At 49.2% G+C, this 258,033-nt stretch overlaps 9 protein-coding genes, 1 long non-coding RNA gene and 1 pseudogene across 16 annotated transcripts in view; 5 read left to right on the forward strand and 6 right to left on the reverse strand.

The window, feature by feature from the left end:
* Nucleotides 1–5,911, reverse strand: part of entpd1 (ectonucleoside triphosphate diphosphohydrolase 1) — a 17,548-nt gene extending 11,637 nt beyond the window's left edge. The window contains exon 1 of one of the 4 annotated variants that reach the window (XM_056577498.1): nt 5,715–5,911. In XM_056577498.1, coding sequence (XP_056433473.1) covers nt 5,715–5,730 — 16 coding nt within the window. In that variant the 5' untranslated portion in view covers nt 5,731–5,911. Of the gene's footprint in view, nt 1–471; nt 491–926; nt 987–5,053; nt 5,634–5,714 lie in introns of those variants that run through there. The other 3 variants (XM_056577500.1, XM_056577499.1, XM_056577501.1) reach the window with 3 other exon arrangements.
* A 9,953-nt stretch (nt 5,912–15,864) lies between these two features.
* On the reverse strand, nt 15,865–71,163 carry LOC130371102 (receptor-type tyrosine-protein phosphatase epsilon-like). Of its 4 annotated transcripts, XM_056576744.1 has the most exons (22): nt 70,989–71,129; nt 49,790–50,142; nt 35,630–35,707; nt 34,540–34,654; nt 33,558–33,631; nt 31,225–31,269; nt 28,896–29,032; nt 26,655–26,745; nt 25,422–25,498; nt 25,246–25,282; nt 24,789–24,886; nt 24,023–24,142; nt 22,699–22,862; nt 21,858–21,993; nt 21,223–21,372; nt 20,754–20,847; nt 20,459–20,535; nt 19,760–19,894; nt 19,120–19,245; nt 18,331–18,482; nt 17,762–17,897; nt 15,865–16,911 (listed from the first exon to the last, which is right to left on the reverse strand). In XM_056576744.1, exons 3-22 carry the CDS (start codon nt 35,700–35,702, stop codon nt 16,837–16,839), a joined length of 2,112 nt encoding a protein of 703 aa, XP_056432719.1. In that variant the 5' UTR covers nt 35,703–35,707; nt 49,790–50,142; nt 70,989–71,129; the 3' UTR covers nt 15,865–16,836. The 4 variants fall into 4 exon arrangements, with proteins under 4 accessions (XP_056432719.1, XP_056432720.1, XP_056432721.1 ...); XM_056576745.1 differs by lacking the exon at nt 31,225–31,269 and having other exon boundaries at nt 70,989–71,163; XM_056576746.1 differs by lacking the exons at nt 34,540–34,654; nt 35,630–35,707; nt 49,790–50,142; nt 70,989–71,129 and adding an exon at nt 33,741–33,907.
* A 1,146-nt stretch (nt 71,164–72,309) lies between these two features.
* LOC130371635 (clarin-3) lies at nt 72,310–75,902 on the forward strand. The gene is made up of 3 exons (XM_056577474.1): nt 72,310–72,962; nt 73,532–73,717; nt 75,177–75,902. The coding sequence occupies exons 1-3, from the start codon at nt 72,722–72,724 to the stop codon at nt 75,449–75,451; spliced, it is 702 nt and encodes a 233-aa protein (XP_056433449.1). The 5' UTR covers nt 72,310–72,721; the 3' UTR covers nt 75,452–75,902.
* Nucleotides 75,903–98,878: 22,976 nt separating this feature from the next.
* Nucleotides 98,879–100,312, reverse strand: foxi1 (forkhead box i1). Its single transcript, XM_056577771.1, has 2 exons — nt 99,652–100,312; nt 98,879–99,456 (listed from the first exon to the last, which is right to left on the reverse strand). The coding sequence occupies exons 1-2, from the start codon at nt 100,310–100,312 to the stop codon at nt 98,879–98,881; spliced, it is 1,239 nt and encodes a 412-aa protein (XP_056433746.1).
* Nucleotides 100,313–102,957: 2,645 nt separating this feature from the next.
* LOC130371626 (E3 ubiquitin-protein ligase TRIM39-like) lies at nt 102,958–104,935 on the forward strand. Its single transcript, XM_056577462.1, has 2 exons — nt 102,958–103,040; nt 103,147–104,935. The coding sequence occupies exon 2, from the start codon at nt 103,149–103,151 to the stop codon at nt 104,766–104,768; it is 1,620 nt and encodes a 539-aa protein (XP_056433437.1). The 5' UTR covers nt 102,958–103,040; nt 103,147–103,148; the 3' UTR covers nt 104,769–104,935.
* Nucleotides 104,936–109,439: 4,504 nt separating this feature from the next.
* Nucleotides 109,440–110,819, reverse strand: LOC130371627 (forkhead box protein I1c-like). The gene is made up of 2 exons (XM_056577463.1): nt 110,159–110,819; nt 109,440–109,963 (listed from the first exon to the last, which is right to left on the reverse strand). Exons 1-2 carry the CDS (start codon nt 110,817–110,819, stop codon nt 109,440–109,442), a joined length of 1,185 nt encoding a protein of 394 aa, XP_056433438.1.
* Nucleotides 110,820–113,226: 2,407 nt separating this feature from the next.
* On the forward strand, nt 113,227–116,217 carry LOC130371628 (E3 ubiquitin-protein ligase TRIM39-like). Its single transcript, XM_056577464.1, has 2 exons — nt 113,227–113,331; nt 113,438–116,217. The coding sequence occupies exon 2, from the start codon at nt 113,440–113,442 to the stop codon at nt 115,054–115,056; it is 1,617 nt and encodes a 538-aa protein (XP_056433439.1). The 5' UTR covers nt 113,227–113,331; nt 113,438–113,439; the 3' UTR covers nt 115,057–116,217.
* Nucleotides 116,218–122,111: 5,894 nt separating this feature from the next.
* On the reverse strand, nt 122,112–123,432 carry LOC130370853 (uncharacterized). Its single transcript, XR_008893115.1, has 4 exons — nt 123,397–123,432; nt 123,164–123,316; nt 122,457–122,547; nt 122,112–122,149 (listed from the first exon to the last, which is right to left on the reverse strand). It is a non-coding gene; the product is annotated as an uncharacterized LOC130370853 (long non-coding RNA).
* Nucleotides 123,433–128,503: 5,071 nt separating this feature from the next.
* Nucleotides 128,504–130,588, forward strand: LOC130371467 (E3 ubiquitin-protein ligase TRIM38-like). The gene is made up of 2 exons (XM_056577252.1): nt 128,504–128,648; nt 128,748–130,588. Exon 2 carries the CDS (start codon nt 128,750–128,752, stop codon nt 130,367–130,369), a length of 1,620 nt encoding a protein of 539 aa, XP_056433227.1. The 5' UTR covers nt 128,504–128,648; nt 128,748–128,749; the 3' UTR covers nt 130,370–130,588.
* Nucleotides 130,589–137,318: 6,730 nt separating this feature from the next.
* On the reverse strand, nt 137,319–242,605 carry LOC130371751 (dedicator of cytokinesis protein 1-like; annotated as a pseudogene).
* Nucleotides 219,502–233,579, forward strand: LOC130371486 (inhibitory synaptic factor 2A-like). The gene is made up of 3 exons (XM_056577278.1): nt 219,502–220,796; nt 226,187–226,258; nt 233,396–233,579. The coding sequence occupies exons 1-3, from the start codon at nt 219,502–219,504 to the stop codon at nt 233,577–233,579; spliced, it is 1,551 nt and encodes a 516-aa protein (XP_056433253.1).
* Nucleotides 242,606–258,033: the final 15,428 nt, after the last annotated feature.

A 258,033-nucleotide genomic window follows, 5' to 3' on the forward strand; every position in this document is an offset into this window, starting at 1 on the left:
GTTTCCGTTCCATTAGCTATGTGTACTTATTCATCCACGTTTACAATTTGGGTTTTTAAAAAGCCAGCAAGCACTTGAACACACACTGTCCTGAACACACACATACATACCCCTCCCAAACACACGCACGCACGCAAATGCACACAAATACACACACACAAATACTTACCCCCCCGCACACAAAAATACACAGACAAAAAAGTACAAGTACATACAAATACACAGACACACACAGACACAGACACACACGCACACGCGGAACGAACAGACTCTAGAGTAAAGTCACTTTGGATGAGAGCCGGCATTTCTTCTGCTGTACAAAAAGGACTAAAAAAGGATGTAGTGCAGCAAGACAGTGCACGCACACACACACACACACACACACACACACACACACACACACACACACACACACACACACACACACACACACACACACACACACACACACACACACACACACACACTTACATTTGACCGTCTCTCAGTTTAAATGTGGGAGTGACTTCACTAGAAACGGGGCTGCTTCATCAATCATTGCCAACAGAGAGGAGTAAACAGAGATATATATTCTGGTTTCAGTGTATACACACACACACACACACACACACACACACACACACACACACACACACAGTGAGTGAGTGAACAGAATTCTGGAGTCAGACCAAAGCAGAGACAACAGACTCTGCTGCCTGCTCTGCTATTCTTCTCCTAAAAAAACAACCCCCCCCCCCCATACACACACACACCACACACACACACACACACACACCCACACACACACACACACACACACACACACACACACACACACACACACACACACACACACACACACACACACACGTGAGGGGAGACCTAGAAAAGACGAGTGTAGAAAAAGCAGCAAATAGAAAGTGGATCCAACCAAAGGGAACACTTACCTCTGTTGTCTGAAGTCCACAACTGAGAGAGAGAGAGAGAGTTAGGGAGAGCTAGGGAGAGAGAGAGAGCGGCAGAGAAATAGTTAGAGGGAGAGTTAGAGGGAGAGAACAAAATAGAGAAAGAGAGAGGGAGCGGGAGCGAGCTACAGGGAGAGAGACAGAGATTAAGAGAGAGAGAGAGAGAGAGAGAGAGAGAGAGCTAGCAGAGTGCAGCGGAAGCACGCGCGACACGGCGAAGCAGAAAAGAGAGCGAGCGAGTGCAGGGGGCGCACGAGAAGGGAGAGGTTAGGAAGGGGTGAGAGTCGCCGGCCGGGGATCCAAAACACAGAGGAAAGGGCGAACGAGAGGAGAGGAAAAGAGAACGGAAAATACTGGGGGGGGGTAAAGAGAAGCAGATTCTGCTGTGTCGAGACGGCACCGATAGGGGAGTAGGACACGGTGTGTGTGTGTGTGTGTGTGTGTGTGTGTGTGTGTGTGTGTGTGTGTGTGTGTGTGTGTGTGTGGCACTGAGTTGTGCGTTTCCTCCTGTTCTGGTGCAGCACACAGATTGGTCGCTATGGAGACACAGTTCAAGTGTTCAAGTGTGTGCGTGCGTGTGTGTGCGTATTTGTGTGTGTGTGTGTGTGCGCGCGGGCCATTTAGGAGTTTGTTGGCTGTTTCGGAAAACTAATGTTACAGTCCTTTCCCACCCAAGCCCACTTCCTCTCTGTCCCTCACTCTCTTTCTTTGTCTCTCTCTCCCTCCCTCCCTCCCTCTCCTTCTCCCTCTCGTTTCGTCTCCCTCCCCTCGTCTTTGTCCCTCCCTCTCTGTGTGTGGGATGTGCAGCTGGGAGAGGAAGCAGGGACTCCCTGTCTTGTGATGTCATCCCTGTGACAGTTTGGAATCCCCAGTTTCCCCCAGGACTGGGTCTGTGTGTGTGTGCGTGCGTGTGTGCGTACACAAAGTACGCGTGTGTATGTGTACGTGTGTGTGACCTACCTGTAAATATGCTTCTACTATTCACAGTTTTGTCTTGCATTGCCCACCCCCCCGCTGCCACACGCACACACACGCGCACACACAGCGTTTAGAACAATTCAAACAGTGATGGGACGCATAGTAGCATTAGCATGGATTCTGTCTACAGTCGGCCACCTTTGTGTCTACCGTCGGCTACTTATCAGCTTCCAAACACCGCCTCAAAGTCTGCCTCCGCGTGGAACGCGCCTGAGTCATCTCACCCGCTACGTTACGAGCAGTCCTGGATAAATATCCTGTCATTGTTCGAGCATGCTTTCACGCTGGTTGTTTCTCAGCGCCAACCCTGAGCTTCCTGTCTCTGTGGAACCTGTGTCACTCAAACCATGACCACACGCATCCTGCGAACATGCACTCTGTCAGGTCCGCAGCGGCTTTACGGTCATGAGACGGCCTCGATGACGCGGTGTTCACTCCCTGGAAAGATGTCACGTTACCTTTTCGTGCCGTGGTGACATTTACGTCATTTGAAAGCCACTTCGGTCGGCTGGTTTTGTGGCACCATTCTCTGAAATCCCCTTCTGAGCGTACTGTGAACCAGGCGGGGGTTGGCCGCCGTCAGCTCCGCGGTTCAGCCCCGGCGTCGTCAACGTGTGATCGCACATCACACAGCTCGCCCGCCCCACCGACAAGACGGGACGCGTCCCGCCCGCAACCCGTCCACGCGCACCCGCCGGCAGGCAGGTCCCAGCCCAACCTCCGTACGCGCCAAACCATTCAACACCTCTTGAGTCAGGTCTTTCCCCAAAAACTCACATCTGGAGGTAAACATCTGTCATGGAACAATCCTGTTGTTTACCTTTTTTCGCGGTTAGAAGTCTCCGCAGTCCGAGGCGCGAGTAATCGCCTCGACACATCTCGATCTGATTGCGGCGGCGGCGCTGAGCTCGAGGCGCCGCCGCCGCTCCTTTTAATTACAGGGACGCGTTAAGTCAGCAGAGATGAGTCGCGGCTCGCGCCACACAGGGAGCGGACCCCGGGGGCCCGCACTGCAGGGACATGTAGGGCCGCAGTCAACACACACACCGTTACTATGTGTCCTATGACGTCAGTTATGCGTTCCTGCATTCCTCCAAGGGTTGCTCTGGGCAAACGCATGCAAACACAGGCACACACAGACACACACACGCTCGCCCAAACATAGGCATATACACACACACACACACACACACACACACACAAACGAGCATGCACACATAAAATGCACAGGCCTGCAAGTGCAGCTACACAAATGTACACACGTGCACACACACACACACACCCACACGGGCACGCTGCTGCACACACACACACAGCGTGTTGCCATTGACATTCAGCCGAAGGGTGATGTCGCCCGGGGGGGTAGAGGCGTGGGAGAGGCATTAACTTAGAGAACAGAGAGCGGAGTTCCTAGTGACAACAAAGGCCTTATTGGGAAGGTAGGGGCTGATTGGGTTCGCCTCTCACACCGTGTGTGTGTGTGTGTGTGTGTGTGTGTGTGTGTGTGTGTGTGTGTGTGTGTGTGTGTGTGTGTGTGTGTGGCTGGCTGTGGTGGGAGGGTTGATTCAGGAGTCGCTGGCCCAAAGTGCCAGTGGCTCTGATACGTGCCACGCTTTTAATTAAACCAAAGCGACGCCAGTCACAAAAAATGAACGGTTAATGAACGTGTCTCTGGCCCGGTTAGTCCCCACCCCCACACCAACTCTAGCCCGAAGCCTCCCCCACCTTTACCCCTACCGATGCCCTGACCTTTCTCCCCACCTCAAGGCACACCGCGTCTGTCTCGGTTTGACTCAGTGGAAGATCATCAGTGGATCACCCCGTCTACCGCGGCCCCCTGAAAGGCTGGGCTCAGACCGCATTGTCTCTGCTTCCTGTGTACCATAGAGGCCCTGGTGCTCTGTACCCTGGAGGTGCTTCCAGCCCTGCTGTTTGCTCTGCCCTGCTCCCAACACAGACAGACAGCTTCTCATGGTCACCAGAGAGAGACAGACAGACAGGCTTCTCATGGTCACCAGAGAGAGACAGACAGACAGCTTCTCATGGTCACCAGAGAGAGACAGACAGACAGCTTCTCATGGTCACCAGAGAGAGAGACAGACAGGCTTCTCATGGTCACCAGAGAGAGACAGACAGACAGCTTCTCATGGTCACCAGAGAGAGACAGACAGACAGCTTCTCATGGTCACCAGAGAGAGAGACAGACAGACGGCTTCTCATGGTCACCAGAGAGAGTGACAGACAGACAGGCTTCTCATGTCACCAGAGAGAGAGACAGACAGACAGGCTTCTCATGGTCACCAGAGAGAGAGACAGACAGACAGCTTCTCATGGTCACCAGAGAGAGAGACAGACAGACAGGCTTCTCATGGTCACGAGAGAGAGAGACAGACAGACAGGCTTCTCATGGTCACCAGAGAGAGAGACAGACAGACAGGCTTCTCATGGTCACCAGACAGACAGACAGACAGACAGGCTTATTATGGTCATCACCAAACAGAGAGACAGACAGACAGGCTTCTGCTTCACCCAGTCCCCAAGAAGTGGAAGAGGAAACTGAAAGTTCCTCGTTTGGTTTTCAGAACCTCTTTTGCCCCCTGGCCGTCACGACTGTTTATAAGACAAATGTGGTTCTCTGTTGGACGTTTGTCTACATACAGAGAGAGACAGATAGAGAGAGACATAAAGAGAGAGGAGAGAGAGAGAGGGAGACATAGAGTTAAAGAGACAGAGCGAGACAGACAGAGAGACCAAGAGAGACAGAGAGACGAAGACAAAGACAAAGAGGGAGAGAGACAGAGACAGAGAAAGACAGAGGGAGAGAGAGACAGAGGAAGAGAGAGAGAGACAGAGAAAGACAGAGGGAGAGAGAGAGAGACAGAGAGAGAACACACATGATGGAGAGAGATGCTGCCAAGGCGTGAACGTTCAGCAGAACGAATGACAAAAGCCAAAAGCCCGACCTTAATGCGTTCTGACAACTTTCCAATATCTGTTTGTTTTCCTGCTCTCCAAACCCCCCCCCTCCTAGCTGGTGAGGCTGTGAGCCGTCACCTGAGAAGCAGGATGCTGAGTTACCCGAGGACTAAGCTCCAGGTGAAGAGAGGTGTGCAGTCAACAGGATTACTCACAGGATACTCAGACTCCTTACTCACGATGGCCATGCGCCAACCAGACTAACATTTCCGAAGTGAGTCATTATCTAATAGCTCAAGCATTTAAAATTTCAAAACAAACGCCTGGTGACTCGCGCACTTGATGTCGTTATGTTCTTAGCAATCACCTCCCCCTTCTTGAGAGCTGTACTTTCGTTATCTCACAGCACTGCGTGGAAATGACCACTTCAATTCATTACTCTGCACTATTTCAACGGTTCCTCTCTCTGGGAAACGGACTGTGTGAAACACTGTAGAAGGGCGAGTGGTAAAACAAGGACGCACACCTGCTTAGGCCAGCCCAGACCCCCGCTGGAGGACCCTCACAGAGCGGGCCAAAGGTGAGGGTACGCACACACACACACACACAAGAACACCAAGTCTAACACACACCAACACACACACACACACAAACCCTCTCTCACACACCCGCATTTACAACAAGTCAATTACACCAACCCACACACACACACACCGACACACATAAAATGCAGATACACAATCTTTATGAGTATGTTGCATGAAATTGGTTTCCTGTAAGCCATCTGTTGCAACTATGTGTGTACATGTGTGTGTTGTGTGTGTAGTGCGCGTGCATGTACGTGCGTGTGCGTGCCAGTCATTGCAGTACACCTACCTCTTTGTTCAGACATGGGTAACTCTCTCAGCCAGGACACAATGCTCTTCCTATTCTCTCACTCTCTCTCTGTCTCTCTCTGTCTCTCTCTATCTCTCTCGCTCTCTCTCTCTCTCTCTGTCTCTGTCTCTGTCTCTCTCTCTATGGCTCCCTCACACTGTCCCCTGGTTCTCCTATAGCTGTCTACTCTGGTCTAATGTTCTCACCACCTCCTTTCTCATGTGCTCCCCTCTCCTTTATTAGGAGAAGCACGCCTTCCCTCCTCCCACTATACTCCCCCCTCCCCCCCTCCCACTACTCTCCCCCTCCCCTCCCTTCCTCTCACTTCACTCCCCCTCCCCTCTTCTCTTCTCCTTTCCAGGCGCCTCAAGCCTGCCATTCTGTTTACGTCCATACTCTCTCTCTCTCTCTCTCTTCAATCTCTCACCCCCCACAACCCCCCCCATCACCCTCTTTTGCTCTAATTTTCTATTTTTTTCCTCTCTCTGCCATCCCTCTCTCCTCCCTTCTCATCTCTCTCTCTCTCTCACTCTTATTCTCTCTCCCCCAGTCCCCTTCTCTGTCTCTCTGTCCCTCAATCTCTCCCTCTTATTCTCACTCCCCAAACCCATCTCCTTCTCTCCCTCTCCCCCTCTCTCTCTCGCTGTCCCTCAGTCTCTCTCTTAATCTCTCTCCCCCTCTCTCTCTGTCCCTCCGTCTCTCCCCGTTTTTCTCTCTGCCATCCCTCTCTCTCTGTCTGTCCCTCCATCTCTCCCTGTTATTCTCTCGGCCATCCTTCTCTCCCTCCCATCTCTCTCTCTCTCTCTCTCTCTCTCTCTCTCTCTCTCTCTCTCTCTGTCTCTCCCTGTTATTCTCTCTGCCTGTCGCCATCTCTCTGTGTCTTCTGAAAGTGGGTCACACATGAAAGATCCTCCCAGATCTGGAGAGGCTGAACGAGGAACAGACGAGGCAACACATGCATGCCACTGAATCCCCAGAGCTCCCTTAATGCCAGCCAGCATCCTCCCTCAACAAGTCCCCCTTACTCCCTCCTGAGATTGTACTTTTCTTTCCTTCAAAGAAGAGCCTAAAATCAGGTGCACTGTGCGGTGAACAGGTTTCAAAGTAAAAGCGCAGGTTTTCAATATTTTTGTTTTTATCAGGCTGACGTTGGACCACAACCAATTTGAGCTGGGGGGCGTGTATGTGTGTGTGTGTGTGTGTGTGTGTGTGTGTGTATGCCCGAGTGCATGTGTGCACATGACTTTTACACACTTTCATCGAGGCTGAAATACAAAGGGTTTCCTGTTTTTAGTTTTTCATGCGAGTTGCAAGCCCTGCGAGGGTCAGATGTCCATGTTAGACATTAACATGTGCTTAACGCTACACCATGGACTGGCGTTACAAACCCGCTCAACCATCAACAGAAAGCGTACGTAACAGCACGCCTGAGGCTGTCCCCCCTATGGTGCATTGTGGGGGATTTCCTTGGTCATTTGGGACAGGGGTCCCCCTAAAAGCTCTGACCCACCTGAGTGGAGGCGGTTCCTTCCCAGAACCACAAAGCACCACATTAATTTAGCATGTCCAAAACAATGTTGAACTTGAAACGTACTAATGAAAGACAAATGGAACCTCTTACATACAACGTCTGCAAACATGTTCCTGTGTTCCACTTTTAGCTGTGCGGTCGCCCCCAAGGGCTTAAGAACTGTTGTTTCATGAGATGCCTTCATCCCAACACACTTGGAGTGTATCTAGAATAAGCATGATCAGGAATCTTGCTCAAGCGCGCCTGCCTGAGGTTTTCGGAAAACACTCTCCTTCCACTTTTGTTTGACTTCGCGCCGAGCAACAGCTCGGAGGCTAACAATAGGAAGTCCGAGAAAATGTGAAACAATTGGGTTATGAGCAAATCAACTTTCTCACACAGTCATACAGAACTATGAAAGGGCTACTTAATGGGCTTATGGCCCGCGGCCAGTCGATCCATTCAGACTACTGAAATAGGACATCTGATCTGTACTGGGAACATTGGGTGGAAGCGAGCTTCACGCCAGCATCTTTCATTTCCACTTAAGAGGAAGTTTCGCCCAGACGTAGCTAAAAGAGCGCATCTGCTTTGGTTTGTAACAGGCAGTAGCCGGATGCTAGTATTTCCCCTATGGGGGTCATCCCTATGTTCCCCGGGTCCTATGTTCCCCGCTCGGGGTACATAGGACCCTTTTTTTTTAAAAAAGGTCCTATGTTCCCCATTTTTCCCAAAAAGTGTCCTATGTTCCCCTGTAGCAATACATACCGGGGAGCATAGGACCCTTTCCTGGGAAAAGGGTCCTATGTTCCCCGCAATCTATCAATCATTAAAAATATTTAAACTTTGACACGACAATCGCGTGATGACAGCCAAACAGCGTTCAACAGCGTGGCCACTGAGTGACATGTGTAACGTAACAGCCAATCAGCGTTCAACCGGCCAACTCAGTGCAGTGCAGTCCGGGGTGAACTGGAGCATGGAGGAGAAAGTGATTGTTGCCGTTTGCGACTCCCGGAGCTCTATATAGTATATAATATATTATAATTGTACAGATAATATCACGGCCAAAAGCTCTGTGCGCCACCGGATGGCCGTAGCGCGGGGAGCTCTCGTAGGGATTCGGCTTCTCTGGGTTTGTTTACCGGCGTTGCTATGGTTTCCGGTCTTGTGCGTTCCAACGGTTTATTAGGTAGCCTATCTAATAAATCTCTGTCTAATCAATACTTCTTTCACTGCCTCTTCCGTGGTCAGTACAATATGATGAATAGACTGCGTCGGGTTCTCCGACATCTCTCCCTCTTCCACAAAAGGTAAAGACATGCAATGGTAGTTATCTCGGCCGGAATTTGGCAGTAATGGTGGAAAAAGTAACAGACTGGGGAACATGCTCCCTGGTCACATACATATCGGGGAACATAAGACCCTATTTGGGAAAAGCGGGGAACATAGGACCCTTTTTTAAAAAGGGTCCTATGTCCCCCAGTCTCATACAAAGAGGGGCACATAGGACCCGGGGAACATAGACACGCTCCCCCACCATGCTACTATGCTAGCGCTTCCAGGGTTTACAGTCTGTTGGAATCAGAGATATCATGCTAAGCCTGAATCACCAAGTGGACAATTTTGTTTAGTTGGGTGGGTAAACCTTTGAGAATCTTTGAGAGCCATTACAATTCTTAGCCATTATAATTATTAGAGCTCTTCCCTTCATTTGCCCGTCCAGGTAGCATTCAGAGGGCGCTTCGGCTGAGTCGTCATGGTTTCCCCAAATAGTCCAGAAGGTTCCCCGACCCGACTAACAAAGCGCTACGCTAGGTGAATGAGGTCAGCGCAGCTCTGAGCTAACTGACAGGTGCTTTATGTCGCCCAGCGTGGCCGTCTTTCGCAATGAACCGCGGTTCCTTCTTTTGCTCTACAGCGAGTTCAACAGGTCTTTCAGTTCCTCCACAAACCCAAGAGGCCGGTGGAGATGGCACAGGGCCTGGGACGCGATCCAAGAACGGCAAATGGGGGTTGAGTTACATCTCGTTTCCTGTTTGGGGCCAGTTTCATTATTAGAGATTTTTCATCAGAGAGAAACTCATTCAGGTTGTTTAAACCGGTGTGTTTCTACTGGTCAGTTCACAAGGTATGGATTTGAAACCTTTTACAGACACTTATACTAAGAACGCGTGTTTGCGATTAGCCAACTACATGAAAAACCCTGCTCCTATCACATGGTCTGTCAAAACAGAGATGGACTTCATTTATTTTTTCCAACCAGTAGCCACTCAAAGCACTTTACAATATTGCCACTCACTCATTCATGCACACATTCACACCCCGACGGGGGTGTCAGCCACTCAAAGCAAAGGCCAGCTCGTAGGGAGCAATCAGGGTGAGGTGGCTTGGGGACACCTTGAAACTCAGCTAGGAGGAGCCGGGGATTGAACTAGCAACCTTTCGGTTACCAGCCAACCCGCTCTACCTCCTGAGCCACATGCCGCAAGATGAGAAAAATGAAAATGGAATGTTCCTACAGATTCTAGTTAGTCGGCTATCAGCCTCTAAATGAATAACCTGAGGTTTGATTTGTGAGACAGAACTACTAACAGTAAATCAGACAAGGCTTTTAATCCTGATTTATTGAAAAACAGGGACATTCAGAGCGCATGTAGGGAGTCCATGTATTTCGGTCGGCATATCATAAGACGGTTGATGTGGAGCTGAGTCGATAATTTGTAAAAGCTCTCTCTATAATAAGGAGTGGTGTCAATATCAACAGCCAGTACTTATGATAACCCCCCCACACTTTTTTCATTAGGACTGATTAGCGTTGTTTAGTATGTGTGACCGATTTACATGTTCAGCTAAGTCGAGCAGTACAATATGTACGTTTATAGTAAGAAAATATGTTCATATCATGAAACTATGAGAGGTGATTCCGGTTATCATACTATTAGTATGAAGCTGAACGAAATCCTGTTTTTTATCCTGACAAAAATTGGAGTTAGTGACTCCCTTGTATGTGACATTTAAAGAAAGTATTATTTTGTTAACAAAAAGGTTTTTTTCAAACACACTTCCATAGTTAGTTTGCGAAAACATAATCATAATAAATAATTCACCGCAGATTTTTGTGGTGAAAAAATATCATAAATAAAAAAACGTCAGATAATCAACCTCAATGTTTCACCTTTGTTTCTCTATCAACATCATCAAATTAGCAAAAATTCCATAATGTAATCCACACCCAACATTTTTGTGCGTAAACACATTGTTTACAATGTTTCACATTCGTTTTTTCCATCAACATCATCAAATTAGCAAAAATCCCATTATGTAATCTAAACCCAACATTTTTTTGGTGTAAACACATTTGTATGAGAACGTGCTGACATTTAAAGGAATATGGAATGTCCTTTTCTTACCCATCTCCTCCAGTTCGAAGGCCTCGTACCGAGGCCTAAACAGCAAGGGGGTGGTTGGGAGGGCCAGGACTCTGAGCAGTAGTATCTTTATCCTGACACCCAGCTGCTAAGAGCTCTCTGATTGAATCACGGCGAGGCTCAAAGCGCTGTTAAGGAGGCGGTTAGGCCCGGTAGCGCTACTCAGACGGTATTAAATGTGAAACAGAGAGCGTTGGAGGATGAAGGCCGGGGAGGGGATGCAGCAGGGGTATATTTAAACACCAGGCACATTATCAAGTCAGTGTGAAGTGACGAAGACAACGCCCACGAATGGATCTCCTCCCTCTGTTCTCGGAGTGCTAAGTGAACACAAAGACCCAATGTCAATCTCGGTTCCTAGTTGGCTTCCGTATCGCCGCCCCGTGACTGATCTCCTGAGGCGATATCCCCTTCCGCTGAACTCACACATGAACTCACACAAGAGAAGCTTTGGTGATGCATGTCGACAACGACGACGGGTCTTCACACAGGGACTTGAGCCACGATGCAGGATGCAGATAAAAAACATCAGAGGCCCACGAGCAGCCTACCACTTGTGTGATGATGAAGCAGGAGGTTCTCCGCGTCGTAAGACGGAGGATGATCCGTCTGTCCCTTCATGATCCGTCTGATCTATACTGCTGGTTGTTGGATGTGTGTATAAAGAGAACGACGTGTTGATAACCGGTCTGTCACTTTATTTGCATTCCTGCATTACGGGTGTGGTGAGCTGCAAAGTACAGTCACAAAGGCGAGACAAGGCAAGTATTTACATTACTTATGTTGCTATAAAAGGCCATTGATGGGGATTTGCCAAGGAGGACATAGCTGAGGGTCAAGTCAGACTGGGATTCAGCACACCTCAGCGAGTGAGACTCAAGGCCCTGACCTTCCCCTTAACCCCACCCCATGACACCTCTTGCACATTTATTGTATGTTGACCGTCCTGGCACTTAATATACGCAATTATTGTATGTTGTTCGTCCGGGCACTTAATGTACGCACTTATTGTATGTTGTATGTGTACCTAATGTACACACTTATTGTTCATGTTCGTCCTGGCACTTAATGTACGCACTTATTGTATGTTGTATGTCCTGGCACTTAATGTACGCACTTATTGTATGTTGTAGGTTGACCCTATTCAGTTGAGAACCATTTGTTTTGGGTTTCACAAATTGTTGCTTAACATTGCTGAACCGATTTTGACAAAGAATTACAATGTTGTGAAAACGGGGAAATTATTTGGATAAAGCAAAGCGATACATTTTGCTACCAATATTGTTTTGGATGAGAGGAATGTTCACCAGTGTGTCATTCTGTGTTCCTGGATTCACGTTGTGACTACTCACGTTGCGGCCTGATGTTGTTACGCGTCGCCCTGGGAGGGAACGCCGATTCAAGATGTCTTGGCCAACGCGCTTCAGAGGAAGTGAAAGAAGAAAGCGAAGGGGAAACCCTAAGGAGTACATCTCGGGCTCAGAGGAGCTGCAGGGGGTGACCCACTGTCTGGGTCAGAGGGTTCCTTACCAGGACCCTGAGGAACCGTCGTCAAGACTGGGATGGGAGATCCACTCCGGGGTGGGAGATCCACTCCTGAGAGGGGATCTCCTGCAGCTTAACAGGAGACACTCTGGTTGACCTCAAACACACACACACACACACACACACACACACACACACACACACACACACACACACACACACACACACACACACACACACACACACACACACACACACACACACACACACACACACACACACTTTCGTGCACACACACACACACATACACATACACAAGTGCACACACACATATACATGCACGCACACACACACATACACACACACATAGATGCTTACACACACACACACACACACACACACACACACACACAAATGCTTACACACACACACACATATACAGGGGTGCACACATAACTGGTACGCAAGTACGCATGCGCGGCCATAACCGGGGATGCGTAAGGTCACTTGTGTCACCACAGCGCTTTTGCGTAACTTACGGGAGATCGAAAAAAAAACGAAACAACAAAATACATTGAGCAGCTACTTGTGCCTTCGCCACCTGCAAAGAAAAGGCAAATGGAGCCAGAGAAGAAGAAAATGTTTTTCTTCGAAATAGTGGCACCAAGATGTGCCGTGGCTCGAAACGAATGACAAGCGCAATGAAATGTGCGCTCATGTGCGCTGTCTGTGCTGTGCACCGCGCACACACTGGAGAACTGCACAAAATCAGTTGATCTCGCAACGTTCCTTTTGTCAGATAATCAAACGCTCCGTGGTCAAGCTGCTGCAGTTTGATAAGAAAGAAAGGTGACGCAAAAAACCTCTGTGAAACTTGGTCAATTTCATAAGATCCGATGTTACGTGTCTGCGGTGCGTACCAAACACCATCTCCTGGTACTCAACTGAGTAACTCTATAAAGAAGTTATGTGCACCCCATGCACACACACACACGCACGCGCACGCACGCACGCACACGCACACACACACACACACACACACAGGAATGAGCGGGGATACCACCAAAATAAGCCTGTGGTTTGGGGCTTATACATAATTCATGTGAGACATGAACTCTGGAGGTGACCTCGGACGCCGCCACGGCCGGTCCTGTTTGAGCACCGTTACCATGGCGGCGTGTCTGGGGAGGAAGTGGAAACTGTAAACAAAGACACTTTTTGTCGCTTCTTTCCAGCGAGAATTGTGATTTGTTTGGGGAAGACAAAGCGTGCCTGAATTAGACCCTCGGTTAATCACAATCACACTCAATATTCTCTCTGTGTGTTGACATTTAGTTTAACAAGATTTCGCTCGTTAAAACATTTAGTGGTCAAAAGTTGTAAGGGCTTTTTGTGTTGTTTCCTGGTACAGAACCTGTGTAGACTGATCATAACTGACGTTAGTTCTAACCCCTTCCCAGTACAGAACCTGTACAGACTGATCATAACTGACGTTATAGTTCTAACCCCTTCCTAGTTCAGAACCAGTGTAGACTCTGATCATTACTGACGTTAGTTCTAACCCCTTCCCAGTACAGAACCAGTGTAGACTATGATCATTACTGATGTTAGTTCTAACCCCTTCCTGGTACAGACTGATCATTACTGAGGTTAGTTCTAACCCCTTCCTAGTTCAGAACCAGTCTAGACTGTGATCAGACATTACTGATGTTAGTTCCAAGCCCTTTCTGGTAGAGAGCTTGTATAGACTGATCATTACTGATGTTAGTTCCAACCCCTTTCTGGTAGAGAGCTTGTATAGACTGATCATTACTGATGTTAGTTCTACCTCCTTCCCTCCTTTTTTCACTTGTATGTGAAACTTCATTTAGTTCCTCATCCGTAGTATTGAACTCAGGAAGCTGACTCTGTATTACAGTGTATTCAAAAGGCTGTGACACATTTTCCACCTTGTGTGGACAAATAAGTTGTCTCGTCAGGTTTAAGGAAAAATAATAATTATACAGAATGATGTCAAACAGTCATTATGAAACAAAAAACAAGAACCATGTGACTCTGAAGAATACATTTCTGTCCTGTTATCGAGCTGAAAAATGCTTAATTCCAAACAACTGATACTGCTGGTACCATGGCCCACTGTAGGCTGGTGCTGGTCTACTGTAGGCTGGTACCATGGTCTACTGTAGGCTGGTACCATGGTCTACTGTAGGCTGGTACCATGGCCTACCATAGGCTGGTTCTGGTCTACTATAGGCTGGTGCTGTCCTACTGTAGGCTGATACCATGGCCTACTGTAGGCCTACTGTGGATAGGTGCTGGCCTGCTTCTTGCCTACTGTACGCTAATACCATGATCTCTCTCTCTCTCTCTATCAGATACATCAAATATATATATATATATATATATATATATATATAAACAAACTTAAACACAACACAACAATCAACTGAACATCTCGGTGCCGGTGTCGGAAATGCGAACTACACAAACACACCGCCACCGAGACATACCCCAACCCTTGCACCCCACACAACGTCTCTGCCGCAAAGGACCCAGGAGGGCGCTGAAAGGTCAAACTAATAGAAGTCAGACCCTTCCCAGGATCCTTTGCGGCACTCGGGACCCCATGCCCGTGGTCGCCACAATATACTGATGAGCATGCAAGGTCTGTCCGACCTCGTTTAGAGACTCACCCTTTGAAGGAAGAAGGCACGACAACCTCCGCAAGAGTGGATGGAAAAAGGAAGTATTGGACCGACGAAGGCTCCTCTGAAACGAGGAAACACCGCCCTCTGCTGGCGGCAGCAGTTCAGTTCACGCAGGTCTCTGGACTCGCTTATAAAATGGCCCATTGGCCGTTGAAGCAGTCTACACAACACAACACATGTCGAAAGATACGTTTTTGTTTGAAACCGCGTCTAGTTATAGAAAAGGCATTGCAAGAATCTCCCCTGCATTTAATACTTTGACCCGTTAGCCTGGCGTAGAGTCTGCAACATCAGCACTTTGGCGCACAAAATCGAATGCGGGTGTGACTAACGAATAATAATAAAGTCTTTCAATACTATATTAAGCCTGCTGTCTCGACTGTATACTTTACCCCAATCCGATTACCTGAGATATTGCTTCAGCCTATTATAGGCTACGCGACCACAATCCATCCAGCCTCTTTGAATTTTATATTTCTACCTGCACCTCAAACTCACTGAGAGGACAGTCAGTCCACCTGTACACGCACCTAATGGATCCGCCTTCCATACCGCTGAGGACATTGAGGAAACAGCGCTGCACAAGGCGGTTATCCTTGGCTTCAAACCAATTCCTATAATAGGCCTTGAAACACACATACACACACACCATATGTCAGATCAAATTACGTAATTGAGCTTGGAGTCTTATGTAGGTGTAATTGTAATCACACCCACTATGGGGCGGCACGTGTCCGCATACGGGAGCAGACAATGAGGCGTCGAATGAATTACGCTAATTGGTATATTGCTAATGAGCATTATGCTGATTAGCAATATACCAATGAACATTATGCTAATTACCTAGTATGGTAGTTCCAGTCCGTTTCTCTCTCACCAGGAATTATTAAACTAAATTAACACGCTGACGAGTTGTTTTTTGTTTAACGTTTACAAAAAAAACGCTATGGTTTGCTTCATGTATATGGTAATTAACCTAGGCTATAATTGCACACACACTTACACACACACACACACACAAAATCTGGAATACAAATGAAGCGACCAATAAACATCTTTATTTTTCTAAGTTGTTGGCAAAAGGCTGGGTACATGTGCTTTTTAAATGTGCAGTCATCTTAGCAAAATACTTTCCATGGTCTCCGGAGACACTGAAGCACGCAGCAGCATTCCAATGAGCTTCATGAGCGTGAGGCATGGTCCGATTGCTGAGGTACAAAATCTCTCTTTTTCTCTTATAATCATAATACTCTATATTAAGACTTGAGTGGTCGCATACCTGAATCTGTTTGTGGAGTTTCACCGTGTCAGTAAAAGTCGATTCTGGATGTCGCGGTGGCGCAACACACACGTCATATCACGAACATTTCAACCGCGTGGAGCGTCACATTTAACATGGGCATCGAACTGGATTAAAAACAAATAAATAAAAAGAGACAAACCCAAAAAACAAAACCACGTCGGTCGACGTCACTCCAACTTTAGAAGTAGCTCATCGATAAGTAAGAATATACATTTATATAAATAAAAGTGTCAATAAAAAACAACAAAAGTACTCCAAAATGCGAAATGATGAAAGGTACACTGATAACACGATATAATATAAATACATTTACAATAGCTACAGGTCTGTTCCGATGGCAGTGCGCCACCGAACATGGCACTGAAGAAGTTAATCATACAACATATTGTATAATACAACAGTTATCATACAACACGGTTTGAAATGGAGATGCCGCAGGCACACCACTTTCCTGGTAAAACAATAATTAATATATAAGTTGTGAAATGTACAATAATAACAATATTAATGGCTTTAGCATGTACAACGTTCATCCAGGCGGTATGTTACACATAGGACGGAGCGCTTAGTTCATGGCACAGGGGAACAAGTGCATAGCAAAATAGATCATCTGACAGTTAGGGAACGGTTAGCCATTAGAAATCCACATTAAAAGGACGAAACAAACGCATGTTTAAGGCAAGTCTTATTTAAAATTGGCATAGTCTGAGAAGATGTCAACAAAGTCTTGTACCACCCGGTAGCAGAAGTCGTACTGTTCCTGTGGAGACAGAGAGAGGAGACTTCAGACAGGAGGTCTGCAGCTCTGAATCATGCTTTGAACCTGCACTAACCATCGCTCAGGTACAAAAGCGTGTTTCCATGTCATTTTTCTCCATTGTTGCAATTTCAAATGGAGTGAAGGGAAAAATCGGACAAAATGATTTGGCTTCATTTGTAACGTGACAAAAACAGCTAGAATCATCACAAAATAATCATTATTTTGAAACGGGCCGCATAGCGGCTCGGTCGTGATCCGAACAGGACTCGGGTCTACTTCTGACATTTGCACATTCATTTGAGCCTGCCCTGTCAGAGCCTTGGGCTCTGGGCTTGAGATGGGGCATGTTGAGTTTAGACATGTCAGGGGTCCATCAGACGTGTTAGGGGTCGATCACACATGTTAGGGGGTAGATCTTTTTTATTATATATTATTTGCATTTTTAAGCCTTACTCGTGAAGAGTTGGACAGGAAGGTATGGCAGAGAGAAAGGGCGGACATGCAAGCAAAAGACCCCAGGCAGGAATCAAACCCGGATCGCCGAGGTAAGGACTGAGCCTTAACGGTACGCGCTCTACCTGGTCAACCAGGGCAGGGCGCCCCGACCTCCACTTTTATGGGCTTTTCCCGCCTCCCCACCCGGTAGCTCGGCAAAGGCCAGAGCTCCACGTCTGCTGGGATTGATTTTCACTTCCCCGTTAATCCCGTCTGATCTCCCGGTTGAGCTCACAGCCACACCGCTCCCAAAGCCTGACGCGCTTTGGCCAGGGCGTCTTGTGTTTCTGGTGGGTTTCTAGCCCCGCCCCGCCCTTCCCCTCCGGGATCGTGGTGGACCAATGGGAGCACTTACCACCGTCTGGACCATGTGAGGCCTCTGCATGCGCAAACTCTTCACCGTCTGGAAGACGTCCAGCAGGCCCTCCGCCTTCACCCGCTCCAGGATGTTGCTGAGCGCAATGAACGTACCTGTCCTCCCAGCACCGGCACTGAGGCACACAAACAGACACACACACACACACACACAGGCAGAAACACACACACACACACAGGCACAAACACACACACACACACACACAGGCACACACACACAAACACACAGGCAGGCACACACAGGCACACACACAGGCACACACACAGAGGCAGAAACACACACACAGACACAAACACACACACAAACACAATCACACACGCAAAAACAAAAACACAAATTGGGGTTGCAGATTACACAGAATATTGTTCCCTGTTCCCATTCACACATGACCCAAAGCAGGAATGTTCCGGAACATCTCTTGGGTAGGCTGCATGTTCCCTGTTCCCATTCACGTGACCGGCCCCGATGCAGGGAATGTTCCGGATCATCTCTGGTGTAGCCCGCCCCTGAGGCCGGGTTGCCCCCGGGGGGGGGGGGGGGGGGGTTACCTGCAGTGCACCACGATGGGGTTATTCCCGGACTGCTGCTGCTGCCGCTGCACGGCGGCGATGATGTCGATCATTCCCTTGCCGTCGGCCGGGATGCCGATTTCGGGCCAGCCGTGGAAGTGGAAGTGTCTGATGGTCCGCGTCTGCTTCTCCTGGGCGCGAGGAGGAGGAGGAGGAGGGGGGGGGGGGGGGGAGGAGGAGGAGGAGGAGGAAGAGGAGGGGGAGGAGGAGGAGGAGGAGGAGGGGGGGAGGAGGAGGAGGAGGAGGAGGAGGAGGAGGAGGGGGGGGGGGAGGAGGAGGAGGGGGGGGGAGGAGGAGGAGGAGGAAGAGGAGGAGGAGGGGGGGGGAGGAGGAGGGATGGGGGGGGGGAGGAGGATGGGGGGGAGGAGGAGGAGGAAGAGGATGATGAGAGCAGTAGAAGAGGTATTTCGTTTTTATGCTTTTTTTTGCTGAGCATTTTGATTAGCATAAAAAAATAAAGTGAAACTGCAAAGCAATGTCAGTTCTATGTGCTGAAAAATGCATTTGTGTTTGAATAATAAAATATATATTTTTTTTATATGTACCGTATATATATATATATATATATATATATATATATACAAGTAAAAATTAATATATATATATATACATTCTCACACACATACACAAACACAGACGAGAATGTACGTTTTCTCTATCTTCAGGGATGGTTGTAGTGTTACACTGCACAGTACAGTACAGTGTGTAACATACAACCTGTATACCACACTCACGCACACCCACAACCACACCCACACACGTTCTTACCGGGCCGTAGGTGAGTACCAGGTCCTTGAGGCTGAAGGCGTCGCACAGCGTGTCGGCCTTGATCTCCACCGTGTAGTCGCCGTAGGTCACCGACTCCTCCGAGGGCCAGTACTTCAGACACTTGTCCTGCACACACACACACACACACACACACACGTTCATCAACACACCTTTAACAAATGACACATCTACAAATTCCATTTAAATTGGACAAACCTTGCTAGTAAACATTCAATGGAGATTCTTATCTAAATCCTATATTTTCAGTGTCTAACGTGTCAGTGAGGCGGTTCTACGTCCAGTTACGCCCCGGGCGAGACTTCCTCACATGTCTCATGACCCTACGGACTTCGGTGGCGGTTTAAGTCCGTCTGTGTGCGGCACCTTCTCAACAAGCAGGCGTGCCTGCAACCAGAGGGGGCGCCAATATGCCAATTCCCCACACAATGTTATGATCCATCATAGAAAAACCACAGCGCAGATGATATATATTTTTTAAACTGCTCGTGGCGCCCCCCCACGCGTCATGAAAGAATGGCGCCCCGGTTCGCCCGTGCCCAGAACCGCCCCTGGGATCAGTGTCTTAAGTCCTGCGAGGCGGTGTGACCAGCCTCTCTGTAGCGGTGGAAGTTTGACTCACCTGCTCCCTCTCCTGGAGCTCGGTGAGCATGACGATGGAGTGACACTTCCACTCCCAGGCCATCCTCCAGAAGTCCTGCACTGTGTGGGCCAGCGGGCCCTGGGTGGCGATGAAGTAGTCCTTCTGCCGGTAGCCCTGAGACACACACATACGCACACATTAACACAACCATACACACACAGACAGAGGAACACAGGCATAAACACAGACAAACGCGCACACACACACACACGTATATAGACACACACACGCGCACGCACATGGGCATGTACAACCATACACAGACAGACACACACACACACACACACACCGTGAAACAGAAAGACACACACACAGATGTACAAACACACACACAGACGTACGTGCGCAAACACACCAACACATAAATAAAATGAACTGTGCTGCTTTTTCAACATTTTAATTTTGGTGGATTTATGAACACATGAATCAGGGGATTTTAACCAACACTTTCCCCTGTGGTTCACTTTGGAACTTCTTTCCTGCAGCTACAGCCTTTGAATAAAATAGATGTTTTTATTATTAATTTTTTAGTATCGATAAGGTGAAGGTAAATAAAACCTATCTGCCTAAAAAGATACATTTTGTTATCCCTCTAAATCCTCTTGTTATACAGAACAACATCAAAATGCGCACAACAGTCCGAACTGCATTTAAAACGTGACGGATAAAGAGACATACGTCGATGAAGGAGGCGTTGATGTAGTCGGTGAACTCCTGGCCCCGGCGCATCGACAGAATCACGCGGTTGAAGTCGTCTGGAAGAGAGGTCAGAGGTCAGACAGGAAAGTTCAACACTGCTCATCATTACTTTGGCAGGATCCGATAAAATAGATATTAACAAGTGTCCCATCAAGACATTGAAAATCATAGAATGAGGAGGCAGAGAGAGGGAAGGAGAGGAGAGGAGCTGGACTTTAAAAGCGAGCCTGAAGAGATAGGAGGATAGGATGCAGAGAACCAGTTCTGGTCTTACAGGGAATGATCTGCAGAACCCGGTTCTTCTTCATGTTGGCTGGAAGGTTCCCTGTTCTCATGTTCTCCTTCATGATCCGCATGTTGGTCAGTTTCTGGTTGGAGAGAACAAAGAGGCACCGTCATCGTCATGGATACGGTCATCGTCATGGACACACACCTGTCCGTCAGGTTGGTACTCATTATTTTACTTGTGTTTTCAGAGAGGTTCAAAAAAGGGAATTGAACCTGAATGCTCTGAAACCGCAGGACGGAATCAGAGAGAACAGTAACATGACCAGGCTCTCATTTTCACTGAAATATACAGAACTGAAACCCTATTGTATTATTATATGGACAGTAATGTGTTCTTTCCCCTGGTTCCCAGGCCCTCGAAGGTCTATTAAGTTCTAAATATTAATACTGAGATATAATAGATGGATAAATATTTGATTCAGCCCCCCCCCCTGATCCCGAGAGAGGCGGGGTACCCTGAACTCCTCCTCCAGGCCCACGCGGTCCAGGGGGGCGTGGGTGTTGTGCAGCCTCAGCAGGTGGCCCTCCAGGGATGACACGTCCAGCTCCGTGTCTCCGTACAGGAAGTACTCCAGCAGGGCCTGGTAGATGAACGAGTACTGCATCTGAGGCAGCCAGGCACACACACACACACACACACACACACACACGCACACACGCACACACACACACACAAACGCAGGCACACATGCACACACACACACACACACACACACACAAACGCAGGCACACATGCACACACACACACACACACACACACACACACACAAACATGCAGATGCACACACACACACATGCATGCACACACACGCACACAAACACAGGCACGCCCACACACACACACACACACACAGATGCATGCATGCACACACACATGTATACACACAGAAAATGTGGACTTGTTAGTTATCAAAGTACCGGTAAGTAGTAAAATCTGGTTGTTATTGTTACATATCTTTCTGATATAAGCATACTATTAAATCCTGGTGAGATGCAAACTAGAAAAAACAGGAAAATGAATCAGATTCACAATGGAGTCCAATTCTGTTTGTCAGCCACTGCACGTGTCGATAAAGTTGAACCTGCTTACGTCGGTCTGGACCAGCTGGGAGCGCTGCTCCCGGATCTTGGTGACGAAGCCGAAGACGTCGACCTTCTGTTCGGCGTGCGTCATGTCGATCATGGCGTCGATCACGATGAAGGTCCCCGTCCGGCCCACTCCGGCACTGGGGGGGGGGGCAGAGGACAGTGTGGGACACTGGGAAGGCTTACTGGGATCAGAGGCTGTCCCATTAGGGGAGAGGACAGTGTGGGACACTGGGAAGGCTTACTGGGATCAGAGCCTGTCCCATTAGGGGGGAGAGGACAGAGTGGGACACTGGGAAGGCTTACTGGGATCAGAGGCTGTCCCATTAGGGGGGAGAGGACAGAGTGGGACACTGGGAAGGCTGAACTGGGATCAAAGGCTTCCCCATCAGGGAGCACACACATCTTCACATTTACATTTACATTGAGGGCATTTAGCAGATGCTTTTATCCAAAGCGACTTACAATAAGTACATTTGTCAGAAGAAAGAGAAACAATATATTGCTGTTGGTATAAGTGCCAAGCAATAACAATCACTAGGTTAACCCATTCCCCGTATACAACAAAGATAGCTAGGATAAGATGCTACACAATGCAAAGCACTATTTTTAATTGCTACGACGTACAACACACAGTAAGTGTGCACATTAAGTGCCAGGACGTACCACATACGATAAGGGCGTACATTAAGTGCATTCTTAAACCCGTGCCTACTGTACCTCCAAGAACACGGGCCTACTGTACCTCCCAGAACACGGGCCTACTGTACCTCCCGGAACACGGGCCTACTGTACCCCCCGGAACACGGGCCTACTGTACCCCCCAGAACACGGGCCTACTGTACCTGCAGTGGACGGCGATGGGGCCGGCGAAGGAGGGGTTCACCGTCTTCACCTTCTTCAGGAACTTGAGCATGCCGATGGGGGAGAAGGGGACCCCGAAGTCGGGCCAGCTGGTGAAGTGCAGCTGGGTGAGCAGCCGGGGGGTCTTGGAGCTGTCATTACCCTGCTGCACACGGGGGGCAACGGACAACAGAGTGGTGTTACAACGGACATGGTGTAACAAACAGACTGGTTACAACAGGGATACCCTGCTACACACAGGAGCAATGGAGTGGTGCTACAACAGACTGTCATATTAATGTGTAGCACCATGAATAAAATACATGAATATATACTAGTGCTGTCAAGCGATTCAAATATTTAATCGCACTACTGTCATAGTTAACTCACGATTAATCGCAAAAAAAAATATTATGCTAAATATCCCTTGATTTCTTTGTCCCATTAATTTTTCTAATTTTAATGCTCTTATCAACATGGAGAAGTGCATCGGCTTGCCTTGTGCAAATGTTTTTTTATTGATAACAACATTGGCATATACTGAAAAACAGGACGATACAAAAAACAAGCCTATAGTACTATTAAACGATGAACATGCAAACATACTGCCTTGAACATAGCACTCAGGTTACTGCTTCTTTGTTTTGAGCCCAAAAAAAATTAATTAATTAACGCCGTTAAAATTGGTTTGCGTTAACGCCGTTAATAACGCGTTTAACTGACAGTACTAATGTATACATATCATGTTGTCCGTATTTTGTTTTGCTTACTCCACAGAATACTGCTTCCTTCTTTTTTGTTGCGAGATTAGATTGCACATCACTTATTATACTTCCGCTAAATTCGATACTTTTGTCCTCCAATGAAGCTGAAACTATGTCGTTCCTAACAAACTATAACGACTGAAACATGGGCCTTTGTTACATTAGTGAAAATAAATAAAGTAAAATGCATGACAGTTATAGAGGTTAGACTTACATATGGACCACAGAACTAGATAGACTTACATATGGACCACAGAACTAGTTAGACTTACATATGGACCACAGAACTAGTTAGACTAACATATTGACCACAGAACTAGTTACATTTACATATGGACCCCAGAACTAGTTAGACTAACATATTGACCACAGAACTAGTTAGACTAACATATTGACCACAGAACTAGTTACACTTACATATGGACCACAGAACTAGTTAGATTTACATAATTGTACACAGAACTAGTTAGACTTACATATGGACCACAGAACTAGTTAAACTTACTATTGTACACAGAACTAGTTAGACTTACATATGGACCAAGGAACTAGTTAGACTTACATATTGCACACAGAACTTGCGGATGGTATAGTCCACCAGGACGGTGAAGTCCTCCACGGCCACACGGACGTTCCCGTAGGTCCAGCAGCCCTGGTCAGGCCAGTACTGGTAGCACTTGTCCTGGAAAGAGCGGGAAAACCGGGGGACGACAGTTGGACAAAGCGGGAAAACCAGGGACGACAGTTGGAATGTCGGTTAGCCTCCACACTGGGATGTCAATGGAGAGGAGAGCGAGACACTAGCTTTCATGGTCGTTAACTAAAGGTTCATTAACGCTGACTTTAAATATTTTTGACGCCTCTTTTTAAAAGAGAAAAAGGACGAGAATAGTCTGCCTCACAGAGGGGGTATAGAGGGGGTATAGAGGGACACGTTGATGCATTCTGCTGTGAGTCAGACGTGTTCAGTGTAGTAGCTCTCATCATTAGAGGGAGTGTTTCCAAACGGCTCGACGCTACACGACGCAATGCATGCCCAGTCCAGCAGGGGGCTTAGGGAGGTTTAAAGGTCTCCTCTGTGTTTATAGCTCTGACCTAGTTCCTCTGCTTGTCCTTTATGATCACATATTCATCGTTTTCACAATATGTTTAGGGTCAGGCAGTAAATCACCTCTGTATAAAAACACTCGCATCTGTTTGGAAATAAGCTCCCATGAATTGAGTCATTTGATTGATTATTTAAATACGTTGACGCAATACCAGAAAAACATTAGAATTCTAGGGGAGATAAAATATAAAGAAGAGCCTTAATCCAGGGGAGCTCTTACCTCCTTCCTCTCCTTCAGGTTGGTCAGCATGACCACGGTGGCCACCTTCTGCTCCCAGATCATCCTCCAGAAGTCCACCACAGTGTCCTCCTTGGGTCCTGAGGAACACCAACACAGAGCCTCAAGGATTCACCTCATACAACAAGTGTAGATTTATTTATAATAATTATTTATTTATAATTTATTTATAATAAGTATATTATTTATTATAATATATGTATTTATTTATAATAATTATATTATGTATTATGTATCCATTTAAAAAAATGATAGTACTTATTATAATATATGTATTTATTTATAATAAATACATATATAATAAATAAATAAACATTATTTATTTATTATTATTAATCAATTATAAAGAAATAAAAGTATATAATTTATTATAATATATGTATTTATAAGATTTATATTATTAATTATAATAAATATTTATATCAATATTTTTTCGTACCTTGTGCAGCAATGAATTTGTTCTCCTCTGTGTAGCCCTAATAACATCCACAGAAAACACAAAAAATATTAACACATGACTCACCCCTGTATATTCATCACTTAAAAGGGGGATTTCTCTTACTATAAAAATACAACACAAATCGCTTAGTAAGTGAAATCTGAGGCAGAACTCACATTAATGTACGAGGCGTTGACATAGTCCGAACAGGGATCTACTTCCTGCTGGGTCAGCAACACTCTGGAGTGGTCGACTAAAGAACAAATAAGAAAGTAAGATCCTTTCTCCCTTAAACAAACCACCTCTTGATGACAAACTGGCCAACAAGATTTCACAATATCCTGTTGTTGTTTTTTTCAACAAACTTTCAGACGTTTGGCATAGAACCTAAAGCGGTCCTATTTCGTTTATCAGTATTTTGAGTTTTGCCATCTGGATTTCCTTATCAACGCTGGGCCAAATCCATCAGGCTCATGGGCGGGGCCAGAATAAATCAAGTCTGGAAGGCTGACTCCTGTGTTTACCTGGAAGTGTTGAACTCTGAGGTCTAAAGGTCCCAGCAGACCAGCAGAGGCTTGTATGCACTCAGACCAGCAGAGGCTCATAAACACTTACACCAGATAGTAAGCTAGTGCACTTACAGAAGATACTAGTAGGTCCACACTTCCATTAGCAGAGTATGATAGTATTCCTCCATTTACATAAGAGAATAGGCTATAGTAATCCACTTATATAAGAGAACAGGAAACATAATTCATTAACATAAGAGAGTAGGCTATAGTAATCCACTTACATAAGAGAATAGGCTATAGTAATCCACTTGCATTAAATAACAGGTATAGCAATCCACTTATATAAGAGAACAGGCTATAGTAGTCCCCTTATATAAAATAACAGGTATCGTAGTCCCCTTATATAAGAGAATAGGCTATAGAAATCCACTCACATAAGAGAATAGGCTATAGTAATCCACTTACATAAGAGAACAGGCTATAGTAATCCACTCACATAAGAGAACAGGCTATAGTAATCCATTTACATAAGAGAACAGGCTGCAGTAATCCACACACATAAGAGAACAGGCTATAGTAATCCACTCACATAAGAGAACAGGCTATAGTAATCCACTCACATAAGAGAACAGGCTATAGTAATCCACTCACATAAGAGAACAGGCTATAGTAATCCATTTACATAAGAGAACAGGCTGCAGTAATCCACACACATAAGAGAACAGGCTATAGTAATCCACTCACATAAGAGAATAGGCTATAGTAATCCACTTACATAAGAGACCAGGCTGCAGTAATCCACACACATAAGAGAACAGGTATAGTAGTCCATTATATAAGCGGACAGGCTTCAGTTGTCCACCTATACAGGACAGCTCTAGGACAGCAGTGACTCACAGGGAAGGATGTTGGGGTATCGGTTCTTCTCCTTGTTGGTCTCCTTGTTGGCCTCCTCACAGGTTCCCTGGGTGGAGATCCCCGGCAACGACTGCAGCACAGAAAGCCCAGCGGTTAGAACTAAGACGGCCCAGTGACATAGAACACAGGTCACCGTGTTCGGACCATGGCGCACACACAGCTGCATGTGGAAAAGATGGCTGTGATTTGCAACCCTATCTCCATCTCTGTATTTTTCGCCACCCACTACCTCTGTTCGCACAATCGATATATAACTATCTGTTAAATCGGTTACATATAACAGAAGTACTTCCATGTGTAGCCCTGTCACTTATTTTCTCTGTGAACTAATGTAATAGGCATGGGAGTGCAATGATGAAGGCTACGACCCTTAAATAAAACCTTGACTCAAACCGAGATTCCAGAGGCCTCAGCGAGCTGTGATGTAGCTACACTGAACGTACCATTAAGCTCAAGTGAGTTAGTAATCTAGCTTCAGTCACCACACACAGTTTTCCCCTGAAAGGTGATCATGTTGCATGTTTTAGCCCCGTTGAGGAAGCTAAAGTGAGCATTGCCAGGCTAGCTAGGCCGTTCTCACGAAGGGATGGTCGGCATTTGAATTGTATCAAAGCACACTCCTAAAGCAAACTTTCTAGCTAGCTTTGACTATGAAAATATTAATGTGTAAGATCCGACCACAAACCAGTCTAATTTGCTGACTAATATAAACACCTCTGTGTGTTAAGGCATTCGTCTGATTGACAAATCAGTAACAGACAACAAAGCATTGGAGTATTGTAAAGTTAAATAAGGTATCAGCATATAAAATAGCTTTTATTTCAATGTCAATCGGTAGGTATCGACAGTTGCCTACACACCAGTGTTTCCCCCAGCACTGATTGGTTAAGGCGGCTGCCTTAACAACATTCGGGCCCCGCCTTGATTACCAATGTATAAAAATAAATATCTTTAATTTCTTATAATACATATATATTTTAATTATCATGCATTAACAAAGTAGAAAACTCTCTTAGGGAAAGAAAACATAAAGATAAATAATGCATTATGGTCGTGCCATAAAGCTTTTTGAATGGAATTGAAACGGAGCCCCCCAACTTCTAGGGGAAACACTGCACACACAAAGGCACCATTTGCAGGCCACAAAACAGAGTCACTGAACTTCCCCTTCTCTGTCGTTCAGCCCACCGACCCACCGATGCAAACCTTAGCTTTCTGAGGTCTGTGTTCCAGCAGTTTAGTAATTTACTCATTCGCTGTGGGTTCTTGAGTTATTGAATCACAGTCGTAAAAATAGACAGGAGTTGTCACATACGTGTGTGTCATAAAACAAAAAGCCCCAAAGTTTTCTTGACAACTCTTCTATTTTAAGCCCAAAAGCCCAAAAGCCCTTACCCCACCAGGCTTCAGAGAGAGAGAGGAAACAGTAACAAGAGGATGGACAGAAAGTAGAAGAGAAGGATGCAAAGAATGGTAAAACAAAAAGGGAAATAATGTGGGGGAGAGATATCAGGAAAAATAATGTAAGAATGAAATAAGGGAAAGAAAGAACAAGAGGGAAAGAATGAACATAAGGGATAGGGAAAGACAGAAAGAAATAGAGTAAGAAGGGAGAGAGAATGAAAGAAAGAAAGTAAGTAACGCGAGAAAGAAAAAGATTGACAGAAAGAAAAGAAGGTAAGAAGGGAGAGATAGATAGAACAAAATAGTTAAAGTCTAAGAAAGACAAAGAAAGAAGGTAAGAAAGGCGAGAAAGATAGAAAGAAAGCACAAGAGAAAGAAAGGCGTTTAGAAGGAAGGTGAGAAACAAGAGAAAAACAGAAAGAAAGAAGGTAAGAAGGGAGTGAAAGATAGAACAAAACAGAAAGAAAGAAAGAAAGAAAGAAAGAAAGAAAGAAAGAAAGAAAGAAAGAAAGAAAGAAAGAAAGAAAGAAAGAAAGAAACGAGAGGAAGAAAGAAAGAAAGAAAGAAAGAAAGAAAGAAAGAAACGAGAGGAAGACAGAATGAATGACAGAACCAAAGAATCAAGGAAGGGAGAGAAAGAAAGACTGAAACAAAGAAACGAACAAATGAACGAATTCAATAAAAGAACGAATGAACAAATTAAACAATAGATCAAATTAAGGAAAGAACGGAAGAGGGTAAGAAAGGGGACCCCAGCGGGCGAGCGGAGGTGGCGGGTGGCAGGGTGGGTGGGTTGCGGGTTCGAGTCCCACTCACGTTGTACTCCTCGCGGAACAGCTTGCCGTCGTCGGCCGAGCGCAGCCGGTACTCGTCCTCCAGCCGCTCAACGGGGATGGGGAGGTACACGGCGGCCGGGGGGGGCGGGCTGGCTAGCAGCACCACCGTCTGTCCTTCTGCAGAGGGACCGCAGGGGGGCGGGGGTCAGTAGGGGGTCCGACACACACACACGCGCGCACGCACGCACGCACGCACGCGCGCTTATGGTGTGCTCCTGAATCCTCAGACGCCAGCCTTCCGAGTTGCACGTTTGACGTCACTTCCGGTCTCGGGAGCAATCATAGCGTTCCTGTTCCTCTTTGTGATTGTGGCATGAAATTGGCTAGCCGTTGTTTATTGTTAGCGTCATTAGCCTCTTTAGCAAACCAGCCCGAAAACAAACAACACAACTCTACATTGTATTGCACGCACAGCAAGACCATGCAATGTATAAATGGGTGACAGGAATACATCAGCAATGTAATCAAGTGTGTGAGAGCATTTAAAATGTCCTACGTGGTGCAAATACAAAAAAAGAAAAATCTCTTCACGGGCGCAGCCATTTTGTTGAGAGCGTCATCACTGCTCTCGGTCTACTGTCAGATTTTCGAAAGATGAATACAAAAAAGGGGGGCGTGCCTCAGAGAAATGCCTCAAGAAAGCTCGGTGATCTTCGATTTTAGACTCCGAAGTCCGGCGTTCGAGGATTCAGGAACACACCATTACACAATCTCCACGCTCAGCGCAACCACAGGCAGGCGGTGAGTCAGTAGGGCTCGACACACACACACACACACACGCACACACTCACTCACAATCCCCACCATACACAATCCACACGTTCAGCAGGACCATGGGTCAATAGGGTCCGACACTCACACCCGCACACACTCACTCCTCAAGCAATTCCCAAGCACATGCACAATCCCCCCCACACACTCTTCCCGCCCGCACACAAACTCCCAACGCACATGCAACGGCAGCCATGCGTTTCCCTTGGCGACGGTTATTAAATGCACTAAGTGTGACCATGTGCCACTTTTGATTTATTGAATAACTGAACCACATCCAAAAGACGGCTTCTGATTGGTCTAAACAACACAAGGCCGGTCCTAAAATGGTTGAATCTCCTTAATATATAGCGCAGGCTGTATACAAACAGCCTGCGCGTTGTTTGTATTGAGCGCGCAGGCTGTATGCGCGCAGGCTTGATGCGTTCCACTTTTTCTGTGAAGAACCAGCGCCTTGAATATTTACTACAGTGTTTCTACAGCACGATGTGGTTTTGCATGACTCGTCTTTATGGAGATAATCCTGAACCGCATAAAACGAAACCGGATAGTTTTCGACCGTTTCGGCTCCGTGTGGACGGGGCCTTAGTCTTAAAGAGCCAGTGAACCCAAAAGTTGTTTATTAGTTGCTGTAAACGTGCTAATATGTTTTATATGATCGTCAACCAAGAAATCTATGCCGTTTTATCATTGTTACTGAAATAAGTCTTGCTGAAATAATAATTTAGAGGAAACAGGAGTAAAATCTCCCCAAAACACTACGTGAATATTCCACACTGCTTCGAACGCAGTCATTTTCCGACGCAGAAGTGCCTGTTAGAAGTCTCTTCGATGTCTCGACCAAGGGACTCCGTCGTGTGAGCGTGTTGTTGATTTTGATGACCAAGTCCACGAGAGGCTTAGGCTTCCAGGATACCTATCGTTTAACCGAACAGTGTGGATGTGTGGAACTCGTCTGAGCAGCGGCCTGGCGTATTTCATGCACATTTTAACTCTCGTATCACAAAGTTGCCCGAAACAAATTATTTAAATGTTAAGTGTATGAATTCCAGTTGAAACCGAGGGGTTCAGTCACTCGTAAAAAGGTGATGAGTTGAGGGTTAAATTTTACCGATGAAGAAGAAAGAACAGCAGAACTGGCAGCAGAACTATTCATGCATGAAACGATTGGGTTCTAGCTCAAATGAAGAACGCTAAAAGATTAGGATGGAATATACGGTTATGGTGTTGGTCTGCTTCTAGGGAAACAGAGGCCTGATCAAAGTAGCACCATGTCAAACTCCACAGGTCAGCACATGTTGGAATACAGATGTCTAAAGAAGAACGGATAAAAGACCAGAGGATGGAAACACTGCCAAAGCCTGAAGAGCCCTGGTTTGTGGGTTGGTAGGGGTTGAGTTACAGAGAGTATGATACAGAGCACCACCAGCCTGTTTGTTAGACCGCAGAACCATCAGATAAAAAGGAGAAAGGAGGCCAGATCTCTCAGGCGCGGGTTAGTAGCACCCCTCTCCACACCTCCACCGTGAATATCTGACCTGATGGGAGAATGGTGTATACCGTATCACTGCTGTATCCAAATTCTAAAAACACACACACACACACGCAAACACACACACACACACACACACACAAACACGCATGCATTCAGAAGCACATATACCCACACACCCAAACACACACAAACAGGATGTGATGCCTTAAGATGCAAAAATGCATTTTAACACATTTTTGCAGTAGAGAGCACGTGCCACCGGGACAATATATAAACTAACTAAGTAACTAACAGGATGGAAAGTCCCGCCTCAGGGCTCAGACTTTAACAGTCAAAGCATCATACGGTTGGATGAATACATAAGAGAGGAGAGCCCCCTTCAGTCTCAGGGTTAAGATGGTTACCAGTGGTGTACTGGCCATCGACATACTGGGACTAAATCCCGGTGGGCAGTCAAAAATACCATCATTATTTTTTGCCTGCCCTGTCTGTGTCTCCTGTCGGCCCTCTCAGAGTCAGAGTCACTCAGACAGCGACAGAGCCAACCAGTCAGCTCACTGGCCAATCAACACTAATTTGGTAAATGCACGTTAACATTCTAGACTGATGCAGAGGCACGGAGACGACCAACGACGACAGCCATGGACATTTACATTCAGCGCGCTAAGCAGACGCTTTTATCCATCGCGACGGTTCATACACACATTCAGGCATGGACGGCGGAGTCAACCACGCAGGGCGACAGCCGGCTCGTCGGGAGCAGTCAGGGTGCGGTGTCCTGCTCAGGGACATCGCAACCGTCAGCTGGGAGGAGCCGGGGATCGAACTAGCAACCTTCAGGTTACCAGCCAACCCGCTCTACCTCAAGAGCGACTGCCGCCCCATGGACCAGAACATGTCTAAAGGTAAAGGAGGGCCCAGAATAGGTAGGGATTAGAGGTACTGACCCCCACCTCCCCCTGAGTCCAACCTTAACCGACTGTCCTATATACTCTCCCCCCACACCCTTAACACTGGGGAGTAAGGGATTAAAACAGAATCCTTATCAACATCCAAGATGAAGGGATGAGTCCTTATTTAACATTGATGAGTAAAGGGACAAAGATGAAGACCATAGAACCCTTATTTAACGTTGCAGTTAATAGGGATAAGAAAACATTAAATCCTCCTTAACATCGAAGAGGAAGGGATAAAAACAATAGGATCCCATCTTCCATCCAAAGTTAGAAGGGAGCTCTCCAGACCCCTGGAGAGACCAGTCACACGTCCTGGTCTCTCCAGACCCCTGGAGAGACCAGTCACACATCCTGGTCTTTCTAGACCCCTGGAGAGACCAGTCACACATCCTGGTCTTTCTAGACCCCTGGAGAGACCAGTCACACGTCCTGGTCTTTCTAGACCCCTGGAGAGACCAGTCACACGTCCTGGCCCCTCCAGACCCCTGGAGAGACCAGTCACACATCCTGGTCTTTCTAGACCCCTGGAGAGACCAGTCACACGTCCTGGTCCCTCCAGACCCCTGGAGAGACCAGTCACACGTCCTGGCCCCTCCAGACCCCTAGAGAGACCAGTCACACGTCCTGGTCCTTCTAGACCCCTGGAGAGACCAGTCACACGTCCTGGTACGTCTCCCGCCTCCCTAACATCCTGCCCTTCAGGCCTTCCGACCACGGGTGGCGATACTGTCAGCACGGCAGTGAGCTGATTGGGTGGGGTGGGGGGTGGGGGCATCTGTTATGTGCATCCATTGTTTTGGTGTGCTGATAAAATGCTTCCTAGAGAGCTGCCGGTGTCGGGGGCTCGTAGGCGCTTCCTGTCCCGGGCGATACGCTGCTGGTGCACACAGGAAGGAACGCAGACCTGAAACCTGGAAGCTCACAGGCGGCCTCTCTGCACTCACTGCGTGCTACGGCAGAGGGATGGCTGGCTGCTCATTTGAACACGATTCTCTCTCTACCAATACGCGACGACATATGGTGATTAGTTGCAGCGCTTTACCGACAGGAAGCTAATATAAAAAACCACAAGCCAGCCGAGCTGACATTGAGGCGCGGTATGGGTAGGTTTCACACAATGCTATCTGTCACCAGAATCAGACTTCTGTTTCCATGCTCTGTCTGTGTCAGCCAATTAGGCGATGATTCTCTCTCTCTCTCTCTCTCTCTCTCTCTCTCTCTCTCTCTCTCTCTCTCTCTCTCTCTCTCTCTCTCTCTCTCTCTCTCTCTCTCTCTCTCTCTCTCTCTCTCCCTCTCTCACTGTCTCCCTCTCTCTCTCTCCTCTCTCTCTCTCTCTCTCTCTCTCTCTCTCTCTCTCTCTCTCTCATATATATATACATATATATATATATATATATGGACAATAGGAGCACAGTGTCACCTTGTTCTTCCAGAAATCCATTGGGTACCTTCTTGACGACCGTGGTGACTGCTGCTTTTCGCTGGTTTCTTCCCCTGTTGGAGGAGAAGCGCAACACAACTGTTCAAACTCAAGACACAAAGCTGAGTAGTAGTTTGGGCTGATATCCACTGCATGCTTCTCCAGCAACCTTTCTCCTCTCACCATCTGAAGCTTGCAAAGCCGCTCTTTCTCATTAGCGGGATTAGCAGGACGCAACAACACTTCTTAGGTCCTGGGATCGGCAGTAAAACTGTTGGCTCCTGGCTCCCAGTGTTGGCGGACTAACGGACTGACTTACTGCCTGACTGACTGACTGACTGGCTTTCAGTTTGAACCGTACGAGGTAGAGAGAGAGCACTTCCTGAATGGGGACTCCGCCTCAATGACTAAGTAGCAAGCATGTTCCCACACCAGAAAACACACACAGACACACACATACACATACACAGCAGAACACACACACAGCATAACACACACCCACAAAGCAGAACACACACCCACCAACATCCACGCCAGAACACACACCCACACCAGAACACATACACAAACACAACAGAACACATGCAGACATACACACAAGAAAACACGCACACACACACATACCAGATCTCACACACAACAGAACACGCACATCGGAACACACACACACTCACCCACCCACATTCAAGAGAAGCCACATTCCAGAACACACATGCCCACCAGAACACACCCACGCACACACAAGAACATAGATACGCACATACTAGAACCCACTCACCAGAACTCACACACGCTCACCAAACTATGCACAGACACATACCCACCCACACACACACACCCACTGGCTCTGTGGCGCACCTTCTCGGTAGCCCCCCCCCCCCACCGCCCCCCCGGATCTTTCATCGATGTGGGCGGGGTACTGGTACTGGTGCTGAAGCTGGTGGAGGTACTGGTGGTGGAGGTGGTGGTGATGGGGGTTTACCTGAGGAAGTACCATGCCAACAGGGCACCGATCAGCAGCAGCAGCAGGCAGAGCACCACCACTATGGTGATCGTCGGGGTGGTGGGGGTTTTGGGGGTCGGACTCAGGGTCGGTGCTGGAAGAGGGAGGGAGGGAGGGAGGGAGGGAGGGAGGGAGGGAGGGAGGAGAGAGAGGCTTGGTTAGCGGAACATAGTCCATAACTGTAGCTCTGTGTGTGTGTGTGTGTGTGTGTGTGTGTGTGTGTGTGTGTGTGTGTGTGTGTGTGTGTGTGTGTGTGTGTGTGTGTGTGTGTGTGTGTGTGTGTGTGTGTGTGTGTGTGTGTGTGTGTATCTCAGGTCTACAACAGCACTGAGTTAATGAGAGGCTTCTGCACTGTTTAGTCTGAGGAGATGGATCTGAATGGGGGAGGATGTGGGGGAGGGAGAGGGGGGGGGGCCCCGAGAGTGTTGACTGGCTCCGACCGCTGCACAGCAGGGCTCCCCCCCTCCCCGCCCCCCCCCCCTCCGTGTGTTGACAGGATGGCGCAATAAGCCGAAGATGACAATGTCTACCGCATGGCTGATGTTTATTGTGATCCGATAATAATGACAAGGTTTGCTCTCTGTGTGTGTACCAAGAATTCTTCTAACTTAGAAATGTTTTTGACACCCCTTCGTTGTCTCTCTCTCTCTCCCTCCCCTGACTGTCTGTCTGTCTGTCTGTCTGTCTGTCACTCCCGCTCCTGCGCTCTCTCCCTCCCACCCCAGCGCGCTCTCCCTCCCTCTCTCCCTCCCTCCCTCCCTCTCCCTCCCTCCCTCCCTCCCACCCCTGCGCGCTCTCTCCCTCTCTCCCTCCCTCTCTCTCTCTCTCCCCCCCTCTCTCTCTCTCCCTCCCTCTCCCTCTCTCTCCCTCTCTCTCCTTCGCCAGAACAGGACTGGGCTGTTGTCTGACACACCAAAAACACATGCATGACAGACACGCCATCGCTGAACAGACACAATAAACACATCTTTAAATGGCCGAGGTCAGCGAGAGGCATTGCGGCCGCGGCTATCGCATTAGCATTAGTTGTGTCACCAGCGCATGGGGAGGAGATGTGGCCTTCGCTTACCTGATGTATTGTTTCCAGTGGTTGAGTTATTGGACATTACCGTGGTTGCCATCAAAAATAAAACTGGGATCATTGTGTCTGCAAACAAAAGACAAAGAAAGGAGGGATATAAACATGAGCATATAATTGGAGAATAGAGATTGGAGACGGATATTGACTTAACAGGGCAGACACGGTGGACACAGATTCACCAGGACTGGGGAATATAGACAGACGGTCGAGTTATGGACAGACGCCGTTGATAGATCTGAGGCATGTTTCACATTGGGGAGAAATGACTTCAGGATTGTGCTCAGCAGGGCAGAGTTCACAATAAAACTCATGCTTCACTTCCTCTTTACCACCACCGCAATGAATATCAGTTCCAAATAAATCCTCCAGAGGGCGCCACCGTCAAGCATTAGGATTTTAAAAAGGTTGACTCATGTTTACTCATCTAATATAAATTGAAAACAAACTAGAATAGAATATTTATATTAATATATAAAGTATATATGAATTGAGGAAGATATTAAATATTCTACATACAGTCATTTATTCCCAACTAGCCATACCAAATTGGATGAGTTACATGACATAAATCAACATTATGACTTAAATTAACAGACACACACAAACACACACACACACACACACACACGGATATCGCAGGCGTCCACTCTGGGTCTCCGAGTGTCAGAATGCAGTGGAGGGGGAGAGAGGCAGAGAGTATTGATCTGAGGCCCGCTCTTTGGATGAATAAGACACCGATCGATATAAACAATTGCGTTTTAGGCTCAAATTAAGTGTTAAACGTACTGCAGAGGCCAAGGACTGGTGGTGCATACTTTGAGCTACACCCGAAAGAATGGTGGTGCATACTGTGCGCAACACCCAAAGGACTGGTGGTGCATACTGTGTGCTACACCCAAAACATGTAGGTGACTGTTATGCATGTATATGTGCTGTGTTGCGCTCTCTCTCTGTCTGTGTGTGTGTGTGTGTGTGTGTGTGTGTGTGTGTGTGTGTGTGTGTGTGTGTGTGTGTGTGTGTGTGTGTGTGTGTGTGTGTGTGTGTGTGTGTGTGTGTGTGTGTGTGTGTGTGTGTGTGTGTGTGTGTGTCTGCTGCCGCCGCTGTGGGTCTTACTGGGTTTGTGTGTGCGCATGCTGCTGTGTGTTTGTGTGACAACGTGTGTGTGCGCATGCTGCTGCTGCTGTGTGTGTGTGTTTTCCTGTGCAGCTTTGCAGCTGCAGCGACAACAAAGCGCAGACCAGAGCGTAGTCAATAGAGATACTGTGTGCTGAGAGCGCCCCCGTGTGTGTGTGTGTGTGTGTGTGTGTGTGTGTGTGTGTGTGTGTGTGTGTGTGTGTGTGTGTGTGTGTGTGTGTGTGTGTGTGTGTGTGTGTGTGTGTGTGTGTGTGTGTGTGTGTGTGTGTGTGTGTGTGTGTGTGTGTGTGTGTGTGTGTGTGTGTGTGTGTGTCGTCCTGTAACGTATCCAGGGCTCCAGAGGAATGTGAACGCAGACTAGAGGCGGAGAGAGAGAGAGGCGGAGAGAGAGGGAGCGAGAGAGCAGAAGGTTCAGTTCAATAATATTTCCTGAAGCGATTAATAAACCCCGACATCGTGTCCTTCCACACAGAATCGAGATGAGGATTCTAATTGTGCCCCCTCCTCTCCCTCTCACTTCTCTCCTCCATTCCCCCCTTCTTCTTCCTTCTCCTCTCTCCACCCCTCTCTCTTCTCCCTCCTTCTCTCCTCCCCTCCCCTCTCTTCATCTCCTCCTCCCCTCCCCTCCCCTCTCTTCATCTCCTCCTCCCCTCTCCCTTCCTCTCCTCTCTCCTCTCCTCTCCCCCTCTCCACCCTTACCTCTCTCCTCTCTCCCTTTCCAATCCTCCCCCCTCTCTTTCCTCCTCTCCTCCCCCTCTCCCCTCTTCCTTCCTCTCTCCTCCCCCCCTCTCCTCTCCTTGCCCTTCCTCTCCCCTACTCCATCTCCTCTCCTCTACTCTCCCCTCTTCCCTCCTCTCTCCTCCCCTCTCCTCCCTCCTCTCGTCTCTCTCCCCTCTCCTCTCCTCCCGTCTCTCTCCTCTCCCCTCTCCCTCCTCTCCTCCCCTCCCCTCCCTCCTCTCGTCTCTCTCCTCTCCCTCCTCTCCTCTCTCCTCCCCTCTCCTCTCGTCTCTCTCCTCTCTCCTCCCCTCTCCTCCCTCCTCCCCTCTCCTCCCTCCTCTCGTCTCTCTCCTCTCCCTCCTCTCTTCTTCACAGGGATGGCTCTCTGCATGTGTCTTTGTGTACATGTCACAGCTTGCTACCACAAACCATTCTGTAGAGGTATTGAATTATGGAAAATAGTTTGCAGAAATATTGAATTATGTTCAAGATCTCCCAGAAACATTAAGTTACGTTGAGCATTAAGCGAAGATATTAACTTAAGGCTGATGCAGAGATATTTAATTATGTTGAGGGATGCTGAGAGAGCCAAGTTACAATTACTTCTTAAAGGTTATCGGCCATTTGAAGAGTTTCTGCATTGATATATTTTAAATACAAAGTAAACAAACATGTTAAAGATTCTGATACTCGGAACATATGATGATGTGTACTGCACTTAATAGATTTTTTTTTGCACCACATCAACCGATTATAAAACTTAAGATACCATTATTTAATTTGTTACTAACTTTTTACTAACAGTATTCTCAGATAGCCGAGTGCTCACTGGGGAGATCCACTCTCTCACAGCAAGGAGATATCTCTCATCACTAAAGATATGATTCTTCCGCTTCTCTCTCTCTCACTGATAGCTTAATATATGATTCTTCCTCTTCTCGCTCTCTCACACTCATCGCTAAAAATATGATTCTTCCTCTTCTCTTCCTCTCATCGCTAAGAATATGATTCTTCCTCTTCTCTTCCTCTCATCGCTAAGAATATGATTCTTCCTCTCATCGCTAAGAATATGATTCTTCCTCTTCTCTTCCTCTCATCGCTAAGAATATGATTCTTCCTCTTCTCTTTCTCTCCGTCTCATAGCTTAATATATGATCCTTCCTCCTCACTCAGGGGTCTTGGTGGCTGTCATCGGTTGATTCACTGTCTGACATTCATGTCTGCTCACTCCCTCTCCCCTCATCTCCTTTCCTCTGGTCTCCTCTCCTTCCAGCACAAGCCAATCATCATGCAAGCCATATATTGCATATCTGCATTTCCGGTAGTTACTCATCGTGTAACATAGGTCACAGTGTTGCCCACAGGCATAAGTGTTGTGTGTGTGACTGTGTGTGTGACTGTGTGTGTGACTGTGTGTGTGTGTGTGTGTGTGTGTGTGTGTGTGTGTCTAGCAACAGCCTTAATTAAAACAGGGTGTCATGGGAGATGTGTGACTCAGTTCTTGGGAAGCCCCGAGATTTTTTGTTTTTCCAAATTCTTTTCTTTTTACGTCGCCTCGGAGAAAAGGGTGTTGCCTAAATGAACCGGCTGCTCGGACAGTACCTCCGCCCTCCACTAGACGGATCCAGTTCCCCTCCAGTCTCTCAGGGCTGATGACCCTCACCTGTGTAGTGTTTATTTAAAAGTAACCTCAGTTCAGACCTGAATAGCCCTTATTCAGGTCTGAACTGAGGCAGCGATCTTGGTGAGCTGGCTGGGTAAACTCACTGATGCTTTATTGCTCGCTCGCTCTCCCATTCTCCCATCCAGGTAGAATGCATTATTGAGTTGCCATGGTTTCACAAAAGATTCTAGAAGGTTTACTCAACCAACCGACCCAACGGCCCAGCTAATTGAAGGGATTTGTCTTTGCAGGGTTTTGTATCAAACTCAAGTATTTACTTTGGTGTTTGATTTTGTCTTTATGTTTTCTGAAAGTTGGTATACCTAAGGTAAAAACACGATTATTCATCCTTACACGGTGTCTTGCATCATTCTCTACAGCTAGCCAGGCCTCGATGGAGCCCTGTCTGTCCGTCTGTCTGTCTGTTTGTCTGTCTGGCAGGAGAACCACAGTACGACAGGTAACCGAAGCACTGTGAGCCTGCGGCCGCCATGCTGGTACTTGTTGACTCCGCTCTGCTCCTCGTCACCACAGCCTCGGCACGCTCTGCCTCCTCACACCTGGAGAGCGCGTGTGGAGGTTGCGACATCGTGGACAATAAAGTTTTGGAGGGTCGGTTGCCCTGGAGACGCCCCAGGCCCCGTGGTTTGGACTAGGCGTGGACAGACGGGGGATTTACGACACACTGAGGCCACACCCCAACGTGGTCGAGCCGACAGCCAATCACGGAATCCGCGGCCACCACAGATCCACGATAAGGTTGCCTTGGCGAGCGAAGACAGCCGATGTAAACAGTTTGCGCAATCTGTTTATTGATAACGCGGTGAGATCTGAAAACCAACAGGGTGCAGTTCCAGAAGATTCCTCCAGGGGTCTCAAGGAGCAGCGACCTGGTAGTAGCCTGACAGTCCTAAACAGCAGCTTTCCACTCTCAAAGCACACACGCACTGAACATACACACATGCACAAACGTGCATGGAACATGCACACAGACTGAACAGACTCACAGCATAGCAACACACGCACTGAACACACTCTCGCAGCATAGCAACACACATACACACACTGAACCCACGCGCACTGAACGAGCACACACACACAAACACAGATTTAAAAGACAATCACACGAACCTAAAGAATTCAGACTCAAAAGGAGGAGGCCAAAAAAGGGGGAATGCGCAATTTAACGCACCATTTAAGGTGCTTAATAGCGCGTTAAACACTGCGTTAAATAGCGTAAGAAACACACTATTTTCGAGAAAGACCTGCGTCAAAGACTAAATTTTTAACCACCAAATTTTAAACCACCAGAATGCTTTGACATCTACAATCAGGCTGAGTTGTGATCCTTTTGGCCTTACACACACACACACACACACACACACACACACACACAGGTGTGTCAGGTTAGGCACATGAAGGCCATGAGATGAGACAGGCCACCTCAAAGTCCTGCCCCCCCCCTCAGCCTGCTCCTCCATCGCCACCCCGACAGATCTCACAGGACAAGCGGTTCCACCTGAACTTTAGTCTCCTGAAGCGGCAGAGAAGAGGAGGAGGACCACGTCTCCGTTACCCGCCGAGCGCTGACGTCTCTCCCTCCCCCTTTGAGATCCACCGACGCAGTGATATAATGACACCCCTGCTGCAGCCATTTCGCCTCCCCCCCCCCCCTCAACTCTGTCTGTATCGTCTTAAAATTGGCCTCAACAGACAGCCTCTGAGGCCGGTGGAGCGTGTCCTCATTGGGAGGAAAGAAAAAAAAAAAGAGAGAGAGAGAGAAGCGGAAGAATCATATCTTTAGTGATGAGAGATATCTCCTTGCTGTGAGAGAGTTGATCTCCCCAGTGAGCACTCGGCTATCTGAGAGAGAGAGAGAGAGAGAGAGAGAGAGAGAGAGAGAGAGAGAGAGAGAGAGAGAGAGAGAGAGAGAGAGAGAGAGAGAGAGAGAGAGAGAGAGAGAGAGAGAGAGAGAGAGAGAGAGAGAGAGAGAGAGAGAGAGAGAGAGAGAGAGAGAGAGAGATCTCGTCCTGCTAATGTTGTCTGTCTCACATGTCTTCAGGAGCTGAAGACCACCTGGCTGGGCCTGCAGTCCCTCGCTCCACCCAAACCCCTGCATTCGACCCCCATTTCTACCCCTTACCCCTTCCCCTTCCCGCTTGTTTTGAAGGGGTAAGGGGAAGGGGAAAGGGGTAGAAATGGGATTGGCTCTTAGGCCCAATCCCATGTCTACCCCTTACGCCTTCCCCTTACCCCTTCCCCTTGCCCCTTCAAAACAAGGGGGAGGGGGAAGAGGAAGGGGTAAGGGGTAGAAATGGGATTGGTCCTTAGTCTTCATCTGCTGGTGCAATGCAGAGAGGAACTGCCTGCTATGTGATGTACTGGTATGAGACACACAACGGCACACAAACGCATGCACACAGGCAACGACACACAAACGTATGCACACGCGCACACATACATAACGACACACAAACGTATGCACATGCGCACACACACGACACACATACGCATGCACACGCACACACACACAAACCATCTGTATTGATATGACGTCAACATAATTTGGACCCCCAGAGACGACGATGTGACATTCACAGATTTTGTTCCTTTTTCCCCAAACTGAAAACGAAATCATCTCTCACCTCTAAGGAGAGGCCTCTCCCCCTGGTGACCCCATGTGTGCGAGTGTTCCTTGGAAAGACAACGATTGCTTAGACGGTTCACAAACCCGACATAGCTCGGCCCACTTCCCGTCAGCCGACGACAGCCTAGCGTGTGGGTTCTTCACTTATTATCTAATCTCATTTCCTCTTCATGTGCATGGCGATTTTGAGTCAAACTTTGACATTAGACTGACAGACCGTCACAAGTTTGATCGCAATCTCATGTTGCATTTTGATAATGGAACCATGCATTTGTCAGTTCCTGGATGCGATCAGGCCGACAAGGTGATGTAGATATCAGTCCCCACAGTGGCTGTATTGTTTTTTTGACAAGGAAAGGAAAGACCCACAGTGCTTCGTAGGAGATAAGGTTGGATACAAAACAAATAATGTAAATAATGACATTAAAACATAATATATATAGCTGCACTGGCATTACATCTTGCATCTTGTCTATCTTGTGCGGATGTGCCCTCCCAAAAATGGGACATTATAGTGCCACCTATAGACTTTATTGTATATGACAGGATATCCCCTCTGGTTGATTATAGGGCCCCCTATAGACTTTAATGTATATGACAGGATATCCCCTCTGGTTGTTTGTAGCGCCCCCTATAGCCTTTAATGTATATGACAGGATGTCTACCCTGGTTGTTTGTAGCGCCCCCTATAGACTAATGTATATCACAGGGTGTCCCCACTGGTTGATTCTAGCACCTCCTTCAGACTGAAAAACATCAATTGAGTGTAAGGCAGGGGAAGCTACTGCTGCTCTTTATGATGTGTTCCCATGGCAACCTGGTGAAACCTGCAGACTGGCACACACACACACACACACACACATACCGTACACACACACACGCAGAAAAATTATCAGAGCAAGCAGGCAAACATTTTGTGAGCACAAGGACAGATTGGAGCACAGTGTAACGTGGTGTAGCCTGGCTATTGCCAGACCAAGCTCCGTCCTAGATTGCACGTTGGTCTGGGGAAGCTGCTGTGATTTTCTTCAGCACAAGAGGCGTGATCGACGGGCCTAGTTCAACTGACTGTACGCAATTGGCTGCTTACCGTCGCTTTCCTGTCGTCATTGTGTTAAACCAGCCAATAGCGACCCAGGGGGAAAAGCCAGCTTGGTGATTGGCTCCCGCAAGAACTTATCGAAACTAGAAAGAAATGTATTGCTCTTCTCCAGACTCTTCTGCAGGGCAAACTCAAATCAACGGCAGAACGGGCGGGGCTACCCAGTCTAGCATGGTGTAGCATGGCAGAGAACCCTGTAAAACAGTGTAGCACGGTGTAGCACAGTGTCACACGGTGTAGCACGGTGTAACAAAGTGTAGCACGGTGGAAAAAAGTGTTACAAGGTGTAGCACGGTGTAGAATGGTGTTGCGCCAAATAAGTGCAAAAAATGTTTTGCTCGCAGTGACACGTGAGTCTGTCTGTCTGTCTTTCTGTCTGCCTGCTTGCCTGTCTGTCTGCCTGCCTGCCTGCTTGTCAGTCTGTCTTCCGTCATGTGCAGTTCCTCCCAGGTTGTGGTAAACACTTACGACACAAATCACAAACGTCCGAACCCGGGATAGAGTCGGTCGATAATCAGGAGTCGACACTCATGAATCAGACCTTCATTTCCGTTCTACGTCCAGGCCACAGTCTCCCACCACAACCATCATCACCACCAACATCCCGACCTTCACCACCAACACCACCACCATCACTCCCATACCTCCTCCTCCTGCGCTACCCTCCCTATGTATGACCCACACACAGCTCTCCCTCCTGTTCCACTGTGGTTCAGCCTCTCTCCACCGTAACCCAGGCTCTCTCGCCCCCCTGGCCTCCCTCTCTCGCTCGCTCCCTCTCTCTCTCTCTCTCCCTCCCTCTCCCTCTCTCCCTGTTCCCAGCGCGGTCATAAATCAACCCCTGCCTCCATCACCTGGGTACCCGACGCCGTGGCAACGGAAACGACCTTGGAGGCTCCGCCGGGGCTGTACACCTGCAGTGTCAGCTTTCAGCCCGGCCTGGATACCGGCGACCCGCTGAAATAGCCCGTGTCCCTGGGGGAGGTGGGGGGGGGGGGGGGGGGACTCACATCGCGAGCAGAGTCCTGCATGCGGGGACGGGCGCGGTCGTCGACGTGCAGTAGAAGTTACACCTACTTTTTTGATTTGTTTTATTGTTTACTTAAGTGTTTGTTTGAACCACCGCACGCGGTGACCGTGGTAACTGCAACATCACAACATCCTTTCTGGCAGGAAGTGGCCCCCGCTCCCTGCCTGTGCATCACTGAACCCAGAATAGGGTTCTTTTACGGTAGTTGAACATGAAATGGGGGCGATAAGCAGCAGCCGGCTCCAGACTCACTTGTTCATAGCTCACCCGGACAACTGCATAGCCTCCCCCCTTTCTCATCTGACAAATGTACTGATTCAATTGTAAGTCGCATTGGATAAAAGCGTCTGCTAATTGCCCTAACTATAAATGTAAAGGTAACACCTTTGAAGCAGCATGTAAACAAGGTAGGCAGCATATAGCATCGATGCACAGGACTAGCGGTGTGCGCTAACCGCTCTCAGCCTAGCAGACATAATTAGAAGATAAATATTGTGCATCGGTCTGTGGTCGGATCTCCTTAGAGGCACACATGTTTAGGATCCAGACGAGGTGTGAACACACCTCCAGCCAGACGAGGGCGCGTGAGCGCGCGCACACACACCTACAACCGCCTAGACACACGCCTACACGCACACCTCTTCCACGAGCGAGAGAGAAGAAAAAGAAAGAAAGAAAAAAAAAAAGAAAGAAAAAAAGAAAAAAAGAACGAAAGAACGAAAGAAAGAAAAAGAAAGAAAGAAAGAGAAACACCTCTGGGGTGTTTCAGCTCAACAAGACACATGCAGAGAAGTAATCCATAGAATCTTCCTGTGGTTGAGCGATACTCTCTCTTCCTGGTAGTTTTGCTGTGCCTCTACACACCACCCGAGTCTTCAACTTGTAGGCGGACTGCATTCATCATACTGCGGTTTAAAGCACTTCACAACTATCGCCGCACCTTCACACACACGTTCACACATTCATACACACGTTCACCTATACAAACACACGTTTACACCCCCGGCGACGTCGACCGGGCAAGGCGCCCGCCGGTCCGCGGGGAGCAGTTAGGGATGGATGCCCTGCCCAAGGACTAATCGGCGCTCAGCTGGGACGAGCTGGGGGTCGAACCGGCAGCCCTCCAGGTTCCCGCTCCGCCCCCTGAGTCACTGCGGCCCGAGATAGAATCGGCATGGTAACGACTGCAGTCGGGTGGAGGACACCGACTCGGCGACACGGAGCCGAGCGAGCGCGGTCAGGCGTCGGGGGCGGGCCACTGCTCTGGCTGGGGCGTCCCGGTGGGAACGCTCAGGTCAAGACGCGAGGGTGTAGGGTGTGCAGCCGGGGTCAACGCCCACGTTTGGAAGAAGTCACTTGTTTGTTCCTTGAACGACAGTGAGGAGGAGGGAGGAAGAGAGGGAGGAGGAGGGAGGAGGAGGGGGGAAGAGAGGGAGGAGGAGGAGGGAGGAAGAGAGGGAGGAGGAGGGAGGAAGAGAGGGAGGGAGGAAGTGAGGGAGGAGGAAGAGAGGGAGGAGGGAGGAAGAGAGGGAGGAGGAGGGAGGAAGTGAGGGAGGAGGAGGGAGTAAGAGAGGGAGGAGGAGGGAGGAAGAGAGGGAGGGAGGAAGTGAGGGAGGAGGAAGAGAGGGAGGAGGAGGGAGGAAGAGAGGGAGGAGGAGGGAGGAAGTGAGGGAGGAGGAGGGAGTAAGAGAGGGAGGAGGAGGGAGGAAGTGAGGGAGGAGGAGGGAGGAAGTGAGGGAGGAGGAGGGAGGAAGTGAGGGAGGCAGAGAGGGAGGAGGAGAGACGGAGCGCAGAGCAGAGGAGCTGGAGGAGGCAGGGGGGGTGTGTCGGAGCAAACAGACACTTGACACGAGGAGGAGGAGGAGGAGACGGTGAGCGAGGAAGGATCAAAAAAGACAGACGAAAAAATAAACGACAGGAGGCAGAGAACAGCCTGCGCTGCTCTTGGAGACAGTCTGGTGACGGCGGATGTAGACGGGGGGGGGGACACCAGGTTTTAGTCTTTATTCTGCTTTCCGGTCGCCTGATGCAGAGCTGCTCCGGCTGGCCTGCCAGGCACGCGGCGATCCGATTGGCTGAACTGCCTCTGTTGCCATAGCAAACCCAAAGAGCCAAGCGATCCATCAGCAGCCGGAGCCACGAGAGCTCTCCACCAAAGCAACCCTAAAAACACATCGCAGCGTGTTTTCCCAGCCTGGGTTTGACCTCAGGGGACACGGCGTGCCACCCTGTTCTCACCGATAATATCAGCCCACACACCTACCCCCCCCCCCCCCCCCCCCCCCCCTCTACTCTGTGTGTTGGCATCACGTGACCCATGGGGTAACACATCACCCATCGACATTTAGGGTATATAGTAGAAGCTATAATCCAAAGAGACTTACAATAAGTACATTTGTCAGAAGAAATAGGAACAACAATATCTCTGTCGGTGCAGTAAGGATGTTCATAGAACCTAGTGCCAAGCACTAACTATCGCTAGGTTCACCCGTTCCCCGTACACAACAAAGACAGCTAGGATAAGATGCTACACAATGCTAAGTACTATTATTAGGTGCCAGGACGTACAACGAACAACAAGTGCGTAAAAGGGGGGTCAGGGGGGAGAACCACACCCATGTGGGTTCTCCACTGGTGGGTGGCGGGGGGGGGGCTGGCTGCCTCTTGCAGCGCCCGCGACGGGGATTGTGTAACGCTGTTGTTGTGGGAGTGATTTGGGGCCCGTCCTGAATTCTCCAGGAATATGGGTCACTCAGCGCGTCGGCCCCCCGCTCACCACAGAGGCCCTTATTGTCTTCAGAGTTAAGCAGGCTAGTCCCACAAACCAGCAGAGAGGACTTACGTTCTCACACACACACACACACACACTCACGCATACAGGGGGATGTACAGGCACACACGCACACACTCATATTGGAGCATGCACACACACACACATATTGGAGCATGCACACACACACACACACACACACATATACAGGCACACACAGAAGTAAGTAGTGTGCTTGACCGACGATTGGGCAAACCTGTTACCCTTTGAAGAACAAGAAACACTTCCCACCCAAAAGACACACACACACACGCACACGCACACACACACACACACACACACACACACACACACACACACACACACACACACACACACACACACACACACAGTTAACTGCTCTTGACAACAGAAGCCACAAAGGCATGACAGGGTTTCTCTCTCGCACCGACACAGGTTTACGAGTGGGGAGAATAAAAGAAGTGGTCTCGGTCAGTCCTCCAGGAAAGCCAACCGGATTCAACCGGTTGCAAGGTTCATGTCAAGGTCTCTTAGTTTAAACCTACATTATGTAACTATTTAACCGGTTTTAATGTGCAATGCATAACTAATCAACCCGTTTTAAAAAAGTACACCATGTAACCTTGTCCTCCCACAGCCATTACTTAAGAGTATCCTGTTGGTGAACCAAACCAAAGACCTGCTATGTGTGTTTTGAGGTATCAAGCATAGGGATTTTTACTCTTGTACAATAGGATTGTAATAAAAGTAATTCTGAGTATGTGTTCTGAGAAGAAGGCCAGGGAATGGGATTCGTACCCAAGCGAGGGCTTGGGTGGAAGCGTTTCCTAGAGCAGGCGTACACCTCAGGTGTGCTGATGGCGCACCACCTGTGGAAACGTGCAGTAAACAACAACATGGCGATCGTTTGTTTACGCACAATGGATTCATCTGCCAGGTCAAAGGTCAGAGTACCGCTCAACGTTACGTTGCTGTTGACGACAGAGAACACCCAGAATAATGACAACAAAGGGGAAAACAAAGGAGAAAATGTCTCGGGTGTTGTGGAAACATTTCTGAAGTTCACTTCAAAAGTCAAATTGAACGCTTGCACACACACGGCCATCTTGTCTCTGAACACTGTCTTCTTTTGTAGAACGCTGACATTTAAGGAGGTGCTATGGGTGACATTCCTGAGCAGGCTACTGTCTGTTTCTCTGGAAAAGTGTGTGTGTGTGCACGTGTGTGTGTGTGTGTGTTCTTGCGTGCATGCATGTGTGTGTGTGCGTGTGGTTGTGTGTGTGCGGTTGTATGTGTGTCCCTGTTTGTGTGTTTCTGCAGAGCCAAAACATGCTGTCCACCATCTGCTGTTTAATATGAACTGAAGGCCCTTCCTGTGCAGCCCAGTTACACACATACACCCACACACACACACAAACACACCCACACACACACACCACATGCACCCACACACATCCACCACATGCACCCACACACACACAAACACTGCATGCACCATCAGACACATAGCATACAGCCAGGCCAGGGTGTAAACACACACACACACACACACACACACACACACACACACACACACACACACACACACACACACACACACACACACACACACACACACACACACACACACACACACACACACACACACTGATGCATCCACACACATTGCATGCACCCACACACCCACCACATGCACCCACACACAAATGCACCCACACACAAATGCACCCACACACAAATGCACCCACACACACCCATTAAAACAATGTTATCTATGGAAAATCCCATCCCTCCTCTCCCTCATGTCCCTCTCTGCTCCCCGTCACAATCCGCCGCTCTGCCCCGCAGTCGACTGGAGGATCAATAGCGGCTGCGTCGGAGGCCTTTCAGCTGCTAATGTGCTCTCTAATCAGCAGATCCATTCTCTAAGATTTCCATTAACTTCTGAGCCCTGACCATAATCAACAGGAGGATTCATTTGTGAACAAATCTATTGACCGTGAGGTGTGCGTGCATGTGTGTGCTTGTTTGAGACAGTCTGTGCGTGTGTGTGTGTATGTGCCTGCTTGTTTGAGACAGTCTGTGTGTGTATGTGCGTGCTTGTTCGGGACAGTCCGTGTGTGTGTGTATGTGCGTGCGTGTTCAGGACCGTGTGTGTGTGTGTGCGTGCATGTTCGGGACAGTGTGTGTGTGTGTGTGCGCCGGCATGCTCATTTTTATGAACCTCCACCGCGTGTATCTCTGCCTGCAGCCGGTTTAATGGCAGCCGCCCGGATAACTGGTTCAGCTCCACTGACCTCAATCGCTGTCTTGGATTCAGAGAACGAGAGCGCTAACACAAATTAGGAGATGAAACTTCCCGGTGCACGTCCACTTAGCTCAGAGTGTGTGTGTGTGTGTGTGTGTGTGTGTGTGTGTGTGTGTGTGTGTGTGTGTGTGTGTGTGTGTGTGTGTGTGTGTGTGTGTGTGTGTGTGTGTGTGTGTGTGTGTGTGTGTGTGTGTGTGTGTGTGTGTGTGTGTGTGTGTGTGTGTTGAGGATCTCTCTCTCTCTCTCTGCCAGTCGCTACACATTAAATTTCAGGGTATGGTATTCAAAACATAACAGTATGATGGTTAGCACCCCGAGCTAACCAGGCTAATGTGTCTCTGTGGTGCGTCAGGTTGCATCGCACCACTGGCGGGCATTCCCCCGACCTCAGTACACATGGGCATTTCACATCCCTTTCCCACATCCTGTTTTACAGACAGACACACAACCACACACAGACACCTCACCACATGAGCATGTGGAATGAGGAAATGACAACAACACAGATCTGCGTTTAGAGCTCTCAAGTGTTCACAACACAACATGAAGAAGTCTGCTCCCCTGACTTCAAAGGTGGAGCAGAAACTCGCCAGGTTGAAGAGAGGGTCGAAATCCTCGCCAGGTTGAAAACTCGCCACATTCTACTCCGACGCATTCCTCGCTGCGTCGTTCTTCATGCAGAGAAAACGTCATAATCTGAAGACGAACCCAGACGCAGATTCCTGAGCAGAGTACCTGCGGTCAGGGGAGGGTTACCTGAGGAGTGGAGGAGATCACAGGACTCTCCCGTCCATACCAGCCAGCTGCAGGGAGCCAGGCGTCACATGGCTCCAGGCAGGGAGGACGGAGGATGGGGTGGAGGAGGTGGAGGGGGTACCGGAGGTGGAGGGGGACCCAGGCGTCCGGTGTCCGGTAGGCGGGCGGAGATCCAGGTGAAGGGGGGGTGGGGCGCGGGGTCTGATCCTGCTGGCCCCTGCTGCCTGGAATCGAATGAGGTCCGGACCTCTCGTCTCTCGGCCACAGACAGAGAGAGACAGAGAGAGAGAGGAAGATCCTCAACACTGGGAGGTGTCAGCCTGATGAGGTTGTTGTTTATGTTGCTTCGCTTCCTGGAGACAGAGAAAGAGAGAGAGTGACAAAGACGGAGAGACAGAGCGAGAGGAGAGAGAGAAAGAGAGATAGTGACAAAGACGGAGAGACAGAGAGACAGAGAGACAGAGAGAGAGAAAGAGAGAAAGAGAGAAAGAGAGAAAGAGAGAGAGAGAGAGAGAGAATAGGTAGAAAGAGAGGAGAGAGAAAGAGAGAGACAAGCGTGAGATAGAGGAGAGAGCGAGAGAGCGACAGAGAGAGATAGGGGAGGGAGAAAAGAGGAGGAGGAGAGCAGACTGCATGTTAGACATCTCATTACACAGCTATTAAAAGACAAGGGTGAGAGGAAATGGGGAATTGATGTGAAGCCGAGGTGGGCGTGAGGGCGCCGCGTCCAACATAAACCCTCCACCATAAAGGAGCTGCAGCCGACACGATGAGCAACACTGCCCTCAGATAACCAGTCTGTCAAGAGCACAAAGCAGTGAATTACAGATGGACATTGATTCATAGCACTCCCATAGCTTCCGGTTCATTCATAAGGAAATTAAAGCAGGTCCTGTCGTCGGCACGGAGGAGGAAAGGCCGGGTACACACGGACACACCCGACCTCCCCGCCGAACGTCAGGCAGGGGGGGTGGAGGCAGGGTCCTAGACTCTGCACAGCCCCCCCCCCGCCACTCCACCCCTTCTTATCGTCATCATGTATGCGCTGCTCTACTAAGATGTGTCCAGCAGTGATTGACCTTCGCTAGCATTAGCATACAATTAGCCTCTGGTATAAACGACTAGCAGCTGGCGCTTTGCATGTAGCTAACGATTAGCGATCGCATTAGCGATTCATTAAACACATTTTTAAATGACACCATGAACATAAAAGTATCAATAAAAAGGTATCTGAACTCAAACAGCATTTATAGTATTCTGTTCTCTTTAGCACTAAGCGACAATACATTAGCATTGTCATGTGCAACTTGTATTCTTGTATTTTCAATATTTAGTTCCTAATAAAACACCTTATTAATACCGTGGAAATATTTATGACTGAATTAATCAAGGTGGTAACATTAATTTATGGCGTTTCAGGGGTTAATCTAAACCGGGAAAGAGGGGCGCTGCGCCTCCTTGTTTCAACCCAGCGCCTCCTTGTCGAAAATTCTAAATTACTTAAAAAAATAAAAATAAAAAAAGATTACTTAAAATCTCCGGGAATGGAGAGCGAGCGAGCAAGACCGCGCACAGGAGACAGACGTGCTCCTAACCGCGTTCGCATCTGTGAAGCGAGCGCGCAGCACAACAGAGAGGGATCTAGAAACTGTGCATGAGGCAGTGTGCACGTGAGCCTCAGGCGCCTCCTGATTGGCCTGGATCGGTAAGTCAACCAATCAGTTTACAGTGTAGGCGGGCTTTTATCTCTTCTCCCGAACCAAATTTATCAGTTCAGTGAATCTGAGAGTGTCTGAGAAGAAAGAAAATATAGCGTATATACGTGTTTTTTTTTCTATATACATTACTGTATGTAATGTTCTGCATCTATGGTAACTTAGCCATTTTGAGTAATTTGGCCTTACTATACGAGTCAACATACTGGTCCTTCACAAGCCTCAGAATGATCACATTTCTACCTCAAATTTTCAAAAGCTCCGCCGTCTTGTTAAGGTTCAAGGTGGCCCCCTGGAAACAGGGTGCTCACGTGTAATTTCCTGTTACTGGAATTATGTTGAGCACTCCCTATTGGAGAACTCATGCAATTGCATCATTAAATAATAAAGGGTTTAGTAGCCCTATATTCCATATGGGTTACACAAGCGTCAATGTAAATGTCTAAAGGGTGTTTAACGGCGTGTGTGTAACAGTGTCAACTTCATGCAAGGGAGTCCTCACAATGTTATTCCTGCAGAACGAAATGGAAAATGGAAAATCCGACACGGAAAAATACATTCTGGAGCGAAAATCCGTCCAGCCCAGATTCTGAGCTCAGTGTATCCAGAGCGACGTTCACGCCTTACATTTTACGCATTCATATTTTTTGTCAGCCTTTCCTGGGAGCCGGACTGACAGACTCTGGCTCGATTTCTGGGTTCACCCAATTAAGCCTAACGGGATGATGACATCAGAGGAAAACATTTATAAAGCATCAGCGACGTGTTGAGAGCTGGGGTGAGCGGGACCCAGCGACCCAGATTAGCATCATTAGCTCCCGATAGAACGGCTTTAGAGCTCCCCTTGGAACTGATCTGGGATGAAGGTTTGGGGATAGGTGGTGTGTGTGTGTGTGTGTGTGTGTGTGTGTGTGTGTGTGTGTGTGTGTGTGTGTGTGTGTGTGTGTGTGTGTGTGTGTGTGTGTGTGTGTGTGTGTGTGTGTGGACTGGTTTCCTGGGGGGGTGTAAAACTGGGAAGCAGGTATGGGGGGGGGGGGGGGGTGGGGGAGGGAGCTATGGTTTCTATGGCGACACACAAGTGGAGTTGAGGAGAGGGAGGGGCATGGAGGGGTGGTGAACTGGTTCTTCCCTCCAGGCAGAAACACACACACACCTCTATTTATTCCCCAACACACACATCCATAAACATCCCTCACCCCACCCACCCCTGTCAACACATACACACACATCTCTCTCTGTTCCCTCTACTGCACCCACAATCCCATCTCAGCCCCACCTAGTACACACACACACACACACACACACACACACACACACACACACACACACACACACACACACACACACACACACACACACACACACACACACACACACACACACACACACACACACCTTTCTGCTGGCGCCCAGTGAAAACATTATTCAACATCCGCTCCTTGACACCTTGGAAAATTAGCTGTCATACTCCTACGACGTTCCAAAAACACACAGCCCAATGACGACAGAGGGGAGGGGGGGGGGGGGGGGTGATGACGACAGAGGGGAGGGGGGAGGGGAGGGGGGAGGTGACGGGACGTCCTGCCCTGATGCTCAGAGCTCTCCTTCAGTCTCAGAAGATAAAAAGAAAACCTGTTTGATTATTTCCCGTGATGTGCAGAACGCTAGTAAGCCATTGAATTACACGTTAGTGGAACGACCCGAACATTAACTTCACTATCTTATAGCCCTAAAGCTGCTATGTTTTAACAGAAGAAACAGTTATTCAAACAAACTACATGGGAAGAGCCCAAGCTAAAGTGTGTGTTCGTATGTATGCATGTATGTACAGTAAGCATTTATGATTGCATGCGTATGTATGCATGCAATGTATGGATTTGTATGTGTGTGTTCATCAGCATATGTATGTGTGTGTGTGTGTGCGCTTGTGCGTATGCGTATGTATGTGTGTGTGTGTGCACGTGTCTGTGTGGAGACCCCCGGCCTCTGATCCTATGGATTACAGTCGATCAGATTACAGCATCATATTGGATCTCCGGGGCCAGGGACACAAATCCATTTAGTCAGATAAGCCCCGGGCAGGAACCGTTGCCATGCCCACGCGGCCAGGCCCCGTCACCGAGGACTATTCTGAGGACCTCAGTGAGGACCGCATCAGTCCAGCTGCTGGGATCCGCCACGGCTACAGGCGGACGTCACAACACCAGAGTCAACGGTCTGATGCTCAGACCCCTGAACGCATCTCTGTAGGGGGGCCGTTTAACAGCGTGTTGTCAACTCGGCAGCACTGAAGAAGAACGCGACGTGAGACAAAGTACACCCAGAAGAGCTGCAGCTGGCCGAAGGAGAGAGGACGTGGGTTCGAGTCCCGCGGTAGCGATCCCGGGTCAGTGGTAACCAAAGTATTTGGCCTCTCTCAGGGCAAGCCGCATTAAGCACGTTCATTTGTAAAAAAAGGTGACCTACATCCAACCACAGAGAGAAACCGATCTTGTTGAAGTGACCCTGAAGAACGTAACTGAGATCGCAACTGTTGCCCCCTCCGGTCTTCCTCATTGTGTTCCTGCCTCTATCGTTCAGTCTCTTCCAATAGAAGCTACAGACGTTTCCATCAGCCATGTCCACTTCAGGATCACTGCAGAAGCAATACTGTCCTCCATCTCTACTGTCCTCTATAGCCGCTGTCCTCTATAGCTTCTGTCCTCTATAGCTTCTGTCCTCTGTAGCTTCTGTCCTCCTTACCTACGATCTATATAGCTGCAATCTTGTCCCACACTTGGCAATCACCACAGAGGAAGTTTCTTTGAAGACCAAAATGGACTAATGGACATACGTTTGTGTGGTGGTGCGTGTGTGTGCGTAAGTGTGTGCGTATCTTAGTCGAGACGAACAAACACAGCCCCAGAGATCTAACACAGCTGTAATCTGTTACGATTACAAACACACCCAAAAACGCACATGCGTGTCCCACCCACACATACCCACTGGATCAGTTTTGTGTGTGTGTGTGTGTGTGTGTGTGTGTGTGTGTGTGTGTGTGTGTGTGTGTGTGTGTGTGTGTGTGTGTGTGTGTGTGTGTGTGTGTGTGTGTGTGTGTGTGTGTGTGTGTGTGTGTGTGTGTGTGTGTGTGTGTGTTTTATGGACCCCTGCCTTCCCAGCCAATTGCCAAAACTCATCTGGGTGTGAGAAGTAAAACACGGAGCAAACAGAGGGAGAAATGTCACCGGATTCCGGAGAGAAAAGAGTTGACACTGAAGTGTTTGAATTTGAACCGATAACAACAGTGACCTGACTTTAGTTTAACTCTCGGATCCCCTTTGTGTTGGTTCAATGTTAGACTTGGCTTATCAGGTTTCAGGGTCTAAGTTTGGATTCAGTTATTTTCCTAGCGTTTTTTTCTCTGTGTTTTTGGTCCTGTTATTTGAGTATTTAGTGATGTCATAGGGAGTAGGTGTGGATACACTGGGTGTACACGTTACAGAACCATCACACATTTCAAGCCTCCCCCTGTCCACACACACACACACACACACACACACCTAGGAGAAAAACTGATCTGCCTAGTCCTAATCCATGGTTTGATAATCCCTACCATTATTGTTTTTCTATTCTAGAGGTCTCAAAGCGTTTATTGACGGGTCTGTTTGGGTGTCAGCAGCTAGCATACCCCCTGCTCCTCCTCCTGAGCCACAGCATTCCAGGGTGCATCTGGTTCCAGTTCCCAGCCCCCCCTCCAGGTCAGAGCCAGGTTCCCCTCACACAACACTGCAGCCCCATCCCTTCGTCTGAGCCCCCCCCCCCCCCCCCCCCCCCCTCCAGGTCAGAGCAAGCTCCCCTCACACATCAGTGTGGCCCCTCCCTCCTTCTCAGCCCCCCTCTTGGGCAGCCTCTCTCCCGCTGCTCCTCCAGTGAAGGCCCAGCCCTTGGGGTCGCTCCTGTGAACAGTTCCTTCTCTGGCCCTCAGAATAACTGGTCAACAGGTAAGAGGAACTGGAATGGAACGGCTGCACCCTTTACCCTGATAAAAATAAGTGGAAATTGAATATTAAGTTACTTTGTAATTCAATGGTAAATACGGAAAATACAAAATAATGTCTTTCACTGTAATAAGATGATTCATTGATCCTTCTCTGAATAATAAATGCTAGTCTCTCTACCTCCATCTCTCTCTCTCTCTCTCTCTACCTCTCTCTCTCTCTACCTCTCTCTCTCTCTCTCTCTCCAGAGCCGGACTCCAGTGGAGGCCCGGCCCTATTGGTCGCTCCTGTGAACAGTTCCTTCTATGGCTCTCAGCAGTGACTCACGCTGCTGTCCACACACAGGAAGACGGCCAGCGGGTCACTTCCTGTGTCTGAACAGCGGATGCGGCTGAGCTGGCGAGCGCATGTGTGGGCTAGTAGAGCGATCCCACGAGAAACACAGAGAGAGAGACAGAGAGAGGAGGGGGACAAGTTAGGAGAGAGAGACACACACACACACAAACACACACACAGATTCAGAGGAACAAACACACACACAGATTCAGAGGAACAAACACACACACACACACACACACACACACACACACACACACACACACACACACACACACACACACACACACACACACACACACACACACACACACACACACACACACACACACACACACACACTCTTTCCCCCCCCCCCCTCCCCGATGGTCCGGCGCTGCCTGGGACAGGAAGTGTCAGGCGCTCTTTAGGAAGTGGCCGTAAACCAAAAGGAAACAGGTGACTCATCGCCCGTCCAGCGGGGGCGTCCAATCAGAGGAGAGCTGAACTCCGGCCCGCTCGGTTGGTCTTCTGTGCCCCTCTTTTCAAACAGAACCATGAGCTAATGACCCAGGGCGTGGTCATGTGACGGTATCTACATCTTTATGTGTGTGCGTGCGTATAAATACTGTAATCTAGTCATCAGACAGCGGGAGATCTTCACACACACACACACACACCCACCAACACACACACACACACACACAAACACACATCCTTCCAGGAAGCAGTTCTCTAAACAGTCAGTAGACAGCGTGCCTGGCCACCAGGCCGGCTGACCCTCCCCTGACGCTGGCTGGAGGTCGGAGCGATCACATGACAGAAGCCACGTATCTTCAGGGGTAAGCCAATGAGAATGGATCTCAAGATGGATGGATTTCCCGTCCGGAGCCTGAGAGACCCAGATCAATAATCCCCAACAGGAGGTTTGTCTGATCAAAACATGACTGGTCGTCCGTTTCCTAAAACATGGCGGCGTCTCGACCTTCTTTTATAGCGGCCACGATAAGTCTGAACACGCGGTTAATATCTACACACACACACACACACATATATATATATTAGTGCTGTCAGTTAAACACATTATTAACGGCGTTAAAGCAAACCAATTTTAACTGCTTTAATTTTTTTTATCGTGCGATTAAGGCAATTTATTATTATTATTTAAAAATAATAATAATAATTGGGCTCAAAACAAAGAAGCAGTAGCCTGACTGCTATGTTCAAGGCAGTATGTTTGCATGTTCATCGTTTAATTGCACTATAGGCTTTTTTTTTTACATCTTGATCTTAATGTTATCAATAAAAAACCATTTGCACAAGGCAAGCCGATGCACTTCTCCATGTTGATAAGAGCATTAGAATGAGAACAATTAATGGGACAAAGAAATTAAGGGATGTTAACTATGACATTAATGCGATTAAATATTTTAATCGCTTGACAGCACTAATATATATATATAATGCACACTTATAAAAGTCCCAATTGCTTTTCACAAACCTTTGTAGAAACCGACAAACAGCTGGAATGTCCTACATCTCTAGCTCCCTGCATACAGAGTCTCTCTTGGCCTCGATTAATCCACGTACACTTCTTTGAAATGCACACAGAACAACTTCAGGAGCTATTAGCCAGAGGAGGAAGAAGAAGAAGAAGAGGCGGAAGTCCTCGCTTCTGCACAGCGTGCACACGTTTCTGGTCTGCACAAGGCAATCACGACTCAGAGAGGTTTCACCGGTGATGCCTCCATCCCTTATTGGAAACAGATCCAGAGCTCACGGCAGCCGCTGTGCGCTTTGCCTCCTGTGCTGCTCTCCTCTGAGAGGGACTCTGTGATTTAGGACTCCTGGATGGAGTCTGACTGCAGGGGTGCGTACTGAAATAGCAAATGGAAAGAGGAGCGATTCAGCACATTGTCAGACGACCTCGCCAGACGGCCTGCGTGCTGACGGATGACCTGTCACACTCAGGTGGCCATAGCATTGATTTTAATTTATTTTGGGAGACTCGCACAGAATGCTGATTTGGGTGTGTGTTGTAATGCATTGTGTTAACGGACGGGCCGGGGGGGAACCGGTAATGTAGCACAGGTGAGGGAGGAATGGAAGCCAGCATCCTTCTACTACTGCCTGTGAGGGACAATTTATCACTCCTTGCCGTTTATGATTTGGTGGAATCCCATTACATTTCACCAACAACCCCCCGTTTCCGTGCTGTAATTAATTGGAAGATGGAATGTTAAATTACTTTGTAATTCCATTGTAAATGCAGAAAATACAAAATAAACTTTTTACTCTAATAAGATGATTCATGTATCCCTCTCTAAATAATAAATGGTAGAAATTTCTCTCTCTCTCTCTCTCTCTCTCTCTCTCTCTCTCTCTCTCTCTCTCTCTCTCTCTCTCTCTCTCTCTCTCTCTCTCTCTCTCTCTCTCTCTCTCTCTCTCTCTCTCTCTCTCTCTCTCTCTCTCTCTCTCTCTCAGCATTAATACAGCTGTTATTCTAATATCCTGCTGCAGTAATGTCGGTCATAATAACAAGCAACTTCATGATATTGCCCACCTCATGCCAGCTCTCCGGTGAGACGTCTGGGCGGGCCGTTGTCCGGCCCCCATGTCTAGCCCCCATGTCTAGCCAGGATGGGGCTCCTTTGTGACAGGGAGTGACAGGGTGGGGGGGATGGAGCTGTCATTGGTGTGGGGGGGGGGGGGGTTGTGGGGATCACTGGGCTGACAAGAGACCCCCTCTACCTGTCAATAGGGGGGGGGGGGGGGTTACTGGTCCGGCTGACAGCAGTAAACAAAAGGGCCATGCACACACCGCCCTGACGAAACGAGATAAGAAGGGGGGAGAGGAGAGGTGGGAGGGAGGAGGAGGGAGGAGGGGGAGAGGAGATCATCGTGTCAAACGCTAGTTCAGCAAGAGCGTGACAGTCGACACAGGTTGCATTGCTTGAGCCATGTGCTGTACCTCTTTTGTGTCTTTTGGGGGGTACATGCATCATTCGTGCTGCTATTACACAGCATGTCATGTGATGGCTCATTCATGGTGCTACAACACAGTATGTCATGTGATGGCTCATTCATGGTGCTACAACACAGTATGTCATGTGATGGCTCATTCATGGTGCTACAACACAGCATGTCATGTGATGGCTCATTCATGGTGCTACAACACAGTATGTCATGTGATGGCTCATTCATGGTGCTACAACACAGTATGTCATGTGATGGCTCATTCATGGTGCTACAACACAGTATGTCATGTGATGGCTCATTCATGGTGCTACAACACAGTATGTCATGTGATGGCTCATTCATGGTGCTACAACACAGTATGTCATGTGATGGCTCATTCATGGTGCTACAACACAGTATGTCATGTGATGGCTCATTCATGGTGCTACAACACAGTATGTCATGTGATGGCTCATTCATGGTGCTACAACACAGTATGTCATGTGATGGCTCATTCATGGTGCTACAACACAGTATGTCATGTGATGGCTCATTCATGGTGCTACAACACAGTATGTCATGTGATGGCTCATTCATGGTGCTACAACACAGTATGTCATGTGATGGCTCATTCATGCTGCTATAACAGAGCATGTCATGTGATGGCTCATTCATGCTTCGACAACGGTGTATAAAGTGAAGGCTCATTCATGCTGCTACAACACTGGATGTCATGTGACGGCTCATTCCTGTTACTACAAAAGGGTTTGTAATTATGGTGGGCTCTCGCTGCTCATTTTATCCATTACAACTAGCAAACTAGTGAGTAATTACTGGTCAATTAAAGTCCAATTTAGAAAGCAACTGCCATGCCTGTGCTTCAACTCATCATTATACACCAATATTTCTAACAATTAAAATAATTGCACAGCGCATAGTGCACCATATTGAGCAATTACTGTTTTCATTGGATATCTGACTTTTTATTTGTTTTTTTCTTTATTGAATCTTTGGTTTCGGTAACGTGTCTTTCACGGAGTCTCAGAAGCAACCGTACACATCTGACTGACAGTCTTACATCGTCTATGCTGCCTGGCTTCACTCTCAATCTCTGATTGGGCAACACCACCCTATCATAGCAACAGGATCAATCTCTTAAAAAATGGGCGGCATGTGGCTCAGGAGGTAAAGCGGGTTGGCTGGCAACCGGAAGGTTGCTGGTTCGATCCCCGGCTCCTGCTAGCGGATTTTCAAAATTTCCCTGAGCAAGACGCCTCACCCTGACCGCTCCTGACGAGCTGGCTGTCACCTTGCGGGGTTGACAGCGCCGTGGGGTGTGTGAATGTTTTTTGTATGAATCTGTGAATGTGAGGCAATAGTGTAAAGCGCTTTGAGTGGCCACTGGTTGAGAAAAACTATATAAATGCAGTCCATTAACATTCAACCAACGAGCGTTCGTGATCGACTCCCACACTGAGTCCACAGCCGTGTCCCGTCTCCCAGTGGAAGCCCGGGATTAGGAGCTGGATCGTGGAAATCCTGAGGAAGCTCCGTGGCGCGCAGATTAGCGACGTTTCAGCCGCAGGAAAGTAGCCAGAGAGACAATGAGGATTTGTTATTCCCTGATGACAATGCAGCATTCATTTCATCCCCAACAGGGTCAGACACAGGGCCTGACCGACAGAGGACCCAGATTCCCCACCGCCCCCACGGTTCTGACAGAATGATGCCATCCTCCCAGAGCCCAATAAGCCTTTTACTGAGCTCACTTCCAGAAGACAGTGGAAGGGTTGTAGAACGAAAGTTAATTTCATTCACAAATCTATGGATTGTGTGTAAATCTATGGATTATGCACGGTTGCACACTGTGACACAATACGGGTGGACAAAATAAGAACACAGATGGATACAAGAACTAAACCGACGATATACAACAAGTTCCTACACGACTACACAAACAGAATTGGGAGACGCAGAAGGGGATTGACTTAATTTTCAACACACACACACACACACACACACACACACACACACACACACACACACACACACACACACACACACACACACACACACACACACACACACACACACACACACACACACACACACAGAGATCAAGCGAGGACACATCTAGACACCCTTCCCCTGCGTTCAAGCGTCGGGGAGCTAGACCAGACACAATCGGTCCTTTATTATGTTGTTTTGCAATCGATATGGAGTGATATTGATGCCTTTGTGAAAACAGAAATGACGACAGCGCGCGGTAACAAAGCCAATGTGTTGTTCCGTCTCCACCTCCGAGGACCCCTGCTCTCTGAGTGAGAGGCGGTCTTATGATTGATGCTGATTACCTGTGCAGATACATGACTTGTAAAGGGGGTGATATTGATGTTTAATTTGAACGTACAGTATGATGACCTATAATGATATTTTACAAAAGAGTCATTACTTATCTCTCACATGCACAACCATACACACACACACAAAAGAAAATGAGAGAGAGAGAACCCAGTGCACAACCTTGCCCTAACAAATGACATCAACTGAAGCCTATCAGCTGACATGAGTCGGAGGGAGGTGCTTTGTATTCTCTGCAACTCATACACAGTCCGAGTATCACAGCCAACTAGCAGCTAGCCTCATACACAGTCCGAGTATCACAGCCAACTAGCAGCTAGCCTCATACACATTCAGCGTATTATGGCCAGCTAGCAGCTAGCCGCAGACACACTCAGCGTATTATGGTCGGCTAGCAGCTAGCTTCAGACACAGTCAGCCTATTATGGCCAGCTAGCAGCTAGCCTCAGACACAGTCCGCGTATCACGGCCAACTAGCTGCTAGCCTCAGACACACTCTGTGTATCATGGCCAGCTAGCAGCTAGCCTCAGATGCATTCAGCGTATTATGGCCAGCTAGCAGCTAGCCTCAGACACATTCAGCACATTCTGGCTAGCTAGCAGCTAGCCGCAGACACACTCCACTTATTATGGTCGGCTAAGTGTTGGTTCCAATTACGCTGGGGGCAATTTACTACTCACATGTAAGAATATCTAACCTCTGCACCCCCACCCAAACCGCAATGGAATGCTCTGATGCTATGCCATCTATATTCTCATATAAACCTCAGTGTGTGCAATGACATCCATTGTCAGGACAACTCAAACTCACTCAATTCAAAAACCAAACGAGCAGTCATCTATAGAAGACGGAAACAAGCGAGATAAAACGCAAGGTAATGGCAGTGGCCGGGCTGATCAACGTATTCAGACGTGCCTTTGGTCTAGGGGTGGGTGATGGGGGGTTACGAAAAATGTGAAAAAACGGTGACCTGTACATTGAACCCTGTGTTTGTTTATTCATGCTTTTCTCACCAATAAAAAAGAAAAAAAAAAGAAAAAAAAAAAGATGCGTCTTTGGTGAGGAAATCACCGCCTGTTAAACCCCAGGGTACTCGTCCAATCGACTGCCACCTCAACGCCAATAACCGTTCCCGCACCCTTATCAGGGGAACGTGTGCTGTGGCAGTCAGAGCCACGGGCCACAGGATACAGCTCTGGATCTGATCTGCATCGTTTATGAAGTAAATATGAGGCGCCCAGCCAGACACACCAATTCATTCAACCGTTACGTTAATATGATCACTAACATCCATACATATTAACATACTTACTTATATATACAATATACACACTCGCATGCAATGTGCATTACCAAGTATTAACTAGAAGAGATGGTTCTTAAGGGTTTCTTTCCCTTATGAAATAAATAAATGAAATCTTAAACTCCCTGTCACTCTGAAAGCCTTACCAATCTCCATAATGAAACAAGGTCTAACTCCTAGACGTTCTGCTCAAACACAGGACTGCTGGATCCCAGATGATCATATCTGCAATGCATCTACATTTTGATGAAGCTAATTTGGTCCCACTTTGAAACGCCTTCTGCAATTACGACTGGAGGAATAACTGGGCCAATCGCCTTCCACCATGAGCTGAGAGGCGGCCCCTCATTGGTGGAAAGACCCTTTAAATGTTTGCTCTCAATCATGTGAGCAGGAAGGTCAACACAGTCACCAGGCTTCCCTGTTTCATGGGGATGGGGGTGGAGGTGGTGGTGGTGTTTAATGTTTCCAGTTAGTTTCCACAGTGTGTCATATCTATTTGGAGATTATGGTCCACAGATCCACCCTATTCCAAGCCCTCTCCCCTGAATTAATACTCCCTTCCCTAATCAACACCTCTCGCTCTCTCCCTCAAAACTCCTAGAATAAACCATTACTAACATTCCAACACCTCTCTTCCTCCGGCCAACAGAGGACCCATATTCCCCGGACCCACCTATGGATCTGACAGAACGAAGCCATCCCAATCCCAATAAGCCTTCCACTGAGCTGACTTCCAGAAGTCAAAAATAGAAATGATTGTAGAAAGAAAGTTAATTTCCTTCACAAATCTATGGATTGTGCACAGCTGCAGAAGACTGTGACACAAAAAGGGCGGACGGGACATTCATAAATAAAATGTAAAGGAGAAAATAAGAACACCAATAACAACTGATAGATACAAGAACTGAACCAACGATATATCAGCAATTCTCTCTCTCCCTCTCTCCCTCTCTCTCTCTCTCTCTCTCTCCTCCTGGAAGAAACCCGTGTTGTGAAACACACAGTGAGCCGTATGCTTTGGGAAGCACGCGAGGGTTTTACCAGCTCGCCGACTCCACAGACGCGCCTGGTAGCCAGGCTCTCCGCGGGGGGGGGAAGCTGTAAAAACAAGCTCTGTGAGCGCCACACGAGCCGTAACATCGTGGTTCCTGGATCATTAGAGGCGTTCGCCGCAGCCCGCCGTGGTGAGCTACCGCTGCTAACCTGATTTAAAAAAAAAACACACAAGAACCTGTAGCTTCTGCGGCTGTTTCCAGGGCGATACAGACCAGCACTTGTGGACACACCACCTTAACCTACACCGTAACCGCACAATTACTGGTACTTGGTTCTATGAACATCCTTACTGTGCCGACACCGATATATTATTTCTTTCTTCTGAAGAATGTACATATTGTAAGTCGCTTTGGATAAAAGCATCTGCTAAATGCCCTGGATGTAAATGCACACCAACAGCTCAGTTTAGCCACAACGCAGTCCTGTGTGTCTTCCCCAGTAACCAAATCACACTAACGCTAGACTGGGCAAAGCAATTGTTTTGCGTGAAGTTCGAGGGGGAATCCTGCTGGCTGGCTCAACGGTCGACCGCTAACCAAACCAGCCCCCCACACTGGGAGCCGGCTGCTGGGTTTGATAGCGCAGCGTTGACTTGGTGTTAGCGTATCAAGCCCTTTCTGTGATTTCTGGTTGAACACCGGCCAAGTCTGACAGCCTTCCCCGTCGGCAGCGAGCAGCGCGTGGCAGAGTGTCACATTTGGTTTACAACGCTGGAAATAACAAAAAGTGGCCCCGGCCTTGAGCACTGAAAAGACTTTGCATGAAACACACTGCAGATAAACATCGCAGCTGAACGACAAGGCTTCCGGGGGCAGGGAGAGGTGGGAGGGGTGGACGGATTAAAAACAGCTTGTAGATCAGCGAGCGTTTCCGTTGGGATGTTCAGAGAGCCAGGCATCGAGCGTCCTCTGGGACGTCTTGATGATCGGCGTCCCCGCTCCGTGACCCCGGCCCCCCCCCCGCCCCTCTCTGGGGGTCGGCCGGAGGCGCGCTCCACTGCTCATCCTGATGGGCGTCCTTCACATCCACAGCTCAGAGAGGGCAGCCGCACCCAAAACGGGACGTTACAGTGACGGGGTGACATAGCCGCCCGCGAGCGCTCAGACCCTCCAGCCCGCTCACGTGTAAACGGAGCAGGTCACACACACACACACACACACACACACACACACACACACACACACTGGAGGCAGCCTGGCTTCATGGACATTTAAGAAAGTACACATCTGCGTCCTCTTCCTACCGTACCCACGGCAACAAAGCAGTCATTGTGTTTTCTGTACGACAAACAGAGGGCTCACACAAAAGTGTACACACGCACACAGTGACTGCAGTTCCTATGCGATAAAAATACACAGCCCCCACAATGTATATATTTGCCTTGTGAGTGAGCCGCGAATGCTGTGTGCGTGCGTGCGTGCGTGCGGAGACCCAGCCACTCTGAGCCGCGAGGCATGTTCCTCTAAAGATTACAGCGCAACCCCCCTGTCTCCTTTCCACCTTTTCCCCTCCATCTCTTACCTCCAGGGGTACAGCTCTGAAACCCTCCACACACACACACACACACACACACACACACACACACACACACACACACACACACACACACACACACACACACACACACACACACACACACACACACACACACAGTCACACACACACACACACACTCCTGGCCTGGGTTAGCTAGCTGATGTAACGATTACTCTATAGATATAGAAACCACAAAGAATGTGTGTGCGCAGGAGGAAGGGAGTGAGATAGAGAGACTGAGCCAGAGAGCTTCAGCGAGAGAGCAAGGTGGGGGAGGGAGTCTTGGGCTCAGAGGAGTAGGTGTGGGTGGATGTAGGAATCAGTAGGAATCCAGTCTGCAAACAGCCGGGCTGATGGGCCCTCCACCCAGCTACCACGAGCCCTGGTGGGGCTGGTGAGACAGGGCAGGCTGCCTTTCAGCCTCAGCTCTGGGAAATCGTCCTTGCACATAGTTGTGTAGCATCTCATCCTATCATCCTTTGTTGTTTACAGGAAATTGGTTAACCTAGCGATTGTGAGTGCTTGGCACTTGGTTCTATGACAATCCTTACTGTACCGACAGCCATATATTGTTTGTCTATCTTCTGAAAAATGCACTTCGTAAGTTGCTTTGGATAAAAGTGTCTGCCAAATACCCTCAATGTAAAAAAAAGGGAGAAGTAAAGGAAGGAGAAGTGAACCTGCCTCTGGATGGAAGTTGGGGCCCATGTCATTGTGGTCGGGTGGTAAGGAGAGGAAGTCCTCGACATCCACAAATTCAACATTCAATTCCATTTTTACACCAAACACAAACGGAAACCATTTCTTCTACTGAATTGCTAGAAATGTTTTGCGTGGAATTGGAGAGAGAGAGTAGGTTTTACTTAGAAGTGGGATCAGGAGAATGTTTATTCGAAACCAAGAATGCACAATACATAAATACACAGAATATAACAAGTATAAACCAGCAGCAACACATAGAAAGAATCCAAGGTGGAATGCTGAATGCTTAGTGAAAGAAACGCAGGCATTTGTTATATGCATTACCTGCTTTATTAGAGATGTTTACCTCTCAAGTTCTCCCTCTCTTTCGATAATCAAGAGAGGCTGTGTCCGAGAAGCTGGCACTGAGGAGCAGTTTCTCAATAGCACTTACTATAATAGCAAACATAACAGGGATGCATCTCCTCCATATTATCAAATATCTTTCTCATGGCTTCCCCAGAATGCGTATCTGTTCCTGTGTTTGCTCCCCCCCCCCCCCCAACCCATAAACAAACAGGAACCGCATGTTTGGTAGCAACCACGCAAACAAAATAACAGAAACCTACCGGAAACGACGGCCGTGAGGAACTGGAGCTGAAGGAGGCGCGAGGCTCGCAAAGGATCGACCTTTTCATTTCATTTCCATCCTCACAGTTCCAACCAATCAGGTGATGCTTTGTGTTTGTCGGGCATGGGTCTGTTCCTGCCAAAGCAGTCCAGGGCGGCTCTGAGCATCTATCCACACACTCTCTACACTCACTCTGCCGTTCTAGGGTGTGTTGGCCAAGTGTGGTCATTGGGGGGTCTGTGAGCAGCGCATACTGTACCTGTCACGTTAAACAACACTGTCCCACTCCCAACACAACACTGTTTCAACACAACACTAGTTCAACACTGTCCCAGTCCAAACACAACACATTCTGAACACAACACAACACCTGCTCAACACAACACTGCCTCAACACAACACATTACATTCTCAACACAACACTGGCTAAACACAACACAACAGAGCACTGTCTCAACACAACACTGCTCAACAACACAACACAGCACTGTCTCAACAGAACACAACACAGGCTCACCACAACCCTGACAGTTGACCCCGGGAAGTGTCAAAAGTTAAACAGTAAAGTTTTAGTGAAATAGCCAATAACTAAATGAACGGGCGGTTGACCGTCGTCACGACCTCCTGGGCACAAGGCTCCCAGCGGGAGAATGAGTTGATTGTCTCCATGACAACGGACCTTTGATCTGACGTCAACGTGCGGAGAGAGGCAAAGTGTCTCACTCCTAGCAGCAGCTTTTATAGCGGTGGCCTGCAACGGACCGACAATTTGATCACTGCACATTTACCAAAGTGGACGCCTCATCTCGACAGCAAACGACTTCCTAAACGAACCGTAGTGAATCCTTTTAATACCGCCTTTCCTTTTACTGCCCTCTGAAAGTCAACGACCAGACACTAGGGGGCTGCTAGTTTCAGCCTCAGCGTAAAATGAGTTTGTTCCAGCGACAATACACCAGTGTGACAGAATACGGACTGAAACGGTGATGACGCAAAGACCCCAGCATGAGAAAATGTATACAAAATAATTCAGTGTCAGTCATGCGTCATCAATAATGCATGCGTGAGGAACCCATGCCTTTGCATCGTCAACCTCTCTGCAAGATGTAATCCATCCTCCAGGAGACGGGGAGAGGGAGGAGAGGGCCGTAAAGCAGAGCCGTCAGTCAAAGGGCCTTCGGAGCCGGCTCGGGCCCTGCCCGTGCTTTATGGCCCCGTGCGAGGCAGAGATGCTAATCCCTTTGACAGTACCCACCTCCACCGCCTTAGAAACACACGATGGGAGAACCACATGACGCAAGCCACGCAGCACTCCAGTGGAAAAACCTCTCTCATTGTCCGGGAGTGAGGAAGAGTTCAGGGGGTTGAGGATGAGGAGAGGGGGGAGTGTGTGCTGCAGTTTCATGAGACGCTTTCACGAGAAACTAGACAGCCGAGAATGGGCCGCTCTAGGTTTACCATGCGGAGTGATCTTCCTCGCTCAGAGCTGTGAAAACGAAAGCAACACAAAGAGTCAGCTATCTAGGAATGTGTGTCCGCCGTGTCTTGGCCTGCACGGGTAGGGAGTTCAGATCAAGGCACACCATCACAGCCCGTCAAACAGCGGGCTGCGCCCTGTGCACAAAACACTGCATAGCTGTCATTCCCCGTGGCAGCACGTCGCCCGATTCAGTGTGTTTTTAAGATTGCACAATCTGTGTTCAAGCATGTGGCGTTCCCGCCGCTTCAAATGGTGTTCTAAACATCCACGGTGACACGCAATCATTCGGATAAAGTTTACCGATACAGGTCTTGAAAATATTGACTTCCAAAAGTGTTCACCCTCGCTTTGGCGAGAGCACAGCACGGAGGAGGCAAACAAACCAAACAAACAAATCCTGCAAAATATTTGAAGATTGAATCGTTCAACACGGCGTGGAATTTTATAAACATGAGGTCCCGACCACAGCAGGGATGTTAACAAGACTTCCATTCCGTCTGTCCACCCGTCACTCCCCACTGCGCTACACCAGGGGTCAGAAGAACCCACACCGCATCAGCCATGCTAGCAGAATTGGGTTCTGCCCTCCTGGCTGGTAAGAACCTTGTTAAGGGAGCTCTGGGGTGAAGGGGTTAATCTTGGCTCCCAGCTCTCGTCTAGGGATCGCTGGGCAGCCGCGGTAGCTGCTCATGTAACTGAAACAAGTACAATAGAGAAGCTATGTAGCGCCCGGGGGGAGGAGAGACTCATAACGCTACTGGGAGTGACATCAAGGCCTTCCCAGCGCTCCGTAGTCTTTGTTCCCAATTCATTGACATGACAAGCAAAATGCTAAACATTTCCGTTTCAAACTTGGTAGCCCAAAGAACATCTCTCATGTGGGTCTTCTCCACGCCGTGGTAAAAACCTCCCTGACCTGTGACCTGTGCATGTCCTACAGACGCTCAGCTGGCCTGGCACACCACTGCTCAACCACAGTAGATATGATGAGTTATGAGTTCCATAACGTTAACCAACACTCCCGTTCTGTGGGGGACACATCACTTTCATACAGTCGGTGAGACACTGCGTAGCAGGTGTTGAAGTCAGTGGGATGACGATTGGCCTCAAATGACACACACACACACACACACACACACACACACACGACAGAGAGAAGAAGATAGTGAGAGAGGAAGATAGTGAGAGAAAGAGACTCACAGACGGAAGCAGAGAGAGAAAGACTGAGAGAAAGAGGCAATGCGAGTGGGAGCGAGAGAGAGAGAGACACAGCAAGAGAGGGAGACAGAGTGACAGAGTGGGAGCGAGACAGAATGACAGAGACGGAGAGGGGGAGAGAGACAGATAGAGAGAGTCAGGTAGAGAGAGACAGAGTCAGAGAAAGGGAGAAAGAAAGAGAGACAGTGGTTTGCACAGCTGTACTGTCTCTGTGGGGGCCGTTTTGGTTACTAAGGGCAATCTGAAGGGTCCCACGTCTTGTGATGTGGGACACCTACATCCGACCCCGTCAGATGTGGGGAGAGGGGGTGTGAGGGGACGTGATGGGCTGGAGTCCACCATGCAGGAAGCCACGTCTGTCCTTCATCGGTGTGGTCACTGGTCACTGACTGACCAACGAAGCGCTCCGAGTGGACCATTAACAGCGTATCACTATCTCTACTACGGTTATATGACCAACGGTTTCGCGTGATGAATTATGAATGAAGAGGAAACGTTCCAGTTCCCCGGAGGCAACTTGGACCACGTCCGGCCAGCCTTTAAAATATGTCATCTTCCTCCTCAGGATTTTTCCCATGCGTTTGGTTATGGCCGAACGATTTAAGCTGGCTGCCCAAATCTAAAAGCAGATTGCGTTGCTCGCATTTCGTGGCCAAAGCCAAACGCGTCGGAGAGCAGAGGGCTGCATCGCACGTCGTGTGTTGATCCTTGCCGCCTGCGGGGCCACGGGGACACGGAACAGCAGTAAAACAAATAACAGGTTGCAAACAAACAGCCGGCTTCGTGCTTTTTTAAAAGCGTTTAGTTTACTGTTGTTTGTATTCCAAAAGAAAAAGGAAGACGCATACTTCAAACTCCCATGTTTTATTCATGAGGCTGCCAATTTAGCGGTGGCTGCGCGGGGGCTTCCTCGACGCCTCTAATTAGTTTCTCCCTACCTCCGTCTCGTTAGGACTCGCAGGGTGTGGGGAGACGCAGGGTGTGTGGTGTTGTGACCGCAGCCGGGCTCAGAGCAGAGGTGACAACAGCACAGCTCGGCCCCTGCGCTGTAAGCGTGGGATTCGGAGTTTTGTTTGTTCCAGGGATGTTTTAAATTATCGCAGGCTTCTGCACCAGGCCGTCCCCACTGTGGTGGGCCTGTATCCCGGGTCTGAAGGGCACACTGTACCGCCCTGCAGTTCTGCAATCAGAGAATGCTGGAGGCGTCCGCTACTGCCTGGCTCACCTCGATGGGGACACGTTGGGGAAGTATGGATGCAGAAAGTACTGCCTAGTTCAGATATAATTTCTTCATCATCTTCAGAACATGAACCATTGCCTACAGTACAACTGCTTCAAAACCTCCCCGACATCCTAGTTTCAATGAGATTTCTTTTTTCAGTTTAGGTTTAGTTGCATCCTTTCCACAATCTCTCCCCCTTAAAACACATCACACCGAGATGATCCACGGCCGCACATGCATTCAGTCCCCATGCCGTGCTTTAGAAGAAGTGCAACGACTAAAGCTGAAGCCTACTTTGCACCCTTCGACATGCATTCTTCAGTTCTGAGACACTTGAGGGAACAGATCCCTCTAAAATAACGTCAACAAAATGAATGTTATCCCCGGTACCCGATGGACAGCAGGGCTGACCGCAGCGAGCCAAAGGGGAACCGGGTTCAACATGACTCTCGGAGATCACCGTGAGCACGTATCGGCTCATATCCAGGCGAGATGGACCAACAGAACAGGCGGTTTATCACAGCACCGCATGCGTCTCTAATCCGCGCTGTACAGGCATGCGGCCAGTGGGTGTTTCCACGTCCACGCGCCCCGCGGCGCAGGAGAGCTGACAGGTAAACCCTCTCCGTCACGTCGCGTAACGCTTGAGCCAAACATCAGAGAAACACCGGAGAAACATGACAGAAAACGCGGGTCCAGATCAAAGACGAGCAGTGTGACAATTAACGCAGATATCACTTACCTCTCGGATCTTTCAGGAATACATCCGGTGTGTGTGCGCGCACCACTGTACACACAGCGCCGCTACTCTACTGCTGCCTTTCACGCCTTTCCCCGGGAAAGAAACGTTTGTGTTGAGCGGAACAGCACCGCGCTGTCGGTCGCTGCTCCCCGCTCCCCTCGGTCCCTCTGGCAGTGAGAGGGAGCCCCCTAGCGGTGCGCTGCGGTACTAACCCAACAGCGCTCCACCGTCGCGTAAAAAAATAATAATAAGATATATTATCATATAATCATATAATAATAATAAATTATATACATATATAATTTGTATTGAATTAATTATTATTTTAATTCATTATTTTATTTTAATTCAACAAGAAAACGTTGAAATACTCAACTGGGGCAGCTAGGGGCCGACTGTGACCTCGACAATTTCGAAAAAAACTGGACCCGCCCCACCACAGGCCCCTCTGCCACACCACAGGCCCCGTTATCACACCACATGCCCCGATTCCTGGGCTGCAGCTGGATGCTACTTCTATGGCTACTTCACCGTCAACGGCCCCGCTCCCCCCGGATCCTCTAGCGGGGAGAGGGTGCTCCTAGCGGTGCGCTGCGGTACTACACTACCAGGAAGCAAATGTCAACCACCACAATATCGGATAGGGCCGTGTACCAGGGCCGTCGTTAAGGGGTGAAAGGTGATGACGATTCTTGGGGCCCACAGCCCAGGGGGGGGCCCATGAAAAAAAAAAAAAAAAAAATTCATTCACCAGCCCATAGCGTTAGGAGTCGCACACGGACTTGTCTGCTTTTTTTTTTTTTTTCGTCTGCTTTTCTGAGAGTGTCTTGGATGTGTCTTCGTGGTTCAATGCACTGATGTAAGAGAGTGCTAAATAAATGAATTTAAATCTAATCTGATCACATTCCTTCCTGGACCACCTTTTTATTGCCAAACAAAGTCTCAGACACACACACACACACACACACACACACACACACACACACACACACACACACACACACACACACACACACACACACACACACACACACACACACACACACACCTGACCTGACCTGAGTGCAGATGTCAATGATTCATCTGCAGTAAACATTATAAATGATTTTCCTCATGAACCTGCCATATAGTCACATGACTTTGGGATAAGTCTGATTTACCTCGTGGACGTCACATCGCAGTGACAAAATATACGGAATGTGATTGGTCGCCTGCTTTGGTCGCTTTTAGAAAATTAACATGAAATTAAATTTCATATTAATGGGCCAACATTGTTGTGTATGAAAGGGCCAATCATATATTGGATGCCTAAATGTCTGTATTCATTGAGTAGATTTTGAGGCCTCCATTTGCATTGTTTCTTGCTCATATTTCTCTCTACAACTCCACTTTAAAATACCGCAATGTAGCCCAAATAAAAAACCAACTCGGCCACAACAGGCCTACAGTCTCGGACGTTGGGTCCAGTCCTCTTCCACCTGTTTGGAAATAAAGCTTGGCATGACAACCTCCTATCTGTCTTGATGTTTCCGTCCAAAGGTCACGTCCATAAAGACAGGGTTTTATGAGCTGTAATCCTTATTCCTGTCACCGGCCCACGACCCGCCCAAGAGGGCAAGTTCGTCACCAACCCTGCTCCTCAAACGCTACTCTCAGCCCCGCTGGGACCGGACCCGACTTCAGCCCACACGTCTCACGGCTGTAGAGCCAGACACACCGGGAGAACAGGGACCATGCCTTCCGCCACCAAGATCCTCTACTTCTTCTCCAGCGCCCTGGCCTCCTCCATCTCGGTGGGGCTGCTGGGGTTCTCCATGTCCACCACCTGGACCCGCGCCACCATGGAGTGCGCCGCGGACTCGGCCAACACGACGTTCGCCAACGGGACCGCCACCATCACCTTGGATCTCTTTGATATGATCTCGGAGAGGACGTCCTGCCCGGCGATCGGAAGCCGGCCCGAAGAGTTCAAAGGTAAATGAGGGGACCTGAACTTCAAAAAAAGATCATAAAGCGTGCTAAAAATATCTACTAATTGGCAATAAGAATGGGAAATGGTAAACTGACTGCATTTATGTAGTGCTTTCTAAGCACTGGCCCCTCAAAGTGCGATATAATTACCACCTGAAATTCACCCATCCATGCGCACATTCACAAACCGACGGTGGTGTGAACCACGCAAGGCGACAGCCAGCTTGTTGGGAGTAGTTAGGGTGAGGCGTCTAGCTCAGGGACACCTGGACACTCGCAGGAGCCGGGGATCGAACTAGCAACCTTCCAGTTACAAGTCAACCCGCTTTACCTCCTAAGCCACTGCCTCCCAAAGAAGACATTTGTTAATGTCCTCTTCTACTTGAGTGGCCTACTATTTAACACTCAAACCCATCCCTGGATCAGAGATACGAAACCATAGCTCTGTTCTGGGAACATGGCCGCCGTTACACCACAACACCCCCACCACCCCCCCCCTCTCCACCCCCTCTGCCTCCTCTGACCCACACATGAGACTCAGGCAGCCCTAACTTTGTTGTGAATGTTCGCAGTGTTCACTGTGCTGGGGAACGTCGGCACGGCTCCCCAGGTCCTCCACGGTCTGGTCGTCATGCTGTTGGCCCTGTGTCTGCTGGCGTCCTGCGGCAGCATCCTCATCGCCCTGTACAACAGCGTCAGCAACCCCTACGAGACCTACATGGGCCCCATCGGCATCTACGTCTGCAGCTCCGTTGGCGGTGAGGAGGGTTGAACGATTTGGGGAATAATCAAATTGCGATTATTTTGACCAATATTGCGATTTAATGTGCGATTTTTATAATTTATTAAGTTCCTTATGTTGTGTATTATTCACTAAAAAAAGAAATAAATGATTCTTTAGTATGATGACCAACACAACATTGGAAGCAGTCAACATAAAAACTGCTCTTTCCTTTAGGCCAGGCGGCCCAGGCCAATGTGTTGGGATTAATTTACATTATAAACTTCTTTATTTGACAATTGAATTGTAAAATTAAAAAAAAAATGAATCGTACTGATTTCCAGTCAGTAACGGTAACAAATCACTTTTTTTTTCTAAATCACAGACCTAGCTTTGAGCTCCTCCCACCACTAGATAGTTATCATTCATAATCTATAATTATAATAATACTTTTATATTCTTGGGGTTAAGTGTGAGCATTCATGTTTGCCGACTTGGTAGCTCGACCCCACGTAGGTCGGAGATGGCGTGTTTCCCATTCCGTTAACGAACACAGCATAACACTGTCATGTTTGTGATGTTTTTTTAGCTTTGTAGTTAATTAGCTAGTAACGTGAATATCTGATCGACGCATAGAATTGGGTACTCGCCGATACCCAATACTGGATACCCGATACCCGATACTGGTATCGCTATCGGAACAACCGATGGATGCAACTGATGGATCGCCTTTAGCAGTAGAAGATGGATTCTAAGTAAACTATCATCAAGGATCAATTTACTTGTTTGTCATCGTTATTGGTCCCTTGTTTGCTGTTTTTCTGCTGCGTATATATTTATTGCATATAGCTAGCCTCCTAGCATATTTGAGTCATATTTTAAGGTTCATCTCGTATTTAGTGTCAAAAACACCTTAGGCAGAAAGTGAATATGGAATGTAAAAAGCAGTATGACCTAGGCAATTATGCTATTACTATATCTTGATATTGACATTGTTATTATTGGCCTTGAATTTAAATTGTATTGAGTATTCCTTGTTTCTGCTTATTGGGTGGCTTGTACTTAAAACAGTAGGCATGTTAGCCTACAGAATGATGGTTCATTCCACTAATGCCTTGCTCTACGATATTTGGATGTAATATGAAGTGTGTAGTTTGAGAAAAGAGAATAATAGGAGTTGTTGGTTTTGGGCCTTGATACGTTCCCCAGTACACAATGTATAAGAGATTCTCATAAAATAATCATGATTACATTGAACAAAACAAAATATACATATATATTATATTGGTCAATGCATGATATGATTATGTCATATATTATATATTGACCAAAACAAAATAAATATATAGTATATGGTTCAATATATGATAGGCCTATATATTGATAGTTTGGATTTCAAAGCGTCGGTCTAAAAGCATTTCAAACTGCAACGACCATGTCGCTTTGCGCTATCGCTCACCCTGAACCATTTCCCTCCCTCTCTCTGTTCCTCCCAGCCTGTGTGTCCTTGTTGGTCCTCGTGCTGTTCGTGATCAACTTGTTTGTCAACCGCGTGGCGGAGGAGCTTGTCATCGTCGTCAGCAAGCTTTCTGCCCTGAAGGTGCAGAACACGCAGGTGTCGATGGGGCTTGGATATTACCTGGTCCTCCCCTACCTCGCCCTCACCCTGATGGCCATCGGCTTCGTCTACCTCTACCAGCACGCGGCCTACAGGCACCAGCGTGAACAGCAGAGGCCTACCGAAGAGCCTAAGGATGTGCTGATGTACTAACGTCGGGGTAGTCAGGACAACGAGAGGAACCCTTCAGGACATTGATGAATCACCGTCTCACGGGACGAAGGGGAACAAGGAGGCCTATCGCAAGAGTATCCACAATCTATTTATTGTAATGGGCGAGGAAGAGCCATTAAAGAGAGATAATGATGTGTCAGAGTAGAGCGGGCGTGGAAGAGCAGTGGTTTGGGTCTATTAATAACACATAGTTTTCTTGGAGGATTATAAAATGACCATGTTTTAATTGCTTGATGGTTAAAACTGTTGACACACGTGTCAGTGACCTTGATGTAATCTGTCAAAATACAAGAGAGGGGAATTGTTGACAACATATCTGAATGAGGAAGTTAAGGGAAGGTAAATACATGCTATAACATGTGGGGAACTAATGTGTTTCCCTATTTGACTGCTATATAATCTTGTAGACTTAAATAAAGTGTAAGCAATTATTATGATTACTGTTTTGAAGTGTATTGGCTTGATAAGACAACTAGTTGAGTACGATTGCCTGAATTATACAATACCGTATTGCCTCAAAAGTAGGCCTACGACATGCTTCGTAAAGACTTTTAAAACACGTCCTGATTTATAATTCTTTGTTATTTTTTTTAATCTTCTGACAAACACAGAAGTGGCCTACAATCCTTCAGGTTAAAACCGGATAGTGTAAATATAACTTTGCTGCCCTCCAGTGTCCAAAAGTGTTAATGCAAAGACATTTTTCAAACTAATCCGTTTAGGAAAGCGTACAAATATAAATGTCGTTAATATGAACATCAACAATATAAATATTCATATTATTAACAATTATAATATAAACATTTACATCAGGGCATTAGCAGATTTTATCCAAAGCGACTTACATTAATAATACATTTTTCCAAAGAAAGAAAAACAACATATCGCTATCGCTACAGTAAGGATATGCAGTAATATACAAATGATATATGAATCAAATTGATATGAATATGCGAGTGGGGGGACGGACTACAGACATTCCCAGGAGTACGACGGTCCCACAGGTACGTGGGAAGCATTCTGGGGGATTACCGTACTTACCTGTGAGGCTCGCGTCTCACGACAGAAGGCTGTGCGCTAAGACACCCCTCTGGAACCGCAGTGGTGCGTCGTAGCCCCCCCCCCCCTCCCCCCCACAGGATCAGCCGGGATCCTCCTGATGCTGAGAGACGAGGCATTAATGGCAGTGCTGCGCAATCCGTTATCAAAGGCTTTCCAACGGCGCAAAGGCACTCACGGCAAACACACGCACACACAGAAACACACACACACACACACACACAGAAACAAATACACACACACGCACACACACACACACACACACACACCTATAATGAGAAAAACAAGAAAAAAAGAAAGAGGGGCCCTGGGAATAGGGATGCTGAGCTATTTCTTTTGAGGAGTGCCAACCACACACACACACCCTAACACCAACACACACACACACACACACACACTCGGCCCCTCCGTTGTAGAAGTGCTTCACATGGGTGCGTGTTGACATGGGTGGTGGTGGTGGTGGTGGTGGAGGTGTTGGAGGTGGTGGTGGAGGGGGTGGTGGTGGTGGTGGAGGTGGAGGTGGTGGTGGCGCTGGTGTCCTGTTACTCCTCCCGTGTCTCATCACTCAGGGGCCTGAAATCTGTTTGGACATGCCTTCCACCTCCCCCACGCTCCCACACACACACACACACACACACACACGCACACGCACACGCACACACACACACGAACACATCCCCACGCAATACCTCATCCAGGCCTTCAAAGGAGCCCCCTCCCTCCTCCTGTAGTCTGGCAGGGCAGGTGAGGAGGAGGAAGTGTCCTGCTGCAGTCGGAGCCACAACTCTGTGGAGGGAAAACACACAACGCACGCACACAACTGAACACACAACTGATGATGCTTCAGTGAGGGAGACAACGTATCTGTGTCGTTCGTATGTGTGCGTGTGTGTGTGTGTGTGTGTGTGTGTGTGTGTGTGTGTGTGTGTGTGTGTGTGTCTGTGTCTGTGTCTGTGTCTGTGTGTGTGTGTGTGTGTGTGTGTGTGTGTGTGTGTGTGTGTGTGTGTGTGTGTGTTTGGGTGTGTGTTGGTGTCTGTGTGTCTGTTTGTCTGTCTGTATGAATATATGTCTATACGTATTTACGGATGTATGTACGGATGCAAATGGCTCATATTTGCGTCATTCACGTTACTCTGATTCCTATTTACAAAACCCTTCCTTTTGACAGAGCAGACAGGAGGCGTGAGTTTGATTGAAGCTGGAACTTCCTTCATGAGGCCTGAGTGAGGCTAGTATCAATCTGAAGCGACCTGCTGGGCGAAACACAAACACAACAAACACCACAAACACAACAAACACCACAAACACCACAAACACAACAAACACCACAGGAAGACGTCAGCCATCAAAGGAACAGTCAACGCGCTGCAGAGAAAACGCTTTGACATCAAAACTTATAAAGACCTATATTATACTTGTGTATATTAGGTTTTGGTCAACATAATCAGGATTGTTTTCTCAGAATCTCTGACACATGCTTTACTGAAGACAAAGTGAAGGTATCAAGGCCCAAAACCACCGTCTCCTTTTAATTATTTGATCTCAAACTGAACACTTCATGATCCATCAGACTACCGTGGAGCAAGGCATTCTGCCTGACACTGGTTGCGTGGGGGCTCAAACCCTCAGCCACCCCGGCCCCGCACGGCAGCTGTCTGATGGTCTGAACGCCGGACCCCCTACCCCTACCATGTTCACTGAGGCGAGCCGAGGAGAACAACTGGGATCTCCCTCTTGGCCTGTTTGCATCGCAAACACCGGTGATATCGAATCAGAGGTGGGCACTTCTCCTTAATCCCTCGCTGTCCCTCAACCTCCCTCTGAACCCCCCCCCCCCCCCCCCCCCCCCAACACACTCCCCTGACCGGTACCCTATCAGTAGCAGATCAACCGTGGGATTATGCGGCCAGCGCGCCCCACACTCCCCGTGTGACGGGATTAAAGGCACGACTTTTGAACCTGCGAAACACTAGAAACACCAGCCGTCCCTGGGCCACGCATTTCAGAGGGGCCTGTGAAATGGACACCACCTCCACACGGCCGCAGCCCTCAGAGCTCTGGGCCGGTCGGAAACAGGAGGAGGAGGGGGGGGGGGGGGGGTGTAGAGGGAGCCGCCTAGCCAGGAAGATGCACCACCACTGATGTTGGGATGGTTGGATGGTAGAGGGGAATGAGTGTGTGTGTGTGTGTGTGTGTGTGTGTGTGTGTGTGTGTGTGTGTGTGTGTGTGTGTGTGTGTGTGTGTGTGTGTGTGTGTGTGTGTGTGTGTGTGTGCGTGCGTGCGTGTGTACACATGCGCATTTGCTCGTTTGTCAATTTGTGTGTTTGTGTGTACACATGCGACTGTGCGTGACGTTTGGATAATCTAGGTGTTTGTGTGTGTGTGTTTTTCTGTGCGTTACGGTCGGCTCGTCTGTGTGTGGGTGTGTTTGTGGGTGTGAGCTCAGTGTGTCTTGCTTGTTCGTTTGGCTGCATGTTCCAACACTCATGGGTAATAAAATCTGTATGACATGAACACAACATACAAGCACCCATAGCACTCCACGATGACCCATAGAGGGACGAGGCATCACTGCATGTCCCTGAAGCTGGGTGGGTTTATCACTGGACAATCTGTGGTGACCTGTTTGTAGAGCTGAGCCTGGCCAATGGAACTCCATTACAACGCGGAGTCAATCCTGCCCTACAGCTAGCCCTGTACACCGGACATCCTTATCTGGCCTCTCTGACCCCCTCTCCCTTCCCTTAGAACACAACACAATGGCAGAGGCAGACACGGAGACACAGAGAGAGAGGGAGAGAGAGAGAGAGAGAGAGAGCTATGTCTTGGCTGAAGCAGATGTTTTGTTTGGCAAGTAATGTCCACGAGCAAGAAGAGGCAGCTATGCCTGGTCGGGGTCTCTCTCTCTCTCTCTCTCTCTCTCTCTCTCTCTCTCTCTCTCTCTCTCTCTCTCTCTCTCTCTCTCTCTCTCTCTCTCCCTCCCTCTCGCTCTCTCTCTCTCTCTCTCATATATGCTAGGCCTCGGATGCCCAATATCGTAAAACAACGTGAGCATGTTAAAGTTTTATCTTGACCGTTCATCTTTATTTGTCAGTTAAGGGCTGAGGTGTGGGAGGGAGGGAGGGGGGGGGGGAGGGAGGGAGGGGGGGCGGGTAATTGCACCCCTGCCGCTCCATTATGGTGTCATTCTTCTGTTAACAGCTGATAAGATCTCTCCCAAACCTCCTGGAGCCAATTCTCCACTTTAGCTGCCCGAGAGAGAGAGAGAGAGAGAGAGAGAGAGAGAGAGAGAGAGAGAGAGAGAGAGAGAAAGATAGAGAGAGAGAGAGAGAGAGAGAGAGAGAGAGAGAGAGAGAGAGAGAGAGAGAGAGAGAGAGAGAGAGAGAGAGAGTGTGAGTGAGAATTGAATTGAGTTGAGACATGAATTGAGAGAGACAGAGAGAGGGGGGGGGGGGGGGGGGTATAGACAGAGCGGAGGGGGAGAGAGAGGGAGAGAACGACCCCCGCCCCCATCCCCTTCATACTTGGCACTGACCTGATCAATGGGTGCTGAATCCCACTGACCAATCCCAATCACCTGCGATGGACCACCTCACCCTCTCTCTCTCTGGTACCCACGGCGACGGGGTGATGGACCACCTCACCCTCTCTCTCTCTGGTACCCACGGCGACGGGGTGATGGATGGGAGGGAGGCGGGAGTACTTTCTCCGGGCCGCCCGACAGCGGAGCGCTTCATGCGGGGCTGATTGGCAGGTAGCCGGAGAGCAGGGGGGCCGGGGGGGGGGTGGGGGGGGGGGTCAGACCCCAGTTAACCTGTGACACGCCCTCTGGCCTGGCTGTCCTGGGACCAGTTAACCCGGGCAAGTAAACACAACACGCAGGTGGGGGGTGTTAGTGTGTGGGGAGGGTGTGTGGGGACATGAGGGGGTGAACTATGGTGGGCTTGAGGTGACAGGGTGATGGTGCCATCGTGGTCGGTGGGGTAGCCTGGATTAGGGTGGAGGGTTAGGGTGGAGATCCATCAGATGGATGGTGTTGTTCACCTCCAGTAGAGTCCTATCTCTCAATACATAGCCACACCATACAGTGAATAAACGTACATAAAGATACAAACATTAATATGACTTGATGCATGAATAGATAAAATAATAATAAAACCTTTCATAGACAACCACACATCTTCTCTGTTTCTTTAAAGAAGCGCTATACTATAAGTACTATATAATCGTATTTATATATACGTGTATGTATACATATGATCATTTATTTATACATATGTTTATATGTATATATACATTCATATATATATATATGTATACGTATATACATACATACAAACTTGAGTACTGTGTAACTATGTATATATATATTTAAATGTAGAGATATAGATATACATGCACAAAGTTACATAGTACTGTGTATTATGTACACTATATGTACATATACATATATATACGCATCTATTTATATATGTGTATATATATATACAATACATTAAGACTTCATCGGAGTGTTGACACCTCACTAGGTTGAAGGTTCACCTTCATCATTCAGAGATGAAACGACAAACGGGAAAGAGGAGGAGGAGGAGGAGGAGGAGGAGGAGGAGGAGGAGGAGGAGGAGGAGGAGGAGGAGGAGGAGGAGGACTCCCCCAGTGGAGCGAGACGGGGCTCCATAGATCACAGACACCCAGGTGTCACCTGAGAGCCCTCTCCACGGCCCCGTGCCCCACCCTGGCCCCCACCCTGGCCCCCACACCACTCCCCACCCTGGAGAGAGACCGTCTCCCACCAAGTCCAGTGGAGAGAGACCGTCTCCCACCAGGAACAGTGGAGAGAGACCGTCTCCCACCAGGACCAGTGGAGAGAGACCTCAACGGAGCCAGGAGTCTGTTACAGCAGTCACGGGAGGGGAGGGGAGGGGGGAGAGAGGGGGAGGGACGGGGTGAAGTGCATCAAGTGCCCCCCTGTTGAGCTTCGTGAACGGATTAAAGGATTTGCTGCGGCCTGTCAAGAGGCCGTCAATCAGTGTCACACCAATCGAGGGGAGCGGGAAGGAGAATGTGAGGACGATTCGCCAGACCGACCGAGAAAGAACTGTCATCGTAAAAAAGACAGAAACTTTATCGGCCGCGTCGTTCATCTTCCACATCAACGCATCGAGCAAATAAATCGAACCACCCCTCACACACCGCCCCCCACCCCCCCCCCAAAAAGAATGGACTGCCTGGAGCCGTGACAAAAGAAGGTTGGACTCATCAAAAGTTTCACTCTCCAGAACTAGTGTTAAGAATGCAATCCAATACATCAACTCTTTTTTTTCAGACTCCTTTCAGCCTCATGAGTGGTGGCTTTGTCGTCTCCCACCGTGACGTACGACGAGGTGTAAACGCTGCCACGGCCTGTCTGCACCGAGCACCCGATTATGAATTAAACAGAGGTGCTTTGAATCCAGTTCTCGGGATAAAAGCCGATATCGTCTTTCCTAAAAGCCTGCATCGGTGGGAACAATGCTTTGGTTCGGCGCTGGCTGGGAGACGCAGTGTCTGTCCCTGAGGGGGGGGGGGGGCTTGTCTGCATGTGTATGAAACAATTAGTCAGAGCACATAACCTGCGCTGACCCCTGGGTCACCACCGAGGTGACCGGGGGCCCCCTCTCCGGCAGGGGCCACAGACCTGTCGGTCGGGGCTACCCCTCCCCTGGCGGCAGTCTTGGTTGGATCGGTGCGGGTAAGCCTTCTAGAAGCTTTGGGGAAACCATGACGACTCAATGGAAAGGCATTCCGGGTGCTACCTGGCGTGGGAAATGTAATGTAGAACGGAAAAGTACTGTGCGTTCAATATGATCTATAGGTGATTAATGTCTGGATCTATGGACAGCAACATCTTGGGAGAAGAAACAGAAGAGTAAGTAGGAGGAGTGAAGGAGAGAGGAAGAGAGGAAGAGAGAGGAAGAGAGAGGAAGAGAGAGGAAGAGAGAGGAAGAGAGAGGAAGAGAGAGGAAGAGAGGAAGAGAGAGGAAGAGAGGAAGAGAGAGGAAGAGAGGAAGAGAGAGGAAGAGAGAGGAAGAGAGGAATGAGCTCCTGATGGAGCTGTCTCCACCCTCTGCCTGAATTCATCACCTCCAGCCTGGGATGGCTGTCAGCTGGCGAGTGTTTCTGTGCGTGTGCGTGTGTGTGTGTGCGTGCGTGCGTGCGTGCGTGCGTGCGTGCGTGCGTGCGTGCGTGCGTGCGTGCGTGCGTGCGTGCGTGCGTGCGTGCGTGCGTGCGTGCGTGCGTGCGTGCGTGCGTGCGTGCGTGCGTGCGTGCGTGCGTGCGTGCGTGCGTGCGTGCGTGCGTGCGTGCGTGCGTGCGTGCGTGCGTGCGTGCGTGCGTGCGTGCGTGCGTGCGTGCGTGCGTGCGTGCGTGCGTGCGTGCGTGCGTGCGTGCGTGCGTGCGTGCGTGCGTGCGTGCGTGCGTGCGTGCGTGCGTGCGTGCGTGCGTGCGTGCGTGCGTGCGTGCGTGTGCGCGCGCGCGCGTGTGTGTGTGTGTGTGTGTGTGTGTGTGTGCGTGTCTGTCTGTGTTATGTTTGTGCTTATACAGATGTGTTTACGGTGAGATGTGCTACAAATGTGGGATAATAGCTTTTCAGTGCCTTGTGTCCATGCGTGCATGAGTGTGCATGTGTGAACACGTGGGCACGGGAGCATGCATGCATGAGTATGCCTGTGCACCCGTGTGAATGTCTGTGGGGAGTGCAGGGTCGGCGGGGGGGGGGGGGTTGCAGAATGGATCACCTTGCCAAACTCTGCAGAGTAAAAGTCCTCCTCCGCTGGGTGCACTTAGCCCCGCGTCCGGAGTCGACACGCTGGGGGGGGGGGGGAAACCCCCTGGGGCCTGAACGCCCCCCCCCCCCCTGAGCCCCCCCACCCTGTATTGTCACCTGCCCATCTCTCAGCTCTCCCATCTCCATTCTCCCTCTCCAGCAATCTGCCCCGAGTCAAACGCACTTCCTGCCTCTGCATTCTTCCTCCTCCATTACTCCAGGAGGAGGGGGGGTTGGTGGGGAGACGGGGGGGACTTCCCGTCATTCTGGGGGTGGGGTGGGGTGTTTGGGGGGAGGGGCGGGGGTCACCAGGGTATAGCTGTCCGGGACCCCAGATCCTGGGAACCCCACCACCATCCCCTGAGTCCCGATTGGACCGGCTTGACGAGGCAAGGAAATAAACAACCGCACCGACATCATGATGGCGTACGTTCACCAAAATAATCTATAATCAATAAGGACGAAGCTTCAGGCGTGTGTTCCCCCCTCCCCCCCCCCCCCCCCCCACACACACACACACCAGGGGGGGGAGAGACGAGAGAGGACCCCTGGGTCTTTGGGGAAGAGAGACCAGAGGAGGGAGCGGGCGAACCTGAGCGGGTGGAACGGTGGATGTGTCATCGGGCAGAGGAAGGGCCGGGCCGGGACGCTACGCAGAGTGCACCGTGTCAGGGTGATGTATGGAGGTGGTAACACAACCTGGGACAGAGAGGGAGGGGGAGGGGGAGGGGGAGGGGGGGGGGGACAGAAGAAAGAGAAGAAGAGGATGAGGTATGATAGGGGCCGCGTTTGAGACGTGTCGCTCACCGGTCGTCGTGGTGATGGATCACCGCGGAGCCACCCGTCAAACGACAGCAGGGTAAGCGGTAACAAAAAAAACAATCAGAACTGAGAGAAGCCGCTGAGGAATAGTCGATGGGCCGCAGGAATTTACCTTAGAGGACGAGATGCAGTGTAGATTAGGGATGGACTGATCAATTTCAAGAAGAAGACCCACCGAATAAAAGTCAGCTCAAGCTTGGAGTATTTATCTACACCTTGTCTGCGTCACTGAATGAATGCAGAACGAATTAGACAACACATACATTGCTTTTAAATAAGATTTCCAAATCTGTAAACCATTCACACGACGATTTTGAGAACAACCTATTTGTTTTACAACCCATTAGGCAATGAGGTGGGCCTTCAATGGGACAGAAATTTAAGTTCAAGTTAATTTGATTATAGCTAGCTAATGGTTCAGCGATTAGTGACCTCAAACCTTCGGAGCTGTATAAACCAGAGGTCACGCCCCCCTGCTTTTAACACTGTGGATTACAATCACCTGGGGTTTGTCTGACAAAACCCCGGCCCTCAGGCACAGAAGAACCTGTCGCCGAGACTTAATGGAAAGAGGCTTGAGAAGCCATTTTGTTCAGAGCGCCGAGAAGAAAGAGAGAAAACACTAAGACAAAAAGGATTTCTGTGTTTCTCCTCTGGGGATCTCTTAAGTGTTGTTCTGCCTGTCCTGAGATCTCCAGGCAGGCCTTCACTCACCGTCTCTCTCTCTCTCTCTCTCTCTCTCTCTCTCTCTCTCTCTCTCTCTCTCTCTCTCTCTCTCTCTCTCTCTCTCTCTCTCTCTCTCTCTCTCTCTCTCTCTCTCTCTCTCTCTCTCTCTCTCTCTCTCTCTCTCTCTGTGTGTGTTTTAATGAGCATAGGTAGCTTTATACTAATCAAATGGACCTTAATCATCTAATTAATTTAACTATATACGTTGTTTTGTAGCCTATATTGCAATAAAATAAAGGAGTACATTTCTTATTTTATTTGGGTTATCATTACGTTGTAGGCTTTTGCAACGTTTGTGGAAAGATGTTTTTAAATGTGACTGGACACGACAACCTTTCCAGCAGGTGGCGTCTTCTCCTCTCTGCAGCCGTGGCTAGAAACCCAAAACCCTTCCGCAGCCCAGTGGCAAATCAAGACAGTCAACGAACATAAAATCTGAGATGTATGGGAACCGCATAGGTGGAGATCTCTGCCATGATTTATCCTATCACGCCTTTCAAAGTTCACATTTAAAGACATACCTTCGTGTAAGGATTTAAATGGGAGATACAGATGAATGGATTTACAATCACACGAACAGAAACTATGAAATATGGCAAGATAAATGTACAAATGGTCAAGTGTGTAAAGTATCTCACGGACAACTCTTTACTGCACTGCTAGTCTGCTACACGATAACGCCCCCCCCCCACCCCCACCCCCCCACCCTACGATAAAACATAGCAGCGTTATGCTAATTTAATTTACTCCAAAATCACATCATTGTTTAAATCGCGGAGAGTTAACTGAGTAAAAAGATTCAGTTGGTGATTGCAAACATGTATTCATAGTTTTCAGCTACTTTCGAATCCTTTATGTGTGAAAGAAACGTTTAACAAAGGAGAGTTCTGGCTGCCATGACAAGTCAAAAAATAATTCAATCATTGCCGAGATGGGAGTTGAGGATCTGGCCCAGCCCCAAAGAAATCTCCATCAGATAAAGCAATAGCATGGTCTGCAACATGCAAAACTGACTTCAATCGTTCATTCATTGACAGCAACAATGGTGCATTAAGCACTGTAAAGGGAAGGCTATATCAACATGGAATCTACATTCATATTTATAATATATTATATTCATCATTGGAATCCCAATTCCATGTGAAGGCCTGTATTAACTTCCTTGACCGTGACGCCCAATGTGCCTAACCATCATCAGACACGAGATGACCTTCTTCAGACCTCATTAAACCATAGGCTATATATTTATAATCCTATTCCCCTTGTTACCCTACACTTACAACGTTTTTATCCCAATACGTTGAGTGAACCACACTGTTAATAAGAATGTGAAACAGGGAAGGGTGTGGACTGTGCAGGATCATACTGGTTTGAATCACATTATGTTGTTCTTTGTCTTCTTCTGCCAGCAAAAATGTTAAAAATATGATGAGCCGAGGTGTGCCTGGGGAAAGGATTTTATTATAGCAATTCAATATCTTTTTATCACATGTGTCATACAAACACATAGCTGGCTATCTTTAACACACACACACACACAAAAACTCATCCATACTGCATGCTGAATGTCAACACATTTACAGTGGCATATTCTGGAAGGAATATTCTGTAATGTCTACATTACATGTAGGGAATTTAGCAGACGTTTTTATCCAAAGCAACTTAAAATAAGTACATTTGTCAGAAGAAAGAGAAACAACAATACATCTGTTGGCACAGTAAGGATTTTCATAGCCCCAAGTGCCAAGCATCAACAATTGAGGTTAACCCATTCCCTGTATACAACAAAGTTATATATAACTTTATATAAACACTTTGGGAAATATCTGACCCTTTCTGTGTGAATATTCCCTCCTGTTGACAGTAAACCGCACCATGTTCAAGGAGAGCAAAAGAGGAAGACAATTGCGGAGGTAGAACAAGGTTCCTGGCAAGACCCAGGGTTTCATCTCCGAAGCGTTGAGAGGCATTGATGTACAAGAACACGCGCCAATCAGGATTTTGGGGTACAACTGATATAGAATAGAATCACCTTCTATTTATTAGGGTGTGGTCTGTGCCTCCCCGTAAATTCCCTTTCCGGAAAAAAGCCTGCCACGAATCGTCAGACACTGCGCTGTGACGGAGATGGACGAGGTTATAAAGAGATTCATTGTCCAGGAGACGGAGCGAATGTCCCCTCTCTTAAAACCAAATCTCTTTGATAAGTTTAAAGTGCTCTGACAGCTTCCCCCTATTCCTGACATGTGCTCCCTATTTAATCAGGATGAACACTGGCATTACAATAGCCGCCTTATCTCCCCAAAATACCTGTTGCCACCCACTTTCTCTAAGGCCACCTAGCTTAAATCCCACCGCGCCTCCTCATTGGAACGGATTCACTCTAAGTCAAGCTCACACTAAAATAACCACACATCTCCTGCAGCGTTGAAGCTCGATATTTGATACCTACCGCCTCTGGTTATTTCTCTCCGATTCCAAATTACAAACTTTTTATCTGATAGCCCTTTTGCTAGAGAAACAGGATGAGTCATCGAGGGGGGGGGGGGGGGGGGGGGGGGGCGGGAGCACGTCTGAAATGGTTGCTTGTCTCCGAAGGGGAGGATCCCTGCACTTAAGCAGGTGGCTGATTTCATTAAAAAGCAGAACGCCCCCCCATATTGCGCTCTTCGTTTAAGGGCTGGCCCGGTTAATATGTGAGAGGGAGATGATTGCGAGGGGGGGGTCAGGTGAGGCTCTTGAGCCTGGTAATAAGAACGGCAGAACAGAGTGAGAGGGGCCATTATGCTGTCATCTCTCCGTACCATTACACGCCATTATCCACCACACCGAATCATCCCTCATTATGGTTATTGCATAGATGCTCCCCCCCCCCCCCCCCCCCCCCCCCGCTCTTATGTTAGTGAGGAAGATGGCCCCCGACTGATCCTGATGAGGAAGATGGCCCCCAACTGACGTGATGATACTGAGGAAGAAGATGACCCCCAACTGATACTGAGGAAGAAGATGGCCACCAACAGATGTGATGATACTGAGAAAGAAGATGGCCCCCAACTGATCCTGACGAGGAAGGAGATGGTCCCCAACTGATGTTACAATACTGAGGAAAAAGACAGCCCCCCGACTGATGTTACAATACTCAGGAAGAAGATGGCCAACAACTGATGTTACGATACTGAGGAAGAAGATGGCCAACAACTGATGTTACGATACTGAGGAAGAAGATGGCCAACAACTGATGTTACGATACTGAGGAGGAAGAAGATGGCCCCAATCTGATGTAATGATACTGAGGAAGATGGCCCCCAACTGATGTAACGATTGGGAGTCCATTTTAATCCAAACTAATGGGGGGGGAGGGGGTGTGTTAGTGGAGGTGTGTGTGTGTCTTATTGTAAGTCGCTTTGGATAAAAGCGTCTTCTCAATGCCCTTAATGTAAATGTAAATGCGTGTGTGGGGGGGGGGGGCTCCACGAGGCACAGTGTCTGAGTGGCGCTTTGACAGCTTTAGAATGATTAGATGATGGATAGGAGCCGGGCCGGTCCAACAGCCCACCTGACCCCTCGGGACGGCCTGTCGCCGAGGAGCCTCCAGCTGGACCCTCGTTAGCAGAGCAGCGACCCGGGTGCAGACCCCTGGTGTCGAAGCTCACGGCTCATCTGCATAATGGACCATAATCCCCCCTCTGTCTTTTTACCATATTACCGACGCATTAACGATTGACTGCAGTGGCCGTTCACACCATTCACACGTTGCAGCGAGATGTCTGCACACGTTGCCCGCGCACGGTGTTGGCCCGGACATGTACGGACGCTAATGCACACACACACACACACAAATACAGATAATGTGTATGTGCAGGTCGACGCGCACGTACACACAAAGGGACAGAGAAACACAGACACGTATCACGCATCATGTACACATATACGCACGCACACAGATATAGAGGCGTGCATGCACACACATGCACACACACACACTTCCATACACATACTCACATACACATATACACGTACACGCGTGTACACACACATTCACATGCACAGGCAGAGACTCCCACTCACACACTCCCACACACACACCCGAGGACTAATTCGGGGTCTCATTAGTGAAGGTCATTATCATCAAACCCTTCTGAAAGGCTGCTCCAGGAGACGTCTGGCCAAGCCCACCCATATGCAGATGGAGCTCCGCAGGGGGGGGCTCGTCCCAGGGCCCCCTCTAGCCCCTCAGCAACCCAACTCTTTAACTCTTTAGTGGGGGGGCCGCAGGCTCCCTCTCAGGCCCCCAGACATGTTGAGGCCTATCGCCCTGCAGACAGCCAGGGCTCTGACTGACTGTCTGCCAGACAGCCAGGCAGGCTGGCCTGGTAGCTACTGTTGCACCCCCCCCCCCCCAACCCCCCCCCAAACCATTGTGGGTTAACTGCCTTGTCGCAGGTAGCATTAGCATAATGATAAGAGATAGTGACACCTCCCTTTGAATGGTGTCAGCCTGAAAGGCGGCCATAATGAATCTGATAATTACACCGTTTACAAAAGGGAGGGGCGTTGGCGCGACCCAGCTCATCATCAGGGTGCTGGTCTACCACCTCAGGGTGCTGGCCGGTCCATCACTGTTCAGAGCCTTCTAATGCCCCTTTTCCACCGGCGGGTACGCTTCGGACCCAGCACGCCTCAACCCAGTAGGGAGGGTGCGGTATAGCCCTGCTCAGTTACGGCTCGCGTTTCCACCGCCGACAGTACCCTTATGGCAGGGCACGGGTGCTTTAAGCCATATGGCGATAGCCGCGGCTGCTCCGTAAGCATCCCAACCTCATAGCAGCGCGACACAGGGTAGCCTATAAGTACGCGAAACGGTGAACAAAGAGCAACAATGCAGGACGTCCAAGAAGGACGTCAAACTTTTGCGCAACATTTTCTTCAGCAAACTAAGCTTTCGCCATTGTCCAGAAATACCTTGCGGGTAATGTGTTTTTTTGTTATTATCCCCCTGTTGGACGGAAGTGACGATGATTCTGTCAACCAATCAACGGACGGCGAGTGTAGCTCAAACTTGCCGGCACCAGGTGGAACCAGAAGGGTGACAGCTTTAGAAAAAACAATCGAGGTTCCTTCTATCCTGATCTGTGCTGCGTGACTCCGTGGTGCATCTGAGGAGGTCAGCGTGAGAGCATTGAGAACCTTTTGGCCAGGCGTTCCACACGTACTGTATGGTCCTAATGGAAAATTAAGGGGTTCCACACGTATGTTCCTAATGCAGGGGGCTCAAACTCGCGGCCCGGGGGCCAATTGAGGCCCGCGGGATGATATTTTGTGGCTCCCTACTTGACATCAAAGTTTAGTGTTAGTGCAGCCCGCGCATTGTTGTCAAACGCAGTTTTTCTGACAAAAGCCAAAGGACGTTAAAATGTCCCGGTTTACACCAACCGCTATGAATTGTCCCCTGTAGTCAGCGATTAGATGATCTAATTATTGCCCGATCATTAACTTAGAGAGGGTCAGTTGTGGTCCTTTTTTTTGTGGAATACTTGATGTGGCCCAGCCCGACCCAGACTCTACCTCCAGCGGCCCCCAGGTAAGTTGAGTTTGAGACCCCTGTCCTAATGGAACATTAAGGGGTTCCACACGTATGGTCCTAATGGAACATTAAGGCGTTCCACACGTATGGTCCTAATGGAACATCAGGGGGGCTGCTGAGTGCAGCAGGGGGCCTAGGAGAGCTATCCAGGCTCTGGGAATCAGTTACTCACTGTCGTCCTTTGTAAAGTATTGTGACATAATACTAAATTAAAAGAAAATATATATTCAAAATTTAAAGTACTATTTTTAACAATTAAGTAAGAAAAATATTTCTTTACTATTATGTAAAGAAAGAAAAATGTCACTGCTAAGAAAAAAACATATTTTTCTTATTGTGAAGTAAAGAATAGAACTTTCACATAGGCAATTTTTTTTAGGTAAGCACTACATTATTTTAAGTGTGTCAACTGATTTCCCGTCTCGCTTTAGCCGAGAGCGGCGGCCTCAGAGGGCCTCCCCGGTGGGCCGGCAGGATTCAGCGGCTCGTCAACACGGTGGCTCCCGTCCAGATGTGGAACACACGCCTCGCCTCGAGTCGTTTTAATTATGCCTTTGCAGCGCTCCGATTATCCCAGGCGTGTACGGACCTATTTTCCCACTGGAGCGGAATAAAAAAAAGATGCTCTTTGTTTGGGCGGAGGCACGTCAACACACTTTTAAAAGGCGGACGTGGAGCGCTCAATTGGTGCTGTTAGCGTTGTGGAGGTACATGCGCACGTATAGTGCATATATGCGTATAGTGCATATAGTGCTCACGCACATGGACACACACACACACACACACGGTGTGTATGTGTGTGTGTGTGTGTGTGTGTGTGTGTGTGTGTGTGTGTGTGTGTGTGTGTGTGTGTGTGACGCACACGCGCAATCACACCGTTGTACCTCTGCTGGAGTAGGCTACGTCATTGCACGGCAATGCCACCAAAATGACAAAGGTGCACCTTTTGTGAAAAGAATGAAGGGACATTATTGCGTGTTTGGGTCACACGCGTATTTGTTTATCGACTGCACACAGTTCAGGACTTGAGCAAGAGGGGTTTTGAACCTGCAGCGAGCAGCAGCAGCAGTGGCAGGCTTAGGAGAATGGCTGGTGTTTATAGTTCACACACTCGGTGGTTTGGGTTGATAGACTCCACTAGCAGAGTCAATACTGGCCACTTGTCATACGCTTCTGTTTGTTTCAACACTTTGTCGGGCAAATAAGCATCCGTCTTCTGTGTTGACTCTTGGCATCGGGGGCCACCGTAGCTCAGAGTAGAGTTTAATCTGGTCTTAAATCATGCTCTCTCCTATGCTTCTATTGTTTTTTTTACTGTATGGGATTTAGTTTTTTTTTTTTTGTATAATAAAAGTGCTACGACAGAATTGATCAACCAAGTTTTGCAATTAAATACTTTTCCCCAAAAAACGTAATTAATTATGAGTTCTAACATGACGAATGGATACTTCAAACAGCTTCACTGAGTCCCACTCATGACATTCTTACAGTAGATCAGCACACACTCGGCTCTGATAACAGTAAGCCTATCAAAGCACCCCTGGGTTTAAAGAGACGCCACAATAGAAGAGGACGGTTGCAGGCCTTTCACCGGCCCCTTCCTTTCCAAACAGATTATTACATTACATTTCTTTTACATAGCCCGCGCCTCAGAAGAAGAGCCGCCTTGAAGTGCAGGCCCGGGATTAGAACCCGCAGCACAAAGGCTCCCCTGGGGGGGGTCTCTCCCGCCGCCGGAGGGGCCCCTGACCGAGGCCCCCCAGCCACAGACCTACTGCAGCTCACACAGGGGCCTGCTCAGGTACAGATCTTGATCGGGGACCCGTGGCTTGCCTCTTGGTGTGGGGCGCGTTTGATGGTTTAGGCACGGGGAGGGCCCCAGTCAGGGGCCCGTGTGTGTGTGTGTGTGTGTGTGTGTGTGTGTGTGTGTGTGTGTGTGTGTGTGTGTGTGTGTGTGTGTGTGTGTGTGTGTGTGTGTGTGTGTGTGTGTGAGTGTCTCTCTCTCTCTCTCTCTCTCTCTCTCTCTCTCTCTCTCTCGTATGCGTGGTTCCCCATAATAGAGGGGGAGGCAGGGGGTCTCATTACGGGCCAGTGGGGGGTCTGCAGAGGGGATTCCTCCAGGCATGTGCACCAGGATCACACACACACACGCGCACACACACACACACAAACGTGCACGCTGTTTGAGCAGGCAAATTCACACACGCACACACACCACACTGACACACACACACACACACATGTGCAGTTTGAGCAGACACACTCACGCAGACAAACACAAATAAGCTCAAGCAAACCTACCCACACACACACACAGTCACAGTCACACACACACACACACACACACACACACACACACACACACACACACACACACACACACACACACACACACACACACACACACACACACACACACACACACACACACACACACACACACAGACGTTAATTAATCAATTCCTACCCTTGCAGCACATTAAGAGTGTCAGGGAGAGAGGGACCAGGTGGATGATGAAGGCCCCGTCCCCACGACCGCAGCAACCCGGGGTGACATCACACTCCCTCGGAGGGGACGCCTTCTTTGAAGAAGAGGGTTAAAACAGGAAAACCGTCAGAGACAGCTCTCAACGACCGGTCTAAGACCCCCCCCCCCCGCCCGCCGCTATACTTCCGTCTCTTACCACCAAAAGGTTTGTGGTTCCGTGCCGCCCAGTCTCCCGGGGGACAGCCACTTCCTCTGTCATCTGTCACCACTTCCTGTCCGTGAAGAGGAGGCACTGACAGGCCGCAGGTGTGATCTAGCCGGGTGGGATCACCGCGGGCAACACACCGCCGACAGCTCCGGCTCCTCGCCTCAGACGCCTGTCGGGAAGAGCGGTTTTCTTTTATAAGTGTTTTAAGGACAATCTTTATACTGGCGTTCAAGAGAAAAGGCCCATAAAGTGTAGAGACCTTTGTTTGTTTGAGCCTCCGCCTCGAATCAACGCTCTCTGTACCCTGGACCTTAGTCTCAAACCAGCAGTTATGAAGGGAGAGAAATACAATCGTGCTATTAATGTCATTTCTCCCCTGCTGTTTACCATGGAGGAGTCTACTCTTAGGGGGACTGCGGATATGTGGATCAGACCCTGTACTTTAACAGGGAGCCTCTACTTCTCCCGCTCTAGTCTCTGGGTTTAATTATAACTGCTGAATAACACTGCTTCGTAATAATACGCAGGAGGCAGTGTTCATTGCTTTCCAACAATGCCAATCGGCCGTCGATGGATTCTGTTTTTTGTTGTGCGTCATGCTGTTGTGTTGTTTTATCGAACCCAAAGGCACAGCGGCCAACAAAGGACCCTGAAGCCCTTAACCGATGACACCAGGTAGGGTGCGTCCGCATGGATGCCTGCCTTCTGAAAGGGCGTAAAAAAGCCACTTGGAGCGCAGATTTGTTATGACAGAGGGGTCGACCTATACGGGACGTTCCCGAACGGGGGGGAACCGAGACCCTGTGGAAGAATAACTCATGGGACGGACGGGGCGAGGCGGGGGATAGGTTACAGTCTTCCGAGGATAGGTTTACCAGACGGACAGATTTGAAGACAGGCCCCGTCTGTGGGTTTAGAGGGGCTCGTTCTAGTCCGTTAATCCTTGTATCTCTTTGACTCCCTGGGCAGGGCTCTGGGAAGTGTTTGTACTGCCAGCGCCTCCCTCGCCCACAGACTACCCCCAAGATTACCTCTTCCTTCCTGCGCCGCGGCCTGGGAACCCACCGCCTCGGAGGAGCAGCACACGGAGGACACCTCTTAGTCAACCTGACGAATACTTTGGGGACGGCGTTTTACTTCTTGTGTATTTGGGGAATAGTTGCAAAGAATAGCATTAAACCTTGTAAGCTAACACCTTGAAGTCACTTTGGGTTTACTGGGACGCGACGAAAAGTTCTTCTTGATAGTATTGTTGGGGAAAGTATATTTTTGAAATATACTGCCCAACTGTAAAAGTACAAACACAAATAAATAATAATAAATAATACACCATGGAAAAAGTAGAAGTAGGAGTGAGAGAACCGATCCACAAAGACGAATCGGTTCTCTTTGTGTTAGTTATCTTTTTTCCAGTCCCGGCCTAAAACTCAAAACGCCCGACATCCCTAAAAGTTTAAATAAAGTTCCGCCTCAGACTGGAAGAGTCTGCTGCCTCTGCAGCAGACTCTCCCACACCCTGCAGCGTGAGCAGGGCCACGACATGTTCTGTATAAAGTGATCCATATGTCCAGGGAGTGGGGGGGGGACGCAGGGGGGGGACGCAGGGGGGGATGCCGACCCCCTGAGGCTATCAGTCGGCACACTGCCTGCTCTTTATCTGTGATGAAACTGAAGCAGGTCACGCAGATCACACCCATTAGCCTCAGCTGCCGCTGGCGCACATGATCCCCGCCGTGCAGTGAGGATCAGTGAGCCTGGGCTAGCGCGGTCCGCCCTGACCCCCAACGCCCCTCCTGTCATCAGATTGTTCTCTTAAACATTTAACATCCACCCGTTATCTCGGGGACGACCCCTGCGACGCGCGCTGACTGCTGCCGACAGATGGGGCGTCTCAGAGTGGATCCGGAGACAGGATGCGGCCCCTTCTGGGGCGGCCCTATCGTGTTCTTCGGCCGGTGGCTGGAGCGGAGAGGGCTGTTGCGTTGGCACTATCGCTTTTCATACGGCCCCGTGGGTTAATCTGTAGGCCATGGGTTTTATGTCCTACGTGCGATGATGATCGAGGCTGTTAAATACCGATTTTTATTTCCACTGGTCGTATCCGGCTGCATCGGAATGACAACTCACTCAGAACAGCGTTGCATGAGGCTCTACTCAATATGCGTGGGTAGAAATGTGTTTTATCTACACCGTTTGGTGCTCTGGGATGAATGGGCTTCATTCGCTCCACTATCCACTGAGTAGATCTTCCTCAATGGCTCATGGAAGAGAAGTTTCACACCTTGTTGAGTGCAACGTTATCCACGTGATGAGCAATCGCAAGCAACTGTCACTAACCACTGGCTAACTCCCATGGCTAAGTCCATGAGCAAACTTCACTGACTCCACTCACTAACTTCATTCGTTAACTTCACCGCTAACTTCACTCGCTAAAACCTGTGGCGATGTTCCCTGGCTTACCCTTAAACCTTGACTGGTTTGCCAAGATCCCAGGTTAATTGTTGACATCGTCTATGTCCAGATGTAAAACAGCCATGATTTTTGATAAACTCACCCCCTCTTTCAGGTACAGTTGAGTTATGACACTGGGAAGTTGGCGAGCATTGACTTCCAATAGGTTCCAAAAGAGTGTTTATCAGTCAATAAAACAGAAAACACCCTCCCACACGTAGCCTCGCCACTCGTTGAGTTGATGCTCTGCACACTATCTGCGTGCCTCAGTCTCTGAGTCTGTTAGCATGCATAAAGGGTGGGTCAACACAGAATTTAAACTTGTGGATTTCTAGTGCTTGAGGCGCTATTGGAGATAACTACCTAGCCTGGGCAGTTTGTATGCACTTGCTAGGGTTGGAACAATATAGAAATAGATACTTAATGTGACAATGGAACAAAACAAAGATTCAGCTGTGGGTGCTGCCATTACTCGTCTGGAACATAATGGCAGTAGATCGATGGCCAACTACCCGATTTCGGAACAGGCTTACACCGTGGGAACCCTTAAACAAAGGGTGAAACAAAAATGATGGCAGATTTACATCTGGAAACAGACAGTGTCACCGATGAACCTTGGGTCTCAGGGTACAGGGAACCGTGCCCGGGGCGAACCTGGGGACGACATCATAGACCACGGGTCCCCTTCAGTCCAGTAACACAGGCTGAGCTCCACAGAGAAGTGCGGTGTGTTAGTTTACTTTCCCTGTTCTCCGTTTTCTAACCTCCCCGTCGGGTCTCAATCTGAAACCACGACCCTCCCTGCAGGGCCCACGTCTCATCGCCGTCGCTGGCGGTTCTTCCGGGAGCGAGGCCGACTGCCACGGGACCCTTTGAGCACGGCACCCAGGCAGCGCCAGAGCCCGACCTGACAGGCACCCTTCAATTATAAGCCAACTGTGTATATGAAGGGATGACCGCGTGAGTTTGAAGCCCCTTATTATAGGTTTAGCACACGGCTTCAGGGGGGAGGGGGGGGGGCTGTGGAGGGGGGGGGAGAGGGGTGCTGAGCCCACCCCTGAGCAGAGGTATGCTGCTTGGCCCATCGGCCCCCAGGGGCCCGGAGCCGCTATACGTTACAGGAGGGAGCCAGGCAGCGGGCTGGCCCACGGCTCATATTCGTAGGAGCCCGGAGGCCCCGGCCCTCAGGCAGAGGGGCCCCTGAGCGTTTACATTCTCAAGGTGGAAGTGGGAGACTTGTGGAGCCTCGCGGGGACTTCAAACAGATTGATTATGTATTGGTGTGGTTTTTTTGGGAATAAAGGCTGACTCGATAATATTATTTGATGACTTCCTTTGTAATCAATCAGCGATATGATTGGTTCTCCTGCTTAATTGCATTGTCAGAGCGTTTTTTTCAAAGGCACTCAGTGTTTTACGTGCGTGTTGGTAGGGGGGGTGGTGGTGCGTCATACCACTACTTGTTGATGAAGTATCAGGAGTTTGGTGAACATTAAAGAGTTATTAAATGCGGGCCCTTTGTGGGTGAAAGGCGTCACAGTCGGGGGTGAGAAAGTACAACAAGGGCAGTGATGAGTGTTGCTGTGAGAACCCCGCTCGATATGACAGCTCACCCTCATTGTTTAATCCACGGCGCTGCGACAAAAGAGCAGGAATATGGCTGGAGTGACAAAAACTTTTTCCCAGATCCTAATATTTTCATCAGAGCACAGGGGGGGTCCGCGTCTCCTGCCAGCACCCATTGTAGCCCAGCCGGGGCCACAAGGTCCGCTGTTGTCCATTATTTATTGTGCCGGATTTCAGGCAACGAAACGCCTGAGTGGGTTTAATTATCAACCAATTAAGAGGAGTTATTTCATCTTTTCAAACACTTCGATTTTAATGCGCGCTCCGTTTATAATACGTGCACCCAGCATGTCGTTCAATCACACGAATGAGTGTGAGGGCTTTGCGGTTATCTTTGGGACACTGGTCGAATGTTAATGGGAAGGTTAGTTGATCATGGGATGGCTGGTTTCTGCACGGCATGCTGTGCGCTTCTCGTGTGAATAGGAGGCTTTTGCAAAATGCATTTTGTGTTGACAGAAACACCCCCAAACACACACACACACACACACACACACACACACACACACACACACACACACACACACACACACACACACACACACACACACACACACACACACACACACACACACACACACACACACACACACACACACACACACGCCTCTGACCGCGCGTTTCCCAGCGTCAGGTGTGGAAACGCATCGACACGGGGAACGTATTTCGGGGTTATTTTGAACTAGGTCGGACAAAAGTGGGCCTTTATCGAATGGTGGCTTTTTGGTTTTTTTCAACGTCCATGGGTTCACTTCAAATAGTGTGAAAGTCAGCAAGTCCAGTTTTATTAAAACAGATCTGCAACGCTCAATTAGGGAAGAGATCATTAATATCCACCACATTTTACTGGAGGACGTCGGTCGCATGGTGGAAACGAATTTAAAAAAACTCACTGATTTGTTAACGTTGAACAGAAGGCCAATACATAAATACAAAATTAAAAGAATGAAAAAAATTATCCACAAAAGTTATTTGTTTTTTTTACATGAATACGTTTATTCAAATATCAACTTTAAATAAAAACACAGAACACAATTTTAAAATACATGTTTCAAGGGTTATTCTTAGGAAAATAATTTCTGTACACAGGCTTTTACTGCCCTCTTCTTAAGGTATTTATCGCACAATTATCCACACGCCTCGGTTTGGATAAACCGAAGCGAACGGAATGTCTTTGGAACCAAACGGGACTTCCCGCTAACAGGTAGAAAAATAGATATTTAAATATACAGGGTCTGGGGGCCTCCGCTGGACCAGGCTCGACTTCAGTCCATATCTGCGCCTGCAATGATTCTGCGGATGATTGGGTCAGCATCCACCGCTCAACAGACCCGGGACTCAGCAGAGCCGGGACTCAACAGACCCGGGACTGAGCAAAGACCCAGGACGCCGTAGACCCAGGAAGCGGCAGAGACCCAGGACGAAGCACAGACTGATGACAGGACGCAGCAGACCACATACTGACAGATACGCGCTTATATGTGGATGTTACCCAACCAATCCGTGGGGTTTCCGAGCAATACACGCAGGCCTGTTCCGACACGAGTCAGAGTCTAGACCTCCGTCCCTTCCCGCGAGTATAGACCAGATAGAGTACAGCCCTCCGACCCTTCCCGCGAGTATAGACCAGATAGAGTCTAGACCTCCGTCCCTTCCCGCGAGTAGACCAGATGGTTCACGCTGAAGTGGTTCCCGAGGCCCGCCGTGGCCTGCGCCATCGGCGCGTAATAGTTCATCCGGTTGGAGGCGCCGTGCGTGTGGTCAGAGTTCAGCACTGGGGAGCCCAGGGTGGGCGAGTACGAGCCGAGGCCGGACGTCTGCGACCCCATGTCCCCAAGGTGGCCCGACCCAAAGTCCCTCATGCTGCCCCTGATGGCGCCGCTGAGGTGGTTGTTGCTGCCGCTGCCCGTGAGAACCGAGGTCATGTTGGACACGAAGCTGTTGAAGCAGGGGCTGTGGTCCAGGGACGGGGACGGAGAGGACTTGGACTCCTGGGAGCTGGGGGAGTCCTGCAGGCTGGGTGGAGAGGAGGAGGAGCTGAGGAGGCTGGAGGTGTCCGAGACGGAGATTTTCAGCACCGCGTCCTCCTCCGACTTCACCGCAGCGGCTGCGTTCTCTCCGCTCGCGTCGTTCCTCCTCTTCCTCTTCCTCCTGAAGTTCCCGTTGTCGAACATCTTCTCACAGTTGGGATCAAGAGTCCAGTAATTTCCTTTGCCTTTAAAAACAAATGAATGACAGAGAACGTTAGTAATTATTCCATCGCGTCACCTTTTGGGTCTTGAACAGTGGGAACATTGGGAATAGATTATAGGCCTATAAATATATTCTGGTGTTCAACTCGGTGCATGAACAGTAGGAACACTGTAGATTATCGATGACAGATTATAGATTGCATTGTTTTAAGACGTACCGGGGTCATCCTCGTCACGTGCCACCTTCTTGAAGCAGTCGTTGAGTGACAGGTTGTGTCTGATCGAGTTCTGCCAGCCCGCCTTGCTCTTCTTGTAGAACGGGAAGTTCTCCGCCACGTACTGGTAGATCTGACTCAGGGTCAGTTTCTTCTCCTGCGCGTTCTGGATGGCCATGGCGATGAGCGCCGAGTAGGAGTAGGGCGGCCGCACCATCCGGAACAGCTCCTGCTGGCTGGACACCGACAGCCAGCCCAGGTCCGCCCCTCCGAAGCTGGTGGGAGGCGGCGGAAGGAACGGCCGCTGGCCGGCGCCGTGGTACCCGGGCTGGAGGTAGGACGAGGCGGCCCCGGGGCCCCCGGACAGGTAGGGGGAGGCCGGGGTGATGCCGGACCCGTTCAGCCACAGGTAGGGGTTGGAGGCCTGTGCGCTGTAGTCCCCAAGCCCGTAGCCGCCGGGCGGGTGGTGCGCCGGGGGCCTCTGGGCGGCGTGGTGGTGATGGTGGTGGTGGTGGAGGTTCTGTTGGTGGAGGTTCTGCTGGTACATGCCCAGGTTGTCGCAGTACACGGCCATGTCCAGGAGCTCCTGTGCGCTGTGCTGCTGCTGGATAGGGGGGCTGCTGGGCCGCGGGTTCGATGGCTGATGTCCAAACGTGCTGTTCATAGTCCTGATCAGCGATGCGTCACGACGTCAGGCATGGACGAGTGGAGAGGTGATCCCCAGAAGTAGACTTCCTGCGTGGCTGTTGTTGCTGTGGGACTGCAGCGGTGATCCCTGAGGGAGGAGTATTTATGGAGCACGGCCCAGCCCTCTCTACAGGTAGCCCGTTGGGACGGAGCCCACTCCTAGGGGGAGGGCGGGTCCCACCCCTTCAGCCCGGCGGACTGTCTGCTCTGGAGATCTGCCTTTCAATGAGCCACACCGAAACCGCGTCCTGGCTGAGCACTCATCTGAGGTTCTTCTGAAGAGTTCAGATATTTAGTCAAGAATGACGAAAGTTATTGAGTCACACTAAACGTATTTAGTCACGACTAAATAACCCCCCCGAAAATATAAAAAAAATCGAAATCAAAACGAAAATAAATAAATAGGGCTGTTAAATTAAAAAGAAAATAGGAACTTTAATTAACGGATTTTGAGCATTAACTTCAAAAACTTGCTTAACCTTCTTGAAGTTTTGCTTAAGATTCCACCGTGCATTAAGGCCCTATATAACCTCCATCATATTATTATTATTATTATGTTTGGTAAAAGTCTTCTGACGGAACGAAACCACCGCTGGCCTTTGACACTGCTATTAGTGAGGCCTTGAGTGAGGAGCAACGCACCGCTGGGCCCACTGGCTTTATGGTAAGAGTCAGGAGAAATGAGTCGATATTATCTATCACATTATATAAGGATAAATAATGACGACATCCTGTTGCCTCTGTGCCGTCGACCCGGGCTGGGCTCTGGGTCAACGCCCTGAAAAAGAGGAGGCTGGATGGGTCTCTCTGGTCTCCCTCCTCTTCCTCCTCTCTCTAGTCTCCCTCCTCTCCCTCCTCCTCTCTCTAGTCTCCGTCCGCTCTCTAGTCTCCCTCCTCTCCCTCCTCCTCTTCCTCTCTCTCTCCCTCCTCTCTCTAGTCTCCCTCCTCTCCCTCACCTCCCTCCTCTCTCTGTCTCCCTCATCTCCCTCCACCTCTCTCTAGTCTCCCTCCGCTCTCTAGTCTCCCTCCTCTCCCTCCTCTCTCTGACCTTGGTGACCTTCCTTATAGAGAATAATTTCAGCCATTATTTTTACAATCTGGTCCATACTTTACCCTACCGCGTCTCACGGCTTTGTTCAAATATTTAAGATTTATTCAGGTCTGATACCGAACAAAAAATTGAAACCTCTTTAACTAACAGGCCCCTCTTTAATGTAAGGGCATTTGTCTAAATGATGTCTGAATAGAATCAACTTCGGACTCAATAAACCCAGCTCGAGATTTATAAATAGAACCAAACATCATAACCCTTCCATCCCCTGGTGAAAGGTGAACTGTATCTCTAGGTAATCCCAGATGCACTAGTGGTCCTAAATCCCACCTGTTGAGAGGGACTCGACCTCCGTTTACCATTCTGAGGACATCTTCTGTAAAGTGTGTGGATTCGATGGCCATCAAAAATAAAAATTAATAAAAAATAGGCTATATTACATAAAAATAAAAATCCTGGAGAGAGAGAGAGAAGTGTGGGACCTGCCTAAAAAAGACTATACATGCGTCTTATTGGTGGTTGTTGAAGAGTAATTTTACATTTATTGCTAATGCACAGCGCGGCAAAATGTTAAATTGAGGGTCAAATGGGGCAAATTACCCCTCTCCCATCCGTTTAACCACCGATGCTATCTACGTCTGGTGCTTAAGCAAGCGGTTACATTTAATTAGTTAAGTGATGAAACTAAAAGGGCTGGGAAATTCTGCCACGAGGACTACATCACTTTAAATCATCACTTAATGAATGCAGCCTACGTGGGAAAAGACGTAAAGACGTCTTAACCAGGCTGGTTGTTGGTCCACGTCGCCCCCTAGTGGAGACTGTTGACATGTACTTTAATGGTTATTCGAAGGTACATATGTAAGCAACCCTGACCACTCGTGTGTGCGGAGTCAAGGTCAGCTGACAATGACAGCGGCTATGGATTTATTGGCGTCTGAACTTATTTGAAGGTTAAACATAAATAGCCTACGTGAACAAGTAGGCTATAATAAAATAAAACATTAAACTTTATAGGCCTACTCGTGCTGCAACTACAGGCCTAATTTAGACTAAACATTTCAATACCAGGTGTCATTCCCGATAAACCGTTTAATCTTGTTCCTTATGATATACGATAGGTCACTCGGAGTAGCATATGCATGCTGAACGTGAAAATGTTCTTCTACCTCGATTGCCGGCATTAGCAAATGAAAGAAAATAGACGCATAAACGTCAACGACGAATTAGAAAAGTCAGTTGCTGAATTTGTATTCATGGCCTCGCCCACCTTGGCTTGCGACGGCCCACAGAAAGACATTAGGCGGCCTATTGATTTTGCAGCCAGGTGACACAGAGCATCTCGGCAGGTCGGAGGTAACAGCAAGGTGCTTACATTACGGAACAAGTTCGTGCCTGTGCTATCTGTGGCGATAACAAATGAACGTTGCATCCCTTGGCCAACAAAGAAGAGTTGAGGAAGAAATGGTTGGATTGGAGTTTGGGCATTCATTTATTCAGGAGTTAGGGGAGGAGTCAGGGAGCCAGGGGTTAGGGGAGGAGAGGGAGGACGTCATGTTTAAGAAACGAAACCTAAGGTTCGGAGGAACAGTAGTCACTCGACGTGCAAGCAGTTCTCTCTTTCAGGAGTAAAATCAACAATAACTACAACAAGGTGAGTAAAATAGCACAACTTTGATAGAAGTTAAAACCTTTCTTCCCCTTATGTAATAAGACAAAAAATGGAAATGCTCAATACATAAACGTTGTTGTCTGTCTAGGAATGGCCTCTCCTACTTCCTGGTCTGAAGAGAACTTTTCATGTCCCATCTGTCTGGATGTGTTCAGCAGCCCAGTGTTTACACCATGCGGACACAACTTCTGCAGAGCCTGTATCACAAAGTTCTGGGATGAACAAGCCCAGTGCAAATGTCCAGTTTGCAACGAGCTCTTCCACAATAGACCTGATTTGAGGGCCAATATCCTCGTATCAGAGATGGCTGCTCAGTTTAAAACGTCTGTACGAGTAAAAGAGCAGCCTTGTGTTGAACCAGGAGAAGTTTCCTGTGACGTCTGTACTGGGACCCAGCTGAAGGCCGTGAAGTCCTGCCTAGTGTGTCTTATCTCTTACTGCCAAACCCACCTGGAGCCACATCAGAGAGTCGCAGTCCTGAAGAAACATCAGCTGGTCGAGCCTTTGGACCATCTGGAAGAAAGGATGTGTAAGAAACATGACCGACTTCTGGAGCTCTTCTGCAGGACTGAACAGGTGTGTGTGTGTCTGTTGTGCACAGTGACGGACCACAAGTCCCATCCTGTTGTACCTCTGAAGGAGGACTATGAAGTGAAGATGGCCGGGCTGGGAAACATAGAGTCTGAAGTTCTCCAGATGATCCAGGAGAGAAAACAAAAGATTAAGGAGATCAAAGACACAATAAAATTGAGCAAGAAAGACGCAGACACAGAGATTGCCGATGGTTTGCAGGTCCTCACCACTCTGATGCGCTGCATTGAAAAGTGGCAGGAAGATTTTAACCAAACGGTTCAAGAGAAACTGAAATCCACAGAGAAACAAGCTGAAGACCTGATCAAAGAACTGGAGCAGGAAATTGAGGATCTGACCAATAGAAGCTCAGAGGTGAAGCAGCTCTCACACACTGAAGACCACCTCCACTTCCTCCAGGCCTTCAGATCCCTGAAGGATCCTCCACCCACCAGGGACTGGACGACGGTGGAGGTCCGTCCTCCGTCATACGTAGGGACCTTGAGGAGATCCCTGGATCAGCTGGAGGAGACACTGAACATGGAGATGAAGAAACTGCATGGTGATGATGATCTGAAGAGGGTCCAGCAGTATGAAGTAGATTTGACTCTGGATCCTGATACAGCAAATCCCTATGTCACCCTGTCTGAGGATAGGAAACAAGTACATTATGGAGGTCGAGGGAATAAACTCCCAGACAACCTGAAGAGATTTACACATTTGAATTGTGTTCTCTCGAGGCAGAGCTTCTCCTCAGGGAGATTTTATTTTGAGGTCCAGGTTAAAGATAAGTCTGTACGGTGTTTAGGAGTGGTCAGAGAGTCCATCAACAGAAAAGTTCACATTGCATTGACCGGTAAAAATGGCTGCTGGAGGATATCATTCAACAAGTATGTGTTTGTATTTCATGATGACCCTGTTGTCCGTGTCCCTCTGAGAGCTGAGCTCCAGAAGGTGGGGGTGTTTGTTGATTATGAAAAGGGTCTGCTCTCCTTCTATGATGTGGAAGCCAGGGTTCATATCTACTCTGCTACTGGCTGCACCTTCAGTGAGCCTCTCTATCCAATCCTCTATCCATTTGACTTTGATGATAGAATCTCTTCCCTCCTGATAATCTCACCTGTTAATCAAACAGACTAACACTGATTGATATTAAACAAACAAGAACTAATGATATTTCCTGAATAATCTGCTATAGATCAGAGAACTGCATTAATGTTGTACTGTTGTCATTTACAAAGTATGAAAATAACCCTGACTATTTTAAATATAGCCCATTGTAAATTATTATATTCCGCTATACTCTTTAATGTGTGTTTTCTCCATATATTTTTTTAGATAATACTGTCAATTAGTTGATATATTTCGGAATCATGAATGAATACCCAATTCATATTTCTTCCCTTTTCTGACTTTAATAAAAATGACGAGAAATGGAATCGTTACACTTTCAGTGGAAAATATGTTTTCAGGGGAAAAGGTACCTTACGTTTCAGCACAAGATCCGATTTGTTTAGTGAAACAAAATGGATATTTGAAGAACTTTAATTTAGGTAGATTGTAAAGAACACATACACACACACACACAGATTTATTCTGTCAACCTTTTCGCATTACACATAATAAATAAAATAACCTTTCCCGGCAGGTGACATGGGCAGTTTGTGTCCTTCAATGAACCTCTCGGACGGGCCTGCTCTCCCCCCAGCTGGGCTGGGGGTCTCCGGCTCACTCTGAGACCACGGTCATTTGAAAAGCAAGCTTAATATATGCAGGTGCTGGTATAGTAATACCAGTTCTACAATTACCTCTCGTGCTAGTCCCCTCCAATAGTATTGGAACAACATCCTGTTGTACCTCTGAAGGAGGAATGTGAAGTGAAGATGGCCCAGCTGGGAAACATAGAGTCTGAAGTTCTGCAGATTATCCAAGAGAGAAATCGAAAGATTAATGAGATCAAAGACACAATAAAATTGAGCAAAAAAGACGCAGACAGAGAGATTGCCGATGGTTTGCAGGTCCTCAACGCTCTGATGCGCTGCATTGAAAAGTGGCAGGAAGATTTCAACCAAACGGTTAAGGAGAAACTGAAATCCACAGAGAAACAAGCTGAAGACCTGATTAAAGAGCTGGAGCAGGAAATCGAGGATCTGACCAATAGAAGCTCAGAGTTGAAGCTGCTCCCACAAACTAAAGACCACCTCAACTTCCTCCAGGCCTTCAGATCCCTGAAGGATCCTCCACCCACCAGGGACTGGACCACGGTGGAGGTCCGTCCTCAGTCATACGTAGGGACTTTGAGGGGATCCCTGGATCAGCTGGAGGAGACACTGAACACGGAGATGAAGAAGCTGCGGGAAGTTGTTGAACTGAAGAGGGTCCAGCAGTATGAAGTAGTTGTGACTCTGGATCCTGATACAGCTCATCCCTGTCTCACCCTGTCTGACGATGGGAAACAAGTAAATTATGGAGGTTTAGTGAATCAACTCCCAGACAACCCTAAGAGATTTACATATTTTGCAGGTGTTCTCTCGAGGCAGAGCTTCTCCTCAGGGAGATTTTATTTTGAGGTCCAGGTTAAAGATACGTCTGTATGGTATTTAGGAGTGGCCAGAGAGTCCATCAACAGAAAAGCAAACATTGCATTGACCCCAAAAAATGGCTACTGGATGATATTATTCCACAAGGACTTGTTTTTATTTCATGATGACCCTGTTGTCCTTCTCCCTCTGAGAGCTGAGCTTCAGAAGGTGGGGGTGTTTGTCGATTGTGACGAGGGTCTGGTCTCCTTCTATGATGTGGAAGCCAAGGTTCATATCTACTCTGCTACTGGCTGCACCTTCAGTGAGCCTCTCTATCCATTCCTCTGTCCAATTGCCATCTGTGCCCCCCTGATCATCTCACCTGTCAATCAAACAGACTAAGACACTGTTTGATATTAAACAATCAAGAACTAAGGATATTTCCTGAATAATCTGCTATTTTAGATCTGAGAGAACTGCATTAATGTTGTACTGTTGTCATTAATCAAGTATGAAAATAACCCAGACTATTTTAAATATAGCCCATTGTAAATTATTATATTCCACTATATTCTTTAATGTGTGTTGTCACCGTATATATTTTTAATATAATATTGTCAACTGTTTGTTATGTAGAACAACTTTGGAGGATACCGATTTTAACATATTTACATTTCTATAAGTTGTATAGTTGATATATTTTGGAATCATGAATAAATACCCAATTCAATCTATTTTCACTTTTCTGGAAAAGGTACATTATGTTTCTGCACATTACATAGATCCTAGATGTTTTTAGTCAAACAAAAGGGATATTTGAAGAACTTTAATTTAGGTAGCCCAGATTGTAAAGAACACACACACACACACACACACACACACACACACACACACACACACACACACACACACACACACACACACACACACACACACACACACACACACACACACACACACACACACACACACACACACACACGTGTGTGTCATGGGCAGTTTGTGTCCTTCAATGAACCTCTCAGACGGACCTGCTCTCCCTCCAGCTGGTCTCCGCTCACTCTGAGACAACGTAATTTGAAAAGCCAGCTTTGTTTCATGTGAAGGTACATAGAATAATACACGGAGTCGGGCTGTGTCTCTTTGTAACATGTATTAACGAGTCGGCATAACAGGACTGACACGTGTTGACTAACCGAGTCCATACACACACAAGCCCACAAGAGGTGCAACATCTCCCCTCCTTTAGTATAACGCAATACCAAACAATAACATGGAAAGTATTAGACATTAGAACATTGGTGCTCATATTCACACATCGAAATAGTGCAATAGAAATAATTTATCAAGACGAGACAGTAAGTCAACATCAACCAGGACTTTTGCAGAACTATAACCATAAAATAGTAGTATCAAGGCATACACAAGACAATCGAATAAGAACATTAAAAGTTTTTTTTTGAGAAACAATAGTTCACTGTCCCGCATGCATGCGCGTGTGTGGGTGTGTCCGGCCCTGTAACGCACGGCATGGTGTGGACAAAGCCCGTGGGGGAGATGGCGTGACCTCGGGCCGACGACCTTGGAGACGTGGCAGGGCTGCTGACGACTTCCTCCACATTGCCCCCGCCCGCCTGGCCCCCGTCAGCCGCACCCGCGTCCACAGGCTGCTCAGGTGGCCGTTCTTCGCAGAGCTGCTGGCTGTGGGGTGGGCCACCTCTGCTGGTCGGAGATCGACCCCGTTGCGACGATACGCGGTTCCCTCCACGTTGACGAAATAGGCCCACCTACTGCAAGCATACACCTCTCCTCCGTCGGCCCGTCCTGTCACCTGGTAGCGGTTTTCATCCTGATGGGCTGGCCGATGTTCAGCTCCGGCAGATCCCTCGCAGATCTGTCGTAAGTCAGCATCGCTGCCCGACGCTTCACTCTCAGCTTGTCTGTAACCCCAATGATGACCTGAGACCCTAGCAGCTGGTAAGCCACAGGGAGAAGCTACGCAAGGCATCAGAGTGGGTCGGCTTAGCTCAGGAGATAGAGCAGTTGTCTTGTAACTGAAAGGTTGCTAGTTCGATCCCCAGCTCCTCCTAGCTGAGTGTTGATGTGTCCCTGAGCAAGACACTTAACCCTAACCGCTCCTGATGAGCTGGCTGTCGCCTTGCGTGGGTGACTCTGCCGTCGGTGTGTCAATCTGTGTATATTAACCGATGTAAGTCGCTTTGGATAAAAGCGTCTGCTAAATGCCCTAATTGTAATCAGTCAGCCTCCGTGACATCAGTCGCTGTGCTGGGCTGTAGCGCATGCCCTCAGTGGGCAAAGGCTCTTCCTAATCTTCACTGCAGACTCTGCCTTGCCGTTAGCCTTTGGGGGTCTCGGGAGGACATGACATGTTCGAAGTCCCACTCCCTCGCAAACGCCCGAAACTCTAGGCTTCACGCCACTGTGCTATTGCCTAGCGTCGCCGCCCCTGAAAAAGCGCATTTGTTAAGCTGTTTGGTACATCACGGCTTAATACAAGGACCTATACATATGGAGATTGTTAATGCACTAGGTTAATAATTCCACAATGAAAAAATATTGAGCAATGACAGTAAATAAAGTGTGTAAAGTGAACCGTAAACAAAGTGCCCGACAGTACATAAAGTAAGTAACTATGAATTAATGTGAACATCATTGTAAGCCCAAACTGTGGATCATGGGTATCAGGGCCATATATGTAGTCATAAAACAACTGATTTAACGTTATGAAAAATGGATCTTAAAATATACAGGGTCTGGGGGCCTCTGCCGGACCAGGCTCGACCTCAGTCCACATCTGCGCCTGCAATGATTCTGAAGGTGATGGGTCAGCATCCACCGCTCAGCAGACCCGGGACTCAACCGACCCGTGACTCAACAGATCCGGGACCAATCAGACCCGGGACCAAACAGACCCGGGACCCAACAGACCCGGGACCCAACAGACCCGGGACTCAGCAAAGACCCAGGACGCCGTAGACCCAGCGGCAGAGATCGAGGACAAAGCACAGACTGAGGACAGGACGCAGCGGACCACATACTGACAGATACGCCCTTATATGGTGATGTTACCCAACCGATCCGTGGGATTTCCGAGCTATACACGCAGGCCTGTTCCGACACGACTCAGAGGGTCTTGACCTCCGTCCCTGCCCGCGAGTATAGACCAGATAGAGTACAGCCCTCCATCCCTTCCCGCGAGTATAGAGCAGATAGAGTCTAGACCTCCGTCCCTTCCCGCGAGTAGACCAGATTGTTCACGCTGAAGTGATTAAGCTGAAGCCGTGGCCTGCGCCATCTCCGCGTAATAGTTAATCCGGTTGGAGGCGCCGTGAGTGTGGTCAGAGTTCGGCACTGGGGAGCCCAGGGTGGGCGAGTACGAGGCGAGGCCTGACGTCTGCGACCGCATGTCCCCGAGGTGGCCCGACCCAAAGTCCCTCATGCTGCCCCTGATGGCGCCGCTGAGGTGGTTGTTGCTGCCGCTGCCCGTGAGCACCGAGGTCATGTTGGACACGAAGCTGTTGAAGCAGGGGCTGTGGTCCAGGGACGGGGACGAAGAGGACTTGGACTCCTGGGAGCTGGGGGAGTCCTGCAGGCTGGTCGGAGAGGAGGAGGAGCTGAGGAGGCTGGAGGTGTCTGAGACGGAGATTTTCAGCACCGCGTCCTCCTCCGACTTCACCGCAGCGGCTGCGTTCTCTCCGCTCGCGTCGTTCCTCCTCTTCCTCTTCCTCCTGAAGTTCCCGTTGTCGAACATCTTCTCACAGTTGGGATCAAGAGTCCAGTAATTTCCTTTGCCTTTAAAAACAAATGAATGACAGAGAACGTTAGTAATTATTCCATCGCGTCACCTTTTGGGTCATGAACAGTGGGAACATTGGGAATAGATTATAGGCCTATACATAGATTATGCTGTTCAACTCGGTGCATGAACAGTAGGAACACTGTAGATTATCGATGACAGATTATAGATTGCATTGTTTTAAGACGTACCGGGGTCATCCTCGTCACGTGCCACCTTCTTGAAGCAGTCGTTGAGTGACAGGTTGTGTCTGATCGAGTTCTGCCAGCCCGCCTTGCTCTTCTTGTAGAACGGGAAGTTCTCCGCCACGTACTGGTAGATCTGACTCAGGGTCAGTTTCTTCTCCTGCGCGTTCTGGATGGCCATGGCGATGAGCGCCGAGTAGGAGTAGGGCGGCCGCACCATCCGGAACAGCTCCTGCTGGCTGGACACCGACAGCCAGCCCAGGTCCGCCCCTCCGAAGCTGGTGGGAGGCGGCGGGAAGAACGGCCGCTGGCCGGCGCCGTGGTACCCGGGCTGGAGGTAGGACGAGGCGGCCCCGGGGCCCCCGGACAGGTAGGGGGAGGCCGGGGTGATGCCGGACCCGTTCAGCCACAGGTAGGGGTTGGAGGCCGGTGCGCTGTAGTCCCCAAGCCCGTAGCCGCCGGGCGGGTGGTGCGCCGGGGGCCTCTGGGCGGCGTGGTGGTGATGGTGGTGGTGGTGGAGGTTCTGTTGGTGGAGGTTCTGCTGGTACATGCCCAGGTTGTCGCAGTACACGGCCATGTCCAGGAGCTCCTGTGCGCTGTGCTGCTGCTGGATAGGGGGGCTGCTGGGCCGCGGGTTCGATGGCTGATGTCCAAACGTGCTGTTCATAGTCCTGATCAGCGATGCGTCACGACGTCAGGCATGGACGAGTGGAGAGGTGATCCCCAGAAGTAGACTTCCTGCGTTGCTGTTGTTGCTGTGGGACTGGAGCGGTGATCCCTGAGGGAGGAGTATTTATGGAGCACGGCCCAGCCCTCTCTACAGGTAGCCCGCTGGGACGGAGCCCACTCCTAGGGAGGGCGGGTCCCACCCTTTCAGCCCGGTGGACTGTCTGCTCTGAGATCTGCCTTTCAATGAGCCACACCGAAACCGCGTCCTGGCTGAGCGCTCATCTGAGGTTCTTCTGAAGAGTTCAGATATTTAGTCAAGAATGACGAAAGTAATTGAGTCACACTAAACGTATTTAGTCACGACTAAATAACCCCCCCGAAAATATAAAAAATATCGAAATCAAAACGAAAATAAATAAATAGGGCTGTTAAATTAAAAAGAAAATAGGAACTTTAATTAACGGATTTTGAGCATTAACTTCAAAAACTTGCTTAACCTTCTTGAAGTTTTGCTTAAGATTCCACCGTGCATTAAGGCCCTATATAACCTCCATCATCATATTATTATTATGTTTGGTAAAAGGCTTCTGACGGAACGAAACCACCGCTGGCCTCTGACACTGCTATTAGTGAGGCCTTGAGTGAGGAGCAACGCACCGCTGGGCCCACTGGCTTTATGGTAAGAGTCAGGAGAAATGAGTCGATATATCACATTATATAAGGATAAATAATGACGACATCCTGTTGCCTCTGTGCCGTCGACCCGGGCTGGGCTCTGGGTCAACGCCCTGAAAAAGAGGAGGCTGGATGGGTCTCTCTGGTCTCCCTCCTCTTCCTCCTCTCTCTAGTCTCCCTCCTCTCCCTCCTCCCTTCTCTAGTCTCCGTCCTCTCTCTAGTCTCCCTCCTCTCCCTCCTCCTCTTCCTCTCTCTCTCCCTCCTCTCTCTAGTCTCCCTCCTCTCCCTCACCTCCCTCCTCTCTCTAGTCTCCCTCATCTCCCTCCACCTCTCTCTAGTCTCCCTCCGCTCTCTAGTCTCCCTCCTCTCCCTCCTCTCTCTGACCTTGGTGACCTTCCTTATAGAGAATAATTTCAGCCATTATTTTTACAATCTGGTCCATACTTTACCCTACCGCGTCTCACGGCTTTGTTCAAATATTTAAGATTTATTCAGGTCTGATGCCTAACAAAAAATTGAAACCTCTTTAACTAACAGGCCCCTCTTTAATGTAAGGGCATTTGTCTAAATGATGTCTGAATAGAATCAACTTCGGACTCAATAAACCCAGCTCGAGATTTATAAATAGAACCAAACATCATAACCCTTCCATCCCATTGTGACAGGTGAACTGTATCTCTAAGTAATCCCAGATGCACTAGTGGTCCTAAATCCCACCTGTTGAGAGGGACTCGACCTCCGTTTACCATTCTGAGGACATCTTCTGTAAAGTGTGTGGATTCGATGGGCATCAAAAAAAAAAATGGGGCAAATTACCCTTCTCCCATCAGTTTAACCACGATTCTATCTACGTCTGGTGCCGTAAGCAAGCGGTTACATTTAATTAGTTAAGTGATAAAACCACGAGGACTACAACCCTTTAAATCATCACTTAATGAACGCGACCTACGTGTGAGGGAAAAGACGTAAAGACGTCTGAACCAGGCTGGTTGTTGGTCCAGGTCGCCCCCTAGTGGAGACTGTTGGCATGTACTTTAATGGTTATTCGAAGGTACATTTGTAAGCAACCCTGACCACTCAAGTGTGTGCGAAGTCAAGGTCAACTGACAATGACAGCAGCTATGGATTCATTGGCGTCTAAACTTATTTGAAGGTTAAACATTAATGTGTGAACAAGTATAATATAATAAAACATTAAACTTTATAGGCTACTCGTGCTGCAACTACAGGCCTAATTTAGACTAAACATTTCAATACCAGCTGTCATTCCCGATAAACCGTTTAATCTTGTTCCTTATGAAATACGATAGGCCACTCGGAGTTGCATATGCATGCTGAACGTGACAATTTTCTTCTACCTCGATTGCCGGCATTAGCAAATGAAAGAAAATAGACGCATAAACGAGCGAATTAGAAAAGTCAGTTGGTGAATTTGTATTCATGGCCTCGCCCACCTTGGCTTGCGACGGCCAGGAGGCAGTAGTAGGCCTATTGATTTTGCGGCCAGGTGACAGAGCATCTCGGCAGGTCGGAGGTAACAGCTATGCTTACATTGCGGAACAAGTTCGTGCCTGTGCTATTTGTGGCGAGAACAAAACAACGTTGCATCCCTTGGCCAACAAAGAAGAGTTGAGGAAGAAATGGTTGGATTGGACATTCATTAATTCAGAAGTTAGGGGAGGAGTCAGGGGTTAGGGGAGGAGCCAGGGGTTAGGGTAGGAGAGGGAGGACGTCATGTTTAAGAAACGAAACCTAAGGTTCGGAGAAACATTAGTCACTCGACGTGCAAGCAGTTCTCTCTTTCAGGAGTATAATCAAACAAAAACTACAACAAGGTGAGTAAAATAGCACAACTTTGATATAAGTTAAAACCTTTCTTCCTCTTATGTCATAAGACAAATAATGGAAATGCTCAATACATAAACGTTGTTGTCTGTCTAGGAATGGCCTCTCCTACTTCCTGGTCTGAAGAGAACTTTTCATGTCCCATCTGTCTGGATGTGTTCAGCAGCCCAGTGTTTACACCATGTGGACACAACTTCTGCAGAACCTGTATCACAAAGTTCTGGGATGAACAAGCCCAGTACAAATGTCCCGCTTGCAACGAGCTCTTCCACACTAGACCTGATTTGAGGGCCAATATTCTCGTATCAGAGATGGCTGCTCAGTTTAAAACATCTGTTAAGGTAAAAGAGCAGCCTTGTGTTGAATCAGGAGAAGTTCCCTGTGACGTCTGTACTGGGACCCAGCTGAAGGCCGTGAAGTCCTGCCTAGTGTGTCGTATCTCTTACTGCCAAACCCACCTGGAGCCACATCAGAGAGTCGCAGGCCTGAAGAAACATCAGCTGGTCGAGCCTTTGGACCATCTGGAAGAAAGGATGTGTAAGAAACATGACCGACTTCTGGAGCTCTTCTGCAGGACTGAACGGGTGTTTGTGTGTCAGTTCTGCACAGAGGGTGACCACAGATCCCATCCTGTTGTACCTCTGAAGGAGGAATATGAAGTGAAGATGGCCCAGCTGGGAAACATGGAGTCTGAAGTTCCGCAGATGATCCAGGAGAGAAAACGAAAGATTAAGGAGATCAAAGACACAGTAAAATTGAGCAAGAAAGATGCAGACACAGAGATTGTCGATGGTTTGCAGGTCCTCACTGCTCTGATGCGCTGCATTGAAAAGTGGCAGGAAGATTTCAACCAAACGGTTCAAGAGAAACTGAAATCCACAGAGAAACAAGCTGAAGACCTGATCAAAAAGCTGGAGCAGGAAATTAAGGATCTGACCAATAGAAGCTCAGAGGTGAAGCAGCTCTCACACACTGAAGACCACCTCCACTTCCTCCAGGCCTTCAGATCCCTGAAGGATCCTCCACCCACCAGGGACTGGACCACGGTGGAGGTCCGTCCTCCGTCATACGTAGGGACCTGGAGGAGATCCCTGGATCAGCTGGAGGAGACACTGAACATGGAGATGAAGAAACTGCATGGTGTTGAACTGAAGAGGGTCCAGCAGTATGAAGTAGATGTGACTCTGGATCCTGATACAGCTGCTTCCAGGCTCATCCTGTCTGAGGATAGGAAACAAGTACATTATGGAGGTTTAGGGAAAAAACTCCCAGACATCCTGAAGAGATTTACACGTTTTTCATGTGTTCTCTCGAGTCAGAGCTTCTCTTCAGGGAGATTTTACTTTGAGGTCCAGGTTAAAGATAAGTCTGTACGGTGTTTAGGAGTGGCCAGAGAGTCCATCAACAGAAAAGCAGACATTGCATTGACCCCTAAAACTGGCTGCTGGAGGATATCATTCAACAAGGATGTGTTTGTATTTCATGATGACCCTGTTGTCCGTGTCCCTCTGAGAGCTGCGCTCCAGAAGGTGGGGGTGTTTGTCGATTATGAAAAGGGTCTGCTCTCCTTCTATGATGTGGAAGCAAGGGTTAAAATCTACTCTGCTACTGGCTGCACCTTCACTGAGCCTCTCTATCCAATCCTCTATCCACTTGACTTTGATAGTATGAAACCTTCCCTCCTGATAATCTCACCTGTCCAGCAAACAGACTAACACTGTTTGATATTCAAATGAACAAGAACTAATGATATTTCCTGAATAATCTGCTATTTGATATCTGAGAGAACTGCATTAATGTTGTCCTGTTGTCATTTACCAAGTATGAAAATAACCCTGACTACTTTAAATATAGCCCATTGTAAATTATTATATTCCACTATTCTTTAATGTGTGTATTCTCCGTATCTTCCTTTCATATAATATTGTAAATTGTTTGTTATGTAGATCAACTTCAGAGGATACCGTTAACATAAATTTACATTACTATTTGTATTGATATATTGCGGAATCATGAAAAAATACCCAATTCAATCTCTTGTCACTTTTTGGGCGTTTGCACTGGACTTTTTTTTCTGACTTTGACTTTGCTTCTGCACATAACATAGATCCTCTGCTGTATCTGACCGGCGCGATGGAGGGAACACTCGAGCCTGTGGATCGTTCACTTCATTTTAATCCACATAGGCCTACCTAACGTAGCGCCAATATAATGCTTAATTATGTGGATTGAGTGATCCATTCATATTTTTGGTGACGACATTGGTGACAAATTAAATGTGAAGGGAGAAATAAAACGACTAGAGGGCCGCGTTATGAAACGATGCGTCAGATAAACGATCGCACACTACGACAGGGCATAAACTCCACATATGAATCCTATTTAACGGCCCGTTCCCGTATATCATTTGAATTTTTTCTTAAGTGACCGTAACATAGGCTTACCTTTGTTATCCGTTCGGTCCTTGCAGAGACAACAGATAGAATAAGATTATTAATAAGAGGGAAATCGTCGAGCGATATCTCTTGTTCAGAATGGTTTTTCAATATGTATGCAACAGTTGACATGCAAACCTTAGATTCATAGAAAAAAAAAAGTCAACGTTTTATGCAGCTCATTGTGACGTCATACGAGAGATGACCTCTCCACCGTGGCCATGGGTGTGTTCCCGTCCTGTTCTGTGTTCGTGCGTGCGTGTGTTACGGACAGTGCTGTTAGCAGAGGTTATCAGAGCAGAGGCGAGACGTTTGCATGTCATGAATATTCATAAGTAAGAGCCAAAATCCTGTCGTTCCTCCCCGCCCACCTCCTCCACTACGATCATAGCAGTGTGAAACAGGAGCACCATAGGATTCTTTCACCAAATACGACTCACAGGGCATACATTGCTATTCCTGAACACTGCAAAATGAATGAAAAAACGAAGCAGTAACACCTTTAAGAAAACTAAATTGAACTGTGATGAGTTTTACCATTTGAAAAATAAGTTCTTAAAATTAAGTCGTTTTTTTAAAAAAAAAGTAGATTTTATGATATATTTAGGAATTATAAACTATTATTTATTTATTTTTATGGAAATTTAGGTCATCATTTTGACTGGTGAGCTGTAAGTCACTTCCTAATATCAGAAGTCGGTGTGCTTGTATTATTTAGGAGTGGAGTTCCAATCCCTTTGCTCCATTGCTCCAGTGTGGTTAACGGCTGGTCAGCGCTTTTTGAATCACCCTGCAAATCAACACAGAAAATACCACAGACCGATGTCTATAATGCAATAAAAAAAAAAGAATAAATAACATTACAGCACATATTTAGATTAATAAATGGGTAATACTCGTAGCCACAAGCTAATGTAAACATACTATTGTACTAACAATCTAACGTAGGCCAAAAGCACGCATGTCTGATTGTTGATTTCGTCTAATTTTACGAGTGTCCGCCTGTACTTTGTGCACCCTGATGTCCTTTCTGCCCTCTTGTCTTCTGTCATTGATCAATATGACATTTTAACCACGGTGGTTGAATTAAAATCAGAGTGGGGACAGCAAATGCAGCTCGAAAGCGACCTCCCACACATGAGCAATGGAATCATTTGATTTTATTATGTGCCTTGTGATGTGGCGATGGTACATGTATTTTTGGAATTTTAAATGCTGCAATAAATTATGTTGACTTCTAACAAGTCCAACTTTGCTGTATAAATCCAACAGTAGTATGAGTAATATTGGCGGTAACCACTGTTTTTGGTTGCGAAATTGTGCCAGCTGGGCATTCCGTGGTATTTGTCCACTGGTGACGCCACTGAGGTTATAGTAGGCTAACGATGCTCTTAGCATGCTACGAGTAGGCCTACCCCTGGAGTCCTTGTTAGCTACGAGCGTTTGCACAACGTTCGTTACCAACGATGCTTTTCTGTTAAAGGTGTGAAAACTGTACGATGCTCGTTCGACCCACTTCACGATCCACTTAGGCTAACGATGCTTTTGGGGAAACAGGGCCCAGGGCCATAAAACAACCTTGTATAACGTTATTGTAGCATATACCGACTATGTTTGTTGTTCGCTTCTTTCAAAACATATCACAACGGTATTGCAGCGCGCCGCTTACTATTGGTGCTAGGGGCAGCAATTGCCGCGCGTAAAATGCGCACCGCGGCGCCGGTGTGTGGTGGGCTGAAGAGAGATGGAGAGCGAGAGACACAGGGAGAAGGAGAGCGAGAAACAGACATGGAATGGAGAAAGACACATATAGAGAGACAGATCTCTTGGCCAAGAAAGAAGAGTAGAGGAAGAAATGTGACCGAGGTCACGGGCAAGAATGATCAAAGACGTCCAGTAGGGGGCGCCAGGACTTTAAAATCACAAGGGGCGCAAAGAGTGACCGTTCTGTTGGTGAGAGATATGTGAAGCGTTAGCTGAATGGTCCTGCATGTTAATTAATGTTTTACAAATGAATTTCCCCCACTGAGAACGTTCAAAACTACATCCTTGTGGACAGTTATTTTCCGCTCACAATATGTTGACAGGACAACGAAACAGCCTGCCCTGGCAATCATATCCCTTCTTTTCCGAGTAGGCTATACTAGGTTATTAATTTATCCTGGAAATGATTAATAGGATATTAAATAAATCCCAGCATCACACCAAAAGGAGGTGGCTAATCAGAGCTAAACATATCTATCTGCGTCTCAATTCCACATGGTAAGAGAGCAACACAAAACAGGTTTATAATATTAGGATCTTTTATTTTCTTTAAATCAAGCAGGTTACATTTCATTCGTTTTTACATAATCTGATATTTGCAAATATGCTCATGAATTAAATGATTTGTAATCCTTATCGAAAAAAATCATAAAAGAATGAGGTGATTAATGATCACTATTGGGATCAACAGTGATCAGTGATCACCCTACTAATGTGGGCATTACGTATGCAGGCAGAAAAAGAAAAGTTCCCATTAAGGTCTCATGTGAAACACCACAGGTCTGAAATACTCAGGAACACATGAAAATGGCACAAATGAATTTCACTCTCCAATCTTTTGCTAAAGAGTCGTTGACAGGCCCACAGAGAGCCTGGAGCTCATGGGCCAACATTCACACACATTCTGCTTCATGAAGAGGTCAGATTATCGTCAGTCCATAGACATTACATGCAAGGACACTGAACATTTGGCCGGATTACACAGACATGCAATCCAAAACAAAATGGGTAAAGATAAAGCATGTTTATTGATGCAGCAAATATATCCTCCAAAGCACTTCAAGCCCTCAAAGAATGAAACTCAAACGCAGATGAGGTAAGAGAATAAACTTTTAAATTAAAGTGGAGCGACCCAGGGACAAGTCTGGTTTGGGTTTAAGATTATGGATGGTTAACTTTGTGTAACGTGTTTGGACAAGCGAGTTCAGGTATTAGGCAAGCGGGTTTAGGCAAGCGAGTTCAGGTATTAGGCAAGCGAGATTAGGCAAGCGAGTTCAGGTATTAGGCAAGCGAGATTAGGCAAGCGAGTTCAGGTATTAGGCAAGCGACTTTAGGTATTAGGCAAGCGACTCTAGGTATTAGGCAAGCGACTCTAGGTATTAGGCAAGCGACTCTAGGTATTAGGCAAGCGACTCTAGGTATTAGGCAAGCGACTCTAGGTATTAGGCAAGCGACTCTAGGTATTAGGCAAGCGACTCTAGGTATTAGGCAAGCGACTTTAGGTATTAGGCAAGCGACTTTAGGTATTAGGCAAGCGACTTTAGGTATTAGGCAAGCGACTTTAGGTATTAGGCAAGCGACTTTAGGTATTAGGCAAGCGAGTTTAGGTATTAGGCAAGCGAGTTTAGGTATTAGGCAAGTGAGTTTAGGCAAGCAAGTTCAGGTATTAGCAAGCGAGTTTAGCCAAGCAAGTGCAGGAAAGCGAGTATAGCCAAGCGAGTGCAGGAAAGAGAGTATAGCCAAGCGAGTGCAGGCAAGCGAGTCAAGCTAAGCGAGTTTAGGTTTTATGCAAGCGAGTTTAGGTAAGAGTCAAATTACTTTAGGCCCCACTTTATTTGCGGTTAAATTGCGGCATTAGGTTTAGAAAGAAGGTTGAGATCCAGGCTCAGGTTTGCTTCCAGCCTTGTCCCTCTAGTCGCTCCCTATAAAGAGGGTTCCCAGCTGTTAGAAATACAACAGCTGGGATTACAGATGTGGAGTACAGAAATAAATGACAAAGATTGATTCAAACATTCTTCAAATAATTACTTTCTCTCCATTGAAACCCAGTCATATTTTAGGATCTCAGAGGTCCCAATGGGGTCTACTAGAAGGGGCAGACTTACAAGCTCTATAGAGTGTTCACTGTGTGTTAATGTTGGGTGTGGATTAAAGTGCTGGTGTAGCCAGGGATCCTCAGGGTTTATGGAGAGTAGGACACACTGGTGTAGTTCAGTACTGTGAAGTAAATTGATGCAAAAATCAGAATCAGTTTCAAGGGCAATCAAATGTCTATAAACGCAGGAACAGCCCCATCTGGTCTCAATCAGCATTTGATTTCATAGACTTAAATTAGCGAAAAAACAAGCATTTATTTACAGCAACAGTCCTAGTGCTGGAGTACCAGGTTTCAAAAAATGTCAACACGAAACCTCCAGGTGAATTGGAGTTACTGCATTTAATTACCTTCTTAAGAGCACACTAGTCAGTGGAGATGTTCACAGAAAAGACTGGTCTTCAGACCTTTATAAAGATCAGGAGGGATTATATAATTGCCGTCTGATGCGTTAGGTCTGTTCAAGGAGGAAGTAAATATTTACCAGCCTTGGGTCTCTGCACCATGACACACAGCTGCCGCACATCTGGTCTCCCTTTAAGTCGCCTGAAGGAGAGGTCAACTTTATTGAACCTAAGTGGAATGGATCACAAAAAAGGTAAGGATAAATCAAAGCTAATCATAGAAAGGATGAAAACAAGCATTGTCCAACATAGGGTTTGATGATATTTTGATTTAAAAACATTTAGGTGTACGATCCAACCATCAAAAACAGGCTCTTCTTATCATGTTTCCAATGTGCCCAGAGTTGCTACGCCCTCACCGGCCACCAGGTGAAATACTTGATTTTGTCAGTAAAAGGAGCAACGTAGCCATCCAGCTGGAGTACAGCAATAGTAGAGGAGCGAGTCAAAAGAATGCGTATGAGCACCTTCAGCCATTGGCTCTTGTTCAAGGACATCCCACTGATTGGCTGAAGTCAGATCTTATTCCCTAGAAAGTTTGTTATAGAAGAAGCCCCTAGTATCAAAGCAACATACCCGCCAAACAAAACTAACCTTGTTGAATAAATGAAAATGTCCTCAAGATGGTCATTCCAGTATCTTACCGGTTCCACATGGAGTCTCTAGTCTGCTGTCCTGTCCTCTGCTCCGGGTCGCGGTCCCGAGTATAAAGAACCAGTCAGTCATCAAGCTGCTTGTTGTCTTCAAAGAGCTGGAGGTTTGACTGCCTGCACCATGAGGACGCTGTGGATACGGTATGGGACCATTTAACAGCGGATCTGAACTGCAGAACTTTAATCACATCAGCTGTAGATTTATGTACCTTCTCCGGAAGGATGAGGGGGGGGGGGGGGGTCGTCAGCCACTGAGCAGTAATCTTCATCCCAAGTGACTCCTTCAATCCTGCTGGAGCAAACACTCAGTTACCATTTGGAGATAACCCAGCTACCCTAGTGTACTCACTACCAAGTGATACAACCCAGTTCAGTGTTTCCCCCAGACGATGTCTTAGTCAAGGTGGTGTGGGGGGGGGGGGGTCTTCGTGAGGGTTTCAGTTCCCAATAATACATACAACCGCCTTTTCAATTCCATTCAAAAAGCTTTATTGCACGACTATTGTTTTGAACAGTATACAGTGCTACCGACAAATTATTCATCTATATTTTTTGTACTTGAGGAAAGTATGTTTTCTCTCCCTACGAGAGTTTTGCAGTTTGTTATTGCATAACTATTTTTTTTATATACAACTTTTCTACATTGGTAGTCAAGGCGGGGCCCTACTGTTGTTAAGACGGCCTTAACCATACAGTGCTGGGGGAAACACTGCAGTTACTCGAGTTAAACATCCGAGTTTAGTCCCCTAATGGCGATACCGTGGTTGCGCCCTTTGATTTTCTCGTTGATCAGATTGACCTGGAGGAAGAGCTTACCTTCCATGGATGAGGAGCTGGTTGGTCTAAACACGAGCCGCCTTCGGACCTCCACCGCCGGATCCCCCAGCCGTCCACCACCGGGACCGTCTCCTCCAGGACCTCCACCGGGCCAACCGCCTGGACCTCCGCAACGTCGCCTCATTTCTTCTGAAATGAGACACACGTTCTATTTGCACCCCGGACATTCTTCCCCGTTCATGATGCACTGGAGAAGAGTTTAGCTTAACTGGATGAGGAGCCGCCGCCGCCGGGCCCTCCAGGACGCCGCCTCCAGGCCCTCCAGGACGCCACCGCCGGGCCCTCCAGGACGCCACCGCCGGGCCCTCCAGGACGCCACCGCCGGGCCCTCCAGGACGGCCGCCGCCAGGCCCTTCTGAAACGCGAGGCACAAGTTCCAGTTGCACACAAAAACATTTCTCCCCTTTCAGGATGCACTGGAGAAGTGTTTAACTTTACTGGATGAGGAGCCGCCACCTGGCTCTCCATGCCGCCCCTTCCAGGTTGGACGCCTCCAGGACCTCCAGGCCACCTCCGCCTCCAGGCCGTCCTCCGCCTCCAGGACCTCCGCCTCCGGGACCTCCGCCTCCGGGACCTCCGCCTCCGGGACCTCCGCCTCCGGGACCTCCGCCTCAGTCCTTCTGAAAAGCGAATGACACGTTCCATTTGCACACTGCACATTTCTCCCCGTTCATGATGCAGATAATCAACTCCTCTGCTGTAGCTCCCACAGATGCCATCCTGTGCAGCCTTGAGTGAGGCATTATATAACCCAACAGCCAGCCACACACACCTAGCCTACATCCTGGAGCTGGTCCTAGTGGCTGAGAATGCATCTGATATTTTTCAGAACACTTCAGAGTTGCTGTGGCTGCATGTCAAAGGTTAAATTCTAAACAATTCACCAAGCCTAGAAGAAATGTGCAGTTGTGCAGTTCCATGTCTCACCGTTCTGCATCCCTTGGGCTGCACGGCTCCCGGCCTTCCCTCGATCTGCAGCGAGCGCCTCCAGACAACCGCCACGGACAGGGCCGACGGACTGCGGGGACAAGGGAGACAGTTGTGGGGGGGCCCAAGGCAGAGGGGGGGCCCATGGCAAAAAAATAAATAATAATAATAATAATAAGAATTACCTATCGGCCACGTCTTTCTCTCCCCCCCCCCCCCCCCTAGTGTACTCACTACCAAGTGATACAACCCAGTTCAGTGTTGCCCCCAGACGATGTCTTAGTCAAGGTGGTGTGGGGGGGGGGGGTCTTCGTGAGGGTTTCAGTTCCCAATAATACATACAACCGCCTTTTCAATTCCATTCAAAAAGCTTTATTGCACGACTATTGTTTTGAACAGTATACAGTGCTACCGACAAATTATTCATCTATATTTTTTGTACTTGAGGAAAGTATGTTTTCTCTCCCTACGAGAGTTTTGCAGTTTGTTATTGCATAACTATTTTTTTATATACAACTTTTCTACATTGGTAGTCAAGGCGGGGCCCTACTGTTGCTAAGACGGCCTTAACCATACAGTGCTGGGGGAAACACTGCAGTTACTCGAGTTAAACATCCGAGTTTAGTCCCCTAATGGCGATACCACCAGTTCATGGCTGCGCTCTTTGATTTTCTCGTTGATCAGATTGACCTGGAGGAAGAGCTTACCTTCCATGGATGAGGAGCTGGTTGGTCTAATCACGAGCCGCCTTAGGACCTCCACCGCCGGATCCCCCAGCCGTCCTCCACCGCCGGGACCGTCTCCTCCAGGACCTCCACCGGGCCAACCGCCTGGACCTCCGCAACGTCGCCTCATTTCTTCTGAAATGAGACACGCGTTCTATTGGCACCCCGGACATTCCTCCCCATTCATGATGCACTGGAGAAGAGTTTAGCTTAACTGGATGAGGAGCCGCCGCCTCCGGGCCCTCCAGGACGCCGCCTCGGGCCCTCCAGGACGCCACCGCCGGGCACTCCAGGACGCCACCGCCGGGCCCTCCAGGACGCCACCGCCGGGCCCTCCAGGACGCCACCACCGGGCCCTCCAGGACGCCACCGCCGGGCCCTCCAGGACGCCACCGCCGGGCCCTCCAGGACGCCCGCCGCCAGGCCCTTCTGAAACGCGAGACACAAGTTCCAGTTGCACACTAAAACATTTCTCCCCTTTCAGGATGCACTGAAGAAGTGTTTAACTTTACTGGATGAGGAGCCGCCACCTGGCTCTCCATGCCGCCCCTTCCAGGTTGGACGCCTCCAGGACCTCCAGGCCACCGCCGCCTCCAGGCCGTCCTCCGCCTCCAGGACCTCCGCCTCAGTCCTTCTGAAAGGCGAATGACACGTTCCATTTGCACACTGCACATTTCTCCCCGTCCATGATGCAGATAATCAACTCCTCCTCTGCTTTAGCTCCCACAGATCTGACTGATGCCATACTGTGCAGTCTTGAGTGAGGTATTATTTAACCCAACAGCCAGCCACACACACCTAGCCTACATCCTGGAGCTGGTCCTAGTGGCTGAGAATGCATCTGACATTTTTCAGAACACTTCAGAGTTGCTGTGGCTGCATGTCAAAGGTTAAATTCTAGACAATTCACCAAGCCTAGAAGAAATGTGCAGTTGTGCAGTTCCATGTCTCACCGTTCTGCATCCCTTGGGCTGCACGGCTCCCGGCCTTCCCTCGATCTGCAGCGAGCGCCTCCAGACGACCGCCACGGACCTCCAGACGAGCGCCTCCAGACAACCGCCACAGACCTCCAGAAGAGCACCTCCATCACCTCTACTGAAACAAGACAAAATTTATTTAAACACTGGAGATTTTCTCTCCTCGCTCACTCACTCAGATGTCAATAGCTTATCTTCTCCCATACTGTGCGTTCTTGAGAAGTATAATTTCCTATAAACTCCCAAACCCAGCCACACACACGCATCTAATCTTCATAAGGACACTAGTCCTAGTGACTGAGAACGCTTGGCTAACAAGCCAATCACAACCAATGGCTGAATTCCAGTTTTATTCTGAACCGTTTGACCACACCAAGGAGGAGTTTATAGGATGTGCAGTTCCACGGCTCACCCGTCTGTTCCTGTAGGACTGAACGGCTCCTGGGCACCATCCACCTGCAGCTCCCAGCTCCAGACCCGCTCTGTTGAAGCCTCTGGGAGTACAATCCGCTCCTGAACAAAACAAACCACTGTCCATAAATCATTTGGGACTCTGCAATCCTTGGAAATATTATGAAGCATGAGCTTGAATAGAAATCCTGTATAATGATTAATTATTGTACAAATGTGTATCCAGTTCTATTAATTACATTTTTATTTCTATAAAACATTTGAAGAATAAGTGGGAAACTACACATGAAGTAAATGAATAGTTTTAACGCGGTTATACAAGTAAAGCAAGTCTTACCCAACAAGTCAATAAATGGTGACCACATTTTATTATTATTATTGTTAACTATTTAGTGCTTCACTAAATTCCTATAGCAAGTGGAAACGTTACTCTCCTTCATTGGTGATGTTCATGTTCCTCGATATCTTCCAATGGACTCGTTGTGAAATCCTTCTGGATCCTCTGCGTTGAAGTGCGTTGTTCAATTACCAAGGGGCGTGTCTAAAGGGCGCGATCTAAAATGGGTCGATGCTATGCTATTGGATAGGCCTCGATTAATCATAGCATTGGAACGTGTGATGCAGAAATACATATTCCTCAAAATCTTTAAGAGTAGTAGTCGTTCGTTCTTTTAGTGAGCGCATGTAGTCTTTAGTTCACCAACTTCCATCTTTGTTGTTGAAACACCTCTACATGTTGCGTGTATCCAACCTCACATTAGATAGCCTAAAGGGTTGTTATTGGGCGGTCTATTTCGTACCGGGCAGAAAACGTGTACAACGGAGGGGCGCCTGACCGCATCTTTGAAGAGCAAATTATATACGAGGTCCGTCTAGTTCCGAAGCTATTGGTGAAATACGCAAAACGATTATTGAAATGTTAATTTTGGCATTTAATTTGCATCTACATTTTGCCAGTGAAGGAGTTTAGGTTAGCCAATCCGAGGTCTAACAGGCAGTAAACATGTTCATTAAAATACAAAATGCAAAGTCCACAGAACATACGCGAATAAAAAACCACATTGCACCACCAGCGGTCAACAGCAGCGTATAGAAAGTTGAAAAGTAGTAAAGAGAAGAATAGAATTGGGAGAGTGGTGTGCAAGTCAGACACCGCATCTAACCCAGGACCACTCTGCAGATCACAAGCAGCCAACCAAACACACATCAACAGGCCCCCAGTCAGTCGGGTCAGTCACAGGTTTCCACAGAAGGGCCCAGTGGGGTTATGGGTTGAGCAAAAACAGAACCCTTTCTTCCTTCCACAAGCTTCCATCGTGGATTTTTCAGACATGTGGAGTCGGACATGTTTCAAGTTATCCGTGGATTCCTGAGGGCAGTGAAGTATCTGCAGAAGGTGACGTCCAGGTCCAGCGGTCTGCCGCATTGACCACGAGATCTTTAACCGAGTGGGACAGCCTCTGTTTGTAGTAGGCCTACAACAGTTTGTGTTCAACAGCGTGGAGGTCATGTGGTTTCCATCAGAGTCGCTGCAGTTCTTCCATGCTGCTTCCACAGTGAGCAGAGGACACTTCCCAGTGTGGTGGTCGGTGCAGTAGCGGTCCGCAGCGTTAGTTAGTCAGTCGATCCCATAAACCACTCAACACAAACATCCACTTCCATCAGCAAATCCACATTAACCTCCAGCGGTAAAACATGTACAATAGAGGGGCGAGAACAGACGATGAGGGGAGATGGGGAGAGTGTAACGTGTGCGGTGCTCATGAAGCTTAATAAGAACCCCACGGTACTCACTGCGTGGGTCCCGGTGGCGGGGGGTCCGCGTCGGTGGCCACGATGTCCGGATTGTTGAGCTTGCGCAATCCAACGCAAAATAAACGATCAACATCAGTCACGGTGGGGGCGCTTTATGAGGAGAGGCGGGGGCGACGCAGCTGAAATCAATTAAGAACTAATGAACAAAAGAACGTGATTGGTCTTGAGCGAGAAACTCGAGAGGAGAGACGGCATAGGCCTGCGTATTGATTAGAGCAAATAACGTTTGGTGTAATCCATTTGTATGGTAGGCCTACGCCGGTACGTGCTAGTGGTAAACTACAAATCTCCAAGCTTTCTTGCGGCATTTGCGGACGCACGTCCCCTTTTGGTCGTAGAAGCTTTCCCGTTTCTCATTGGCTTCAAGCCGGGATGTAACAAACTTTAAAAATTGGCTTTTTAATGGGCGGCGACACTAGGGAATAGAACAGTGGCGTGAAGGATAGTGGAGCCCATAGCCCAACACACACCGGCGTCGAAGCGGCACGTAAAAAAAAACACCCCCATTATTTCGGACGTAGGCCTACTAGCCCACACCGGCGGCAGCTAGACGCGCGCCAGCGCTCGGCGACGCGCCGACACTAGGCTTCACGCCACTGTTCTATTCTATGCTATTTCTTATGAAATGTTTCAAGCTAACCACAGTTATGAATGCTTTCACCAACCACATACTGTTCAACACCATATAAGGTTTTAATGATTTTGTAGATAAGATAAGACAAACATGGCCACTTTGCCCTTTCCGCTTAAGCCAAGACAGACCAAAGTTTTACCTGGGTAAATTAGAACATGTAGGCGTGGCTTAATTACCATTCCGCCCACTCCCGATATAGCTGTTTGTTTACCTGTGTTCGAGAGATGCTTCATGAACCACCTCAAGAACGCAAGCCCGTTTACCGTGTCTCTGTTAGAATAAACCACGTGTTGACATTTACCACCCTTCGAGTCATACCTGCACGAGACAACATACCACAAAGGATCTAAATAGTTTTTCATCATTTGATAGGGCATTTGTCTAAATGATGTCTGAATAGAATCAACTTCGGACTCAATAAACCCAGCTCGAGTTTTATAAATAGAACCAAACACCAAACATCATAACCCTGCCATCCCCTGGCGAAAGGTGAACTGTATCTCTAAGTAATCCCAGATGCACTAGTGGTCCTAAATCCCACCTGTTGAGAGGGACTCGTCCTCCGTTTACCATTTTGAGGAGATCTTCTGTAAAAGGAGTGTGGATGCCCATCAAAAATAAAATGTAGGCCTACATAAAAATCCAAATCCTGGAGAAAGAAGTGTGGGACCTGCCTAAAAATAGACCTATATGCGTCTTATTGGTGGTTGTTGACGAGTAACTATCGCTAATGCACAGCGCGGCAAAATGTTAAATTGAGGGTCAAATGGGTCAAAATACCCTTTTCCCATCCGTTCAACCTCTGTTGCTATCTACGTCTGGTGCTTAAGCAGGTGGTTTCATTTAATCAGTTAAGTGATAAAACTAAAAAATTCTGCCTCGAGGACTACATCACTTTAAATCATCACTTAATGAATGCAGCCTACGTGTTGAGGGAAAATACGTAAAGACGTCTTAACCAGGCTGGTTGTTAGTCCACGTCGCCCCCTAGTGGAGACTGTTGGCATGTACTTTAATGGTTATTCATGGTACATTTGTCAGCAACCCTGACCACTCAAGTGTGTGCGGACTGGAGTCAAGGTCAGCTCAGCTGACAATGACAGCAGCGATGGATTCCTTGGCGTCTGAACTTATTTGAACGTTAAACATAAAAGTGTGAGCAATTAGGCCTAAAACATTAAACTTATGCTGATGCTGCAAAGTACAGGCCTAGTTTAGACTATATATTTCAATACTTAGTTTATTTTAAAGGCGTCATTCCTAGAGAAACCGTTTAATCTTGTTCCTTATGATATACGATAGGTCACTCGGAGTTGCATATGCATGCTGAACGTTGAAATGTTCTTCTACCTCGATTGCCTGCATTAGCAAATTAAAGAAAATAGACGCATAAAAGAGCGAATTAGAAAAGTCAGTTGGTGAATTAGTGTTCATGGCCACGCCCACCTTGGCTTGGTGTGCGAGGGTTAGGGGAGGAGCCAGGGGTTAGGGGAGGAGCCAGGTGTTAGAGGAGGAGAGCGGAGGACGTCATCTTGAGGAAACGAAACCTAAGGTTCAGAGAAACCATAGTCACTCGACGTGCAAGCAGTTCTCTCTTTCAGGAGTAAAATCAAACAATAACTACCACAAGGTGAGTAAAATAGCACAACTTTGATACAAGTTAAAACCTTTCTTCCTTATAATAAGACAAATAATGGAAATGCTCAATACATAAACCTTGTTTGTCTAGGAATGGCCTCTCCTACTTCCTGGACTGAGGAGAACTTTTCATGTCCCATCTGTCTGGATGTGTTCAGCAGCCCAGTTTCCACACCATGTGGACACAACTTCTGCAGAACCTGTATCACAAAATTCTGGGATGAACAAGCCCAGTGCAAATGTCCAGTTTGCAACGAGCTCTTCCACAATAGACCTGATTTGAAGGTCAATATCCTCGTATCAGAGATGGCTGCTCAGTTTAAAACGTCTGTACGAGTGAAAGAGCAGCCTTGTGTTGAATCAGGAGAAGTTCCCTGTGACGTCTGCACTGGAACCCAGCTGAAGGCCGTGAAGTCCTGCCTAATGTGTTTTACCTCTTACTGCCAAACCCACCTGGAGCCACATCAGAGAGTCGCAGTCCTGAAGAAACATCAGCTGGTCGAGCCTTTGGACCATCTGGAAGAAAGGATGTGTAAGAAACATGACCGACTTCTAGAGCTCTTCTGCAGGACTGAACAGGTGTGTGTGTGTCAGTTCTGCACAGAGGGTGACCACAGATCCCATCCTGTTGTACCTCTGAAGGAGGAATATGAAGTGAAGATGGCCCAGCTGGGAAACATAGAGTCTGAAGTTCCGCAGATGATCCAGGAGAGAAAGCAAAAGATTAAGGAGATCAAAGACACAATACAATTGAGCAAGAAAGACGCAGACAGAGAGATTGCCGATGGTTTGCAGGCCCTCACCGCTCTGATGCGCTGCATTGAAAAGTGGCAGGAAGATTTCAACAAAACGATTCAAGAGAAACTGAAATCCACAGAGAAACAAGCTGAAGACCTGATCAAAGAGCTGGAGCAGGAAATTAAGGATCTGACCAATAGAAGCTCAGAGGTGAAGCAGCTCTCACAAACTGAAGACCACCTCCGCTTCCTCCAGGCCTTCAGATCCCTGAAGGGTCCTCCACCCACCAGGGACTGGACCACGGTGGAGGTCCGTCCTCCGTCATACGTAGGGACCTGGAGGAGATCCCTGGATCAGCTGGAGGAGACACTGAACATGGAGATAAGGAAGCTGTGTGATGATGATGATCTGAAGAGGGTCCAGCAGTATGAAGTAGATGTGACTCTGGATCCTGATACAGCTGCTTCCAGTCTCCTCCTGTCTGAGGATAGGAAACAAGTACATTATGGAGGTCCAGGGAATAAACTCCCAGACAACCTGAAGAGATTTACATCTTTGAATTGTATTCTCTCGAGGCAGAGCTTCTCATCAGGGAGATTTTATTTTGAGGTCCAGGTTAAAGATAAGTCTGTATGGTGTTTAGGAGTGGCCAGAGAGTCCATCAACAGAAAAGCAAACATTGCATTGACCCCTAAAAATGGCTGCTGGAGGATATCATTCAACAAGGATGTGTTTGTATTTCATGATGACCCTGTTGTCCGTGTCCCTCTGAGAGCTGAGCTCCAGAAGGTGGGGGTGTTTGTTGATTATGAAAAGGGTCTGCTCTCCTTCTATGATGTGGAAGCCAGGGTTCATATCTACTCTGCGACTGGCTGCACCTTCAGTGAGCCTCTCTATCCATTCCTCTATCCAATTGACTTTGATGGTAGAATCTCTTCCCTCCTGATAATCTCACCTGTTAATCAAACAGACTAACACTGATTGATATTGAACAAACAAGAACTAATGATATTTCCTGAATAATCTGCTATAGATCAGAGAACTGCATTAATGTTGTACTGTTGTCATTTACAAAGTATGAAAATAACCCTGACCATTTTAAATATAGCCCATTGTAAATTATTATATTCCACTATATTCTGTAATGTGGGTTTTCTCTGTATATTTTTTTAGATAATATTGTCAATTGTGTCAGTTATGTAGAACAACTTTAGACAATACCTTAATAATATTAACATTACTATTAGTTGTAGTTGATATATTTCGGAATCATGAATGAATACCAAATTCATATTTTCTCTTTTCTGACCTTAATAAAAAATGACGAGAAATGGAATCGTTACACTTTCAGTGGAAAATATATTTTCGGGGGAAAGGGTACCTTATGTTTCAGCACATTACATAAATCCGATTTGTTTAGTGAAACAAAATGGATATTTGAAGAACTTTAATTTAGGTCGATTTTAAAGAACACACACACACTTATTCTTTCAACATTCAGGCCTATGAATTACACAAATAAAATAACCTTTCCTGGCAGGTGACATGGGCAGTTTGTGTCCTTCAATGAACCTCAGACGGGCCTGCTCTCCCTCCAGCTGGGCTGGGGGTCCCGGCTCACTCTGAGACAACGGTCATTTGAAAAGCAAGTTTAATATATGCAGGTGCTGGTAGTAGTATACCAGTTCTACAATTACCTCTCGTGTGCTGTGGAGCATTTCTCCAATCGTTGTACGTGAGAGGTATTTAGCAATTATTTATTTTTTTAATTTGATAAGGAAATTATTAATGAGGAGATTCATTGCCCCGTCATGATGACTTACCATCATGACGTTGGCTCCGAGGTTGTGTACCTTCCGCAGGGCCTTGCTGTGGGTCGCTCCTGGCAGGCTTCTAGCGCGGCAGCACCGGGCGCGGTGAGGGGACCGCTGCAGGTGGAGCCTCTGCTGTCTCTGACCGGCGCGATGGAGGGAACACTCGAGGATGTGGATCGATCACTTCATTTTAATCCACATAGGTTTAATGTAGCACTAATATACTAGTTAATTAGGTGGATTAAGTCATCCATTCATATTTTTGGGGTTGACATTGGTGAGCGATCAAACAACACATAAGAAGCTCATTAATAAACAGAAGGAAATCATCGAGCGATATCCCTTGATCAGAAGCGTTTTCAATATGTGGGCAACAGTTGACATGCAAACATTAAAGATTCTTAGAAAAAAGATTGAACTTTATGCAGCTCATTGTGAAGTCATAAAATGATTACCTCTCCACCGTGGCCGTGTGTGTGTTAGTCTGTGCATGCGTGTGTGATGGACAGTGCTGTAAGCCAATCAGAGGCAAGCCAATCAGAGGCGATTCATTTGCATGTCATGAATATTCATGAGTGTGAGCCAAATTCCGATCGTTCCTCCGCCTACCGTCTCCACCACACTAGAAAAGCGTGAAACAGTAGCACCAGAGCATTCTTTTTCACCATAACCGACTCACAGGGCATTCATTGGTACTAGTGACCATCGCAATATCAATGAAAAATCGATGCAATGACACATTCAAGAACACTCAGTTGAACTGTGTGGGGATTTACCATTCGGAAAATAAATCTTTTATAATACAATATTTATGAATTATTATAAACTTGCTAAAAATTGACATTTTAGTCATTATGACTTATGAGTTGTAAGTCACTTCCTCATATCAGTAGGACGTGTGCTTTTAGTATTTAGGAGTGCAGTTCCAATCCCACCCAGACGAGGGCAGCATTGCTCCAGCGTGGTTTTGAACCACCCTGCACATCAACGGAAAGAAAAAAACACAAACCAACGTCTATAATGCAATAAAAAAAGTAAGAATAAATTACATTACGGCACATATTTAAATTAATAAAGGGTTAATACTCGTAGCCACAAGGTGATGTATTCATACTACATACTAATCTACTACAACGTAGGCCCAAAGCACGCATGTGTGATAGGTTGGTGCTCCTGTACTTTGTTTACCCTGATGTCCTGTCTGGGAGTGGATTAATTAAGGAAGTTGGATGAATAGAATAAGAAATGAATGGAGATCCAGAAGTGATTCCTCCGGTGAGCAGCAGTGAATAATGTTTAATGTATAACAGCCATCAGACCCCGCACAGACCCAGAACAGAATGGATCGAAAATGTTAACAGTTAGAGTGACCCTCACTATATACAGATGTGGTTTCAAGACGAGCTTGGGTTTTATTTTGTTTGCTCAGTGCAGTCTGAGACTTCAACTGTTACGCTGAAGGCCAGCTGGCCCCTCTATAGACCCCCCCCCCCCCCCCTCACACCTGTACAGACCCCTCACCTGAATCAAGGGGGGGGGGTCCCCTAGGGGAAAACATTTTGAGTATATGCTGAATCTTATTTCATTTAATCTTTAACACGTTCTTATCAAAATATTTAATTTTGTGATCCCTCTGAAAAGCGTCTTTGAGTATTAAGAAAAGCGTTACATAAGTCTGATGTATTGTTATGATAGGATATCTGCTTCTTTCCTCGACTCTTGTATTTGGACAAGGGGCTGATCAGAGTAGATGCCAGAGCGCTTTGGGAGATCCAGACATAATGAGTCAACTATGAGCAGGCATGACGCTCCACCGAGCGGTTTGCAGGGCCAGGCTCTGGCTGTCACTACAGGGGTGTTCAAATACGTATCAAAGGACGGTTGCCTCTGGCACCGAGAAGGAAGTTCTGCCAGAGCTTTACCACCCGTTCAATTTAATTATGAGACTACAAGGGGAACGACGTCAACTCTGTCAGCGGCTGTAAGATAATTGTTGTCTGGCTGCTTGGCGCTGCCAAGTCACTTCCTTTGCATCAATCTAGCGGAGCACGTAACAAACCAAGGGTTTAATATACACGTTGGAATGAGTTAATAAAAGTACTATGAAATATGAATTCACAAATCTTTTGCATCAGTCACCATCTTCAAAGGGGACCAAACTCAACACTGCGGAGTGGAGCACCCCTCGTCTGATCAGCACCCACCTGGTGAACGCTGGCCATCACAGCAGGGTTTGAGGAACCAATCAGAGAGCGGGAGGTGAGGCGAGGAACCAATCAGAGACCGGGGCGAGGAGGGATTGGGACACACCTTCATCCCGACTCTAGTGATGAGGCCAATCAGAGACCGGGATCTTTAGCGACCCCAGGGGGTCAGAGGTCAGGACCTCAGTTTAACGTCTCATCCGAAAGACGGGGGGGGTCTGAAGAGGGGGTTACAGACCGGACCCTGACACCTCTCCCAGCACCATCTGACCCCACGATGGACCAGACCGTCCCGGGATGGACCAGACCGTCCCAGGATCGCTTCACACACCGGAGGCGGAGTCAACCACGCAGGGCGACAGCCAGCTCGTCAGGAGCAGTCAGGGTGAGGTGCCTTGCTCAGGGACACCTCGACACTCAGCAAGGAGGAGCCGGGGGATCAAACTAGCAACCTTTAGGTTACCAGCCAACCCGCTCTACCTCCTGAGCTACTGTCACCCCAGTCCAGGACCCTCCCACCCTTTCTCGGATCCAGAGGAGCCTCCCAGGTAACCATAGAGCTGGCGTTATACTTCATTACATTACTAAAAGCAGTGTTTATGTTTTTGATATCAAACAGGATTGGACCGTGTCTAATAGGGCTGTACTATACGTATGTGTCTAAAGAGTATTTATTATATGTAAGATGTATGCGTATACCAAAAGGATGTTATTATCAGACTGTATCCGTCTTAGGGACTATTTTTATATAAACCTGTCTTACGGCACCGTATCTTTCTTTACACGTCAGAAGGCGTTGTATGGCATCGCTGGAGACGGGATTTGAACAGAGATCCACAAAGGAGCGTTTCAGAGCGGTTCATGTGAGCATCCATTGAGGGAGATACACAGGAACATGGCTCTGTGTTATTATACGGAGAGAAGAACTCAGAGGGAACTCTGAGTTCAACACCAGCCTCCAAAACAACTGAACGGGTGCCAAGAGAGAGATGAACGAGGAGGCCTGCACCGCATTATACGGCCCGATTTGACAGCTTATGACATCTTGTGTGTGCGTTTCCAATACGCTCCCCTCCACAAAGCCTCTGCAAAGCCTCTCTATTAAGCGACTGATTTTGCTGTTTCCGAAAGGAGCACATAATGAAATAGCTTTGCTATAACTCTGTGATATCCACCACGCTGCTAAAATGCCGAATCCTTCATATCGGGCTGCCAGGCGTAATTGCTAAAAGGGCATTATACCCGTGGTGGATGTCTCTGCTGAGTTCTACTCATTGTACCGGTGGGTCTTAATCGGCTGCTTCCGCTTCTCGCCGCAATCAGGTGGCTCGCCGCGTCAGCCATCGACCGGTGATTAGGGGGGCGGCGGTCGATGAATGATGTGTGTTCTCCAGCGTATCCATCGCTGGACTTATCAGCGCGGCGATCAATTACAGAGATAAACAGAGCTCTCCGTCGGCGGATCAGGGCGTCACGAGGAGTCAACACTGAGTGAGGATGGCTCACTTCGCACTGCCCCCTGGACGGGTGCATTGTGGTTGGTGTGAGGACCGCCCTGTGGACGGGACACGCCACTGTTGTGACACAGCAAGGTAAACAATGTGTCCGTGGTTGAATCCTGCGGAAAATACAATTTCTGCGATAGCAGTGAGTTTAATTAACGAGTGAGGATGGGACTGGAATACACTTTGGAATCCGGGGTGTAAAAACGTCCTGTAAGATGATTTTGCGTGTACTGTTGGTACACGACCAATGTGCATACAGTCTGCATGCATGTATGGAGTAACAATAATAGGAACTGTCATTTAGATTGATCGATTTGGTTAATATAACCGTAAAGGCCAGTGCTGGCGAGCTGAAGTAATGCATATCAAACAGGCTCCACGCTTCGGAGAGAAAACAGCTTTGGAAGACGATAATGTAAACATGTTGATACTCGCGTGGCGGAGACGTAAAGGGGCCTAATTATATATCAAAGGAAATACATGGCATGAACCGCCCCCATGCCTCATGGAGGCCAAGACTGCCCATTGCTGCTAGTCTAGGAGCCGTAATTAAAGACGATAAGGATGATAATTCAAACGCTTCCACGCGTTGCTGCGCTGAACACAACATGGCCCTCTGACCTGGGGCAGCGACTCACCGAGTAATGCCTGGCTTGAGGGCAGGCACACGTTCAGCTGACAAGGCATTTGGTCGTTTGTTATTTTACACCCAGCAGGGCATTCTCCAGAGACTGCAGAGTAAGGTGTTTATAAGGTCGTTTGATTCAAATGTAGTTGGATTATAACGTATATATTTTTAAATAATTATTAATAAAGTAGTTGTATTATAAAAAAGTTGCATAATTTATATCTATAACCAATTACAACCGATTCAATGAGTGAGGCAGCCAAGCGCCAGATCTAACAGACTGACTAAGGTACTTTCAGTTGATATGCAGGAAAACGACAGATGATATAATAAAGGCATCAGGAGAGAAGGAGAGGGACACAGATGGGGCGTTTGTTCTGTGAACCCCAGGTGTGGCCCCCTGTACCCCCATAAAGTCGACTCAATGAACCTGGGGACCAGAGTGCAGGATGGAGATGCTACAAGGGGTCTCTGCATCTGGATCACGTTGGTATTAAAATATAAATCACTAAACTTGATTAGTTTACACAGAGGGCCTGAAACGCTGTCGATCCTGGGCCTGTCGGACGAATGTCAGGAGAAGTACCCCCTGTTGGAGGGGAACGGACATGAAGGTCTGAGAACCAACCATCTCAGAGCAGCGCCTCCACGGAACGTCAGCGACAGACAAGAAGACCCGGTGGGGAGTGCTCCGGAGTGGATCCAGATGGAGTCTGGTCACACACACAACGTCTGCAGGGAGTTCTGGAGACGTTTGTCTACAACTCTGCTACATGAGACCCCGTCTGTTTGGACGAATAAATCCTTTCTTTGCTTCGAAAATCTCACAAGTTGTTTTAATTTGAAGGGATTCAAAATGCCTGCGTAAACAAGGCCAATGTTGTACTACACAAACGTGTGTGTGTGTGTGTGTGTGTGATAGCATAAAGGACTTGCTATACAGATAGAGGAGTGTAGCTGACCCTGAAGAGCCGAGTGGGTGGAATCACCTTCCCGGGTTTCCGCCGTCGGAGCGGTGGAGCTCAAGCCGCCAGGGAGAAGGACGCCGGCTTCCATCTTGTTCCATCGGCTTGTCTTCTTTCTTTTGATATATATTTTTGCATTTTTCTGCTTTATTATAATAATTTCTTACATTTAAACATCGCTTTTTTCAAGGTACCCAAATCCCAGTAGAACAGTGAAGGAGGGACCTCACTAACCACCACCAGTGTGCAGCACCCACTGTGATGCACGGCAGCCTATCGGCGCCAGAACGCTCACCACACGCCAGCTTGAGGTGGAGAGTGAGGGAATTAATGAATCGGCCCATTATACAGGGTTAGATAGAGTGAGATAGACGGGAAGGTAGGGGGGGGAATGAGGGGAGGACATGCAGCAAAGGATCACAGGGCTGGAATCGAACCCTGGTCGCTGGGATCAGGACTGAGCCTTAATGGTACGCGCTCTACCCCTGGTGAGCCAGCGGGGGCGCCCACGCTCGTCTTTTTGAAGACCGTAACAAAGGCTCTCACTTAAAAGCAAAAGTAGAGCGATGCATGTCACTGAGCGGTTTAGCACTTATTGGCAGAAGAAGGTGTGTAGGATAATGAAGTGCTCTCGGACCGACTGTCAGTCAGCGAGGAGAGCCCACTTACTGGGGCGTCAGTGGAGAGGCGCACACACAGCGCGCACGCGCGCACACACACACACACACACACACATTCAGAATGTCACATTTACATTTCTTTCCCTTCCGTGGAAGAATAGAGAAAGAAAAGCGAGGAAGGCGACGGTTTTAAAAAGACATACATTTGAGTGTTTATTCCGAAGTCATGTCAGTAGTGAATTGGGAACAGTTTGGCCTCTATGAAAATCCAATGCTATAAAAATCTTACGCAAAGAAGCGAGATGGGAGATGCTAAGGTATGTGGACTCCAAAACTCATCACCAGTAACGTCTATGAAAGGAGTGTGTGTGTGTGTGTGTGTGTGTGTGTGAAATCACTCTTTACTGTCCGTGTCAAAACCTACAGGCCCTTCTTATGTTGTTAAAAATCAATGCCAGTTCATATATCAAGAAAATGCAAAAATACAGGATAAAATCCAGATACAAAACAAAACGGAAATAAAATAAAATCATATATACACACCTGTACAATTTAGGAATATGGGTTCGACTGAGCTGTCGGCTCTGGGGTTTAAAAGAGTAATGGTCTGTTGTGGGGAAAGCTATTCCAACAGTGCAAGTCTAAACACAATGACGCCAAAGTGTTGCATTGTGGGACATCAACACTCTTTGCCTGTATGTTTCCGTTAGTAGACTGCATCACGCCACACTTAAGAGCAAAAGTAACCTTATTGTTAATACGCGTGATGATAATAGTAGGCCCGCACGAGGTATTCAACTTGTCCAATCGGGAGAGGGACACAGGAATGCATGGGTTCAAAAAGAGAGAGGAACACAATCTACACGAGAAACAGCCGGAGCGCTTAGTGTAGTTGTTTTACGCAGTGCGTGTGTGTGTGTGCGCGTGTGTGTGTGTGCATATGTGTGTGTGTGTGTGTGTGTGACATAGCGGTATTATTCAGGGTAATGTGTGAGCGGCTTCATGGGTACTGTTTTGGATAGTGTGTGTGTGTGTGTGTGTGTGTGTGAGCAGTATTATGAGTAATATAGGGTAGTGTGTCCGATGGGTGGGTGAGGGGTTTTATGGGTAGGTTAGGGTAGTGTGTCCGATGTGGTGTTTTGGGGAGGGCTCGTTTTATTGCACTATTCCAGAGTCGATGGACGCTTGCTTCCTGGTGGTCTTCGGGGGCGGGGGGGGCGGGGTCTTGCTCGGCAGCGGAGGGGGCGTATCCTGTGGACACAAAATGGATGACAAATGTTTGGTAACAGCGTCACAGCACAGTGTAATGACACAGTAAGTACTGAGCAATAAGCAATGTCACAGCATTCACTCGGCCCGGACTTAATTACTTAACATCTACGAACTATGTTGTTCCACAGGTAAGGTTTTTCCATAACGTCATTATATATCAAGGACGAGCTGTTACAGGTTGTTACATCGCTTATTACGTGTGTAATGACACGGTCAAAAATGGTTCTTATGTCATGTGTTACCAAATGTATTTTTGTTGTTGTTTGTTCCGGTTGAAGACGTAAACAGACTCGTTCCTATGGAATCTAAAGTGTCTTTCCTCTCTAAAGCCTTCCCCGTCGTCGAGGCGGTCAGAGTCCCAGGGTCCGGAACTCGTTGGGGGGTTGATGTCCCCTCTACCCCCTGGGGGGGAGAGGTTAAGATCCAATCCCATTTCTACCCCTTCCCCTTGTTTTGAAGGGGTAAGGGGAAGGGGTAGATTAGGCCCAATCCCATTTGTAGTGGGGGGGGAGAGAGAGAGAGAGAGAGAGAGAGAGAGAGAGAGAGAGAGAGAGAGAGAGAGAGAGAGAGAGAGAGAGAGAGAGAGAGAGAGAGAGAGAGAGAGAGAGAGAGAGAGAGAGAGAGAGAGAGAGAGAGAGAGAGAGAGAGAGAGTCCTGCGACCTGGCATATAGATCAGCGCGGGGGGGGGGGGGGGGCGGGGTCTGTGGGGGCGGCGGTGATGGTCCCTCGCTACGTCCTTGAAGGATGTCTCCCCTCTCTTCAGAACAACGGAGGAGGTTTCAGAGACGGGCGGTTCAGCAGCATCTGTCACCGAACCACACCCTGACGGGAAGCGGCCGCGATACCATGGCAACCGCCCGCAATACCGTGGCAACCGGGTGACACAGCCGCGGCCGCCACTTTTCCTTGATCAAGGTTTTTTTTATTCATTTTGAATGTTAAATTGTCGATGTAAAATCCCAAACGAATTGTTGACATTTCTAAACGAAAGCCGGAGACTCCGTCATTAAATGTGTTTGTTTCCGCGGTTATTCAGCTTCTTCTTCTCCTCCTGAAAAACACGACTGCATTGCATTGTGGTATACGGGAGTAACATGCGGGGAACATCGTAGGTACACTCAAATGTTGGGTATTTTAAGTGCACTATATAGAGCGTGAAATTGCCCACTGAGAATTCGAACACCGCTACAAAATGGCGAGCACCCTTTATAGTGCACTATATCCGTGATAGGGAACGCTTTCAAACACAGCTAGTGAGTGAGTGAGTGAGTGAGTGTGTGTGTAGGACCACCTACCCTGTGGTGCGGCGGGGGGGGCGGGGGCGTCTGGGGGGTGGAGGGGTGGAGCCCGTCGTGGCTCTCCATCACGTTGCCGTAGTCCCCGGTGCAGACCTTCAGCGGCAGCGGGGGGGGCGTCTCCCCGGTGCCGTTCAGGTCCAGGTCTGAGGGGGGGGGGGTTATAAGACCTCGTTATACGGGGTCCAGCTACTCTCGCTCGTCAGAGATACTCATCTAAACTCAGATTCTTATCTAAACTCGGATTCTTATCTCAACTCAGATTCTTATCCAAACTTATCTTTAGATTCGTATCTAAAGTCTGATGGTAGATAAGCTCAAACCGTGTGAACGGGTCGTTTCATTTATTTACGCTTCATATTTGTTTCCTCCAATCATGAACCTGGAAGTGGGGACCTGTAAGCGTGTGATTGGCCAACCCTGAATACAAACTTGGCCTGGAGTATTGAACTATAAAATAGCTTCTGTAAGGGATTTACATGACCGTGACGGGCTACTGTAGAAAAACATTTAATAAAATCTGTGTCTGAACGCTTCCGCTATTTTCCTCTTTGGTAAACCCCCCCCCCCCCCCCCCCCCAGAAGCTCTACTGTAACCGAAGAGGACTGCTAGACCCCCGCTAAATGGGCCACGGTGCTGCCCATTACTAAGCGGGATTCCCCTCGGGGAAATCAAGTTGTTCCTGACTCTAACACTCTTCTGGGTTCTCCTGGTGACACACAGTGTCTAGATAACGCTGATGAATGAGGAGGACCAGAGGAACACACGCACACACACACACACACACACACCTGAGGGGGTCTTAATGCCATTGCAGAGACTGAGAGAGACAGACAGACAGGGACAGACAGAGGGACAGACACACAGATAAACAGAGAGCGAGAGAGAGAGAGTGGGAGACAGACAGGGACAAATAAACAGAGAGACATACAGACAGAGAGGCCGTTAAAAAGAGAAACTAAGAGAGAGCAAGAACAGACAGATAGACAGAGAGAGAGACCGAGAGAGAGAGTGAGAGAGACTGGCAGGCAGAGCGACAGAAAGAGATATATAGAGAGAGCCCGAGACAGAAAATGACAGAGACAGAGACATAGAGAAAGAGTTGGAGAGACACACAGAGAGTTAGAGAGAGACACAGAGGGTTAGAGAGAGAGACACAGAGAGAGAGAGAGAGACAGAGAGAGAGAGTTAGAGATAGAGACACGGGCAGAGAAACACAGTAGGAGAGAGAAAATATTTTTTAGAGGGACAAGAGAGAAACAGAGAGTTAGAGAGAGTCACAGGGAGAGCGACACAGAGAGTTAGAGAGAGAGAGTTTTAGAGGGCCTTACTGGAGCCGGTGAGCAGGCTGAAGGAGAGCTTGGTCCTGGGGGTGATGGGCGGGGGGCCGGTGGAGGACGAGGGCCCCGGGGACACGGAGAGGCGGCGGTCTCCTCCAATCAGGTTGAGGACCTGACTCTTTGGTCGCTGGGGTCTCAGCGGACTGATCTGGAGGAGCACGGACAGACGGACGGACAGATGAGGAAACAGACAGCGACACCAGAAGAGCCGGGTATGTCTGTGTGTCCTGAACATCACCACGCATTCTGTCCTGACCAAGTCAACGCGTGTTGAACGCTATACCAGAGTGTCTGCAGACGTGTGACGCAGAGAGCATCTCAGCAAGAGAGAGAGAGCCCTACAGGGCATGTGTGCACCAGGTCAGTAGAAGTCTCACCTGCTGTGGGGAGGTCATATGAACAGGTACCAGGGAATCTATAAAATAATATCAAACCATCGCTGGCCGGATGGAATGTAACAAAAACATTTTGGCAGATCGATGTTCAATCATTTAAAAAAAGAGAGAAATTTCTTTCACATCTTCTTTGGGATCCCTATCTGTACATCCATAATCATATTACTGCTATCTGTATTCCGCGGGGAGATCCTATTTAGATAAACGTCCTTGTCGCCCGGCCAAGTCTTACTTGTGCTCCGGAATAATTGTTTGCATGCGAGGCTGCCCCGCTCTTCATCGCGGGCTGGGATCTGAATATTCAGGACCCATCTGTCCTCAGGGCGGCTCCGCGCTGTACAGTAACACGAGCTGCAGCGCAGCCGACGCTGAGGCAAAGCGTCGCCGACGGGGAGTGGATGGGAATTACATTAAGGAATACGACACCGTTCCATTGGGGTCCCTGGTCTACGATTTAAATATGGAAAACGGGATGTTTAAACGGGCTGTGTAAACCTGAGCTCCATGTAAAGTGGATGTGTACAGTGGATGTGTAAACTGGAGGTCCATATAAAGTGGAGGTGTAACAAGGATTTGTAAAGTGGACGTGTACACGTTATGTGTACATTGAGTGTGTACATTGAATGTGAAAAGTGGAGGTGTCCCCCTCAACATCCCCCAAGAAGGGAACAAAAAGATGGGGGGGGGGGGGGGGGAAAGAAAACGATGGAGCCGGAGAAAAGGAGGTGAGGAGGTGGTGGGGAGGAAGGATGTGGGGAGGAAATCAACTCTGTAGGGGGGGGAACACAAACGATGAAACCCGAAAAAAGAGGAGAAGAAAGTGGAGGAGGAGGAGGAGGAGGAGTAGAGGTCCCCACCGTCTCTGACAGGATGACGGCCTCGGGGGGCTGCATGCTGGCGTCGGCGGTCTTCAGCTCCTTGTCGAAGGCCTCCTGGTGCCGGCTGTTGCGTTTCTCCTTCTTGCGCTCCTTGCGCTCGCGGTCCGTCTCGTCCCGGTCCAGCTTGTCCTGGGACTTGGTGTGGAGCTTCTTGGGCAGCAGGGGCTCCAGAGCAAAGCTGGACAGCAGTCGGGTGAGAGAGAGTCATGAGTCGGCTCGCCCACGGCCGTAGACGCCTCTGAGGAGTCACCGAGGTCCGGACGCTCTAACTTAACTTGTCGATTCAGACCTAAATACAGCTGTATAGAAACCCAGCAGTTGAGAACTTCTCAGAGATGAGTAAATGCTTATTTCGGTCGAATTACCCCCCACGACCTCACTATTTTTCGAACCCCGTCCGCGGCCCTGGGCTCGCTGGTCACGTTAAGCGGGCGGTACTTTGAAATAAGTTAACCTTTTTTATTTTCTTCAGAGGACAAACTGGTTTTATGCACACTGGGGTTTGGATTCGATCACTGAACGGGTTCACGTGGTTTTGCTCTCGCGACCTCGCTGAGCTTCTCTTCCACGAGGGGGAGGGAGGGGGGGAGGGGGAGGGGGGCTTACCCGTCGGAGCCCGGTCTGGAGGGGGAGTTGTCCGAGGAGAGGGAGGTCAGGGAGGCGGACGACAGCGGCCTCTGCGAGGAGGGCATGGTGAAGGAGCGCACCATGGAGCGAGGCCGGGTGCCACGGCGGTCGTCCATCGTAGGCTGAGGCAGAGAGACACACACACACGGACAGAGACACACACACACACACACACACACACACACACACACACACACACACACACACAGGGAGACACACACACACACACAGACAGAGACACACACACACACACACACACACACAGACAGAGACACACACACACACACACAGACAGAGACACACACACACACACACACACACAGGGAGACACACACAGACAGAGACACACACACACACACACACACACACAGGGAGACACACACACACACACAGACAGACACACAGAGACACACACACACACACACACACACAGGGACACACACACACACAGACAGAGACACACACACACACAATCTCTTATTAAAACAAAGACAAAGTGTTGCTATACCCAACAGAGTTTTAAAATGCCACATCTCAGAGATAAAGCGACACATGCCATGACTTTAATCAAACTGCCTGAAGATAAGCACAAGTAATTAACATCAGCAGTACCTCAGACCGTGACCCCAGAGGGTCTACGCCCTCCACACTGTCGACGAGAGACTCTCATCAAGTTAAACAAGAAGTATCCGTACTATTAACATCATACACAAAACATCAGGCTTCCCAACGTCAGACTACACTGCACCCCGTAAACCTCAGTCGACGTGCAGGACGTTCCCCTGAGGAGAACAAAGACTAGCGATGCACCGTCACCATCAACACCACTGGTCCAACAGCCAGAGGACAGGAACCAGGCTGGACGTTGATTTGTTTTAGGTGCGCCCGGCTTTGGGCCAGCTGAGTGCACGGTGCTGTGATCCGTCCTCTGGCCCTCACTACGCGTCCATCACAGGCACAGCCTGGCTCTCTGTGTGTGTGTGTGTGTGTGTGTGTGTGTGTGTGTGTGTGTGTGTGTGTGTGTGTGTGTGTGTGTGTGTGTGTGTGTGTGTGTGTGTGTGCACGCTCGCTCGCTTATGTTTATGTGTGCGTCTGTCTCCGTGTGTGTGCATCTGTCTCCGTGTATGTGTGTTTGTGTGTGTGTGTGTCCATGTGGGTGTGTGTTTCTCTGTCTGTGTGTGTGTCGCTGTGTGTGTGTGTGTGTGTGTATAGGTATGGGTATGGATGTTTGTGTGTGGGTGTGTGCGTGTTTCCGTGCGTGTCTCCATGTGTGTCTCTCACTCTCACCGCATCGCACCGTGGTGACACTCTGCGGCTGTCCTCCCTGTATTTATCTGGCCTAAAATCTGATAAGAAGAATCGATCCTCCTTTCTAAGTCCATAAAGAGTGTCTGAAGGGCCATTACTGTCTGGTGTTAGCAGGAGTCAGCGGGGGGAGGGAGAGGGCTGAAGAGAAGGCGGGGAAAACAGAGTCCGTCCTGGATCTTGTCCCCCTTCAAGATTGAATGCAACTTCCCCTTCTAATTCACTACTCTGTCTGTTCTAGCATGTGATTGTTGCCCGTTGTTGACCTTGGAACCAATCCGCCCAATAACAGCTCAAGCGCCACCTGATTGGCCGTTCCAAATGGTTGGGGTCTTCCTCCGGGGAGACCCTCTTGGACGACTATAGTGTTGAGAGAGCGACTGCAAACCCAAGCGAGACTAACATCAACCCTAGCAATACGGCAGCAACCCATTTCCTGTAATATTTGTTCCGAGAAGACACGCATATGCCGGTTCTGTGTTGATGTTTCCACTTTAGCAGAGTAGGAACAAGTGTGTCACCGCGGCACTTAAGAGGGATGATGCCGGCGAAGGCTGCAGAGCTGAGACTCTTAAAAACACCTCTGCATCGCAAAGTGTTCCCGTCGAGGAAGGAAGCACCAGTCACACGTCTGTCAGGAGCGCCCTGATTTAAATTCACGCAAGACTGCTGGATTTACCCTCCCTCTCTCTCTCTCCCATCCCTCCCCTTCCTTTCTCCCTGCCTCCCATCTCTCTTTCTCTCCCCTACCTTTCGCTATACTTCTCTCTCTCTCTCCCCCCCCCATCACCCCCTCTCTCCCATCCTCCCCCTCTCTCCCTCCTCCTCTTCTCTCCCCCTCCCTCCCCCAGCACCACTCTCTCTCTCCTCACGGTGAGCGGCCGTCTCTCTACCCCCGGCGAGAGCAGAACAGGAGAGAAAAAGGGCTCGAGCAAGCAACAATTAAATCATCCGAGGTGGAGTTGAGGCGCGGCGCGCTGGGTGGGCGCCCGGCGGCCCCACCGCGGCACTAAAGGAGAACCTTAACGTACTCACTGTAACGTATGAGCTGACAGCAGCTGAACCTGGCCGCGGGGCGACCGCGAGCGCAGGCTGAGAGATGGGAGGTTCTGTCCTCCCAGAACCTTTCATCCATACAACCTCCCGCCATTACTTTGGGCTCCTTATTGCACGCGTCCAGGTGGGAGGTTTACGGCCATATAATGAGTGGCGCAGGTCTCGGTATTTATGGCCGTCCGACGGGGGCCGCTGGTAATAAAGACCCCTGTATTGTTTGCCCCCTGGAGTAGCCCCGGTAGAGCCCGGGGATTACGATGACGTGGTCGTCCCGGTAGCGGAGACAGCGCTGCCTGGTGACACACTAGTGGGGGCCTGAGGGCGGAATCAGGGAGTTGCTATCGTTAAGGGCAGTGAAAGTGACCCCCCTTTGATCCCTTCCCCACTCTCCCTCCCTTTCTCACCCTCACTCCATCCCCCCTCTCTCTCTCGCCCCCCACCACACTTTCTCTCTCTCCCGCCCCCCCCCCCCCCACCCTCTCTCTCTCTGCTAGCCCACACCCCCTGGGAGTCTGGGGGAAGTCCCGGTGACTGTGTAGGTCGAATGTGTATGTCTGTGTGTGTGCCTGTGTAGGTATTTACACCTGCATGTATTATTTCTCTCTCTCTCTCTCTCTCTCTCTCTCTCTCTCTCTCTCTCTCTCTCTCTCTCTCTCTCTCTCTCTCTCTCTCTCTCTCTCTCTCTCTCTCTCTCTCTCCTCTCTCCTCTCTCTCTCTCTCTCTCTCTCTCTCTCTCTCTCTCTCTCTCTCTCTCTCTCTCTGGTCGATAGCGGCTCTACCATTCCATTCCCTCTCTCTCTCTAGTGCTCATCGTGACACCTCGTTGGGGGCCATGAGGGCCCCTGTCCGTCAGGGCTCTGTGCTCCGGGGCCTCACCAGCGTCTTGGCCCCGTACTGCTTCTCCACCTTCTCCCGCAGCAGCCTGAAGCAGCCCTCCAGGCGGTCGTGGAAGGGCCGCAGCGCCTCCGACACCTTCTCCCCGTGGATTCGGACCCCCTCGGCCAGGTAGGGGATCTGGAGGGGGGGGGGGGGGGGGGACATCACAGTCATTAGCACTCGAAGAAGAGGACAGAGGACGATGAGAGAGAGACGCACACACACAGACACACACACACACCTACATAAAGACACACAAACAAAAACACAGACACACAAACGAAAACACATACACACAGACACACAAACGAAAACACACACACACACAGACACACAAACGAAAACACACACACACACAGACACACAAACGAAAAAACACACACACAAACGAAAAAACACACACACACACACACACACACACACACACACACACACACACACACACACACACACACACACACACACACACACACACACACACACACCATCCGTTAGCGTCTCATCCCTGCATGGGCACACTCCGTTCTCTAAAGTAGAAAGTTCCCCTGCGTAGTGGATGTTGCGTTGCCATGGCTACTGAACCTCGCCAGCACCCCGTCCTCCGGTCTACCTTCATATCTGATCCAAGCCCCTTCCTCGGGAGGAGGAGGAACTAACGAGTTATGAGGGGAATATTCAAGAAGCTGAGGCCCCGTCCACACAGAGACGATTTTTTTTGGTGAAACCGCACCAAGTGTTGTGCGTTTCGGCCGACCGTCCAGACGGAGCCGGCGGATCTGGTGCCCGAAACGCAAACGACAACGTCGTTAGCCCCCCACCAGCTGGGCGACGTCAGAGTTGGTTTGAATTTTTTAAATATTTTTTTATTTGTATTCTTTATGTAGCTTTAAATAAAGCCCCTTGATAAATTTAATTAATAACCGTACATTAAAAAGTATTTCTGCTCAATTTAAAAGGTTGTATCTCCTCGTGACTGAATGTCTGTATACAGCGCGCAGGCTGTATGCGCGCAGAGTTGATGCGCGCAGGCTTTATGCGCTCCACTGTTCTCTGTGGAGAACCAGCGCCTTGAGTATTTACTACAGCCTTTCTCCAGCTCGATGCGATATTCGCAATGAATCCGTCTTTATGGAGATATTCCTGAACCGCATAAAACCACAGGGACGCTGGGTGGCACAGGTGGTTGGGGAGTCGACGACGACGACGACGACGACGACGGGGGGGTCTATTAAGAGTCTAGGTGACCTCTGAACAAGTGAGTCTTGATGATCAAGTGAGTCTCTCTCTAATGGGAAGCGACCTCCCAGTAGGGGGTAAGAGGAAAGTCAAGCACTGCTTTCTAGATGTGACGTAACTCTCTGCAACGGAGGCTCTCCCACCGCATGCATCGTTTAATCCAAGCTGTGTGAAGGTGTTGGAACAGACTCGACAGCCTCTCACAAAAATGCACATTCATAAAACAAAGGAGTAGGTTTCCATGTATATTATCATGTGGGGCTGGCCGAACAAAAGTGCACAATAAGAGGAAGTGACACCTAGGTACCCACAGCCGCTTAGCAACCACACTGCTCCTCCACTGAAGTGTGGTCGGGGAGGAACACTTAAGATACTGCTGGTGTCCCACATAAAGGATTAAGGACGAACCAAAGGATTGGGGATTTCCCCTGATACCCCACCAGATCTAAATCATACAAGCGGGTCACGGGAACACCATAGGGGACGGGGGGGAGAGGGAGAGGGAGAGAGAGGGAGAGAGAGAGAGAGAGAGAGAGAGAGAGAGAGAGAGAGAGAGAGAGAGAGAGAGAGAGAGAGAGAGAGAGAGAGAGAGAGAGAGAGAGAGATGGAGAGACAGAGACAGAGAGAGAGAGAGAGAGAGAGAGAGAGAGAGAGAGAGAGAGAGACGCCAGGGGAAGGTGAGGCCAAGGACAGAGGCTGGTTGAGTGTGAGGAGAGTTTGGCGGGGGGTACGGGGGGAAGGGGGGAGCTGCAGTACAAAGTGATGCAAGTGCAAAAAAAGAAAAAAGGTACAAAGAAAAAAACACCCAAAACAAAAGAGAACAGAGTGTGAGTGACAGCTGAAGCCAGGACCCGCCCCCCCTGGAGACACAGGTCCATATATAGACCAGTGATGATATAACTGTGCCCAGCGAGGAGCCACCTGGGCCCTTCCTGGTGGCTGAGGTACGATAAGCCCCCCCCAGCCCTAAAAACACACACATACACAGACGAGTTCCCACAAAGATTAATGAGCTGCAATTAAACTCATTTTCTTTACAAGAACTTTGCATGTCACTGCCCAAGCCTAATAAATGCCCAATAGGTGTGTTTGTGTGCGTGTGTGTGCTGAATGTAGGTGTGTTTCAGTGTGTGTGTGTGTGTGTGCGTGCGCGTGTGTGTGCGTGCGCGTGCATGCACGTGAACAAATGTACAGGTCATTTAATTAATCCAGCACCCTCTGGGTGTTGGATTCGTCACGATTCAGTACGGATTACATTTGAGGAGGAGTGTCTCCAACACAGAGGAGCACGGCCTCTGGTTCTCCACGAGAGGCAGAGAGGGGGAGGCAGAGAGAGGAGGAGGTAGAGAGGGGAGGAGGCAGAGAGGGGGAGGCAGAGAGGGGAGGAGGTAGAGAGGGGAGGAGGCAGAGAGGGGGAGGCAGAGAAAGGGAGAGGCAGAGAGGGGAGGAGGTAGAGAGGGGGAGGCAGAGAGGAGGAGGCAGAGAGAGGGGGAGGGGTAGAAAGGGGGGAGGCAGAGAGAGGGAGGAGGGAGAGAGGGGGGAGGCAGAGAGGGGGGAGGCAGAGAGGGGGGGAGGCAGAGAGAGCTAGGAGGCAGAGAGGGGGGAGACAGAGAGAGGAGGAGGTAGAGAGGGGGTAGACAGAGAGAGGGGGGAGGCAGAGAGAGGGGGGAGGCAGAGAGAGGGGGGAGGCAGAGAAAGGTGGGAGGCAGGGAGGAGCAGCTCCGCTGAGCCCCCCACTAAGAGGAGAACACAGTCTGTTCCTCCAAGAGAGAGACGCCGCGCGAGACTCTTTGTTTGCCTCCAGATTGGGAAGATTGGGACGAGAACCCTCGCTGATCCGACTGATTAGGTAGGAACACGATGGGAAGAAGTCCCCAAATCCGCCGCACTCCGCGACGACAACAGGTCGTTCATCACCATCCGGCACGCGGAGCAGCGCGCCTGGAATGTGACAGGAGTCGTGCTAATTGCCCGCGCAGAACGGTGGTGGAAAGCCAGCGTTGCGGTGCGAAACGTCGTGAGGGTGTCTGCCGGTAGCGGCATCCTCGGAATAACTAAATGTTACCCCCGGAGAATTTTCGAGTGTCTCTGTTTTCAGGGGAGGAGAAGTGCAGGGTACACATCCTCCCTTAACTCTGGGCTACACACGAGAGACAGACCTGATTGAACTCGGTTGGTTCTGGGCGTGTGCTCGCTGTGGGCGGAGTGAACGCAGCACCCCCTGGTGGTGGGGGATGAGGGATTCATCACTGACGGCCAAAAGGAGGCTCTTGGAGTTCATCGCCCGTTCGGGATGAGTTTGGGAAGCAGGGACAAGGAGGCGGAGGAGAAGGAGGAGACACAGGAGGAGGTGATGTTTGGCCCTAGGTCGTTATTGGCCCCGGCCCTCTCTTCAGGGGCCCCAATAAGCAGCCAATACTGCACACCACGCGAGGAGCTTTTATCGACGCAGTCTTCTTGTTTGGTTCCGTAAACAAGTGGGAGCCTTGAGAAGCATTAATGAAAGTCCTGGGAATCCAACAATAGTATTCATAACATAGATTATGATGGGTTACGGACACACAGACACACAGACACACACACACACACACACACACACACACACACGTATCTCACCTGCCAGGCGATGAAGTCCTTGAGCTTGTCGATCTTGTCCAGGTCCTCAGGATGCTCCTGGATGTACTTATCGTTGAAGAAGGCCTGAGGAGACAAGGAGGAGGAGGTGAGGAGGAGACAAGGAGGAGGAGGAGGTGAGGAGGAGGAGGTGAGGAGGAGACAAGGAGGAGGAGGAGACGAGGAGGAGGAGCAGACGAGGAGGAGGAGGAGGTGAGGAAGAGGAGTGGAGGAGGAGACGAGGAGGAGGAGGAGACGAGGAGGAGGAGCAGACGAGGAGGAGACGAGGAGGAGGAGGAGGAGGAGGAGACAAGGAGGAGGAGCAGACGAGGAGGAGGAGGAGGTGAGGAGGAGGAGGAGACAAGGAGGAGGAGGAGGAGCAGACACAAGGAGGGGAGGAGGAGCAGACAAGGAGGAGGAGGAGGGGAGGAGGTGAGGAGAGAGAGGAAGAGGGAGAGAGAAAGACAAAGAGCAATAAGGAGAGTGATCCGATTCACTGTAAAGCGGTGTGCAGTGACGTTGTCAGCAGACCGTCTGATGTCTGACGGCGCCCGGTGGCCCTACCTTCTCGTAGTTGGCGAAGCCCCCCATGACGGCGGGGTCCACGATGCCGTTGAGCAGCATGGACAGGGGGTTGATGGGCAGGTTGGGGTCGTTGTGGTGTCTCTGCACGATGCTGCTGATCTTCTCATTGGTCAGCTGCATGGTCTCCATGGCGTTCTCCAACGGGCTGATCTCCTCCTGTGGAACACGCCCAGTGTGAGCACACTCGTGTGAGGACCACACACACTCACATGTGTGTTGAATGACAACAGACCGGAAAATACATAGCTTCGGAGCCAAGGAAATGGCGGGAAACGCCACACTAGCCAGGGTTAGCCAGGTCATCCAAAAACAGCAAATATTGATTAAGATGAAGTATTTGAAGGCCTGTGTGCAATATTCCTTCTACATGTACGTGTTGTACATGTAGAAGGAATATTGGGCACAGGCCCTCAAATACTTCAAAGACAACACAGGGCCTAACTTGCGTTAAAATCAGGTGGAACAAAATCTAAATCCTCTCTGGCAGACTCTGCTTACTAGAACGTAGACGTAAATGTTGGTTTACAGACATGGGCCCAAAAACAACAAGAGACAAGGGAGGGGGGGGAAGGGAACAGACGTCACAGCAGAACGGCAAATCTCCAATCTGCGCCGGTGCGTCACTGGGCCCTTCCGATCCCAACCCTGAGAAAGAGGGCGGAGGGCCGGGCGAACCTCCACCTGGTAATGAGACGTGGAGCAGCAAGGGAAGACCCAGCCCCAGGGAACCAGCCTCTCCTGGTCCCCTAGAGCCGATTGGTCCGGTCTGGAGCGGTCCTTCAAAGGGGCTGCATGCCGGACCGATCTGCAGAGGAACCAATGACTGACCCAGGTCAGGACCGTCCGGAGGACCCCTCAGTACTCACGGTGGAGCCCCACTGGACCTCGAACCAGCGCAGGATGCCGGGCAGCTTGTAGGCCGTGGCGTAGGTGGTCCTCTCGATCCACATGTTCTGCACGCCGGGAAACCAACAGCAACAAACAAACAAACGCATAGAAACCTTTAACCGCACCGAAGATATCGACGGGACGAGGAAGAGTCGATCAGAATCGGGCAGAATCAGAGTCAGATCAGAGGCAGAAGAGGGAGATTGTTCAGGCTGGGAGCAATCATTTCCTCCCCCAGATGAGCCCCCCCCCCCCCCCCCCCCCCCCCCCCTCCGGCTCTTCCTCCTCCCCCTCCTCCTCCTCCTCCTCCTCTTCTTCCTCTGTCCCCGCTGCCTTGATGGCAGCTCATTAAACCCTGCTAACAGACAGCCACGACGACGAGAGGGAATCTCCTGGAAGAGTAATGACTCCCTTTTAGAAGAGGAAACGCACACACACACAGGGCACCGACACGCACACACACACAGGGCACCGACACACGCACACACAGAAATAAACACACACACACACACACACAGACATGAACATGTACACACCAACATACACAAGCGACCGCACACTGACCTACACAAAGCCTTCAAACACAGACCTACACAGGGACACACAAACCTACGCAAAGCCTTCAAACACAGAACCATTCAAGAACGCGCACACACTCAGGCGTGCATGCCTCCACAAAAATACAGGCCAACTCACTCTAGGGCAGAACGACACATACAAGCATGCATATACATGCATATACATGCACAACCCACAAACACAAAATAAAGCACACACAAATACACAATCACACACAGGAGAGAAAAGTGAGTATTTCCCTAAGGAGATCTCTTCCTGCTTGTCACGAGTGCTTTGCAGGAGCAGAAGGAGGAGAGAGTTCCCCTATTTAAACCAATTAGAGGGGGGTGACGTAGACATGCAGAATCCTTGTGTCAGCAGCCGCTCAGCACAGAAGGGATTCGACCAATTAGGGACAAGAACTCGGGTCGAGCTGTGAATAACGACGCAGTGAAGATGTGGGGTTTTGGGGCGTTGGCACAAAAAGTATTTCATATAGCACGGCATGAGAGGAGGTGTTTTGGATGAGTCACATGTGTCACGAAGCCAGTTCAGTCCCTGTGGAAACACGGTGGGTCCTAATTGGCCTGTTGTGTGACCCCCACCCCCCCCAACCCCACCCCCGTTCTGGAGCATGAATCATCAATTTGTGTTATTGATGCTAATGGGGACTAATAGGAAATATGGAGTTCAAACTCCAATGGAATATAGTCAATCCATAAATATGGGGCGAATTACTTCCCTTTTACTTTACTGCATTTATTTTATTTTATTATATAGCTGTCATCTTTCTGCTTTTCGACCTTATTTTATTTGCTGGAATTGAAAATCGCGTTTCCAAAAAAACGTCCACGGTAATAAGAACATTACGATAAATAAAAAACATTACCGCAAACTCGTTGTCGGGGTCCTTCTCGCCCTTCCTCACGGGTCGGGAGTACTGGAACTTATGGACCTCATTCACCGTGTAGAAGCTGTGGGGGGGGGGGAGACAGGGTGGGAGGGGGAGAGAGGGAGAGAGGGAGAGAGAGAGAGAGAGAGAGAGAGAGAGAGAGAGAGAGAGAGAGAGAGAGAGAGAGAGAGAGAGAGAGAGAGAGAGAGAGCAGAAGGGCAGAGTCAATTAAAAGAGTTGAGTCCGCTGGACGGACAGATTCAGAAAGGTTGATTGCTTTGCTTCAGGTCGGGCTGGGGACACGGCAGCCCCCGAGCCCGAGCCCCCCTCCACCCCCCGATTGGGGCAGAGTTGAGAGCCGGCCCCGTGAGACCCCCGCCTCCAGGCACGGGCGGGGGCTCACCTCTGCGCTGGGGGCCCGTGTCCCCCTGAGAGGCCAGAGATGTGGGAGGGGGCCGGAGGCACCTGACGACCAGGGAACGAGTGTGTCCGTCTGGGGGGGGGGGTGTGTGTGAGGGTGTGCGGGTGTCCCGCAGGTTAATAGACTTTTCCACGGCGGGAGAAAGGTACCGCAGGGCTTCGTGGGGGGCACATCGAGCCCTGGGGGGGGGGGCGGTGAATGCAGAGGTCTGTACGAGAACGCCCACTCTCGTTCAATACTCTCTCCCTCCCTTCTCCCCAACTCTCTCTCTCTCCCCTCCCCTCTCTCTTTCTCTCTCTCTCCCTTTCCCTCCCCCTCTCTCTCTTCCTCCCTCTCTCTCTACTTCTCTCCCTTTCCCTCCCCCTCTCCCCCCCTCTCTCTTCCTTCCTCTCTCTATACTTCTCTCCCTTTCCCTCCCCCTCTCTCCCCCCTCCCTCTCTCTTCCTCCTCCCTTCCCCTCCCTCTCTCTTCCTCCCTTTCCCTCTCTCCCCCCCTCCCTCCCTCCCCCCCTTTCCATTCCGCCACAACGTTCCCGTTTCAGAGAGGCGTCCCACTGGGGGATGGAGTTAGGCGTCGCCACAGCGACTGTTCCAAACTCTGTGTGAACCACAACGTATGGCGCTCTGAGCGCCTTTGTTAATAAAACATCAGACAGGCCTCGTGTGTTTCCTGTGTGGCGGCGGCGGGGTCACGCCCCCCGTGGTCGGGACGGTCTCACTGTGGTCCACGATGAAAGGGCGCCCGCACGGTTGGCAGTGTTGGCACGGCAACAAAGCCTCCCAGCTCTCCTCCGTGTATCGTCATGCCGGCCACGTTGCCAAGGACATCAGAAAGGGGCCGCATTCCGCTGTTTATTTTTGTTACTTTATTTTATTGCGAAAAACGATATAAGGAGGTTCTGCCGCTGATTTGCATAATCACCGCAGACGGGAGAGTGCGGTTGGCTGCTCCGGAGCTAGGAGGAGAGGTGGCCCTGAATGTGTAAAATACGCCCCGATTAGGAGAGTATGAGAGCATACTTTAATAAATCAGATGACGGGGGCGGGCTGGGCCTCAGAGGTCTGATCTGATGAACACGGAGAGAAGGGAGGCTTCAGAGCAGCGCTGCCTCTACCCCTTTGTCGTTTTATTAAGCATCCTCGTTAGCCGACGGGCCAATCAGCAGCTACGAGGAGGCAGGGGCCCGGATAGAGCCAGGTCAGAGGGGGGTCAAGGGTCAGCCTGGCTGGGACGACCTCTGCAGGCGCACGGATCGCAGCGCTGACCCTCACATAGGGCAACATGAGAGAGAGAGTGGGAGAGAGCGAGAGCGAGGGGAGGGCGAGATAGAGAAAGAGAGAGAGAGAGATAGAGACAGAGAGAGAGAGAGAGAGAGAGATAGAGAGAGAGAGAGAGAGAGAGAGAGAGACAGAGGATGAGATAGAGACAGAGAGAGTGGGCGAGATAGAGACAGAGAGAGTGGGCGAGATAGAGACAGAGAGAGAGAGAGAGAGATAGAGACAGAGGATGAGATAGAGACAGAGAGAGAGGGTGAGATAGAGACAGAGAGAGAGGGCGAGATAGAGACAGGGCGAGATAGAGACAGAGGATGAGATAGAGATAGAGACAGAGAGAGAGGGCGCGAGAGATAGAGAGAGAGGACGAGATAGAGACAGAGAGACAGAGAGACAGAGAGAGAGAGAGAGAGAGAGAGAGAGAGAGAGAGAGAGAGAGAGTGACCAAGCCCCTGATGCTCTGGATACCAACAGGTCCGTTTTTTCTAAAACCTTTACGACTGTCTTGACTTTACTTAAAATCTTAGAAGGAAAAAGGATTACTTACCCTTTAAAGAGTAAACATCGTTGTTTAATATTCACAAAAAGCACATTTACATGGAGGCTAATCAGCTCCGTGGGCCCCCTGTTGTGGGCCCCGTTTGTCACACATTAAGATACAGCAGAGCTGGTTCTGCCTCTCAGCGGCGGGGAAACAGATGAGGCTGCTTAAGACTGATCACACAGTTTGATTATGAACATAAAACCACTGTAGTTTGGACGGGGAGAGAGAGCGAGAGTAAGAGGGAGAGAGAGAGTGAGAATGAGAGAGCGAGAAAGCTAGAGAGAGAGTGAGAGAGAGCGATACAAGAGCAAGAGAGATAGAGACGGAGAAAACGACAGCAAGGGAGCGAGTGAGAACGTGGGAGCGAGTGGGAGCGACAGCGAGGGTGAGTGTGAGAAAGAGAGCGCGAGAATGAGGGGGAGAGGGGAGAGGGAGAGAGAGAGAGTGACAGAGAGAGCCAGAGCGAGAGAGAGAAAACCTTACCTCACGATCTGCTCAGAGACGGCCTTGTTCTGGAACTTGGCAGGAAGGTCCAGAATGGGCTTCACGGTGAAACACTGGATGTCTTCGAACAAAAGGGTTAAGGAAACGCACCACTACTCTCGTTGACATGATGATAGAACACAACATTGTGAAACTGTCAGACAGCACATGAACTCACTCTCTCTCGCTCTCTCTCTACCTCTCTCTCCCCTCCCTCTCTCTCTCTCCCCCCTCTCTCTCTCTCTCTCCCGCCCTCTCCGAGCATATGAAGGTGGTGTTGGATACACTGGCCGGAGGACGCCTTGATGTCCTCGCTAGGCGGCGTGGTGGTCTTCATCTTCTCGGCGTTGGGAAACTGGGTCAGCACACGGGCCTCAAAGTCCTCACGCCGCTCGTACTCCTTCCCCCGGTAGATGAACATCTTGTTCTAGGAGGGGGGGAGGACGTGTGGAACACCTCGGTCATTTCATCCATACACCCCTTTAACAGTAGAGTCGCTCCGATAACGATCCCAGCATCGGAATTCTTCCGATAGTGCCTAAAATATAACAGTATACAATCAGTTATCGGTGAGTACGCAAGTCTATGCGTCGATCCGATACCATCACGTTACTAGCCAAATTATTTATGCACGCTATGATAATTTCTCATTTCTCATACTGTATCACCATCATGGTCACAAGCTTCTTCTACTGCATTAACACCTATCTTTTCAATATACAAACAGACAATAAAAGTCATGGACCGGAAACCCATGAGATGGCATCACTGCGGCATTCTAAAAAAACACAACCTTTTCACCTTTGATAACTTTATTCATTTTAGTAATCTTCAATTGTTTTTCAAGTGTGTAAATAACCATGTGTCACCACTGTTGTCTGAATTGGCCATCAGACGTCAGAGCTCTCGTCGGGCAAATACACGAGCCTCCATCAATGGTGATTGTCTTGTTCCCATGTACAGGACATCTTTCGGTCAGTCTGCCTTCTCTGCAAAGGGGGCAAAACTATGGAACCTCTTGCCCACTAGTCTAAAACTAGAGACTAACAGCAACACTTTTAACAGAGAACTTAAACAACGGCTCAAATCAAATCAACAGTGCTCACACAAATAATTTACAACTGGTTTATTGTTTGATCCTGCTGCCTTTGTTTTTCTCTACGTAGCCTATGTATATATATTCGACTCATTAAATTGCTGCTCTGTACTCTACTGTATACTGCATTTTTACTCTTTTTAATTATCACTATCAGTTTTTTATCAGTATTTGATCTTGTTTCTGTCTTGTTTAGTTTCTTTTGTTGTTTTCAAAAAGCCTCCTGTGGACAGGTGTTGTAAACTAGCATTTATGCTAACACACTGTAAACAATGCATCTGGTTCGTCCAATGACATTGTCATGTCCGTGTCCAAATAAAATCTACTATACTATAGCTCATTTACTACACAGGCAGAGAAGGCTGCGTTCGTTAACGGTTGGAGGTGGAAAGTCGTATCGGCCAAAGTTCAGGTATCGGGAAGGAAGGAATGGAATCGGAACGTCTCTATTTAACAGAGGCGCCATCGTGAGACAAACCCAGCTGAGGACACTTATCACGTGTGGGTCACTTCCCCACAGAGGTGCTCTGGGGTAATGTCCATTCAACACTCCACCTAGGAGACTTTTACTGGGCTCCTCCAGACAAGGACGTGGGGGTGGTGGTGGTGGTGTTGGAAGCGGGTTTATTGTAACGTGACCTGTTGCTCCATGTTGCCATGCAGGAGATCTCAGGAGAGTGTGAGGGGTGATGGCTGGTTCGACCTTGACAGGTGTCTGTCTGACTCAGGCCAGGTGAGGCTGCTTGAACCGGCCATCTTCCACACACACACACACACAGACACTCTGCAATCTGCTACAGCATAGTGGATCAGAGATTAGGCAAATTCTAACATCCTGATAAACGAGGGAAGTAAGGAAAAACGGTGACCGTCAAATTGCCGCCAAAGCAGCAGCACACAGTAATTTACCGCCTATAAATAACAGGGCCAGCGTGTATTCGTCCCCTCTGCAATCATCGGTCATTCCAAGGCTACCAGAAGGCGCTGCCGTCGTCTAATAGATCACCTCACATATCGTCAATAACAGGCTGAAGTAACTTCCTGTTCCTGTACTTAATCTTTCGATCTACACCTGTGTTTTTTCTCCAGCGAAAAGAGTCCAACGCTACTTCTACTCCTTCAGGCTTGCGATGCTAATGTGATGCTAATATGATGCTAATGTAATGCCTATTTAAAATCATCTATGACTGTTTGGAATTACAGGTGTCTCTGTGGCACCCACACACTCAGCTCTTAGGCATTACACCCCAATGCTTAGAAGGGAACTGCTGATTCATTCAAGAAAAGGAGAGAAGTCAGAGTAGAAGTAGTTCACCAGCTTTTGTTCTTTGGGCAGCATCCAGGGACGGTTCCCCCTTTGTGACATGAAGCCCTCCTTTGGAGCTCTTCCCTCCCGAGAGCAAAAGCACAAAAGCTCTCAGACAAACATGCACACCTATGAACACACAATGCTCGTGTACACACACATACACACACCTAATTCTCCCCAATTAATTAAACGAATTGCAGCCATGAAATATGCTTGGGACAGTTTTCAAATTCTCTCTGACAGATAAGGTGACAAAGGCGCATTGACTTTTGGGAGTCATTCAGCTCCAACGCAGGAGCGGAAAGAAGCTGGCAGACAATACGAAGCTGCCACTGCCACGAGATGAGCCCGACATTTTGGAAACTAGAACCTATTCAAGGTCCGTGTATTGCAAGTTAATTCAGAAGACGAACACACAGATGTCAGCATAAGTATGTATATTTATGTTCTCACTCATCTCCATGTCCCACTCCTCATTTGTATTCCTGAAGACAAGGTAAAGAATGGAAATGTCTCCCTTTGAGCGGATGCATCTCCTCCATGGCTGATGAGTCATTTCAGATCTTTAACTGGAGTCGAATCAACAATCTTAACTGACACATGATATTTGGATGCTCCGAAAAGTTTGCTCTCAGATTGTGTACCTTATTAAATCAAAAACGAATCTGGAAAATAGTAAACAGAAACAGAAAGCATTGTCGTTTTTTAGTGCAGTCGAGCACAGAATGTGTTTGACTGGGTTCTGAAGACAATGTGGTTCTATTTGGGTTCAATGTCACGTTGTCATGTGATCAAGCTGGCACGATAACAGGCATGTTACATAGCCCTGTGTTAGTCGGGATTGAGCCAACGGAGTTCTGACTAATCAACAGAACCCAGATTCTGTCTTCCATCATTCAACAATCAAGAGTGGAGTGTCCAATCACAGCCCGGGGGGGGGGGGGGGGGGGTAGTCATCAGTGCTCACTGGCTCAGGCGAACTCTGTGACGCAACGAACACAAAAGCGTTTTCTTGAAATCAAACATAATCAAAACTTAAACCAATTCACCCACGGGAACTTTGAAGGTATCTCCTCTGTTTCGAGCTGACAGCGACAACTTCAGCAAACATCCAGAGTTCCTGCAGAGTTTAAGACTGACAGTCGAGACGAAGGCGGTGGGATGTGCATCTGTGGATCATTTTCTAAATCAGCTCATAGTCCGCCGTCTAATCACATTAACAACCAATGCATCATAAGCCACCGAATTAGACCCCTTTTGTGCTGTTACAATGCACTGGGTGGTGGTGGTGGTGGGGGGGGGGGGGACAGAGCGGTGGTTATCAGAGCTATTGATTTCCTCGTATAATTGACTATTCCCCGTAGGCCGGAGGCGCCGGCGCCACACAACAGCGAAGGCGGCGAGAGAAAGTGAAAACGACGTTAATGGGATTCATCTTAATTAGCGGGCCCACATTAATTACCCCTTCGACACCAACCCCCCCACCTCCACCTCCTCACCTATCTGTCTGGGTTGAGCGCTGCTCAATGGGTGCCGGTTCTTTTAGGGTTCTTTTATTCCCGCTCTTCATCACCACCGATCAGGCCCAGGGTCGTGTTCGGGCGTTAGCAGCGTGACGCTAACGCGGAGGATAGACGACCTGACGGGCCGGAGAGGAGGCAGGGCAGCGGGGCGGCCATGATGCGGGACGGGAGACAGAGCGCTGAGCCACGCGGCGCAAGAAAAAAGGGTTACCCTTTAATCAACGGCGGTCTTAAAGGGGCGCCCAGGGGCCAGCTTAAGGGGAACCCAGTAGCCCGTGGTCTTAAAGGGGAGCCCAGGAGCCCGCGGTCTTAAAGGGGAGCCCAGGAGCCCGCTGTCTTAAAGGGGAGCCCGCTGTCTTAAAGGGGAGCTCGCTGTCTTAAAGGGGAGCTCGCTGTCTTAAAGGGGAGCCCAGGAGCTCGCTGTCTTAAAGGGGAGGCCAGGAGCCCGCGGTCTTAAAGGGGAGCCCAGGGGCCCTCTTTCTTAAAGGGGCGCCGTCACGCTCGGCTTTATTGCAACGGAGGAGAGTTCCAGTTCATTATTAGATATTGGAGGAGCATTTGGACCATTTCAATCATCATTCAAAATCAATAACAATAACGGACGCAAATCCCGGACCATTGCTCCAGCTGGGGTTTGATGGGGAATGGTCAGAGGTCAAACTGTTTCGAGGATTTCTCAATGAAACAACAGAGTGATTTTTTCAAACGTCCATATTGAAAATGAACCTCCATCGTTCCTGCTGCTCTCCTCTTCTCCATTCCTGCTGCCGACCGGAATGGAGAAGAGGAGAGTTTCCCAGCAACATCCTCATAAAACACAAAGCTAGGATGAACATCCGTGTGGATGACATCAGCAGCCGGGATGAGAGGCCGGGGTAAGCCTACAAGGCACACGCACACAAAATACCAAATCCCAGCAGAGCTGCGAACCGACAGCATGAAAGGGAGGCAGACGCTCCCGGGAATCAAAGGCTGAGAGTGGGAATGCTTTTTCAAAGCGGAGGTTTTGGGTGGATGGGTTTCCCTCGCTGTCGGAAGCTCCGACGGAAAAACCTGGTTAATGCGAAATTGGGCCGGCTGTGATCCCCACTTGCATCGGGCAGAACCGGACTCTAACCCCCCCGTCTCATCTGCAGTCTGGGTGGATCTGGACCCGGGGGGGGGGGGGGGGGGCATTGGGCTGAGCCAACGTTTATGGACTGGTATCACCGTGACGATGGGAGAGAGAGAGAGAGAGAGAGAGAGAGAGAGAGAGAGAGAGAGAGAGAGAGAGAGAGAGAGAGAGAGAGAGAAAGAGAGAGAGAGAGAGAGAGAGAGAGAGAGAGAGAGAGAGAGAGAGAGAGAGAGAGAGAGAGAGAGAGAAGGAGAAAGAGAGCAAGAGCAAGAGCGAGAGCGAGAGCTAGATAGAGAGAGAGGGAGAGAGGGAGGGAGAGAGAACGAGAGCGAGAGCGAGAAAGAGAGACAGTAAGATAGAGAGAGAGCAAGAGTAAGAGAACGAGAGAGAGTGTGCGAGACTGAGAGCAAGAGAGACGGTGAGACAGAGACAGAGAGAGACAGAGAGAGACAGAGAGAGACAGAGAGTGGCTGGACCGATGGGACAGAGCCCAACCTCACTCCTGACCCCCCCCTCTCTATTTCCAAAGCCAGGTCCAATCATTCTCTGCCACACAGAGCGGCCCCCCCATCCAGGAGCCGTTTGGGCCCTCTCTGAACCACAGCTGTTCTTTGGTTTGTTCTGAGGGGGAAACTGAACTACGCCCGGTCAGAGAACCCATTATCCCAGGCCTGCTCCACCGTACCAGCCAACCCATCATGTGGCGGTGGTGGTAGTGGGGGGGCGGGATGAGAGACAGAGAGAGAGAGAGGAGGAGGAGAGCTCCGTGATGATGGGCTGTTTCAGCCTCAGAGCTCCACCACGCTTCAACTGCTCCGGCGTGAACTACACACTGATACTGGTGTGTGTGTAGGTGTGTGTGAGTGAGTGAGTGAGTGAGTGAGTGAGTGAGTGAGTGAGTGAGTGAGTGAGTGAGTGAGTGAGTGAGTGAGTGAGTGAGTGAGTGAGTGAGTGAGTGAGTGAGTGAGTGAGTGAGTGAGTGAGTGAGTGAGTGAGTGAGTGAGTGAGTGAGTGAGTGAGTGAGTGAGTGAGTGAGTGAGTGAGTGAGTGAGTGAGTGAGTGAGTGAGTGAGTGAGTGAGTGAGTGAGTGAGTGAGTGAGTGAGTGAGTGAGTGAGTGAGTGAGTGAGTGAGTGAGTGAGTGAGTGAGTGAGTGAGTGAGTGAGTGAGTGAGTGAGTGAGTGAGTGAGTGAGTGAGTGAGTGAGTGAGTGAGTGAGTGAGTGAGTGAGTGAGTGAGTGAGTGAGTGAGTGAGTGAGTGAGTGAGTGAGTGAGTGAGTGAGTGTGTGTGTGTGTGTGTGTAGGTGAGAGTGAGTGAGTGAGTGAGTGAGTGAGTGAGTGAGTGAGTGAGTGAGTGAGTGAGTGAGTGAGTGAGAGTGTGTGTGAGAGTGTGTGTGAGAGTGAGTGAGTGAGTGAGTGAGTGAGTGAGTGAGTGAGTGAGTGAGTGAGTGAGTGAGTGAGTGAGTGAGTGAGTGAGTGAGTGAGTGAGTGAGTGAGTGAGTGAGTGAGTGAGTGAGCGAGTGAGTGAGTGAGTGAGTGAGTGAGTGTGAGTGAGTGTGTGAGAGTGTGTGTGAGAGTGTGAGTGAGAGTGTGTGTGAGTGAGTGAGTGAGTGAGTGAGTGAGTGAGTGAGTGAGTGAGTGAGTGAGTGAGTGAGTGAGTGAGTGTGTGTGTGTGAGTGAGTGAGTGAGTGAGTGAGTGAGTGTGTGCGTGCTCACCCGTAGGAAGGAGGGGAAGCCCATCCCGTAGTAGCCCATGGCGAAGTAGTCCAGCTTGGGCCGAATCACCTTCACGATGTTCTCATAGAACTGGGCCTGCTTCCTCTGTAGGGGCACAACGTACAGAGCGCTTAGGGCGGAACGTACAGAACATACAGAGCACTAAGGTCAGAACATACAGAACGTACAGAGCGCTTAGGTCAGAACGTACAGAACGCTTAGGCCAGAATGTACAGAATGTACAGAACGTATAGAGCGCTTAGGTCAGAACGTACAGAACGTACAGAACGATTAGGGCAGAACATACAGAACATTTAGGAGAAAACGTACAGAACGTACAGAACGATTAGGGCAGAACGTACAGAACGTACAGAGCGCTTAGGTCAGAACGTACAGAGCGCTTAGGTCAGAACATACAGAGCGCTTAGGTCAGAACGTACAGAGCGCTTGGGTCAGAATGTACAGAACATTTAGGAGACAACGTACAGGTCACAATGTACAGAACTTTGAGGTCAGAACTCTGAGGTCAGAACATACAGAACAGAGTGTATAGGTCAGAATTAATAGGTTAGAACATACGAGGCAGAACGTATAGGACAGAGTGTATAGGACAAAACGTACGGAACAGAACGTACAGAACAGAATGTCTGGAAGAGTAACCTATAGGTCAAAACATATAGAACTGTTCCTTAGAGAACGGCAACAAAGACAGAACCGTACCAAATAGGAAATGTACCATTTACAACATTTAGGCTGAACAGATGGACACTGAATATAGCTCGTAATACATGGAGATAATATAACATAAAATATAGACATAACCAAATATGCAGACTGTAGAGACATCCTATACTATACAGAATAGGATGCATTAATAAGAAAAGTAATAAAACAAACCGTTGTGCGGAATGTATAGAGTCCAAATGAAAGGCCATAATAAAATACCAGCACAAACAAATCCATACTGGCACTGGCAGTCCTGCTGCGATGAGAATAACACTGTGGAAATGATCCAGGCGATACAGTGACTCTCTGCACTTCATTACAATATGACAATGTGCAGGAACACTTTACATTTAATATGACGAGTACGTTGACAGACGTAACGTAGATGAGAAACTAGAGGAGAACATAGATGTTCTCAGGCGTCATTCATATATCATGTTTTACATTCATATGACGAGAACATTGACAAAAGTAGACGTTCTCAGACGTCATCAAACGTCGACGTTCTCAGACGTCAACAAACGTAGACGTTCTCAGACGTCTTCGCCCGAAGCACATTCTGTGCCTGGTAACTAGGCCTGCATTAACCTGCCATTGGGCCCTGGGGCAGAGAGGTGTCATAGGCCCCCTGAGAGGGGATCTTACAATGAAGATGTGTCAATTATTTTCCGACTGGTTAGACGACTGTGGCCCAGATACCACTAGCCCCCTTTTTTATTGGCTCATGATAGGCCTCTGATCTTTATAAGCCCCAAACAAAAATCACATTGACTTGGGCCTACGCCGATCGGGGGGCCTATCATGAGCCAGTATTAAAAGAAAAGAAGAAAATAACATTTAGCGCAGCTCATAATAGTCCCCCTGATCGGCGTAGGCCCTGGGGCTTCAGCCCAGGTAAGCCCGTGCATTAAGGCGGCCTTGATCGTAACCTATAACCAACGCGGCGCTCCTCTGAGACGGAGAACTGACAGAGAAACTTACAGAGACTAGAGAGAAACCAGAGAGGAACCACAGAGGAACCACAGAGGAACCACAGAGGAACCTCAGAGGAACCACAGAGGAACCAGAGAAACTAGATAAACCAGAGAGGAACCAGAGAGGAACCAGAGAGGAACCAGAGAGGAACCAGAGAGGAACCACAGAGGAACCAGAGAGGAACCAGAGAGGAACCACAGAGGAACCACAGAGGAACCACAGAGGAACCAGAGAGGAACCAGAGAGGAACCACAGAGGAACCACAGAGGAACCACAGAGGAACCACAGAGGAACCAGAGAGGAACCACAGAGGAACCAGAGAGGAACCAGAGAGGAACCAGAGAGGAACCAGAGAGGAACCACAGAGGAACCACAGAGGAACCAGAGAGGAACCACAGAGGAACCACAGAGGAACCACAGAGGAACCAGAGAGGAACCAGAGAGGAACCAGAGAGGAGCGACGAAGAGACGACTCACCAGGGACGCGCTGAGCTGCTCGAAGTCAAACATCTCGTTCTCGTACTGCTCCGCCAACTCCTTGCCCAGGATGATGGCTTCCTCCCACATCTGCGGGACACGGAGACGGCGGCAGAGACGTGATTAACAAGAACACAACGAGGAGCAGGGCTACGGCCTCCACGGTGGATTCAAACCCTCCACACACACACACACACACACACACACACACACACACACACACACACACACACACACACACACACACACACACACACACACACACACACACACACACACACACACACACACACACACACACACAGAAGGTGAAGGGCGAAGGACAAAGGAAGTGTGCTGGATGGCATGCAGTTCAGGGTTCATCTACAGCAGGCGCCCACATGTGAAGCCATCCCGTTTCGATCTGATTGGTTTTAATAGCTGGCAAATAAGCGGGTCTCCCGGGTAACACCCCCCCCCCCCCCCCCCCCCTGCACCCACCCCTCAACAGACCCCCCCCCCCCTCCCTCTCCTGGCCCAGGGATGCATTCCAACAGCGCCATCAGAAGATAACTCGTTGTGTTTCTGGATGCGGCGGAGTGTTTCCTTTGCTCTGTGAGTGCGTGGGCGGCTGGAGTGCCGGGTAAAGCCTGCATTGTATTTGTGCAGAACAACACGAGTCCATGTCTTTATGCCGGCGGCGGCCGGGCTCATGGCTGTGCGGGCGGGCGGCGCCGCCTCTCACCTTGCCCTTGTCGAAGTAATTGATGATCTGCTGGTACAGCTGGTCCTTCAGCTGGCCCTGAGTGGACGCGTGGTAGCCGTCTCTCTGGGTCAGGTGGGCCGCACACGCCTCCTCCGACCACTGGGGGGAGGGGGGGGGGGTGGAGCAGAGTTAACGCACCGCACAGACACACACACTCAAAGACACACACACACACACACACACACTCAAACACACGCACCCTCAAACACTAAAAACACAAACACACACTCACATGCACTCGGACACACACACACACTCACTCAAACACACATTCAAACACACGCTGAAACACACACACACTCAAACACACACACACACACACACACTCAAGCACAGGCTGAAGCACACACTCAAACACACACTTAAACACTAACACTCAAACATACACTTAAGCACACACTCAAGCAAACACTCAAACACACTAACAAACACTCAAACACACACTTAAATGTACACACTCAAGCCCACGTACACTCAAACACACACACACATCCGGTGCGCCGGGAGGCAGAGCGGTGGCACACTGTGATTCTATTGGTTGAATGGCTTCAGGGCATGGGGTCGAGGGAATATGTATTTCTTTAAAGTGCCTCCCCCCCCCTCCCATCCCCCCCTGCCCCCCCTCTGTCTAGTTCAGACTGGAGGGGGGGGGGGGGGGGGGGAGATGGAGGGGTCCGGACAGGAAGCCTCCGGCTGAGGTCTGCTGTCGGGCATCAGAACCCTACGGCACAGAGTGACGCACACACACACACACACACACACACACACACACACACACACACACACACACACACACACACACACACACACACACACACACACACACACACACACACACACACACACACACACACACACACACACACACACACACACACACAGTCCACAGCCAATATAGTGTACATGCACTGGCTAGGACCCCCCCAGATGTATCAGTTATGAGCTATACATTTTTCAGATCGCAATAAGAGTGTTAAAAAAAATAAAAAGCGTAGTCTTGTTTCTTTACTCGTTGACTCGTTGACTCGTTGACATTCTGTCCAAAAACCAGACGTCTGCACAGCCAAGGGACCTTACTGCCCTGTCGGCCATGTTGGTTCCCCAAGTTCTCCCACCCCGGATTGCGTTAACAACCAAGATGTCCGCCAGGAGGATCAGGCCAACACTCTGCCTGCTGATTGGATGACGCCAGGCGGCGGCAGTGACACAGTTAAAGCGGGGAAGACGAACCCATTCGGCGGGCGAAAGGGGACCCACAGACCGAACTAAATTGCTGATCCCTCACAAAAGCCGTGTCCACGGGGCTGCTGTGAACCCACTCTCCTTAATGCACTGGGCCGCCCACCCCAGGCTCGCTGTCCTCCCCGGACCCCTTTCTGGTTTCACCTTTTATTTATCTGCAGAATAATTAATTAGTGTTGGCCGGTGTTCGGGGTGACGGTAAATCACACGGCGCTCTCTAAGGACGAGTCTGAGTGCACCGCACTCCGGATTTAAAGAGCGTCACGACACAGCGTATTTATAGATGAGAGCTGGCGTCGGGGTGGGGGGGGGGAGACAATCCATTGGTCCCTTGAGGACCTAGGGCCACCCTGCTCCCCCCAGTCCAGCACCCTGGTCATGTCATCGATGAGGTCACCCTTCTGGGCACAGTGTGTGTGTGTTTGTGTACATGCGTCTGCGTATGCATGTAACTGTGTATCTGCACGTGTCTTTGCGTGTGCATGTGCGTTGTGTGTGCGTGCGTGTGTGTACCTTGAGCAGCTTGGCGTGCAGCAGCAGGGTGAATGCCGCCTCGGTGTAGTTGTCACACTCTTTGTGGAGGTCGCACAGCTTGTACAGGTACCTGGTAGAATGTAGAGGTTACTCCCAAGGTGTTCCTCGACTCCATGACCGTGGCCCTGCAGGGGGGTCGATCGTAACGCCATCGAAACACCCCACAAAAACGAGGATCTGGGATGTGTTTATCACGTTCATTCATCATCGTTATTCACTACTTTTGGAATCGCGTCAAGGATGTCGTGGAAGCGGCTGCCAGGTGTTTTAGTGGCTACGCGTCTGTCTGGAGGAAACATCTCAATATGGTGCTCTGACATTAACTCAGAGACAACAGAGGATACGCTAAGCAAGACGTGCTGCCTGGAACGCTCCCTCCTCCTCCTCCTCCTCCTCCTATTAGCTCATCCTGAGCGAGGAGGCAGCATCTGCTCAGCTCCAATCCGCCGAGCATATGGAGACTCAAACCGGGGGCGACCGGGCGAAGCCACGATGTTCGTTTACGTCGAACCAAATACAAAAACGGTTGCATCCGGAAAACCCAATTAACAGGTGGGGGGGGGGGGGGGGGGGTGTTGACACAGGCACTCGGGTCTCTCAGCCAATGGGAGGTCGGCAGACTTGAACCAAGGTACAGTCTTGGTGCCCGGTCTGCTCCTAACGCAGCCGGTCTCAATCCGCCCGGGGCCCGGTAGAGATACATAACTACACCTGAGTATATACACTACGTGACAAATTAACATTAAAGGAGCCGTGTGTTACCAATGGATTGTACTAAATCATAATATGACGACAATACGTCATCAGAGATGAGGTATTTAAAAATCGTTGTACTGGCTTCTCTGACAACAACGCTGCAGCCTGCAGATTCTCTTTTGACTTTTTTTCGACTTTTCGTGTGTTCTGGGTTGAATCGTTTGTTTGTCTGTTTGTTTGCTTTGGCCTGTGTGTTGTGATTCACTATGTTTCAAGTACCCCGGGTTGCCAGGTATGAAAATAATTGGGAAGCAAACACAGCGTTCTGCAGCCATGGAAGCAAGCAAACGTACTGGATCCACTGAAATTATACTAGATTGTGCCCAACCTGAAGGGTTGGTTTAAGAAGTCAATAATATAACATCACTTCCATTTTGAAGTCCAACTATGTCACGATAATTACTTTATTGACTGATATATGGACATGAAATCTGTTTCATAACGGTCCTTTTCATTGAACGCGATTGTTTGATGCAACTTTCTCATTCAATATAATAATTAAAAATCATGGATCTAGATGGGACTGCAACATTTTCAAGGAACACTTTGTGACAGCTCTCGACTGCAAATGAATTAATTTTGCCACAATGATCACTGTACAAGGTGAAGAACAAGGGTGGAGGCTACAGCCTATTTACTTTCCTCAAAGCAGTCTTACTGCATCCATAGTGGTAAACGAGAATCTTAGACCTAGCATTATCGCCATCTGGTACATTATGAATCCCATAGCAGTCGGCACCACCAGCCAATGTTTACTTATTCACGTGAACATCGTTTGCTTTTGACAACAACAATGTGCAGTTGAGATGCAACACTTTCAATTTGGAAAACAACTTTCCCCCAAAGAGTGTTAGCCTACTTCTAGTAATCAAACAGGGAAACAACCTCAGAAACTAATTTCTTCAAAACACGGCTGTATTAAAGAATGCGCCGCCGCTGATCATAATCCCCTCATCCGAGTTCTTCCATTCGCTAAGCTATTTCAGACTTTGATTAAAAAGTGAAACTCTAAATCCTCTCAACACAAAGGATGTTCTGGTGGAACAACGGAGAAGAAGCTCTCCTGACCGGCTTTATGGGGTGGAGGGCTGAGTCCATCTGCCTTTTCGCTGGCGCGATTCTTGTTATATCAGTGGCATAAAATGGACTTAAAGTGACATCACAATGGTTTATCCTAATTATTTCTAAGATGATATAAAGTCCAACTAAGTGATTTATTGTGTCAGGCCTGGGAGTCAATACCCCCACGATACTGTCAGCATGCAGGTCCTTACCTGATGTACATCTCCTCTCTCTCGATCTCCTTGTAGAAGTTCTACAGGGGACACACAGACCGTAGAACCGTTATAACACAGAACCGCAACCACATAGAACCTTAACATATAACCGTTACAATATAGAACCAAACTAGTAACATATAACCGTTACAATATAGAACCGTAGTAACATATAACCGTTCAAAGATAGAACTGGGATAACATAGAACCTTGAAAACATAGAGATGTTACAAGATAGAACCGATACGACATAGAACCGTTACAACATAGAACCCTTACAACATAGAACCGTTATAACATAGAACCGTTTCAACATAGAACCGTTTCAACATAGAACCGTTACAACATAGAACCCTTACAACATAGAACCGTTATAACATAAAGCCATAACACCATAGAACCTTTATAACATAGAACCATAACAGCATAGAACCGGTAGAACAGAATAGAACTATAGATGGATAGAACCTTTATAACGTTGGTGGATGTTTCCACAGAGACCGGTTTACCACAATTGTCACAAACTGATTGTGATTATGTTAAGTTCTTAGTCGCTGTCGTCATGATCCACGATGAATCATGACGACCCCCTCTCCAAGCCCCCCGCCAACCAATTCGCGTACGTTCATGCATTCACACACACATAAACACATCAGCGGGGACGAGAGGGACGGCAGTGAGCTGTCCACACGTCCGTCCGTCCCCTGCCGCCCTTCAGGGGGACGGACTGAACGGCCAACACAACAATGGCGGGCGGCGCCCGTCGGCGGGTCTATCGGCGCCCGGGTCTATCGGCGCCCGGGTCTATCGGCGCCCGGGCAGGCCGGGACGGGGAGCTCTGACATTTGGCCACTCCCGGCTGAAATGCCATTCGACAAAAGAGGGCTGGCTCCTAGGCGGGCCCCTGCGATAAGGCCCTAATGTATTCTGACAGGGCGGCCCCTCTGCTATTGTTTCGGCGGGGGGTGGGGGGTGGGGTGGGGGGGCTTGTCAGAGGAAGCCGACTGACAGGGCCGGGCGCCGCGGACGCCAACGCGCGTCGATATAATAGCCCCCCCCCCCCTCACGGTGGTACATTATGAGGTCTGTCGGAGACCGCTGCATCACTCGTGGAAGGTGTGGTGCGTGCGCGTCGATAACAACACAATGATCGCACACGCACACAGACATCACACACACAGACACAGGGGAAATATTCAGTTGAGTACACAACAGAAGTACACAAGGTCTGCGAGTGAAGGTGTGGGTGAGGAGAACTGAACAGCAGATCTGGGTGTTGTTTTTATGTTGCAATGTGAAGCTGGTTGCTGTGTGTGCTGTGAGTGTGTGTGTGTGTGTGTGTGTGTGTGTGTGTGTGTGTGTGTGTGTGTGGTGTGTGTGTGTGTGGTGTGTGTGTGTGTGTGTGTGTGTGTGTGTGTGTGTGTGTGTGTGTGTGTGTGAGTGTGTGTTCGTGCAGCCATTGAAGCAAGCAAACAAACTGGATCCACTGAAATTGTACTAGATGTGCCCAACCTGAAGGATTGGTTTAAGAAGTCAATAATATAACATCACTTCAATTTTGAAGTCCAACTATATCACGATAATTACTGATATATGGACATGAAATCTGTTTCATAACGGTCCTTTTAAATGTTTGCTGCAATTTTCTCAGTCAATATAATAATTAAAATCATGGATGTAGATGGGACTGCAACATTTTAAAGGAACATTTTGTGACAGCTCTCGCCTGCAAATGAATTAATTTTGTCATAGTCTAAAAATGATCACCGTGCAAGGTGAAGAATATTACTTTCCTCAAAGCAGTCTTACTTCATCCATAGTGTGTGTGTGTGTGTGTGTGTTGCACATGTGTGTGTGGCATATGCGCGTGCATATGTGCGTATTTGTGTGTGTGTGTGCATATGCGCGTGCATATGTGCGTGTTTGTGTGTGTGTGTGCATATGCGCGTGCATATGTGTGCATGTGTTTGTGTGCGTGCGTGCGTGCGTGCGTGCGTGCGTGCGTGCGTGCGTGCGTCTCACCAGCACGTTGACGGTGCAGCTCATGCGGTTCTCCTTGTTCTCGTCGTGCATGATGGTCCTGTAGTCCAGCAGCCGCTCCAGGAGCCGGACCACCAGGCCCACGAAGTCTGCCCCCGACTTGGCCAGGTACTTGTGCTTCCTGCAGTGCTCCAGCAGGCTGGGGGAGGAGGGGGGGAGGGGAGGGGGGAGAAGGGTGGAGGAGAGGAGGGGTGGAGAAGGAGGGGTGGATGGGTCGGGGAGAGGGAGGGGTGGAGGAGGAGAGGGAGGGGTGGAGGAGGAGAGGGAGGGGTGGAGGAGGAGCGGTCCAGGGTGGAGGAGGAGATGGTGGAGGAGGAGAGGGAGGGGTGGAGGAGGAGATGGTGGAGGAGGAGCGGTCCAGGGTGGAGGAGGGAGGGGTGGGAGGAGGAGCGGTCCAGGGTGGAGTAGAGGGAGGGGTGCAGGGGTCGAGGGACAGACCGAGAGAGAGAGAGGTAGAGAGGGGTGACATTCAGAGGTTGGTACATTAACAGAAAACTTTTCCAGCTTTTCTGAAGTGGCAGTCCACACACGCATGCACACGCATCCACAAACACACACACACACACACACACACACACACACACACACACGCACGCACACACACTCACGTGATTATGCGACCAAATGTGTGATGGCAACAGAGTCATTTGATTGCGCGCGCTGCTGTGATTATTTTTGGGTGGGGTGCAGAGTGCATCATCTGATCACACTGGTAGCACGGGTGTGTGTGAAGTGGGGGGGGGGGGGTGGGGGCTAATTCACTCACATCATTCTGGAAGAGCAGCTTGTACTGCTCGTCGCCACGGCCACCCTCAACCTCGTGGTCCAGCTTGGTGATGATCTCACTCTCAAACTGGAGGGACACAGAGAGCACAGACAGACACCATCACAAACCTCTCTCTCTCTCTCCTGCTGCCTCTCCCTAACCCTACCCCCTTCCATCTCTCTCCCTCCCTCTACCCCTTTTACTTCGCCCTCCTTCCCTTCCTCTCACCATACCCCTCCCCCCCCCCCCCCCCCCTCTGCAGCGAGCCTCCCAGTCCTGTTTGTTTGCGACAACATGTTTCATATTACTGTGAAGGCGAGCGCAGTGGTAACAAGAAGACACGACACATTACCTCCTTTAACTCATTCTCTATATACACTCCGGATGGGCCCCTGACAGCAGGATGGGGGGGGGGGGGGGAGAGAGGGGAGGAGAGAGGGAGGGAGGTGTGGATAAAGAGAGAGAGTAGAGAGAGGGGGGGAGGGAAATAGACAGAGCAAGAAGAGAGGAGTTGAGACAGTGAGAGAGAGGACTGTAGAGAGGGAGAGAGAAAGAGAGAGAGTGGAGAGTAAAGAGGGAGAGAGAGGAGTGTAGAAAGTGGGAGAGTGAGAAGCGAGATAGAGAGACCTTGACCAATAGAGAGAAGATGTGAGCGCTTCGCCCTGCTAAGCTGCAGATTTACACTGCGGACAGAGGGGAGAAGAGGGGGGAGAAGGGGGAGGAAGGGGAGGGCCAGCCGAGGGAATATGGCCGGCTTACCGTACAAAACGGGGTCAGGCCAAAGTGAAATTGATCACATTTTCACAGAGGCTTGGCGGAGAATGAGGGAGGGCAGAGAATGGACAGGTCGCCCAAGTGCCACTGGGCCGGGGGAGGTGGTGCCTCCACCCAAGGGAGGAGGTGGTGTCTCCATCCAGGGGGGGAGGTGGTGTCTCCACCCAGAGGGGGGTGGGTTGGTGGTGCCTCCACCCAGAGGGGGGTGGGTTGGTGGTGCCTCCACCCTGAGGAGGGTGCACTACGGACCGAGGGGCATCCAAAGGAAGTCCCCGTGGCGGGTAGAGCTACAGATGCTGCTGCTCTCTACGGGAGCCCCCTCGCTAGTTAAGGGCTCTCCCCTCCAACACACAAACACCTCACTAGTAGAGCTCTGTCCCCTCCTCCTCCAAACACCTCACTAGTAGAGCTCTGTCCCCTCCTCCTCCACCTCACTAGTAGGGATCTCTCCCCTCCTCCTCCACCTCACTAGTAGAGCTCTGTCCCCTCCTCCTCCAAACACCTCACTAGTAGAGCTCTCTCCCCTCCTCCTCCACCTCACTAGTAGAGCTCTCTCCCCTCCTCCTCCACCTCACTAGTAGAGCTCTCTCCCCTCCTCCTCCACCTCACTAGTAGGGATCTCTCCCCTCCTCCTCCACCTCACTAGTAGAGCTCTCTCCCCTCCTCCTCCACCTCACTAGTAGGGATCTCTCCCCTCCTCCTCCACCTCACTAGTAGAGCTCTCTCCCCTCCTCCTCCACCTCACTAGTAGAGCTCTCTCCCCTCCTCCTCCACCTCACTAGTAGGGATCTCTCCCCTCCTCCTCCACCTCACTAAACAGAGAAACAACTGCTTGCTGTTCCTCAGAGCCCCCGACACAACAATGAGCTGCCAAGCGGTAGGGGAGCGCCACACACTGCGTAGCGCTGGAGAATTGGATTTACTCATTGCATGCACACGCAAACACGCGCACGCTGATAGACATACACACACACAGACACACACACAAACACACACGCCCAGATAGACACACACACACACACAGTTAGAAACACACGCACACACACACAAACTCACAGACCGATAGAGACAAAACACACACACCCAAGCACAGCTAGACACACACACACACACACACACACACACACTCAAGCACAGATAGACACACAAACACACACACACAGACACACAAAGGCTTGATTTTGCGCTGTAACAAGGCATAACATTAAGTCCCACTTACGCCGGGCTGTTGGTACAGTAACAGCAGTGTGGGAAATAGGATTTGCAGCATTACACGCTCACGGCTCTGGGAAACTTATCCTCTCTCTGTCTACACACTGTCTTCCCTCCTCACTATTTATCCCTTCTCCCCCCCAGTCAGTGGGGGGATTTAGGGCATCCTCTCTCACACACACACACACACACACACACACAAACAGAGGGGCAAAGAACACAATAGAAAACACATACACAAGCAAACACATACACATATACAGACAAGCAAACACTAACACGCACACACCGACACAAACGGAGGCAAACACACAAACTGACACACACAAATACAGAGTAAAACACACACACAAATTGACAAACACAGAGGACCCCCACCCTCCACACACACACATACACACACACACACACAACGCAGGGAAAAACACACACACACACACACACACACAACACAAAGGAAAAACACAAAGACAATAATAGCACACATCCAAAAACACAGGAAGATACAGACCAAAACAAAGATACACACAGGAAAACACAAAGGATGACACACACACCACACACACACACACACACACTACACACACACACACACACACACACACACACACACACACACACACACACACACACACACACACACACACACACACACACACACAGTTACCCTCTGGAAGCTGCAGGTGAAGTGGAACTCGCACTGCATCATGTCGAAGAAGATGGGGACGGTTGCCTTGCGGAGCTCCACCCTCCGGGATCAGCGTCATCTCCAGGAGTGGCCCCACCATCTCAGGGATGAACTTGATCTTGTGGGGACCTGGGGGCACACAGAGATGGGGTCCAGCGCACGATGCTACACACACAGGCAGGACACCGCAAGGAAGTCCTAAGTCTGAGTCACCAGAGTCTGAGACACGTGGTCTGAGTCAACTTGGTTTGATACACCTGGTCTGAGTCACCTTGTCTGAGTCACCTGGTCTGAGTCCCCTGGGTCTGAGTCACCTGGTCTGAGTCACCTGGACTGAGTCACCTGGTCTGAGTCACCTGGGCTGAGTCACCTGGGTCTCATTCACCTGGGTCTCATTCACCTCAGATCTTTATGATATTCAGGTCTATCCCCCTCTCAAGTTAGTGTTTAGAAACATGATGGTATCAAGATGGCCCCTTCATGCTCTAAGTTTGCAGTGTAAACTAGGTTTACCTCTATTTCCTGTTTGTTGAGCACTACATTACACAGGAATGACCACAAGTTGTGAGTCAATACAGAAAGAAAATTGCTAGAAAGAAAAATGCATTTATTTCTCCAAATGTCTACAAATATATCTACATCACATGACATAAGCCTCCTCTATAAACATCTATAAACCGTGTGTTCACCCACACACACTTTCTCAAGATCCTTCACTGCAGAGGTTCCCTGACGGCTCATAAAGCTAATTAGCACCTTGGTCTCTATTGGTGGCTCAGCATATGCTGCACATGATCAAGTGCAAACGCACAAGAACGCGAACGCAAAGGAAATAGACTGAATGAACACAGCCCCGTCACATGTCATCTATTTCTGGATTTCGCGGTAATTATAAGCAGGGAAATATTCCATCTGTAAATAATCTGTATCGTGTAACAGAAGCACAACATCAAAACAAAAAGGCCTTGTTAAGCTTGCGATGTGCGATCGGTAATTACCCAGATTATACCACATATCCCGGATTTCAAAGCCGATCTGTCGCCTCATGTCCTGGTACCTGGAAGATAAAATCATTATTAATCACGGACATAAACAGAATTAAGGCAATGAAGCGTGAAAAGCATATCAAACTGAATTTGTAAAGGCACATATTTGCACTATACTCATGATCAAACATATATTGGTATTAAAGGTCATCTGTGTAAGAATGTAGTTTCAGAGCACTGCAGTGTAAGCTGGTCTGGGACCAGTGTTGGGGGAATGCGCTACATAGGAACGCATAAGATTACTTCCATTACTTCTTCGTTGTAGCAGGTAACGAAATGTGCTTGTTTTGCAATTTAAGTAATTGGTTAATTGGTAACGTTTTCAACGAAGCAGTCCGTTACCGTGCTCCACATCCTTCCTCACAATCTGCCTTCATCGGATCTCAAGAGGAGGATTTCATAAAAAAAGGTTTGCCACTCACATCTATGACTGCGTTTGTTGCTTGCAATCCTCCAAAGTAGTCCAGGTGGTGGGTTAAAATATGACTTTAGTTTTAAGACGCGTTTCACTGCAATAATTGGATATTTTATGAGCGGCTTTGCCATTATCCATGCTTAGACATAATTTCCTTCCATTTTCCTAGCAAAACTGGCCAATTCAAATGAAGTAGAGATCAGTCCACAGGCTGTTCTATGCCATAGAGAGTCTGGTAGGTCTCGTTTTAACTTAAATTACAACCTGTTCATATGCTGGGAATTTAAAGCGATTTATACTCATACAAATCCGAGACTTTTTTCACAGAATAAGAACATTAAGCCAGCAAGGTCAAGGACTTCAAGTGAGCAGCGACAGGGAAACACGGCCCATAAGTGTTTCAGATGGTAAATGGTAAATGGACTGCATTTTATGCAGCACTTTTCTAACCAGCGGCCACTCAAAGCGCTTTACAATACTGCCTGACAATCACACATTCTTGCACACATTCACACAACGAAGGCGGAGTCAGCCATGGAAGGCGCCGGGCCAGCTCGTCGGGAGCAGTCAAGGTGAGGCGTCTTGTTCAGGGACACTTTGACACTCGCTAGGAGGAGCCAGGGATCGAACTAGCAGCCTTCTGGTGACCAGCCAACCCGCTCTACCTCCTTAGCCACAGTCCCGCCTGATAGAACAACTAAAAGTGTTTGCAGAAACCGGTGGAAGCATCACTCCAAGGTGCCTTGGTGTTCAACGTGGAGGGGGATGGAGGGATCTGCTTCCTGAGACCGCCAACGTCTCCAAAGAATAAACATCCACAGAATTGGCCCCTAACCATAAACACTATGACTCTGGGTCCCCGAGAGCCCCTCTGCCAGGCACCATGGAAGGAGAGAGAACAACACAGTCCAGCGACCAGGGAGAAGAAACCCAATCGAAACGTGGACAGAGAAGGAGTGAAACGAGGACGAGATGACAAGGAGAACATGAAGGAAAAAAAAAGACGAGGGTGAGGGAGACGGGGTCGCTCTGTGTTACACTATCTTAACAACGGCCCAGGGTCTAACGTTGAGGTCGGGGGACAGAGCGCGGTGCTCGGGGAACAAATGGGCTCCCGCAGGAGGAAGAGCCATCGTAAACAGAGGCGACATCCCTGAGCCCTGACAGATAAACGACCCGAGGCCCCGTGACAGCTCCGTCGCCTCGCCCGGCCCCCGGCCTACTGATGGAGCCAGGAGGGGGGGGGGGGGGGGCATCCTCTCTGTTGCAGGGAAGGTTGGGAGCGATTGGCAACCAGCAAGGGACGAAAGTGGATTTATAGTCTCGGCTGTGGGCCGTTGGTGAAGTGTGCGGTTAGCCCATGGCCAAGCCATTTCAATATCGTATATAACAAGGATTACATTGCTCTCTCAGCGTAAACATTTTTGCACAACACCGCAGGATATTGCCGTGAGAACCGCGCACGAACCAAAAGAGACGTAATCCCAGCCCCGGCTACAAATTAGGCTTGAGTGGGGTTCGGATGGACTGTGGGGGGGTGGGCACGCCGCCTCTCGTCGTTCTCAACCGGGGCACCTGATTGGACGGCTCGCAAAACATCTAAAATGAACAGAGGAATAAATAAAGAAATGGAAAAGCTCAAATCGATCGTCATGCCGATATCCCTCAAGGACGCGCTGACGTCTTTGTGGGCCAGGTCAAAACAATCAACTGAACGACCGTCTCTCCGACCCAGGGATGGGTTGCGCCAGCCAGAATGCATAACGATCCACCGACGGGCCGAGGTATTGATACCGCGAGGGGATCCAGAAACGACCCATCGATCGTTCGGTTCCCACCCCGCCAAGACTCCTCTCCATTCAGGCTCAGCGTCGAGTCCCGGAGGGGGAACGCATGTAGTAAGTGGTGAGAATGCGCACACTCGCAAATGTCTCTTCGCTTCTACACGCAGAATAACAGGGATTAGACTCGTGTTTAAGATTTAAACAGCACACAGATTAGTTTATAATTGATTTCGATATGCCCTTGCAGCAAAGGGGATGAATTATGCACTTTGATGCCGAGTCGCGATTCCGTCTCAAGGGGACCGCCCAGTTTCTAAACTGCATCTGCGTCGGATTCAGGCTTGCGCCCACTAGCTTGGGAAGTATGTGTTGTGCAGTATTTATTTTGGGATCTCTCTAGTAAACCCACTGTGGATCCTTAGGAAGCCATTCATTTCTACCCTGTTCTCCCACTGGTGGACACACTTTGAGAGACAGACAGACAGACAGACGGTTGAAGAGTTAGCGCGATCATAATCGTAAGTGGGAAAAAAAAAAATTACTGTGCCACAGCATTACTGAAAAGCAGTCATCTGAAAGCAGACTCTCCCTGGCAGGTCCAATACTTTGATTCTGTCAACAACAGATAAGAGGAAGAGGGATGGAGCGTGGAGCTCAGGCATCATGGATCCTCTCTCTTTACTCTCCCCCCTCTCCCTTCCCCCTCTCCTTACTCTACCACCCACCTCTCCTCTCCCTTGACGCCTAGCCACGGCCTGAATACAGTATCAGAGGGAAACTGTGTGTGTATATATAAATATGTGTGTGTGTGCCTAACTGTGTGTGTGTGTGTGAGTATATATATGTGAATACATTTGTGTGTGTGTGTGTGTGTGTGTGTGTGTGTGTGTGTGTGTGTGTGTGTGTGTGTGTGTGTGTGTGTGTGTGTGTGTGTGTGTGTGTGTGTGTGTGTGTGTGTATTTGTGTCTCTGACTGTGTGTGTCTGTGTCTCTGACTGTGTGCCTAACTGTGCGTGTGGGAGTTGATCAAGACCTGAGATAAAGCAGCCAACGAGGACTCTGGTCTGTCATGCGGGGGCCGTGGCTGATCTACGGCCACCGAACGAGAGGACGGTCACAACAACGCCCTCTGAGGAAGATGAGCCGTCCTGCTTCCTAGTTCTTCATCCCCCTGCCCAGAAAGCATTTACACATTTGGCTCCGGCCACCAGCCTCTAAAGACAGACAAAGATGTAGCCACTCCCCAAGAACAAGTGACTAGCCACTCCCCCAAACCAAATGTCTAGCCACTCCCCCAAAACAAGTGATGAGCCTCTCCCCCAGAACAAGTGTCTAGCCACTCCCCCAAAACAAGTGACGAGCCTCTCCCCTAAAACAAGTGACTAGCCACTCCCCCAAAACCAATTTCTAGCCACTCCCCCAAAACAAGTGACGAGCCTCTCCCTCAAAACCAGTGTCTAGCCACTCCCCCAAAACAAGTGACGAGCCTCTCCAAAAAACAAGTGTATAGCCACTCCCCAAAAACAAGTGACAAGCCAATACCCCAAAACAAGTGACTAGCCACTTCCGGCTTCTGCAAAAGACCTCACCTAGACTCTGTATAGCCTCACCCCTAACCCTCCCGCAAGCGTCTGCTAAACACCCCCCATGGGTCTGCTCTGGGTCTGCCCAGCATTGTGGAAGACTCAGAGGTAGCCGGGTAGACAGGACATCAAATCATTCAGGCTGAATGAAATGTTTGGACAAGCTTATTACAGGCCTGCCACAGCAACAGACACCAGACTTGTTTCTATATTTCGTTTGGAGCATTTGATTTATTGATTGCTATGACAATAAAGCTTTTAAGTAAATTGCTACCCGGTCTTTGTAAATACAGCAGCAGTGAAAGACTGATTTGATACATCTTCTACCAGGCCGGTTTGCCGGGACTTAATTAGTAGGCTGATTTCATATTTAACCCCTGTGTTTGCTTTGGCAGGGATTTCTTTTTGTTATGTTTGTTTCTTCTTCTCAGCAGAAATACATTACCAAAGTATAAGTAACACAGTAGATGTTCTTTCTTGGTGAATAAAGGCTCCCTCTTGATTGGACCACCATGCTTCTGGTTGAGGGTCAACCCCCTGACCACAACAGCGGTAGACCCAGGAAAAACATGCATTTAATGAGGGGACATGGGTACTCACTTGTGGAAGATCTTGGCTCTCTTGTCGCTGGAGAAGTTCTCCAGCTGCAGGGACTCCTGGTGAGGTATGCCACGGCCAGATGGAAGTAGTTGTTCCACAGCTGAGAGAGAGAGAGAGAGAGAGAGAGAGAGAGAGAGAGAGAGAGAGAGAGAGAGAGAGAGAGAGAGAGAGAGAGAGAGAGAGAGAGAGAGAGAGAGCAAGCAGGAGAGAGAGACAGAGCGAGGGAGACAGCGAAGAGGAGAGAGAACAAGGGAGAGGGAGAGAGAGGGAGACAGCGAAAGGGGAGAGAGTGGGAGAGAGAGGAAAAGATAGGAAGACAGCAAGCAGGAGAGAGAGGGTCAAAGGAGTGCTAATTACATTTCTATTTCAGTTCAATGGAGAGTAAGAAGTGCCAGTACCTGACCTCAGTAGCAGAACGAAAATAAAAAAGCACTCTTTGACAATAGAGCAACTTAGTGACGCAGGCAGACAAGACAGGCTGAACCAGTGCTTTCGGTTTCAATCGTGATTTTGTGAATTTACAAATGTAAAAGGATAGGTCATTTCAGACCGAACTTGGGTTTCTTTGAACTTGCAATAAACAAGCAGAATAAAAACCTTTTAATGGTAACCTTTTCAACTTGGTGATTTATTTCCATCATCGATTGGGCGATTCAACAAAGGAGGCCAAAACATATCAATGCGTCATAATATTTGTTTGTTTCGATCAGTTTGTTTCATGCATTTCGTTGCATCCCAATCTAAAGCAACACCACCTAAAGTATCACCTTTCCCCGTCTCCTCTTAAAACATGTTATCTTCAGCCTGTTTTCACTCTGAAAAACTTTATTTAACAGAAGTCAGACGAATTCCTAATGCCGTTACACAATGTGTAACGGCAGACCAGAGAGCAGCTCTTTATGGAATAAAGGAAGAGGAATTCATGTAGAAAAGCATCATGCTTCTTGACATTTCATTAATCCTCCAATGCTTCGTGATCCAAGGCCATTGAAACAGTCGGATTGTTTCACTGGTTTAACATCTGCCCCATTTTCAACAATGAGAGCAAAGGAAGCCATTGCTATTCTGAGCAGCAGATTAAATAATTGTGAAATGCAAATCTAATTGCCGGCTATTACACAGTATTTTATGTTCCCTCTTGACATATTTTATGCAAATACCTTTTTCAGCGATTTCTATTCTCTCCTTTTCCCCTCTACCGCTTTCTTTTTTCGGGCCCACAATGTCCGACAAAGACTCAGTGTGAACGTTTAAATGGCCCGTTTGACAGATCCGGCCTCCGAGGTAGCGGGGAACACAAAGCCTGCTACAGTTTGCCTCCGCACCGCCCCCATCGCCTTTCTGGAGAGCTCGATCCATTCACCATGAGCTGGCTGAGATATCTTTATCCCTGGTCGCCCAGCCAGGCCAAACTCAACACCACACACCCTATTGGTGGACCAAAGTGTGAAGTTGTCGCCATGGCAATGAATCCAAGCAGATACATGAAACCAGACCTCCATCAGCTCCGTGACTCACCTGATGGAGCCAAAGAGGACGTTAAACAAGACCTCCATCGCCTACCTGATGGAGTCCAAAGAGGACATGGAACCAGACCTCCATCAGCTGGATCTCTCACCTGCAGTTCAAAGTTGGTCTGGTCCAGGAACTTCTTGTTCAGCACGGCCGCGTACTGGTTGATGGCCCGCAGGAACACTCTGGAACGACAAGAGGAACGCCGCTCATCAATATTACAAACCCCCCCTTTGGGACGAGGTTACGGCCCGTCTGGGTTCCTGCCAGGACAGCAGACCAGACGAGGGACGAGGGAGGGCTGCGTGTGGATTGGTCGTTCAGTCCTTGACGAAGTGATGCCGTTTGCACTGCTGGAAACATGACGAGGTGTATTACATTTACGGATTTAGTTTGATGTCATCAAAATAAAGCCCGGTCCTACCAGACTCTCATACTTCATTTATACATTCACTTGAAGGCGGGTGTCTGTTGAAGTTTAAAACTATTGGATCCGTCCAGTGCCACTCTGGATCTGCCATAACCACTCGCTAACGTTTGGCCGGGAATCACGTTGCGCGCAGGCTTTATGCAAACCAATCACTGTGCGTGACGATGTCCGTCAATGAGAGCTGACTTTAACGTCATTGATCTCGGCCACTCCCTCTGTTCGCTGATTGGACACAGAACATTTTGACTGAGAAAATCTATTAACATACCGCTGACCCAGACCTAGTACTGAAGTAAAATTCTAATTGAGCGGAAGTACTAAGGCGGGCGGAGCCAGGCTTATCAAAATATATAATAAGCGATTAACAGTGTCGCTGCCAAGACCCGGTTCATTATATTAACAATACTGCCATTGAGAGAGTGGACCATAGGCACAAGGCCCATCTTGTAATCTCATTCGGCTATAGATAGCGACTTTAGTCATCGCTTTCTGGCAACAATGGTATTCTTTCCATCGATGGTAGTCATCTATCACTGCTGTTCATGTAAGTTGGAGGAAACCGTCTTTTCAGTTGATCATTCAACTTTTTATTCAAGTGGATTACTTTTTCATGCCTTCAGCGTCAGACCTCTTATTGGCTTGTGGTATCACGCCTTCCCGAATTTTACTCGGTGGAAGTTCCACATTCATCTCGTCTTTGTGATCCTGACGTGATAAGGGGAAAGGAGGCTGGGTTTGCAGAGGATGGGGAGAACAACAAACACAATGCTGGAGAAAGGTCCCATGTTCAGCTATCAGCGACATGATCTGACAGCAGCCTTCAAAATTGAAATATTAAAAGAGACATTGGTGAGCAGGGCATGTTTATATGATAGGATTTTTAGTTGAATAATACCTGTTGAGTATGTGAGAATGTTCATGTACGTTCTCTGGCTATATTACATTTCTAAGGGGATGAGAGCTACTGAATAAATCTAATGGTACACTTTAAAAATGCAAAATGATCTTGCCTATCTTCACCGGCTGTGTTTCACACTGCAAATGGTCTCTTCACATAAAAGGTACCGATGTCCGCAGACGTTTATTATTTCTCCATGCACACTAAATGAGTGAAACTACAAAACCTGACTAAGTGGTTTCACATCAAGTGATTTAATTTGGGATTTAAATGAGTGTGAATTTGTGTGAATCCCCACAAGCCTCACTGTGACAGAACGTGACCTGGTGGAGGGGGACCGACTGGGAGAGCTCTAATGAGGAGGACTGGGAACACTGGGAGAGCTCTAATGAGGAGGACTGGGAGAGCTCTAATGAGGAGGACTTGGAACACTGGGAGAGCTCTAATGAGGAGAACTGGGAACACTGGGAGAGCTCTAATGAGGAGGACTGGAAAAAATGGGAGAGCTCTAATGAGGAGAACCAGGAGCACTGGGAGAGCTCTAGCTGGGAGAGCTCTAATAAAGAGAGCCAGGAGGACTGGGAGAGCTCTATTGAGGAGATCCAGGAGCAATAGGAGAGCTCTTTCTTTCTACTGCATTTATATAGCGCTTTTCTAACCATTGGCCACCCAAAGCGCTTTACAATATTGCCTCACATTCACGCACACATTCACACACCTACGGCGGAGTCAACCATGCAAGGCGACAGCCAGCTCGTCGGGAGCTAACAGTCAGGGATAGGTGCCTTGCTCAAGGACACCTCGACACACATCGAACCAACAACCTTCAGGTTACCAGCCAACCCGCTCTACCTCCTGAGCAACTGCCGCCCCGCTCTAATAAGGAGGCCATGACTGAGAGAGCTCTACTAAGGAGAACCATTAGAGCTCTAATAAGAAGAACCAGGAGAGCTCTACTAAGGAGAACCAGGAGAGCTCTAATAAGGAGAACCAGGAGAGCTCTACTAAGGAGAACCAGGAGAGCTCTACTAAGGAGAACCATTAGAGCTCTAATAAGGAGAACCAGGAGAGCTCTAATAAGGAGAACCAGGAGAGCTCTGATAAGTAGAACCAGGAGAGCTCTACTAAGGAGTACCAGGAGAGCTCTACTAAGGAGTACCAGGAGAGCTCTAATAAGGAGCAGCAGGAGTCTGTGGGGGAGAGGAGCAGATGTAACTAAGAACGGGTTAATACTTTTAACATTTCAGAATGGAAAGTTAATAACTTAAGTGGTGTGAAGCTTTTAGTGGGGAATTATGATTGCTACTTACAAAGTATGAGGCCCGCACTGATTTAAAATTCATCCCTGGTTAAAGGAACAATAGGTTAACTAAGTCTGTGTGTGTGTGTGTGTGTGTGTGTGTGTGTGTGTGTGTGTGTGTGTGTGTGTGTGTGTGTGTGTGTGTGTGTGTGTGTGTGTGTGTGTGTGTGTGTGTGTGTGTGTTAGTCCCTGTGGTGTGTGCGTGTGCACATGTATATCTCCCTGTGTGTGTGTATGTCCATGTGTGTGTGTGTGTGTTGGACGGGCTACAGCGGCGTACCTAATAAGCTTAGCTTGTCTTATCAAAGAAACAATCAGGTCGTGCCTCTCGCTGACGTTCATATCCTCCGGCCCCGGACGGCGGCGCGTGTCTCCGGCTGGGGGACACCCTCCCATCGCTCCCCGTCACACGGGGCCGGGGTAAACACACGAGACAGGGGCCCGGGGCCGGGGCGGTCCGCGGAGCGTGATGAATTATGGCAAGGTGAATCAAGGACGAGAGCGTTCTGCCACCTGAGCAGCTCGGCCCAGAATTAAGACGCAGGCGGCGTGTAATGGAGCCTGGCAGCTGATCACACGGCGCCGTTCTCTGGGCCCCAGCCCCGGCTTGAAGAGCCGCACAGAGGCTCTGCCTGGCTGCGGGGGCCCGCTATTCACACGACTACTGGGGGCCGCTTTTATGGTTTTTATAATGCAGCGAGAGCGCTCGCAGCAAAACATCTCCTAACTGGTACTTGCGGAAGGGCTGGGGGAGGGAGGGGGAGAGAGAGAGCAGAAGAGAGGGACAGCAAGCAAGAGAGAGCTGACGAGAGAGGGACAGCAAGAGAGAGAGGGACAGCAAGAGAGAGAGAGAGAGAGAGAGAGTGAGAAAGAGCGAGAGAGAGTGAGAAAGAGCGCGAGAGAGAGAGAGAGAGAGAGCGAGAGAGAGAGAGAGAGGCTCTGAAGGGGCTGGAGGGGATTCCCTCCGTTTAAAACAACAGCACCAGTCCCGACCGCGGAGGGGAATCACCCCTGTCGTCGTGGCTCACCTGCTGTAGCCGAGGCCCCTGGCAACGAGCTGCGGTGGAAACACCACCGAGCTCTGAAGCGCCCGACGCTCAGCATGACATACCGCGTGCCTCACTACGTTTGCGTTACGTTCAGAGAGTCACTGAAGTCGTTAGCCCGGGACGGGTCGAGGGTAAGCGACGCTCAACAGGGCTGGATGGACCATCAGGAGGCCCTTCGTCCTGCTCCGCGAGCCCAGGGTGGGAGACCCCTCCTGATGTCCAGGAGATGAGCGTTTGGCGAGCACATTACCATCCCCTCGAGGTCAGAGAACAGGCTTCCCCCCCTGCTTTTCTTGCACACCTCACTATTCTCTGCAGCTGTGAGGTCGCAAATGAGAGTAAACTGATGCGCTCTGCGCTGGGCTAATGGTGAAACGCGCTCCCGTCCACCGCCCCGGCCTGTAATACTTCTGTAGCTGCTGGGGCACAGTACTGACACAGGCTGAACCTGGATGGCCACCATCTCCCCTGTCCCACTGGGGCTACCTAATGGGCCTCAGCAACAGTATCTGCTCTGCCTCCGACACTAGTGTGGAATTTAAGGCTTTAAAAAAGGATGGATTTTTTTTTTTTTTTACTTTGTCAGAGCACATTAAAGGGACCAGTAGATATCTATCCTAGAGGAACTCAAAAAAGTGTTATGGGGAAATGCCTCTCAATTCCCATCTGCACTGGCAGAATACAGCCAAAATCAACCATTCTCTCTCTAAGTCCCTCTCTCCCTATTTTGGAGTCCCTCCCAACACAACAATCCAAAAGTCCAATGTTTTCAGAGCGATGCGTTCTCCTGTGTTCTGCTTGGATGACCTTCAACGCAACACGAGACCACGGCCACAGCCACTCCGGACGCGCTCCGATAAAGCCCTCTTTTGTTGTGGTGTTAGCACGGAGAATCCCATGGTGGCTAGCTGAGCCGCGCCTGCGTTCAACCAAGCCCTATTTCAGGCCGGCCGGGTTGCCTCGGCGCAGAGACGCAACGCTTCTGGAACGCCAGACAAGATGGTTCCTCTGTGGGTACATCCTGCCATTAATTAAAGTGTGGATCTTAATGAGGAGGGTGGAAATAGAATAAATGATTCGTCTCCCTCCCGTGCGGGGAAACTACAAGTAAGGCCCTGCAGGAAGCAACATTAAAGACACGCAGAGGCTATTATTTAAAAATATGGCTGGAATGGTGCAGATAGGAGTGGGGAACGTACAAGAGTTCCACGGGGTGCTACATTTCCTCCGGAATGTAATACTAATCACTACACCATTACCTCCCATTATATGCAATCTAATTACCACTTGCTTTTCTGAAAAACACACCGGAAGAAGAAAGAGGTTCTGTTAAAGAGGACTCCAGGAAGGTTTCTTGAAAGGAACTTCCAGTATTTTTTTAGATAGATTTGTTTCAAACACCCCACCAGGCACACATTGAAACCCTAGACGGACCTATCTATAGGCAACTTGTTCTTTGACATTCGGGTGTCCAAACCATCCAAATAATTTCCATTTCACAGATCAATGTTCTGCTTGATAATTACCATTTCACAGATCAATAATGAGGAGGCTCTTGCACGTCTTCCAGGCTTTGACAACGTGAAGAGGATATTTTTTTAAGTTGTTATCTATTCCCAAGTCAAACCTTTAGCCATCAGTTCGAGGAGCGAAGACAAAGTTGTTGGAGGATCAGCAGCGATGGTGTCTAGCATGTTTGCTGATGGTGAATCATCCCTGCAGCACACATGCTAATGGAGTTCAGAGAGCAGCCACGATAATGATCACGGTCTATTTGCACACCGTTGCAGACTAGCTGATGTTATCAGCCTGTGCTCAGAGATAAGGCAAGGTCAAATAACGTAATTACTCAAGCGATTTATTAAATTAGTCGATCTGAATTGCACGTGTCTGATCTCATCTTCGTCTGTGGCTTCTGTCAAGTTGTTTGCGCCACAACTCCTTGGTGACATCAGTCACTCTGCAGCATGAGTGCAAGACGGTTGTTTATAACCAACACTTTGATTCTCACTCACAGGCAAGAATGAAATTCCACCATTGGGCGGGTGGTCACAGAAAAGGCAAGGCAAGGCAAATTTCTAATACGAGGAATTACACTTTTGCTGTGAACAATCACATTCTGCAAAATCCACTCAGTTTCATCTGAAAACAGAAGCAGAAAAGTTGGACCCTTGACATCATTGTACTGGGATAAAAATTCTCTATTGGGTCAGATTCTGGAAAAATTACGGCAACACCATTTTGGCAAGAAATGGAGTTTATGGTGCAGACTGCAATGCTTTCACAAGCATCTGAGGCAGTACTAGGAAAGTAGCTCAGCGTGAGTCTTTTAGACTCACAGAGGGAGAGGGCTCAGACTGTTTGGGTTAATTATACACAACCTCACCTCACCATCGTTCCTTCAAGGAAACAGAGTCATCTCTCCAGGCACAACGCTCGCCCGTTGTGCATTTTCAGTCCGTCTCCGACTGCTATTTTTGTCGGATCGCCCAAACCTTTTTGAGTACCTTTGTTTTCCCTTCTACACATCAATACAAACCACAACTGACATAAATGTTTACAAATGATTCATTTAGTTTCTTGATATGAGGCGAATTACAAATACAGACTGGCAGCTTAACGGTGAACCCAGACACAACGCATTGTTTTCCTCGCTGCTTTTGCGTTGCGGACGGCCTCGAGTCTAACACTGTTTGCAACCGCGGATTCTTTGCAGCACACCTTGAACGTCTTGAGGTGAAAAAACGTAACTCACAGCATCCAACGTCATTCGCGTTCTTTTCCATCGTCCAATCAGATGAATTGCGGCGGGCTCTCTGTGTAAACAACATGGAGAAACTAGCGCTGGCTCTTGCTGCATCCCGGAACTATTATGTTATACGTATATTATGTTTGGATAAATTATACATTTCAAAAATATGTTTAATAGTCGTTTGGACAAGAACAGCAATTTCCTGGGTGTGCATTGCGGTGTGCCTGGCGTTTTGCAGTTAGCACAACACACTGAACAGGACTAAGGTGTCTTGCTCAAGGGTGTCTTTTGGGTAGCTAGCTGCGGACACAGGGCATGAAACCGAGAACATAATCCTAATATTACGATGATCGGTCTACACATGACACGGAGCCATCAGAATGAGGTAATAACAGGGACCAGCCTGATTAACGGCTAGGGCGTCCCAGGCCTGAAGCAGTTAACGACATCAGCAAATGTCAACGCTTTTCTTTTACAAGAAGCCTGCAATTAGTGTGAGAGGCCGAGTGAGGTAATGGATCAATTCCACTGTTAGAAGGAACAAAAAGCCACATACAAACAGGCGCCCACAAACACACACACACACATAAACACTAAACCGAAACTGACAGATGCTTGCTACTTGCAGTCTAAGAATACCAGAGATGTAAGTAGGAACGACAGCGAAGGCTGACGTCGGTCAAAGAGCAGGAGGAGTGGTGTGAAGACTACTAACAGGGTGGAACACGCTGGAAAACACAGCAAAACAGGCTTCTGCATTACCACTCCAGTCCCAGGGGTCTGTAGTGATGGAGGAGCTGAGCCACAAAGCACTTCACCCAGAGATGATATGTATGCCTGTGTGCCATCTAGGCAGAGATTACCTTAATTATAATCAGGTATAGATCAACATACCAATGTGCCTTGAGTACATAAACGTTCAACAGCGGGGGATAGAAATGTACGGCCATTTGTGCATTTGTATGCACAAATGCATCTTCCCTGTGACAGCAGACCTGCATTATGTTTTAGGTCTGGGCGTTTTCAAACTCAAAAATAATGGTTTGAATAATTGTGATTTCAATGAAACTTATGTTGACCTGATGAAGAGCTGAAAGATTTTAAAACTGTTTTTACGATGATTGTTTTGTTTCCTTCGCAAATGAACAGTTTTTAAATTGGTATCGGCCCTGAAATCCCTTTCAGCGCATCCGTAACATTCTGCTATCAATGTTCGCCTATGATCTCAAATCCTGCTGTTGGAAGGATGACACAAACAGCCTCCTTCATCAAGGCCCTGACAAGGCCCCTCCTTTGTGGGGTTCATTTAGTTGACACAAGCTTGACCTTATCCGCCATGGTCCCTGGCAATGACGTCCCAACTGGTCAGGGCCCAGTTCAATGGCGACTGGAAGAAGTGGAAGATGAACTTCCAAACACTGTGGTAATTGAAACCTGGATTCATTATTTTATTTTGGTCCCCACACACCAACACACACACACATACACACACACACACACACACACACACACACACACACACACACACAGTACTTTTAAACCTGGTTTTGTAACCGATCAAGGCTTTGACCTTTAATCCCGCAAGGAGAAAGAGGAACAAGCACCACATTATGACCGGCACATCAGTGGAGGTGCATGCTGAGAGGAGGTCCTAAAATGTCAGGCTGTGACTCACAAGATGAGAGAATGAATATGGCAGCATCTCACTGCCAGAAACCCCGAGCAAAAATGACTTGCATGTTTTCACAACTCACACATCCGTCAACACATGTTACTGAGAGCACTTTTACTGCTCTCACTTTTACATGCACCCTACGAGGGTGAACAATAACATGCACCCTACGAGGGTGAACAATAACATGCACCCTACGAGGGTGTACGATAACATGAGGGGGTGTATGATGCCAAACAACAGGCCCCCTGGTGAGTGTGCAGACAGAGACACGGCCCCCCATGCATCACACGTTGAGTGATGGTAATGAAAACAATCCCTCTCCACAGAGCATCGCTCTGACTCCAGAACACTATGAGTGAGTTGCCATCTAAACACTTCACTCAGGATACGAAACAAACCCTGCACTCTGAGTGACATGCTTGACGCCAACACCATGGAATTGCAATCTGAATTGTATTGAGATGGAGCTTCATTAGCGGATTGGGCAATCGGTTAGGTTTACACCCTGGAATGAGGAAGAGCAGGAAACCACCAACAACCACCAACATGCACGCCCCGCTTGAGATGTTGAGACCCATGGTCAAAGCATTTACGTTAGGTCTCCTCCTTGCAGCTGGAACATACCTCCGGGCCAAGACATCAACCAAGACATGAACTCTAATACCAAAACGTATTTTCCCTCCTCCTACTCTCGGCTTGTGGTAAGGCCATACAGGGGTCAGTGAAGAATATTCCTCCGCTCCGAGGAATTTGATTCCTTTTTGATGTTCGCTGTTAACCATAGAATATAACTACTGCTAAGAATATTACCCATTTTTGTATTGCAAATTTATTCAATACGATAATGTATGAAAGTCTTCACATCAGTTCGAAACATTCCTAGACACACTCAACACCTTACATTTTCACATCCAGTCAATCTTCTCTGTGTTGAGTTTTTTTGTGGGTTATAAGAAATTTAGAGGTTCTGCTCTGCACTGGCAGGCGACCGCCATTGAGTGTTCCGGTAAGCGACATTAATGACTGCAATTAGTATGCCTTGATTTAGCCCGTCTCTGGCCACACGCTTCCAGGGAGCACGCAGCTTCTTAGAGGAGCTCAGAGTCTCAATAACTTTGCAGAGCAGCCAACAGATGCTGTCTCACTGCGATTCAGCATTACTGGCGTGGCTTCTTTCATCCCAGAAGAAAGCCCCAGGTCAATAGACTTTGTAACTAACTTTGTATTTATTCCCTTGGTTTTCTTTTCATATGGGCTACACCTTTAGTAAAATATAAGAACACAAAGGCAAATTGCACAGCAGCAGATCCCCAGTTCATACTTCGAGGGGCTGAACGGCTTGGATAGCTTTCCATAAATGAGTAAAGACACTCTTACAATCTGTTTTCCTTTAAAAGGCACCGAGAATGACCTTATAGCATTGGATCAGACTAAATTCTGAACCTTTGAAAAAAAATAAAACAAAGGTTTTCTCCTTCCAGTGACAAGATGTCCAGGAGATTGATTCAGACCTTCCACACTAGCAAGAGGACCGCTGTTTGCTGTAGTCAGTTAGCTGGGAGTGGTCTCTCTCCTAATAAGGGTAGATGGAGAAGGCGTCCTCCTCTAAACAGGTTATATATGATCACAGAAACAGACAGCTCAGAGTCAGAGGCCACATCCATCCATCACGCCTCCGGCTAACTGTGACCTTAGAGAGAAAACGTAACTCAAACTTGTTTTCTGTTGTTTGGGGTGGAAACACAACCCTTAGTGTAACGAGTTAGTGGTAACTGTTGAGGAGGACTGACAGCTCATTCAGTACTGCTGGTGGCCACGGTCTGCTGAGCCCATGGCTCCTGTGGAATGGTTTACTAGTACCATTACTAGTACCATTACCAGTAGTAAGGCTATGTTGAAGTCCCATCATATCCTCCAAGATGGTAGGCAGCCAAATAGAAAACAAACACTATTTCAGCCAGAAGTAGCAGACTTCTTGTATTTAACAGGGACGTTCCCGCCTGTTTACCATCTTCACACATCTTTGGTCAAAAATAAGACACTCACTCAAGCGGAGGCGTTTTCACATGAAAGATGTTTGGGGCTTACTAACCCTTTAAGAGACAGAGCCTGGGAGAAGGTAGACTGCTATGAAGTATCAAACTGTATCCTGAATCTGAAGATAACCCCCGCCAAGGTCATATATAGAAGTCAAGTGAAGACAGGTCATTAAGAGAAATACTGGATAAGGAACAGGTGATTAAAAGGCTTACATACTCTGTCACAAAAGAGCAACAGAACCCATGCATATTTAAAAGGTACATCCATTTAGCCCTGGCACTGTGCTGATCAGGATAAGACGTCAACTACACAATGACGAACACCTTCTGGCAAAGTGAGGGCCCTTGTTACAGGAATTTCAGAATGCCTGTGACTTAAGATTGGCTTTTCGGTTCTTTCATAAGCCGTCATCTTCTCTCCGATTTCCCATTCAGGTGGTCAGGATGTCGGATGAAGGGGACCGGACGTAAAGGAGCACTTATGTAACGCTGACCATATGGGTGCCCTGACATCAAAGGGGGACAGGACTGGCAGGAAGAAACAGTCACCAGTGTGTAGTGAAATCATCACCAGGTGCCCAGGTGTATATAGTGACATCACAAGGTCCCCAGGTATGCAGTGACATCACCAGGTGCCCAGGTGTGTTGCGACATCACCAGGTGTCCAGGTGTGTAGTGACATCATCACCAGATGCCCAGGTGTCTTTAGACATCATCACCAGGTGCACAGGTGTGTAGTGACATCACCAGGTACCCAGGTGTGTAGTGACATCACCAGGTGCCCAGGTGTGCAGTGACATCATCACCAGATGCCCAGGTGTGTAGTGAAATCATCACCAGATGCCCAGGTGTCTATTGACATCATCACCAGGTGCCCAGGTGTCTATTGACATCATCACCTGGTGCACAGATGTGTAGTGACATAACCAGGTGTCCAGGTGTGTAGTGACATCACCAGATGCCCAGGTGTCTATTGACATCAACACCAGATGCCCAGGTGTCTATTGACATCATCACCAGGTGCCCAGGTGTCTATTGACATCATCACCAGGTGCCCAGGTGGGTAGTGACATCATCACCAGGTGCCCAGGTGGGTAGTGACATCATCACCAGGTGCCCAGGTGGGTAGTGACATCACCAGGTGCCAAGGTGTGTAGTGACATCATCACCAGGTGCCCAGGTGGGATGTGAGTGTGACGACATCATCATCAGGTAACTGACGGCATTCCGCTCAATACAACAAGTTCAGATTTGGTTTATCCAAAAACAAAAACTAAACCAAACATTAAAATCGATGTGCTGCCACTCTGGGCAACCTGCAAGCACAGCAGCTCCACCACTGGGAAGATGGGGCAGAAACTTTACTGGACCAATATATTCCCATTGGCCTTTAACACTGCACAGATAAACACAATTAGATATGGCTCATAAATGGGCTTTTTAGTTTGAAATAGATCAGAAATTATTGGAAATAAGTGAGCCAGATCTGGGTAGATAGAGAAATATTTTTTGTTTTGACATTTAGATTTGGTGGTGAACAGAGTCTGCGAGAAGGGTGTGTGTGTAGACTGACTTCCAGACGTTATAAGCGGGTTCTAAATTATGGAAGGAGGAGGCAGTCTACACAAGCCAAGAACATGCTTCTGCATGTGATTCCATGTTTGTGGTGCCATCTGCATCTCCAACTCCCTGTCTGGAATAATAAAGTTAAACTTATCTCATTGCATGAAAGTACAACATTCTCTGTTAAAAAAAAATAAAGCCCATCTCAATCATTATCACTGACCATCTGCTAAACAAATGTGAGAATTATTTACAGCCTCTGACTGCCAGAAACGCAGCCCTAACGTTGCTATGATGTAGCCGTCATGTCGCGTCCCTCTGATTGCTACGTTTGGCTCAACCATTGTCCATTTTATGATGAAACAAAGAGAACAGTGTGAATGGCAACGTCTGCTTTTAGATGTCACAAAACGACCTGGAAACAAACCACCACATTAAGCCTGTTTTCACAGCATTGATGAAAGGTTTCCTTCTCTACCGACGATGGGCAAGAAAACAACCAATCGGACGCATAAGCAAAGTTAATAAACAAGAGAGGATGTTGGAGCCCAGATAGGCCTCTTCTGAACACACTGGAGTGTGAAGTATGAAGACGAGTTGGGCTTCTGAACACACATGAGTGTGAAGTGCGGAGACGAGTAGGTCTCTTGAACATGCTGGCATGTGATGACAGTGTAGAGATGAGTTGGTCTTCTGAACACGCTGGCATGTGAAGAAGAGTTGGTATTCTGAACACGCTGGCATGTGCATACAGTGTAGAGAGGAGTCGGTCTTCTGAACATGCTGGAGTGTGAAGTGTGGGGATGAGTTGGTCTTCTGAACCCGCTGGATTGTGAAGTGTGGGGACGACATGGTTTTCTGAACACTCTGGCGTGTAGAGTGTGGAGACCTCTTTTCTTCTGAAAGCTAGATTATAAGGACTGTGTGGAGATGAGTCTCTCTCTGATTGGCTGGCTTTTCCCCCCTAACTGGACACCGAACTGCAGCAGCGGTCAGTGGCTGGCATACCAAATGGGTCTCTCTGCTGCTCCAGAGGAGTAAAGGCACTGATGAGGCAGGGGGGCCACGGTATGCTTGTCTGGGTCTCCCCACACTCCCATTCCCCAAATAAATAATTAGAAGATGAAATGGAATAAAAAAAATAGCACCAAGACTACAAAGCACCGTCTTAGGGGGCTTAATGAGCTAACAAATTTATGAATCCATTTCTTCTGTCCAACCACAGATACAATAATAAACCACACAAAGCGTTGTCTGTCCGTTGTTGTTGGTCTTCTGGTGTGAGAGTTTGTCTGTGCGTGTGCATTTGGCAGAGAGAGTGAGCGTGCGTAAACGTGTCTTTAGGGTGAGGATGTGTCTGCGTGGCTCTAGGGGGAGGGAGTGACGCTCCTCTGTCTCCAGCATACAGATGTGCTCCACCGCGTCGGTCGAGACGAGGTGGTGGTGATAACGGCGTTATCACAAAACTGCCATATTTTGCATTCTGGCCCCGGTGGCTGCCACTGTTTACTGGAGGACTTCATGAATCCTAATCGGGGTCTGAACCCTTCTAGCAGCCCGAGATGGCCTTTCACAGCCGCCAAAGACACAGGGAATCTCCATCTGACACAGCTTTGCATGCATGTTTAAATAAAGGCATTACCACATAATGCTGTTGATCATCTGCATCCTAGTAAACAAACCTTTCGTTATACTAACGACTGATGCTGGCAGCACACCACTGAGAGAGGTTGAAACCTGTGATTGGGTTATCCATCGGCCCTGAGACCTGAGAGAAGTTTGGTGGAAAGTGCAGTACCTTACATGTGTGATTCTCACCACGTTCTGCAGCTGCACGGTCTCCTCTCCTGACCGCTGCGGAGCCAAGGCCAGGTGCCCGGATTTGCATGGCGAAAACATCATCAGAAAAATGTCCTGACACACACACCTGACTCCCGTTCCTTAGCAACAACAGCCCGGAGAGATGAAAGCAGCGCTGGCGCGTGTGTATCTGTGTGTCTGCGTGTCCCGAGGATCTGAGAGGCAGGACGGCGGCGCAGTACTCACTTGTTCTGCATCATGTTCATGATGACCCAGTCCGTAGGGTAGACGTTCTTCCCGATGAGATCTTTGAACATGATGAATGTTTCCATGAGGAAATCCTGGAAGAGGAGCAGAGAAGAAAAAGCCTTTAAAAGGAATTCTTTCTCACCCCTGCGAGATGAAAGCTGTCTGGAATTAGCTGTTCACTAATGGGAGCTGCGGCTGGCTAGTGAGCAGAAATGAAATAAGTAATGGGAAGTAGGTGCAGGAAGGAGGTGCAGGCTTGTGGGCAGGAAATAACTTCAGTAATGGGAAGGTGGTGCCCAGGTTCACCTGGCTCTGACAGGTGGTTCGCAACATGGTTTCAGAAGGGGCTTACTTTAGCGCCGGGGAAACGATGCAAAATGAGCTATTCTGGGATCTCGAAAAAAAAACATACAAATATGTTCCTTCGTTGGGTCATAATCTGAGATCGACAGAACTACGGTAATGGATCGTGATGGGTGGAAGGCAAATCATGCTCTCCTGGGGCCTCAAAGCTCCTTATGTCCTTGTGATTTAAGATGTTGAAGACGTTATTGGGTGGGTATCAATCAATTCATATTGGAAAAACGTAAACTAAAAAATAGATTGCAATACTCGAGTTGTATCTAAATTACAAGCGGCTATTCTGACAAAATGTGTTGCTCTTTCATGTTTGCTTGGGGTTGTATATATATATATATATATATATATACACACATGTATAAAAAACATTTAATATATAAATGTACAGATGAAAGACATGAACGGCTCATAGATGCGGCCAGGAGATAAATATTTAACAGGCTGAACCGAGTTACCTCTCCATGTTTGTTTGTGTATGTTCCATCACAGAATGACGCATTAGAAATAACAAATACACCAGGATTCCAATCCTAATGGAGTTAGTTGGAGCCCTGCCTCCGATCTGAATGATGGAGCCATGAGGCGGCCGGATTGAAGCAAAGCCACAAAGTCATTTGGGAGGCGGCCAGCTCTAAAACGTCGGCCCAGACCACATCCACAGCAGCCATACATCTGTCTAAAGGACCACATCCACATCCCCCATAAATCTGTGTAAAGGACCACATCCACAGCAGCCATACATCTGTCTAAAGGACCACATCCACATCCCCCATAAATCTGTGTAAAGGACCACATCCACAGCAGCCATACATCTGTGTAAAGGACCACATCCACATCCCCCATAAATCTGTGTAAAGGACCACATCCACAGGAGACGTACGTCTGTGTAAAGGACCACATCCACATCCCCCATACATCTGTGTGAAGGACCACATCCACAACAGACATACATCTGTGTTAAGGACCACATCCACAGGAGACATACATCTGTGTAAAGGACCACATCCACAACAGACATACATCTGTGTGAAGGACCACATCCACAACAGACATACATCTGTGTTAAGGACCACATCCACAGGAGACATACATCTGTGTAAAGGACCACATCCACATCCCCCATACATCTGTGTAAAGGACCACATCCACAACAGACATACATCTGTGTAAAGGACCACATCCACAGGAGACATACATCTGTGTAAAGGACCACTCTGGATCACCCACCAACCCCAGAACCGGACCTGGACACATCAGACACACAACCTTGGGTGCTCTGTGAGTCTACTGATGGACTCAAAAAGCTGCCTGTATTCTTGACTCAAACTTGAAAATGTTGAAATAAAAAACAGAATTACAGCGGAAGTCTGTTCTTCTGCTGGAGCTCAGTGGGAGCATCTTGGTGGACGGGTGGAAGGACTCAGCCAATGATTCTAATAAACAATCTCGTTAGGGCTTTGTAGAATGAACAATGTAAATGGGGACGATAACGTTAAGACGTGAAGCCAGGCAGCGGCCAACCACTGTTTGGAAGCACATTGCTAATACTTATATATCACACACACACACACACACATATATATATACATTTATATAGAGTTCGCCAAATAATAGGGGTTAGCTACTGAGAAGACGCCACTTAGCAGCCTTCATGTTAACATTATGCTAATGAGGCACTGTAAGGATGAAATTATTCAGAGCCGTAAAAAGAAACATAACAGTCAGCGCCGTTAAGTCCTATAAAGTTCCCCTACTTATCTCAGAAAAAACTAATAAAAACATGAATAAGAAATGGGGGGAGTCCTATTATGCTCTAGAAACCCACCATTACCATAGTGCAGAAAAGTTCAGCATGGACTCTAAACGATTCAACATTAATTGATGGGCCATGGGTGACGGGGGCAGCCCGCTGAAACCGGGATTAGCCGGTCGCTGGGGGGCCATGGACCCCTGGGGTCAGGTGGGAGGCGGGGGGGGGGGGGGGGGGGGGGGGGGGGTGGACCCCTGGGGTCAGATGGGGGGAGGAGCAAGGAGGACCCTAGGGGTAAGGTGGTGGGGGGGGGAGGGGGGTCGGTGGACTCCCCCCCCCCACCACCTTACCCCTAGGGTAGGGTTAGGTGGGTGGATGGGGGGGGGGGGGGGTTGACCCCTGGGGTCAGGGATCAGGGGTTCTACTCACCACCACGTCGCTCCTCATCTTGCCGAAGGTGTTGATCAGGTGGGCGTAGTGGTAGTCTTCCATCTGCCTCAGCGTGGCCGTCATGCTGGCCACGAAGCCGCCCTGGAGACACAAACACAAGCAGGCACCGCGTTAGCACGAGGGGCGGGACGGGGACGGGGACGGGGACGGAGGGGGGCCGTGGGCGGGACGGGGACGAGGACGGGGACGGAGGGGGCCGTGGGCGGGACGGAGCCGACCGCTGGGACGTGAGGTCGGAGACACGAGCGGCCCTCATCAGGGCGTCTCATTAACCCCCCCGCCCGGGCCCTCGCTGCTCCGTCCGCTGGGGGGGTAGTGTGTGTGTGTGTGTGTGTGTGTGTGTGTGTGTGTGTGTGTGTGTGTGTGTGTGTGTGTGTGTGTGTGTGTTTTCCGCGAGTGTGTGTGTTTTCTGTGTGTGTGTTTTCTGTGTGTGTGTGTGTGTGTGTGTGTGTGTGTGTGTGTGTGTGTGTGTGTGTGTGTGTGTGTGTGTGTGTGTGTGTGTTTTCCATGTGTGTGTGTGTGTGTTTTCCGTGTGTGTGTGTGTGTGTTTTCCATGTGTGTGTGTGTGTGTGTTTTCCGCGAGTGTGTGTGTTTTCTGTGTGTGTGTGTGTGTGTGTGTGTGTGTGTGTGTGTGTGTGTGTGTGTGTGTGTGTGTGTGTGTGTGTGTTTTCCATGTGTGTGTGTGTGTTTTCCATGTGTGTGTGTGTGTGTGTGTGTTTTCCATGTGTGTGTGTGTGTGTGTATACCAGCGAGTGCGAGAGAAAAAAAAGTTGTTGAGAGAGTGTGGTTCGGGAGTGAGTGAGAGAGATAGCTGCTAGCGAAACGCTAGGCCGGGTTTAGAGGGTAGAGGGGTCGGGTCGTGTCAGGGATTTCGGATGATAGATGACAAAAAAAAATAACACAATATAACAGAAAAATATCTATATAATAATGCTATCCGAAGTAGAGAGGGGAATGGAACACAGCCAGGCAGGGATATACTCGGGTGACAAGAACATCATATCTCGACAGGAGTGGGGATGTCAGGCGAGACACCGAAATGTCTTCGAGTCGAGATCCGCTTGGAAGATTCTGGTGTTACTCAGCAACAAGCCGACACCACCAGGAAGGGGGTAAGCCGTGTGGAGGAACTCAGAATAAACCCAGACGTCGTGTTCAGACCCCAACTCCATCGTCACTCAGTAAACAAGCTGATGGCGGCAGTGGTAACGGCGGTGCGGTCCTGATGCAACCAGACCCGGTCCCCTCGTCTCTGCGGGCGGGGACCCGTGGTCCCTGACCAGCTCATCGGTTGGTAGGACACTCGCACACGTAGAGACGGCGAGAGAGAGAGAGCTTTGACTGGCTGATTAACGGCCCTACCTCGCCCATGTTTCTCTGTGTCGGTTCCCTTTCACCATGACGCTAAACGAGATCAATCAAACAACAATCACAATGGTAATTGAGTTTTCAGGAGAAGGAACGTGTGTGAGATATTGACGAGGCTTGGTTGACAAAACCAAACCACCGTTCAAAGGGAGTGTGCTCTACCTGCAGCCTAGACTATCTTTGTTGTATACGGGGTATGGGTTAACCTAGTGATGGTTAGCGCTTGGCACTTGGTTCTATGAACATCCTTACTGTACCGACAGCGATATATATTTTTGTTCCTCGTTCTTCAGACAAATGTACTGAATGTAAGTCGCTTTGGATAAAGGTGTCTTTAAAATGCCCTGAATGTAAATGTCGACCGAAGAGTGTAAGTTTCCCTTCCAGAGACTCTCATGTCCTATGCTCAGCTCGTACGTCACCTGTCGTGTCGTCGACCAATCCAAAGCCAGAGGGGTGTCATCCACCTCCTCCCCTCCATAAACAGGCCAATGACACGCATCCATCTTGAGGACAGCCCGGACCCATCACTCACCCAGCGTTTATTTAATGAAGCAGTGGCACAGCGATAAATAACAGCTGTCATGCTGGATCTTTTAATTACTTTTTTTCCCCAGAATATATCGAAACTTTACGAATAAACAAAACTAACATCCTTAACTCTTCACGATGGGGTTCACAAAATCTTAAAAGAAATCATCTAATATTATCCAAATTGATTTCATCGGTGTTCATCAAATCACCTCCTCAAAAGATAAGGGAAAGTTAATTAAAAGTCCAACTGTATCTACACCGACCGCATCAGAGCACACACAAAATGAATAAACCTGCGATCTGATAAGCCTTTAGAAAAACAACCATTGTGGGTGGCACTCTGCTATTCCTGCTGCCGGCTGGCGTGAGGTTGAATAATCTTGTTTAATTGGGGAACACCGATTAGCTCCGACACAAGGAGGTTATTGTCGGACCGTTTTAGAAACACTGTCGATGTAGGTCAGCGATGGAGATGAGCTGTGAGCTGACGCAGGTCAGAGGGCAGACTTTAGTTTGAATCATCAACATACAAGAAGTCAAAGGGGGACTTCAGAAGGACTTGAGGCGAGACGGGCCGTCCAATACCTGGAGCGGTGCACAGGGACCCATGATGCACTGCAGAATAACTCCTTCAGGTTTCCATGGAACATCTTCACATCGTCTCCATCTGTCCCCTCCATCTTTCCTCACACTCTTAAAGGATAAACGAGCAGCCAGTTTGAGCCCAGACTCGGCCACTAGGAAGATTGAAATGCGTGACAGCACACTATTGTTCTTCTTTATGGTGCAGGGCTATAAGGCTTCCCAGGCTTTCCCCGTCATCATCACAAGCTACGAGCTGATGGGAAGGTATAGCCAGAACATTAGCTGAGACTGGACATGAACCGTCAACACATGCATTAACATGAGCTTAGCCTACAGAGGGCACTTTGAATACATTTTCACGTGGTGTCCTTTCCGTTTAGAAACTTTGTTCATTTAAGAGGAAATTTCGACCAGGACCAATCTATAACAATGCTGTATAACCTACTAGATCACTTTTCACTGGAAATAAGTTGTTTTAGGGCTTAGGTTTCTATTCAAAGAAATATATATAAGACTTTCACTAACGACCAGGATCAAGAGACCATTACATAACTCCTGTTCTAAATATGTTGTCACAGGGTTTAGCCTCCCTTTAATGGGCCGAGCCACTCTGATAAACACGACCCAAAGCCCAACTATAAACCAGGAGAAGCAATCGCACGTCCATCAGAGGATCAGAACCTACCCGGTCCGAGTTCGGGCCTCCCTCCCCCCCTGCAGCACTGCTCAACAGAACAAGAGACGCACCCGATACCCTGATCCGTCAACGAACGTACCCCTTGTAAACACGCCGTGGAGCACTCTAATGGGGAGTTTCTCTCCGGCGCCAGGGAACGTATCCCGATTGGCCGCCCTGTGACTAGAGGAGTGGGACGGGAGCGGAGTTCTTCCCGTTTACATAATTCCTTGTTTGCCCACTCGGCGAAACAGAGGCTGCAATTACATGATGGCCAGATTGATGAACAAGAGCAAGCTGGGGTGCAAGTCAACAGTGGAAGCCGGGGGTGTACGTGCAGCTTTCATGTGAGCTCCACTGAGGAGCGTGTGTGTGTGAGGGGCATTGGGACGGATTGATGAGCAGATGCGTCTTCATTGTGAGGCTAAATTAACGGATCGGCAGGTGCTAGCAGATAGCGTTTCCTACACGTTATGTTGCCGTGCTAAACAACTCGGCTTGCAAGGTCACAATGTGGAAATCCTAAAGTGTTCAACGGTGGAGCCGAACCTACACACGCCATCAAAGGTTTCCCCGTTCTTCTGGGGAATATTCTCGACAGTGAGCCGTCCCCAAACTAAATAGAACACACTTTATAATATTTTGTTATTTTGTGATGCAAAGCCAGACTTGAATTGCCTTTGAAAAATGGAGCCTTATTTTGTGCTCACCACTTTGGCAAATAAATACCAGAGGAATTACTCTCAAAGAAAACAAAATAACAGGGTATGAACTGAGGTTATGGAATCGGTCACGAGTTCAGGTCAGCTGTTGAAGTGGAGACGATTGGAATATAAACATTGGCTGAAAGAAAAATGTGAAGCAGCCTTAAGATGCCTCCCCCGCCTCTATATAAACGTCCATATCTCTTCACAAATTGATAGAAGTGCAATCCACACATTGAGAAAAGAGAAATCATTCTATATCGCCGCTCTCTAACAAGACGTCAGGGGGCTCAGGCTGGGCTGTCACGGGCTGACCTTTCCAGCCACACGACCTCCACACCACTACACCCCCGCTGGGCACTCCGGTCCTCGTTACCATGGCAGCGCGTCCTTCGTTCATTAACCTCGTCTGGAGGTGGCAGACGCTGAGGCCATCAGACACGCTTGCGTCTGATTTGATTTGCTTCACGTTGACGTTTGTGTGTTGATGATGAGGCCCAGGTGGCAACAACAGAACTGGGCCCCATTTCCCGATTTCGCGATTGCTTTTGTTGCACTGTAGGCGCTTCGCTGAGGCTGTGATGAAGTTCACTATTTATTGGACCCTGTCTAGGCCGTAACGAACATCCCTGACCATAGTTAATCGCGTTTGTAGTCTACACTCAGATGTGAACTCATTATTGCATGCGGGTGTCTTCATTCATAATAAAATTAAAACATTTGCGAGTATGCAATCATACAAATTATTCTAAATGGGGTCAGAGACTCCGTGCACAGCCCCGCCTTCTCGAGTGAACCAGGAAAAGCCTGCGCCGTGACGAACGGGGGATTTGACCCCCTCGGTTATACACAGGAAACTTGAGATAAGAAGGTGAAATCGCCGGGCGTGCCAAGCTGCAACCGAACCGCCTTGGCAGTGTAAAAAAGACCTATAGCCTACTTCATCCTGCCCAACAATAATGGCAGGATCTAGACCAAGCTCTCCTAATCGGGTCAGCAATAGCCGCGTGTCAATGCCTAGCCTCTTCGTTTGAATTATGGAACGTTGCATTTTTAATGTCTACAAATATTCTAGACCAAGGAGTGCGGGCCAATCAATGAAACCTTATGCGGAATCAGATAAAGTCGGCTATCTTTGCTGTGCAAAGCACGTTTCAGAAATCAGCACATTAAGATATATGTAGTTGTCACACAAGCTATTTTTGTTAATATGGAATTATTTCAGGGGGGAAAATGCCGTGAAAAAATGTACGCACACTGCATTCAGGATTAGGACTGATACATATGTCGGCCTAGGCGTAATCAATCGTGTTTTAATATCTTTAGCATTCATATTATTGCAGTCTATTCTTTTCGCATGCTACTCTGCTGTTGGCCTTGATGGGGAGATATTTTAACGCTTTTTAACCCCGTTTTCCTCAGACATTCCTGCGTCTCCCCCTCCTACGGAACCCATTTCAGCACTGTGTCAGTAGACAGTTACAATCCTACGAGCGTCGTGAGTGCAGTGAACGCACGTTCATGTTAAGAGGTGTTTCGGGAAACGCTCCAAAGAAATTTACGATGGATCGCTAGATCCATCGTGAGAACGATCGTACGAGCGTAGATCCAACGTTATCGGGAAACGGGGCCCTGATCTCTTGCAGAATATATATTCCATTTAAATAAACAGAGGATATATCAAATGTATGCAACATAAAACGCATGTTACGGTATAGTTATAGCTGTGCGCCGCGATTAGCATCAAAGTCGACAGTGGGGGTTGACTTGTTTAGTTGAACCACTTGTTATGTTCCCTTTAATGTTCTATGTGATGCCGATGTCAACAGTGACCCCCCCCTGTAAGTACGCAGAGCACTGCAGTGTTACTTGAGAGCCGTAAAAACACCCACGGGACTAGAACTGCATGAGGGGGAGCATTAATCAACAGGACCTATATAGACTGAGCGGAGGAAACAGAAAAAGACGCACGCCAGGAAAAGGAGATCAGAAAGGCCTTAGTGACACAAGCTCTGATTGGTAACACAAACTCAGATTGCAGCCAATGACAGGTGCTTGTGAATCAGGATTCATTATGGGATGTTGGGTTGCCAGTACGGCCATATTGAGAGGCCTGGGAGGGAAATAAACTGTAACCGAGACTAATCGATACTCCCTTTGCCCCCGGCACACATTAGAAAAAACGACACAACAATGTCTCCCCCATATGACGAATCACTTCACAATTAAGTACTACACAACGATCAAAACAACATCACTACCTACATAATCACTAACATTTTCAAGATCCTGCTTTTGATGCAATAGCCCGCTTAATCCAAAACCCATAAAGATGGGAGTCCGTCCCCAGCCCGCAGAGGAACCAACAACAACAAACCCTGAGAAACGATCTCAGAGCCAGATGTATTCAGAGATATTAACCTCTGACGTTATCACAGAGATATCAACCTATGACGTTATCACAGAGATATCAGATATTAACCTCTGACGTTATCACAGAGATATCAGATATCAACCTCTGACGTTATCACAGAGATATCAACCTCTGACGTTATCACAGAGATATCAACCTCTAACGTTATCAGAGATATCAACCTCTGACGTTATCACAGAGATATTAACCTCTGACGTTATCACAGAGATATCAACCTCTGACGTTATCACAGAGATATTAACCTCTGACGTTATCAGAGAGATATCAACCTCTGACGTTATCACAGAGATAGCAACCTCTGACGTTATCACAGAGATATCAGATATTAACCTCTGACGTTATCACAGAGATATTAACCTCTGACGTTATCAGAGATATCAACCTCTGACGTTATCACAGAGGTATCAGATATTAACCTCTGACGTTATCACAGAGATATCAACCTCTCACGTTATCACAGAGATATCAACCTCTGACGTTATCACAGAGGTATCAGATATTAACCTCTGACGTTATCAGAGATATCAACCTCTGACGTTATCACAGAGATATCAACCTCTGACGTTATCACAGAGATATCAGATATTAACCTCTGACGTTATCACAGAGATATTAACCTCTGACGTTATCACAGCGATATCAACCTCTGACGTTATCACAGAGATATTAACCTCTGACGTTATCACAGAGATATTAACCTCTGACGTTATCACAGAGATATTAACCTCTGACGTTATCACAGAGATATTAACCTCTGACGTTAACACAGAGATATCAGATATTAACCTCTGACGTTATCACAGAGATATCAGATATTAACCTCTGACGTTATCACAGAGATATCAACCTCTGACGTTATCACAGAGATATCAACCTCTGACGTTATCACAGAGATATCAACCTCTGATGTATGCACTGACCCCCCCCCCCCCCCCCACTCCTCCTCCTCCTCTCCGCGGCGCCCGCCCCCCACTCGTTTCATTTTAGCGGCTGACCGTGGTGAAGTGAGGAGGGCTGTTTACTCCGGTGCGGGAGGGGCGATGCATATGCAGAGCCCTGCTTTAAGGTGTTAATTAGGTGATGGTGGAGAGGGAGGGGGGGAAGGGGAGAGAACTGACAAGAGGGGGGAGGGGGTGAATGAGGATGAGGAAGGGGATAGGTTTCCCTTTCTCCCCCTCCCCCCTCTATCGATCGTGCCGATGCAGAGATGGGCTGGCGATTATGGAAATGTTCAATTACACACACAAAAAAAAAAACACACACACACACACACAAAAGACTGCTGCCCCACATACACACACACATTAAAAAACACACAAACAAATATACACACACACACACACGAGACCACTGCCCCACACATACATACGCACACTGCAAATGCATAGGCCCACACACACACACACACACACACACACACACACACACACACACACACACACACACACACACACACACACACACACACACACACACACACACACACACACACACACACACACACACACACACCATCATAACCAGGGGATCAAAGTGCTATTGAGTCCAGTGTTCATGAGAAATTCCACTTGAGACACACAAGCAATCAGCAATGCTCTGGAGTGCAGTCCGGAGGGGAGAATACCCCGGCTAATAAGATAGACTGAAGCCTAAGTACTGGTGATGGACTGGGCGGTCACAGATAACCCACTGCAAACAATGATATGTTCATTTATATTCCCCTCAATCTCTGTGTTAATCCACAAGGCAGCTATTGTCCGAGCAGAATCCCTCCAGCCAGAGACCGAGACGGAGAGAGACAGAGGGAGAAAGGGGGAGAGGGAGAGATGGGGAGAGAGATACAGAGGGGGAGAGGTAGAGAGAAACAGAGGGAGAGAGAGAGCCAGAGGGAGAGAGCGAGAGAGAGACAGAGGGAGAGAAAGAGAGGGAGAGGGAGAGAAAGAGAGGGAGAGCGAGAGCGAGAGAGAGACTGAGGGAGAGGGAGAGAGAGACTGAGGGAGAGAGAGGGAGAGAGAGACCGAGGGCGAGAGAGAGAGAGAAAAGCACTGTATTGAGCGAGCCGTATCCGTGAAGAAAATAGTAATATCTCTTTATTACCATTTCACAGAGTACAACTTCACTGTGTACTTGGGTGGGGGCCGAGGGGTGATCATATACAAACCGATCGGAGCAGTTGATCATTTCTTAAAGGTACAGAGCGCAGTATAGCCGCCAAGAACAGCCACCGCCGCCGCAGCCCTGCATCCTCCCACACTTTGTTGCAGGGCCTGGGCGCCGCTGCAGTGGCCCACAGCGTGCCCACTAGGCACCCACTAGCCTTGGTGGAACCAGGTCCTCACTAGTGCTGCAACATTAATCCAATCGCAATATCAGCCTTTGCGATTGTATAAATGCAAAAAATGCGAAAAAAGAAAAGAAAAAGTTTTTTATTTTATTTGTGTTTTCTTATTTATTTTTTTCACAGCAGAAATACCTTTATTTTTAAAAAGATATATTTTTTATCATTTATTTAATTTTGTAAAATATTGTTATTTTAAAAACAGTACAGTATTTTTTTAGTTTTTGTATTTTTTATGCTAGTTTTAGATTTTATGTTTGAGTTGAGGAAGAAACATTTTAAAATCATCAGTAATCTGTGTGCATTTTCCTTGATAACCAAGCAAGTAGACTCATGACACCATTTGTCTATCTTATCGCAAATCGCAATTTTGTCCACAATAATCGCAACAGGACTTTTGCACCAAATCGTGCAGCACTAGTCCTCCCTGGACAGGCCACGTGTTCAGCAGCACACGGCCCTCTGCCCTGAGCCTCCAGGACACCGCAGCGCCGACCGACAGCGGCGGACGGGGCGCTGGGGATCCTACAAGCCTTGTCAGGCTGTCCTTCTGGCTCCTCCGGAAGAGGACAGACAGACAGACTGACAGACTGACGGCAGGGTGACGGCGACAGAACTGCTCAGCGGACGACTCAGGGGCTAGACGGGTGCATGGAGACGCACAAAAGGACGCGGTGCTTCTCGTTCATGTTTTATTCACCCTCTCACGCGGGCGAGGGCTGACAGCTCCAGCAGGTCTCACTAAAGACAAACTTAAAGCGCCGGTGGACGTGGTGATCGGCACACGCCCTGGACTCTTGTGTAGAATTGACCGGAAAGCGGATGTGCTGATAATGGATACCAAGTCGCTGAGTCAAGCCCCTAAATCGCTCCATTAATTTGTTGGACCTGCAGCTGTGGCTGTGAGCCTGCGTTAAGGTCTGAGAGAGGGTGGGGGGGGGGGGGTGAGGGCGGGCTCTCGACCTGGAGTGACAGCCAGCCCTCCGAGGGGACACCAGCAACGGTGTCTGTGATGACAAACCGAGCAGAAACTAAAGAGAACCTCTTCCTCCTTCCCTTCCCTCCCGGTGCCGCTGACGTGCCCGGTGTTGACGGCCGGAGCGACAGCCAGGAGCTGACGCTCTGAGCTCTCCCCCCGAATCGATGGTGACAGCTGATAATGCCAGAGTCAGGGAGGGGGCCGGTGGACACAAAGGGGGAGCAGGGGGCTGATCGGACCGCCGCCCCCGTCGGGTGTCGCTCACAATGCAGGAAATCAAACGCCGGACCCCTGGGGGCCGTGCTCAGAGATAATGGAATCAATAGGACAGCATTGTCACTCCGCTGACTGCCTGCCCCCCCCCCCCCACCCCCCCCCGGCCCACCATCCACCCGACAAACGTCTCGCTTACGCAAGCAGATTCTCAGAGCAACCATTCTCGATTGAAAAAAGTAAACCATAAAAGTCGGTTTCGAGTCCTGTGCGTCGCCATGCCGACACTCGAGAGCAGCGACTGTCAATTACCCAGAGGCCGTTGACCCCGGGGGGGGGAGGTCAAACGCGCACAGCCCGGCAATCAGGAGCGGCGGTGCAGAGGTCAAAGGGTCGGGGTGCAAATGTGATTTTATCGTTTTATTAGATCCTCCAAGTGTCAGCCCTTCACCTCGGCTAGGAACACTCCACGTCAGCCCCGGTCAGAGGGGAGTCTCGGAAGAAACGAAAACACGACAACAGAAAGCCTTTAGCGGTCGCAACGGCCCCACGGGTCGTTCTGGTCCGTCCGTCTGTACATGTTCTGGTGGTAAGTACGGGGTTACTGGGTGTGTGGAGGAGCCAGGGAAATGTCAAAGCGAGTGATGGCACCAGGTAAAGGGGGGACACGATGGAAGAATATATTGATGTGAGGATATGGGGGAATGGGGATACCAGTAGCGTTCTGTTAGCGGCGCTATTGTCGTCGCCTCTGTAGATTTGGATCAACTAGGCCGAGGAAACCTTAACGTTAACGCGTAGGATAAACCACACAAACCCAAACGTGTTAGCGTGGTTTGTATGGTTTGTGTGGTTTGGCGTATACGCCAAACCACGCAAACCAACGTAAACACACACATTAAACCACACTGACAAACGCTACACACTTTAAAGCACACAAACCAACGTTAACACACGCATTAAACCAACATTTTTTACAGAATGGCTATGTTTACAGAATCGTAATTCATATAATATCGCTGAAAAACCTGTGGCTTGGGGGATGTAATGGGACTGCAGAGAGAGCAGAACAGCAGCAGCGTGGCCAAAGCCATTTCTACAAGCCTCTTCAACTCGCCTCTCAGGCTTTGATTGTTTTTTCCTCCGTCGTTGAAAGGACGAGGTGCCAGCGAGGGCACTTCCAGACCGGCCGTTTTTCATCTTTTATTTAACATGTTTTGCTCCGTTTCTGTTTTACTAAGCTCACCTTTAATATGAAGGTTTTTTTTTACCATAATATTGTTGTTGACCAAACAACTGGCACAACACATGTTGAATTATTTAAGTTGCCGTTGTAGTCTTCTGTTACTCTGCCATGAAGCAGCCTGCCAGCAAACACACCGTGAATAAAAATTCCATAATGTTTCCCATTAAATGAAAGAGCATATCATTTGATGCGTTTGAAGTGTGTTGCTGCATATTGATATTGCCTGTAATAAAATGCTGTGTGTTTGTGTGTACTGTGTGGTGCATTATTTTATAGAACGTCAGAACATATTCAAACATTCCTTGACATTCCAATTTGATATTCATTTGCAGCTGTCTTGCCAAAAGCAAAACACGATCAACCTATAGACTGTGACACACAAACGTGCAGAAGAATCTGCAGAAACAGCAGCAGCAGCAGCATCGTCTGGGCAACAGCATCCCATCACCATGGCAGCAGGCTGATTCTAGGGCTTTCCCTGGGATGGGGGGGGGGTCTGAACCACGCACCACTGAGAGATAACTGAGCACGGGATTCTTGGGATTCTCGCTTCCACACAGAGAACGGCTCATTCCTCTCCGCCCATTCGACGTTATGATGATGTAACGGACCGGCTCTCATGTGTGCGGAGACCACTCCGGACCAGTTTATGCCAGAAATAAAAAATATGGAAACAACTGAACCGTCTGCCAGGATACAGCGGAGGAGAGCGAGGCAGAACAAGAGCGAGAGAGACCAACGGAAGATGGATTGAGAAGATGGGAGATTGCGTCAGAGTGAGAGAAAATAGGAGACAGAGAGAGAGATACAGAAACAGGGAGAGACAGAGACAGATACAGACACAGGGACACACAGAGAGATAGAGGGAGGGACAAAGAGAGAGTGGGAGAGATAGAGTGAGAGAAAGGGAGAGATACAGAAACAGGGAGAGACAGAGACAGAGACAGACACAGGGACAGAGAGATAGAGGGAGGGACAAAGAGAGAGTGGGAGAGATAGAGCGAGAGAAAGGGAGAGATACAGAAACAGGGAGAGAAAGAGAGAGAGAGAGAGAGAGAGACAGGGAAAGAGATGAAGATGGATAGAGAGAGAGTCAGGGAGAGGGAGACGGAGAAGGATGGGAGGGAGAGATAAAGATAAACTCTCAGGAGGGATCCGGCCAGAGGATGGTGAGAAGACTCCAAATCAAACCATGCGAGTAACCATTCATTCCAATAAACTTGTGACCACGGACCAGATCACGGTTCACACACATCCCTCCACGCACACAGCAACACACTCCCGGCACACACAAAGTGACACAGCCGTCAGGGTAGGGTGAGGGTCACCAGTAGGGGGGTGGCGGGGGTCATCTTCAGCTCTATGACAGCTACTGACGAGGCAGGTGAAGCAGGGAGACGGGGGGGGGACGGGGAACGGGGCTGAGGGGTGAAGAGGTGTGGGCTCAGCTGCCGCCATAAGGACTCATGACCCCTGTGAACGCCGAGAGCAGTCAAAGCTTCATATAGACTTTAATCTCTCTCTCTCTCTCTCTCTCTAGTTCCCTCCCTTCTCAATCTCCTCCTCACAAGCTCTCTCTCTCCCCTCTCATTCTCTCCCTCCCTACCTCCCATCCCTCCCTCTCTCCCTCCCTCTCTATCACTCTCCCCTCTCCCTCTCACTCTCATTCTCTCCCTCCCTCTCTCACTCTCATTCTCTCCCTCCCTCTCTCACTCTCCCCTCTCGTTCTCTCCCTCCCTCTCTCACTCTCCCCTCTCGTTCTCTCCCACTTCCCCCCTCCCTCCCATCCCTCTCTCCCCCCTCCCTCCTTCTCATGCCTCTCCCCCGTCTCTCTCTCTCTCTCTCTCTCTCTCTCCCCACCAGGATCAGAAACACACACTCAGCGGAGGAGACGGACTGGCCGGCGTGGAGAGACCGCACGGACGGGAGAGAGACACCAGCGCATCGCAGCGGCCAGACGCAGGGAGGGGGAGATACCGGCTCTGCACGCGCCGCCGTGTTGCCGCGGTCGACCCGAGATCAGCCGCGGCATGGATGTGAATCAGCCGCCTTCGGGGGAGGTGCACGTGTGTGCGCGTGCATGAGCGATAAGGAGAGGGGGGGGGGAGAGAGAGAGAGCGAGAGAGAGAGCGGGGGAGTGAGAACCTGGCTCCCGCCACACAGCGAGAGCGTTGGATAGAAGGAGGAGGAGGAGGAACGGAGGGGGAAATCAAGAGCGGGTGGAGGAGAGGGAGAGGAGAGGGTGGTTAAAAAACAGAAGAAGAAGAAAAAAAAAAAAGGACGAGCGGGGAAGCGTTGACTTTCACCGCGGACTGAAGGGAGCGGATCGCTGCGAGCAGATGTGCAACAACTCCGGGAACTACCGCCACAGCCCGCGTGCCTCCGTCACCTCCACCCCCGCTGTCTCCGTCTGCCCCCCCTAACTTCTGCCTGGGCTCAGCCTCCTCCCAACTCGCCCCCCCGGGGGAATGGACTTACACCGGCACGGCCGCGCACCCGGGCTCCCGTCTCCCCCCTCGCACCAGTGATTCAGCGTCTGAGGTGAGTGCTCTCGGCGGCGCCGCGCTCCGCTCTGTCGATCCGCTCCGCGGCTCGCTCTCTCGCTGGCCGGCTGGCGGAGCGGTGAGCCAGGACGCGGTCAGACCGTGGGGGAGTGGGGGGGAGGAGGCAGGGGGCGTCGTTGATTGGATGTCACACGTTAAGTCGTGGGCTGGGATTCTCTCCCCCTGGAATGTGTTGTCGTGGTCGGAGTTCTGGGATTTGTGGCGGTGAATTGATTTGATCGAAAAAGTTGAAACACACGTTTGGGATTGTGGGGAGTCGGAGAGGAAGCCCCCCCCTGGCTACGTGGACCGCTGACCGCGGCTGTCGGGGGGGGGGGTGTCGAGAGAAGGGCCAGACCTCCTCGCTGAAACCACGCTCGCTTGCATGATGCTGCACTTCCTCCACTCGCTCGCCCATCCTCCCCCCCCACCACACTGACCAGTGGGGGGGGGGGGGGGGGAAGAGAGAGAGAGAGAGAGAGAGATTCTGTTTTTGACCGCACGGAATCCGTAACGATGAGTAGGGTAGTGCGTTGGTCCCTGATGGGGGGGGGGGCTTGGCTGTGAAGTAATCTAGATTAATGTGTCCAGCTGAGCTCGCCGTTCATTAGGACAGAGGGGGCGATCATACCACAGATGCATGTGTCCCCGTGTGAATGTGTGTGTTTGTTGAGTACATCACTTCTCCTGTTTAATCCCATCGTCAGAGCGAGATTATGGGAGGGACACACACACAGAGAGAGAGAGAGAGAGAGAGAGAGAGAGAGAGAGAGAGAGAGAGAGAGAGAGAGAGAGAGAGAGAGAGAGAGAGAGAGAGAGAGAGAGAGAGAGAGAGAGAGAGAGAGAGAGAGAGAGAGAGAGAGAGAGAGAGGACAGATAAAGACAGACAGAGATCAGATCTTGATTGTCCTCACGAGGTCATGCGTACCTCACACGTCACCATCACAGATAGCCCCACCCCCTTCACCTGGCCCCGCCCCTCCTTTGAGACTTCAACTCCACTCAAAATCACGAAGAAACAACTCTCACCCAAACACAGACACCCACCCACACGCCCAGACATCAGCCACGGTGTACAAAGCTGCCATTAAACGTCTTGCATCAGGTGTTTATATAACACACACACACACACACACACGCACACACACCCCCTTTGGGGACAGCCTTGCTGGGACAGGTCTAGTGAGGTCCTGTGAACCGGACCTGGGACCAGGAGCGTCGGGGCTGGCTGCTCAGCCCGACGGGCCCCCGGTGGCCCCTGGGTGTTCTGCTACTGGTGCCTCTCACTCACCCTCCAAACAAACGTCTGTGAGCATGAGGCCAGCATTGGCCTTTCATGTGCTAATGAAAGCCCCCCCCTCCCCCCTCCTTCCTAGGACTCCCAGCCCAAAAAGGGCTTTTTTGAATCTCATAGGATTCAAATCAAAGCTGAAACAGGGACACTCCTTAATGAGCATTGCTATGTTTGAGTGGCAATCCGCTGCATTATGCTTTGCTTTCGGAGATCTCCTGTTTGTTTTGGTAACCTCTTTGAAATGTCAGCGGCACCATCCGATCACGTCGTCTTCAAAGTAGAGCACATTCTAGAACGTTCATCTAGAAGGACACACAATGTCAGGAAAAAAAAAAACGTCTACAATCCTGCAGAGAGACCATTAAAGATAATCCAACGGAGTCAAACGCAAACTTTCCCCAGAAGCTGTCGTATCATCCCGCTCACCGAGCTGAAACTATTCCTCTCCATAGGTCGTACTCTGTAGTGCGTTTTTAATGTCTTGCCAAACTGAATGGGGGTGCGCACACACACACACACACACACACACCTACACAACCCAAACATCTACTTTACTTCACAGGCCTCAGAGATGACCTTGCCTCTGTTCCGTTCTTGCTTTCCTAAGAGCAGCCAAGGAGGCAGTATATTTAGTCTTTCATCTAATCTGCCACTTTTCTCCACGCTTCCCTCCCACCAGACACGGGACTGTTTATTTGAGCGTGTGGGTGTTAAGGCGTGTGTGTGCGTCTGTGTTTGTGCGTGGATGTGTGGCGCGAGCGTTCTGCCGGGGGGATCAGTCTGAGTTGTGAGGAATCGCAGTAGCAGGAGGTTTCTCCAGTTACACATCGCCTCTTGAAATCACAGCCTACTTAAGTGGCCTAGAAGAAAGCGTGGAGTGAGAGAGAACATATGAGAGAGCGAGAGAGGGAGAGAGAGAGAGAGAGAGAGAGCGAGAGAGACAGAACGATAGAGAGACAGACGGACAGAGACAGAGATTACAGCTCAGAGAGAAAATGTGAGTAAGAGAAGGAGTGACCCTGTGGATCCTGACGACAGCACTCCGGTGCCTGGGTGATGCCCGCGGTGCCTGGGTCAAAACCCCTCTCTCTCTGCTCCCTGGAGGACATTAGTGACATTAAACTGACGACTGCAGTGTCATGTTAACAGACTGAAAACGTCCATAATGTAAGGCACGATGTTCAAAACACTGTTTTGCACCATTTTTATAAAACAACAAATATGTGTTCCTTCTTTTGGGCGGCATGTGGCTCAGGAGATAAAACGGGGTTGGCTGGTAAATGTCAGGTCGCTAGTTCGATCCCGGCTCCTCCTAGCTGAGTGTTGAGGTGTCCCTGAGCCAGTCGCCTCAATCCAACTGCTCCAGACGAGCGGGCTTGGCTGTCGCCTTGCATGGTTTACACAGCCTTTGGTGCACGTAATGGTGAATGTGAGGCAATATTGTAAAGCGCTATATAAATGCAGTCAATTTACCATTCCCATGCACTGTTTAAGCAATGTTGACCAAGGTTGGTGATTTCGTGTCAATAATGCAAAGTGGAATATAGATGACGCGAAAAAACTATCAAACAAATGGATGGATCCTGACTTGACATCCTGGGTGAGACCTGCTGCCTAGCGGTGCTTCAGTCAAGCACACTAAGAAATGCTAATCGATATTCGTAATCTTAAGTCGCACGAGAAACTTCTATTCGGAGCCAAATCTGCAAGTCATCACGTTTTATAATGAGTTCGACTCGGAGGCAGGAGGTTTTGGGTGCGCGCCCTCCAGCGAGTTCCCTGAACCCTACCTGGTGCTTAATGAGCCAGCCTGTGTGGTTCACCGTGGCTCTTTGGTGACGACAGACCGATGGTGCTGTACATTAATTACAAAAGATAATGTTCTGCCCGGACACACTCTTAAGGACTCTGCTTTACGTGCTCGTAACAGACGATTTAGGGTATTTTTCAAGACGAGCCGTGTGTGATTATGGCCGGCAGGGGCATTTGAGGGAGTAGTAGTGTGTGAGAGTGTGGAATAAGATGTAAGTAGAGTAGATGCATCCGGATTAGAACAGAGTTTGAGTAGGGCAGTTCACACTGGAAGTGGAATCTTCAGGCCGATTCTGCTCTGCTGCTGACATAAACAAGCACATTTCCTCTCACCATCAGTGTTCAAAGCGCAACACATCTCTGATGAATTTGCTTTCTGATCCAGCCCACCTCCGATTTGACGTACACATTTCATGGTGAGCATTCAAATGTCATAGTTCTTTCAACGAAACAAAACGGGGGACTGACATGGAGTACTCAAATTAAGCCTTTCCAAGATGCACGATTCCCAGTGGTACTTTGAAATGTGTTATTACTTTAGCAAAAAGTTGCTCATTTAAAAGTTCACACAGAGGCTGCCGAGCTTTGGTACCGGCGGGATCAGATACGTCTACGGAATATCCACGGCGTTGAATCGTGATGTTTTTCATTGACCTATTAATAGACGTCTCTGTGGCAGAGTGGAGGGGGTAGTCACCACAGCCTGAACTCAGCACTAAACAAGGAACACTGAACTTCCTCTGTCTCCATCGCAAACAGACTGAGGTTGAATCAGGCGACATGAGCCGACTCTACCGCGACACCTTGGGTTTGAACCGAGACACGATAAACCGAGTAGCAGTCCACTTGTTCGGAGGGTCGGTGACGAGTGCTCTCGTCACGAGTAGAGTCCTCACGCACTCATGCAAATGAGGCCATAGTGAACTGCGTCAGGACATCACCGTCCTCTGCCCTCGGTGAAGAGCAGGCGATTCGTCAGCGGAACTCTCCGCGAGGGCGTGGGCATCTGTGGCGGTCAGCAACCTCTCCGGTCACCCACGTAGCGGGGCTGGGATTGACTCTTGTCTGAGTGGTTATTTTGTGGTTTTGCGGACAGGACCGGCGTTTGGCCTGGCCCAAGCCCCAGACGCAGGCCTTTCTGCCCGCAGCGGGCAGAAAGGCCTGTCCGCGAGTGAGGCAGAGAACCACGGCTGGACGTGTTTTGTGCCCGCCCTATTCCCAGACTCAGGCCCTTAACACGGGCAGAACGTGTGGCGGTGCATGTGGGCAAACCATGGCCGCCCACGGTGTCATCACATCATGGCGTGACGCACAGTTTATTCTTTCTGTTGTTTTTGGCCGTTTTCTCCGGTTTTGTGGGTCAGTTCCCTTGACTGAGTCCCCCCACCTCCCCTATAAACAGGGCAAGGGCGGGCACGGGCTGGGCGTTCCGTCCCGGTGTGATGAGTCACCGTGGGTGGTTACGCAACGGGTGCCCCCTGGGTGTTTTAGGGATGACGTTTGGCGAAAAATGACATCTGTGGTGCGGAAGGGAACGGATACACCTTGCAGTGTCACACGCGAGGACACGTACGGCCCAGTCCTCAGCTCAGCCTCTCCACTCGGCCCGATGCGATGCAGTGATGCTGCACGGTGTTCACATCCTGCATGTCATGGGTTCTGCGCTAAACTCAAAGCAGGAGGCCTCCTCCTGGTGTCAGGAGGGCCGCCGCCGCCTCGCCTCGGGGAAGGGAACATCCTGTGCTCGGCGTGATGGGAGCCGATGTTTAATTGATGCTGATTACACTCAGCGAGACCTCTCACCGTCAACACCGGCCTCATTTGGGAGAGTGGGGAAGGCAGGCAAGGGGATTAATTTTGGATGGGTGTGATGGCCGCAAGGGGAGTGGAGGGATCAAAGTGGAGAGGCCAACACATGTCTTCTGCCTTGGGAGGCGATAGCAGAGCCTAGCTCACTCCCGGCAGCAAGACATTTACATTTTCAAATTTAGCCGAAGCTTTTATCCAAAGTGACCTACAATAAGTACATTTGTTAGAAGAAAGAGCTACAACAATATATCTCTGTCGGTATAGTAACGATGTTCAGGGCCCAGTGCCAAGGAATAACAATTGCCTGTATACGACAAAGATAGCTAGGGTAAGATGCTACACAATGCTCAGTACTATTTCTGTGTGCATAGACGTACAACATACAATAAGTGTGTAAAAGGGGTGTGGGGGGGGTAAAGGGGAAGGCAATGCAGTCTCTGTGAAATCTGAACGAGTCTCGAAGACTTCATGGGCAATACTTCTTATTCTATTCGTAAAGTTGCCACACATTTATGTGTTTGTCTTCTTTGGGAGGGGTCACAAAGCATACGAGTCCCTTCACTAATGTGATTAAACGCTTGCCCCTGTGATGTGCTCACATTATAAGCCCCTAAATCTTTAACTACCAAGTCATTAGAGGCTGAGGAAGGGTCACCCTCTAATCATTAAACACACTCTGCTCCTAAGTCCCCCTCCCGCCGAAGATCTTACAGCGGCGCGCTGTGTAGCATGTTCTGCACACACTACGACGGCAACACCAACGACTTAAACGTGCTTGTGTGTGGACCGTAGCGTGCTGCCCACGGACTTGTGCTGTGCTCTTCATTAATTATGCAGCCTTCCTCCTCCTTTGTACCAACATTAAAAAACAACAGCCAAGGACTAATGGCGTTTGTGTTATGTTGTTGTGCGGAACATTAAAGTGCAGCAGCAGCCCATGTTTCAGCAGGCGGGCCCGCCTCTCGGAGCAGCGATGCTAGCCTCCCGCTGTGTTCGAGTCTGCGTCCAAACCATCGCTGGGCACCGCAGGGATTTGAAGAGGCTTTAATATAGCGTCTCCCCGCGGCCCCTAGGCCTTGAACCTCGCCCAGCAGCTGAGGAGCCGCAGCACAGATGCCGGCCCAGGTGCATGTGAAGTGGGCTAGTCTGCACACAGCTCCGTACGTAGGAGCCGGTTGGCAGGGAAGAGATCCGGGGCCGCTGTTAATAACGTCCACAGATTAGACAGAGGTGATGGCACCCCCCAGGGCACCCCTTTATCAGAGGAAGCATCGCAGCACTATGCCTCTAATCACATATTCACTATTCCTCCACTAGTTTATTCACTATTCCTAAAATAGTAAATGCACTATTGCTCCAATTATATATTCAATCTTCTCCCCTCATATATTAATTCTTCCTCCACTCGTATAGCCACTCTTCCTCCACTAGCATAGCCACTCTTCCTCCACTAGTATAGCCACTCTTCCTCCACTAGTATAGCCACTCTTCCTCCCCTAGTATAGTCTCTCTTCCTCTCCTAATATATTCGCTCTTCCTCCCCTGGTATATCACTCTTTCGCCATTAGTATACAAGGATCTCATATCAGATTGTTCTTTGATCGAACAACAAACAGCAGGTGTGGTTCGTGATTAAATTGGGGCGGAGAGGAGTGTGCGTGTGTGTTGGGGTGCATGCGTATCTGTGTCCGTGTGCGTGTGTGTGATCGCATGCAGGTGAAACCAGAGGTGCGGGTGTAGCGGAAGGGAGATACTTTCTGCAGACAGTCAGCAGACGGTGCAAGCACACTGAGAGTGATAAGGACGATATCATATCCAGCATCTCCACGCCGGTCTGGACCGCTGGCTCATTGAAAATTAGCATGCAGTCGCTGGGGGAGCAGCTATCACAGGCAGCAGGCCTCTCTACCTGGGCAGGCAGGGGACGCATGAGGGATGGCGGAAGAGATTCTCAATGCGACGGGGATGGCTTGCAGCCAGTATCTACAGCCTGTGTTGAAGTGTTAGGGCGGGGAGGGGAGCCCTGTATGTACTTCATGTGCTGATCCTCGTGTTAAATAGAGAGTGGAAGGTGCACGGGGCACCAGTATGGACTGGAGGATGAATGAGCTTCTCTTACTGCAGAAAAAAGAAGAAGGGAAGTAAGACCTGGACTCTGTTGTGTTCCACCGTGGCCTCTGCCTGTTTGTGTGTCTGTGCGTGTGCATGTATGCGTCCGTGCGTTTCAGTGGGTGCGTGTGCATATAAGGATAGCAACTGAACAGAAACGTTTATCACAAATAAAGGGAGGTTGCACACAAATAGCACTGACTGTAAGGCGCTTTTACTGCCAATAATAACATGACTAAATTGGTGTCATTGGTTACACAGACGGAGAGAGAGAGCGAGCCAGAGCCAGAGAGAGATTAGAGGAGCTTCATGGAAATCCGCACAGATTAGTTTTTGTAGGCCATGCTAAAACCCCTGGAAGCCCTGCAGTGTAGGCCTTGCAGAACACCTTGTAGCAGTGTGGTGTAGGCTGCTTTAATACCCCTGGTAGTCCTGCAGGGTAGGCCTTAAGACCTAGAAGCCCTGCAGTGTAGGTCTTATTAAAACCTCTGGTAGCCCTAAAGTGGTGATCGTGCCTTGGTCATATTTCAGACTTTTTAATAACCGTATTTGTTTGTTTAATTATTTTTGACGAGTGATACACAGCTAATAATAGCTGGTATCCAACAATAGCTCTGGTAAATTACATCCATTACACAAGACGTTCTTCCCCTTTTCACTTCAAGTTCTCCGCAGGGGGCATCAGAGCAGTCTTTTGTCTCAGTCGTTCATAGCGATTAAAAAACTCTCTCTCTCTCCGTCCCCCCCCTCCCTCCCTTCCTACCTACCTCTCTCCCTCTCTCCACCCTCCCCTCTCCATCTCTCGCCCTCCTGCGCTTTCTCTCCTCCTTTCCTCCTTCCCTTCCTCTCCCACCCCTCCCTCAATCCCCCCCCCCCTCTCTCCGCCTCCCTCTCTTTCTATCCTTCTCTCTCCCACTCCCCTTTCCCTCTCCCCCTTCACTCCCAATCCCTTCCCTCTCAGGAACCATGGTGAGCAAGGAGGCTGGCAAGTACGCGCTCACCAACCACTCAGAGTCCGAGTCGGAGGCGGGCCCCTCAGCGGGCCCCTCGCTGGCCCTGGAGGTGAAGTACCCACTGGACGCCGGCCAGCAGCAGCAGCAGTCGGTGCGGAAGCGGAACAAGGCGCTGCAGGTGCGCTTCAAGGACATCTGCGAGGCGCAGAACGAGCAACAGCGCGAGGCCGCCGCCCTGCAGGCCGGGGGCCGGCCCGCCAAGTCCTCGTCCTACAAAGTGGCGCACCGCAAGTACATGACCGTGCCGGCGCGCCGCTCCATCCCCAACGTCACGCGCAGCACGGGCGTGCAGACCTCGCCCGACCTGCGCAAGCGCTACCAGACCTTCCCCTTCGAGCGCAAGAAGGGCCACACCTTCAAGCACGCGGCGGCGGTGGAGACGTACACAGCCCGCGACAACGGCTTCGTGGTGGTGGAGGTGGTGCCGCCGCCACGGGCGCCACCGCAGCCGCCGCGGGCGCTCGCCGGACGGGGGCTGGACGAGGAGGAGGAGGAGGAGGAGGCGGCGGCGGCGGCGTGCGGCCGGGGCGGGGTCCGTCGGACGCGGGCCCTGCTCCACACCAACGAGTGCGTGGCCACGGTGGAGCAGCACAGGGCGCCGGCGGGCCTGTGCTCCGACGCGCTGCTGCTGAGCTGCCCTGCGGAGGTCAGCGCCCTCCCGGACGCGCCACCAGGGGGCGGCGGCGGCGGCGGGGACTACCAGCTCTGCAGCGTCCCCCCGTCCGGGAACCCCAGGCCCCGGCCGCAGCGGCGGGAGGACGGGGCGGGCTGCGGGGCCAAGAGGCAGCTGCTGAACGTGGAGGAGGGCTCGGCCCGCACCCTGCCGGACAGGGTGTCCAGGGTCACGGGCCCCCTCACCTGGAACTCCCTCACGCAGGTGGAGTGTCTGGACAGCCCCTCCGTGAGGAGGAAGAAGGGCCTGCAGCTCAACGGCCTGCAGTCTCAGACGCTGCCCCGAGCCGGGGCCGGGGCCGGGTGCTCGAGGCAGCCGCCGCCCTCTCCGCCTCTACGGGCCACGGAGGGCCCGCCTCTCCTGTCCCCGTGCGGCGCGGGGGGGCCCGGGGGAGCGATGGCGCTGGGTCCGGGGTCGCCGGAGGCGTGTAAGCAGATAGTGCCAGTGACTAAAGACGGGGATGTTAAAGCACAGCTGCAGGTCATGGAGAACATGATCAGCTCCAGTCAGGAGACCATCAAGGTGCTGCTGGGGGTCATCCAGGAGCTGGAGAAGGGCGAGGCCCACAGAGAAGGGTGAGTCTTCTGCTTTGGAAAAAATCCAAGTGACTTTAAGGTGAAATCCAAGTTTACTTTAAAGTGAAATGCAAGTGACTTTAAAGTGGAAAGCAAGTGACTTTAAAGTGAAATGCAAGTGTCTGAACTGAAATGCAAGTTTACTTTAAAATGAAATGCAAGTGACTTCAAAGTGAAAAGCAAGTGTCTTTGAACTGAAATGCAAGTGACTTTAAAGCGAAATGAGGGTGATTTTTCCTTATTTTTCTCCTGGTCTGCAGTTCCCTTCGTGATATTTACCTGATAACGAGTGCTCACTAAGTGCAAGAAGCATCAATTATGAATACAGTCGTGGTTTGAGGAGAGTGAGCTCGTTCCAAGGGTAGCTAATGGCGTACATAAAATAGTTCCGATTTAGAGTAGCACAAATTAGCAAACAGATTTCCTGTAGAGATGGACGAGGACAAGATAATCGCTCCGTTTCGCATCTATGCTGCCGGCGTTTCAAAAAGACCACGATCCATTGTGGACTCTGTATCACTCAACGCATTAAACTAACTACTCAAATATTCATTTATTTGACCTTCATTTTCTTGTTTGTCTGAATTAAATGTGTTATCAAAACGTTTAGAGAGAACTGCTCAGGAAACAACTGTAGCGATTTGAAAGAAGACTGGAATAGTCTGAGTCGCAGCTCCTTTGGTTAGAACGCCTTGGACTCCTGCGTGGGAGCAATACAATGTAGATTTGTGGAGACCATGTAACAACTTTGTGAAAGCGATTTGCTTGCTGATAGAAATTGAGTTTATGAAAAGAGACTAGGGAAAGAAGCACGTAGCGGGCAGGAATAGAGATTTGTCATTACAAAGGCGGAGGCAAACCAAATAGCCAATTTGTTGAGTGATCCTCCCAAACTTCATCTGTGTGCCTCAAACAATGCGGACACACAAACACAGACACAAAAAGACACAAACACAAACACACGTACACACACACTCTTGTCCAGCCATTATCCAAGGTATACCAAGCTGGCACAAAATGTCGGGATCCAGTGGTGAATATAAGTGTTTGGCTCACGGGTTTGGGGAAAAAGAGAACGGTACAATTTATAACATGATCCTCTTCTAGTGTAGAGGCTCTCTATCTGCCTAGGTGGTCACTTTTATACCTGGGGACTGGCTGATTACTCTAATCGAATGGGAGGAGGACAGGAGAGGAAGGAGAAGAGGAGGAGGGAGGCAGAAGAATCACGAGCAATGTGGCAGGAATGAACGATGAAGAGGATTAGAGCGATTAAAGGGGAACACTTAAAGTGATGGACAACAGGATCTGAAAACAAAGAACCCTCACACTTCACACAGGGCTGAATCCACTACACACCGCCCCAAAGTCTTGTCAGCATCATTTCAGAAAGTAAGTCAGCAAACTATCTCAGTCTTGGAACGACAGAGGCTCGTAAAACAGGGAGAACAGATGTCCAAACCCAACACGTTTCCTAATGCTTACTGCACACCTTGATGACCTGGATGTCGTAAGTAGAAGCCCATTAAAGGTATCTGTGGTCCATCACTCGAGACACATCACCACCTTACACGTCTAACCCTTCTAAAAGTCCCTGAGCATTATATAAGCCTCTTGTAATCCACCTCAGTTCAATGGTGCCTTTCCATTTCCAGGAGGTTCAGAACACTAATGCTCATATTTATACATTTCTTCAGTCAGGGAGGTAGGGAGGAATTCTATTGTCGCCTCTGTCACACTACATTACCGTTCCTCGACCCTCGCTCAAACGTCACCGGACTGACAAATAGCGGAGCCCGCGGGCGGCGGGGGATTACATCTGTTGCGTCACTGCTCCTGCCTCATGACATCCATTTCTCTTGTTAGCGAACAGGGGCTGGCACGCTGTGTGTACACTCAACGTCACAGAATGTGAGCTAGAGCCAGGGTTCAGCTACCATGGGGGCCTACACGTTGGCTAGGGGCTAGGGTTGGTCGGTATTACAGCTAGGGTACGCAACTCTGAGAAACTAGTCAGAGTGATTTTTTAAGTATTCATCCGAAAAAATCCCACCCCACCCTTCAGTCGGCCCTTCAAGGCAAACCCCAGCACTAGGTCCGGCTAGCTTTGAGCAAGACTCAAGGTACCATTATAATGTATCAGACTGACAGGTGCGCCACCCGATCATTTAATTCAGGCTGAATGCAATAATTGGAGGGATTTATAGAGGGGCTTGCTGCAGCCATAGATACTGAATTTCTTCCTTTTTATGTCAGATATTTTGATTTATCGAATGCTGTCTGGGTTGCAAAGAGAATTTTAGCGCATTGACAAAATATGCTTCTTGGATAAATTGCCTAGCGTAGCTTTAACATCCTGTCATCACATAAATGTACTTCACATAAGGATAGGATGACAGGTATTAACGATGGAGGAAGATTCGCATCACAAGGCCATAATCAGAGGTGCTTCATTAGGAGATACATCTGGAAGCTTCTCTTCCTCCGTCAGCAAGATGGTGTAGTGCAGGAGAGAAGCAGAGAACATGAACACAGAGACAAAGAGAGAGAGCGAGAGAGCGAGAGAGAGCGAGAGCTCTTGGTATGGCTATTAGCTTATTGTATAATTACAGAGCCACCCTACTATTTCCATGTGAGGTAATCAGGGCCAGGCAGTCTGCCAGAGGACAGAGGAGGTTAGAGGACATGAACGGGATCTGAGGAAAGACGTTGTCTCCTTACGGAACCCCTTGGGGCCTGGGCAAGGCTCCATCCTGAATCCACACACACACACACACACACACACACACACACACACACACACACACACACACACACACACACACACACACACACACACACACACACACACACACACACACACACACACACACACGATGAAGATCTAGAGAGAAAATCGTGAGCCACCACTCACACAAACACGTACACACCCTCCATCTCCTGCCTCCCTCCCCTCTGCCTGCCTCCCTCCCCCCCCGCCGCTGCGTGGAGGTCATTATTTGCGTAGCGAGGCAGCCGCAGCCTCTGGGGCCGCTGGGCACGCTCTCAGACAAAGGGCCGCAGGGGAACACTTTCGCTGTGTCATCAGCCGATGTCGGCCGCCGGCCCCCATTAAGCACAGTCACAGGGTCCGCCCTCATACATATAAATATAGAAATACACATGTCGGTTTTTCTATTCTGATGCGTGAGTGAGTACGCAGGTGCATGTGACGGTGTCTTTAGAGCCCCACCTGGAGCTGACCTATAAGAGAGCTCACCTTGTAGCAGGTGGGAGGGGAGATTATCTATGGGGGGCTCACCTTGTAGCAGGTGGGAGGGGAGCTGACCTATGGGGCTCACCTTGTAGCAGGAGGGAGAGGGGGGTGACCTTTGTAGCAGGCGGGGGACATGAGAAGATATTGCTAAATTGCTAACGTCCCAAATGAGATGAGAGAGAGAGAGAGAGAGAGACAGCGAGCGCGAGACCGAGAGCGAGAGAGATAGAGAGAATAGGAGAGTGAGACATAAAGAGAGCGTGATTGCAAGAGAGAGAGACAGCACATTAGAGAGTGAGACAGAAGCGAGAGAGCGAGCGATCGCGAAGGTGAACCAGACCATCAGAGACTATTGATCCGCCCATCTGGGCGTGAACGCGTGCGAGTGGGGATGACCTTGCCCTCTGCTTCAACACATCCCACGTGGTACCCTGTACGGGGCTCCACTGGGCCCCAGCAGACCCATTAACCACACAGAGCCCTGTCCCCAGTCCGCATCGCCCCGCGCCCCTCGTCCTTCACCTCAGGAAGCGTTGAGGTGCAGAGGCGCATGGCATGCGTCACGGCCAGAGACATCAACTCTAAAAGAGAGTCTGTTCAAGAGTTTTTAAAGTCGGCACTGTGTAGACTAGCTACTGCGAAAAAAAAACACTTATTAAAACTCCCTGAACCTGAGAGACGTAGCGGGTTCGCAAGGTCCTCCGGGAAATTGGATACAGAGGGGGGAACAAAGGAAGGCGTCGAACAACGACTCTATACACTTAAGCCAACGCTGCTGTGGGCGGGACTGGAGGCTGTTTGCTGAAGGTCAACCTCGGCTCGTCTGAACGATACACCGTGTTCAGACTCTGTAACGCCGTCGTTGAGTAGGCCTGATTTTGAGGGAAAGCGGTGCACTCAAGTCTGGGCTTTTTAAATACGCGCAATTTTGGGACGGCAGTTTCGATACACAACGCGTGTTTCGGCGGAATGTTACCAGCCGGTGATTGCCTGCTTTTACAGGCATCACCTCGGTGCGTCGGCTAAGAGAAGAGAGCCCTAAACGGGGGTCAGGACTATAAAAGCCAACTAGCGCAGCATTGATTTCTTCTCCGTGTGTTCAGTGATGGGAGCCCACCGTATGTTCAAGGTAATTACTGGTGATCTATCGTGACAAAACCACAGGCTAATCCAATCGAGGCAGCCGTTGGCGCATGTAACCAAATAGTTTCCCTTTATGGGCATCTCCACGCCTTAAGTGGTCCCTGGCGTAGAAGGGGTCATAACAACACACATATTCCGTGGACAGCCGAGAATAAAGGCTGTAATAAAATAAAAGACCCATTTAGAACGATGTCAATAACAATCTAACGCCGTTTCTCACAACGGCTGTCGTTAAGCAGCAACAGCCAATCTTCTCGTGGGGCTGGACGAAAAGCACATTAACTCCGGCAGAGTCTCATTAAACAGTCCGTCTTGTTTCAAGGTCATGAAATATGAACCGAGCGGTAATACTGACAAGCGCTCCTGTGTGGAGAGAAGCAACAACACGATAAACGGTTCAGCTCAATTCTAATTAGAACGGATGTAGCCGCGTTGGCAGTCCATCTGGTGTATGAATCTATATGCTGGGACTCTCTCAGCCAATTCTTTTTCTGGCAGTCATAACTCCAACAGTGAAAATGATATCTGGGGCACCGAGTGAGTATTCACTTATATATTTGTGAGTAAGGACTTCAGCGGGTAGCACAACAACAGGGACTTCAGAGTGTGTCACTTGATTAGGCATTCCTCCTCTCTCTTGTACTACCCGCGTTGTACTAGTTAACCATAGCCAATAGCTGTCAGAAGTTCCCTACATTCAGGCAAGGTCCACTCTGAAGGTCCACTCTGAGAGTCCACTCTGAAGGTCTGCAGACGCAGGGCTGCCCAGCAACCAGGGAATCGGCCTTTACTACCCATCAACCATCAACCATCCTTGCTCTGAACGCTAGCTGGGTGGGGAACTGAGCGATGGAACAGTTAGCTGCCCAGACCCATGGCTGCTACGTGGATAAGGCCTGTGATGAGGGGCGATGGTGGCAGGGGTTGAGGGGATATAATGGGCATCAAATGCATGGTAATTACTCATTCATGACTCTTATCTCCTCCACAGCCTCTCTTATCGAACGGGACAGGACACAGCAAACTGCGACACGTGTCGCAACAGCGCATGCATTATTTACAGGTTAGTGGCCCGAGTCTTTTCCTTTAAGATGATGAATAAAATGTTGTCGACTACTGTTTCCTTCAAGGCTGAGTGGTGTGCGTGTAACCTGTTAGAAAACATACAGGGAGAGGGAGACGTCTATCAGCATGAGCCCTCTCTGGGGGCCGAGAGAGAGATGGATCTGACCCGCCTAACACTTGTAGTATGACGCCACTATGCTGCTGCAGGGAACAGCGGTGCAACCAAACGTAAAATCACTGGAATGAGGCAATTTAGCACTGCATCAACCTTAGAGGGTCAGCCAGTACAAAGGGAGAGAGGGAGATAGAGAGTGGGGGAGATAGAGAGAGAGAGTAAAGTCGGGGTCAGTTCAGGGGACAGTGTTTCCAGCACGTGACGGGGCATCGTAGGGGTCTGATTCTCTAGTGATGATTCTCAAACCCAACAATGCACGACCCCGGATTGACTCTTTGCCGGTGGACAAATTTGCACAAGGGAGAAATCAAGAGAAAGGAAAAAGATCCAGGGAGGGGGAAATCAAAGAGATGGTTTCCACTGCTGTACCACTCTGTTGGCATTTTGTACCCCACACTCCAATGGGAAACCATAGCACAATCTGCTTACTGTTCACAATACTAGTTAAGCCTCTGGCTATCACTACAATGAGCTGCTGACAGCTAAACGGATGATACTGGGGTCCATTTGCTTTGCTCCTACAGCCATCGTGGGAGTAGTGGCCCGGACAGAAATGTGTCAGGGCTTTACATATCCACAGATGTCCCCGTGAGGCCTTGGGTGGCGCGAAGGGGAGGAAGAACTTGTCTTTTATACCAAATACAATTCAGTAGAACCAGGATGGAGATGCAGCCTAGTCTGAGAGTCGCACTGCAGCACATCTTGTTCAGAGGGGTGTTTTTACAACGTTTTGGGGACTAATGGGGGGGGGGGGGGGGGGGGGGATGAAGAGAGTTTGTTTTCAGGAGGTGGCAGAAAGACTTTTGAGGCTGCATTATATAACATTGCATTATGCAACCAGAGATAAACAACCCTCTGGTCTAAGGAGGTTCTGTCGGGTTACTTCTGTTGCCCTGAAAGAGAGATGGTACTCAAAGACTGTTTCTAAAGAACAAGCGACCGGGACTACATCTTTTAGCTAAGTTCAATCAGTTGCTGAACATGTATTATGTGCCTGCTTTTTACTCCTATTATCATAGTGGAAAGGATATGCCATCTCCCTGGGAATTGTCCACAGTTTGCAGGACTGACTAGCTTAAGAAAGTGACAGAGACCAAGGCCTCTATAGGACAGCATTGGGCGTATTTCAGAGCTCTAAGCTAGCTAGATTGCGCTTTTATGCAGTCACTCGCTGGGCTAGTGTTAATAAGGCCTGGCTGTGTAGAGCAGCTGACTCGACACCGCTGCCTGTGTAAAGCCCAAGACAGCTGACAAGAGTCTGTTAGCACAAGTCACAGCCCCAAAAGAGGGTATAGGTAAAAACCCAAAGTACAGCAGAGTTGTCTACGAGTACCATGTTTTTGATTTTCCATTTCCTTTCCTCGAGTGAGGATGTCACGCTCAGTAGTCTCTTGACATACTGCGGCAGACTCCACTGAGGGCGGTGTTGTGTTGCCGAGAGGAGACATGTTTAGTAGCTTGTAGAGTGCACAGTGTCCCACGGTGTAACGACTACTCTAAAACCAAGGTGAGCTTTCTGGGGTGAGCCATCAGCGACAAGGGAGTCTATCACCACATACTGTAGTCCCGGGCAGATCTCACAGTCCCACCCGGGCACGACACCAAGTGTTTCAAAAAAGACGTACGTGAACACAAGGCAGGAATAAAACAGCGGGGGGGAAAGCGCTGAAAATAGCAATGCAAAAGGGATTCAAAAGCGGCTTGGAACTGAACTGCTGTCAGCTGCAGATTAAAATGGAGGGGAAACAGAACCTCAACCCACGAAGGCAGACTCCCATTTGACACCTTCAGCCTGCCAGGGGATTTTTTATTTTTTTTTACACTCGACAGAAGGGGCAGAATTCCAGTCCCATTGACCGGGCCCTCCGTCACCGCTCGCCTGCTGCGCTAAATCGTGACGATTGGACACAGAGTCTGATATAGCCGTCTCATTCACCCGGGCAGGGTAGATTAAATATCAATCTAATTACAGGGATCTCCATGAAGCCAGCCCCTGCTGCGGTGACACAGCCTGTGTTTGGGGAGGGCCAATCGCACGTGTTATTCCACACACCTCAAACAGAAACGGGGTTTGTGTGCAGGCGGGGGGCTAGCAGTGTGGGATCGACATTGAGGGTTCCGTGCAGTTAGCCAGAGTCCGAATTCGACCTGTGTACAGTTGTAGCAACACAACACACTAAACGACTGCTACGCCACAACAACAACTGCAGGTCGGCAAAAGCGTGTGATAAGCGCAAACAGGGAGATGGCTACGGACCACCGGCACTCAGAACCCTTTTAACGCATCCTCTTGTCCCATTTACAAAATCTGCCACACTCGCGCTCTGCCTCCTTTGCTCTGTTAGTATGATATGATTTCATTTTTTTCTGGGATGCGCCACATAAAATGGAAATTTGGACTGTGTGTGCTTTGGACACGGCAACAGTTCCTGGATCAAGTCTCCAGCAGCACACACACACACATCCAGGGATGAGTGTGTGTCCCTAAATAACCCCACCGGTCTAAGAGATTCCAGGCCCAACCATCCGTGGTGGTCTACTCACGGCTCCCCTTCAGGCGAATGAACACAAGAGGTGGGGAGGGGGGAGGTGGGAGGGCTTAATATGCCCAATAGACGTACAACCTCAGAACCGCATGAGCAGATTATACCAGAAAAAAAGATCCTGCAAATGTATACGTAAAACTGAACAGGCTAGGCTAAAATGAGGGGCAAAAAAAGTAAAGGTTTCAAGGGCACAGTGTTAAGCTGTGACCTGACAGAGACACTGCCAGGAGGCCTGTTGAGAGAACACATTGTTCTCCCGCCAGGCCCGGTGCGGTTGGGAATCACAAGGTGAGGTGTGCTAAAACACCCAGCGTTACATGAAGCAACAAGAGCCATCGCACTGGAAAACAGCGATGAACGGGTTAAGGATGAGATCACTCACCTCTGCAGACTTATAGTAACTAAAATGGATTTATAAGGCATATTTAAACACAGTTTTCATTGGCCAAAGTGCCGTACATGGTTCAAAAGTTACAGTTTGATTTGCTCTCACTATGAGATCCAAAACGTGAGGCAGGTGGAGTGGAGGAGAAGCAGTAGGTGGGAACGACAGAGAAAAGCAGTGGGATTGGCCAGTTAAAGAGTCACAGAGTCCTAAAGTGCTGAACAGGCTGTGTACCGGCACCACTCCGGCCTCTAGACTCCTTGCCCTTTTCGGGTCCCAGGCGAAAGGGTAGAAAAATGCCAACAGCGTTAACATTACCTCTCCAGGTAAAAGTAGACCAGATACAGACTCCAGATACAACACAGACACAGACACACACACACGGTTCCATGGGCTGCCTAACATGCGCCAAACTGCTTGTGATGCGCTTCTGAAACGGACGCCAAGCGATGCATTATGGGAAGTTTTCTGTCAAACCCCTAAAGTCATTCATCATTCACCATTAGGGGTGACAGGGTGACAGATAGCACACAGCTTGTGCATGTGTACACCTGCTAATTGCTGACTGCTGGAGTGACAGTGTGTGTATTTAGGGATTGTGAAGAGTGACAGTAATCAGTCTGTTTATGCGAGTGAGACAAACGTAGGCAGAACGGTGCCTTAAACACAGGCTCAGGGGGCTAGCATGGGGTGTAAGAGAAGCAACGACGCCGTGTAGCCTGTGGCTTCGAACCAACGCATGTGAACAACCTGATGGAGGGCAGGTGTGCTAGTGTGTTTTATTATAGACCTCTACCATATCTGGATGAGGAGATTATACGATTGTGTAGCTGGTTACGAATACTTCCTCGTAAGGATGCATTGAATGACAAGGTTGTTTTATCGCTGTAGTATTTGTCAGGGAAAAGGGGTAATTGCAATAAAAGGAGCAGGTTACTAGGGACTGAGCAGCATTGGTGATATTCTCTCGTTGTACAAACTCTGGTTTGGGAGAACATTAGCCCTTCCCTTGTGTGGAAGCTCTGAAGTCCAGCGAGCTAAGGGGGGCCATATGTCTACATGACCTTTAACCTCAAAGTTGAGCCTTTTGTGAACAAAGCCACTGGGGCTAGACCTGATACCATACCGACCCCTGAGAAGATGTGAAAGTGGTGAAAGTGGGAGTACATGATGGCATTAACTATTTCTCTAATCATGCTGTCACATACTTAAAAATGTCCTTGCTCAGAGAAATCGATCGAGGTAAGGTCATCTATTTTTAAGGTTATACCTTTTCAGAGATTCGCTCCTTTCAATGCAAGTGCTGATATTAATTCTTAACTTTGAAGATGCCAACACAGATTTTCTTGGGATGTGCTAAGAAGACGTTTTGCTGTTAATGTTTACAAGCAGTTTGAACTCACAAACTTTGTCATTCGCGGAGACACACATTGTAAGATTAACAGGACAGCAACAAACACACGCCCACACAGACACACACGCACAGTCATGCAAATTCCTTTCAGAAATAGGACAACATTTGTGCCGGTCTAATGAACGGACCACATTGCCTGATTAATTGCAAATAGCTGCAGCATTCTGCACGCTGTGCAAAGTACAGGAAGAGCAAAGTGCTGAGCGGTTGAGTTCGGCATCCAGCACTCTGAGGTCGACTCTGTCTTTAGCGCCCTGATTGAAGTTTTATTCTTCTCCAATCAAATGTGCACACTTAGATTTACATAATACACATTTTAAAAGTTTGATTGCAAAATTGCCGGCTGTTTTTAATTAAAGCGCAGATGGGGCGCTTCAGACCAGTGGCCTGAGACGCATAGCGACACCGTCCACAATGAAGTCCTTCTACGGTTGCAACCCACCCGTTTTTGACGAGTGTGCTCGAATCACACTCCTTGTTTTCAGCACTAAAGGGCAAACTAATCAGGATGTCCGCCAGCGAAATAATAAAAAACTTCTTTAAGTTCTCCTATTATACTACTTTTCAGGTCTTAATTTCTTATTAATGACTCCTATAGAGCAACCTGACACGAATCACAGCGCAAAAAATGATGTAGATTTTCGGGAAACTCATCTGGGCACTTTCAGCATTCTCCGTCAACACTCTGCTTCGTCCATCTCCTCCCCCTCGCCCCCCTCCTGCCAACCCCACTCCGTTGTGATTGGTTACCTTCCGGAAGAGCATGTCGCAGCATTACCATACATGGAAAATCTGGATTGTTCAACGTAGATAAATCCCGGAAATGTTAACGAGTGAAAGGCAACCGGCATCCCGAGTGTTTAGGGCTCTGCACAGCCACCCCAGACGGTCAGCAGGGAATACGTCTAAATGCATGTACTTCATTATTTAACACTTTAGTATGGTCAAACATGATTAGAAATTATTATAACAACGTTTATAGGTCATAAAAGTCGAAAAAGCATAACAGGTGCTCTTTAAACCCAAATATAGAAAAATATTAGAGCTGTCAAGCGATTAAAATATTTTATCGTGATTAATCGCATTAATGTCATAGTTAACTCGCGATTAATCGCAAATTATTTTTCTATGCTAAATATCCCTTGATTTTTTTGTCCCATAATTCTTCTCATTTTAATTCTCTTATCAACATGGTGAATTGCATCGGCTTGCCTTGTGCAAATGATTTTTTATTGATAACAACATTGGCATATACTGATCAAAACAGGACGATACAAAAAAAGAGCCTATAGTGCAATTAAACGACTGCTTTGAACAAATGTCATTTGAACATAGCAGTCAGGCTACTGCTTCTTTGTTTTGAGGCAAAGAAAAAAATAAAGTTTTTTTTTTTTTTTATAAAATAATTGCGTTAATCGCGCGCTAAGTTTTTTAACGCTGTTAAATTTGGTTTGCGTTAACGCCGTTAATAACGCGTTTAACTGACAGCTCTAAAAAATATACAACAAAGTGGGAGTGAAATATATAAACGCCACTCAGCAACAGACCTGCCAACTACGGTGACATCACAGGAGGCGGGGCTTCCAACTCAAAGGGGCCCTAATCCCTTACAGTGGTTAACAACACACACTGTGTGTTGTTAACAACACTGCCCCCGCAGTGGGAGTCAGTCTAGACAAGGCATGCTGGGACTTTCTGACCCGGATCCGGGCTCCCTCACCGATAAGCGAGCGGCATCTGCTCGCGGCGCTGATAGAGGGGGGAGGGAGGAGGCTCTGGCAGATTAGCGCTGCGCAACACTTAGCATGGCGGCGCTAATCGGAGTTTCACTTAGCTGAAGCTAGCCGTCGGAGAATGGGTTCCCGCGGGATTACACAACATGTAGAGGACGCCCCGCACAGATAAACTCCTTAAACACACCCTCGGAGAAGCGTGTTTTAAAGCAGACATGTTGTGTACGTTTCTTTTTCTGTGTCTTGCTGATTTTTGTGGCCCAGTGGGGGTTAACAAAGAAACTCTGTGCCGGAGATCATCTCGGAGGGTATTCTCTGCACACCTGTCTCCCAGTGACCCAGTATTCTCCAGGATAAAACTGCTGAGGGTCTTCTCTTCCCCGGGAAGTGAAGGAGGAGGTGGATGCAGCAGAGACACTAAAGTAGATCCGGGATGTACTCTGCTACTGTGCGAGCGACCGAGGGAACCTTAAGTCAGGGAAGGCTCAATGCACTCCCACCTTTGTATGCATAAAGAACTGGAGAGATGGAGTGGGGTGTTGTACCATATTGCAGTAGAACACAAAACAATAATGTGGTGTGTCGTGCTGAAAGAAATGTGTTTCCATGCCTCGTGTCTTTCAATGGATTCCCAGTTTTACTCTTTACAATCCGGCAGTACTAACATTTGCCAAGTTATAGCTTTGTCTAGGTCTGCTTCTCATGTTCACTGTCTCTCTCTCTCTCTCCACCCCCTTCTACTCCCCTCTCCCTCTCCCCCCCTCTACCTCTCTCCATCTCTCCCCCCATCTCCCTCTTCCCCCCGTCTCCCTCCCCCTCCCCGTCCCTCCTCTCCCCTCCTCCGTCTCCCTCCCCCCCCTCCCTCTCCTCCGTCCCCTGCAGTGTGGAGCTGGACTTCAAACAGCAGGAGGACAAGCTGCAGCCTCTAATGAAGAGGCTGTGCCCCCCCGAGGAGTCTGGATTCCCCCCGCTGCCTTACCCCCAGGAGGCCTTCACCTCCACGCCCAAACGCAAGTCCAAAGCCGACTCCAAGAAGCACCCTCGCTGGAAACTTTGGTTCCTTTGAACCCCGGATGCAGAAGAAGAGTTAAAAGAAGACCGCGCTTTGGTCCACAGAGTCGACGCCCACCCCCCCCCCCCCCCCCCCCTCCCAACAGGGTGATTACACCTGTTCTGACCGGCAGTGGGGACGTTCCCCCTGACCCCCACTGGGAGATTACACCTGTCGGGGACGTCCGGGATGGTTCCTCTCCTCTTGTTCCCTTTTGTGGTGCCACTGCAGAGCTGCTCTGCTGTGATACGGGAGGAGGATCGGGATGGAATACACCGGGACCTGGAGGCACCCCGGGGAGTCGGCCGGGAACGTGGGGGGGGGGGGGGGGGATTTGGAATTGGATTTTGGGACGCTTACGGAGAAAAAAAAAGAAGTAACACACGTGTTTTGCGGATGTTTTAAAACTTGTTTCCACAAGAGGAGAGTGGGATTATAGTCTAACGCAGCTCTTCTGGGAATCGTAAAGGAGTGAAGAAAAAAATACAACGGTTTCCCATCTATCTACTTGCATATATTTTTCTAGCTGAATTATAACGGAGTACGATTTAATTGTTTACCGATTCCTGCGACTTTCTCAACCTTATTTATACTCCACTTATGGACACTTGAGATTCACAGACTTTGAGAGAACACGACAGCGCAGCCTATCACTGTACCGGCAAAGCACAATTACCAATGTTCAGGATACCGTTTCTCCAAAAGAAAATATTAATGCTATTAATAAAGAATATTTTAACACTCCTCCTAAATATGTTGACTTTATCAAGTCATATTTACCCACAATATAGGGAAGAAAGGTGGTCATTCATCCAAGACGAGGAAGATGAGATTTGAGGACAATGTTGCTCGCTGAGTTACCTTTTTCAGCCTTTCCTATTTTTCTGAAATATCAAACAAGCTAAGGATTAATGACTTTTTTTTTAGCAGAGGTTTGTTTGTTTTCTTCCCGGAAATTATTACAATACACAGATAACAGTCAGTCATTTTTAAAATGTACAGGAATATTCGAACTTCAGCCGGAGAGAAGCATCTTTGTTTCAACACGTTTAAGGCCTTATGATTTTTGCAGACCGCATTCAGTAGACCCCTAAATGTTGCACCTCACAGTCGTAGAAAGTAGTAAATAAATGAAATACTTCCAACTCAATATAACCAGCCAGCCAACATCAACTCTCTCTCTACAGCGAAGACGTCTCTAACGGGAGCCAATCAGTGGAGAGGAGGGTGGGGGGAGGGGGGGTGGTGTAGGGGCCACCCCTGACCTCTGACCTCAACAAGGGCCTTCCAACAGTACAGAGCAGGGTTAGGGTCAGCGTGTATGTGGGGGGGGGGCTTTATTTTAACATTCTTAATCTGATTTAAGACGGGATGTTTTCTAGCTTTTTTCCAAGAAACAATTTCTAATCAAAAGGAAAGAGGATTTTAAAATGACTTTCAAATGAAAAAAAAAAAATTGTTATGTTAATTTCCAAGAAGCAGCATCGCCATGTTACACCCCCCCCCCACCCCCCACCCCCCGCCACAATTCTCGTACAGGGTTTTGCTTCAGGCTTTGTATCGCCATAACAACACTTCCGCCCCTTTATATAAAGCTTCCAATCGGGCTAGTAGCAGCAATTCATCAGAAAGAGAAACGGCAAACAATACCCAGCCCTGCCACCCCCCCCCCCCACAACGTCCACAGCGCTCGCAGGAACTGGCAGCCAGAACACGTGTCCGGCCCCCAGCCCGGGGGGCCGGGAGGGGGGAGATTTACGATAAAGTCTTGCGCCAAAAGTTGCTTCAAGGGCATCGGGCGGTGTAACTCTGCTCCCGACGGCCGTCCACGACGGGGATAACTAGCGGGGATTAGTGCTTGATGGCCCTCGGTTCACATCGGGTCCCTGCGGGGGCCCTTGCAGCTGCCCCGGGCCCCCCCCTCACCCCCAACCTGCACACGGCTCGCTGGGACTGTAGCATTAACCAGAGGACGGCGCGCTTAATCTGTACCGCAGAAGAAGAAGAAGATGAAGTGCAATTGATTTACTATGTGCAATACTGTGTGTTTTATACGGTTTTTAAACAGGAGGAGAAAAACACGACTGAAGGCGTTTAATATACAAAATAAAAAGATGGAAACATGGAGCAGACTGATGTTCTATAGACCTCTGTATCGATGTTGTTTTTGTTTTTCTATCCTTCAATCCAAAGTGACGTGGAGCGTCGCAAACGGGGGGGATGGATTGTCACTTTTTAAAAAACCGACATGTTCCTCCTGATATTAGTATAGCGCTGGCGGAGTCAGTTTCATGTTTGATGCTGAATTTACCCTTCAAGAGCCAGAACAACATCCTGTCATGAGCCATGAGTGCCATGTAGTGTCAAGGGAATCCAGCATGCGGAGGCAACTCATCATAGAAATGACAGGTGGAACAAAGACTCTGTCTCACCCGGGGGGTGGGAGAGAAGCAGGGCCAGGGTGTTCAGGGGGTGCAGCACAACGTACAGCAGCGCAATCCTCCAGGTGCCGAATCCAAGTTCACCCTTCTGCTCAGGCCACCGGTGATCCAAGGGGTACTCACGATGCACAGCACCCCTTCATCTCCTGAGATATACCTAGACCGGGCCCCCCCCACACGGGCTGGGAGAACGCACACTCAGACGGCACGCTAGCTGATCTTGGGCTTTAAACGCAGACGTGAGATGCATATCGCTGATTCAGCAACTCCAGGGGATGTGGGGGTAGAGGTGGTGGTGGAGGTGGTGGTGGAGGTAGTGGGGGTAGAGGAGGGGGTGGAGGGGATGGTGGTGGATGTAGAGGTGGTGGTGGGGGTGGACGTGGTGATGGACGTGGTGGGTGTAGAGATGGTCGTGGAGGTGGTGGTGGTGGTGGTGGACATGGTGGGTGTAAAGGTTGTGGTGGAGGTGGAGGTGGTGGGGTTAGAGGAGGTGACAGTGGTAGAGGAGGAGGAGGTGGTGGTGGAGGAGATGGTGGTGGATGTGATGGGTGTAAAGGTTGTGGTGGGGACGGAGGTGGATGTGGTTGCTGTGCTGGTGTTTTAGGGGACTGTAGACAGGTTCCCGGGAAGTCTAGAATCTCGCCCCTTTTTAACGGTCAAGTCGACAGCGACCTCGGAGGCAGGCTTCATGGTGAGGAGGGCTGGGTGAGCGGAGAGGCGGGGGTGTGATCAGTGTGTGTGCGTTAGAGTCATTACGATGCGGTGCCACGTCTCACTACGCAGCCGACCCCAGAGCAGTACTGCGGTACTCTGGTGAGTGGTGAGAGTCAGGGAGAGAGTCACGGAGAAGGTTGGACGGCGCGGCGGAACTTCACTCTGAGATAACGTCATCGCTGAAGTCTAAAACCAAGAGAGATCGAGCAAGGCTGGAGTTGGGGAGAGAGAGCAAGAGAGAGATAGGGCGATAGAGAGAGAGAGTGATAGAGAGCAAGAGCGAGAGTGAGAGCGAGAGAGAAAGAGCGAACGAGTGAGAGAGAGAGGGCGAGTGGGCTTGAGATTGCTATGACAAGACATGAGTGAATTGCGTTGCTATGTGCTTGTTCGCTGCCTGCATGCAGCAAAGTGTAACTCCTAGCTACCAGGAAGCCAGTCCTAGCCTGTCAATCAAGAGCAGAGACCCGCCCCTAACCGTCTGCCTTCAGGACTTCGTCTCCTCCACAAACTTCGGGGAAATGGAAGGTGGAGGAACGCAGCAGGGTGGAGGGAAGGCAGCCTCTTTAAGTCACGACACTGAAAGCGGTGCAGAAACCCCAGAATATAAAGTGATGAGGATTGTTAAAAAATACTGGCTAAGGTTGCTTCATTCCTGACAAAAGGCAACACAAAATCTTTTCCATTTGATAGTGCCTTGCCAAAGGACAAATTGAAGGTTAGCCATTCAATCAATTTGCAATGACTCCACTAAATGGTATTGTTAACCTAACATTGGGACATTCCGTGATACATCCATAGCTTTCTACCTGCCTTATAATCAAGGAACTCCTGTGAAGCAGAACGTGCTGCAGAGATGGGAGCAACTGGGGGGATCTCACAGTACGCAGCCTTACAACGGTCGGAGCGTGGACATGACTGCAGAAGACGTAGCGATGAGGGAGCAGGAGGCAGACTCTCAGATGTGAAGCCCTGCTTGTTGCAGTGGCTTGCATCTGCCTGCAAAACAGGCCAGGCGTCTGCTTTCTGCTGTTGCCGAGTAGGTTTCTCGCACTCGCCACTCGAGATTCAGCAGCAAACACCAGCATCGTGGGGGACAGGTTTCGTCAGCTTGAAGCGGCCAACCTCATCGCTCTCTCGCGCTCCCCGTCGAGGAAGATTAATCAGGCAATCGCATTAGCATGACGTTATGTAGGCTGACACGTGCAGGGACCTGTTTCACAAGCAGCCTGCCCCCACCCCCCCCCCCCACTCCCCAACCCCAACATAAAGCATGGCGCTTTGACAAGAGTCTCCCAGCGCATAGGGGAGGGATTGAAAACATCCCTGTGTAAGATGAAAGTGGAGCAGGAACAAGGTGCAGTGAGTGACACATGCTGGCAGAGAACTAAACGGAGGCGTGCACAGCACACACTGCCTTCCTTTGTATGCAAATCAGCCTCCCAGTCCCTCGACACCGTGTTAAATAAAGTGATGGCAGACTTAATAAGGACGGATTATGTGGACTGGAGCAACATGACAGCTCGCTGCTCCCTGGTTTGTTTTTCGGTTTGGTTTTTTCTCAAACCGAGAACAGGAAAATAACATTATTTTTGAGAAAGGGAATTACAGCGGGATTTGGCCTTTGACAAACTCAATGAAAGCCGTGAAGGGAAGACAGGAGGGATGGAAAAGGTGAAGTACATGTGAGAAGATCACTTCTCTCAAATGTTCTCCCCAAGGATATAAGGGATACTCCTCCAGGATCCGATACCCCCTTAAACCATCGTAATTATGAGACATTTAATGTATGACAAAAGAAATACATGTATGTCACTCAAAGACATCAAATGGTATATCGACTGCATTTCTTCAGCACTTTTCTTACCAGTGGCCACCCAAAGCGCCTTTCAATACTGCCTCACATTCACACACCGACGCGGAGTCAACCACGCAGGGCGGCAGACAGCTCGTCAGGAGCAGTTAGGGTGAGGCGTCTTGCTCAGGGACACCTCGACGCTCAGCGAGTAGCAGCCGTGGATCGAACTAGCAACCTTCCGCCTGCCAGCCAACCCGCTCTACCTCCTGAGCCACATGGCGCCCCAAAGATGACGCACATTAAGGGAGAGCGACAGGGAATCTGGACAAGGGCCAGCAGGAAGACAGGCCAGAGTGATGACGTACCGCAGAAAGGGGAACAAGGGCCCAGCGTGCATATAGAACAGATCTGCAGTGGAGACCGCAGGGGCCTGGAGAGGGATTAATCAGGAAGCGAGCTGGACGTGCTTCACCGCGGTTCACAAGTCCCTAACGGAAACCGGAACCGATGAATTAAATCAAAAGGGCCGCGTTTAAGTGTGAGTGTGTGGGTCGGGTTCTGAAAGGGAAGCGCTCAGTGTAATGGAGGGTAATGGAGAGGTGCGCACGCTGGCGTTACAGGTGTTGGCCGAGCAAACAAGTGGCACCGAGGTGCAGAGTCAAAAACGGATCAATCCAGAAAATAATGGAAAAACACATTCGGAGAGGGGAAGGAAAGACATGATGCAAGGCTTAACGGGTTGGTTTCGAATGAGCCCCTGTTCGAGGTGCAGGGAGGCTGCGTAGGAGGTGGTGGTGGATTCTGTGGAGCTGCCGGTTTTAACATTTTAAGATACTGCACCACACATGTGCCTCCCTGTGTTTTCTCCCTCTCTCTCCCTCTCCCCCTCCCTCCCTCCCTCCCTCCCTCTTAGCCAGGAGTGCGGAGACGTACCTCTCATCTTACTATAGAATATTCCTCCGTTCTCCACGGCACGCCCTACCTCCCCGAACATCCATAACCCGACTCATCTTATGATAAATAATGCAAATATGAATGATTAACATTCCCGGGGAAAAACAGGCCTTCAACCTCGCGTCAAGCAGCCTCTATAAAAGATGTCCCAGGTTAGTTAGACAGAGCGCCATTGTTTATAAAGGAGAGAGGAGGAGGAGGAGGACTGGGGATCGCTTACAGTAAACGCGTGTCTTTGCAAAGCCTTCTCCGACGCCACTCCTGCGACACTGGGGGGACGCAGCGCTGCCACTCAGCCCGCAGGAAGACTTTTACTGAAGTCGGATCACGAGCGTCGCTCCCGACTCAAGGGTCTGATAAAGTTTGAGACGACGATGACGAAGATGACGATGCTAGCAGCGGCGCGCGCTAGCCAGACAGGACAGACAGACAGGATAGACAGACAGACCGTGTGTTTACGAGATGACTGATAAGTGCTCTGATTGGATTAAGGCACCGAAACCGCATATTAGAAACGCTCTCTGGTGAGTTCACACACACACACACACACACACACACACACACACACAGAAAAACAAAGCAAAACCGGTTAAAGATGAACAGGTACGCAACCACAGCGTCAGACAAAGATCAGCCCGTTAACGGTGGACGATGAGGAGATAAAAGGCTCAGGAGGAGATCAAAGCATCCCCATCGGGCGGAGGCTGGGCCCCGAGTTAGACCCAACATTCAGACAACTTTGGAGCGGATTGTGGGGGCAAATGGCAAGATGTGGATGTATTTCATTTTGTGTATGTGCGTGTACCCACGTGTGTGTGTGTGTGTGTGTGTGTGTGTGTGTGTGTGTGTGTGTGTGTGTGTGTGTGTGTGTGTGTGTGTGTGTGTGTGTGTGTGTGTGTGTGTGTGTGTGTGTGTGTGTGTGTGTGTGTGTGTGTGTGTCTGTGTGTGTGTACCCGAGTGTTTGCGCATCCACGCGTGTGTGTGCGCATCCACGCGTGTGTGTGCGCATCCACGCGTGTGTGTGCGCATCCACGCGTGTGTGTGCGTGAAATAGTCATGAATGTGTGTATGGTAGGACCGGAGGGGCTTTTAATTAACCTTGGATATCAGCAGCAGTAGGGAGGGGGAGAGGGGGGAGAGAGAGAGAGAGAGACATCGACTTACAATGTGGGGAGAGTCGCGACCCATGGAGATCACCGTCCTGTTCACCGTCCTCAGCAGCTTCTCCATGATGATCTGGACGTGCCACTGGGTGGGGCCCTGCAGGGGACACGGACACACACACGGACACACACACGGACACACACACGGACACACGGACACACGGACACACACACACACACACGTTTAGGTTCTAGTGAGGCCTAATCAACTCATCCCGTTTCTGATCCCTTCTTAACATTCTTAACATTCTGCGCAGCAAAAAATACCAATTCTACACTAAATTTCCCAGAGGTTGACTAAAATGTGTGCAGGTTGCTGTGTCTTCAGATGTGCAGATTGATGCTCTAACACATAACAAAGAATGGTAGCACTACTGTAGTACGTGACCAGTAGGTTCCAACAGTGGATCACATCATGATCCAGAAACACATTTATGTACTCAAGATTGCTCATCCACCGCCTTGTGGTCCCACACCCCAGATCTCTGTGACGGCCTCAAACACTGTCTCGTTGTCTGTCTGTGTGTGTCCAGCTCTCTGGTTGTCAGGAAACCTTCTGAGGTTACCAACAGCGTCCAAACATTTCATCATTCAGTGAGTGAACAAACAAACACACACAATGTGTTGTCATCTATCGTTTCCTGTATTGGGTCAACACTGACCACCCACACACACACACACACACCCATCCCCCCACACATACACACTCACGACGAGGTCAAACTGTCACAGACACACACATGCGCATAATAAGCGGGCAGGTGGGGGCGTCCGGGTGGGCTCCTGAGACCTGGTCTTGATTTCATCAGGTGTGCTGACACCTGCAGTCCTGCTCTCCTGATGTAACGAAGCACCGGGTTGGATCACCGGGTTGGATCACCAGGTCACGCCCGGCTACATGGACCCCAGCCAAGTACACAAGCTCTGTCCATTCAACTGAATCAGTTGTTTACCCTTAGTCAAATGTGTTGATCGTCATTTCCCGGACTAATTAGCGACGCCCGTGCCTGGGGCGTTCTTCAGTGGCATCTAATTATTTCAAATCAAATAACAACCGAAGGAAGGAGGCTGGACTGCAGTCATTATGGGATGCCGTTGATGCAGAATGGTGGTGGTTTCCCCACAGTCCGAACGAGACCTTCACCACCGTTTCACGCCGGGTGGGGGAAGTCGATGCGGTTTCCTCCCTCGACCCGCCCCCCACCCCGCGGGTTCACCCGGTCCCAGCGCAGCCCAACCTGGTACTCCAGCTCAGCTCCGTAGGTACGCAGGTGCGGCCTGCGGCTGCATTGAGATGTTACCCAGGTGTGTGCGTTTGTGTGCGTGTCAGTGTCGGCGTCCTCTAGCACCGTGTGGGAACACAGAGAGGACACACCAGCACAGAGGGGTCTTTAAGTCGACAGACGTGGCCTGCGTTCGTACGTGCATGTGTGTGTGTGTGTGGGGGGGGGGGGGGTAGGACGTGCTAGGGGGGGGGGGGTGGGAGTGAGAGGGAGAGGGGGAGACGTGGGGAGATGGGCGTGCGCTGAACGTTACAAATGTTCCATTATCTAACCACTTCATTTGAACTGTTTTCGCTTATTATTTATATGAGCTGACGATCGATACCCATTGGCGATATGTCCCGTCTCTTCTCAGAACCGTGGCTATGTCAATAACCAACGTTTTGCTTCACGTCAGTCCATTATATCTGTCCGGTAGGGCGCCGGTTGGACTCCCCCCCCCCCCCCCCCATCCCCGGAGTAGGGGACCCCCATCCCTGGAGGGGGGACCCCCCCTGCTGGGCTCCGTCTCGGGGTCTCTCCCTGGAGGTCTGAGCCCGTTCTCCCCCAGCGGTGGTGGGTCACTCACCACGTCGGTGCGGTACAGAACCTCCAGGATGTCGCTGAGCAGCTGGCAGCAGGCCTGCAGCTCCTCCTGGGCCTCCAGGTGGCTCTTCAGCTGCTCCGTCATCAGGGGTAAGAGCAGCTCCCGGCAGTCTGCAGGGACACACACACACACACACACACGCGCACACACACACAAACAAAAAGAAAAGAGTCGTAAACGAGCAAAAATTGATAATTCCACAAATACAGAGAGAGAAACAGCCCAGACCCAGACCGACACTGGGTTGGAAGGGCGATGCTCTCCATGCGTCCAACACACAACACAAGCTGGTAATGACCCTCCCCTGGGGATCAGCGCTTCGGCACAAACAAACGCCACGTTATGAGCCGGAACAGCGACCGCGCCAGAACGCCGTCCTCTGAGGCGAGGAACCACGTCCATGATGATCAGAGCGGCCTCACATGGCTGGTTCTCACTGGTGAAACCCTGTTCTCAGGCCTGTGGAACCAGGGCAGCAGGGTTCTCCCCTGGCCCCGCTGACGGCAGGTAACGAATCGGGCATGTCTTAAATACAATGAGGCCTGAGCAGAGGCCTTTTGTTTGATGTCCTCATGCAAACGACGTAAGTGGTGCATGCACGTGTGCACAGCCACGGTCATAACGGCAGACAACACACACACCCGGCGTGGATCATCAAATGAGCCCCCCCCCCCCCCCCCGAGACATCGCTAGGTAACCAACCGAGGAGCAGCCCGGCTCAGATCCGTTATCCGAGTCGATCAATACGGCCTTGTTACAGATTAAGCAGCGCGCCTGGCTATTTAAAACAAGAGTGATTTCAACTTTAATATGCTCGTCGGCGATTCCTCTCGCCGGGGGCAAAACCAGCACACATGCCGCGCTCACCGTGGAAATTTCCCCCGGGCGCCACTCTGATGAACAGCGGGGGGGGGGGGGGGGGGGGGGGGGGGGGCGGGGCGAGCGCTGAAACACTATCGCCCTCGCCTCCAGGCCCCAGGGGCCACGTTGGTACTGCTGTCCGCTCAGAGCCGTCCGGGGCGGAGCGGGGACACGCCCGAGGGTAGGAGGGGCGGGAACCACCTCGGTATGGACCGGACCGAACCGCTCGGAAGAGAGCAGGAGGGAGGGAGAGCGAGGGGGACGTGCTTGGACTCTGCTTTGGTTTGTTGGAACGCTACTCTAGGAGACAATTCCTTTGTTTGCGTTTAGTTGTCGTTTTCAGTATTGTGTGTCTTTGTGTTTTGATTCATTTATGTTTATGCCGTGTGTGCTCCCCCTACAGGGCAAGATGTCCCAAAAGGAAAGGACCTGAGGCCTTGGGTTAGTGTTCTTTAGACCTTGCTCATCTTGCCCGTCTTGACCGGTCTTGGGTTTTCATGTTTCAACAATAATCTCGACTTTGATTATTTGTTTGAATGAGCCGTTTTATTTTGCATCTCCCTTGGACATTCAGTCTTTCGGCAAGCGCCCGTCATAGCCTATACTATGTTTAGCCTATATAGTCAGCCCAAGGGTGATCTACACGTAGAACGATAGACATTGTAGTGACCTCAGGTACGGACACACAAGGGCATTGGTTATTGTGTGTTGAGTTGTGTGTTCATAAGTCTGCAACGTGCAGGCACAGCTCCCGCCCGTGTTGTTGTGATTATCACCCTGTTTCCAACGTGCAGCGCTGGATAACAGACTGGATCATTATTTCCGTTAGACAATTATTGCACTGTGTGGATTCCCTCAGCGACCCTGGAACCCATTCATACCAGGCGGGTTGGAGAGCACACTCTTTATTATTAATTCAAACAATAAAAAAAGTACGTAGTCTGAAAAAGGCCAAAAGCAAAAAAAAAAAAAGAAGGCCGAGAAATCGAAGAGGACCTGCAGCGGTGTCTGGTCTCGGTAGCCGCAGTGAATTCGGAAATTGAACCAAAAGGGAAAGGGGAAGCAGAGCGGAGTGAAATAAGAAGACCAGGAGACGGAAAAAAGGACAAAGTCTTTTTCGATGGGCTAATTAAGAAACTGCAGCCGCGAGCAACACAAAGCAAGGAATGGAGCTGTGTGTGGAGCCTTGGCTCCGACCGCGACACGCGTGAGGTTGGCTGCTGAGATACGGCGTAGACCTGCAGATCAGCGCTGGCATTAGGGCTGCCTCATTATGTGAAAATCATAATCACGGTTCTTTTTGGCAATATTTTAATTACGATTATGAAAAGGATTATTTTGAGTTTGAAAGCATCATGAATTCTTTCAGCATTTCTCTTCTCAAAAAAAACCATTTTAACTGAAGTTTGAAATTCCTCCTTAAAAAATTACACAAAATGTTAAAGTAGAAAATGTTCAGATCAAAAATAATGAAAAAATTGGGATTCCGCTGTTCTAAAAATAAATGAATAATACATTTGAACTTGATGCGATTTGTTTTTTTGATCACAAGAAATCGCGATCAAACTCAGATTAGTCACACAGCCCTAGGCAGCGGACCCCCTCTCTGCTGATGCTGGTCCACCCCCCAGATGTTACGGTTAGCCACCGTCGGATCGGCCCGCTCACACTCTCTGCCGGACTGCCACTTAGTGCGGCAGCCTGGCAGAGCACGGCCTCGTCCTCGGCAAATATTGTGGGAGCTATATACGAGACAGAGCGGCAGTCTGCCAGGCAAGGCTTGGCAGCACAGAGGTGTGTGTGTGTGTGTGTGTGTGTGTGTGTGTGTGTGTGTGTGTGTGTGTGTGTGTGTGTGTGTGTGTGTGTGTGTGTGTGTGTGTGTGTGTGGTGTGCAAACACACGTTGTGGGCTGGCCATAAGGCGAGTGTGAGGATGGCAGGAGACTGGAACTATCTCGCCAGACCACATGGCTGCTTCTCAAACTTCCTGTGGAAACATGCTTTACACAAACATGTGACCCAGCCTGGCACCTCACCCTCCTCTCCCCCCCCCTCAGTCGTTACAGCCTGATTGAGAGGGGGGTGCACCACCTGCCAGAAGTTTCATTGGGGGTCCTAGAATTAGCTTCCGCTAATTGAAGCGTCGATACAGCTGTTAACTAGAGATCAGTGATTTGTTTGTGTTGATGGAGGCCGTTTGTTGGTGGTGTCCTTGCTCGGACTCATCAGATGCTATCGAGAGAGGGAGGAAGAGAGACAGAGAGATGAGAGAGACCAAAAGAGAGAGAGAGGACTGAGGCCGAGAGAGAACGAGGCTGAGAGAGCCGAGACCGAGAGAGAAACAGGAGTGAGAGACCGAGAACGAGAGAGAGACCGCGACCGAGAGAGGAGACCGAGACCAAGACAGAGAGAGACAGAGAGCGAGAGTGACCGAGAGAGACACCGAGACCGAGATGGACAGAGACCGAGACACCAAGAGAGAGAGATCCTAAAAAAATCACTTCGAAATAAAACGATGGCGTTGATACAGCTGTGAACGAGAGATCAGCGATCTGTCTCTGTTGATGGAGGCCGTTGTCGGAGTGCGTAGGTCTCCGGCTGGGGATGTACGCGTTCCGACTCCTGAGATGTTATCTAGAGCGAAGGCCTGGAGGCCATCTCTTTGAGGAGTTCATCCACTTCTGGTTTTGTGGACGAGGAGGAAAAGGCACGGAGCCGAAGTGACGTCTCGGTCCAGGTCCGACGTGGACATCGCCGCCCGACGGTCAACTCACGCGGTGCATCGTAAAATGGATGCTCATCACTTCGTCCCCCAGTCTACCGCAAGCGTCGGGCGACAGTTAATACAAGCTCTTACATGGAAGCTGTTTTATATGTTAATAATAACCGGCTTTCTGGGAAAGAATTCTGGACACAAACAAACAACCAAACAGTGCCCAGCGAGTGCGGTGAAACGCATATTGATGAAGGGAGCAGATGCCGCTGGGAGAACCCACTTCCACCGCGTGTTTACGGCTTCGCCGGCGGCTGCTGCCTCAAGGTCCTTGTGTTGTCAATACAACGGCCCTCTGGGATGGTTTGACCAACCTATCAAGCATCACCTTGCTGGAAGGAGGAGACGAGGGCTTGGGGTAAGGGAGGAGGGGGGTATGGGGGGGGGGGAGGGTGTAATTAACATGAGGACTCCCACAGGTCAGCGTGGGGGGTCGGTAAGGCTGATTAAACCTGCCTTAAAACACTGCGTGCAATCATGCCAGTGGAGATCAACTGTGTTTAAAGGATGGGGTGGAAGGGGGGGGGGAGGCTAGGGGACTGGGACGTTGGCCGGCATTATTAGAACCTCGCTGTTTTTAATTTAATCAGCGCTATTTCTGCAGAGAAGTCATGACCATACGGCTTGTGTGGTGTGTGTGTGTGTGTGTGTGTGTGTTGTAGTGTGTGGTGTGTGTGTGTGTGGTGTGTGTCTGTGTCTGTGTCTGTGTGTGTGTGTGTGTGTGTGTGTGTGTGTAATCACACACTCTGCAGTAATAGAAGTGCGACTAGTATGGATTGAGCAATCAAACAGCCTCAGATCGCTACAGAGGTACCAGTTGTTTGGACAGGCCATGGAAGCCATCTCTCTCCTCCCAGCCGAAACCACCGTACCGGTCTAGGGCGGACACGGGGGAACCCTATGAGGCAGGCGTTTGGTTCCCCGGATCAGCCAGGAGGGCCTCAGGTTTGGTCCGTCTGGGGAGGATCCTCAGAGATGCATGCTTTGTTTGTCTGCTACTTAAGAAAACGGAATGCAGCAGTGTTGGGAACGAGAGGGGAGGGGGGGTGGGACAATTGTATGCAGTCGTAAGGGAGGGATCTGAGGGTCCATGTGAACCTGCCCGCCACGGTGACTCAACATGAGTTCTAATTCCACGAGCGCGCTGTGGGTTTGCGCGAGCGTGACGTGGGTAGAGCGGCGGTGTGTGTCTCTGGACACCGCGAGGGCTCCGACTGTGTGTTAATAACAAGAGCTGCTCCCCCCCCCTCAGAGAGGATGAGGCGAGGCAGCTCCCGGGCCTCATAGAACGGGTACAAGGCAGACTCCGGGCTCATAGACAGGTACCAGGCAGGCCTACCGGGCCTAATAGAACGGGTACCAGGCAAGCCATGCAGGGCCTCATGCCGGTACCAGGCAGCCTCGGGCCTAATAGACCAGGTAACCAGGCAAGCCTCCCGGGCCTCATAGACCAGGTACCAGGCAGCCTCCCGGGCCTCATAGACCGGGCACCGGGGCCTGCTGCTCCATCCATGGACGGGCAGAGGGAGGAGGGAGGCTGAGGAGGCTGAAGAGGCTGTGACATCATCACACAGGACAGGATGCGTGGGGTTTCCCCAGGGGCGTCTTTTTCATTCCCAACCAATCACCGGAGGGATTGCGTTATCGCTCCGTTCGATCGGTGAATCGCCGACGTTTTCTTTCTTGATGTCAGCTCAAACCGCAAACATTGAAAACACGAAATATTGATTTTCCTTAACACGGCCGTATCATGGGCCGGCCTCCAGGGATTGATGAACCGAGGGCCTTCAAACGAAAAAGGCTGCACTATCGGTGGTTGCATCGGCCAGATAGGGAGAGAAAGAGCGATGAGAGGGGCTGATACGGAGGATTAGAGGGTGTTGTGCTCACTGCTTGATGTTAACGAGGTCTTTCCGAAAAGCCTCGTCAATGACCTTTACCAAAAGATTTACACACTGGCTGCTGTGTGCGTGGGGCGTGGGTTTTTTTTATTTGCGGGTCTGCGGGTGGTGTGTGTTTGTGAATGATTCACGGCCAGCAGCATGCGCATGTGTGTAGCAGCAGGCGTGAGCATGCTGTGTGGGAGCATGATCTTTGCGGTGTGTGTGTGTGTGTGTGTGTGTGTGTGTGACACCACACCAACAGGTGCCCTTACCGTGCTGGGTGAGAGGGCGCTGTGGACGATGTCGATCAGGACACTCCAGCTTCTGTTTCACAGCCGGCCCTGGGGAACCTTCTGGATGAATTCCGTTTGCACAGCCTACTGAGGAGAGCGGGAAACACACACCGGAGGTTAGACAACCGTACCCTCCCTATAAAGATGTCAAATCCAGCCCTATCACCTTTAACCTCCATATAGAGAACCACATCCACCTTAAACCTCCACATAGAGACACCTCCCCCCTATGACCTTTAACCTCCGTGTAAAGGCAGACATCGCCCCCTGACCTTTAACATCCATATAAAGAGAATCGTCCCCCCTATGACATTTAACCCCCCCCTATAAAGAGACACATACACCTTTAACCTCGTATGAAGACACATCCACCCCTATGAGGTAGACACCTTTTTTAGTACGTGATATAAAGTCGTTCAGACTATCCAACAGGGTGCAGTGTCTTCCTGAAGGTATGAAAGTATAACAATGTCCTACTAAGAAAGGTCAGGCATTCGCTTGAAAATTGCATTCAAAAGGGCAACGTTTAGCCTTGGAAATAAAGGTTTCTGTGTGTGTGTGAAAGCCGGTGTGTTCGTGTGTATGCGTGTCGTTCAGATAATAGCAATTGAAAGGTGAGCATTACGTTTTTTTCTGTTTAGATGAGATACAAAGACGACCATACAGATAAGTCTTGATTAAATAGTATATCACTATATCTTTAATTCAATGAGAGTAGGGCTTAGGGCCCTCTGGTCAACAGAGGCAGGCCATTTCTGGGCCCTGCCCCAATGCAATGGCCCCTGGCCCAGTAAGATGGGCTCCTGCTGGTGAGATGGCCCCTGGCCATTGAGAGGGCCCCTGGCCCAGTGAGATGGCCCCTGGCCCAGTGAGATGGCCCCTGGCCCATTGAGATGGCCAGTTGCCTAGTGTTTGGAAACGCCATCGCCAGCCCTGCTTGAGGTAAACACCAATACACTTAGACTACACTGGGATGGATAAGGACGCCTTGACTCTGGCATGAGAACCCACCATGATGTACCTGGGGGCTGGCAGCACCTTCTCCCAAAGCCTGAGCTATCAGTGGTTACTGTGGGTGGATGGAGGGGTTTACTCTGAGCTAACGTGCTTACTGGGGGTGGTGGAGTGTTCATAGTCTGAGCTAACACTGGTAACGAGGTGTGGATGGAGGGTGTACTCTGAGCAACACTGGTTGAGGGTGGATGGAGGGTATAGTCTGAGCCAACACTGGTACGAGGGTGGATGGAGGGTATGTCTGAGCTAACACTGGTACTGAGGTGGATGGAGGGTATAGTCTGAGCTAACACTGGTACTGGGGGTGGATGGATGGTATAGTCTGAGCTAACACCTGGTACTGGGGGTGGATGGAGGGTATAGTCTGATCCAACACTGTACTGGGGGTGGATGGAGGTATAGTCTGAGCTAACAGTGGTACTGAGGGTGGATGGAGGGTGTACTCTGACCACACATGTCAATGGTGAGCCCTGATTGGTTCAGAGCCAAGCAGAGAACGTGAACCTCCTCTATCATAAGCTCACACTTGTTATTTTCTGTTTGTGGTCCCTAAATGCCGGCAAATTAAAAAAAGAGCTATCCACTATTGAAGCATTAATTATGTTTTTATGCATTTCCTGCCACTGCAACATCACGATTATTGTACATCTTTAATGAGGATTATTAATCAGGCCAGCATGTACTAGTCTCTGTGGGTCACAGTGTGCAGAAAGGACCATGTGATGCATGGCATCTCATTTCTGTTTGAACTCATTGTGCTGACACACACAGCCACGCAGAGATGACTGATGAAAAACAGTTTCACTGTGAAGGGAATACGACAATGATCTAACATCTTAAAGAATGGATCAGACGTAATCCCAGAAAACAGAGGATTGAGTAATTATGTTTCATCCCTCATGTTCTGCCACTGGGCAGCGCTTCAGTCCCATTAGTGGAGCGCTGGTGAACGAGGCCGTGGTAGGACTATGGGCTGTGTGAACGAGGCCGTGGTAGGACTCTGCGCTGCGTCTCCTCAGCGAATGACGGTCATTAAAGAGCCTCTCTCCGGGGAGGCCGGGAGCTAGAGGCAGTCTTCCCTCGCAGACTAGAGTCCAACTGGGACTCTACTCTAAAAAGATAAAATACAAAAGGGATAGTTAATGGCGTTCCTCGAGGAAAAATCTGTGATATATGAACCACTGAATACAAAATAAGTGGGTCAGAAAACAGTTTGGATTCCTGTTGGGTGGATGCGTCGTTTCAAACTTTATTGAGCTCAACTTTCAGAACCAAAACATTATCTGATGAAGGTGTTCAATTATTAATGTGTTCAATTGGACCGAGAGAGAGAGAGAGAGAGAGAGAGAGAGAACGTGTGAGCGTCGTCTATGTCTCTCGACCGCAGCCTCATCTCAACAATAAGCCAATCAGGTCTTATCAGAGACGACCTCATTCAGATTAAACTCCATCAATCTAAGAATGTGTACAGAAGCTGTTTGAGGGATATTACCACACATCATTCTTAAATCCAAGTCTTTCAACAAGCCCCATTGCACTGTCACTCACACATTCCCAAGTCGTTCCCAGAAACAAAGAATCCCACGAATCCCGCCGACGCTCCCAGAGAGGCGGAGGCCTACCTGAGCTCCTTGGGATCAAAGACCAGCTTCACGTCGTTGACGATGGTGGGGATGTACTTCAGCGCCGCCCTGGAGCCAGGGAGGAGAGGACAATAGGCCGCGGAGTGAGGAGCAGCAGCGATGACGGCCACACTGGGAACCGATAGTTCCCAGTGCACTGGTTCATCAGAAACACCAGCAGCGGTGTTCTGAAGTCCTCCAGAGTAGGTTCGCCGTCAGCTCATTCCGATTCTGCAGCACTGTCCCCCCCCCCCCCCCCCCCCCCCCCCCCCACCCCCCACACCCCCCCCCCCCCCCCCCCCCCCCCACCCCCCCCCACCCCCCCCCCCCCCCCCCCACCCCCCCCCCCCCCCCCCCCGGTAGGGGAAACGCGCCAGGGTTAATTACAGCGTTGGCGGGCGCCTGGCTTGATGTTTGGTTACCGGCGGTGGCATCAGTATCGCATCGCCCCCGCCAAAGCGTTGGGTCGCAGCTGCCGGGGGCGGGAATCTGTTGCGGTGGGCCGGCCAAGCCAGCTGTCGAATGCTGAGCCTTGGTCAGAGCGTTGAAAGCGACGCCTTGTTTATGAGAACGGCAGCCCCCCGGTCATATGTTATTATTGAAAACGTGTCCCTTCTCTGGCCCTCGAACGCTTTTTAAACGCTGGAAGGAGAGATCTCTAAACGCGTCGCTCGATGAGACGTCTGAGTTCGATGGCCGCCCCTGATTTCTCCTGTTACGTATTCCTCTTGTTGCCGGGCAGGTGTACGGGGTGTCAAGTATTAATTATCTCTGGAGCTACTTCTGCTAAGCCCTCCGGCAGAGTGGCTCGCGGATCACTGGCCCTGCAGGCCTGTGCGGCTGTGTATCCGTGTGTTTCTGTTTGCATGCCTGTGTGGTTGTCTGCATGTGTGTGTGAATTTGTAAGAATTTGTGTGTGGTTGTGTGTGTGCATGCTGCCGTGGTTTCGTGCATGTGTGCATGCATGTTTCTGTGTGCATTCTTGCGTGCATACGTGTGTGTGTGTGTGCATGCCTGTGTGGTTGTTTGCATGTGTGTTTTTGTGAATGCCTGTGTGTTGTGCACATGCCTGCATGTGTGTTTGCGTGTGTACAAGTTAACGTAAGTGCGTGCGTGCCCGTGCTCCTGTGTATGTGTGTCTCTGTGAGGGCCTATGCGCGTGCATGCGTTATTCAAATATGACCATGTGTGTGAGTAAACTTGTGTGTGCGTTTGTGTGTGTGTGTGTTGGGCAGGCCTATGAGTGTGTGCCTGTGTGCCTCTACAGATGTTTGGGTGGGCGATGCTCGTGACTGGGATGTCTTATTAGCTGCCAGCTGTCCGACGGCTTCCAGCCGGCCCCCGCTCTGACACAACCCGCCCGTCTCTGCCTTTCAAGCTGCCTTCCTCGGGATCAATTTTTTAATTTACCGTCGCTAAAGCTAAAGCTAATATATCAGCCAATTACACACTGGCTGACTCCTAATTGACTCTGGGACAGCGTCTATCTGCTCTGCTCGCGCACACACACCAGGTACCAGCCAGTGTGCCTACGAGGATGGCTGCGTGCTGTTCTCTCTGGAGAGAAGTGAAGCCAGGGGGGAGGTGTGTGTGTGTCTGTGAGTGCGTGTGCGTGCGCGCGTGTGTGTGTGTGTGCTGATATATAGCGGCTGAGTAGCGGACGTTGAGCTGGGCTCCAAGGACGGAGAGGACAAGAAAACAAACAGCGAAGAGCAGGAGAGACTTCGAGAGAGGAGGAGGAGGAACAGGAGGAGGAGAATACCTTGAGGAGCAGCTAGGGGACAGGAAGAGCCAGGTGGAGGTCAGCAGCAGGGGTGGGAGGGGAGAGGGTCCACAGACAGACGGAGGTCAGAGAGAGAGAGGAAACATGCAGAGAGAAAACACAGAGAGAGACAGTGGGCAAAGACAGCCGAGACTCCCTGAGCAGAACGGAGGTGGAACCACCCAGGAGGAAGAGAAGACCCAAGTGGGGACAGCATGCAGAGCAGGAATACTTTATACAAAAGGGATCCGCGCTGACATTACTTTCTGAATTAGTCTACGAGTGCCCTAGTGATACAAACCTGTTCACTGTGGGCTCAACCAACCCTTTGAATCCCTCCAGCATGCATTTGGTGCGCGGAGAGAAGGGTGAAGGAGATCTGGAGGCTAGAGGTCGTTATAATACTGCTGGCGTCGACATTTACCGAAACCACCTCGACCTTTAACCTCTCAGGTCGGTCCATGGAGAGGTGAGGAGGTCAAGGTTGGCGGCCAAAGCCCCTCCTTCCACACGTGTGTGTGTGTGCACGCAGTCGTATAACAGAGTTACACAACTGTCTGTTGATGCTTGTGTGTTGATACGCGCGAGTGTCTGTGTGAGTGTGTGTAGGCCTACCTTCACCATGCCAGTGTTCTCAGAGTTACTGCTCATCATGTCATTGAAGGAAGTGAAGAGGTTTCTCAAGGACTCCATGAAGTCAGCCTCCCCTTTGTTCTCATACAGCCTGAGAGAGAGAGAGAGAGAGAGAGAGAGAAAGAGAAAGAGAAAGAGAAAGAGAGAGAGAGAGAAGTCAAGGCAAGGTTTGCTGTGTGAGTACCCATCACGTTGGTGAGTTCTTCAGCTCCTCTGCAGCAGAGCTGGTCATACATCTTGTCCGGGCCAGGAAGTGAGTGCATGCGTTTGGCTGTGCGCATGTGAAATTTCTCCATCCAAAGAAAGCCACAAAAAACAGCACCTTGCCGATGCGTGGGCTGGCGAGTCAAGAAGGAATTTAACGAACAACGTGCGGAAACACTTCAGGGCACCTGGCAGCATCAGAGGGCGGAGATCACACACGCCCCCTCCATCTTACTCTCCATCTATTTATAACTGAAGCAAACGCCTCTCAAAACACCGATCAAAACAACACAGGAGACCAGCGCTCTGCCCGCACGCCCTGCTCTCTGTCTGGCCCAGGCTGGGCTTCAGTGAGACGCTCCGGGCCTGAGCCTGCTGGGAGACCCCTTCTACCACGCCACCAGAGGAGACGAGAACGGGACAACGGCTGACCCAGCTGCTCCCCTCACCCTTTCTCACCCCTCCTCATCCTCGACTCACCCCCTCCACGTCCAATCCTTATCAACGACTCAGCCCCTCTCATCACCGACTCAAATCCAGCACTCCCTCCCTCCTCAGCAGCGACTCACCCCTCCTCATCACCGACTCACCCCGACTCATCCAATCCTCCCTCCCTCCTCACTCCCTCCTCACCAGGGTTAGCCTTTCAGTCCACACGCAGGGTATTTAAATCCAGTGCTGGTGTGTCCGTCTGTGTGTCTGCTCCAAGCTGACGATCCTCGTCAGGCCAAGAGGGTGGGGGGGTTCACCCACCACACAATGGATGAGATTACTTCTATCACACCCGACTCCTAGTGGGCAGGCCAGTATTGTGCTGCTGTGTTCTTGGCTGCTGTGGTTGTTGTTGTTGTTGTTGACGAGGCTGCCTGCATGGCCGCTGTCCATCCCCCCCCCTACCCGCCTCGAGAAATAGGCCAGGAGTTGAAGGATTTGAGGACAAAATGGCTTCAAGGTCTTCTTCACCACCAGGGACTGAGGCTTCTGGGCTGAAACGTCGTAGCATAGATGCGATGCTTGTCGCTAGCTTTAACGTGCATGTGCACGGGCGAGTGCATTTGCACGTGCACACACGCTTGAGAACTCGAACACTGGGAGCGCCCCGGGTTTTTGGTGACGCATCCAATTCGATTATTGTTAATGTACGTGGCACCAAACCAATTAGGTAATTGGATTAGGGCTCGGTACAGAGATAATATCTCGCCGTGTAGCTTTATAATACTAATTATGACTGTGGTTGTGTGCTGAGAGTCAACGTTCACTTTAATTACACAGTAGAGGTGTCAAATCACTTTGTTTCATTATTGAGGACAGATTGTACGCAACATGTAAATCCAATTATTATTGTGACTGAAGTGCCCACCAAATGAAAAATGGGTTAGACTGACCAGTGTATGGTCTAATTATGTTACTACCATGTGGCTGGTTATTGTGATTGAAAGCTAACTTTGGTTTATTGAAGGACGCAAACATCCCGACGCAGCTCGACCCAGGTCCTCCGGCTCCAGATGAAGTTCGTGAAGACTTCTGAGTTCTGTCGGACAGGGATCTTAAAAGGTTGGATCAGCGATTCTAGGCCGAAACATAAACGATCACATCCAGATGATCTTTTCTCACGATCCTCTAACTGCTCGCCCCATGTTCAGGCCGACAAAGAAACGCACCTCTGCAGGAAGCCTATAATCCGAGATCGTACACAAAAAACAAATGGTACTACCAACCACTCAAAACAAAAATAAGGGTTTGGGTGTTGTGGATTTTTCCGCTGCGTTCATGAAAGTTATTACTGGATGCACTGAAACACAGAAGGAAGGGGCAAGCTGGCTCTGTTTGCTTGGGATCTCGCTTCAAATACCAACAGAAGGGACGTGAACCAACAACGCTGATGCAACCTTTAAGGGTCTGCCAAAGATAAAAAGACAAAGTGTGACGGTGAACAGCAGGATTTCACAGATCGCCTGTGAGGTCTAGCAAGCAGGGGCTGTTCGTTCCCCAGCTCCTAGATAAGGTTGGAGATTACATCACGGCTCTCTGGGGCTGATGAGACATTTGCCCTTGCAGCCCAACCAGAGGACAGCAGTGCAACAAAACAACAACAAAACAACACAACACAACAGGCATCATAACAGGGAAGACCGCAGGGCTGTTTCACCCAATGTGGGACGCTGTGGACGTGTGCTGCGACCCCATGCGCTCACAGGTCAAACGGACATGTGTGCGTTCGCACAGCATTTTAAACAGATTACAATAGGGTTAGCGGGGGCTACAGCAAGCTTCAGTGATGGTTTCAACAACAATTCAATAGCTGTTCACCCGTTCCCCCCATTCTCCGTTCCATTTCGAAACGTGTTTGGACAGCATGTTTTATTCGCTTGTTTGATTCAAATTCATTTATTTATTAATTAAGGCCGCACCAGGGGGCGCCCCCAACGCATTTGCCGCCCTAGGCGACCGCCTAGTTCGCCTATGCCTAGCGCCGGCCCTGTGCATGGGGGTGGCTGTGAAAAGGTGGAGTAGTTTGCACCGTCCGCACATTGAGGCACTACGACTTGGTCATCGCCCTGCGCCTTCTTTTTATCAATCAAAACACGTAAGAAAAAGTACGGCAGTGCCTTGAGCGGCAAGCGTCCGCTCACTGCGGAGGGACAGGGCGTCCTCACCACAGCCTGTGGAAGAAATAGAACCACCCGATCAAAGTCAGACCCCGTCCGCTCCATTAGCCCGGGGCCATTCGTCACACCCATCGGGCGACCAGCGGCTCCCAACCCCCCGCCTCCCAGTCACGCGCCCACTGCAGCCCATTAAACACATCATGACCACACCGAACCGGCCTGAACCGGTTCTGAGTGACTGACAGCCTGCCGATATTAACCAGGTGTTTTAATTTGGATGGACTCAGCCGCCGAAAACATTTAACCAAACCTGGGTAGAGTTTGAATAATGAATAAGTAAGCAAGGAGTAAGGAGTCCGAAACACAGTGGTAACATTACAGCAAACTTCTTTATGATTCAAATGATTAATCATTTATTACTTCTTACTAATGGGATGGCGTGCGTGCATGAGTGAGAGTGGTGAGAGAGTGGTTGAGTGGGTAAATGATAGGTGACAGAGAGAGATAAACAGGTTGAAAGAGTGATAGACAAAGAGACACGGACTGGTTGAAGAGGACTCGGGAGCGGACGATGAACTGAAGATTTACTCCAGAGCCTTCATGCCTTCAGCAGCTGCTCAGTCAGCTTCTCTGCATTCTCCACGTAGTCTTCAGAACCTTGGTCAACTTCCTGTGGGACACACGCTCACACACATACACACGTACAAAGACACACCCCACACACACACACACACACACACACACCATACACCATTCAATTTATCGCTTCTGTGCTCCTGGGACGGGGGGGTTGGCCCAGATTAAGGTGATTCTCCGTGACTCACGTGTACGTGAGCGTGGCGCTGAGTGCTTGCGTATGTAGGTCTCCAGCCGGGTTTGAAATGCTGGAACTCCTGTCGGCTCAGCCCGATGATGAAGACCTGAGAGACGGAGGACAGAGGAGAGGACATCCTCATCATCATCAGGAGGAAGAGGATATTATAGTCAGGAGGAAGAGGACAATATTAATCATCAGGATAAGACCGAATGGACGGAAGCGCCGTAAAAGGAGAAGGAAGGAACGACCAGAATCGTACACAAGCTAAAGTATTTGGTCCAAGCCTGTGGAGATTCTGGCTCTGATAAACTTTTAAGCATTCTTCGCTTAAAAGGGCAGGTCCATTTATTATTGTCCTGATGATGTCGACGGATGATTCGAGGGGCTAAAAACAACAATGTACTCATTTAATTTGAAGTCCATTTGATTTGAATCAAAATGTACAAATGCCGATTCCACTTCTCCGGTCGATCCTCAAAACAAGCGTTATTGAATGAGTGCGTGTCATGAAGAGGGTCCGTCAGTGAAGTCACTGCATCATGACGTCCGCTCCCTACTGCGGAGCACTGAAGGAGATCTGTAGTCTCTGTACCCGAGGTACGAGGAACGTCATCGGCGTGCAGACGAGAGAGGTCTCATGATACCAGGATGGTCGCTTCAAAAGACACAAACTTTTCAAGCCCGTTCAAGTCCTCTCAGTCATCACCACTCAGCAGCATGGACGGATGTGTGTGTTGTGTGTGTGTGTGACTCGGCACACTTTGAAACGCACACCCCGCACCCGAGAGCCGGAGAGGCCGGCCCGGGGAGAGGAGGACATCTGTCTGGGAGTACTTTGGCCTCCAAATGGTTCAATACAAACCGCAGACAATGCAGTCTGGGACAAAGCGTGGTTTGGACCGTCAGCGAGGATGGTAAGGAATATCAATACGCCCCATTCAAAGCCCCACAAATGAGATTAATAAAAAATAATAGTACGATTGGAGTATGAGGACGTAATGTTGACAACCGCTGCAGATGCATTTTACAATAACTACCGAAATATTAATGGAAACACAGAGGA

Source organism: Gadus chalcogrammus, chromosome 18, assembly GCF_026213295.1.
Source record: "Gadus chalcogrammus isolate NIFS_2021 chromosome 18, NIFS_Gcha_1.0, whole genome shotgun sequence".
Taxonomy (NCBI): Eukaryota; Metazoa; Chordata; class Actinopteri; order Gadiformes; family Gadidae; genus Gadus; species Gadus chalcogrammus.

Coding starts and splice junctions, on each gene's coding strand:
- LOC130371102 (XM_056576744.1), bottom strand. CDS start 35,702: ATGATCCCAGTTTTATTTTTGATGGCAACCACGGTAATGTCCAATAAC. Junction 26,746..28,895: donor TGTTCCGCGAGGAGTACAAC/GTGAGTGGGACT, acceptor TCTGTGCTGCAG/TCGTTGCCGGGGATCTCCAC. Junction 20,536..20,753: donor GGTTCTGCAGATCATTCCCT/GTAAGACCAGAA, acceptor CCTCTCTTCCAG/ACGACTTCAACCGCGTGATT.
- LOC130371635 (XM_056577474.1), top strand. CDS start 72,722: ATGCCTTCCGCCACCAAGATCCTCTACTTCTTCTCCAGCGCCCTGGCC. Junction 72,963..73,531: donor CCGGCCCGAAGAGTTCAAAG/GTAAATGAGGGG, acceptor GAATGTTCGCAG/TGTTCACTGTGCTGGGGAAC. Junction 73,718..75,176: donor CGTCTGCAGCTCCGTTGGCG/GTGAGGAGGGTT, acceptor TGTTCCTCCCAG/CCTGTGTGTCCTTGTTGGTC.
- foxi1 (XM_056577771.1), bottom strand. CDS start 100,312: ATGAACAGCACGTTTGGACATCAGCCATCGAACCCGCGGCCCAGCAGC. Junction 99,457..99,651: donor ACGTGACGAGGATGACCCCG/GTACGTCTTAAA, acceptor TTGTTTTTAAAG/GCAAAGGAAATTACTGGACT.
- LOC130371626 (XM_056577462.1), top strand. CDS start 103,149: ATGGCCTCTCCTACTTCCTGGTCTGAAGAGAACTTTTCATGTCCCATC.
- LOC130371627 (XM_056577463.1), bottom strand. CDS start 110,819: ATGAACAGCACGTTTGGACATCAGCCATCGAACCCGCGGCCCAGCAGC. Junction 109,964..110,158: donor ACGTGACGAGGATGACCCCG/GTACGTCTTAAA, acceptor TTGTTTTTAAAG/GCAAAGGAAATTACTGGACT.
- LOC130371628 (XM_056577464.1), top strand. CDS start 113,440: ATGGCCTCTCCTACTTCCTGGTCTGAAGAGAACTTTTCATGTCCCATC.
- LOC130371467 (XM_056577252.1), top strand. CDS start 128,750: ATGGCCTCTCCTACTTCCTGGACTGAGGAGAACTTTTCATGTCCCATC.
- LOC130371486 (XM_056577278.1), top strand. CDS start 219,502: ATGGTGAGCAAGGAGGCTGGCAAGTACGCGCTCACCAACCACTCAGAG. Junction 220,797..226,186: donor GGCGAGGCCCACAGAGAAGG/GTGAGTCTTCTG, acceptor TCTCCTCCACAG/CCTCTCTTATCGAACGGGAC. Junction 226,259..233,395: donor AGCGCATGCATTATTTACAG/GTTAGTGGCCCG, acceptor CGTCCCCTGCAG/TGTGGAGCTGGACTTCAAAC.